This window comes from Phyllostomus hastatus, unplaced genomic scaffold (genome assembly GCF_019186645.2).
Source record: "Phyllostomus hastatus isolate PE091 unplaced genomic scaffold, TTU_PhHast_1.1 phas_contig_1, whole genome shotgun sequence".
In the NCBI taxonomy this organism is placed as follows: domain Eukaryota; kingdom Metazoa; phylum Chordata; class Mammalia; order Chiroptera; family Phyllostomidae; genus Phyllostomus; species Phyllostomus hastatus.
The window spans coordinates 17,006,496-17,241,886 of record NW_025333498.1 but is presented as its reverse complement, the minus strand read 5'-3'; the positions used below and the strand labels follow the sequence as shown (position 1 = coordinate 17,241,886).

At 39.1% G+C, this 235,391-nt stretch overlaps 1 protein-coding gene and 2 pseudogenes across 1 annotated transcript; 1 reads left to right on the top strand and 2 right to left on the bottom strand.

The window, feature by feature from the left end:
- Nucleotides 1-69,550: 69,550 nt before the first annotated feature.
- On the bottom strand, nt 69,551-226,287 carry OLA1 (Obg like ATPase 1). Its single transcript, XM_045828950.1, has 11 exons — nt 226,159-226,287; nt 224,775-224,875; nt 212,168-212,311; nt 206,351-206,478; nt 145,487-145,662; nt 121,111-121,191; nt 120,701-120,798; nt 76,593-76,733; nt 75,809-75,905; nt 73,640-73,762; nt 69,551-70,061 (listed from the first exon to the last, which is right to left on the bottom strand). Exons 2-11 carry the CDS (start codon nt 224,873-224,875, stop codon nt 69,960-69,962), a joined length of 1,191 nt encoding a protein of 396 aa, XP_045684906.1. The 5' UTR covers nt 226,159-226,287; the 3' UTR covers nt 69,551-69,959.
- On the top strand, nt 129,130-135,671 carry LOC123812384 (annotated as a pseudogene).
- On the bottom strand, nt 192,119-201,180 carry LOC123810615 (annotated as a pseudogene).
- Nucleotides 226,288-235,391: the final 9,104 nt, after the last annotated feature.

The following is a 235,391-nucleotide window of genomic DNA, read 5'->3' as shown; positions in this document are numbered from 1 at the left end:
CAGTATCCCCCTTTCCGCCTTGACGGTTTTCAGTCCACAGAAAGGGTTCACCTTGACAGGGAGTTGGTGGAGGAAGAACGGCCAGACACCAACGTCCCGGAGAAACTGGGGATCCAGTGGGAGAGAGACCGTGACACAGCCACGAAGCCTCTCACTGCACGTCCGTTTGCTCCACGTCTGTCAAGTCACGCTGAGTGAGGAAGGAGCTTTGTGAGATACACAAAGCATTAGAAGCAATATTCAACTTCTTGAGTGACCAGGCATCGTTTATCTGCTATACGGTTTCGGAGTAGAAAAAGATAATAATAGCAACATCACCATTGACTATTATCTCTCTCTGTTCCCACAATAAAACTCAGGAAGTACAATGATCCCCATTTTATAGATGAGATAATACGAGGCTTAGAAAGGTTGAGGAACTCACTTAATAGTCCATAGATATTTGGTAGCAAAAATTTTAACCCAGATTTATCTGATTCCAAGCCTTTGCTTTTTGCCATGGCACTCAGCCAACTTCCACTGTCCTGGGGGTCAGTTGGGAAACTGTCGAGAAGGTGAGGTTTGAATTGCTCTCATGGGCAGTGCATGGTTTGGACTGCCTTGGGTTGAGGGAGAAGGTGAGAGGGCAGGTTCCCAATTGCTGAATTTATATCCCCGGGCTTACAACACTGCCTAGTACAATTGACCCTTGAACAATACATGTCTGAACTGCACAGGTCAACTTATATGTGGATTTTTTTTCAATAAATACATACAATACTGCCAATGTATTTTCTCTTCCTTATGATTTTCTTAATTACATTTTCTTTTCTCTGGCCTTATTGTAAGAATACAATAACACATACAACATACAAAATAAGTGTTCATTGACTGTTTATGTTATCAGTAAGGCTTCTGGTCAATAGTAGGCTATTCAGAAGTTATACAGCGATTTTTGACTGTATGGAGGGTCGGAGTGTTGTTCAAGGGCCAACTGTGTATGATAGAAGCTCAATTCCTATTTAATGAATGAATGGATGGATGGATGGGAAACCATACACACAAAGGCAAGGGGATGGGTATAAGGATGGAGAGCAAGGGCCGGGAAAGGGAAACTGAGAAAGTGGAAGAGGAGAGAGTGGAGAGATCAGATTGGATCACAGTGTCCACTGTGGCAAAGGGTAGGGTCTGAGTTCATCTCACCCAGGTGGAACAACTGGGTGGGGCGCAACGTCCGAGGGTGTGGAACTTGGATTTAGTTCAATGCATCATTGTAAAATAAATTCCTCAAGAGGGGCCTGACACGGTGAAAGCTGAGATTTAGAAGGATAAATCTGCACTACTGAGCAGAAGGGGCTGGAGGTAGAGAGACCAGAGACAGGGAGACTGGCAAATGACTGCTTCAGTCATGCGAGCACCCGGGGCACTAGCTGTGGAGGAGCTGGGGTGGGCAGGCGGGGGTGAGGGACTCTGATTGGTGAGCTAGGGTTAGATACAGGCACAGGCCTGGGTCTTGGTTAGATAGAGTTAGGCATCCCATCATGAGTGAATTGTTTACAGCAAGTAGAAGACAGTAGGGGAACACACAAACTCTCTTCATCCACACCACACTTGGAAAATGGAGATATTTTGAAACTATCCTTCACAGTCTCACTGCACAAATAATTACATTGTAAAATCTTTGGTCACCGGGTCAAAGTAATTGGCTTGGTCTGAGCAAGTGGTTATAAGTACTTTTAATGATTTTCACTGACTTGAGATATTTTTTAAAAATTACTTTGAGATAGAGAGAGAAACATCAGTTTGTTCTTCCCCTTATTTATGCATTCATTGGTTGACTCCTATATGTGCCCTGACCGGGGATTGAACCCACAACCGTGGTGTATTGGGATGATGCTCTAACCGAATGAGCTACTTGGGCATGGTTTATATTCTCTCTCTCTCTCTCTCTCTCTCTCTCTCTCTTTTTTTAACTTGGTGAAATTCAGGTGGATCTTCTTGCTAATCAGAGTCATGAACCATAGGTGTCCATTACTATAGAAACTTCCCCAGCCAGAGGGCTGACTTGTGGGGAAAAAGGCCGGCTCTGCTCCTTTTGAGGGAACCTCGCAGTGGGCTCAGCACAGGGCACACATAAAATGAGTGCTTCACAAATGCACACTGCCTTGACTTCCTAGCAACTGAGGAGCTTCCTCTAAGTTCTACACAGAGTTGGCACTTAGCTGATTCCAGTAAATGCTCAAAGAGCTGCTGGAGCTTCAAACATTTGTGCCCAACCTCAGCTCTCTGACTACGCTTTGATCGCAGACACCCACAGAGGTTTTGCCTCTAAGAAATGCAACTTAGGGCTCTTAGATGTTGGTCGCATTCTACGAACAGAAGAGGATTTGGAAGTGCAGACACATAGATGCCCATTCAACCATTCGACAAAATATTTGCTGTGTCTGCGGTACACAGGCCCGTTTATGGCACTAAAAATGTATCAGTGAACAACACAGGCGAGCCTGCCTTTGTGAAGGTTTCCTTCTAGTAGAAGAAGACAGAGAACAACCAACACATGTAATAAATGAGCACATCAGTGGGTTGGAGAGTGAGAAGTGCTGTGGAGAGAAGCAAGAGCGTGAGGATGGGGGCGGGGTCCCAGTTGTCCTTAAGACGGGCAGAGCAGGCCTCACTGAGACTGTGGCCCTGACCAGAGGACTGAAGGAGAGAAGTGTGTTGTTCCTAATTATAATACTTTCATGTAAAGTCTTTCTTCCAACATCAAACTTAAGGTAAAAATAGCAGCATCAGCCTATATGGTACACACCAAACTGGGGACTGGCCCTCTTGTTCTGAAATTCATCAGACACATGTCTTCTGCACTTCCATTTTAACAACAAAAGCCGACAGAAAACGTGGTTTTTCTGGGGCATGATGTGTTAAAATACCATCTCCATGCCCCTTCTGGGTAAGAAAACTCCCCGTGTTAAAATTCTGGTCCTACCTGCCTGTGCCACTCTCCAAGGGTCCATTCTGTCTCTGAAGGCTACAGGAACAACTACTGTCTTATCAACATTAAAAACAGAAACTAAAATTTGCAGGAGATAATTAATAGCCAACAGTGAGTCCTAGTGATTCATTCAGTGGTATATGGAGAAGTTATGAAAATTCCCTTTGCCAGAGAAACAATCAGCTGTCTTACCACTCACCAAGCTGCCTGTATTTCCCACTCCGTGCTGTACTGTACTCCTGGCATTTATGGGGGAAAAGAGGTTGGGAGTTACGTGTTGGATAGGTCTGATATCTGTCTAACAAAGGATAACAATTCATGTTAAAGTGCATATTGCTAAAACTGTAACTTCTGTTCCAGATTGTAAGCTACTATAATATGCTTATTTTCAAGACTTTCAGGTTCCAAATGGCTCCCAAATGTAGAAAATTATTGTACTGCTCAGGGGCTTGGTCTTGAAGAGAACCCATTTAGAGAAAGCTCCGGTGGTTGGGGAGCTCTCACAGTCGCTGAAGCAAGATGCCTGTCTGGGAAATCAGCAAGTCCATGACGTGTGTCCGCGTTATGTGGTTATAGCTGGGCTTGTGAGTGGCGTTCATGGCTCCTGAGTGGCTCTGCCCACAGAGTCATCCCCCACGCCACCACCTCCAGGTGTCCACCTCCTGCCTGCCTTCCTCCCACAGCTCACATCCCGTCACTTCCGACATTGCTCCACACAGCTCAGGCCTCCCCTGCTCTGAGCTGTCCAGACCAGAGGGCGCGGCTGAGGCACTGTTGAATATTCACGTGAAAGGAACCCAACTTCTGCTTCGGGGTCATTTAGTAACAATTGCTCTATTTCCTTTTCTTTTGTTAAGCAATTCTACTTGCACAGAAAAATATAACCAACAAGTGATTTTTCTTGAAACCAAGTACTAAAAGTAAAGATAAGAAATTAAACTATGCCAGACATTTACATAACCTCCCATGGCCCCTGGGCACATCTGGCAATGTGTGGTGAGCCCTTTCAGGGGGAAATAACAAAGAACTTAAATGACAAATATTTTTTACCAAAAGCAAAAAGCATGGCTTAATTGTGATTTGACCTGACAAGGAACACTTCCTGCTTCAGGCAAAAATACTTCAGACCATCGGGCACCTTGTCAGGGTGGTGTTGAATACACCTGCTTATTTTCTCCATCCTTTGCCAAACACTCGATTTCTAGGCTTGGTGTAGAACCCATAAATATATCCTGGTAAAGCACAGGAAGAAAATGGATGTTTTGTTCCACAGGAAGGGTCAGCATATGAACATTTTCCCTTTGACCTATCCAACCTTGAGGCTCCACACATGACCTTCCACACCCATGGGGCAAACCTGTCTTTCACTATAACCTCAGCCACCCTCCTGTTGTGTCCAGGAATGAACTGCGACAAGGTGAAGCAACACTCGCGAGGTCCAAGCACAGCACCGGCACTGCGGCCCAGGGATCCTCCCTGCCCGGCCAGTGCTCATGGCCCAAGATTACACGTGTCACTAACAGAAGGTGAAGTGCGTCCCTGCTTTCCAGCTTCCACAACATCCACTTCTCACCCTCTCTCACCCCCTCAACACAACTAGCATGTGCCTCAGCACAGTGGGAACACCTTGTTTCTGTCAACACACGTTTGTATCCAGGGCCTCTTCTAAGTCTTTTGGTTGAATGCTGTCTGTCTCAGAGGCAGGGCTGATATTCAAAATGTCTCACAACTGGTGTGACCTAGGCACTGACCAATCAGAAGGAACACCGACCTAGTGCTGGGTCAAGGACCTGGGGGCCCCTCTCCCCCTGCAGTAGGCCACTTCAGCGGCGGGGAGAGGGATAGCAATCAGAGGGATCCCAAGAAAGCTCTGCTTAGGGGCAGTTTCAGAAGGGATACTTGTAAAGGATCCAGTCTTCTGTAATTTGTGTACGTGTATAGTGCTTTCGATCTGTTGTTCATAGAACAAATTTAAACACCAGCAATGTGCAGAACCTTATGGAAAAACAGTCAGACATGCCCTCGTGTCTTACCCTACTTCCTGACAGAATAGATGAGAAATGCTCCTCAGTAGCTACACTAGATGCCAGAAAGTTGTCTGTGTTTTAAGGTAGGTCCAGGAAAATGGGCTGGCAGACAAAAATAGGGGAAATCCTTTCTGGTCATAGATCAGAGGAGGCTTTCTAGAGGGCTCATTTCAGCTTTTAAAGGGTGAGGAAGATTTCATGAGGAAGAGCTAAAGGGGACCAGCGTTCCAGGCTGCAGCAAGAAGAGAAAGCAGCACTCATGGGTAAGAAATGGTCAGGTAAATAAAGGCAACAGCCATGGTCCAGCCTGGCTAGGGGCACAGGCGAAAGCATCAGCACCTAGTGGAAGTGGCAGACAGGTAAGGGAGGGGTAGACAACCATTGCCTGCTGGCGACTAGGGATCCCTGGAGTTCCAGGCAGGCTCCCCAGGAGCCCTCTCATTGCTAAATTGGCCAGGCACCCCCCTCCCTCCGTTATGACCATACTAAAGAACAAGCAGGCATTTGCCAAGTGGCCTAAGGGATTACATACCCTTGCCTGGCTCTGACAAAGCCAGGGAAGTATTGGCAATTGAATGCTGAGCCTAGAACCGCTGCCTGGGAACAGGATGCGCTCTCTCCGCAGCTTGGAGGCAGCCCAGCACTGAGTCTGGCCCTGATCCAATCTGGTTTGGAGCCAGAAGGGAGTACGTGGCTATGGGCGGTGGGTGCTCCCTAGTTCCTAGCACAAACTCAGTTTAGGCTGGAGGTGGGAAAGGGGAGGGTTGGTGAAAGATGTAAACTAGGAGGAGGCAGAGAATGCTGGGAGGTCATTTGAGAAGAATGATTGATTCTCAGAGTCTGCTGTAGATAAAACTGGGAGAGATTAAAAAGTTGTTTTTACCACTTTCTATAGTATATGAGTCCCTCATACTTTTAGTTTATTGAAGGACACTAGCAATGTGCTAAATGAAAGAGCAAGGGCTCCGGAGTTCCACCAGTCTGGTCCAAGTCCCTCTCTTGCCAGGAGTGCACAGTTCCTCTTTCCCTGGAAATGATGCACTGGCCAGGAGGACGCATAGATTCGAGACGAAGTCTAGGAAAAGGGAATCAGTGGCTAGTAGTTTGCGCCTCTCTACCATAGTGCGGGAAAGATGAGGCTCTGTTTTCCATGACTGGGGGGTGCTAAACAGAAAAAAATGCACATAGGATAACTAGCTACCCTCGTCTGAGGGCTGTGTTCCCTGAGAACGGCCCCCTCCCTCTCCTTTCAACCTGCCTTCTGACCTGCAGTCCCGTTTCCTCAGTGGACTTGCTTTAGGGCATCCTGCAGTTTTCAAACGAAGCCTTTCTCCCATTACATCGTTTTCCAGCTTGGAGTCTTTAATCATATTCACAGAAGTCCATAAATTCTTTAGAATATTTTCAAATTTCATGTTTTCATTTTAATGATATATAAAAGTTTTAATACAAACGTTACTTGGATCAGCACCGTTTTTACAGAGTGATGCCATGTAATAGCGATGCCCAGCCTGGGTTTGCTTTATGACTGTTTTTAAAGTCTCATAATATAAGTGTGAATTTAATGTTTCTCAAACTGGGATATAGTCAAGAGTCTACAAGTTTTTAATTTTAAGAAAGAGTTCCTACTATAAATAATCTAGCAAGCTTGTTTATACATCAGTTTCATATAAGTTTGGCTACGATGAATTGATCCTTTCCAGCTTAATCGCTCTGAGTGAAGAGGCCCAGAAGTTATTGAATCAGCAAAGCCAAGGATCAGATCTGTGGTGTTTGTACCAACACATTGCCGATCAGTACAGCAGTCAGCCAGAGATGTCCTCCTGAAAAGTTCTACTCTCTTTTGTGTGACACATGGATTGTGATTGGTTCATCAGACAAACCCATCTTAGATTTGAAAGCAAAGGCTTTGGGTCCTCAGTCCTTTAATCTCTGCTCTCAAATTTGTAAACTATAGGTGATAGTACTACTACTACTTCTACTGCCACCAGGGATGTTGTGTGCTAGTAATTTCCGGCTTTCTGTCGTGCTGAGTCTGTCTGGCCCCACTCCCAACACAGTACTCTAGGGGCTTACAATTTGCCAAGAGACCCATGAGGTGAGAGAGGCATGAGAAAGAACAACATTTTGGCAAAGTCATCCCTGAAGTCTGGAGACTAGCTCTGGTGAAACTGTGAAAAGTTTCTTTAAGCAAACAGTGTGTTTAAGACACATCTTGAGTCCAGATAAGAGCAGCAGTAAGCAGGTTTTGGATCCAAGTATCAAAGTAACAAAGGGGACTCGCTGGATCTTGTGTCTGGAAGTGCAGAGGTGTGTCAGGCTGTGTGTGGACCCAGTGGCTCTGCCCTGCCCTCGGGACAATTCCTGCCTGCCCTCCTGCCCTGGCAAACTGGGCGTTGTCTCCGCCCTCAGGCTGGCCCTCCTCGTGGGCATGAGATAGCTGCCAGCAATGGGCGAGCTACATGCTTCCTTAACTTAGGGGGGTTTCTGCTCAGCTTTTCAAGCAAGAATTCCAAGATTTTCCCTGATCAGAGCCCTCCTTGACATCTCTCTTCTCCAACACTCCACATCCAATCTATCAGAAAATTGTTGGGTCTACCTTCACAATAAACCCTGCACCCAGCCACCTCTCACCATCTCCGCTGCTACCACCCCACTGGCACCCACCAGCATTTCACCCGGATTACTGGAGCCATCTCCTGACTGGTCTCTTGTCCCCACAACAGCAGCCTGAGTGATATTTTACAAACAAAAGTCAGATCTTGTCTCTGCCCAGAACCTTCCAATGGCTCCCCATCTCTCCGAGGAAAAGCCAACGACCCATGAGGGCATGTGTGATCTGGCTCCCCAGTAACCTTTCTGACCTCAGCCCCTGCCACCCCCTCCCTTGCTCACCCCACTCCACTCCACTGCAGCCGAGCTGGTTTCCTATTTCTGTTACCAGCCAGGTGTGCTCAGTGTACCACTGGGGACTCTCCATTGGCTGAACCCTCTGCCTGGGACAGGATTCAGCATGAAAGGGCCTGGAGAACATGTCCATGAGTCTTTTGGTCACTGGAGATGAATGCTCCTACTGTGAGAGGACATTCTACTCTCTTAAGAGTCTTCAGGGAGTGTGGCTAGCATGACTCAGTTCCCGAGAGCCTGGCCTCGGGGTCTGCATCGACAATGTGAGTTTTGGGGACTACGCAACTGTGATGACCCCTCATTAGGCCTGTCTGCAGAATTGGTTGGCTTCACTCTCTGACATCATGGTGTCTCCTCTACAACTGCAGAGGGAGCTCCATCTTAGAAGATTCCCAAAAACAGTGAGTGAAGCCAGGAGGTGTATCTAGTGTGCATCCCTCGCCAGCCCCATTTCCCAACAGTCGCCACACCAAACCTACTTCTCAGGCTCCAGGTCTGACACCCGCAAAAACGATGGATGTCACATGGTGTGCCCTCATTACAAAGGGGACAGACATGCTAGAGTCACAGATGGGGATTTCCAGATATTTTGCCACAGGCAGTCTGTCCTTTCACTGGTCCATCTTCCCTGGACAATAAGCATTTTGAAAAGTGGTAAACTTCTGAGAGCTCGTCCTATGGACCAGAGTAAATAAAGCTGTCGACCCAGGAAAATACCCTCCTGCCCTTACTAAGCTCTCTGACCACACAGCCACACACCTGGTATATCCGGGTGTCTCCACCGAGAAGGAAGGTCTTGATTTCAACTTAAACAAGTGTTCTCACTTTTCACCATCCTTTTCCGGCTCTATCCAGTGTCCCTGAAAAGGATGCAGGGCTAAGACTCAGCGGAGGTTCTTAGAAGCCCCAGACATTGTCATAAACTGGGAAAACATGTTTTTTTTAGATTAGCTGAGACATTTTTGTCAATTAATCTCCTCATTCTATCCATAGAAAAGGATATAATCAAATGGCCTTAAAATGCTCAGCTATGGTTGGTTAAATCTGTAACATGAACTCTGTGGGCCATCGGCACCAATTCTGAGCTTGAGAGTTTGGGATCCAGGCCAGGTTTCTCTAAAATTCAAACCACAACAGTCAAATCTTGAGTACGATGTTTCCAAACCCTAGTGGTTGACCCAGAATTTAATCCAACGAAATTTTGCTGCAGTTACAAGCCCTCTTACCAGAACACTGCTTGACCAACTCACTGGATTAACCCTCACTCTCTGCCCCTCTAACCCCCACGGAGCCGGTGTACTGAATGCTGGGAGGCTACTTTTTAGCATAGTATTTTTCAAACTGTCAGTCTTCATATCAATTTTCTGGGTAAAAATAAACTCACTGGGTGTTGACCACCATTTTTAAAGTGAAACAATACAGAATGGCTGAATTGTATGCTTAGAATCATTTATTTCTTCTAAAATGTGTTTATTGCCTCATAAAACAATGAAACGCAAGTGGGAAAAAACCCAAACAAATACAAGGCATGAGAAATGATGTACAAATAAAGTTGAGTGCTTTGAAAAGACTCTATAAAGGCAAGTCACTTAAAAATAAATAATGAAAACTGATGTTAAATTAGCTGCAAGTTAGAAAACTATAAAAGATGAGGGAGATATTGTGAAACCTGAAAGAACTCCACACTGATACTGTTTTACAATGCTCTTTAACTCTTTCCTCACTGTAGAAAAACAAAGGCTGGAAATTCTAAACCCGCTGTGTCCAGAGTGGGGTGAATGTGAGAAAAACAATGAACAGTTTCAGTCAGAGTGCCCACACAGTGAGCCCAACCTAACGACTGGGGAATTAATGCACAATTATATGCTTTAAGTAAAAACAAAAAGTTTAAGGTTTAATGTGTTTCATAATTTCAACGATACATAATAAAAGGACATATATTTTTAAATTTTAGCCAGTCCTTTAAGTATGATGAAATAGGACTTGAATGTTATAAACTCATTACACTTATCAATGAGTTTAAAATCACAAAGCTACCCCTCAATGTGTCAGAGAATGACATGTTTAAAGCAAAGGGCACACAAAAAATGAAAGTTTCATACCAGGCCCTGACTGGTGTGGCTCAGTGAGTTGTGCATTGTCCACAAACAGAAAGGACACTGGTTCAATTCCCAGTCAGGGCACATGTCTGGGTTGTGGGTCAGGGCTCCCAACCAACTGATGTTTCTCTCCCCGTTTCTCCCTCCCTCCCTTCTCTCTAAAAATAAATAATAAAATCTTTTTAAAAAAAGTTTCACACCAGGAAGGACTACGCACTTAAAGCTGAAGATTCATGACCAGCCCAGATAACTGATTTTCTACGAAGTTTTTCCTGCCTCCTCCTTTGCACTGTCCACTTGACCCACTAGAACTGGCTACTCCTTCATGTCCCACTGGCTGCTGTCTGCTGAGGGCCTAGCAAAGCCCCTGAAAGAATTCTATATGCAGCGTTGTGTGTCTGTGCATGTCCCCGACCCCGTAAAGGGTAAGAACCAAGTCTTGCCTGGTATTCTTGGCCGCAGCCTGGGGCCTGGCACTTGGTAGGGAGGTACTTACCAAATATTTTCTAAGTGAACGATTCTGTATACAGATAAATTAAAGTCTTGCCCTAATTCTCAATAAAAATAGAAGGTAACTGAAGCAATTTGGAAATTTTAAACAAGTGTTTAGTAATAGAGGTGGGAGGGTACTGGCCTGGCACTGGAAAGGTCGAAGTTCACCAGACTGTTACAGGTTGGTCAAGATAACTGTGAAGACCATTCCACTCACTTTGCCCTTCTGGATTGAATACGAGCCCTTCTGTGGTTTTGGTTCCCTGCCTGGGACCTTGACACTACAAAGTGTCCCCTAAATAGACCAGAGAAAGGGTCTATTGTCTTTACACTTCAAACAGATGAGTTGATTTTTTAGCACAAGTCAGAAAAGATTGGCTGGTCTGGAGTTGCAGGGGTGGGGGGAAGTAGAGAAAAACTATTGCTTTATTCTTAGGATATTTTCCCCTCTACCTTTAAATATCCAAAATATGATCATTTTTATCAGCTATGTTATATATATAATTAAAGTACTTTTCCCGAGTTACAGGGTAATGCATACTGACGGTGAAAAAGTTGCAAAGGACTAAAAATCATTAAACAGCAGGAAAAAAACCTACCCATAATCCTACTATACCAGGACATCAACTCTAACACCTGGCATGTTCACATGTAACCTGGGAGTGGAAGCAGAGAATGATAGGCAAGAAGAGAGAACAAACTCAGTACTGGTCACTCATAATGATAAGCTTCCCAGGAGATCGCTGTGAGCAGGACAGGACTGAAGGCAAAGTATCGGGACCATGCTTGATTCATAGCACTTGGGCTACATTGGAAGTTGTGGCTTCCCTGGGGACCTCCTGCCTTTTGAATTGGGACAGGTTTCATAGCCTACAGGTAACCCTAACCTTTCACCCCACCACTTACTCGAGTTTTTGCTTTTGTTTCTGGAGGGGAGGGCTGGTTACTGGAACAAAGGCCTTCATCCTTCATGGACACTTACTCCTTCCTGCTCCCATACCTCCCACAGACAAACACCTTCATCCTGGAAGAATGACAAACTCCACCCTCCCCTTCATCCTCCAGTTTCCGACATGGGGCACACAGAAAGGAAGGCCTCGTTTGCAGAACCACCGGCCCCTTGGAGGGGTTGGTCGAGGGCTGGGATGTGAGTCACACTGAAGCCCCTGCCCATCCAGGCTGCACTTCAGGCCGGAGCCCCAGAAGCTAGAAGCACCCATGGCCAATCCTTTCTACAGAAAGCACAGCGTGGCCACGCGCCAGGCTTCCACCCACGTTTATGAGGCCACACAAACGGGAACTGGCCTGGGAGGCTGCAGCGCCCTCCGCCAGGCACCCCTCCTTTCGTGGTTTGTCCAGACTTCCGCTCACTTCCCGGGCCGTCAACGCCCCCTGTGTCCCCCGACCTCCCAGCGGGCCGTGTGCGAGCGCCCGGGCTTCGGGAGCAGAGTCCGTGAGGGAAACACAAGGTGCCGCTCCTTCGACCTTAGGCTCCCTCCGCGCGTCCTTTGGACTTTCGAGCGCCGGGCTTTGGGCGGCACCCTGGCAGGGCCGGACCGACCTCCCTTGCTGTCCTTCCCACCCCCGGGGCCCCTCCCTCCCGGGTCCTCAGCCCCTATCCCGGGCCTCAGGCCAGGCAATCTCCTCGGGCTTCTCCACCCACCCTCCGATTCCCCGCCCTTCTCCTCTCTTCCCTCTCCCCGCTTTTCCTCTCTCTAGTCTTCCCACCCTCTTCCCATTCTCCGTCCTCCGCTCGCCTTCTCCCCCTCCCCCTCCCCCTCTCCCTCTCCCCTCTATCTTGCCGGGTCCCTGTGGCCTCCCCATCCCCCTTTTCCTGCTTCCCTCCCCCGAGTGCACTCCGGCAGGGAGGCGTGCAGCGCGGAGGTGAAGATCCCTTTCCTCCCCAGGGCGAGGGAAGCCTTGGAACTTTTAAAGTTCCGGCCGCCTGAGTCCTGGTGCTTCCGGACCCAGAAAATGCAAACACTGAGCCAATGACACCCGCCAAGCGGGTTAAAGGCACAAATTAAGCTTTTCGCACGATTGGCTCCTTCCTTTGGACACGGGAAAACTAAGAGGCAAGACTGCAACTCCAGGGAGAAAATATCTGGACGCAGATGGGGCCCTGAGGCACAATGGAAAGTGGGAAAGAATTTAGGTCAAGTAGCAAAAGTCCCAGGTCAGACCCAGATGCCCCGGGCCTCTTCAAGGGGATGCCCCCACCCCCCACAACGTCCCTGCATGTGCTCTCCCTGCATGTGCTCTCCAGGCCCTCGAGGTGCCGGAAACATCTTTAGCACCCCCCCCCCTCCACGCCCAAGGCTTCAGTAAAGAATGGTAGAGCCAGTATTTTACATTGGGGGGAGGGGATTACAACCCTGCATGTCAAGAATGTAGAGCCAACATTATGATTTGACCAAAAGGCAAAATGATGTGCTCCACGAAAAAAAAAAAAATCAATTGGGAGTACAAGACGATGGTGGTATCTAGAGTAAAAAGATTGGTTAAAATCTTGGCATTTGCCCCCCCCCCGCACCCCCCCCCCCCAGCTAGTTTTAGGCCTGGAATAAGACACTGAAGCTCTTTCTTCATTTGTAATATAGAATAACAATCCCTTCCCTAATGGCTTTGAGGAGAAACTGTAGAATGCATGGGATAAATGTAAGCTATAAAATGCCATACAAATGTAAAGTTATATCCTCACAGATTTATGACCCATAAATCTGGTGGGGGGGACAGAATAGCTTCACCCCGACTTCCAAGGAGACCACAGTGAAAGTTGTATTTCCCAACACGGTTTGAGCAATACCCTGAAGGAGACCCAAGGGACCTGTGTGACTGTCACATAATTCTTGCAAAACTGCCTTAGCCAGGATATTTGTATTTCACCATCACTAAAACATAACTTGCCATTTAGTATATCTGAGAAGAGGAAATGTTATGACTTAAAGATTGTGTGGAAATAGTGAAAAGCTAGATGAAGATTAGAAAGCATTCAGTTAAACCCAGTAAAACAGGCTGCTGTTTTACTACAGAATTTCTCAGAGTCTTTGGTAAGTGTATTGTGACTCAAAAGAGGTTCCCAGGAATCAGTGTTTCGGGACTGATGAATCTCTCAAGAAATGCACCTTAATGCCAAGACTATCCTTTACTCACATCTTCACAGGCAGCTCAGACTCATTTCATACTCAGATTCCTAAATTTTTGAACTTGAGGCAAGTCATGGGCATTTCACCTTCCTCATCTGTAGCCAAATGCTTGCAAGTAAATTTTTTTTTAAAGAGAGGGGAAGCAAGGGAGAGAAAAAGAGAGAGAAACATCGATGTGAAAGAGAAACATTCATCAGCCACCTCTTGAATCTGACCCACAAGCCCCGAGGGCCTGCAACCTAGGCTTGTGCATGTGCCCAAACCAGGAGTGGAACCTGCAACCTTTCCCTTTGCAGGATGGTGCCCAGCCAACTGAGCGACACTGGCCAGGGCAAACTTCATAGATTCTTAACCAAACTTATCACATGCCTATGCACCAGGCGTAGCACAAGGCTACAGGTACATAAGCATCTAAAATAAGTAATACTCCAGTTCTCGAGGCTTTTCCAATCTCAGAAGACAAGCACAAATATTGACAATGCCACTGAGATCAGCTGTTCACCTTGAATGCCTGTCACGGAGAGCCAGGGTTGGGTCTCCAACTCAAATGACGACCAGGGAAGAGACGGGGAGTATAAAGGGGAGAGGCTGGGCCACAGCTCTGTGGAAGAGAGGCCTGGTCTGCAGGGGGAACCACCGAGAAGCATGTCACGGACCTGCAGGGCCCGGTTACTACCGGTCTTTCAAGATAAGCCAGAAATCTGAATTTTATCTGAAGTCACCTGATTTCTAAATGTGGTCAGCTAATTCAAACTTTTAGAAAAACACTTGCAGGACCATCAAAACTCATTCCGTGGGCCTGGAACTAACTAACCATGTCACCCGAAACTATTCAACAGTGTGGCAGTAACACAAGAGTGAGAAACACTGCTTTGTGGCTACTACTGCAAAAGGAGGAGCAAGTGCCAGGTAAATATTATTTAATCTTCATGACTATCCATAAATACTTATTACAGGCATAATATGTGCTGGCTTTATTGTTTTGATTTTAAAAACTATGTGAATAAGTCATATTTCAGTTTATCCATCAAAAAACAAAAACAAAACTCTTGGCTCCACCTGAGTAGCAAAAACCTCTAAATTTTCCCAAGCAAGTAAAACGAACAATGAAGGGAATTGACGTGGTTGCTGAAGTCAAAATATTGCTTGTGATGCCATCCCTTTAGGTCCTCAGAATATTTGAGTTTGGGGAGGAATCCTGGTGTGCACACATACTATATTTATGTAACTGCCAATTCTGTTTTAAAGCTGCTGCCCAATACAGTTTACATTTGTTTTGCCGAACATGTCACCCAACTATAGTTTTTATGTTTGTTAAGGAATGGAGCTCTGGGCAAAGATGCTGAAAAGTTACTGAAGAGAGGCCCGAACACCCTCCAGCCAGCGTGGCCGAGATATCCTCAAAGAGAAATGAACAGGCAGTTGATTAATTTGATCAAGACCAAAATTAAATTATTTTCTTTTTCACATTGTTGGGAGGGCATGCTGGATCAGTGAGGAACAAAGGGGAAAAGTAAGAAAAGGAGAGAGAGTGAGAACTAACAGCACCTACGATGTGCATCCTGTGAGAAAGTGTTATTGAAGGCCCAGGATATAAAATAGACATGAGATTTACTACCTCTCCCCCTATCTCTCCGCAGATAACCAAGCTCTCTGCCCACTTCATGGACAAAGTTAATGTGAAGTCTGCTTTCTGCCTTTACCTTGCCTTCTTTACAGAAGTGGAACCTTCCTACCCCAAGCCACACTTCCCCTTCATGGTCCAGCTTCTGCCCTCATCTCTACAGAAGAAGCCCCTACTAAAGTCACCAATACCTTTTCTTTGGCCAAACCCTCAGTAGTTAATTTTCAGTATTTTTCTGAAACATTTGACACTGCTTACCCATCCCTCCTTTTCTGGAAATATCCTGTCTTCGATTCTGTGTGTCTCTCCTGTTCCCTGCTTGCCCTTCCTCAGTCTTCCCTGGGGCTCCTTCCCTTCCTTGTATTATAAAAAGCTAGCCCTTCTTTCCTTCTACTCTTCCTGGATGAGGTTATCCATGCCCACTGTTTCTGTTACCACATGGACACTAGAACCCTCAGGTCTGTGTCTCGAGCCCATGCCTCTACCCCGAGTTCTCAGTCAGTGTGTCCACAATATGTCCAAAGACAAGACATCTCCAAGAGGGACCCCACCTCTTGAGGGATTCATCATGTCCTCGCCTACTCCTGTCCTTGGCTATGATGTCTGTTATCTGTGCTAGAAACCTGGGAGTCAGCATCATGAGCTCCTCTTCTTCCCGTGTCCCCAACACTGGGTCAGCCATTGAGTGTGTTCTCAGCAGTCTGTCTCCTCTTCACCTCCATAAACAACCTTGGCTTATTTAGCTCCTCTCTCATCTGGACCGTGCATTCAGCAGTGGCATTCCTTACCATCCTTCCATCATTCACCTCCTTCCTTATCTTCTAACAACTAGAACAGGACCACCAGAATGACTGAAGACACAACTATTAACATCACTCCCTGCTTAAAATCCTTTAGGGCTTCCCACCATCATTGGGATAAAGTCAAAACTACTTGGTGTTGTGAGTGAAGTCCTCTCCAGCCTTACTTCTCACTGCTTCACTCTTTGCATGTTATGCTCCAGTGAAAACTATTCCTGTTGTACAAATGTTGGTGGGATCCACATGTTTGCAGCTCAGCATCTCTGTGGGCATGAAGCCTTTACCTAGAAAGACTTCGATCTTCCTTACTCTAGGGGACGCCTCCCAGTATAGTCAGCCACTTACCACAGTATCCTCAGGATGGCTTTGGGGGCCAACGGCCTGACTCCACCCTGTAGCCTCTTCATTATTTAACAGCCTTCACCCTCACTTTTCCCAGCCACCTTGCCTTTTGTCCTCTTAACCTCGGGAACCCTAATGCTTGTCAATAGTGAGAAGATATGTGCCCCTTAGTATTAGGAGGGCTTACAGCCAGTGTCATCTTATTTTGGAGAAAACTGCCTCCACAAAGACAGTCTGATTTCTCCCATAGGCTCTTGTCCATTCTGCTTCTGTCCCAGCCAGGTTACAGTGGACTTTTCCTCACAGCGAAGGAGGGCCCTCCCTAGCCATCGGCTGAGGTTGACTGGCCTCATCATCACCAAAGCCCTGTGGCTCCATGGGTATTGTTGGTTAGAATGAGGCTTGTGCACTCATGTGCACTCATGTGCTTGTGCACTCGTGCATCAGCTTGTGCACTCATGTTTTTCAAAAGTGAATTTATTAAAATAAAATATACTTAAAAATAATAACCCAAATGGTTTATGGATAAGGCAAAATCGCGAAGGTTGATCACAAATGTCTGATATTGGGGAAATATCCCACAGTAATAACTTAGGCCTGTGCCAGAAGTGCGCTGAGACGCTGAGGGAGGCGCAAGTCTAAGGACAGTCAGAGGAAGGGGAAGGGACCCTGTAAGGACTGGCCGGAGCCGAGTGCACCTTCCTCACGTCACCATTCCCCGCCCCCCCCCACCCCATTCTCCCTTGAGTGTAACTTGGCTGCACTTCAACGTAATAGTAAGAGAAGCCTAACATTTTTTACAAGAAAACTCGCTGGGGTTTTCAGTGGGATGGAAGGCGTCTCCATGACCCTGTGTCCCACAGTGAAGACAGGGCAGGACCCGCTTTGGGCGCGGGACTCCTTGCGTGCCCACAGAGGGGGCGCACTCCAATCTGCAGCGACAAATTGCCCACTTAATTATCTGTGAATGTCCCGCAAACTCTAACTTATTTGACATTTTCTCTAAGAAAACATCTCCAAATTGCCAGCCGTCTCCCCTGCATCCTAATTATTGCGTCGCTGTGTTGGTTCCACGTCTTTTTATACAGAACGGGTCCCTCAGCACAGGCTGACTGTGGTTATCACTCTTTAACGGCCAAATCTAATGGCCTCACAGAGTTTCCCCAAAGCTGCCGGCCATTTGGGCCTCAGCTTCGCGCCTCTCGCGCCTGCGCGCCAGACAAATGGGAACTGAGTAACTCGGTCGTAGCCGTCCGTCGGCGCCGGAAGAGAGAATGTCAGGAGCACAGGACAATGATCGAACCGCTTATGAATTTGAATTTGGCTGTACTTGTTGAAGGATTTTAACTACATGATGTTAACCACCTAGTACCTTTAAATTTCGTATTTTAAAAAAACTAGATAGTTTAATTTTTCTACCATATTTCTTGGCCTACCAGCCACGGGTAGGTTAACACCCAAGGAGCCCAGCACTCGGTCTGCATTAATAATCACAAAAAACGACGATGGCGAACGGTGAACAAACGCTGCTCCGTGCCGGGCTCTGTTCTGAGTGCTCTGTGTGCATTGACTCATCTAATCGAGCAAACACTCTCTGAGGTACTTACTGTTACTTTCCCTGTTTTACAGACGAGAAATGGAAGCACAGAGTTTTACGAAGGCTACGTAGCCAGGCAGTCTGCCCCGAGGCCACGCCCTTAACACCAGTTGCCCCCACCAGAAGAAGCAGCATTTCATTATCATCAAAAGATATGTGTGGAATAGCGCGTGAACTGCTTCACAGTCGTCTCTCATTTAATCTCACACAAACTCCTTAAGGAAGTACGCTGAACGCCACCTTATGGAAGAAAACACCGAGTCACGTTACCGGGAAGTGCCAGAACAGGGACCGTGCATCAGCCCGACCGGCCACTGCATGAGTTGCCTGTAAGGAAAGGATTCTGACCCTGGCAGAGCAGCAGGCCCTAACTAAAGTCATCAGCTGAGAAATGTAAAATGCCCTGGGAGGCCCTCTGGAGAAATGCAGATTCTAGGGTGGAGGCAGCTGGGTTGAAAACACAAGATGAGCTTGGGGCATTTTGTAGTGGCAGCAAAGTAGTGCCTCGACAAAGCGAAACACACGAGGATGGGTATGTCGAAAGGACGGAAGCAACCTACAAGAGCTCCCAAATGTCCAAACCAGAACGATCTGGTAACAAGATGAATAACAATAATGTTAGATTATAACTCAAAGAAGAAAATGAAGATCCATGGGTCCATATTGATAGAAATAAATGACTGAACATGTAAACACATAAGCAGAAGAGACAACTGTCCTGACAGAAGGTTCCAGATCGCAAGCGCAGGAGGGAGGAGGGCATCAGGAAATTGCCATTGGAGCCTCACAGTCATAACTGCAGCAGACAAGTCCCCTGGGGAGTGTGGACGTTATGGGTGAACCAGGGAGGAGAAACAGGATCTTTGTATCTACCCCTAAATCTTAACTAATTACACCGGAGTTTGTTTTATTTTTTTAACATTATGCCACAAATTCTGTGATATTCCTTCCTCCACAAAAGGAGCGTAATTCCTTATCCGCTGAGTGTGGGCTGGACAGAGTGACTCACTGGCAACAGAGTACGGAAGAAGAACATCAGCAACTTCACAGCGGTGAAACCTGGCAGATACCACCTCAACTGAGTGATTCAAATTAATATCATTTGCCCTGGCTGGTGTGACTCGGTTGGTTGGAGCATTGTCCTGTAACCAAAAGGGTACGGATTCAATTCCTGCTCAGGGCACATGCCTAGGTTGAAGGAGGCAACCAATCAGTGCTTCTGTCTCTCATCGATGTTTCTCTTTCTCCCTTCCTCTCTCTCTAAAAAAAAATAAAACAGCAATGAAAAAATGTCCCCAGTGAGAATTAAAAAAAAACCATTAACATCATGTGTAAGGTAATATCATGTTCATATATGAACCCCCTTATTTGACGTCATGAGAAAGGCACTTCCCCTCCAGGGTCTTCTTCCTTCAAATTCCTGACTCCAGTCTCGTCATGAGAAAACATCAGCCCCAAACTCAGATGGAGGGACAGTCTACAAAATGCATGACCAGCACTACTCGAAAGTGTCAAGGTCAGGAAAGACAAGGAAATCCTAAGAGACCGTCAGAGGTTGGAGAAGACTAAGGAGGCATGACAAGAGAATGCAGCGTGGTGTCCTGGACTGGATTCCAGAGCAGAAGAAGGATGTTAGTGGGACACGTGGTGAAATCGGTGTGAGGTCTGCAGTTGAGTTAGCAGTCTCCTATCGATGCTGGTGTCTCAGTCGGAATAACTGTGCTGTGGCGGCAGGACATCGACATTAAGGGCAGCTGGGTGAAGGTCGGAGGGAACTCCACGTGATAGTTCTGAAGAGTGGAGGGCTAAGATGTGAGGGGCTGGGTGGGAGGCTCGGACAGCACCTTCGATGTGCAGACTGCTTTGTAGCCAGTGCTTCTGTGTGTTCTCTCATCAAAACTCACCTCAGTTCTGTGGTTTTTCTCTGTTAGCTTTTGAAAGCCTGGAAGTAGATTCGAGAAAACAAGTAGCCGGATTAGGGAGTGGGCATGGAGGCAGCTCCAGTTGATGGGAAACCTGGGGAAATCAGGATACAATATGGACTTCAGTTAATAATATGTCATTATTGGCTCATCCATTGTAACAAATGTACTGTGCTAATAGGAAAGCTGAGTATGAGGTATGTGGAAACTCTCTGTCTTTCCAATTTTTCTGTAAAATTAGAACTATTCTAAACAATAAAGCCTATACACAATTTAAAATAAAATACCGCTCCACTTGTGCTCCTAATGTAAACAGAGCACAGAGACTCTCCGAAGGCTCAGCAGAGCTGCCCTGGTGGCTCCAAGGGACTTGTGACGGGGCCCAGAGAGAGTGGCAGAGCACGCAGGTGACAGAAGGGCCTGGAGGAGAGGACACAGCTAGTCCTAAGAAAACAGGAAAAGGAGGACGGTGGAGGAGCAAATGAAGGAGACCCTGCACCTGAGGCAATTTGTTTAATTCGGCTGCTCTGCCCCGCCACCCACCCTCTCACCTCTCCTCTTCCTCCCCCACTATTGCCTTCCAACACACCATTGCCTTCCAACAGACTGTCGGTTTTGCTAGATATTCTGTCTGTCCCTCCAAATTCCCCTTCCACTCTTTCCCACCCTGCTCATGCCCCAGGGCACTTTCTGCCAGTGGCTTGGTTGTGGGGGGTGGGGGTGGGAGGGGCCTGGCCAGTGGGAGCTGTGGGCCAGCTCTGAGAAGAAAGGGGGTGGGGTTGGAATCTGATCTCCACCCCCATCTGTGTGCCTCAGATGGGCTAGCCAGGTCCCTCTAGCAGAGGCCACAGCCCCCTGCCCGCAGGTCCCCTCACTTCATTCTGTGGATCACCCCCCTTTTGCCCCGTCAGGCCTAGGCATGGGTACTGGTTCCCCACAGTGGGTAATTCTGGGGTGCTACACCATTCCTTGTCAGCTTCCCTGCCTAGGTCTTGAGAAATCCTCCTACTACGAAACTCCTCTCCATTACCCAATGGGGCGCGTCACCTGTTTCCTGCTGGGACCACAACTGATAGAGTTACTCATTCTGTTTATTGCCTATTGTTTATCCTTCCTTTTAGAACATAAACTCTATGAGGGCAGAGATCTTGTATGCTTCCTTCATGCTGTGGCACTTGATAAATATTTGTGGAGTAAATGCGTGAATGCCCACTTTATCCGGACTGTCTCCCATGGGACACGTGGCTAGTGGCAACAGTGCCCGTCTAAGAGGCTCCCTGAGTGCAAGGCATGTCCTCCAGCTACTGACACCCTCCCTGCCCCAGCAGGGGTTAAGACAGTAGCACGGCTGTTTCCCTTGCTCTGGGGGATGGTAATGCTGGTCTCTCTGTCATTCTCTCTCACAGGCAAACTTGGCAATGTGTGCTTTGCTTTTATACGTTTACATGTTCATTTCCCTGCAAACTTTCTGTTTCTTGGATAATAGAGTTACAGAGCGCTCACTAGGCCCTTACAAACTCGCAGCTTACAAAAGAGCTCTGGCCTTGAGCCAAAGGAGTCTCCAGCTGCTCACTGACCCTGCCTGGAAAGTCAACTTGGAGGAGATGCAAATGTCCTAATCCTCTTCCAAACCACCCTAAGTAGGTTTTATCCGGTGATCTGTAAAACCAAATTAGTAAAGGGACCCTTGAATTCCCGCTTGCTAGAGAGCTTCTGGAATCTTTGAGAAAGCCAACACAGCAAATTTCTGTGCTGGGGGGCTGAGAAACGCATTCTGTTTTCAGAAGCAAAATGTCTTCACTTTTTCATGGTTTCTCTCACCGTGCTCAGCACACGGAAGGTGTTTTCTGAGGCTCTCACGGGGGTCCCCCATGAAGGTGAGAGGGGAGGGGAATACAGTGGCCATGAGGTCGAGTGATTTTCCCCAGGTCCTGCCAAGCCCAGTGCGGATCTGGTCTCCTGACTCCAGTGCAGGGAACATTTGCTCTGTTATTATTACCCCAGGAACTGGCTTATTGCACAATATCAGGAAATCGTCCATATGAAATCCTGGTCCACAGAGCGTACATGTTCTGCTTTTTATTCTGCAGCTTTTTAATAAAGTGTGTTTTCCTTTCCCATAATGTCATCTGGAAGTAATTCCTCCCAACAGCTGGCTTTGCTTTCCCCATTGGTAAACACATAAAATGGAAGGCAGGGAAGATGCGGGTGTCACCAGAGAACCTCTTCCCCACCCGCTTGGCTCACGTTCTGAGGCTTATCTTGGGTCTCTGCACAAGCCTCATCAAAACTGAGAATGTCTAAATGAGCGACCCACACTGCAATCCCTCCTTCAGAGGGTCAACATGTTCTTTGGGGGAGAAATTTTCTGAAGGCTTTGCAGATAAAATTGACCAGATGCAGACCAGATTGCCAGCTGCCAAGATCTCCAAGCCACATGTGGAGGCCAGCGGAGTGGCATCTTCCCAAAGTTCCCACCGTCCTGGTACAGCCAGGACTTTGGGGAGTCTCGAGGGAAGCCTCTCTGAGAGCAAAGCCTGCCCCGTGCCGCCGCCATCAGAGCCAACAAGGCGACAACAAGAGCCCGAAGAGCACTAACTGGGTCATCAGAGAAGAGGAACGTCCCGCAATGTGCTCCTCAGGAAGTCTTCACACAGACACACACGGAGCAGCGGCCAGCGCTCTGGGAATGGCCGAGGCCAAGAGCACAGCTGTCTTCTGGGTGTTGGCTCGCCCCCTCTCCACTCTGTTCACCAACATGGTCAGCTCTGGTCCAGGAGGTCCAGGGCACAGTTTCAGCTGGAACACAGTCTAGGGGACAAAGCTCAGGCTTCAGGCACTCCCCACGCCCACGTAAGCAATGTTACTCTTTCAGTCCAGGTTTCAGATTTGGGGGAAATAAGCCCAGTCACATGGCTCAACTCTCAGAGGGAGCCCAGGAGCATGCCTGTGACCAGGCAGTCCTGGGAAGATGTAGGAAAGGGCATGTGTCACCCAGCCCAGCTGCAGGGATGACCTCTCAGCACGATGCTGGCCAGGCTGGAGAGGAAGGAGAGGAGTGGGAAGGGCTTTCTTCCAAGCATTGCCAAGTCTCCAGATAGCCAGGGCCCACTCCACCTGAAGGGGCTCCCGCTTGCTGTGGGCCTTTGGCTGCCGGGTTCTCCCAGCGGAAATGGCTGTCCCTCCCACTGCACAAACAAGAAGAGACTGCCAGGGGCTGTCTCACCAGAGGAGGGTGGCTGCCCAGCTCTACGGCACAGGCTACAAACAGAGCTTCTCTGCCCCGGCCCAGGGTGGGTGCAGTGCTCCCCATCTCAGTTCTGCTTCTACGCTGCGGTCCCATTTCTCTCTCCCTCCTCCAGGAGGAAACTGTCTTGTCTGGGGTCAGGAGACAGAAACTGCATCATACTTTTCCCCCAAATATCTGGAATTTTGGAAATCTGCTTTCTGGTTCCACACCAAGACTGGTTCCCTCAGGCCCTGGTCACTCTGGTCTGGTCACCTGGACCACTAGGAAGGGGCCTCACAGCACACTTGGAGAGGCTTGCTGAGACAGAGAACAGGGCTGGCTGGGGGGGTGGGTGAGAGTGGCCCATTGGGTAGTGCTGCCAAATGGCCCTCGAGGTTAAAGCAGCGCAAGAGGCCTAACGACCAAATGCAACATGTGCACCTTGTGTGGATCCTGATTCAAACGAACTGACTAGAAGAAGACATTTTGGGATGATCAGGAAAGTTTGAATTTGGACTGAGTATTGTAAAATATTTACAAATTGTTCATTTGATGTGTGTGATAATGGTATCATGGTTGTATAAGAAAATGTCCTCATGTTTTTCTCCTTTATTATTGTTGTTGACACTATTACAGTTGTCCCATTTCCCCCCACCCTTTGCCCACCTCCACCCAGCGCCCCCCCATCCCTCTGGCCATCACCACACTGTCTGTCCTCACGTTTTAAAACATGTACACTGAAATATTTGGGGGTGAAATACAATGCTGGTCTGTTCTAACATGTTTAAGGGGGAAAAGCTGCTGCAGCAAACACGGTGTCTCAGTCCATTTGGGCTGTTGTGACAGACACTGCAGACGGGGGGTGGTGCTTACAGAAAACAACAGGCATTTGCTCCTCCCAGTTCCGGAGGCTGGGAGTCCGTGACCAAGGTGCGGCAGATTCGGGATCTGGTGGGAGCCCTCTTCCTGGGTCTCAGGCGAGTGTCCTCTCACTGTACCCTCGCCTAGCAGAGGGGGTGAAATAGCCCCCGGGGGTCTCCTGCATAAGGGGCACAGATCCCATTCCTGAGGGCTCCACCCTGAAGACCCAATCCCTGCCCAAAGGCCCCCCTCCTAACAGCACCACAGGTAGGCTTAGGTTCCCACATATGCACTCGGGGGGACCAAATGTTCAGCCTGCAGCACATGGCAAAGCATTAATGGTTAAATCTGGACAATGGGTATATGGGTTTGTTTGTTTTTTCAGTAAGATGACTGAAAAATTTTTAATGACTGCATTGTAGTTCATCATATGATTTAACAAAAGTTTTTAAAGTTGAGTTTTTAAATGGATTTATAAAATTGAGATATTATTGATATATAACATTGTGTACGTTTAAGTACACAGCAAAGAATTTTTTACACTATCCTTGCTACTTTTATGTATGTGGGGAAAAACTCTTACAATAAAAAGTGAAAAACAGACTATTTCATCACAAAAAGTCACAGAGAGGAATCAAGGCCACCTGTTGCCCCACCTTGGTGGTTGTTGAATTCCATACTGAGGTTCTTAACCCTGCTGGTCAGACAGGACCAGCGGGACCGACCCTGCAGAGTAATAAGGAAGTGACAGCAGAGGAGCCGGTGGAAGGCTGCCCCGGCAAGCTCGGGCCAGGGGCTGCGGCCCCACCCTCCCGCTCCTCTGCCTGGCGGGAGGAAGGAGCTCCCGTCCCAGAACAAGGGTGGCCTTCCTCGTCCTAGCTGGCTTTCCGGACTGTGGTCCCCTCCTGTGCACACCACATTGCCTAAGCAGGTCAGGGGCCTGGTAAGGGAAAGTAGGACACAGACCACATGCCACTGAGTAACTAACTACCAAGAAAAAGTCCCTGTTATCACAGCTTCTAGTTGCCACGCTGCCCTCACCGCCACTGTCCCATTGGTGTGCCGGCCGCCATCCTGTACTGACTCGGTCACAGGCTTGGCTTCAGGAAGAATCCCAGGCCAGTCCCCTTGTGAGGCACAGGGCAGGGTCAGGACTGTCTCCAGGGAGAGCGGAGAAGGCCACCAGTTACTCCAGTTAGAAAAGGCCCCCGGGGGGGGGGCTCTGGCACTTACTCTCTCCTCGTCGCCGGCCTTCTACCTTCCTTCTCACTCTAAAATCTTGAGCCTTGACCTGGTTTGAGAAGAAGATTCTTTGCTGTTTTCTTATGTCCTCCTTCTGGCTGAAACACAGGCCTTTCCAAAAAAAACAAACAAACAAACAAACAAAAAAACACAACCACTTTTTCTTTCTGCTTTGAAATGTGCTGGTTATTCTATTTTCTTTGAGTCCTCGAGTGAAATGGTAGTGTCTCCCACTGGTGCTGGGCTAGGCGGTCCTTCCTGAAGCACCCACGATAGCCCCAGCCCTTCTGAGCCCTGCTGAACAGCCTGCCTGAGCTGTTATTGCCGACACATGTTACAAGAAAGACCACTTTCCCAGAAACAAAAAATCAACTTTAAAAAGCCTAATTATACTTTGTCAGACTCAATATTTGATATTTCTTCAGCATTTTCAATAGGTTCTCTAATTATATATTTTTTCCTTCCAAATGGTTTCCACCTTTGTCTCAGTTATAAGAGAGATACAAGTCTCACACATTTTTTTTTTGTATTTCTGTTCGTTTTTTAGTGAATAAGAAGGGCGCCAGCCCTGCAGGAACTGAGCAGGGGTTCCACTGGTGTGACACCACGTGATGGCCCAGCTGTTTCCCTCACCAGTGGGTACGTGGAAATCCAAATCCAGTCCTCAAAAGGCGAGTAAAGAAGGCCAACGCATGAAGTTTGAAAGTGTGGGTTGTTTAAGCTCAATATACAAAAGTCGAAAACGTCACCCAGCCTAAACTAGAATGGAAGCACTTTGCAGGCAGGAGTGCCGTCTGTTTCGTGCAGGGCCACAGCCCACTGCCTAGAACAGGGTCTGCCACACGGTGGCGCTGAGTACTGAATGCGTGAACTGCCTGTGCTTTGGGATTCTTGTAGCCACTCCTCACATTCTACCATATATTGCATTTTACTTAGAGATTGAAAGTTTCTTGAAAGCAGAAGTAAATTTTTGTCCTTTGTAATTGGGATTCAATAAGTGTATCTTGAACAGATTGAACTAGCTAGTGATTAAATAGCTTTAAAACAAAATCCCATGTAGTTCATGAGGAAAGCAATGGCCCGTGCTATAGAAACGGACAACTGCTGGAGCCCCCAGAAGTTTCTAAAGGACTGTGTAGCAGGGAAGTACATTTCCTGCCCCAGAAATCTGGCAAAAGAATTCACTTAAGGATTTAAGTCTCAGGGAAAAAAAAGACCCAAAGAAGGAGGCAGAGAAGGGGAGGTCTTTTCCAGGGCCTACAGATTAAGGGGATTTAGATACCACTTAAGAAAGGAACCAGATGCCAGGCAGGTTTGTGCTTCAGGGTAACCACATTCCCTGTGAAACTTGTTTATGGGAAGATCAGAAGCTCTGGCGATCCTTACAGAAGAGGATTCAGAGAAATTATTGCCTACTCCGGCTGAAGAAAGAACAAGTCCCGGTCTCTTTATGGTGTCAACCTCTACTGAAATGTGCTGTTATCAAATCAAAAAGGGGACAGATCTGGAATTTCACAACTCTGATGAAAGTGAAATAAAAGAAAATCTGTATCATCTTAATCAAAGCATGTGCCACCTGAGTCGGCTCCCTGTCTCGTCCCTTGGCCTTGGTGACGCTCATGTGCTGGAGGTTAAGGGTTTGTTAAAGAAGATGGGTTTTGATTAAGTGTCACATTTAGTGTGATGTGACACGCTCTTTATCATTGCAAGGGAAGATTGCGGGCCAGGGGGAGCTTTATAGCTAGTTCCCAATATAAATTAGGAGTCTTGGGGAATGGGTGCTTTGCAGTTGGCCTTGATCTTCCCAGGGCCCACGAATGCGTGCATGTGAGAGTGTGCACACGTGTCTAGTGTGAGTGTGTTTGGGGAGATGGCAGAAAAGTCAGTTTCCAGACACCTGCGCTAATGGGCTGGATCCCCCTCTTGGAGTTTGCCTGGCAATTGTAACACAAGGCTCCCGTTCTAAATTTGTCCACATTCTTCACACTGAGGGCAAAGGTCTCTGCACCCTTTCTTTCTTTGGAATTTCAGTGTTGCTTAGGGAAATCTCAAAGCACCCATTCATCCCTCTTGGGGACCATGGCATGAATTTGAAGATGGAGAAGCAGGAGGAAGCATTCTGAGCCCTTCATGCCATTTCTAACCAGAGGCCATGGCAATGCCTTTCCTGACTGCACCTGGAGAAAGGAGAGTAGGCGCAGCTGAAGCCCCCTCCCTCCAAATCGAAGGTGTGCATGCAGCACACCTGCAAGTTCTGAGTCTGGCCGAGCCTGGCTGTGAGAGCACAGATTTGCTGCAGGGACGGGAAAGCCCAGCTGCCCTGGATGCTCATCAGGAACGGGAAGACGATGGGTGGGGATTGAGGAAAACATCCGACAGGGACCAGTGTCACCCAGAACACACCCCATCTCCAAGTTAACCTTCCTAAAACTGGCATCGAGAGGCCCCTCCCTGCTCAGAACCCTTCCATAGCCTAGTCCTTCACTCTCATGGTCTAAGAAGAAAAATCCACACCCTTTATACTTGTATTGATGCCATACATTCTAGGTACCACCAAATTCATCCAGTCACTGCCTCCCAAATGACTGACTTGCTCCTCTCCCAGCGTTTGTTCATGTCACTGCCCTATCCGGCTGCCGTCCCTGTTTCTCTCTTATGGAAAGGCTACCACCCATCTTCCAAGGACTGGCTACAGGTGCAGGAGTCACAGGCCTCTGGGATAATTCTTTTTTTAAATCCAAATATGTGAAAGGAGAGCCTACTAAGTGCCTAGACTAGCTCTAGGCATCTGAGATGGGTCAGAGAACAAAACAGATACAGGTGCCTGCCTTCAACAAAGCTTACACTGTAGTAGTGGGGGCCGGGGGGTGGTAAACACTGAAGATAAGGAATAAGCAGTATTACTCAGTAGCTGACCATTGCCATACAAAAAAGGAGCAAAAGAAAAGAGGGAAGGGGAAATGAGGAGCTCCAGCAGTTTGGGGGCAGGGACAGGCTATACTGTATCACAGGACAGTCAGGGAAGGTCTTGTTGAGATGCTGCAAGAGTAGAGGGAGGCAAGGGTGTCAGCCGGGAAGACATACCTGAGCGAAGAGCGTTCTAGGCAAAGGGAGGTCCTGGGCATAGGCCTCCAGACAGAGCTGCCCTAGTCGTCAGGGGGAATGGAGCACCCACCCCCTTCCTCCTCACCTTTCCAGGAGTCTCTGCACACAGCATAGCTCTGGAAGAGTGTCTGTGGACAAAGAAAACATAAAAGGAAAATGAAATAACATGGAGGAAGGCCTCCAATGCTCATTACAGCCGGTTCTGCCTTAAGGAAGAAGTTAGACAAGTAATGGAGCAGTGCCTGGGTTTCATTGCTGTGCTCAAAGGTAATCTTTTTAACTAGAAAATTTTTTCTAGTTAAGTAGATTTCTATTTATTTCTGTTCCTTTCATACATCTTACTGTTCAGGAGAGAACTGTAAGCATGTATCTGAGGTAATGCACTGTCACACACTCTATCTAAAGGCAAACACTGTAAGTAGAACTGACCAGCCATCCAGAGTTCTCAGCCTGTGGGGCCTTGATCTCTGACTTCATGTTAATTTCTGAAAATCAGAATTATCATCTCCAAAAACTGGTAAGGGGGTTTTAAACAAAAATAGTTACTTTCTTTAATGTTGGAGAAATGGAAGATATTTTCTTTAAAAAATGAAAAACTAAGAAAATACCACTTTACATCATTGGTGTGTCAGCAGGAAAAAAATACTGTGATAAGCCTCCTCTTCACTACCAAGAAGATGTTCTAGTCCAAGCTTGAATGTGCTTCCTATGATTTCATAGAAGCTTCTTTCCTGCTGCTCCCAACCTTAGAGGTTTGGTACGGGCTTTGAAACTCATTAACGGGGCGCAGCCGTTAGCCGGTGCTTTCTTCTCAAACGGCACTCTAACCGTTTACGGTAGGCAGAACGGCAGTTTCATTCTTGTAAACACTCTGGCCAGTGAGAAACCTCAGCAGGACACAAATTCACCGAATAGTGCAAGAAACCTACTGAGTTCTGGACGGTTTGGTGCAGGATTATGAAACCTACGCCTCCCATCGTAAACAGGAAGCTGGATGTGAATCCTTCCATAATACAGGGAGGGCAAAGGTAGCTTTACAGTTGTGAGTACATGAAACACAGAGTTTATGCTTGTATTGTTATGTATTAATTATTGTAGCTTTTTTTTAGGATTTTTAAAATTATTTTTTTAATCATTGTTCAAATACAGTTTTCTCCTTTTTACTCCCAATCCAGTCCCTCCTCCCACCCTCCCCACTTCCCTCCCATTACCACCCTCCCCTTAGTCTATGACCATGTGTCCTTTAAGTTTGTTCCTGTGAACCCTTCCCACTGTCCCCTTAAATTCCCTCTTTTCTCCCCTCCGGTCACCATCAGCCTGTCCTCTATTTCAGTGTCTTTGGTTATATTTTGCTTGTTTTTTTGTTTTGTTATTTAGGTTCCTGTTAAAGGTGAGATCATATGGTATTTGTCTTTCACTGCCTGGCTTGTTTCTCTTAGCATAATGCTTTCCAGTTGTATCCATGCTGTTGCAAAGGGTAGGAGCTCCTTCTTTCTTTCTGCTGCATAGTGTAAATGCACCATAGTTTTTTGATCCATTCATTTACTGATGGGCATCTTGGTTGCTTCCAGCATCTAGCTATTGTAAATTGTGCTGCTATGAACATTGGGATGCACAGGTTCTTTTGAATTGGTGTTTTAGTATTCTTAGGATAGAGTCCCAGCAGTGGAATTGCAGGATCAAAAGGCAGATCCATTTTTAGCTTTCTGAGGAAGTTCCATACTGCTTTCCATAGTGGTTGTACCAGTCTGCAGTCCCACCAGCAGTGCACTAGGGTCCCCTTTTCTCCACAACCTCTCCAACACTTGTTGTTTGTTGCTTTGTTTATGATGGCCATTCTGTCTGGTGTGAAGTGGTATCTCATTGTGGTTTTAATTTGCATCTCTCTGATAGCTAGCGATATTGAACATTGTTTCATGTGTCTTTGGATTTTCTGTATGTCCTTGGAGAAGTGTCTGTTCGAGTCCTTTGCCCACTTTTTAATTGGATTCCTTGTCTTCTTAGAGTGCAGTCTTGTAAGTTCTTTATATATTTTGGAGATTAAACCCTTGTCTGAGGTATCATTGGCAAATATGTTTTCCCATACAGTTGGTTCTCTTTTAATTTTGATACTGTTTTCTTTAGCTGTGCAGAAGCTTTTAATTTTGATGAGGTCCCATTTGTTTATTCTTTGCTTTATGTCCCTTGCTCTAGGGGACACGTCAGTAAAAAAGTTTCTTCGTGAAATATCTGAGATTTTCCTACCTACGTTCTCCTCTAGGACTCTAATTGGTGTCATGTTTTATATTTAAGTCTTTTATCCACCTTGAATTTATTTTTGTATATGGTGTAAGTTGGTGCTCAAGTTTCATTTTTTTTGCACGTGGCTGTCCAGTTCTCCCAACACCATTTGTTGAAGAGGCTATTTTTATTCGATTTTATGTTGCTGCCTCCTTTGTCAAATATTAATTGACCATAGAGACTTGGGCTTATTTCTGGGCTCTCTGTTCTGTTCCATTGGTCTATGTGCCTGTTTTTATGCCAGTACCAGGCTGTTTTGATTACAGTAGCCTTGTAGTATAGTTTAGTGTCAGATATTGTGATCCCTCCTACTTTACTCTTCTTTCTCAAAATTGCAGCAGCTATTCGGGGTCATTTATAATTCCATATAAATTTTTGAAGTGTTTGTTCTATGTCTGTGAAATATGCCATTGGTACTTTAATAGGAATTGCATTGAATGTGTAAATTGCTTTGGGTAGTATGGACATTTTGATGATATTAATTCTTCCCATCCATGAACATGGTATATGTTTCCATTTGTTTGTGTCTTCCTTGATTTCTTTCTTCAGTGTTGTGTAGTTTTCTGAATACAGGTCTTTTACCTCTTTGGTTAGGTTTATTCCTAGATATTTTATTTTTTCTTTTTGCTATTTCAAATGGGATTTTTTTCCCTTGATCTCTGCTTCTGCTGTTTCATTGTTGGTGTACAGAAATGCCTTTGATTTCTGGATATTGACTTTGTATCCCGCTGTTTTGCCAAATTCATTTATTAGGTCAAGCAGTGTTTTGGTAGACTCTATAGGATTTTCTATGTATACTATCATGTCATCTGCAAACAGTGACAGTTTTGTTTCCTCCTTTCCGATTTGAATGCCTTTTATTTCTCTTTCTTGTCTGATTGCTGTGGCTAAAACTTCCAGTACTATATTGAACAGAAGTGGTGAAAGTGGACAGCCTTGTCTTGTTCCTGATCTTAATGGAAAAGGTTTTAATTTTTGCCCATTGAGAATGATGTTGGCTGAAGGTCTCTCATATATGGCCTTTATTATGTTGAGGAATGCTCCCTCTATTCCCACTTTGCCAAGTGTTTTTATCATGAACGGGTGCTTTACCTTATCAAATGCTTTTTCTGCATCAATTGATATGATCATGTGGTTTTTGTCTTTGCTTTTGTTTATGTGATGTATTACATTTACTGACTTGCGAATATTGAACCATCCTTGCATCCCTGGAATGAATCCCACTTGGTCATGGTGTATAATCTTTTTAATGTATTGTTGGATGCGGTTTGCCAGTATTTTGTTGAGGATTTTAGTGTCAATGTTCATCAGTGATATTGGCCTGAAGTTTTCTTTCTTTGTTGTGTCTTTATTTGGTTTTGGAATTAGGATGATATTGGCGTCATAAAAAGAGTTTGGGAGACTCCCATCTTTTTGGATTTTTTGGAATAGTCTGTGAAGGATAGGGGTTAGCTCTTCCTTAAATGCTTTGTAGAATTCTCCTGTGAAACCATCTGGTCCCGGGCTTTTGTGTGTTGGGAGTTTTTTTTTATTACTGCTTCAATTTCTTTTGTTGTTATTGGTCTGTTCAGACTTTCTGCTTCTTTTTCACTGAGTTTTGGAAGATTATATTTTTTCTAGAAAGTTGTCCATTTCATCTAGGTTTTCAAATTTCTTGGCATACAGCTCTTTGTAGTAATTTCTTACAGTCCTTTGTACTTTCTGTGGTATCTGTTGTAATCTCTCCTCTTTCATTTCTGATTGTGTTTATTTGGGTCTTCTCTTTTTTTTTCTTGATGAGTCTGCTTAAAGGCTTGTCGATTTTGTTTATCTTTTCAAAGAACCAGCTCTTGGATTCATTGATCCTTAGAATTGTGCTTTTAGTCTCTATGTCATTTAATTCTGCTCTGATCTTGGTTATTTCCTTCCTTCTGCTTGCTCTGGGCTGCCTTTGTTGTTGTTCCTCGAGTTCTTGTAGACGTAGGGGTTAGGTTGTTTGTTTGGAATGTTTCTAACCTTTTTAGGTGGGCCTGTATTGCTATGAACTTCCCTCTCAGGACTGCCTTGGCTGTGTCCCATAAGTTTTGGGTTGTTGTGAGTTCGTTTTCATTTGTTTCCAGAAACCTTTTGATTTCTTCCCTAATGTCATTCTTGACCCATTCATTGTTTAATAGCATGCTATTTAATCTCCATGATTTTGAGTGTTTTTTGGTTTTTTTTTCCTTCGGGTTGGTTTCTAGCTTCAGTCCCTTGTGGTCTGAGAAAATGCTTAGTATGATTTCAATTTTCTTGAAATTCTTGAGGCTTGTTTTGTGTCCTATCATGTGGTCTATCTTTGAGAATGTTCCGTGTACATTTGAAAAGAATGTATATTTAGCTTCTTTTGGATGGAGGGCTCTGTATATATCAGTAAAGTCCATTTCATCAAGGGTATTGTTCAATGCCACAGTATCTTTGTTGATATTTTGTTTAGAAGATCTGTCCATTTTTGATAGTGGGGGTGTTAAAATCTCCCACTATAATTGTGTTGCTGTCCATATCTTTCTTGAAGTCCTCTAAGATTTTCTTTATGTATTTCGGTGCTCCTATGTTGGGTGCATATTTATTTACAATATTTATGTCTTCTTGATGGATTCTTCCCTTGAGTATTATGAAGTGACCTTCTGCGTCTCTCTTTATGGGCCTTTTTTGGAAGTCTATTTTGTCTCATATGAGTATTGCTACCCCGGCTTTTTTTTTCCTGTCCATTTGCTTGGAAGATTTGTTTCCAGCCCTTCACTTTCAGCATGTGTAGGTCTTTTATCCTGAGGTGGGTCTCTTGTAAACAGCAGATATGTGGGTCATTTTTTCTTATCCAATCAGCTATTCTATGTCTTTTGATTGGAGCATTTAATCCATTTATGTTTAAGGTTATTATTGATAGGTACTTATTCGTTGTCTTTTATGTACATGTGTTCCTCTCTCTCTCTCTCTCTCTCTCTCTTCTCTCCTCCTTAAAGTAGTCCTTTTAGAATCTCTTGCAGAGCTGGTTTGGTCAAGGTGTATTCTTTTAGACTTCTTTTGTCTAGGAAGCTTCTTATTTGGCCTTCTATCTTGATCGAGAGCCTTGCTGGATATAGTAGCCTTGGTTGCAGACCTCTGGTTCTCATTACCTGGAGTATTTCTTGCCATTCTCTTCTGACTTGAAGTGTTTCCATTGAGAAGTCAGCTGTTAGCCTTATTGGGGTTCCCTTGTATGTTACTTCCTTTTTCTCCCTTGCTGCCTTTAAGATTCTCTCTTTGTCTTGAAATTTTGTCATTTTAATTATGATGTGCCTTGGGGTGGGTCTCTTTGGGTTCTTCTTGATTGGGACTCTCTGTGTTTCCTGGATTTGTGTGACTTTTTTCCCTCATCAAATTAGGGAAGTTCTCCTTCATTACTTGTTCAACTAGGTTTTTGATCCCTTGCTCTTCTTCTTCTCCTTCTGGTATCCCTATTATACGGATATTATTATGTTTCATATTGTCTTGCATTTCTCTTAATCCCTCTTCATTCTTTCTGAGCCTCTTTTCCTTTTCTTGCTCTTTCTGGATGCTGTTTTCTACTTTGTCCTCCAGCTCGCTAATCTGATCTTCTGCTTCATCAATCCTGCTTTTCATTCCTTCTACTGTGTTCTTCAGTTCAGAAATTGTATTCTTCATTTCCTCTTGACCTTTGTTGAGAGTTTCTATTTCCTTTTTCATGTTTATATAGTTTGCAGTGAGATTGATGTAGTTTCCTTCTAATTTCTGAAAGCTCATTGTGAGTTCCTTGAACTTCCTGGTAATCATTGTTTTGAACTCACTATCTGATAGTTGAGTTGTCTCTATTTCATTTAGCATTTTTCCTGAGGCTTCCTCATTTCCCTTCAATTGGAGGTTGTTTCTTTGTTTTCTCATTGTTCGTGGGTTTCTTCTTATTTGTTAATTTGAACTGTTCTGTATCCCTGTAATTGTGGTGTGAACTTCTGTGGTAGAATATTTGTGTGTTTCAGTGGTGCAATCTCCTTCGTCTATCTTGGTGTTCACAGCTTCCCCCTACTCGTCTCGTTCTCCAGTGAGTGCAATAATTTTTGATGTCCTGCTTTCAAAAGTGATTTGGTAACCTAGCCCACTTGCTCTGTTTCTCCACCAATCCACGAGTTTCCCCGCTCTTCACAGAAGCCAAGAAAAATGCTGCCTAGAGTAAAGCCGCCATCTTCCCTCTCCTTATTGTAGCATTTTCCATACGGACCACTGTAAACCTACTTTTGCCCTGCCCTGTATAGTGTCCATTCACTCTGTAGGCCGAGAAGCCTACCGGCCTCTGCTACCCATGCTCATCAGTGGCAGAGCCAACACTTGGAGGTTCGACAGTGACATAAAGCACTTCCTTCCTGCCGTGAGGAGGCGAGGCACCACCACCAGGGCGCATGCCATCATGGCCGTGCACCCAAGGCGGCCTCTTCAGTGTCAGGTGGGGATGTTGGAGCGCTGAGAATGGGACTCCACACGAAGTCTTCCTGCTGGTGGCCACAAGGGCAGCTCTCAGCCTCAAGCCCCACATGCCACCCAGAAACAGCTAAGGCAATTTTTAAAGACATTAAAATCATAAAAGTATTAACTGGCAATTGCTTTTTCATATGGGGGAAATAACAAATACACTTGTGAAACTGTAAACATCCCTTTGCTTCATAAAATGGTCCCTGCCTATCTCCCATCTTCACCCCTCACTGACTCACTGATGCCCCTGCATTTTGACTTGGGCCTCATCACTGACACCTTACTGAAGCTTTCTAATAATCATCTCCTAGGGCCGCTCTTCCAGCTGCATTCATAGTTGGCAGTACCCTGGTATTGTGATAGCGTGTGGAGTGGATCCCTACACTTTCACCTCTTGTCTGCCTGTATGTCCTTGGACGAGTAACTCGGCCAATCTGTTCCTCAATTCACTCTCTGTAAAGTGGGGTTTATCTTCACATTATTCTGCAGTGGGACATTTAAATTGCTTTCAGCCCTGAGAGCCATCCTACAGAGCAAAGAGTTACTGGTTCGATTCCCAGTCAGGGCACATGCCTGGGCTCCATGCTGGTCCCTGGTTGGGGCACATGCTAGAAGCAACCAACTGATGTGTCTCCCACACATGGACATTTCTCTCCCTCTATTTCTTTCTCCCTTCTATTCGCTCTAAAAATAAAATAAATAAGATATTTTTAAAAATTGCTTTCAATGTCTTGCTATTATAATTTCTGTTATTATAAATTATTGCAATGCATATATTCACATAAGCCTTTTTTTGACACTTAGGACTATTTCTTTAGAGCCTCAGAAGTGGAATTATTGAGTTAACAAATATGAATGCTTCTAAGACTTTTAAATTCATATTGCCAAACTCCTCCCTGAAGAGGGCTGTACAATGTACACTGTGAGTAGTAATATGCAAAAATTCCAGCTTTGTGATGGCTTCAGCCACGCTGAGTACTATTACTAAAAAACATTTTTTGATAACAGTTAGACACTAAATTTATTTTCTTACATAACCTGTATAATGAGGTTTATCATACGTTTAGAGAAGTACACACATAAGTGAGTTTTCACAGAGTAAGTAACCAGCACCCAGATCATGAAACTGAACATTCCCAAGACCCCAGAAAACCCCTGTCATGCCCCTCTTTCCCCCCTGCCCCCCCCACTCAAGGATGATCACCACCCTGACTTTTCTACACCATAGGTTAGTTTTGGAAAGTGGCATTGTTAATTTTCATTTCCTTGATTGCTAGAAGAGCCAACCATTTCTCCACATATCAGTTGATGAATTGTAGTTCTTCTTTTGTGAACTGCGTCTTTTCAAGTTCTTTGTCCAGGAAGTGGTTGATTAGTAAGCCATCTCCTAAGGTTGAGTTTGGCTAAAGATGGACTGTAGTCATCATGACAAGGTTTGAAAATGGAGAAGTGTGTCCGTGTGCGTGTTTATGCTCTCGTGGCCTCGCCCTGAAAATGCTCCCCTCCGACTTACCCGTGCTTCTTCACTGCAAAGCAAGATGGCGCCTCTCTAGGCAACACCTGGCAGGAGCAACTTTTCGGTGACGGAGCTGAGCCTAAATAGACTCTGCTTTCTTTCGGTGTCTGCGAGAATTACAGAAATAGGTCACTGAACCTTTTCGAAAATAGAACTGACACATTTGGAGAAAGCATTTTTTTCTGCTGAGATGGCACACAGTACAAGATGAAATGATCTTTAAAGGGCAGATGAATTCAGACATTTGGTATCAAAAATAAATATGCTTAATTGTCATAACTCACAGGAAATATACTATCTTTCATAAGAAAGGCCTTTGAACATTGTTACCTGCACAGTCTATGTAAGGTCTTCTCGCTCAGTTCTAACGTAGGTTCTTCTGAGGTATAAACAGTGTCTTGCTAGCCCTTGGCAACAGCTGTTGATGGAAAGAGAAGGGTCACATCATGGTTGTGGTCAGTATTTGTGCCCTCACCAAAGCCAAGATCTCCCATTCACTGGGTTTGCTTTCTCCCCTCCTAAGTGGTTATACAGTCCACCTGCTCACCCGTGTGAGCTGTGTCACAGGCAGGGGCAAGATTATCTCACGGCCTAGGTATAGATCCATTCTAGCCCTTCCAAACTTGACTGATTTGTGGCAGGCCAGCTGCAGCATCTTTGCCTACAGGTTCCTCATAAGCCGCCTAGGGGCCTCAGGCCTGCTCCGTGGGAGGCCCTTTTCAGCTTGTTCCTGAGTCATCCCCAGAAAGCTCTCTAGCTATTGCCCCGGCCTCTCCTCATACTCCTGCACACCCAACCACCTTCAGAAACCCTATGCACCTCATGGGTGGTCACTAATGTCTTCTCAAGGGATTCCTGAGGAACTGCCTACACTCTGTGCTTGGGCTCCACCAATGAGAGAGGTGAGGTCTGTTGGCTGAGCCTGGATTTGCAGGAAGATAATTCGATTCAGCCCCAAGAATGGCAAGAAGTCACCTGTAGGGCTTGGCAGTCCCAGGAGCGTGTGTGGCTGTAGGGGGAAGGGGAGAGGGTGGTTGGGAGCGAAGGAGGAAAATGCAGAGCTGGTGCAGGGAGACCTGTGTTTTAAGGTCTGGTAGCAGGGAGGCAGATACAGGGCTGAAAGTGCCCAGGCAACCAAGCAGCTGCTGGGTGGGTCTGGGTGGGGCTGGTGGGGCAGAGGGCAGAACAGGAGGGGACAGATGCATAGGTGTGAGACATTTCTCAGAGGTAGAACTTGTAGACAAAAAAAGGGATTCTGTAATAAAACTGACAAGTCTGCTGGGAAGTAGCCACACAGGTGATCTCATCATAAATTCCTAACTGAGCAGGTCATGCTCAGTAGTCACACCCCAGGCATGTACTTCTTTAGTAAAAGGGTTATTTTTGCCTTAAACAAGTCCTGGCCATTGTTCCTGAGCATCTTGTTTAACTGACCTTTGAAATAAGTAACCACTCTCCAAAGAGCACACAATCAAGTTAACTCTCCTGCAATCCAGTTCCTGCCTTGCTTTCTGCCACCTTTGTGTAATCTTCCTTGTGTTCTCTCCCTAATTTCCAATGCATAAAAGAAACTGTGAAACTATCATTCTCCAAAGCATCTGAGATCTTGCTTCTTGGCATTTATCATCAGTTTTTGTTCAAACTCTTATTAAAATTCTCTGTAGATTTGGACATTTCTTATGTCAACAACACACAGGCAGCACCTGATGACTTTGACACTGCACCAAGAGAGAAAGAAACTTCAAAGATGCTGATGCAGCATTTTTGAATCAGAACAGTTTCTCTTCTACACACATAATCATTCGGCAAGTATGTGTTGCATGCTTACCTTGTGTTAGATACTGTCATAGAACCTGGGAATACCACGTAGTACTAAGGCTGCTTGCATTCTCCTGGGCATGGGTGATGGCGGTGCAGAAAACAAACTGGGAAATGAATAAAAAAGATGATTTCCCATGGTGCTAAGTGCTCTTGGAAGATGATTCAGGCTGGGGGATTGTATGAAGGTGTGCATTTGAACTGAGACCTGAATGATAAGAATGAGCCAGTCCAGGGAAGAGCCAGGGCAAGAACACTCTAGGTAAATCAAAACACCTCTGCAGAAGGCCCCAAGGTACCCTCCTGGCACATCTGAGGACAAGAAAGAAGACCACTGTGGCATGACAAAGAATTTTGCAAGATGAAATAGTTTGGGGACCTATTTGCTGAGCTGTTGCTGGAGTTACACTGCCTAAGGGTTTCATCTTTGGTTTCCAGACTCTGCAGACCCCTTCTAGACCCTTCCTGCATTTCTTTATTCCTTTCTCTCCAGACAAACTAGGTTAAGAAGTGAGACCAGTAGCCACCACATCCCATCTGGGACTTGGGGAAGGACTGGTACCAGTTCAGTCCTTCCAGAAGCCTTGGAGCCAGCCTGGCTCCTTTTTGCAGGACTGCAGTTGCTAACCACTCTTAAACTACGAACCCCTGTAGCAATCTGTAATGAGCCATGGAAAACACAGCTATGTAATTCTGTGCACAATTTCAGAGTGATTGGTGACTCTTAGGAAAGCTCATCGTCGACCCCCTTCTAGGGTCTCTAACTAGACAGCCCTTTCTAAGCTAGCCTATTTTCTCATTAAAGCTGTGCCGCTTCCACAAGAGAGAGGATACATGGAAAAAAATCCATGTATCCTTATAAACAGCAAATTAGCCTATAAATACAAGTTCTTATGATTATTATATCTTCTGGAGAGATATAATAATCTCTGTATATAGCAAAATGTAACCATAATATAGTAAAAATACATTTGCACCGTGTTTTTTATACTGTACACACATTTCACTCATATCATGTCCCATTGGCATCCTTGGCACGTGGGTAGGGAAGGCATGGTCGTCCGGTTTTACAGAAGAGGACACGGAGGAATAGACGGCTTGGTGGCATATCTGCAGTAACGGCCGTTCATCAGCAGCTTTGGGACAGGAACCAAAGTCTTGTCACTCTCAGGCCCAGGCTCCCCAAGAAACACACGTCAGGGCAGTGTCCATCCTGACTTCTCTTTGACTTCTCTCCGCGTTGCCTTACCCCAGGGCCTGGAGACAGTGCAAAGGCCATCTATGTGCACACACACTCCTGGGGCCCGCCGCCTTCTTGGTGGGAAACAGAGACAGGGAGGACGTGATATTTTCTAACATGGGGAAACAAGCCCCAAGCCTGCCTACAGAAGTCAAGGTTGTGTGGAACGAAGGACACTTCCCGTTAGGGTTTCCTCTTGGCCAATTAAAACTAACAAGTCATTTCCTTTTTCCTCTGAAGATGGACAGTCCTGCAGAAATGAATCTAATGGCGCGCCACCTAGTGGCCTAAACCATAGTATCGTAGTTATTTCCCCATGCTGCCCCACCCCACTCCATGGGGCCACCTTGCCTGTGGGAAAATTGGACCCAAACCTTTTACCACTCACCAGGTAAATGCCAAGTGGATCAGAACGCCAACAGTGAAAATGAAACCACCCCACAAGTATTAGAAGAAAACATGGGTGGATTTTCCTGGGTGTGCGAAAAGTCTTTCAATGACTCAAACCATGTGCAAACCCATGGCAGCGCTGGTACGGCCTATGCAGGTGAGAGAAAGGATGTGGAGAAGCTCTCTCCCTCCTGTAGCACCTGCCCTCCCCAATAAGAGCTAGGTGACTATCCCCAGCCAGGGTTCCTTGGGTTTAGGACAGGGATGCGGAACTCCTGAGAGACTGAAAACCAATCAGACCCGCTCGGTTCAGTGCCCCAACACTTCCTCGGCAGGAGGGAAAAAGAAGTCTCACTACTGCACCTCACAGAAGGGAGGGGTATCCAGTACAAGCCCAGCCCAACTCCCAAATCTATGCTTTCTAATGAAAAGTAAAAGATCCAAATGCAATAAAAGAGAATATTAATAAATTTAACATTTAAAAAAAATCCCACTGCATGGCAAAAAACCAACCAACCAACCAACCAACAAACAAACAGCAAACTGAGAGAAAATCTTTGTAATAATATAGATACAGGCTAATCTGTAGTATTAGAAATAGAACAAACATTTTCTTAGATATTTTATTTATTTATTTTTAGAGAGAGGGGAAGGGAAGGAGAGAGGGAGCGAAACATCAATATGCCTGTTGCCTCTTGCACACCCCCAACCAGGGACCTGTCCTGCAACCTGGGCACGTGCCCTGACCAGCAATCAAATCAGCGACCCTTTGGTTCGAAGACCAGTGCTCAGTCCACTGAGATACATCTGCTAGGGCTATAAGGAATATTTAAATATTGAGGGGAAAAAGCCAAAATTTGATAGAAAGCTGGCAAAAGAATGAAGAGTTCACACATACACAAACAACATGCGTAGATGGACATCAGATATATGAAAAAATGTTGAACTTCACTCAGAATGATATGGATGCACATTAGCACTACTCTGAGAGCCCTGGCTGGTTCGGCCCAAATGGCTGGGTGTTTGTCCTGCAAATCAAAATATTCTCAGTTTGATTCCAGTGCAGAGCACATGCCTAGGTTGCAAGTTTGGTTCCTGGTCCAGGATGTTTCTCTCCCTCTCTCTAAAATAAAAAAAAAAATTAAAAAGAAAAAAGAACTGCATTGAAATATTGGTCTTCCTTGAAGTCTTATAATCCTTGGTGGGAGTGCAAAATGGTAGAACTCCTGTGGAAGGAATTTGGAATATCTGGCAAAGCTACATATACATTTACCCCAATTCCAAAAATTCACCCTGTACATTTCCACAAATACAAAACAATATGTTTGTAAGGTTATTCATTAAGACAATATTTATAAATACCAAATTATTAGGAATAACTTACATGCTTACCCATTAGGATACTAACTGATTTAAACTATGGTGAATTTGTACAATGAAGTAACATAAAGCCGAAAAAGACTGCGTAATATTTCTATAAATTAACATTTGGTGATTTTGAAGATATATTAAGTGAAAAAAATCAAGGTGATAAAGAGTAGAGGTAGTATGCTACTTTTTGTATAAGAAAAAGAAACACAGGAAGAACGAAGGAGACACTAAGAAAAATGTCTGCCTGTAGTGGATGGGTAGGGATGGAGCGGAAGGAATGAGGATGAGAGTAAGGCTTCTGGGTATACCTTTTAATCTACAGTTTTGACTTTTGAACCATGTGATGAAAGTTGTATATATTGTATAGTACAATAATTAAACTTTGAAAGATTTGAAAGAAGCAAACCCTAAAACTAAATGCAAGCAGAAACGACGAAACCCAGCGGCACATCAGACTGGAAATGGAGACACACACCCACACGGGCAGCTCACATGATTTGCGAGGGCGGTGCTCCGTGCACATTTAGTGGGATGCCTTCTGAAAGCAAACAGAACTGCAGAGAAGTCTCGGGTTTTTCTTCAGTGATACCCCAGGAGCAGTGAGCAGACCCAGTGCCCAGAGCGTGGAGAGAGGGCTGGCCCCAGCTCTGGGGCGGGGGAATACGGAGTGAGCCAGAAAGCAAGAACGTGCAAGAACACGCTCAATGACGGATGGAAACGTGTCAAAAGGACACAGACCTCGGCCTGAAGGAACTTCTAACCAATTTGGGACAATTTGACTATCAGAAGTCAGTTGTTCTAGGGGACGACATCACAGGCGGTTGTCGGCCGGCCTCAGAAGACCCTCCCCAGGTTCACTCCCGTGGGCCCCTCCGCACGGCTGCCTCCCCACGGGGCAGGTGGCTTCCCCAGGGCAAGCGGTGCAAACAGAGAGATGCAGAGAGCCCCCCAGGTGAAAACCACAGTCTTTTTATAACCCAGTTTCGGAATCGACATTTTATGTCTTCCGTCATACTCTAGTCTTTCAAAGTGAGTCACCGAGTCCAGCCCGCACTCCTAGTGGGGGGAGCGCACAGGATGTGACTCCCAGGAGGTAGCAACCATTAGGGGCCATCTCCGCGGCTGCCCACCACACCGAGTGACTGAAGGTCATAACGTCAATGATGGGACAAACTGACATTACGTGCCTCCTCATACAATGCAGTGGGAACGCACCATGCCGCCTGTACAGTGTCATTGGGGGGAAAGAGGAGAATATGAGGGAACAGATACACCCAGAATGTGGCACACTCTACAAGAAAACTAGTGTGGACTCAAAAATGTCAGTATCATTGAAACGAAAAAAAAATCAAAGTGTTGGAAGTTACAGGGGACCAAAGAGAAATGATAACTCCGTGTGATTGATTATTCTTAATTGGGTCCTGGGTCAACAAACAAAAATAACATCCCTGAACCAGTGAGAAAATTTGAATACAGATGATATATTAACCAGTAAGTATGTGTTAAATTTGTTGGGTGTGATAATAGTGTTGTGATTGTAGAGGATAATCTTTCTCCTTAACAGAGGCATGCTGAAATACTTAGGAGTCAAGTGTCATGACATCTGCAAGCTATTTTCAAATAGTTTAGCAAAACAGTAAAAACAAACAAACAAACAAACAAAACACAGAAAATTCCAAACCTCTTCTAACATGTGAAACATATATAAGTATGTATATATGTTTGCAAATATGAAGGATACACTCGTGTTCATTCTTTCACTCTTTCGACTTTTCTCTAGGTTTCTGGTTTTCTGAATAAAAGGTGATGAAGAGGGGAGTTTTGGTTGTTATCAGGAGCTCAGTGCGAAGCTCTGAGAGGGAGACCCTGGCACTTGTCAGGCTGTCCTGAAGGTTCCGAGGAACACAGAAGTGCCGTACACTTTTCTTTGTGGTGGCTGGTGCACAGGTTGAGGGTGCTTCGGGTCACTCCATTGTGAAGGTGGTTTGGGAAATCAGACAAACTCGGACCCTCATCCTTGCTCTGTCCCTTCCTGGCTGTGTGACTTCGGGTAAGTTACCAAACATCTCTGACCCTCAGTTTCCTCATTTGTAAAAAGAGAGGCCATGCCTATCCTGCAGGTTGTCGTAATATGCTCTGTGAGTCCGGCCTCCCACTGCCAGACCATTCATCGAATAAGCATTTACTGTTCCCCGCCAAAGGAAAGAAATGCAAATATGAGTCCAGTTCCTTCAGGGAACTCACAATCAATGAGGGGAACACACTGTGGTAAATGCTAAATTAAAAGATCGGTGCTGAGTGTCCTGGGAGCATGGGCGTGGGGAGGGGTGAGTAAGTGCCCCAGAAGACTTCACACAAGCTGTGCGCCTGGAATGACGAGCTTGGTGGCCTGCATGGGTGATGACAGAGGAGAGTGACCTGCACTGAGGGACATCGGGGGCACCGGCAGGGAAGAAGGGAAGAGAGCTGGCAGAGTGGGCAGGGCCCAGTCAGGAGATGGGTAGGAGGCTCTGGTTCAGGATGATGGGCTGCCTCTAAAGGATGCACTTCCCAAGATCACTTATTAGTGGCCAGACCTTGATGTTCGGTTCAGAACCCAGTTAGTGGAGCTCAGCTACGTTGTACTGGTTTAAAGAACACTTGAACTGGCGAACAGGAGGGAGTTACGGACCTTAAACGTTCTCCTGTCACCGTTCTCGCAACCCTCTCCCTAGAAGGGAAGAAGAGGCATGGATGGGGGACCAGATGTGGCAAGAGGGCTTGCTTCCGAGAAGGGAGATCGTGAAGCTTTTCTGTCACCTGTGGCCACCATCTCCTTATCTGGGCTCTGTCCCCAGACACTGAAGACTGTTAGGTCCTTCCACCCCCAGACTGCAAGACTTCCTATTCCTAAGTCACACACTTCTGTAATGCTTCATTTCCCTTCTTGCTGGAGGAGCATGGGGGCTCCACCGCATGCTAGCACCCCTGCCCCTGGGGGCAGAGAGCCCCTGGTTGCTGGTCCCAGCGGGGTGCCTGGGGCCAGTCTGTGCCCAGAGGCGCTTAGCCCCCAGCTGGGTGGCACATGCAGAAGGGAGCTTCTTGCCTGATTCCAAATCATTTTTCTAAGAACAAAAACTATGTACAAATGAATATTTCCATCTTTATTTCAAATTCTAGGTTTCAACTGCAATATTAATGCTACTCCACAGTGTAATTTACTTGTAATAATATATCATTATTTCTATTTTACAGTTCTCTTCTTAAAGTAGTAAAGCAAATGTTTAAAACAGCACAAACCCGCAGCCCCACAATTCTCCATTCAGGCTCAGAATTTGTGCTCTCCTTTCAGAATTGCACGTAATTGAAAACAATGAAAACCCCCGATGTGTTAAATGCTCTAGTCATTAAAGCATTTTTTACTTTGGAATAAAAGGCTGTTCTTGTGGTTGTGGTTATTTATTTATTTATTTATTTATTTTTAGAAGCCCCAAACAAGCTGCTTCCTGTTCCCAGACTGACATCTGCTGGGGATGTCAGGCTGACCGCCTTCCCAGGCATGCCCACAGCCGGCTGCCAGTCCTCCCACCCTGGGGGGCAGGGGACCAACCCCAGCTGGGCCAGCGCCCTACCTGCAGGCCAGGACCAGGGCAGCCTCGGTTCAGGGCTACTCTCCTGTCAGCCAGGATCCAGGTTGAGCCACTGGGCCAAGGGACCCCAGTTCCTCTCCTGTTCCCAGCAGCTGGGTTAAGGCCCAGGATGGCACCGAACCCCAGTCTTGATGGTTCAAGTGAAGGGCTGCTGGGCCAGAAAGAGTTTGGGGGCAAAATAGGCGTGTGGGCAGGACGATGCCTTCTGCGTGCAGACAGGCCTGCAGACTCTCCAGGGGCGATCCTCTCTCTTTGCTTTCACCAGGAGTCTCCTTGCATGTTTTCCTTCCTCCTCCCCTTCCTTCCTTCCTTCCTCCTTCCCTCCCTCCCTCCCTTCCTTCCTTCCTTCCTCCCTTCCTTCCTTCCTTCCTTCCTTCCTCCTTCCCTTCCTTTCCTTTCTTCCTTCCTTCCTTCCTCCTTCCCTTCCTTCCTTCCTCCTTCCCTCCCTTCCTTCCTCCCTTCCTTCCTTCCCTCCCTCCCTCCCTTCCTTCCTTCCTTTTTTTTCTTTCTCTTTTTTTGGTATTGGCCATTTTGCCTTTGTTAAAACAGCTCCCTGCTTGAGAAGCCCTGGGCACGGGTCCTCTCAGGGAGGGTCTCCACCCTTCGGCAATCAGATCCCAATTCCACAGGTTTCACAGCTAACCACCAGGAATCAAGCTTCCTTTTCCACTTAGCCGGTCTGTAGCAAGTCTGGGTCTCCTCCCCTCCAATTTAAAGCAAAGAGGGGTAGGGGTGGGGGCTGTGGGAAGTTGGAGAACAGGAGTGGTCTCTTCTCTCACCTGGAGATGTCCTCCTGCTCCAGCGCCCCACCGTTGTAGTAGGCAGGTAGACAGGCATACGCAGAGCTGGAAGGATGGGTTGGGGCAGGGGGTCACCAGGACAGAGAGCCCCAGGCACCTAGCCACAGGGAGAACTACAAGCCTTTGTCCAGCCACTCTCTAAAGCATTGGAGATGGCAGCTAGGCCTCAGTTGTATTTCAGCTCCAGGCCTAGAAAAGCAGCAAAATCAGACAACTGATTCCATGGCTGACATCAGGACTGGCTGCAATGACTAATGACCCCCTCACTCTGGGGGGTGACCAATCCGTGGAGACCAGGACCCTGAGAAGACACACATGAAAAGCTGATGAATATCCTGTGTAGATCCACCCCTGAGACCTCAGGTAAGAGCCCTCTGCATGGAGGACCCAGCGAGGCTGTCTGCAAGGAGCCCACCTGCGCCTTTCCCCAGGCACGCTCTCCATCCCTTTGCCAGAGCCTCTCCTCCCTCACTTTTTTGCCTCACAGCACATCTCTCTCCCTCTCCCTCTCTCCCTCTCCCTCTCTCCCTCTGTCCCTCTCCCCCTCTCTCTCTCTCTCTCCCTCTCTCTCTCCCTCCCCCCTAGGCTCCAAAGGCCCTTCGACCATACCTGTGACTTTCTAAATAAATTTTTCCTTATAATTTGAGTCTTGGCTCTGAATTCTTCTCTTAGAACTCAAGAACTGCGGCTGCTGAACCAAGTCTAACTCACCCCTGGTGCCGTTTTCCCAGCGTTAACCCTGTGATCTGCAAAAGGGTGGATGCAAACCTGCGTCTCTGGCCTCCACCCCCACGAGGGGCATTTTCCATAAGGTGCCCCTGACCCCCTCAAAGTCAGCATCCTGCCCCAGCCGGCCCCCAACACACTCTGCTGCACCCCTGGCCCTGCCGGAGCAGCTCCCATGGCCTGGACTCCTGCTGCTTTGAACCCTCTGGTCCACTCAGGTCTGTCCCGCATCTGTCCCTTCCTGACCACCTGCCTTTCCCACCCCAACCCCACCCAACTTCTTCCACTCCCATCAAAGTGCTCACCCCTATCCCCAGATGAAACTCTCAAAGGCGCTCCCCAAATTTGCTTAAGCACCTTTATTGAAACCTCAGTGCCCACAGAAAAAGCCCAAGCCTTCGGCCTGACGCTCAGAGACAGCATGGCTCAGCCCAGCTTTAGCCAGGGCTTCGCAAGCCTGGGAGCCTGCCCTGGTCCGGGGTGGGGGAGGTGCGGGGTTGGGGAGGGGTGAGGGGGTGGGAGTGCAGGGGGTGTCCCTGGGATGATTTTCGGTGGGATGAGGATGAGGCATTAGAAAGTGGAATGAGAAAGTGATTCTACTCTTAACTCTCTTGGACTTCTCAATGTCAAGGACAAAGCTTGGTTTGGTGCTATGATTTTTTTTTTTAATGAAGCTTTTACTTCAGAATAGTTTTAGATTTGTAGAAAAGTTGCAAGAATATCCCGTCAAGTTTCTGTAAACCCTGCCCCAAGTGCCCCAGTGCTGACATTGCCAGTAGAGGCTGTGACCACCTTGCTGGAGACGCTCCTGTTGGGCGAGAGCCCCGGTGCAGCCACTGCCGGTCAGCGGCCACGCTGGAATCACGTTGCTTCTTTGGCAGCGAATGCATTTCCCAGCGTCTTCTATTTCAAGCAAGTGATACTACTTGTCCATATTCTAAAATCCACCAAGCTCTGAAAAAGAAAAGTGTTTTGTAAGTTGGGAGCCAAGGCTGATTTGAGGCAAGCTATATATAGTCTTTATCCTACCTTGCGTAAGTGTTCACACATTTCCCGTCAGAAGTGTCCATTGATTCTTTTGCCCTCTAGGGGTGTTAACTACTGTTGGTTACATGCTTTATTACCTTCCGAAATCAGAAAAAATACCTGATTTCCAAAACCATGTGATACTGTGAGCTTACCATTTATCGCTGTAATACATAATTTCCTTTAAAAATAAATTTAAATAAAAAGAGCAAGTCATTTAAAGAGAAACAGTAAGTAAATTGTAAGTACTGATGACATAACTTTTAAGCTTTTTGTTTCACTTTTTCCTACCCTTCCCATAAACATGTAACTAGCACCAAAACCAAAACAAAGAGCCCTGGCTGGTGTGGCTCAGTTGGTTGGAGTGTCGACCCATACACCAAGAGGTTGTGTGCTCGATTCCTGGTCAGGGCACATACCTGGGCTGCAGATTTGGTTCCCAGTCAGGGCGCAGACTAGAGGCAAGTGATCAATGTTTCTATCTAACATCCATATTTCTCTCCCTCCCTTCCCCTCTCTAAAAATAAATAAATAAAATCTTCTAAAAAATGCAAGGTCTTCAGGACCCAGCCCATGTCCCTCAGCCGGTGCCCCTCAGCCAGTGTTCCTCTGTTGCTGGTGTTGCCGGCCCCACTCACCCCTCTATGCCCCAGCTGTACCTGTTCCTCCAACACACCGACTTGCTTCCCTGGCCAACTTCTGGCCCTTCTTCCAAACTCAGCTCAGCTGCTACTTCCTCCAGGAAGTCTTTCCTAGCCATGTAGTAGGCAGTTAGACAGGCTTGAGCAGAGCAAGGTCGCCAGGGAGGAGAGCCCTGTGTGCTACCAACGGGCAATTACAAGATGGGACCTCACCTCCAGGGTGACCTCTCCTCCCCCAGCATATTGCGGTCATGCAGTTTAGACCCCCTGACCTGTCATATTGCTGGTTGAGATGCGGTGTGGATCCTCCCTGACCCCTCCTCCCCTAAAGTGTTGCTAGTCGTGTGGTTCAGACCCTCCCGCATGTGGTAGGCCCCTTTAGAGGAGGAACAAAGAGGGTGGGAGACAAGCCTCATGTCACTCCCGTACAAGCCCTTGCATGTCTACTCTCTTAAACATTAAGCCCTCAAGACAATGAGGATCTGACCCACATCAAATCATCTTAGGAACAAAGCCTTGGGTCTGTTGACCACAGAGACAGAGTTTGGGTCAAACTAAAGATAACATCTAGGCCTCAGGCTCCAGGACCAGAGAAGCAGCAAGGTCAGGCCAGGTGATTCCATGACTGACATCAGGACCAGCTCCTATGACTAATGACCCACTGCCCTGGCGCTGATCAATTGGTGGAGACCTTGACCCTGAGGGGACACGGCAGGAAAACTGATGAATATTCTGTTGAGATCCTCCCCTGGGACCTCCCCTGAAATCCCTGCCTTTTGCAAGCAGATAAGAGCCTTCCAGATGAAGAATGGCTCTCTGCCCTTTTGAGCACACCATCCTTTTCCTCACCGCCTTCTCCTTTCCCAGCAAGCTCTCTGGAACACGCCGGAGGTTCCCCTCCCCTTCCCTCCAGGCGTGTCTGTCTGTCTGTCTGTCTTTCTCCTCGGTTCCAAGGGCCCTTCGTTTGCCTCTGTAACCTGTTTCCTGAGCCTATGCAGCCCAGGTGGCTCACTTCTTGCACGGCTCATTTCTTCTGCCTCCGTGACTTTCTAAATTAACTTTTGCTTGGATTTGAGTCTTGGCTCTGAATTCTTTCTTAGCTAGAACTCAAGTATTGATACCAAGACTGTTGAACCAAGGTCCAGTCACCGGTAACATTCTGGTGTCATTGTGCCACTGACAGTTGCACCCAGTCTTGACTCGGCGGTCATCCTGGGAGGTTCAATGGCCCACTATACACAGTATTGCAGGTAAGGGTGTGGTGTGACCCCCTGCTCTGCTCCTTTTAGCTGGGTGCTTTGCATCACTTAGTTATACTCACTAAACTTCGTAAGTGGGATTAGTAATGATAGATTTTATGTATGTATGTGTATATGTATTTATTATTTCTTATAAATCCTCATCTGAGGACATGTTTATTTATTTTAGAGAGAGAGAGAGAGAGAGGAGGGGAGACAGAGAGAGAGAGAGAGACAAATATCCATGTGAAAGAGAAACACCAATTGGTCACCTCCAGTACACACCCCTACCAGGGATTGAACCCACAGTCTAGGTATGTGCCCTGATTGGGGGTTGAACATGCAAATTTGGGGTGCACAGGACAACATTCCAAACAACTGAGCTGCCCAGCCAGGGCAATAGCTACTCTTTATTGAACTCATGCACTAGTCTAAGTATATATTTACACGTTTAAATTAATTTCACCCTCACAAGCCTGAGAGGCAAAAACTGTTTTGATCTCTATTTAACATAGGGAAAAACTGAGGCCCAGAGAGGTTAAGTTCCTTTCCCAAGGTCACAGTGGACAGGGATAGCTAGGATTTCTCCCTCTATTGTTTTTGCTCCTCTGTGTAGAGCAGCTGGGGTAGCATCTACCTAGAGGGTCACCGGGTGAACAAAAGGGGAAAGCCCCGTCATGCGCGTGCGCCGCATCTCCGCAGGCTGCTGCCGGCCGGCCGGGCCTGCGCTCAGCGCCCCAGACCTGGCAGGCAAGCACTTGCTTCTGAGGAGAGCCCAGCTGGGGCCCTGCAAGCCTCTGCTCTCTGCTGCTCCTCTCTGACTTACCGTCTCTCTTCTGGACCCTTCCTTTCTAAGCCCAGTTCGGGTGGGGCCTGCCCACAGCTTTTTATTGTAATCAGTACGCATTTACAGCTTTGGCCTCTCCCTCTGAGCTCAACAGAAAGAAATGTGCTGGACTCACATTTGTCTTTCATCTCCTACCCTGTGCAGGGTCTGAACCAAGGGTTTGGTAAACACGAGAAGAATCAATGATGAAATAAATGTATGCATGCATAAATAAGTGGATGGGTGGGTGGGTGGATGAATGGATAGAATAACAAGGAATGAACACATTTTTTCCTTAAGTTTCTAATGCGTTTGACATCCTGTGACTCAAGCAGAGTGAAAAATAACATTATCCAGATAACTCTTCTAACCAGATGTTCAGAGGCTGAAGAAAAAAGCGGAGAAAACAGTCCTTCGCCCTGCATTGCACTGTCTGCATTTGTGGTAATGGGTTTGATATTCAACCCTACAGTTCTTGCTTGAGACAGGAAGCTGATAAGGAAACACCGACATTCTCGATGAAGTTAGGACACAGTAACTGGCACTGAATACATTGAATGGTATCATAACACTCTAAGTAAACCTGAGCAGGACCCTAAGTGACAACGAAGAGCTGGGGCGTGTGAGCTGCCATCGAAAGGTGCCAGGCTGCACAGGGCCAGTCATGATGACCACAAACTGCAGCGCTGGGAGAGCAGGTCCCGTGGAAAAGTGCACAGGTGACCAAATACGTTCCAAGGCAGACATTCAGTATGTCAATGATGACAAAGGGATGAAATGCCATTAACATTTACTTTATTAGACTACTGACCCTCTTTTTTCTTCTCTTCTAAATTTGGCAATGGAAGGATTACATTCATTAATGAGTGCATTTTTTTTTAAGGTACAAGTGTCTAATTATGGGATAAGAGGAAATTACTTTGCTGGAGAGTATGGAACAGCTTTGAGTCTGGGAATGGCACCCTCAGATGCTGCTGTTTAATTTATAAGCTATTTATCTCCTCCCTTACACCTGGCAGAAACAATTAGCACTTGGTAATTTGTTGATCTTATCAGGTCCTAGGATTAGTTATTTTAGCCTCTGCCAATATAAAGGCTATGTAAAATAAACAATTTAGAAATAGCCTGCTATTAAATCATGTTTATTTAACTGGGTTTGAATTTATTTTAGTCTGGTGGAGTCTTCGCATCTCGGTGTCACTTCTAAATCAATATATTAAATTTCCAAGGGATTTAACATGCTCCAGAGCCTTACACTATCACGATGGAGATGAGGATTATTTCAATTTTATTTATTGATTTTAGAGAGAGGGAGAAGAAAGGAGGGAGAGAGACAGAGAGATAGATGAGTAGAGAGAGGAGAGAGAGAGGGAAACATCGATTTGTTCTTCCACTTATTACGCATTCATTGGTTGATTCTTGCATGTGCCCCGACCAGGGATGGAACCCAAAACCTTGGCATATGGGGACCCAGCCATGGCAGAACTCTTTTCAAAAGTGTCACTGGGCCCTGGCTGGTGTGGCTCAGTTGGTTGGTCCGTCCTGCAAACCAAAAGGTTTCGGTTTTGATTCCCAGTCAGGGCACACCTGGGTTATGGGTTCAACCCCCAGTTGGGGTGCAGGCCACAGGCAACTTATCAATGTGTCTTTCCCACTCTTTCTCCCTCCTTTCTCCTCTCTCCAAAAATAAATAAATAAATAAATAAAAATTTTAATGCTAATAGGCTTAAAAAATAAAAATAAAAACCCCTGGTTAGGCGCACTTGCTAATTTCCTTGCTGTTAACACTGCGAAAAGCCGTCAGACTCTGGAGCGCTCCCCACCCCCCCGGGGCCTGAGAGAGGCCTGCACTTCACTGTTCTCCACCTCACTGACCCCATCCCTCCGCCTTCACACCCCGCCCGGCCGCTCACAGGGCTCTCCGCACCAAACGTCTGGCATGCAAATCTCTGCCTTGGAGACACTTCCATGCACACTGACCTAAGGCTTGTCCGTTTACACATGTCATCAATTATAATTAAAATAACCAGTTTCCTGATTTATTGCAATATTTCTGCATAGTTGGAATCTTTAAATGATTATACCCATGCAAGATCTGTGATTTCTGTAAAGAATGAATAAAAGACAGGGTCTCCGTGGCAGCCAGCCTCCAGGACGGCCACATGTGATTCCTGGCTTGTAGAGGGCCGATCAGTAGGAAATACGGGGATAAATGTCTGACTTCTGAGGCTAGTTCATGAAAGATATCTTGGCTTCCGCCTTGCCCATTCTTGGATAGCTGACTCTGGGGGAAGCTGGATGACTTGGCGTGGAGGTTCTCGAGTAGGTCTGTGGAGAAGCCCGCTCGGTGAGAACGCACAGACGACCGATCTGGCAGCCGCGAGGGCGCCCTGTCTCAGAGGCGTGTCCTCCAGCGCCACGCAGGCCTTCGTTTAGGCGACGGCAGCCCAGCCAAGCGGATGCCAAGTTTCTGGCCTATAGAAACTGTGCTAGGTAATAAATGTGTATTGTTGTCTTGAGTTGCTAAATTTAGGGGTAATTTGTTATGTAGAAATTCATAACTAATAGAGCACCTAATCTTCAGGAGTTTTACAACTTAGCAGGGAAAAAGGATGGCTACAGATATATACAGAAATGTGAAATAAGCCAGTATGTGTATAATCAGATACTGAGTGCCAGAAGTTCTGAGAAATGGGAAAGAAGGAAGAGGTTGTACAGTTGAAAACAAGAAGACCCATTTGGGGTGCTTACATGGGGTCAGTTTTGAAAGAAAAGGAGATTTAAAGAAAGGCAGGACCATGTAGTAGAGCCTCTCCTTTTTGGAGAAATCAAATTTCTGAGGAGTTTACCCAAGCGTTCTTTGCAAAATGTGAAATTCACTTGAAAATCAAGAATGTATCTTTTTCCCTGGCTGGTGTGGCCCAGTGGATTGAATGCTGGCCCGAGGGCCAAAGGGTGTTCGTTCGATTCCCTGTCAGCGCACATGCCTGGGTTGCCAGCTGAGTCCCCATTTGGGGGTAAACCGGAAGCAACCAATCAATATTTCTTTCTCACATCGATGTTTCTCACCCTCCCTTTCTGCCTCTCTTCTCTTCTCTCTGAAAATAAATAAAATCTTAATATATATATATATATATATATATATATATATATATATATATATATACCTTTTTTAAATTGAATTTATTGGGGTGATATTGGTTAATCAGATTATATAGGTTGCAGGTATACAGTTCTATAATACCTCTTCTGTGTATTGTATTGTGTTCACCACCCCAAGTCTAGTCTCCTTCCATTAGCACTCATCCCTCCTGTACCCTCTCTGCTCCTGCCCCGCCCCCTCCTTTCCCTCTGGTAATCGTACTATTGTTGGTGAGCATATATCTTTGGAACAACAAGCAAGTCAACCCACTTTCAGTAAAGTAATCCAAAAACATACCAATAGACTCAAAAGTTGTTACCAGGTTGCTATCAACCACTGCTTATGTTGGGTGAGATGCAACAGAATATTTACTCATTTCATTGGTTTAAATTAAAGAATAAAAAAAGATCTAGTTCTTAGTGGGCTGGTTTCCATACTGGAGAAATGCATATAAGCTGAAATAAAGGGAGGGATTTCTATTTATTTGAAAGAAATAAACAAACAAGAGCCCTTCAATCAACCAGAGAAAATTAGTACCTCTTTCCAGCCTATTGTTTTCATTTTGCTTCGCCTTTTTTTAAAACCAAGTTTAGAGCCTCGTGGAGGTTGGGATGGTGTGAAAGTGCTGGCACTGGCGGGGGAGCACGCAGGTGTCCTTTCATTTTGCCTGATTCTCATTCAAGACATCTGTTTCAAATGGCATAGAGAGTTTGCTTAAACCAAATGGAAATCAAAGCACAAGCATTAAGCAGCTGGAAGAAAAAGTACTATAAATATAAAGTAAATGAGTAAATGTATTAAAAAATACTCATCCTCACAATAATTAAATAAATACAAGCCAAACCATAGTGACATGTAATTTGACAGCAGATTGGCAAAGGCTAAAAAGCTTGATAATGCTCAGTATTTTCGGGTAAGGGGAGTCAGGCATATCACAGGGGGCAAAGGGGTGTAAACTGGTATGACAATTTCAGAGAGCAACTTGCCATCACCTAGCAAAATGTTAAATGTACAGACCCTTTGACAAAGCAGTTCCATTCCTAAGAATTTATCCTAGATGTAAATGTGTCAGTGCAAGTTCAAGGATATTCATTACAACCTTGCTAGAAATAGTGGGACAATCAGAAATAGCAATGTATACAACAGAGGGCTGGCAAGTAGACAAAGAGATACATGGTAAGTGTAACATGCTTGCTTATTCTGTGTCAGCACTGCCCCAAGAGCTGTATGTATGTGAGAGTACGTGATCTGACAAGAACCCTGAGACTTGATTCTCTTCTCACGACGGCACAGCCACCCAAAAGCACAGGGGTAGGCCCGGTGGTGCTGACACAAAGACGGCTCCTCAAATACAAGGGGTAACAGGAGGTTTCAGAACTGACTACAGAGGACAATCTCATTTATCACAAAAACGTGTGTATATATGTTTATATTTGTGCAGGAAATGTCTAGATGAGGTCTGGACAGGATGGCTCAGTTGGTTGGAGCGTCATCCAGTAACCAAAAGGTTGCCAGTTCGATTCCCAGTCAGGACACATGCCCTGGATGCAGGCTCAACCCTCCGTTGGAGCATAGGCAGGAGGCAGCCGATCGGTGTTTCTCTCTCACACTGATGTTTCTCTCTCTCCCTTCCCCTTTCTTTTGAATGAGAATAAAATAAACCTTTAAAAAAAAGAAAGAGAACATCTAGATGATAAGCCAGGAAAAAATAGCTAACAGTGAGATTTTCTAGATTATTGGGACTGGTGAAGCCAGAGAAGACAGGAGAACTTTCCATTTTTTACTTAATATCTTCTTATAAATTTTGTCTAGGTACAATGCATGTGTATATACTTTTTGCCTGGAGTCAGAAAATGCAAAGGTTCAGTTGCTAAGACTGTCTTTATTTCTAACACCAACTACATGTTTGGGGTGTTCCTAAAACCACCACCAGGCTTGATAAAGTCACTAGAAGGGCTTGGAAGGCTCAATGAGAGCTTTTATTCAAATGGCTTTGGTTGGCACAGGGAGACTGTACAGATTAAAATCAGCCAAAGGAAGAGATGCACGGGCAGAGTCAGGGAGGGTTCTGGATGTGAGGCTTCCAGTGTCCTCTCCTGTGGAGTCAGGATGCGCTGCCCTCCTGGCCTCCGTGTGCGACAGTGCGTGCGGAGCCCTGCCCACCGGGGAAGCTCACCTGAGCGCCAGTGTCCAGAGTTTTCAATGGGGCTTCGTGATGTAGGCATGATTCACCGGCTGCCTGTGTGGTTGAAGCCTGAAACCGGCCAGACACGACGTGACACAAAGCCCCACCCTCAATTACAGCTGGTCTTTCTGGAGAGGCCAGTCCCCACCCTAAGACCCGGCGTGGCCAGCCTGTGCCCTAAACAAAGACGGTCCTGTCAGGTGTGACATACTAATCCCAGAGGCTGTGGGTGAAGGCGGAACAGCCCTCTCTTTTAGCAAGGCCATATTCTTTGCTACACATTTTTATAATTAAAACCCAGAATAGTTAAGTGGTTGGTTTTCCACTTGCTCGTTGGGACCCAGTATAGTTTCTAGGTGGTGTTTTTATGCAAGAGCGTTGATTTGCACTGAGCTGGCCTGGTCATGTGGATTTTTGTTTTGTGTTTTCTTAGATTCTATATTTGTCTATTTGACATCCATTAGTCAGTCACAGGGCCAAAGTAATGGACAAAGTTGTTTCAAGTCTCCTCTGTGAACCAGCTTCAGGGGGCACATGCAAATCATGTTACAAACCCTCCGACCAATCACGAGTCCATACCCCCAACCACCTCCTTTGCCTACTTCTCACACACCAGGCCAATGCTCCTCTGCCCTACTCCCCCAGGGCTGGGTGGCACACGGCCGGAGACCACCCCCACAGTCCAGAGCCTGCCAACATTGTTCAAACTAGCCAAGCCGACGCTATTTCCCTGCCTTGCCTTTCCTGTGGCCAACAATAGAGGTTCTGGGCCGTGCTTCCCCCTCACTATTTCTGCCTGCGAATCACTGGTGTTTCCCCAGGTAGCCCTGCATGGTGAGGCATGGCCCCTTCTCTCGGCAAATGTACTACCAATATTCCCTCAATGGCAGCAACTTCTTTGTGTTACCATCCGGCCACCTCCAAAAATCAAAATCCTGTGGGGTACATTCAAGACGACTTCCAAGCCCTTCCTCACAGGCTAGGTTTCAAGAGGGTGACAGATATGGGCCGGCACAGGCCTGACTCAGACGTGCTTGCTGAATTGCATAAACAGGGTTTACACCGGTGGTTTTGCTCCAGTGATGCAGGAGATAAATTATGCATCTTCTTGGTACAGTCAGTGCTCTACGGGGAATTTGAAAATCGGTTCAATAAACCACTTGTGGAAATGGTCGCCAGCCTATGAATTTTTCACTGACTGAATTCACTGCAAGTATTTATTTCCTAACTTGGTCCCTGCTCTTTCTCACTGGCTCTGATGCTCCCTCCCACCCCCAACCCCACACCCAGCCCCAATTCATGTAGTTAGCAAATAAGGTCGTATCTACTGTCAGTGACTACATCTGCCTCGGCCAACTTAACACCTAAAACTCAGAATGGAGAGAAGCTTGTGCTTATTGCACTTAGGCTGGCTGCATGGTTTTTTTTGGCTCTGAGCAGATGGTAGTTTATGACTCCTTTTGCTTATTACAAAATGTCAGGGGTTTCCCAGAGCTGGTTTGAACCCAAACACCGTAATTGTACTCTCAGGCAAAAATATGGAAAACAGAAAACCAAGGGAACTGGAGGTGTCCATTTGGTAGTTCGTTCCTTAAATGACAGTGTTGTCATTTACCCATTTGACCTAGCAGTCCTCAAAATGAGGTTTAGCCAAATTCCTGCATTTTCAGGGATGCAAGCTATAAATATATGAATGGGTTGAGAAGGAGAAAAACTGTGATGAATGTACTAAAAGCAGAACAAATGTAAGCCTCTAGTAATAAAAATGGATAACATGCTGAAGTTATAGGCAAATAAGGTTAAAAAATGCCAAGCCCTAAAGAATGAAGAATATTTGGGATTTTACTAATGCAGGTGAGCTTTTACAGCAACAAAAAACATAGCATAGTGACTGCCTCAGTTACTCTGTGGAGACTGTTATGGTTGGTTTCCAATAATTCCCCACGGCTGACCCAATTAAGAGCTGGAATGCTGAGCCAGAAAGGTTGAAAAACAATTTAAAGAAGAAAATGCTAAAACGACTATTTGTGAATACCAACATTCTCTTTTCTACAGATTAGTTATTTAAAACCCATTTTATTTATATTATTCCACTTTGCCAGGGTGCTAGAAAACCAAAAGAATTAAAACACTTTGCTTTTATAACATTCTTGGATCTTCAACTGTATTTGACAATGGAGCCACGGCTTAACCACCAGGCAGAAGATGAGGGGTGTTTATGTAGAGCTGGGGGAGAGTGTCAGTTATAAATGCTCCTGAGTGTAGTCAGTTCTGCGAAGTCACGTGTGCCTGGGGGCGTTTGGCTGCAAGTAATGGAATACTTAACTAAAAGCGGCTTCAACAATGAGGGCATTTAATTCTTGCACAAAGCAGGTCTGGAAGGAGGCTGCTCCAGGACTGGCTAGCAACAGGGATGCTTCTTGGCCCATGTCTTGGCTTTCCTTTTCCATAACTGCACGTTGTATTTAAATCCATTTCAAATAAAAGAGGATGATGTCCAGGGAGCCCTGGAATTCACCTCCAGTTCTCACAGCAGGAGGAAAAAGAGAGGGGCCCTCTCTTCTTGTCTCCCTCTTTTTAATCAGGGAGGAATGTTTCCCCCCACAGCTCTGCCAAGCCCCCTCCCCAGGCCTCTTCGCTTGTCACAGGTCAGAGCTGGGTCACCTGCCTACCCCTTGTCCCTGGCAGGGAAGAGAGATTACAGGATGAGTTTAAACCAATAATGACTCATTTCCTGGAGCTGGGCACACTCGCTCTCAGTGGAACAAAGCTGAGATTTTGCTAGCGAGGAGCAGGGGGCGAGTGGGTAGTGGGTTGTTATGGGCAAACAAGCAGCAGTGCCTGGGACATCTGGAGGCCTTAGCCGGTGGAAGGTAAGACATTGGTCCCCAATGCCTGCACTGGTCATTGCTATTCCAAGGATGCAGAAAAAAAATGCCTTTTACTTGGTACATTGCTTAAATCGGGTAAAGACCTCAAACTCGATACTGTGTAATACGTGGCTTTGTAAGAGGCCACAGGGCAGGCTCCTTCCTTAGACATAACACTAGGCCAAACCTTACAGTTGTTTTAATTAAATCCACTTTCAAGTAAAAAAGAAGTTGTATCTTGAGGTCCCTGGAATTCACTCCCAAATGACACAAACATGATAAACCCAGTGGCTGAAATCACTGACGCACAAACTTCGACCACAGTGAGTGCGCCTGCTCTTGTGCTGCGATGAGAAGAGCAGCGAACTGGATGGATGCTTGAGGCACCGGGAACTCTGCATTCGAGAGACGAGGCTCCTCGGAGTGGGCAGACAGGTATCAGTACACAGGGTTAGTTCACCCGCACAGGCAAGATCTTCAGCAGTTCCGTCTGTGCTCTCCTGTCTACACTTTTATGGGCTTTCAAAGGACTGAAATGAAAGGCCACAAACCCTGCATATCACCCCTGCCCCCTTATTGATAGCATTTGTTAGCAGTAACCCTGCCTTCTACTCTCTACTGGGAATGAAACTTCTAAAGAAGGGTGGTTAGCTGATCTAAACAGAAACTGCTCTGACGTGGCTGCCCTGAGAGTCAGAGCTGAGGAACCTTTCACAACACTAGTAACCTATAAGGCACAGCTCATTCGAGGGGACCTGACGTGCCAGCACTTCCTAGTCCTGGGGACACGGTAAAGAGCAGGAGCACAGGGTGCTCCTCCCAGGACCCAGGCAGCCCACTGCCCACGTGGGTCACATGCCGGAGTCCTTCTGAACTGACCCATGATTGACTCGGACCCCAAGTGCTGCCACCCCTGCCCACAACCCGGGAAGCAAAGGGCTACCAACAGGACAAAAGCCACTTTCTCGGGCCCTCTTTCCCAGAGCTGGCTAGATCCCCAAGCATGACTGACACTAACTGTTTATGAGCCTTTATCCTCAGGACTAGTAAATTACTGGAGGCGCCCTACAGGCACAGAGGCTCTGGAACCCACGGAACAGGACAGGCCAGATCACAAGGACTTGACCACCTGATGCAGGATCCTGCTCCCAAAGATAACGTTAGAACAAGCTGCAGCCCAGCTGAAATGCCCTGCTCTACAGCCACCCCATCCCCAATAACAGCCCAAAGCCCTAACCCCTCGGGTCTGGCACACATCTCCACACCTAGCCCTTTCCCTCCCATAGGAAAGCAAAAATAAACACCCTTTCTTCTCTGCACTTTCTGCTCTTTGTGAATTCCTTCACAGCCCATGTTACCAACCACCCTAACAGTTACTAAACAGAGGCTTCCAGGATTCTGTGCTAGTCCAAGGTTTAAAGAAAAACAGAAGCAAAAGTTCAAGTTGAAGAGGGCTGTGTAAAACCTCCTACCTTTCCCTCAAACCTCCTCTCTCCACACTCCTCTGCTGATGGCTTCGACTCAAACTTGGAGACAACAAACTACACACCTACTCAAGTCTTCCCTGTCTTCTCTCCTCTTCCCATGAAAGAAGCATCGACCGGAGGCCAGTGCCCACACCTCTGTTCCACATCTTACCCCTTCACCACGTAACTTCTCAAGGTTCCTGCTTCTTCTGTTCCCTCTTTTCTCTCTTGCTTCGTCAGCCTCACACTCTCCTCCCCACAAGCATTTCTATCAGCATGAAGACACGCTCTATCATTTCCCATTGCTAAAACCCCCAAACCAACGCACCAGCCAACCCCCCACCCACACTATTGCCTGAACATCTCCCTCCAGCCTCCACCCCATTTTTCTTGTCTCCTTTATAGCAAAGCTTCTCAAAAGAATAATCTACACTTGCTTTTAAATGAAACAGAACTTGTCAACCAGCACATCTTTGTCTTCATTTTTTCAACTGTTTGGCAGCCTTTGCTTTCTTTTGGAAATTGACTTTGGCTGCTCTGACACCATAGTCTCTTGATGCTCCTACCTCATCAGCTGCTCCCTTCAGCTGTTTTGCTGACCCTGCTCCTTTCCTTGACATCTGCATCAGGCTCACTACCCGGCCTTCTCCTTTTCTGTTTCTGTGCTCTCTCTCTAGTCTAGGTGATTTATTCCAGCCACCAGGTTTTAAGTAGCACCATGGAGTGATGATTCTAAATTTATATTATCTGCTGCCTCAAACTTTCTTCTGAGCTTCAGACACATGCAGCTAGTGGCCATCTTAATATCTACCCAAAGATGTTTAAAGGGCATCTTGAACCTACATTTTAAACATTTTTAAATTGGGTTGTTTATTTTCTTATTGTTGAGTTTTTAGAGTTCGTTTTATATTTTGGGTAACAGTTGTTTATCAGATATGTCTTTTGCAAATATTTTCACCCAATCAGTGGTTTGTCTCATTGTCTTGACAGCATCTTTTGCAGAACAGCAGCTTTTACTTTTAAGGCAGTCCGGCTTGTCAATTCTCTCTTCTATGGATTGTATCTTTAGTGTTGTGTCTAAAATGTCATCAACATACCCAAGGTCATCTGGTTTTCTCCTTTGTTATCTTCTAGGAGTTTGATAGTTTTGTGTTTAACATTTAGGTCTCTGATCCATTTTAAGTTACTTTTAGTGACGGGTGTAAGGTCTATGTCTAGATTCATTTTTGCATGTGGACGTCAGGTTGTTCCAGCACCATTTGTTGAAAGGACTCTTTGCTTCATTGTATTGCATTTGCTCCTTTGCCAAAGATCAGTTGACTATACGTACATGGCTATTTCAGGGCTCTCTGTTCTGTTCCATTGATCTATTTGTCTATTCTTTCACCAGTGCCACGCTTTCTTGATTACAGTAGCTTTATATTAAGTCTTGAAGTCAGGTAGTGTCACCTACATTCAAAATAGATTCTCGATTTCCACCTCCACACACATTTTATACCTGCTGCTTCCCCATCTCAGTAAATGACACCATTACGCATCCAGTAGCTTACACTACAACCCTGGGAATCATTTTTTTTTTACATGAGGTATTTTTTTGCAATTACAGTTTACATTCAATATTATTTTATATTAGTTTCAGGTGTACAGCATAGTGGTTAGACAGCCATATGTTTTACAAAGTGGTCCCCAGTTATGTCCAGTATCCCCCTGGCCCCATACACAGTCATGGTGATATTACTGATTTCTTTATTCTCTATGCTGTAATTTACCTCTTTGTGACTATCCTGTAACTGCCAGTCTGTAGTTCTTAATCCCTTCAACTTCTTCACCCAGCCCCACAATCCTCCTTCTCCCTGGCAACCACCCATTTGTTCTCTGTATTGAGTGTTTCAGTTTTGTTTATTTTGTTGTTTAGATTCCACATCTAAGTGAAATCATATGGTATTTGTCTTTTTCTCTTCATCTTATTTCATTTAGGACAATACCCTCTAGGTCCATCCACGCTGTTGCAAGAAGGTTTCATTCTTTTTTATGGCCGAGTAGTATTCCATCATGTATATATGCCACAGCTTTTTTATTTGCTCGTCTATTTGCTTCCATAACTTGGCTATGGTAAATAATGCTGAAATGAACATGGGAGTGTATACATTCTTTTGGTTTAATGTTTTGGATTTCTTTGGATATACTCCCGGAATAGGGTTCATTCTTAATTTCTCCCTTCCCTCTTCTCATTCAATCCATCAGTGTCTTCCTCTAGCAAGCAGATCAAACCAAATTGCATCATTCCATTTATACTCAGTCCATGTTCAGAGTCAATCTTTTTATTGATTGATTGATTGATTGATTGAATTAAGAGAGAGCTGTTGAACTTATTTATGCATTCATTGGCTGATTCTTCTATGTGCCCTGACCAGGGATCAAACCCACAACCTTGGTGTAGGACAATGCTTAGCCTAACCAATTGGGCTACCTGGCCAGGGCAAGAGTCAGTGTTACTGGTACTACTATAACTAGTCTCTCCTTGTCATCCTCTAGTCAAACCACCTAAACTTTTTCTTAAAAAAATAATGGAAGTGAAGATTTATCATACATTTTTAACATGCAGCTTTAAATGACAACACAACCAGCCTGAGCAAAGTGGCTTTTTTTGAGATTTGTTGACATCAAATGGGGATGAGATTTCAGGCTAAATTCCTTAGTGGGAAGGACAAAGCCCCAGACTTGCACTGGTCACTACAGTGGCCACTAAGCCATATGTGGCTCCGGAACCTGGAAACATGGCTAGTTTGAATTGAGATGTATTGTAGGTATAAAATACACTCCAGATTTTGAAGACTCAGTATGAAAGAAAAATATCTGAAACATCTTAATAATTTTTAGTTTGCTTACATGTTAAAATATTGATATTTGGATTTATAGGGTTAAATAAAATATATTACTAAGATGAATTATTTCTTTTAAAAATGTGGCTGCTAGAAAAATTTAAATTACATGCATGGCTTGCATTATGTTTCTATGGGACAGTGCTGCCCTGGCCAGTAAGGCACGTCTGGTGCACTTCTCTAGCCTCCGATAGGGCCGAGTGCTGCTCCCAGGGCCTCTGCTCCATTTGCCCTCTGCACGTCCGCCAGCACTTTGCTTCATTCTCACAGCTGGGAGGACTGGGTAATGTGGCAGATGGGTCAAGATTCCAGGTGATCTTTAAAAATATAAATAAGATCATATGCCTGTCTTGTTTAAAACCCTCTAGTGGCTATCCGTTTAAGTTAGAATAAAATCCCAGCACTGCATCATACATACGAAGCTCTGTGTAATTGAGAACCTTGTACTCATTCCACTGTAGCCACTCCAGCCTCCTGTCTTCTCCCCAGAACGCCAGGTTCTTTCCTGCCTCCGTCTCTGCATTTGCTGTTCCTTCTGCTTGAGATGCTCGTACCTTCTTCTTTTGATAGCTGGATCCTTTTTCATTCCTCTTATCTTGGCTTTAATGAATATTTAAAAGTCCTCAGACATGATGTAATACTAGTTGCAATTTTACATTGCCTTCAAATCTTTAATTCAGGCATTTAAGTGAAAAATTGCATAACAATTAGATATAACCCCATTTATGTAAGAATATGTGTAGATGTATACACATACACAAATACAACTATTTGAAAGGAAACACACCAGTCGAGGTTATGTTTCTAACCATACAATACATTTTGTCCTGGCGCTTACTTTTCACAAAGCAAAGTAAGAAATGTTTCTGTGCCAGCTCACATAGATGTACTTTATTCTTTTTAAAGCCTGAAGATTTTTTTTTCATTAAATCTCAGCCACAAATGAATGTCTATTCTTTTTTAAAAATTACTTTATTGTTGTTCAGTTACAGTTGTCTGCATTTTCTCCCCATCATGAAGGTATTCTTTTGCATGGATGTATAATTTGTTCCACCATTTTCCTATATTGATGGATATTTAAATTGTTTCAAATTATTTTTGTCATTACAGTTGAAACCTATGATAGTGGATATAGATTTCAATTCTTCAGATCACAGAAAATTATTTATCTTCCCATCTATGGGAACCAATGTTTTATCAGTTTCTGAAACATGCATACTGTCCAATTGAGTCATCTTGTGCATTAACAAATTTTTTGTATGCAGTTTATACAAGGTCTGTCCAGAAAAAGTCCAGCCACTTAATATAATGAGGACGCTTTGCACATCAATGTAACCTGGCAGCCAAGGAGAGTGGACTGGAATGCACACGTGTGAACAATGACAACTTCACCCTACTAGTCAGTGGGGTTGGTAGACTCTGTTGAGTGAGCATGTGTACTGTGTGGGCCACCGCATTCAAAATGACTGAGTGAGTAGCATCAGATTTTGTGTTAAGCTTGAACATTCCCCTGTGGAAACTATCGGATGATTCAGAAGGCTGCAGCTATGGGCAACTGGTGACTGGCGGCTTCATCACAACAATGTGCCCTTGCATCATGTCTTGTGCAGACTTTTTTGGCAAAACATCAAACCACCCAAGTGACTCAGCCCCCCTATACAGCACAGATTAGGTGCCCTGTGACACCTGGCTTTTCCAAAAACTAAAATCACCTTTGAAAGGGAAGAGATTTCTGTCAATGAGATTCAGGGAAATATGATGGGTCAGCTGATGGCAATTGGGAGAACAGTGTGAGGTCCCGAGGTGTCTATTTTGAAGGGGACTGAGGCATCATTGTCCTTCGTACACTGTTTCTTGTATCTTCTTCAATAAACATCTCTATTTTTCATATTACTGAAGGCTGGATACCTTCTGGACAGACCTAGTCCATCAATGATCTTCACTATACATATGAAGAACCTAAAGTAGTGACATCTAAGTGGTGGAAGGGGTATCTCAATGTCGATCTGATTAAGCTCTTTTCACCCTATAAAGCTGTTTTCATAACACAGAACAGAAGGTAGAAGCTCCAAATAAGTTATAAAGGAGATAAGTACAGAAAACATCTGTATTTTCTAAGGCAGAAACTAAGCTGCTGCAACAGAAACACAGCAGCTCAAGTACAGTAGCTTCAAGAATATCTGAAGGTTTCTTTCTTTCTCATGTACCAGCCCAAAGGTAAGCAGCCGGGTTACTGGGTGCTGTCTTCCCAAGGGTCCTTCCGAGATGCAAGTTCCTGCCCTACTGTCGCTCCACGGTCCCCTAGGGTACTGTCCTTGTGTGAATTATTAATGGATTCTCTAGAAGAATAAAAGTTCTTGGGGAGCACACATCCATCATTTTAAGGTCTACATTTGGAATCCACCTTCATTCACATTCCACCAACAAGAACTTAGTCACGTGACCTGAACCTAGCTGGAAGGAGGCTGGGAATGAACCAGTCCGTAGCAGGACGGCCAAGTACCCAGCTTTACTCTAAAGTATGAAAAGAAAAATGCATTCTGGTAGGCAACTAGCAGACCCTCATGTCATTCTCTGAGTAAAATCAACATTGAAATAACATAATCTGCAAATAACCTCCTTCAAACAGAGACAGTTATGATCTGAAGAGTGCATTATAAAACTATATTAAGAGGACTAGAAAATGTGATTGAATGTAATTAAATGAAGATGTGATCTATTTTTTGTACTCTAAGGCAAACCAAAGGGGTGTATTTCACCCGAAAAAAAAATAGGCAATTTTCATGAAGATCAGGAGAGTCAAAGACCGCTTTTTATTCATCTTTCCCACACTCCTGCGGCAGGAGAAGGAATGCACTGCCCTTACCCAATGGCTCCGCGGGCCTTCGGGCACCTGGTGAAGGCTTCTTACCTCCTTAGTTTAGTAGTCAAAAGGTGAAAGCAACTCTATTGTCCAGAGTAAGAAAGCAGGCAGAGAAGTATTCCACCGGAACAGCATCAAAATAAGCCACTGTCTGGTTTGGGCAGCGGTAAGTCCAGAATGACAGGAAGAGTTGGCTCTGAAAATCCCAACTCATGTGACTGGTTTTTCCTGTTTCATTAAGAATTCTGTTGCATACTCTAAAGCTTAAAGGTCTGCGATGCTAAATGGGCAGATCCCCCTATTATCTCCCACTCTCATCTGTCCTTAGAAGAAATGCTGTAATTATTTATCATTTTACTATGGCCATACAGAAGAACAACTAATCAACTGGCTTATTCATCAAGTAAACAGAAGTATACTCAATTGGGAATGTCCATTAGAAATCCCACAAGTGATTTCCTGAAGAACCTTTAGGTTCTGCCTAGTTTTACATTCACCAAGCAACTTCCCCTTCTATGATTTGGTCTCTTGAGTGGATACAGATGCTATAACACTCCAAATTTAAATTAAAAGAATTGCCAACATCTACTAAACACTTAGTAGGTGCTAAGCAGTTTTAGCATCTTACATGTATAAATTCATTTAACCTTCACAACAACCCTGTGGAGGAGATTCTATTGTCTCGTCCCCATATTACAGCTGACTTGCCTAACCGGAGTCACACATCTAGCATGTGGTGCAGTCAGGATTCAAATCCTGGCTTCCTGACTCCTGAGTATGGGCCTTTGTTATTTATGTATCACAAACACATTCTACTGTAAGTGAAAGGACTTGCATTCTAGTTTACAAATTAGACTCTAAAGTTTGGAAAGTATTACACACAGCATCAGCTGACCTGAAACAAATCAAGTCCCTAGATGGCAAAGCCAAGGACCAGATCAGGTACGTGCTTTAAAAACCCTGGAGTGTGGCCTGTGTGATCAGTGAGGTCCCTTGTTTTTATATTTCCTGATTGCGATGCGAGCTTTTCAGTGAGATACTAATTTATAAGTGGTTCAGATATTCATATAGTATGAGGGCAATTCAAGAACGGTCAGTTTTTATAAGGGGCCCCAAATCAGTTAGAAGGAGACAAAAAAGTCACTCAAAGGTCAAACCTAGCTCTTTTATTTTATTGCCCGTGTATTTCTATTAGCTTAAAATAGATGAGATCAATTTTCCCAGCTAAAGCAGTTAGCCATTAGAGATAATCAACACATTTGAAATATCTGGCAAAATAAAAAAGAGTATTAAGTGCATTTAAGTAGACTGATCAGAAAAATATAAGACAGGAAAAGAAGGAATTTTCTTTCCCTGACTCTTTGAGGGGGACAGAGTTGTTACAAAGGAGTTTTGAAAATACCAAGGATAAAACATTGACCTGGACTTAAATGTAGGAAAATTGATTAAACATGAGTAAGAAGACTTACTTTTCAAGTGGAGCTGGCAAATTATAAGTGAACAGAAGCTTCACATCCAACTATGCTGATGACGAAAGATGCCTGGAGTTTTGGGGGGTGAAGAAGGGGCTGTGGCTCTGATCTGGGAGCAGGTGCCCAAAGAGCAAGTTACAAAGGTAATATGATAAAACTAAGCTAAATGTCATCGCAAACTTTTTCCAAATTTGGGCAAAAATAAATCTCTTAACTACAAATTTGGTTAAGATGGAGCTATAGACAGGTGAAAAAAATACTCACTTATAATCCTAAAAATACATATGATTATCATCGATATTAAATATGAAGATATAGGCATACTCTCAGTTATCAAAATGTAAAAGTTCTTGGAATCCTCAACATTTGCAGAAAATAAAATTTGTACACATATTTAGAATGTTGCAGAACTTCTAATCAAATTAAACATTTTTAGCATTTAATTTTAGCCCCTAATGAATGTGGTTACCTCAAAACTTATGCCTCTTATTAATGGTTCTGTCCTGCAATGTAAATTACACAATCTTAAAGGCTTCTAAATGAGATTTCAAATTTATTTATGAAGTCTACGCAGTTTACTTTGGAGAAGACTCAAAAGCAAAGTATTTGACTTCTTATACTAGTAAAATCCCTAACAATCTACTAATCTATATGTTCCTCCAATACAGAAATACAAGAATTTTCACAGCAAACTTGGTCAACTATACTTGTGCCTGAGTTTCATGTTTTATTTAGCTGTTTTTTAAAAATTTTCACTTAGTTTTATTTCTCTGCTGCAGTTTACTAATTTTTATATTTGCAACAGAATATCTTGCTCCATCTAGTTCCTCCTTATCTGTGGTTTTGCTTTCTGCAGTTTCAGTTACCTGCGGTCAACTGAAGTCCAAAAATATTAAGTCAAGAATTCCAGAAACAATTGAGGTTTAAATCACACAGTGTTCTGAATAGCATGGTGAAATTCCACGCTGTCTCGCTCTGTGCCGTCCAGGACACGAGTGACCCCATCATCCAGGATCTGCACACTGTGTATGCTGTCTGCCTGCTAGTCACTTAGTAGCTGCCTCAGTTATCAGATCGGCTAGTAGAGACCACATTTGCGTAACTTCTGTTATAGTATATTACAAAGGTTCTATTTTATTATTGTTCTTAATCTCTCACTGTGCCTAATTTATTAATTAAACTTTATCACAGGTATGAAAAACCACAGTATATATAGTGTTCGGGGGTACCCTCAGTTTCAGGTACCCACTGGGGTTCTGGAACATATATCCCTGAGGATGGGGGGACCCCTGCATCTGATTCTCGAGAAGAGCATACTCACTTAAAAGCTTCTAAATTACATTAATTATTCAACCGAATCCTCTTTAAACACCCTTTCCTATGTATAGCCAGAGCCCCTTTAAACTCACTTTTTTCTTGCCTTTTGTGCTACATCAAGTTTCCATGTTAAGTTTGCCTGTGTTTTAATATTTCCTTATCTTTGACGTGACAAAGTAAAACAGCAGAATAAAGGGCTGACCCAGGTATGAATCTGCATTCCACTGAAATGGCCCTATAGCCACAGAGGAGGACAAAAGGACTGTGGCTGGTGACAAGGGAGGGCTTGCGGGAGTGTGACCAGGGAGAGAAGGGGCGGGCGCGGGGAGGACAGAGCCGGAAGACTGTCATGTTAGAGAAGGAGGCTGAGGGCCAACTGGTCTCCACATGACTAACTCGTCATTATTTTCTTTCAGAATTTCCTATTACAATTTTCGAAAGTGCTTAACTTACACACACGAAAATTTCAACTTGTCTAAAATATTTTGATAGCAAGTACAAATAAGTTTTTTATTTTCAAGGTCTAATCTTTTTAGTAATAAATGTTTACACTCACTACTGAATTTAAACAAAAACAACCACCAGGCATGAATGGATTAGTTTTCACAATAACTTCATAATCTCAAAGGAAAGATTAAAAATAAACACTCTCTTCCATATGGTCAGAAGAACAACAACGATCCCTTAATTTTTGAGGCAGACTTTTTTCACATTTTTTTGCTTTTGGTCCCAGTCACTCATGTTATATCCTTTGTAGCATCACTGCTATCATCCTTCAATAAATGTCCATCTACAAATTAATTAACTTTCTTGAAACAAATCCCTGGTATACTATTCTTCTGATTCCCATGAAAGACTCACTTTTTAGATCCAATTGCAGCTGCCCCACACTGCCAGTTACTGTGTCACACACACGCCTTAAAATTCTGTAATCAGCAACCACCAGGTGCCGTATCGCACTCAGCACACCACAGCCAGTCAATACAGACATCCCCAAACACACCAAGGCTGGTTTTGTCAAATGTTTTATTGAGTGTAGACATCTGGAGTACTGTAAAACATGCATTATCTGTAGATTCAGAAAGGAGCAAGCCACATTGTCCTCACTGTCAGTGGTGTCAGGCTTGGCGTACATGATGGAGATTAATGAAGTATCATGAGAGTAATGCGGTTCCTGGAAAGCTTCTGCAGTTTGGAGTGGGGTCTTAATCACGTGAAAAGCAAAGCTGCTCACGTTAGAGAACTTGCATTTTTCATTGGAGGTACACAGCATTTTAATTTTAGAACAAATAAAAATAATTCTGTTTGTAGAAGATTCCCACCCCCAATTCTGTTTGTCCCTTCAGTTTCAGAAATTTTAATTTAAAAAATCATACACCTTTTGGAAATTGTATGTTTATCTGAGCAATAAGTGAAATTTATTTCTTCTTCGGTTGCTGAGGTGTATTAAATTTGAAGAAGATAATATCTCCATCTTCAACAATATAATTTCTGCCTTGTTGCCTGTACTTTCCAGCAGCCTGCAAATAGGAAATACAGAAGAAAGGGATTATTGTACAAGTAAATGCATAAGGCACAAAGTATTATACTTATTGGGTCATATTAAAAAAATGAAAAACTAGACTCAGAGAGAAGCACAGTATTCCTGATTTGGGCAGAATTAGATTTCCCATACATACATAATCATAATGTATTCTCCACTAAATTGTTGGTACATAAATGTAATTACACCAATATCATTAAGTTTCATTACATGCTGTTTATGGTACATTTCTGATGTGTCTGTAAACATCCAGCAAGTCACTGTAACAAAACAAGATCAAACCAGGTATGAAAAAAAGACTACATAACTAGTTTAAGACTTCTTTATTTCTTTTTAGAAATTTTTTATTTATTGGTTTTAGAAAGAGGAAGAAAGAGAGGGAAACAGACAGACAAACAGACAGACATTGATTTGTTACACCTATCCATGCATTTATTAGTTGATTCTTGCATGTGCTGATCCTGACCCAGGATCGAACCCACAACCTTGGCGTATTGTGATGATGCTCTAACCAACTGAGCTACCCAGCCTGGGCAAGGCTTCTGTATTTTCTTAAAGAAATTCTGTGGTGATATTGCTGACGTTGAAAATATGGTCTGTGACAAGAAAAATTACTATCAATTGTACTGCATGGTTTTCAAATTATTTCCTTGTAGTTGATTTAATCTTGACAATGACCATACATAGTGGTGTGTACTAGAATTCATCATGAAGAACCTTGGAGATACCATGGGTTTGGTTCCAGACCACCACAACAAAGTGAGTATTGCAATAAAGTGATTTGTAATCTTTTTGCATGCAGAGGGTCTGGCCTTAAATTTGTAAAAAATGCAACATTGTGAAGCACAATGAAGCAAAGTGCAGTAAAACGAGGTAGGCCTATACGAATGGCCCTAGTTACAGGCAGACTCTCTAACAGGTTGGAATTGCAAAGACAGACATTTTTTCCAGTTGTCTATCAGTTGGCAAAGCAACTGATTCCACCTGCTGGTATGCAGATTTAGACATGCAATCGGCCAGTAATTCTAATGCAAACACACGGCAGTTCCAGAGACCTAGGTTCACCCCATGGTGCAGCACACACACTACATCACCCTAAGCACAACAGGCTCTTCAGCAACCACGCTCACTAATGTACAAACTGACACAGTCCATGTAATCCTACCATTGACAACGCGGGCTCGAGGATCTTTTGGAAAAAATTCTCAAAAGTATTTTGCTTTTGTTAGAATTTATTGAGAACACAAAACCTTTGCCCAACAACTTCCCTTTGAACATATTAATAAGAATGTTCAAAGTCAAGTGCAGTTATACTAACAAGACATATCACTAATGAAGATCTTACATCTAAGGTTAAAAATCAACAAACCAGATCACAGAGCTGTAGTAAGCATATTTTCAAATATCTAGACTACAAATGAAAAAATCACCTGCTAACAATGCGTGCTATTGAAACAAAGCTAATTTTTAAAAAGCCATGATACTCTAACATTCTAAAAGGCACACACACACTCTCTCACATGATTTTTATAAAGGCAAGTGATGTATTGAAGGCCATATGCTACTTATTTTGAGAATATAAAGCTCACTGTTATAAAACTATACAATTTAAATCTAATACATATTGACGTGACATATTAATGTAAGTTTATATACTTTGTTACCACTCAAGTTTACTATTAATTAAAGGTGACAGTGTTCCTTTAAATTCTCTAGAGACCATTTAATCCATTTTCCACTGCTATCAGAAACACTGGTTGGAAAAAAAAATCAATACCCATTTGTGAATCTTGAGTATGTATTAAACAAGACACGTCTAACCAGTTCATTTGCACTTGAAAGCAGCCATCTGTAGAAGCCAGCTTTGCCTAAGCAGATATGATTGCTAATAATGTGATATCCCTGTAGACTACAAAGCCCACACAGAGCTATTCGGTATATAGTTCACAGCACTGGCATTAAATTAGTTATGCTGCCTTGGTATTAGAGATACATATACATATATACACACATATACAATTTTGCTCTGAAACATAAAACCTACTTGATAATATGCAAGTATTTATTGTAAGAGCATAAAACATTCCACAAATGCTTTGTTTACTTGGAGTTCAAATTTTGAAATATTTTAGAGATTAAAAATCACATAAAACAACTAATGGTATTCTAATCTGAAAATCCACATGTCAATCATTTCCAATTTATAGTATAAAAGCACCTCATTTGTGTTAAGCATTTCTACAAGCAGAAAGTATTTTAATGTATACTATAAAGTTTCCCTGTGTTGTTAAAAGAAGTATTCACAATTTATATATCTTTCAAGTCTTTTACAATGTAGACATCTATTAAGGACTGGTGGAACAGGCTTATCACACAAGATTTTAAAAAAGCAGCATCTGATTTCTAAATTCTAGTAAAAGAAAAAAATGTTTAATCATCTTTTAATTTTAATCATCTTTACTGTATAAAAAGTACATATGTCAACATGATGTTGCAAGTTGAAAAATAAACTGAGATTTTCAAGTCTAATTAGTATTCCTGACAAAGTTCAATCTCAATATTTACATACCTATCTACTGATATGCAGATGACACCACAGCAAAGTTATTGATGTTGTTTAGTCATAAACTGTAACTTCTCTCACTCATTTTAAAACAACAAAATGGCTCTCATTCCACATTGAACCAATTATACCAAGATGTTTCCCCTCCTCTTCCTGGGTTTCAAAAGTTCTGTTAAAGTCCTGCTGCTTAGTATGATCTTTCCAATGATACCAGTGAAAATAAACTAAACTTGAAATAAACTCTTCTGCATTCCTTTCAAATTATGAAATAGTAAGCACAAAGAGGCCTCTTTAAATTCTTTCACATTTTCTATGGTAGTTTTCAAATGTAAAATTAAATTAAAGATAAAGAAGCTTACTACAATGTCAGTTTAATCACCTGACCTATCTATCAATTAAAGACGACATACCTACCAGATTCGGCTAAGTAAAACTTAATAAAGCCAAACAAGATTAAGCCTGAAATACAATTTACATTATAAAAAATCATTCATTACTCACCTATAACATTGCTTTACTATTGTGGCTGCAAATCAAATTATACTTATTAGGTAAAATAAAGCACAGTTTTGGACCTGCCCTCTAGTGTTGAGAAAGCAAATCAAATTCCCAAAGATCTTTTTGAAAAAAAGTACAGCCATGAAGTTTCAGTAACAACAGATATTCTGTCCCCTTCTTTGGACTGATCATCAGCATACAGTGCTACTTCTATTTAAGACATTCAAGTGTAATAAGTATAAATTTCTACTAGCCATCAGTAAACAAATTCTTTGAAATTATTTATAATTTCTTAAAACTAGTTTGAGCTTTAGAAAAACATAATTCACACATTTTAAAATTATCAGAGCATGTAAACACCTATAGCTCTTCAATCAATTGATAGTGCCACCAAACCCTGACACACAGTTTAAGTGATGATTATTCATTTTGATCATGAGTACCTTCCTATTAGTAACAATTACAAAATATGAAACTAAAAAATAATTCCTTACCTTGACCGCATTTTCAGAACCTTCCTCTTTAAAATCTTCATATTTCATTACTTCAGCCATAATGAATCCCTTTTCAAAATCTGTATGAATCTTTCCTGCAGCTTGAGGAGCCTTCGTCCCTTTCTGTGAAAAGACAGACCAGAGAAAAGGAACTGCGTTTAGGATGACTGATTGTAAACACAGAGTTTCTTTTTTCTGATCTGCAGTTGGGGGCGACTTAAACTTAGTTTAACATCAGTTAAGATGTCAGACACACAATCAGTGCATTTTCAACACGGGGCACTATCTGTGCAGCAGATTCAGCACAGACCGACCAGGAGATATTAGCGAAGCACAGCTTTGTTTTTCCTAACAGCCAGCCCGTTTTATTGATTTAGATGCGGTGGTCTGGTTTTGGCCTGGGTTTCATTTCGATTTTCTATTCTTCACAGTGGGAAAAAAATAAGGATTTTAAAGTAACTTTCAAGATGAATTATCAAAGATTTTAAAAAGATAAAAAGCTTTAAAAGCCTTGAAATTTTCAGCTCATCTAAAGAACATATAAAAATCAATACATAAAGGGACATTTTAAAGATATTTCCAACAAATCATATCATCTATGTTTGGCAAATAATTTTGAAGTTTTCCTAATACAATTTTTGAGCATTTTACATTGTATACCCTGCTCCTAACCATCATGTAGAAAAATTCAAGTTGATGTGGGAAGAGAAATGTCTTATAATTACCCCATATGTTAAATTACAAGGACATACATCCCAGACACACACAACCATGGAAAGAAATTTGAGAAGTAATGGTGACCTAAACACTGCTTAATAAAGCATGTTAAAGTGATAAGAAGTCTGACACTATAAAGCACAGTTTTTACAATAAAAGATGTATTGGGTTAATATGGCTACTCACTGATGCTTACCTGACTAAATATCTCAGCACATTAAATCATGGATACTTACAATCAGTCTTAAGATAAACCAGCTTTCACATTTTCAAGCCCAGAACACGTTATCTTTCCTGTTACGCATACTTACATTCAGAAGTTTTAAGGCTTTAAAATATATAGTACAAATAAACCCTGGCAATTTATTTACCAATTCAGAGTTGCTTTGATGTTATTTTTTAAGTCTACGTAAAGAACCTTGGCTAGAAATCAATCAAACATTTTTGTTTTTTACAAAGGGAAGAGGAGGTAAAAGGAAAGTGAATCTCACATTCACACAACACATTTAACACTATGTTGAACTGTCTCCATGTTCCTATCCATATTAAATCAAAATAAATGTTACAATAAATTGTGGTAGTCAGAGAAAACAGAAATCAAAGCAGCACTAAATTAATCTTGTAGCATATATTTTAAAAGCTTAATAAAAGAATGAGTAAGACATTGAGTATTTCTAAAAGTTCTGACATAATTTTTATGTTTGATAACACTATTTGGGATCACATATATTTCAAAATATTTTTCAGTAGAATATTACAATATATTTACATTTAAAAGCAAGCCATTACAGTTCAGTTTCTATTGTCCTCTGGGAATAAATTAGTCATTTTCTCTGGTCCTAATCAGTATACATCAATATTTAAAATACAAATCACATTTTTAAAGAAGATTGAATATATAACATTGAAAACAATAAACACTACTTCTATGAATTCGAAGTACAAAAGACATGAATTATTACACATTGAGTTTAGCTCTTTGAGCCCAACTTTGTATCTATGAAGAGCATAATGATGTCATATTGCTTTTATTGCTGAAAATGTAATCCGAGCAAACCAAAGGAGGAAAGAACCACCCGCAACCCAAACAAACTTAGCGAATACAAAATGAAAAGCAACATCAATTTCACTGCAGACAAACCCAGTCACACAGATTAAGCAAGCACAATACTGGTGTGTCTTATCTCTGACCACAGGAGGAGGGTAGACAGATTCTACAGGATGAAGAAATTCATACTATGTAATAGGCAGAATCAATTGTTACCTGCCTCAATCAATGCCGCTCCACTTTCACTGTTCAGCAGCTCACAAATAATTAAAGTTATCCTGGACAAAAACCTCATCTGTAATGACTAGCTAACCGCCACCATGACAAACTTCAAAGTCAGTGATATCAATCTGAATTCAATAGTGTGGAACTGGATATAGCTGATGAATAAGTATGAATCTTACCCTGATGGTCCATGCACGCACTTCATCTGGGCCTGCAGTGAAAAAGTATTCTAGTTGGAGTGCTGCAAACCCAGCCTTAATGATCTTTGGCAAAGCGCTGAAATAAAATGAAACAAATTCACTCAACACACAAGTTGATAGTGCCAGAGATTTGTATAGAGCTAAAATTATTCATTTCAAGCAGAAAATGTTAAAAGATATTAGTAAATGACCATTCATCTTTCTAATGCACTTGAAGAAATAAGAAAGCATATAACTATTTCTATAAAACCCCTTTAAAAATGGTTCAAATTGTTATTAGTCTGAATATACTGTTTAGAATTGTTTACTATAAAAAAGAAATATTTGACCTACCCATATCATGGCTATTTCCTCCAATATTAATCATGTCCAGGTTGTGGGTCATAGAAACAAAATTATTTGACAGAAATCCAATGTTTAAACAATATTTTACGGTTACTCAGAAAAAATTCAAGCAACTGATTCACCCTTTCCCCTCCCCCACTGAACATGACGAAAGAGTTTTGGCGATCGTTGCTTCTCAAAAATATACATAACTAATACCTATGTTATAATTAAAACACCGTACAGAGATGACAGATGACAGTTAAAAACTTAATTTAAAATAAATCTTTTCACTCTGTCTCATGGTAAAGAAAGGAGAAGATTCCCTCTTTATAATGGTAATTACTCTGTCATTTATTATTCTATCAGCGCAAGCAATTAAATTACTGCAAGGAAATAGTTGATAATAAAGTGTAGGGAAAATGAATGCTAAATTAACCTTTGTGTCATGTTCGCTTCCAGATACTTCTGTCTCTCCTCAGCACTCAATTCTTGCAACTTGAGTTCCAAGGCCCCACTAAAAGGAATGACCAAGGCACCTGGGTCATACCTGTCCACCCACTCTTTAATTTTTATCAACCTGTAGACAAAAAAGGGCACAACATTATCTTGTAGTGCATGCATGACTGTACCACATTCATTATTATCAAGTAGCACATACATATTCATAAGAATTGCACGGTTTTATGATGCCATCTTTTTGTGTATAGCTTTCCAAGGTCAAGGCATTAACAGGCAGCAATTGCTTCAGGTATACGCCATAATATTTTACTGTAATCCAGTTTTACTTTAGCACATTATCTATAGGAACTATTATACAAATATTTTAAAACTTTTAAGTTACAATAAATTTGTTCAGCATTAACACCTGTGCCCTTGAAAACCTCAATTTTGAATTATTTTCCTTACTTAACAAAGCAAATTTTTAAAAAACAAAAACTAAGTTCTGTTTATATAGATATCAGACCTAAAAGTACCAACTAATTTTGAAGAGTCTTTGATAAATAAACAATTTGTTCCACCCAGATATCTATATGCCTAGTTTAGTTCCTTCTCAGACTAACAAGAGTTTACATTTGTATTGGTTTTGAGGGAGCTTTCTGCTAATCAAAACAAACATGTCCAGAAATACAGATTTACAAATCTAATTGATTATGTACGCACTGCTCTTATAAACCTCACTTCTGTAGGATCATGAGTAATAGAACTGCAAAGGAAATAAAGTCCTTTGAATTGAAAAGGGTTTGAAAAGCCAAATCAGTTAGAAAATTGATACCAAGTATTACTTAAAAAGATGACTTTATTTTTTGTTCTGCAAAGCATGGGGTATTCTGACAATGTAGTAGTTAGAACACAAAAGAATTAAGTGTAGTGAGTATATTAACCAAATTCTGATCCTACCACTTTGCTGGCTTTTTAATTCTTGGGCAGGTTACTGAACCTTTCTAAGCCTCAGTTTCCTCATCTATAAAAATGGAGATGATAACAGTACATATTATATTGTAAAGGAACCAAAAAGGTAATGCCTGGCATACAGGAAACAAATATTAACAGTAATTACTATTATTAATCTTTATTCTCAGATAATCATAGTATGTATGCCTATAATTCTAGAATAGAGTTTAGTGTAGAATTGAATATAGATTTCATAGAAATTTATATTAATGTATATCATACATAGTATATAGTACTATGTATACTAGTTCCACTAGGCTCCCATATTTAGACAAAGGTTTTAATAGCTACTATGGCAAAAAACTTGCAGGGGTGTCCAACCTTTTGGCATCTCTGGGCCACACTGGAAGAAGAAGAGCTGTCTTGGGCCACATATTAAATATACAAACACTAATGAAAACCGATGAGCAAAAAAAAGGTTTCAAGTAAATTTATGGCTTTATGTTGAGCAGCATACAGCCTGCAGGCCATGGGTGGGACATCGCTGCTTGAGTTAAATAATCAATGTTAATGTCACATTAGGGAAAAGAAACACAAGAATTAAGCCACAAATTCATTAATACTCACCTATCAAAGAAAACGGCAGAGAATCAGCATTATTAGAAAATTAAAAGCATGTATGACCTACTAAATAGGATTTAGAATAGGATAAAGGAATGAAAAATTCACAAGTTTGTACATGTTTGTTATACAAGGCTAACATACAGTTTATTTATTTAATATGTTATTAGTGGTTCTTGCTTTTCATAATTATTTTTTCCTTTTGGTCACATCCTAGAAAAACCAGACCAACCCAGCTTGGTTTAGCACCCTTTAAAACAGGAAACTCAAACCAGGTATTTTCTTATCCAAAATTATAAAGGACAGGTTAATGAAAAAAAGAGAAAATTTAAATTGATATTTCTGCCTATAATAAAATTATGAGATTCTAGGTTACTTCATAGACTTACACTACTCAGACCAAACTGTACATTAAAGTGTGCCATACATTTATTATGCAAGTCAGATGCAATCAAGTATGCAATTAAAAAAATCACACACCAAATACAGAGTCAATGAAAGTGAAATTAAACAAGCCCATGTAAAAGGATAATAATAAAAATATCATATATATTTTGCTTCATAAATATGGTCAACATAACTAATAAAACTAGAACTGTTAGGAAACAACAAGATAAGAAATAATTACTTTGGCTAAAACATCAATTCAGAATAACAATAGTTCTACCCTGTCACTTTAACAGCCTTTCCTGTAGAGGCCTCAGAGGGATTATTTGCATTCCTCAGGTGTTCTATTGTACAATTCAGATGAATAAAGACTTACAAATCATCCTTCTACCGCCAATGTGAGACTTTGATCTGGTGAATACACCATTGTACCTTAACTATAATTGGCAAAAAACCTGACAGTGTAGAGCATCACAAGCTTAATAACAAAGGAGAATATCTCAAAGTGTTGACAGATGATCTTCATAATGCAGAAGCAGAGCTGGTACATTTTAGCAATAAATGAGCACTGAGGTCTAAAGGTCTCTAAAGTGACTGACATCAGACCTGCTATAGCCTCACTAAAAGAAAAAGGTACCGTAGCACTCTCCGCAAAGTGAGTTAGGTTCTTTGCCTGCAAGCTTCACTTTTGTGACTTTCACTGTCATAGAAAACACAGGGAAGATGAAAAGTCAGTTAGGTTCTTTGGCTGTCTGCCTTACTTTTGTTACTTTTACTATCAAACAAAAGTGAGAAATGTCCCAAAGTGATTTTTAATTACATATTTGAAATAAGCCAGGGGTAATATTAAAAATATGACTCAATTTCAAGATTACTGACTGCAATATGTATAATATATCTGTTAGGTCTGATGGTTACAAAAGTGTGATAATGAGGCCAAGATCACAAGTTTGAACCCCATTGGGACCAGTTACCGTTTGCAGAAAAATGTCTATTCTATTGCTACAAACCATACCCCAAACTATATAGTTAGTCATCTCAAAAATGTGTGCTACAGCACATGAGGGACATGAAAAAAAATCAAAGTTGAGATCAGTATCACTACTAGAAAAACAGTTTCAAATACATTCTTTCAAAGTGAACAATAAGACTGAAAAATAATTTCCATATATAAATCTTAGCAAATATGTAAAGAAAACTATGCAATTGTTAGTGATCAAAACAATAATGCTAATGATAATATTGTCATAAAATATCAAATTATGAGTGGAGAAGAAACAGTAAAGACAATACATTCATAAAGAGTTCTTTCATAGGATGTATCCATTTACAAATAAATGTACATGAACACATTATTGCAAGGGGTTCCATTCTCCTCCTGAGGAGCCGGAGCCACACTGATTTCCCCTAAAGTCTTTTGAGTGACAAGTGGAAAGAGGAACTGCCATTAGCTGTATTTTCCTCCCTGGGAATGACGCAAAGAGACAAAGCAGGGGCAATCAGTTTAAAGACTAGAAGGGTGATGCTTGGAGATACACTGCTTGTGATGCTAGATTCTTTGGCAGAATGAGAGCTTTAATATTAAGGTAGTACTAGATTTCTAAAAGATTGTGTCTCAAATTTACCTTTGGTTTTAACATCTGACCTTCTTAGACAGTCTTGAAATTCCAGAATCTATAATTTCATTTTCTTAGGGTTAGTTTACATTATATTTTTCTTCCCAGATACTACTTTTATTTCTAAAACTTCTATTTGTTTCACTTTCAAATCTACCTGGCTCTTTGTTGGGTAACATTTTACTCTTGTTTAATGAATTCTTAGTTCCCTTCAGTCTTTTAATGAGGTTAATTTAAAAGATTTTTTCTCTAATTACTCTGGTTTCACGGGTAGAACTCTGTTCCCACCATTTGTCATCTACTAACCTCTCACAACATCTGGTTGCTGTGTATATGCTGTGTTGTTTTCGGTGTGTGGGCACAGCAGTTATGTTTCAGTGGAGTCTGTGGTCTACTGGTTTGTTGAGATGTACCTACTGAATAGTTTTATGGTTGTTTCTTCTAGGGGAAGACTAATGGAGTATGATCTTGGGGTCTGGGTCATTTTAAGCCTTAGTGTTTTAAGGCTTAGGTTTCAGCATTAGGTTTTTGGTAACGCAAATTAGGTCTCCCTAGCTCTTAGAGTTGAGTTCCAGTCCCAAATTTCCTGAGATTAACAGTTTCCTCCCTTGTCCCCAAGCGGTGGAAGTGGGGGCATTTTTTGAGTATCTAATCATGGAAGGAACAGCTTTCTCTAGGCTTTGTGAGTGAGCCTTGTTCCAGCAGCACCTGCAGCATAGGGCCTGTGCCCTGACTGACTCCTACATGGACATGAAGGCATCTAACCCATAGGTGTAAGCTCAGTTTTCCCTGAGGGCCACACACTGTTGATTCTCTACCGTCACTGAGTCCTCTTCATTTGGGGCATCTAGAGAATCCTTTTTCTTGCTTTCAAGTCCTGTTGCGTGTTCTAAAAATACCACACCATCATCAATACAACCTGTTTCTGGTTATCTTCTCTGGTGTTTCTATATATTAGAAACAAGAAGGGAGTTTCTTGTATTGGCTCAGTCCACCATCTTAACTCAAAGCCCTCCATCCTAAAGTTAAATCCTTCATTTTATTGTGTCCTAATACAATAGCTTTCAACATTTTTGACCATCACCCGCAGTAAGAAATTGATTTTATACTCAACTCAAACATATGGTGCACAGACATTACTTTTATCCACATACCCAAACTGATACAGGTTTCACAAAACAGTACTTACCTTTATAATGGGAAATAAAATAACCTCAATGGTAGTATTTGATATTTTACATAAAACTAAATTCTTGCAACTTAAAATAAGCCCCTTAAATAGTTTTCTCTAATTTAATATATTGTTTTCTACACTTCATATCCATCTAGCCATTCCACTACCTTTAGCTACTCAAATTCTGATTGTTCTAAAAATCCTTTAAAGATGGCTAAATCCAGCACTAAAGCCAAGTTACATTATCATTTCTGATATCTTTGTTGAGCATTAGAACTCTTCCAAATTCTTCTTTGCAACATCAAAGTATATTTAAAATCTTTGAAGTTGTTACATATGGCATATTAGGTCCTTATACACACCTTATATAGTTTTGACTTAAAAAAAATTAGCAGTGATATCTTGCTTTTGACTGAATATAACTGCTGGCAAGAACCATATGTCAATATTCAGAAAATGATGCAACTTACACAAAGGAGGATCCAGGGCTGGTTTATTCAGTGACTTGATACCATTTAGTTAATGTTATTAAGGACCTAACCTTTACTAAGCTAGTTCCCCTCATGTTGTTCATGGTATGGATATACCATAAATCTGGGGGCACTGATAAACACTGAAGTCATTTCTAGTTGCCTCCTTTACTAGAAATGATATTTACTCTTAATTCTATTAAAACTGTTTACTCTTATTTCTATTAAAACTGTTCAGTGCCCTGTCTTGGCTGGTGTGGCTCAGTGGATGAGCTCCGGTCTGTGAATCAAAAGGTTGCCCATTTGATTCCAGTCAGGGCACATACCTGGGTTTTGGGTCAGGTCCCCAGTTGGGAGTGTGTGAAAGGCAACTGATTGATGTTTCTCTCCATCTCTCTCTCCCTTCCCCCCTCTCTAAAAATACATAAAAATAAAATACTTAAAAATTCCTTTTTTTAAAAAAAGGCTTTATTTATTTATTTTTAAAGAAGGGGGAAGGGAGGGAGAAAGAGGAGAGAAACAACAATGTGTGGTTGGCTCCTGTGTGCCCCCCCACCCGCCATGTGCCCTGGCTGGGAATTGAACTGACAACCCCTTGGTTTGCAGGCTGGTGCTCAATCCACTGAGCCACACCAGCCAGGGAAAAAATTTTTTTTCTTAAAAAAACAAACAACTATTTAGTGTCCCAAAGAATGACTTAAATATATCACATTCCTCTTTTCTGATTTCCAAACAAACCCACTGCAAATTAGTGTCAATTTACAGTGTTCTGAAATAACACACACATATACAAAAGAAAAAGAAATACAGTAAGACTTATGGAAGGTAAGGTTATCTTCTGAAAGATGACATAAACATTATTTAATCAATCTACTTCACTTACAAATATCAATAAAAAATACTGGAAACCTACACTAAAAGTAACAGCACAAACAATACACCAACTGAAATATGTAATATAAACAATATTCATTCAACCTCAAAAATTGGCTCTAGAAACCCCAAATCACCAACTCTTAAAAATTCTTTGTTTGAATAAAGTTATTAGAATGGGTTGATTAAGGAAGTCAGTTGGAGGAGCAGGAGGGAAAAAGAAGAAATACCAAAAAAGTAATTTCTAGTATAATTGATTAGTATCTGGAAATCTAATCCCTTTTCACAAAGAAATTCCCATCTTTGATGTATGTAATAAACTTCAAGTTTCAACATTCTTGTCTACTTCACAGAGTTAATATAGAATAACAATTACAACTTGGCTTCTCAAAGTATGGGCACATCACTTGGGTGCTTGTTAGAAAAGCAGAATTTCATAATTTGCATTTTAATAAGATCCCTAGGTATTTCTTATGCATGTTAAACTTTCAGAAACATTGAACTAATAAAGGACTTTCAAAATAAAAGCACATTAACTGAAAGCATGAAAATGTCTAAGATAACTCTGAAGACCATCTGATAACTAAGCAGATGCTAACTACCTATCCCACTGATGAGAGGAGTGAGAATAGAAAAATTCCTGCTTCCATTTTCCAGGTTCAAAAACCAGAAGAGGAAAAAGTCACCAGAATTTCAGGAAGTCTATGGAAAATATCTGATCTGAATCCTCTGTCATGTCAAAGAAGTTTCAGATTCACAGTAAAAAGAATTAATTTAGAGAGAATAACCATGGTCAACTGTTTCTTACTTTATAAGACATAATTATCCTTCTCTCATTCTAAAAAGCCTCAATACCTGGAAAAACATCTGTACTAAGTTAGCTTTGAAGACTAGATTCAAATTATAAGAAGTGATTCCAGCAGAGAGGACTTCTGTGAAATCTGAATTCATAGCAAGTAAAAGGGATATTACCACAAATTGTTTCCTATGAGGACCTCACCAAACCACTGTCTGAAAAGCCCCATTTTGTTGTTACTATAATAAAATGGCATTTGGATACATGTATGTATGTGTGTACATAAAAAATTCTAAAGAAATGGGCATTCCTTCTGCAGCAAATACACACTAGGCTTCAGGCTTTCTGTTTCAAAGATTAACAAGCTCTCTGACTCTAACGGTAACTGGAAGGTTATGAGGAAATTGAAATGATAGGTGTTGTGACAAGCAGACAACCTTAAAAGCAAATTAGAAAAACTGAAATATATTTATCCCAACACTTTGGGCTCACTATGACTCTGGGACTTCTTTAACTCTTAATATGCTTAAAAAAGATAATGCAAAGATAATACATACAATTAATCTATGTAACATATAATCACTGTATGACAATATTTTCTATGTTCAGCAACAAGGCTCCCTTAAAAAAACGTCTCACAATGAATAAACAAGAGGAACATTAGGGCAAATCCTAATTAGTTGGAGTAAATCATAGGAATCCTATTTTCCACCTGGCAACTGGTTTGAGTGGGCATATGCACCAGTTCTGGTCAACGGGGCAAGAGGAGAAGCCTATGAAAAGAACCTAAAACATTCCCTTAGACTCTTAAAAAGAGAAAAGATTCTCTGCTGTCCACTGTGTCTGGATCTTAACCCTGAAATTCTAGCAGGCATTTTGTGACCTAAAGAGTAGAAGTGGGAAAGATGAGAAAAACACTTTTTCTTGGTAATATCACAGGACATTGAATTAACCAACCCTGGAGACAAATTACCTTGGGTCTTATTATGTACAGAGATTGTCTTTGTTATTTGCAGCTGAAAGCGTTCTGATAATCCTTATTTAAGTATATGACTGCAGTTCCCATTAACTGGTTTAACTCTAATTTATTCTTTAAGAAACCAGTTCCTGCAGAGCTTTCCCTGAGCTTCCTATATGGATAGATGCTATTACCACATTATACCCTATACTAGAAATTGCCTATCTCCTCCCACTATACACTAAAACTAAAAACTTCTTGAGGTCAGGAACTTGTCTTTGTTCCCTGATATATCCATAGAACTCTCCTAGCACGGCACCTGGCACATGGTGAAAGCTCAAACATTTTCTGAATGAATAAGAATGTGGAAAGAACTTTAGCTAGTAACTAGCTAAAGATAGTTATTTAAGGCCTCTTAGCTTTAATTTACTCATCTTCATCCCTGGCCAGTGTTGTGGCTCAGTTGGTTCAAGTGTCATCCCATATATCAAAGGGTCAAGGGTTCAATTCCCAGTCAGGGCACGTGCCTAGGCTGTGGGTTCGATCCCCTGTCGGGGAACCTATGAGAGGCAACCAATTGATGTTTCTCTCTCCCCTACCCCTTCCTCTCTTTCTAAAAAAAAAACCAAACAAAAAAAAACCCCAAAAAACAATGATAGAGTGTCCTTGGGTAAGGATAAAAAATTCACTCACCTGCAAACTAATAAGTAGTTTTCAACCTCTTCTAGGTTCCCTAAAGATACTTGGAAGATGCTAGGAGGAAAGAGGATGGAGAAAACAAGGGGGGAAGAAACAGAGAGGTTCTGTACCCTCTGTTCTTGCATTTCAACCAGAGCTGCACCATTCTCATATGTTGGGTCTCCACATCATTGTTCATCAAAAGAAAGAGTTCTGTTGTTTTTAACAACTCTGAAGTTTAATGACTGAGAGATCCTTTTTCAGACGGCAAATTCTATCATTTTATGGCATATGCTAGAAATTGAACAAAAACAAGTGCAAAAATCTTTTGGCACTTCCTATTTCTGCTCAAATGCTACTACTTTGTCCCATATTTTTAAAAAAGCCTCTCTCTTCCAATTTTTTGTCACTCTATTCCCTCACCTTGACTTACTTTTCTTTGTAGCACTTATGGGGGGACCCCCCCAAAAAAGCCAGAATCACTGTATTTTTCAGACTATAAGATGCATCCCTCCAATTTGGGAGGAATAATGGTTGTTAATGCTGCTGTTGAGTTCTGTTTACATTTACATTGGTGAAATAGTATGTTATTTATGTTATTACATATTTTACCATATTTTTTGCTTCAAAATTTTTCCTCTATTTCCTCTAAAATCTAGGTGCATCTTATGGTCCGAAAAATTCAGTACCTTCTGGAGGGTGGCCCCTTGTAGTACAGGCTCCCCCTGTTAGGTGTGTGTTCTAGGAACCCATCTGTATCAGTGTACCAGTTGGCATTGTTGTGAGAAGCTGCTTTTGGCTTCAGTGAATTTTTTTTGAAGACTTTCAACACATTTGCCCATTCATGATGGGTGATTCATGAGCGCACCTGCTCACATCGTGCTGAGTGTTCGGCAATTTTTGACCAAAAACATCATGACCCCTGTGCCCAACCCTTCCTATTCACCTGATCTCATCCTGAGTGACTTCTTTTTTTTGTTTCCCTGGATGAAAAAAGTCCTTAAAGGGAAACGTTTTGCCAATGTGGAAGAGGTGAGACAAAAAACAGCAGACACACTAAAAGGCATCAAAGTTGATGCATTCAAAAACTGTTTTAGCAGTGGAAAAAATGACTTGATAAGTGTATTGCATCAAATGGAGAGTACTTTGAAGGTGACTGAAGTTCAAACATGTAAGAATAAATACACAATTTTTAATTTTAAAAAATCTGTTTTTCTGGGGTCCCCCCACATATGATCTTAATGTTATTGTCTTCCTCCCAGCATTGGTGAACCTGCTTTACCCAGTCATTAGGGCAAGGAACTTCTCAAATACTTTGTTCACTGCAGTATCTCCAGCACCACTTATACCAGTGACTGGCACAAGCAGATACTCAGTGAATGTTGAGAGATCAATAAATAGGAATGAATTAAATTGAAAGTTAATCTAAAAAAGATTAGGTAAATGAACACTTAAAAGTACATACATATGACTCTTACAGACCCTAGCTACCTGTCTCTTCTGTCAGAGGCAACCATTAGACATTAGTAAGCCATAGCTGACCTGACGATTGGAGATATGCATGTTTATTAGCTAGAATGGTGAAGTGAAAAAATCATACCAACAGAACATGTAAGAAGTATACCCAATTCAAGTACAGTTATACAAATAAAAATTCATAGTATAATGGGGTTATTTTGATTCCCAAGTTAAATCTGTGGCTTGAACCACTTGTAATTCAAGTCTGAACACCAGGGTTCATGGTGAATGTACCAAAATGAGCATCTCAAATGTTAAGATGTTTCCTGAATCTCAGGCTTCTTACCCCTTCAAGGCTACTAAATTATGATTTGTGTTCATACTAAGTGGCTCCAAGCTGAGTACATTTTTGATACTTTAGAACAGTGTTTTTCAAAATATAGTTTCTGAACCACCTGCGAATCCAGGACTCCACAAGAAAACCTAGGTTTATAATCTCTGAAGTACGACCCAATCTTTATAGCACTCTGCACTGTGATGGCTGAGAGGTACTAATTTTGAACCTCTTCCATTTCTTTGCAATTCTATATTCTAGTCTTAAACATTTCATATAGAAATATTCTGTAAGTAAAGTTGTCATGAGGCATGAAACCAATATTTATAGCTTGAGACTATAAAACTCTATTAGCTGCAAGAATACTTTCCAACTAAGTTAATAATCCTATAGATGAGATGAAAATACTTTTGGCCATGGTACCCCCAAATAAACTATCTTTCCTTTCACTTTTGTGCAAAGAGGAAGACACCAGGTTGATATAATCCATAATCAAAACATAAACTTATAGGGAGAATGACATATCTTGATTTAACTACCACAGATAAAATTTTTTAGAGAATGCAGATGGTATCACCAATGGGATTTCCACATCCAGATTCCTTATGAATATGAAGAAAGTCAAGAGACTCCCTTTGATATTTTGAGAGAAACGGGGTGAAAATGCTTGGAATAAGAGTATATACACACAGGGGGAAAGGGCGAGGGAGCAGGCAGCGAGGGGGAAGGGTGGGAGGGAGGGGATGCAGTGCACACAGCAGCAGTGTGCGGAAGAAACACACTACCATAAAAACGATGAAAACTTCAGCACTGAGCATATATAAATGGTAAAAACTGAACTGAGATAGGAATATAGTCAACAAAAGAAATGTACTTGTACATGAAAACGACAAAGTATCACTGACAAATTTAAGACAGTGAATGCAAAGATATGTTCATGAATATGAAGACAATATTAAGATAGCAATATTCCCCAAATTGATCAATAGATTCAATGCAAGCTATCGTAATTCCAGCTGCCTTTTGTATATAAATTGACAAGCCCATCCTAAAATTCACATAAAATTTAAAAACCTCAAATAACCAAAACAATCTTAAAAAAGACCAAAATTGGAGGATCCACTTCTTTCTAATGCAAAACTACTCATAAACTATAGTAATTGAGACTATATAACAATGGCATAAGGCTAGACATATATAATCAATTGAACAGAACTGAAAGTTCAAAAATAAACCCTATACATCTATAATCAGTTGATTTAAAAAAATTTAATTGTGTTAGAAAAAAACTACCATCTTAACTATTTTTAAGTTTGTAGTTCAGTAGCATTAACTATATTCACACTGTTGTACAGTGAATCTTCAGAACTTTTTTATCCTGCAAAACCGCAATTTTATACCCACTGAGCACCTACTTGTTTCCCATCCCAGCCCCAGCCCCTCATTCTACTTTCTGTTTCTGTAAGTTTAACCACTTTAGACACCTCTTATAAGCAGAGTCATACAGTTTTTTGCCTTTTTTGATCGGCTTATTTCACTTAGCATAATATCCTCAAGATTCACCTATGTTGTGGCATATGACCTTCTTTTTTAGGCTGAATTTCCTTCTTTTTTACACTGAGAATATTCCATTGTACGTATATAACACATTTTATCTATCCATTCATTCACTGGTGGACATTTGGGTTGTTTTATCTGTTGAATATTGCGAACATGCTGCAACGAACACAGGCATGCAGATTCTGTTTTCCAATTCTTTTGGATATATACCCAAAATAGGATTGCTGGATTATACAGTAATTATATTTTTAATTTTAAATGAAACCTCCATATGGTTTTTCATAGTGGTTACACCATTTTTTACTCCTACCAACACTGCACCAGGGTTCTACCTTCTCCACATTCTTGCCAACATTTCTTATTTTCTTTTATAGTGGCCATTTTAACAGGCGTGAAATGATTCATATTTTGTGGTTTTGATTTATATTTCTCTAATAATCAGTGATGTTGAGCATCTTTTCATATGCTTGTTGGTCACTTGTATGTCTTCTTTGGGGAAATGTTTATTCGAGTCCTTTACCCATTTTTAAAATTGGGTTATTTGGGGGCTGTTGTTATAGAGTTTATGTTATAGTCAATCAATTTTTTATAAGGGTACCAGAGCAATTAAATAGGAAAAGAATAGTCAAGAAATAGTGCTTAGACAATTGGACAGCCACAAACAAAAATTAAAATGGGTCAAAGACCTAAGTGTAAAGTTAAAACTATAAAAACTCTTAGAAAAAAAGAGGTGACATTTGCATGATCTTGGATTGGACAAGTTTCTTAGACATGACACCTAAGCACAAACGACCAAAAAGAAAGTAAATTAGGCTTTATCAAAATTAAAAATTTTGTATACCAAAGACATTATCAAGAAAGTGAAATGACACTATCAATAAATTTATTCTTGATATCAAGAATCTATTCTATCTTGATAGAGTATCAAGCAAAAATATTTGGAAATCATCTATTTGAAAGGTCCCAGTAGCCAGAATATATTAAAAAACTCAATAATAATTACAATTTATAACTCAGTAATAAAAAGACAAAAACCCAAATTAAAATGGGTGAAGAACTTGAACACACATTTCTCCCAGGAAGATACACAAAATGGCCAACAAGCATATGAAAAGATGTTCATATCACTAATCACTAGAGAAATGTAAACCAAGACCATAATGAGATACCATTCCATACCCGTTAGGGTGATTATAACAAAGAATGAAAGAGAGCAAGTGGTATATCCACATAAGGGAATGTAATTCGGCCATGAAAAGAAATGAAGTCCAGATGATCCTTCAACAACACGGGTTTGAACTGTGTGGGTCTTATACACAGATTTTTTAATACAACATTATACATGTGTTTTCTCTTCTTTATAATTTTCCTAATAACAATTTCTTTTCTCTAGCTTATTTACTATAAGAATATAGTAAATAATATATAAAACGTACAAAACATGTGTTAATCAACTTTATGTTATCAGTAAGGCCAACAGCAGGCTATTAGCAGTTAAGCTTTAGGAATTCAAAAGTTAGACATATATTTTCGACTGTATGGGGGTCAGCGCCCCTAAACCCCACATTGCTCAAGGGTCAACTATACTGGTACATGCTACAACATGGATAAATCTGGAAAACATTATACTAAGTACGAGTAGCCATAAACAAAAAGCCGTTATTGTATAATTACATTTATATGAAATATCCTCGCTATACAAATCCAAAGGGACAGAAAGTAGATCAGTGGTTGCCAGGGGCTAGGTGGAAAAGGCAATGGTAAGTGACTATGAATTGGCACAGGGTTTCTTTATGGGGTGGTGAATATGTTCTGACATTAGTGGTGATGCTGGCACAACATTATGAATATACTGGAACCCACTGAAACAGTGTACAGTAAGTCCTCACTTAATGTTGTTGACAGGTTCTTGGAACTGTGGTGAAACTGTGTAATGAAAACAATTTTACCAGAAGCTAATTGACATAAACAAGAGTTTAGTTCTTTTGATGAAATGACATTAAATGAAATGATATTATTTGGGCATCTACTGTTCTTTAAAGGGGAGAATTTTGAGTATGTTAATTACCTAATTAAAAAACAAAACAAAGCTAAACTGAGTATTTAAAGATAAAAAACTAAGAGCTAGCATTCCGCATATTATGTTCCTGTAATGTCTGACCTTCCTGCAGAGGTAGTAGTGATCAATAGAAAAAGAGAGTTTGAGGCTTCCAATCAAGATAGCAATGAAGGCAGACATGGCCCACCTCTTTGCACAACCACATTAAAATTACAACTAAAATATAGAACAACCATCATTCAGGAATGTCAGAAATGGAGTTGAATGGAAGCTTGACAACTACGGCATTAAAGAAACCACACCCATCCAGACTGGTAGAAGGGACGAGGATGCAACTAGACTAGCCCCACACCCACATGGATAAAAATCAGGGAGGGATATCTTAGGACCCACAGCAGACCACCCAGCCCAGGATTCCAGTGCCAGGAATTTCAATCCCCACAACTTCTGGTTGTGAATACCAGGGGAGATGAGTTGGTGTAGGAGGCTGCTGGAGCCCTAAGCAGTTCCTCTTGGGGAACCCACACACATAATCACCTACTCAGATTCATTCTGAGCTCCAGCACTGGGATGGCAGCTTGAAGGTCACCAGTGGTATATAGGGAGAGACAAAAGTGTCTGGCATCTGGACAAGCAGAGGCCAAGGTCTCTTTACTGAGCCCTCCCTCAACAGAGCCGGCAGGCTGGTGCTACATCTGAGAGTCCATCAACATGGCTAATACTGTGTGACTCACCTTGGAGATTGACAGAGGCTCTACCCCACCCAACTTACTGGCCTACCCAAGCTGCTTTTCCATAGAAAGACTAGTCTTGGCTCCGAAATTCTATCAAACAAGCAACAGTTGGCTTCATGAGCCCTTGCGGCAGCCAGATTAGTCACAGCTTGGCTTTGCCTGGGAATCTCCAAGCCCGGCACAAGTAGCAGCCATCTCAGATTGCTTTATAGCTCAGGCAAGGTGCCCTGTGCAAAAACACAGATGGGGCTGACCTTGGCCTGCACCACCCAGGATACCCCAGGGTCACTGCACCCAGTGGACAGCTACAGACCACACTGGAGCACCACCACCCTGCCCCTACATAGTGGATCCTCCACAGAGGGTGAAAGTTGGTGGTCAGTGGTCACATCCAGTCCTTGCAGCTGACTGACCTGGGTAAATCCCTCCCACTGACCTGCCAACAGCAACCAAGGCTCAAGTAAAAGAGGAGGGTGTACTCAGCTCACACAAAGGGTGCACCTTGAGTACCCAGCTTGGGTAATAATGGGAGGCTGTGCCACTGGACCCTGCAGGACATCTACTACATGAAGTCATACTACTAAGACATAGAATCAAAGTAGCTCTACCCAATACATAGAAACAAACATGGTGGGGGTGGGGGGGCAGGTAACTGCCAAAACAAGGAGATAAAGAAACATGGCCTATATGAAAGAACAAATCAAAACTCCAGAAAAAGAACTAAATGAAATGGAGATAAGCAATCTATGAGATACAGAGTTCAAAACACTGTTTATAAGGATACTCAAGGAACTTAGTGAGGACCTCCGCAGCATGAAAAAGACCCAGTCCTGGGATACAGTCCTGGCTAGTGGGGCTCACTGGATTGAGTGTTAGCCTGCAAACAAAAGGCCCCCTGGTTTAATTCCCAGTCAGAGCACATGCCTGGGTTGCGGACCAGGTCCCCAGCAGGGTGTGCGCAAGAGGCAACCACACATTGATGTTCCTCTCCCTCTCCTTCTCCCGCCTTTGTCCTCTCTAAAAATAAATAAATAAAATCTTTAAAAAAAAGAAATGAAGGATACACTTATTGAAATGAAGAACAATTTACAGGGAAACAGAAGAGTGGATGAAGCCAAGAATCAAATGAATGATTTGGAACATAAGGAAGCAAAAAACAACCAATCAGAACAAGAAGAAGAAAAAAGATTCCAAAAAAAATGAAGATAGTTTAAACAGCCTCTGGGACAACTTTTAGAGGATCAACATTCACCTCATAGGAGTGCCAGAAGGAGAAGAGAAAGAGCAAGAAATTGGAAATCTATCTGAAAAATAGTGAAAGAAAACTTCCCTAAAGGGGTGAAGGGAATAGACATGCAAGTCCAGGAAGCGCAGAGTCTCAGTTATGATGGATGCAAAGAGGCCCACTCCAAGACACATCATAATTAAAAGTTCAAAGGTTAAAGATAAAGAGAGACTCTTAAAAGCAAGAATAAAGAAGTTAGTTACAGGAAGGTTGCCAGATGGGAGGCAGGAGGGGGAGAATGGGTGAAAGGGTCAGGGGATTAAGAAGCGCAAATAGGTTGTTACAGAATTGCCATGGGGATGTAAAGTACAGCATAGGAAATCAAGGAGCCAAAGAGCTTACAGCATGACCCATGGGCATGAACAATGGAGGGAAAATTGCCTGAGGGAGTGGTGCGGTGCCGAGTAGAGGGGGCAAAGGGGAAAAAGTCATCACAACTGTAACAGCATAACCAATAAAATATAATAAAAAAAAGAAAAAGAGATTTTGGAGCAAGGCAAATATCAATTCAAATTTCTGAGCTATAAGATTCTGGGAAAACCATTTAAGCTTCCTGAACCTTCATTTAATCACTTGTAACACAAATAAAAATACCTATTCTCACAGGTAAATGTAGTATGAAAGTATCTAAAACCCCCAACCTTAGCTGTCTCCTATCAGTGAGTGGGGTCATTCATTCTCAATAGTTACTGTAGAGTTAAAAATACTGTTAGATTGCCTGTGAGCAGTAAAGAATGAGACCTCTTTTTAAAAGCCAGGCCCGTATTTCTGGGGGAAGTCTTGCCTAACTGACTCTGTATAGATAGGAAGGTGACTAGAAGGTAAAGAATTCAAGCACAATGACTGCAACTAGTTATATATATATATATAAAACTATGTGTACTAATAAGCATTATGCTAGATTTTGGGAATACAACTTTGAAAAAGGGGGTGTGGGAGGAGAGGAAAAACAGACATAATTATAAAAGAGCCTAAGTGTTATGACAGGAAGTAATGTGTCACAGACATAATGAGGAGAGGGGTGCACAATTTCAATTAAGGAAGATCTGACCTCATTAAAACTGGGAATTTTGGAAAAAAGAAACCAATACATTTAATGTTTCTTTTTTGTTGTATAATTATAACATTTCTCAAGTTAATCCAGTTATACAGGAAAAGCAGAAGAGGAAAGAACTTTTCTTCATGACAGAGCTGAAATTTTGTGGGGCCAATAAAAAAGTAATAAACCCCCAAGGGAAAGATAAATATGGGTGTGTATGTCAGAATCCATTTACACAGACCTCCTTTCTCAAACAGATCCTTCTTCCTGAGGTTGTTCTTAATTCAGCCTCTGGAGGGTGCTTCCATATTCTGACACAGGAGGCTATTACCTCATGATGTTGCTCATTCAAACCCTCTATCTATTACCATGTAGATTACATGTGAATGTCATAAAGGAACAGATGCAGAAGGGTACAATCCCAAGGCAAATAGTCACTGTGAAAAAGGGAAAGTCACTATTTCTGTAACTTTGGAGAAAAAGGATTTGGGGACAGGGAAGAAACAAGAAACACTGAAAAACTCTTATGCAAACTTCAATAGTTGCGCATAGCTACATGAAACTCAAACTATTCTTATTAACACATATTTTCAGGGGTGCTAAATGGAACCATATCAGAAGAATGAAGTATCTTTTCCCTATCAGTGTATGCAGTCTGTAGCAAAACTTTCAGCTGCTTCTGATGAGAACTTATTCTCCATTATAGGAATGTCTACTTGAACAAAATTTGGTCTACACAGTCTTAAAATGCAAATTGGCTTAATGAAATATTTTTTTACACAAGAACAAGAATAATTGGGAAACACATGGAAGTAGAATCACATCTACTAAAACTTGTAGTTGGTTTTGTAGTTTATACTTTGTCTTAGCAAGCAATAATAAACCAGAGCCCATTATTTTATTGAAAAGACATTGTACACAAAAATCAACTTTTAAAAAACTAAAGTTAATTCATTTGAATGAAATCCTATACTTAAGGATTCCCATAGGTAACACCTTTGCAAAGGGAGACAGTACAGAATATGGTTACAGAGAGCTAGTACCAGACAGCACAAGGATACTGGTTATGTCATGGGTCCTTTCTAAAGTTGCAGTTTTCTCAACTGGAAACCATCTACTTCAGAAGGTGTTTGTGAAGATTCAATGAGAAAGTGCACATAAAGTGCTTAGCATGACATCTAACACAACGTAAGTGCTCAACATACGTACCAGGTGGGTCAAAAGTAGGTTTACAGTTGTGAGTCTGTGAAACACAGTTTATTCTTCTATTATTATTCATTAATTATTGTATTATTTTCCATATGCACAACTGTAAACCTACTCGGCCACACCCTATTAGCTATTATTATTTATAAAATGAAGTATGGCTTTATTTCTTTTAAGGCTCAATGCTCATACTACAATTCTTAAATAGAATTCTATAATCTGTAATCTGGCTATTAATCAGATTTATCCTGAGAAGGCAGATCTAAGCACTAACCACTAAAAAATTTAGTTAAAGGCATGTCTTTATTTTGTTCCTTAAACTGCCCTATCTGCTGTACAGAAAAATGTCAAATTTTGCTACCCATCAAAGTCATTGCTGAATGATATTCCCACAGTTTCTAAGAAGGAGCAAAAAATTCTTTAGGGTTGCAGATAACCCATATGAAATAGATTTGAGGTAAATCAGTAGAAGCATATGTGACTTTGTTATAATTTCTAAGCCAGTATTACTCAAAGCAGTCTGTCTAGGAACTACTTGTTCCCTGGCTCTGTGCATAAAGAGCAGCTTCTCACAGTCTGTTCCCTGGCAGTTCTGTGTCTTCCACTGGAGACACAAAACTGATTAAACATTCATTTCTTCACTACATTCCCAGTTTAAAGGTTTTCCTCCACTACCCTGACCACATTGCCCGCTACATTTATCTACTGTTTTAAATAAATTCACTTGAAAAGTCTATTCATTTTCATAATGGTGTTTTCTGATAAATGGAAGATATTTATTATAATAAAGCTCATTTTTTTCTATGTTTAATGCTTTTTGTTTCTCATCCAAGAGATCTTTGCCCATCCCAAGTTGTGAAGATACTCTCTTGTGTTTCAATGAAGGGCTGTGGACTGAGAAAATGGCAGAGTGAGCATGTTTAAAGCAAATCAGAATGCTCTGTGGATGAAAAGAAGCTACAGAGTCAAGGATAATAAGCTAGGAGACTGCTACCTAACTCAAAAACGGAGAGATGAGGTTTTAGTCTTGGTTGATAGCAGTGTAACTGAAGAGGAAGAGATGACTAAGGGCCAGATTTAGAAGAAAATAGATGGAATTTAGTGATTGAATAACTATGGTTATGAAAGAAAATTGTTAAAAGGATTTGAAGAACTTAAATATAAAAGATGCAGAGTGCCAGTACTACTAACAAAGATAGGAAAAGTAAGATAGGAATCTGAAAGTAGATTCCACTGTATATATTATAGGGAAAAATAAGAAGTTTTTAGTTTTATGCATATAAAGCTTCATAATGATAATGGAATAAACAAATGGAATTTTCTTGACAGGAATAAAGAAACTTGAAAAGGGCTAAGGCATGAAACTGAGACTATACAATTGCAAATCATTAGCAGACAGCAGTGTTTCTCAAAGTAACATCCATATACCAGCAGCACCTAGAAACTTGCTGAACATGACAATTCTCTGCCCCATCCCCCCACAGACCTGCTGAATCAGAAATTCTGGAAGTGGGGCCCACAATTTGGGTTTTAGGAAACCATCCAGATCATTTTGATGGATGCTAAAGTTTGAGAACCACAGCATATAGATTAGAGTTGAAGGCATTAAGCACAGAGGGCAAGTGAAAAAATGTTAACAGTCTCTCAATTACTGATTCCCAGAGAAGATCCATGGCAAGCAGAGAGAAAAAAAAAAATCAGTAAAGAGAAGAGATTACAAGTGAAAGACTAATATACCTGGTTCCCTGAAAGCCAAGTAGCAGAGAATGTCGTCAAATTTCTAAGCACGGTTTATTCTGAAAGGGTAGGGACAGAAAAACAGAAACAGGTACAGAGAATGGAGTGTTTTTTCAACTCTTTTAGACCCTTCCGCTCCTCCTCCCCTGGGGGTAAAATTGTTCTGAGGGAAAATATTACTCAGGATATATTTTCCATACCAGTTTTCCTTTAAATAAAAGAAATTTGCAAAGTAATAAAAATACTAGTATACAACTGCATTTCTCTTCAAAGAAAAGGAGAAATTTATAGATATCTTACATATGTAATTTCATATAATACAGTGACCCCTCACGTATCATGGGAGTTACATTTCAGAGACCCCCATGATAGGTGAAAATCCACGAAGTAGCAGCGCTATATTTATTTTATTATTTATATATATTTTAAGGCTTTATAAACCCTTCCCACACTCCTATAAACCTTTCCCACTCTCTCATTAACCTTTCCCACGCTCTTACGAACACTTCATATGCTCTTAGACATTTTCTACACTCTTAAACCCATGTAATTTTCACAACATATAAAATTCTATATGGGTACTCACCAGTGAAGTATACAGTTGTCCCTCGTGATATCGTGGTTCACTTACTGCGGCTTCACTGTATCGGGGGTAAACCCGCGGGTAAGTCACAGTAAGTGAACCCCGATATCGTGAGGGACAACTGTACTTAGATAACTCTTTCCAGGAGAAAGTAGGAGATGGGTGATACTGCAGAAGGCAAGCAGGGTCAAAATAAATTGTTCTAAAGACTGGAGAAATCCCAGCATGCTTAAACACTGATGGGAACCATCTATTAGGATGCTTCCTTCTACCAGGAAGGAGAAGCTGATGATGATGCAGGAGAGAGAAGGAACTACTGCAGTAAATGAATGGGGACTGGCGATCAAGTGCACAACTGAAAGGCTGTCTTTGGTTAAGTGCAAAGATCTGGGGTCAATCACTGCACATCTTTGTATGGCCCACAGGGTGAGAATTGTTTTTATACTAAAAAAAACAAGTGAATCATTCTGATTTTCAGGAAGTTGGTAGACAAATATGTGGGTTAGTTTGAGACTTACAAGATCTTCTTGGGTCCTTTTCCTTCTGAGGAGACATGCTTCCTACCCAATGTCCCAAATAAAGACTGTGCCATCATCCTGAGCAAAGCTTCCACTATGAGAAACTTTTTTATATTTTAAAATGACTTCTCTCAAAAAAAAAGGAAGACTATTTTACGACAGTAAGATTATATGAAATTCAAATTTCGGTGTCCATACATGAAATGTGACTGGCACATGCCATGCCCATTGGTCTACATACTGTCTATGGCTGTCTTTGAAGCAGCAGCTACAACAGAGATTGCGTGGTCCTCCAAGCCAAAAATATTTACTATCTGACCCATTACAGAACACATTCCCTGACCCTGGCAGAGTCCATCTACCTGTGCTCTAAATCTTAGATGCATCTAACCAGAACAGACTGACTTCAAATACCTTGATATCTCTACTCACGAAGACTAAAAGTCACTGTTAAGACACAAGGGATAAATTCATCTGATATCATCCAGCCAGTTATTCAATCAATCAACAATACTTACTGAGTCCAGTGCCAAGAACAAGATATAAAATGAACAAAACAGGCATGGCCCTTCTTCTCAGAGAATTTAAATTCTTATGAGACAGAAAGACAAATAAGTGAGATTATATAACTTGTGGTAAGTGTTCTGAAGCAAATGCATATGATGCTGTGAACACAAGGGAGTCTGGGAAATTATTTTAGACAGGGCAGTCAGGGAAGGTGTTTCTGAGGAGGTCACAGGAGCCAACCACGGTGGGAAGAAGAGCAGATAAGCAAGAATGGAGAAATTTATCCACTGTAAGTAGTACATGCATGGAACACTTTGCCTGGTGAATTTTCCAATGGTATTTTTACTAGAAAGTGCACACAGTGTAATTATATAATGGATTGAAATCATTTGGGAATAGAATACAAATTTTTTTTAAATGTATAATTACTTAATTAACTGAGAGTTAGGAATGGCCCCGGAAGCCTATTTCTGCTTATCAGGTATATACAGTAACAGTCTTTTTTTTTTTTTTTAATGGGAGAGAAACATTCCACACAATGTAAGTTTCACAGGGTACTGGCAAATACAAACATGCCAAGGAAAGTATAAATGGTAGACATTTTCTTAATTGCTTAAAACAAAATAAAGCTTTTCCTACTTTTTTATGAATATATCATAACAAGTAAATATTTTAAAAGATCATAAAAGAATAAACCATGTCAGAAATCATAATGTTCTTCAGTTACAATAGAGACATAGTTAATACAACATAACATACCAGTTAAAGCTTGACAAATGATAAACTATGAACTTTGGGAAAGAGTTAGTGTCATTTGATTCTTAATTCTAAATTTCTTACCTGGCACATACCAACATAGCTACTTAAAACAAAACCTGTACATTTTATGAGTTTACTATACAGTTTGTTGCATGTTAAAATAGTTAATTCTTCCATTTTCTTGACTTTGGGGCAAAAATGAACACCTATTTAAAATTTAGGCAGGTTAAAGGAGTACAAAATAATATGTTCAGTAATTTTTAGATAGCTATAAAATTATGCAATCCTAGATTCTTTCCCCTTGTAAAAAAATGATAAAACATAATTTTCAACCATTTGAAAAGCCAGACACAGGTCTATCGAAACATAAGGTACATTCAATGCAATGATTCATAGTATCTCTAACAGAAAGATTCAGCAGTTCTCAATTGAGGCCTTTATTCCTTCCCTGAATAAATGATGCCTGAAATTTTTATTCTTGTTCTAATGGAATTTCAATGGCCTTCACTGCAAATCTACTGGAAATTTTTGCATATTAAGTGGAAAAAATTAAATGATGTTAACCACATTTTAATGTGATTAAGCCTGACAGGGTCATTATTTCTGCTAATCACTCAGTTTAAAAAGCTCAAACAAAACTTTATAACAGACAAGGTTTTTAATTTTCTGTGTATCTTGTTGAAATTTTTTTTAAAACCCGTAGAAGAAAAAGAAGGGAAAAAGACATACTACAGTCCTTGACAAAAACCAATGAGCAGTTCCTACAATTTGCAGATGGGTCTCATTATCCTTAATCTGGTGATGTAAAAACAAAAATGCAAAACAATTTTACACTGCACAGGCTCCTCTGGTTTCTTTTCTTTTAAACATGAAGAGAGTAAGAAAATATGTTTTTTAGAATTTTGAATTCTGTGTTTCCTGTTTGCTGCTAAATGGAAACAAATAGTTTTTTTCTTTAGATCTTATAGCAAACTAAAAACAGAATTAATGCATAATACTGCCTCAATTCTTCAGAGTCCTGTTTTTTAGATTAATCTATGCCATGCAACTACGATGATTTCAAATATATTAATGTAAACTAAAAATCTTTACTGATAAAATCTCTAGGAGTGATAATTGCTATCAGAATAATAGAAATTCTAATGATTAGCAGTACTTACAGATAATTTGTCTTCTCTTTTTTTCTGAAATAAAATATAGTTTGTTCATTGGTCATTTATACTTGAAACTTAATAACTTTAGGTTGCAGTAATATTTGATGTAATTTTGGTGCTCTAATTGCAAAGAATTGTTTTTAAAAGTATATTATAATATTCTTGAAGCAAAAATGTGTAGGAACCTAGCCAAAAAGACTTAGCTAGTGTCTTCTCTAATTTTCTGAGCATTCCAGTATTTTCTAGACAGAAAAACAGTTAAGCTAGGTATGTAACCCATATAACCATATACAAATGAATGAAATACGTTTTTGTTGGCTGTCAACTGCTTAACCAATGCTGGTTGTTGAAAATCTTTATCTTTTAGCTACTAAAATGGTAATTTCTAAAAATGATTTGAGGACTGTAATTCATTTTGACATATGAAGGTAATGTGACTATTCCTAATCCAGTAGTTATAGTTTTTATGGAAACAAAATTAATTAGCTTTCAGAAAAATATGATGGGCAAATGATTTTTGAAAGGAAATACACACCTGAAGTTCAGGCAGTCTAATTCATATTGCTTCACCCCAATCTAATAATTCAAACCAAATTCAATGACTAAAAACATTTCAGACATAAAAAAGATTAAACAAATATTTTTTGCACTGTATATATTTCCTAAAGCTTTATGAAACTATGATCACTGCAAATAATTGTCAAACTAACAATTAGTAAGCTACAGGTGCAGTATCCAAAAACAACCCGTGATCATCCTTTTAATGGTAAATTACTCAATTGCATGCAAATACATAAATGAGTTTACCTCACTGATCACAATGTAAACAGCTAACAAAAGCAGAGCGCCTGGACATAAACAAGTCTTTTGAAACACAATTTAGTACTAAACTTTGGGAAATTACTGTTCCTGTTTCATATTAAAAGTAATAACCCAACTACTTTTCACCATGAAGCTCAGACTTTTGTGAAGAAAACGAGAATCTGCAGATTACATAAATATCAAGAAATTCAACATTAATGCTGCATTGTAGCTGTAAACTTTGATGCCCATAGAAAGAATTAATATTGTTGAACTTTAAAAAAATTTTACTGTGATGCTATGCACTGGTGCCTCAACTAATAACCTTCCAGAATTTCTCTGCTCATCTAAAAAGAGTCCCTGCTGAATGTTCTAATGCATTTTATTGTGAATCTTCAGCAAATAAAACTTCATGTATGAGCTCATGATGTGCTTTGCTGTCGGAAAGTCACAGACTCTGTGGGAAGCTCTTTATCTTCCCAGCAGTCAGTTCTCTGAGAACATCAGTGCAGCTACTGTAGTTACCTGTAGATTACTTATATTTTCTCACATCTGTGTCCAGCAATCTAAACCATGATGATAAAGGGTCATTAGGTTTTGAGTGAGGAAGGGGATGGACTAGACAATTTGCTCTGATAAGCTCCTTGTTGGGAACTCCAGTTTAGAATGTGAAATGTAGGATATGTACAGCTTTATACTAAAAAGAAAAAATAATTTTACTTTTCAACACTTACAATTAAAAATGATGCAGTTTAATGCCTCACAATAGTATATTGATTCACATTTTATTTGGGAGGTTTATAATTAAAGGTATTTAAGAGAAATAATTTTCTGCTTGTAAAATGGACGTCTATGCTCTATTAGCCACAAAGAATTCAAGTACAATTACTAAGATAACTGCTGTTTGGAGCACAGCAAAGCAATTTCCCGCAGTGGGACTTACAGTTCAATTTACCAGTTGGGCAAATATTTTGTGCTCTGTAGTGGCCTAGAGAGTTAAAAGCTATAGGTAACAATCGAGAAGTGTTATACCTGGAGAAAAGTTTCTTCCATATAAATGGATGGTTCAGATTTCAAAGCAAAGAGTTTCCTAAAAACATGCTCCCCAATTAATATTATATAATTTAAAAACTAATACAAAATACAGTTGTCACAGAAATCCTGACTGACCTCTTGTCCTTCTCCAAACAAGGCTCATAATTTAGAACTCAACACTGTACTTTAATTTTGTATTTGTATTGGATCCCAGATCATTATGATACTTAATCACATTTCCTTAGTAATCAGGTGATAGAATGTTACAGTCTTGATTAGATTATAGAATGGGAATACTAATTACTTACTTTGAAATGGTTTAGAATAATTGTGTCAAGTTACAGAAATGTAAAAGAAGAAAAAAGGTTTTTTTGCATCCCTCAGTTACTATGTGGTATGCCATATAGAAAGAATGGAAAGAAGTGTTAGTTTAGTGAGAGAGGCTTAAATATATTTGCGAATTTGCATTCATAATTTACCTCCATTTAAAGTTATGTTTATTTTAGTACAATATTATGTCTCCTACCCATCTTCCTCCAAAATGAAATTTTAAGAGATAATAGTACTGGAACAAATAAAAGACACTTTGCCTCAAAGAACAATATTAAAATTACAAAAGCATGTGACTAAAAACTTGTAATATTTTAAAATGAAACATCAAGTAGTAATTTGGGTTTTTTGGAAATTGTTTTAAAATGGTATTCATTTGGGCCACCACTTGATGGCTTTCCAATGCTGCTGGAGAAGAAAAATAAAAATACGGTACTGATTTTAAAAGTTGTTGGCTAGTGCACTAAACACAAGGAAGCAATATTTTCTAATACATTAAAGATAAACTAAGCAGTTAAAAATTCCCAGTCTTCCTTCCAAATACATGAATTATCTAAAATCCTTTTATTAAAGACCATAAGATTGAAGATATGTCACTATTACTAATGTAGAAAGATTTCTTAAAATAAAAATTATCATAAAATATAGCATTTTGGTAACTAACATTAACATCCTAAGGCAATATGAAAACACAAATCCATAGTAATTATTCAAATACCAAACCACTGTAAACCTAAATAATTTCTGAAGACCTGAATGTGTCAAGAACTTTGACAATTATGACTGGAGCCAGGAAACTGTAGCAGTGCAGAATTTCTTATGAATTTCTCCAGTTACTTTTTATAAATGCTGTCTTGGATGACAGCTTAATGTGTACCACATGCAATATTTATTCTTCTTCAGTGTCAGACTGTCTAGCCATCCAAGGGAATACAAAGAATGTCACTTTTAGGATAAAAGCACAAGGAAGGTAATCAAGGACATATGTAACATCAGCCAATCATGCCCTATTTCAACATCCTATTCCATTCATAACAGTTCAACAATTATTTGCTTACTGATAACTTGCTTTCAGGCTGTTTGTGTTCACCATAATGGTGGTTTGCATTTATTTTGCTCTTTAGAATTGGACACTTGCTGTGCCATACATGTTTGTCAAAACTTTGTATCTTCTGTCAGAAATGACTTAGCATATCAAACAATTTCTATTTGTCAAGAAGTACTAATACAACAATCACTAACCCTTGCTGTCAACAGGGCACTGAAATAACTATAAAACAGAAAATGTATAACTACTAAGTATTTCATAGCAAAAATTCTACAAGTGATACACAATAGGAAAGTTGTTATTAGCTAAGCCATACTCACATACCTTCCCCTGCATATGGCTAAGAATGTTTAATAGCCATTGTTTTTTCTTTTGTTTCAGTTTTTCCAGACTGTGAAGGTAACAGAATTTCCCAATCTAATCTGGTAGTCTTTAAACTATATATCCAAAACGTCTAAGCCACATTAAAACATCCATTTGGCCACTCAAACAAATCTCACTTAATAATAGATTTAATATAATGTCCTAACATAACAGCATAATCATGAAATGTGTAATCACTGAAACATAATTATTTAATCATACTTAATCAGAAAACTTTAACCAGGTATGAGTTCAACAATGTATTCTAGTAACATTTAAAAGCTTTTAAAAGTACTAATTTCAAGAGCTCCAGACAACTAAGATGTTTACGACTGATCATAGGAAAGGACACAAATGGTCGATAATCTCCATGTTCTCTTAGTCTTCTTTTTCTCTTCTGTCTCTATCTCAGATTTGGCTTGAAGTCAAGTTCTGTAATGTGACTCATATTCCATCTAAATTATTCTATACAATATCAAAATAAGACTCAGAAAAATACTTTTAAATAATAAAAACATTAGTACAAATTTTTCTTTTCCAGTCTACACCTATGAACTGTATTATACCCATTGACTTTCTTACACAGTAAGTGTTTACAATGTAGCTGCTTAGAGGACTAGGGAAAAACCCATTTGGACAGTGCTGGAAAGGTATTGGAGTTAATCTTGATTAATGAAAAGAGCAACATACAAGATTTTCTAAGTGCTGCTATTACACTTGAAAGTCTTGTTCATACATGAAATGGTAAAATCTCTCCAAATTAAAAGTTTGGTAATTATATTTCTAAAAAAATTCTAACTGGATCCCAAATTTAAATTTTTTTTTTCTTTTTGGTGGGGGAGAGAGGAAACAAAAATACAGTGAAAGGCAGAGAAAATGTAAATGACCACATCCTCGAAAATTTCAGAAGAGAACAATATTATAAAAAAGAAAAATATGTGTATTTAGGAGAAACAAAAGACAACGGAAAATTGCTAATCTTTATTTCTTGAGATTAGGTTAAAATAAAAATTTTGAAGACTTTCAACTTGCGCTAATGAGAAAACGTATAAAACATTTTATTGCACTTTGTAGCGTGCTTTTCATGCAATGAAAAAATTCACCAAGAGTTGTCTATGTTGGTTGTGTCCTAGTGAAAATTACACAGAAACCCCTAGTTGCTGAAGAGCAAACGTAATTTGCAGTGTTTATATAAGCAGGACTTAGGCTGGTTAAGAGAATTTATTGTGTCATTACAACTGCCAGACACACATACTTTTCCCCCATTATATTAGAAAAATTAAATTCCAAGTTATATAGATCTACTTCTACCACAGAATAATTTCATTTAGTATAAGTAAAATATTTAATTCTTATTATTCTATAAGAAAATTATTATTCTACTTGACAGGGGAAGAAACAAGGACTATAAGGAAACCACCCAAGCTATCTTGAGTCCTGCTTATATATAACAAAACATTGCAATTATGTTTGTTCTCTATAGGTTCCTATGTAATTTTCACCAGGATACAACTAACACAGAAAACTCTGTGTGCACTTTTGTTGCTTGAAAAGCATGCCATAAATGCAACAAAATGTTATTTTATTGAACTCAAGTTAAAAGAAGTCTAAAATGTTTAAGTTTCTTCATATTTCTGAGTAAACGAGTAGATATTTGCTATCCAACATTGTGATGATGCTTAAACCAAATTAAAAACATAATAAGTGCCCCAAATTCCAGCATATAATAGATGCTCAGCAAGTGGTAGCCATTATTTTGCCCAAGACTTGGATGTATGTGTACAAACATACACATATATACATATGTATGTATATATAATGTTCTTTCCATTATATCACTATGCACTAATAAAGCATTTAAACAGAATATTATACAAATTATCTGTTTGCACTTCAGCTAATAAAAAGAGATATGCACACATGCACACACACACACACACAGGTCCTTACGCCCAATAGGGTATCTAAAACAAATGCAAGTTACTGAAAATGCAAGGAAGTGAATTTTTTAACCACTATGTGGTTAAAAACGAACACACAAACAGCCCTGGCTGGTGTGGGTCAGGGGACTGAGTGCTAGCCTGCGAACCAAAGGGTCGCCAACTGGATTCCCAGCCAGGGCACACAGGGTGGGTTGTGGGCCACAATAGAGGGCACATGAGGCAGCTGCACATTGATGTGTCTCTCCTTCTTTGTCCCTCCTTTCTCCTCTCTTTAAAAATAAATGAACACAATAAAAAAAAACAAACAAACACACAAACAAAACAACCAAGTGGCAGAAGAAAGGACTTATTTTTAAAAAGGACTGATAATATGTATTTTCAATAGGAAAATATAGAAACTATTTTAATTGTTGTCCCTACAATGGCTATTAAATTGGAACATGTTTGGAAAATAGTTTTCAGAGATAAGTCCATGAAAATAAAGGTACAGTTTTATTTATTTTTATTTTACTTTAGAAGGGGAGGGAGGGAGAGAAACATCAATGTGGTAGAGAAACATCAATTGGTTGCCTGTTGCACATGTCCCAACAAAGGACCAAACCCGCAAACCAGGCATGTTCCTCACAGCAAATCCAACCAGCAACCTGCCGCCTGGCACAATGATGCCCATTCAACTGAGCCACAGTGGTCAGGCTAAAGGTACAGTTTTAGATACAATTTTTATATTACCTCAGTTGGCATTCCACAATCAGGTTATAATGAATTTTTCATCTCTAATTTTACAGTGCATGAACTGTTTAACAACAAAACTTTATCTAAATGGAATTTATGGTGCTAGGAAATATGGCTAGTATATAACCTAGTTCTCGGGCCTTACATCATCAATGACCCAATGCTAATGTACTATATGCAGTGGTCCCCAACCTTTTTGGCACCAGGGACCCGTTTTGTGGAGGACAATATTTCCATGGAGCAGGGGTGGTGGAAAGAAGGTTGGGGACCCCTGTTTATGGCATTGTAGTAAAGAACATGAGTCTGGATTTAAACTGTTTAGGTTTGAATCTTGGTACCACTGACTGGCTATGTGACCTTGGCCAGGCTCCTCAGTCTCTCTATACTGGTTTTGCCTTCCTTAAAATAATAATGGTACCTACTTTAAAGGTGGTTGGGAGTCTTAAATGTAACTGGCATGTAGTTAAGTGTTCAGTAAGTGTTGACTGATGCTATTACTAATAACAACACTTTAGGCATAGAAATTTTCTGCCAGTCCTATTCATGATATTCTCTCATTTCCCTGTTCCTTTATTCATCAACTCCCTCACCCCCAGCAGTGAAGAAATAATCTTAACAAATTTTATGGTATACTAGAAGAAAAAAAAAAGCAAATTCTATGTATTATGTTAACATATAAAAACTAATCTGTGATTATAGCTATGTTTTCTGGGGTCTATTCTGTAGTACTACTTTAGACTTGGCAACCTGATGCAATTTTTAGTTTTGGTTTCAGTAAAAGCCATTGTATTTTCTCCACTAAAATGTTTATATATTTTTAAAAATAGATGCTAAAGTGGCTGCTAAAATATATTGCTGTAACAGTATTATATAGTTAATAAAATTACAAAGCAAGACAAAAACAACAGCAGCTGAAGTTTTTTATCCTAAGAAAAGCACACAGTTGTCATCTTGAGAACTGTTTCCACTTATTAACTACAACAATTTTGTGTAGATAATATTTTCTGAGATAAATGTAGCAGAATGTTAAAATTAATTAAAGCAATGTTTTCAAAGACTTCTAAAGATTCACAACTATAGCTTGTACAGTCATATGTGGAACAGGCACAAATATTTAAGTCAAATGTGTCTATTTCTACTACTTGCCCATTAAAGAATTTAGACATATTCTATAATATCTCCAACTGCCCCATCTGTCAAATGGGCGTGATAATATCTGTTTCAAAAAATATTTGTAAAATGTTCATGTAAGTTTTATCTAGTCTATCACTATCTCACCAATTTGTAAGTTCAAAAGGGTGCCTGCCACATAGCAGGAACTCACTAATACATGATGGTTTGCTATACATGTCTCTTGGATTGGTACAGGAAAAGCTAAATCAACACCATTTAATAAGAGGATGTGGGTAGACAGACAAAAGGCATATGGCAAAGAGGACCCAAGATGGCAGAGGAGGAGGTGGAAGCTGCACAAGCCTCTTCCCAGGACCAAACTGGAATTACAACTAAATTACAGAGTAATCATCCTGAATAACCTGCTGAACACTGGCTGCAGAGAAGCCTTGCAACCACAGACAGATGGAAGAATCTACATCACCACATAGAGAATTTAAAAGGCAATTAAAAAATATTGCACAATTTAAAAAGTAAAAATTTTAAATATAAATTATGTATAAAAACTACCAGTGATGCTCATGTTTCAAACATCCAGGTAGGCTGAGAAACTCTTCTGAAAAACCATTTTTAAAAAGCTAAAAAACAAATACTAACAGACAAATGTTGGCATAAAACCTAAGATATTTTCTATTGATTATACTGTTCTTTTTAAAGAATTTCTAAAGAAAATGTTAATAATCATCCAGGATTATTGATGACTACCTCTTAATCTTCTCCCCTCCAATAGATCATGGTTTATTATAACAGGATATGACTCAGGAAAAGCCAGATGGGAGAGATACACAGGTCAAAGTAAGGGGAAGGTACAGAGCTTTCTCGTCCTCTGCAGGCACTCTATGCTCCCTAGATCTCCACATGTTCACCAACTTGGAAGCTCCCCTCTTTATTTTAATGACAAATATGTAAAGCACTAAAAAGGTACCTCTGTATCTTTTTTAAAAATTATATTTTATTGATTATGCTATTACAGTTGTCCCAATTTTTCCCCTTTGTGTTGAGTTCACCCTCCTCTTGTAGTTGAGCCTTGGTTGCTGTTGGCAGGTCAGTGGGAGGGATTTACCCAGGCCAGTCAGCTGCAAGGACTGGTTGTGACCACTGACCCCCAACCTCCGCCCTCTGTGGAGGATCCACTGTGCTGGGGCAGGGTGGTGGTGCCCTGATGTGGTCTATAGCTACCTACTGGGAGTATTGGCCCTGGGGTACCCTGGGTGGTGCAGGCCAAGGTCAGCCCCCACCTGTGTTTTGCCTGGGGCCATCCTGCCTGAGCTATAAGGCACTGAGATGGCTGCTACTTGTGCTGGGCTTGGAGATACCCATGTGAAACCAAGCTGTGAATTTAGGCTGGTTGCTGCTAGTGCTGGTCCTGGGGCCACTCTACAAGAGGTATTGGGGCTAGGTTGGCTGTCACTTATTTGAGAAGACTTAAGAAGTTGTGAAGCATGAGCCAAGACCAGTCATTCAGATGGAAAAGCAGTGTGGGTGGGTCTGAGTTGGCTGGGACAGAGTCTCTGGGGATCTCCAGGGTGGGGCAAATGGTGTTAGCAAGGTTGATGAGTCCCAGATATGGCACCTGCCTGTTGGCTCTATGGCTCTGTTGGGGGAGAGTTCAGTAAAAGGACAGTGGCTTCTGCCCACCTTTCTGTTTGGGAGAAAGCTGTCCCCCAGCTCTCATCGTGATGCCAGACACTTCAGTTCCTCCCTGTGTGCCACTGGTGCCTTTCAAGCTGCTACCTCAGAATGAGTCTGAGTATGTCTGAGTGTGGGTCCTTTAAGAGGCACTTCTTGGGACTCCAGAAGTTTCTTCTACTGACAATCTCTGCTGGTTTTTGTAGCCACAAGTTTTGGGGACTTATCTTCCTGCCACTGGCACCCTGGGCTGGGAGGCCTGTTGTGGGGTTGGGATTCCTCACCACCAAGACATCCCTCCCAAATTTTTATCTACCACACATGGATGTGGGTCCAGCTTGTTCCTTGTCTCCATCCCTCCTACCAGTCAGGATGGATGTGGTTTCTTTAATCCTGTTTGTCACACTTCTATTCGACTTGATTTCTGACGGTTCCGGGTGCTGGTTGTTCTACATACTAGTTCTAATTTAGATGTGGTTGTGTGAGGAGGTGAGCCATGTTTACCTATGTTGCCATCCTGACAGGAAGTCCCCTACTTTTTATCTGTATTAATGCAAACACAAATCACTATCTTTCTGCTAGTTTACCCCATTCCTAAGCTAAAATACAGAACTCTTAATCCAATGATGAAAACACTTCATTAGTAAAAATTCAAAAAGGCTACAATAATACTGTGTCATAAGGGCCATCTTGTGATTTGGTTGTGGATCCAAAGAAGTAATGTAAATTGAAACACTCTGAAGTTTTGACTAATGTAGGTTGTTGTTAATGATGTCATACATCAAGAAATTTTTTTGAAAGACTTAATTTTTTAAAAAGCCTCACCCAAGAATATGTTTACTGATTTTAGAGAGAGAGGAAGAGGGAGAGAAAGAAAGAGAAACATCGATGTGAGAGGGAAACATCAATCAGTTGCCCCCATACACACCCCAACTAGGAATCTAACCCACAATCTAGATATGTGTCCTGACCAGGAATCGAACCCACACCCACCATTTTGGTGTACAGGACAATGCTCCAACTAAATGAGCCACCCAGCCAGGGCTATATCAAGGAATTTTTATTTTTTTTAAAAATCCTCACCTATGTTTTAGATAGAGAGGGGGAGTGGGAGGCAGGGGCAGGGGTGGAGAGAAAGAGAAAGAGAGAGATAAATACTAATGTGAGAGCGAAATATCAACCAGTTGCTTCTCAAATATGCCCTGACTGTGCATCGAACCCACAGACCTTTTAGTGTATGGGACAACACTTCAACCAACTGAGCCACCTGGCCAGGGCAAGGAATTTTCTAAAAGAAAAAAGCTTTGAGTGATATTGTGGATCAATAAGTTGCTAGACAAGAATGAAAAAGAAAAGATAAAATTCAAAATAAATCTATATAATTGTAAATATTTAAAGTTTGTTTAAAACACACAGAAATTGAAATATTTCTGAACTATAAGAAATTAATGATAGCAAACTAGAAAATAAATGATGGTCATTTTTAAAACCCCAAATTAAATTTTAGGATACAGTTAGGATATGCTTTAATATATATTTAAGAGCAATATATGTGAGAATTACAAGTGCCTTCACATTTTCTTCTTTTTGATGCTCCACCACACTTGACTCTACATTTGCTGTCCCCTCTCCCTGGAACTGAGCTTTCCTCAGATTCTGCCATGTTGTACTCCATTACTTCATAAAGACCTTTCCTGATCACTCCAGCTAAAACAGCACCCACTTAATCTGCTTTATTTTTACTCATCATCCTAATCACTTCCTGGACTTATATTAAATATTTAGTTTTTGGTTGTCTATAATTCCATGAGACTTTACACCTTATAGAGGTTGGGGTGATGGAATAAGGGCTTTTCCTGTTCCACACCTAGAATGATACATGACGCACAGAGGGATCAATGATTATTTGCTTAAAAAAGGAAAAAGAAAGCATAGTACATACCTCCTCAATGAACTCATATCTTCACAAGGAACATAAATTTGAAATTTATATTCATAATGACAGTTTTTATGAAGTTAATTTCTCTTGATGAAACATTAAAAAGACTGAACGGAAACCAGTGTGCAGCCCTGAACTTATAGGTGGGGTGTATTCAAAGCTCCTAAGTCAGTTTTTTGGAACATATTTTTAAGCTGAATTTAAAAATTGGTGGTAAAAATGGTCACAGATACCAAAATATGTCTCACCCAAACTGCACTATTTCTATTACATCATGAATTAAGTAGGCTTTTGAGAGTGTTTCATAATCTAATGTTTTTGATGGGAAAATGTTTTCTAGGTCAGTCCAGAATAAGGAAATGCAATAGCTTGGATAATATAAGTAGTCTGAAATATAGATATGCCAATTCTACAAACAGGCATTATTTCCATTTTGTTTTCATTCCAGCCAGAGCAATAGCTGTCCACTGCAAGGAAATACAAAATCATGGTAAGATCCAGAAAAAAACTTATTTTCAAGGGATAGGGATATGAGAGACCAGGTCTTATCTCCAACCCAGTCCAAAGAAGTTGCTCATAAATTGGGTATTTTGCAACCTTGGGAGTACTCTGTATAGCTCCAGAGTTAGAAAAAAAAAATTCCTACATGACAAACCTACTTATGGGCATTGAGAAAATATTAAATATTCCAATGGGCATATTTTCTTTGTGATTTTGCTATTATCCAATCTATTAAAATCATAAAATTCAAGCACTGGAAGGAAACCTTAGAGATGATTTTTAATTCTTTACTGACCTTCACTACCTCACCTTCAACATACACATATAAACTAAAAAAATACAGAAACTGAGATACAGAAAATCACAATGTAACTGTTTCAAAAGACTTTTAAAGGAACATACACCTATCTGTTTTTAAATTACGCTACTATAACAATTAAATAATGATGTAGTCTAATGGAAGCCAAGGAGTGATGACAAAATACTCTAACTGCGAATGGTGAAGTCATAGGGCCTGACGTGAAATCAAGGTGAGAGTCATATGGAAGATGGAAGATGGTGTACCATGGGAGTCTTACTGCTACTGCTTCTGCATGACCGAGATGGTTCTTAGTCGTTTGTTTCTATTTAGGCAGACAACTGTTTCAAAGCATGGAATCACACAGTTTTGAGTGGGGGACCCCTCAAAAACTGGAATTATCTTCTGGAGGGCAGGCTCTTATAGTACAGGCTTCCCCTACTAGATGAGTGTTCTAAGAACCCATCAGTATCAGTGTATCAACTGGCATTTGTGAGAAGGTGCATTTGGCTTCAGTGAGTTTTTTTGAAGACTCTTTCAATGCATTTACCTGTTTCATTATGAGTGATTTACAAATGCATTTCCCCACACTGTGCTGAGTATTCAGCAGTTTATTACCAAAAATGGCATGAACCCCATGCCCCACCCTCCCTATTCTCCCGATCTTGCCCCACACAACTTTTTACTGGTTTCCCCCAGATGAAAAAAGTCCTCAAAGGCAGATGTTTTTCCAATGTGGAACAGGTGAAACAAAAATGGCAGAAGTACTAAAAGGTGCCAAAATCGACAAGCTCAAAAACAGTTTTCAGCAGTGGAAAAAAGTGCCTTCATAGGTGTTGTGCATCAAATGGGGGGTACTTTGAACGTGACTCAAGTTTAAACATGTAAGAATGAATACGCATTTTTTTATAAATTAATTCCAGTTGTTTTTGGATCTCTCCTCATATAATTTACCCTGAACAACACGAGTTTGAACTGCACAGGTCCACTTATAGGCAGATTATTTTCAATAAATATATAGCCAGCCCTCCATATCCCTGGGTTTCCCATTCACAGATTTAACAAACTATGGATTGAAAATGGTATTTTCAGTTCGAAGTTGGGAATCCACAGATGTGGAGGGCCAACTGCATGCACTGTTCTGTGCCATTTTATATGAAGTATCTGTGGATTTTAGTATCTGTGGGGGTCCTGGAACCAATCCCCTGTGGATACCAAGGGATGACTACAGTTAAGGTTTGGGGTAGTCAAAAGCTCTAGGCAAATTTTCACTGTGTGATGGTAGGGAGGTAGGCATCCCTAACCCCCACACTGTTAAAAAGTTAAAAGGTCAACTGTGTGTGTGTGTGTGTGTGTGTGTGTGTGTGTGTGAGAGAGAGAGAGAGAGAGAGAGAGAGAGAGAGAGAGATACATTTTACTCCTTTATCCATATATTGGAAAGAAAAACCAAGGAAATATATCTTGAAGGCAAATAAGTCCTTTTCCTATTGTATTCTTTTTAAATTATGTTACTTAAGTTGGTAAAGAGTGTTTACACAGAACACATTTTATGTGAACATTCTGATGCATGGTTTTCAATACATGAAAGGCTAAGTAATTTACCTTCAGCCAAAGAGCTGGTTAGCAACAAGGCCTACAACACTAGTATTTCAAATTGTAAATGAGCAGTGTTCTTAATACACCAAAATTATTTATAATATATGCTACCTAATTTACAGACAGACTATGCTCAAGTTTCTTAGAATTCATTTCCTTTATAGAACCCATGTTATTAATGGTACACAGCATTTTGGTCTAGCCTTCAAAAGTCCATTTAACTCATAATTTAGTTGAACTACAACTTTAAGTCCAAAGGTAAATCTTGTGACTAGGGAGCACGGGAGAGAAGGGCAGGGAAAAAAATACTTCTTTCCTATCCTGCATTAGCAGGACATACTAGGCAAAACAGTGAAATTGCCCAAAGTGGCACCCTCTCCTTTCCTTTTCTGCATCCTTCTCCCAGAAAAAACTGCCTTTCAGATCCCATATACAACATTAAGTCTCCTTCTAAACCCTTCACAAGACCCTGCCTTACATCTCCTATCCCCAACAGTCCTACAACTTCTCTGCTTCAAAATTCTCCTCTACCTCAACTAACTTACCAGTCAAAACTTCCATTTTATACCAGGAATAACAAATAAAGCCTTTTATGCATTTTGTGTGTTTTTCTAGAGATTTATACTACCTAAAGGGAGGTAATAACAATTCCCAAATTTGTAGTTGATTAGGCAGGAATGTGAGTAGCCTGGGGACCGCTCATCTTAATGAATCTTTTAGAAATAAAATCTGACTCAGAGGTTCTTAATCTCTTGGGGCAAATATTTTTAACAATATTAATAGTCCTTGAATTATTCACCAAAGTGGGTGGAGTAAAAAGCAAAGAAATTCTTTGTGTATACAAATCATTTGCAAATTGAAGGACACTTTAGCTATAAGCCAAACTTTGCCTTTCATTTTCTAGATTAAATATATGTGTGCATATATGAAGAACATATGTTTTAATTTCACATAAGAGAATCCTAGGGAATCCTTTTTTTAAAAAAGAGCTTTAGTCTCTGAAGCTATAAAAAATGTAAAACTTTTCACTATTACATATAGTGAAATTCTTTATGTACTTTAAAAATATGAACATCTTGCCCTGGCTGGTGGCTGAAGGTTGCAAGTTTGATCCCCAGTCAGGGCACATACCTAGGTTGCAGGTTTGATCCCCAGTTGAGGTGCATACAGGAGACAGCCAATCAATGTTTCCCTCTCACATCGATCTTTCTCTTTCTCTTTCTGTTTCTCTTTTCCTTTCCCATTCTCTTCTCTTTCTCCAACCACCCCCCTCTCTAAAATCAATAAACATATTCTCAGATGACAATAAAAGATGAAAGTTCTTATATATTTGATAAATTATATCAATCAGTAAGTCAACAGATGAGACTAATAAAGATAACAAATGACCCCCCAAAAGTATCACTTTCTCAAGCTCAGTAAGACATCTTGCAAAAAGATATGATTGTTTATAAATAATATTGGGCACAAGCGCAAATAGGCCAGGGGAAATTCCTAATACACATAACATGGTGTGTCAACAACATTCTGGTCATATAAAAGGATGTGCTTTTTTTCTGTAATTATCTTTTTCATAATATGGAATCAGAAGTATGATTTGGTTTCATTATGACTAAGTGCTGTAGAGTACTAGCACCTCCTGATAATATGAAATTGCTGAAATAACCAAAAAACTATGTAATGAAACCCAGAAATTCACAAGTATTATTACTTATACATATATGTACAAGCACAAAAGAACATTTCAAGTAAAAATATTCTCACATGAGCAAAGAGGTCTTTTTCCCTCTTGCTTCTCTCAGCCTTCTATCTCTTGTAAGAAAAAGTTGGTTTGCTTTAATGCATTTTTTTAACTCTCAAGATTCTAATCAGAGAAACTGAGAAATAATCAATTCCACAAAATCCATTTAACAGAAATTATTTAAAATCCTAATTTATAGTGCATATGATACCATTACAAAGTTTTATTATAATACAAATTAAAAAGCAAATAATTGAAAAATATCCAGCAGCAAAAAATAAGAAACTATAAAATGGAGAAAGGGTCTTAAAAATATTTTCTTTTTAGATTCATTTACAACTTACTTCAGTAAAATTAAGAGTATCCTGCACTGGAGTTCACTGATTTAATCAATCCCATATTTTAAAAAAGATAATCATTCAATTTAGACTTCCAGAATACTCCTGACCTGCCCTGTCACCCTCCTGTATCTGTCAAAGGTGCAATAAGCATTAGTCCTCATAAAGAAATCATCACTAAAAAAGTATTTAAATTATGAAAAAAAAATGACAAATGATAGCTTTTACATTGTAAGTCCAATAAAAACAAAACAAACAAACAAAAAAACCCCTCCTCACATGGGAAAATGAAACCTACCAATATTATCTTATAATTTCAATTAGGTAGGAACACACTCAGAATTAATAATGTATTCTCACAGCCTTTATAATGTTAAGCACTTCCAGATGAGGCTGACACAACACCCCCCCAAACCTTATGAACCACAAGTGATAACAAGTAGAAATTATAACCTCAAAGGAAAACTACATGGACATTTCAGAACTTTTACTATGCCAGACTAGTGGATGATAATGTGAAACATTTAAAAAAACCTTATACGTGTGAATCTTGCTTTACATAATAGTGTATGTTCCTGAAAACTATATATGAAATTGAACCTAATTTCAAATCTACTTGAGAAGCCTCCTGAACTAAAATAAATAAATTATTTAAGAATAATTCATCATTCTCATTTTATGTATTTTAAGTAAATCAAATGTATGACAGTGTGATTTTTCTAACATAGCATCTGTGTTAAATTTCTAGCTTCAATGAATAATCTTGTCAGAAATTCATGACTTCTTAAAATCATTTTGCAGGAGTTTTATATTTATAGATATATATGTGTATCTATAGATATATGTACATATAAAATTATATTAAAAATTAACACACTTCCCCTTTCACACGTAGTTGCTGAGATATAGTACCTGTAATTCTTATGAATGGTTCAAGAAATGAAGAAAATAATTGGATTTATCCTGTAAGTCTCACCCTAACCAGGCACATGATATATAGCACTGCCAAACTATTTTTAGTTATTGTGTACAAAAACAGGAAACTGGGAGTTGGGAGACTGAATTACAGTATAATAAGAATTAATAAAGGCTTTTTCTATTTAAAATTCATTTGGTGAACCTGACACATTGCCCCTGATTATACAACAGCTTAAAAGACTTTGCTAATATTTGTCTACCTATCTTGAATCAATTTCAACATTCAGATTAATTGACTCCATGTAATATTAGCCAAAGGGTGATGTTCAATGACCACAAGCCCACCAGGGCATATGTAAAAATGTATGTGATACAAGCACACACACACGAAGTCTGTCTTAAATTTTAGTTGTTTTCCAGTTGAATAAGATAATATAGTAAAATAAACAATAAAATATAGTGATCTTTTATCAATAGTTTTAAGAAAGATGGGGGCAAGAGAACACAATAATGAAACATAATTGGAAGCCGTGTATGCTTCCCTTATACAGTTTCCCTTATCCACAGTTTTGGTTTTCACGGTTTCAGTTAGCAGCAGTCAACCTCCATACAAAAATATTAAATTGAAAATTCCAGAAAAAACACTCATAAGTTTTAAAGTGTGTACCATTCTGAGTAGCGTGATAAAATCTCCCACTGTCCCACTCCGCCTGCCCGGGGCATGAGTCATCCCTTTGTCCAGCATACCCATGCTGTATATACACTACCCCACCCATTGTCACTTAGTAGCCATCTCGGTTATCAGATCGACTGTCACAAGTATCAGAAAGCTTGTGTTCCATAACCCTTATTTAACTTAATAATAGCTCCAAAGCTTGAGAGTAGTGTTGCTGTCAATTCAGATATACCAAAGAGAAGCAATGAAGTGCTTCCTTTAAGTGAAAAGGTGAGTACAGTACAAAATATTTTGAGAGAGACCACATTGACATAACTTTCATTGCAGTATTATTATAACTGTTCTATTTTATTATTAGCTGTTGTTGTTAATCTCTTACTGTGCCTAATTTATAAATTAAACTTTATCCTAGGGTATGTACAGGAAAAAACCAGTACATGTAGGGTTCGGTACTATCTGTGGCTTCAGGCATCCAGTGGGGGTGCCCACACTTGGAATGCATCCTCCACAGATAACAGAGGGACTACTACGTCTAAAATTAATTTGTTTCACTGATTTCATTATTGGATGGAATATATCACTAACAGAACAGCAAGGGTGCAAAGACTGAAATTTAAACCCCTAATTAAGCAATGGTTTGAGAGTTCTAATGTCCTATACTTGCTTGACACCATGACTCAGTGGGCAATCTCAAATGAAAATTAATACTGCATATAATAGAATCTTAACTATATAGCAACAACTGATTATGTTTAAAAATCGAATCCTCAAGTGTTCAAAAATCATTGGCACCCACTAAAGACAAAAACACTTACTTCTGTACAGTTTTATTCATTCAAAGAACAGTAACGTGTGATAATATGCAAAGGTTCCTATGGATTCCCTTACATCTTGATTAGTGTCATCTGATCATAACGCAACTTCTACTAACTCTGCTACCATGTCGGCTTCTCTTCAGGGGCTAGGTATTAGTCCTGAATCAACAGAATGACTAACTCAACCTTGTTAAAACCAGAGAATAGATGCTTGGAGCAATTCCAGTTTTTACATCTTTCAAAAGGTCAATACACCTACCTACTACTCAGTGATATAACAGGCTTTATCTTTCAGGATGCTTCCCTCTTTTCTAGAATTGAAAAACATTACCATTTAAATTTAAAGTGAACTTTAGTGATTAAATTGTTGATTATTTCTGAAATGGTGACCGACTGAAATAGTTTTAGTCGTTCTCTTGTGGCCAAAATCACAAACCCTCCTTCTCTTTCTTGATCATTTAAAATAGCTTTCTAGATCTAAGACTTAGGAAAATATTTATTACTGCTTCCTGTGTCAGTCTTCATTTGCTACAGTAGCATTATATAATAACCTTAAAAAACAACCTTTTTCTCTTGCTAAAGGAGCAACTAATGCAAATGGAACTTAGATATAAACATCACCGAAAAACAAGATGCTAGAACAAATTAAAAGGATTTAGTCGTGAAAATGTATTTTAACTATTTACATCTGCTTGCAGTGTTATAAAGGATGAAAACCTAGTGTTCATATCCTTCATAATAAAAATTTATTCTGCACTTTAATACAAAGACGATGTTGCGTAAACAGAGGATTTAAAGCTGTAGCAGAGTGGCTGAATGAAAGGCAAATGGCAATCTTCCTGGCTCCAGTAGATGCCATTCCCTACCACACAATGTTTGCCACTCATAAATACATGACAAATACTTCCTCAATCATTTTTTACGAGCAGGGATGCACAGGGGGTAGTCAATGGCTAGCTTCGGGGAAAATAGGAACAGCAGGCGGCAGAAACTGTACAGAAAATGGCTATGTGGTAAATTCTCTTCTGGAACATCACTCAGTTACCCAGTCTTTGATCTTTCAGCTGCAATTACACTAACTTCCACAAGAACTGACCCCCCAACCCACCAAATATACACACAACCCAAACCAGACCATTAGCTATACATAAAATCTAAAATTCGGTTTTATACTTAGGATCATCCATACCACTACATTTTTATAAATTAAAATTTGCTATTTAGACAAGAGTTTACTTTCAATTGGCTATAACCATATCATCATCACAACTGGTCTCACAAAAAACATGGGGTGTCTGGCGACAGCTAAATCACAGACTGGCGTCTCCCAAACAGTCTGTCTACCATTAGGGTCTGGGAAATGGTATTTACTATACAATTAGAGCCAGGGAGTTCTACCTGTAATCATCCAAATACAGGTGTGAGAAGCCCCTTTGGGCAAGGAAACTGACTCATCCCTTTTCATGTAAACTTTGATGTGTGTATTGTTTCACAGAGCCTCAGGAAACCTTACCATTTATACTACAATGAGAAGATTTATTAACTGAGATCAAGCAATAAATCTTAAAATTCCTTCCCAAAGGTAACAATTTTTAACATATTAATCATCAAATTTATAAGAATTTGAAACAGGACAGAATGATTATTTTAAACTTATCTATTGGAAGACACTGACTAGTTGGAACTAAATTTTCATGTTAAGTTTATGCTTTCTAGAATATTACCCATAAAGAGGCCAAATTCAACTTCCTATCAGGAACACAAAATGTCTTATGGCAATATCAACAGGGCATTTTAAGTTGCAGTAATTTCACAGAATTTATTCTAATGATTTATTGGAGTTAACCATCTGACATTAATTATTGTTTTGGCTTCCAGTCTATGAATGTTTATTTTTCAGTTTAAAGCTTCTCACTCTTTGATATCATATGGAAATGAGAATTTTTAATGGAAAATTGAAACCATGTGCATCTAAGTACTTAATGAAGTACAGGGAAAAACCGACAATATATTTTAGGAGAATTCAGATATTTTGCTTTGGATAGTCTTGATTTGTTAATATACCTTAATAGTACAAAACACTGAGGGCCCAGTGAGGCAAGTCAAAGCAAGCAAGCACTATGCCAAATGGTGTGCATGTCCACATGCTATATGAACACATGAATTTTTGGAAGTTATTAGTGAGTGAAAGGAAACCTTGCACATTTTGGTTACGTGTCATAAATGATAATCAATACACGAATGCATAGTTTTTACCTTTGTACACTTTTAAAGTATTTGAAACAGATACCTGGGCTTCCCCCTTGCCCCACAGTTTTGTTTTTTATTAAAAAAAAGTACTTTTTTGAAGCATTCAATTTGGATTTTTAAATTTATGCCCAACTGTAATCCCTTTGGATATTTTAAACTCACATATAATATCAACACAGCTAGAAATTCCTAGTTTAAAAAATTTTACTGTTCCAACTACATTTATTCTCATTTTGCAAAGAAAAAAATGATGTCTATTAAATTTAAATTTGGTAAATAAATATGTAAGATTCAGTATTACCTAATTTGTTTGTTTTTTTCCTTAAGTTCTCTGAGTATAAATCAATTAAGAGACTCATCTAAGAATTTAAACACCAAGCAAAGCTTTCTCATTCATTTTAAACTTTTTAATAATAAGAGGGAAAAAATTAAAATCCAATGTAGCAGTAAGTACATATGTAGGTGTTCATGTGTATACAGATATGATATGTCTGAATATATCTGGAGAGGAAAAACTCACCATTTGTTTTTTTTCCTAATGTAGTCCTTTTCAGAAAGATTAACCAAGTAAACCATTGGTTTTGAAGTCAGAAATAAGTGTTTATTCAGCACTTCAATCTAAAGTGGGAGACAGAAAAAGAATCCTTTTTAAAACTTGAGTTAACTATTGAGTAAATCACTAAATAACTTGAAAGTAAACTGTTTAAACAACTAGCCATTTTCATTTTCATATTTCTTATTTCTAAAAGATTAGTTGTTATAAAATATCAAGAGTAGAGGGAAGAAATAACAGGCCTGAGAGTAAGCAATCATTGACGGAACTACAGTTTAACTAGATACAATAATTAGTATAAAATAATGACAAGCCTAATTTGTTCTGTAAGAAATCAAAACAAAGGCAATAATAAATGGCACATATCTATAACTTACCTCTTTATCATTCCAATCGTGATAGAAGCGAACAGGTTTCTTTTGATCTATAACCCAGGATTTGACTTTGCACATTATGTCCTGCACACAGTTGAGAAATATAAATACAAGATGAATATTATGCATTTAGATACTAAATACAAAAATTAAAAGAGGAACTAATTTACACAGATAATAATTTTCAGTATCTCATTTAAGAAACCAAATACTAATGAAACAGTGTTGTGGCATTAAAATATTAACATATAAAATATGGAATACTAGCAAATTTAGTAAAAGTCTTAAAAATTTTAAATAATTCAACTACACTAAAGATGACAAAAGACAGTAATATTTCAACATTACCTAGTGGTGCCATTTGCAAACATGCTATTAGGAAATGGAGGGGGGGAGATACTAGACAGAGAATGAATTGTAATTTTTTCCTTAAAAAGAAAACCAAACAAATAGATAACATTGAATCTATTATTGATAATCCAAAATATTTTATCAGCTGACCAAAACCCTTTTATTATGAATTAATTTTTTGCCAACACCTTCTCTCAGCCCACTTCTCCTTGTCCCCACTCCAACAATCCCCCTCCAACCTGCCAAAGCCTCCATTACACAATGGCAAGAGCCCTGCACTGGTGACCTCCAACCAGCTGCATTCACTTTCAGAACATCTCTCTCTGCTGGAAATCTAAAGGCCTTTTAGTTAGCAAGCTAGTGTGCATTCAGAAGGAGTAACTGCAGGAAGAGCCCAATGTGCTTTGTTTCTCTGGCCTTTCTTCACAGAAAGATTAATCATCTGTGAAATGGAAACGGCAAACAGCAAGTGACACAAACTGAACCCTTCAAGCCTTTCCTCATCAGTTTTGTGGTTCTGAATCTAAAAGCTGCGTGTGGCAAGGTTCTCCTTACAGGCAGGTGTTAATAAAAGGCTCTAGGGTCTGAAAGGTCAAACTTAGCTCTTCCAGAAGAAGTGCATTTGAGAGTCATCTGTTTTTTGTTGTTGTTAAAGATAATTTATGGATGTTTAAAATATGCAATTTTTAAAATTTATTGTAATACACAATTATTAGTAATAGGTTTCTTGGGTTTTCACCAATATATTTTCCTTTACCATAAATCAGTTGTTCTTCTGTAAATATCCACTTGTATAAATTACCTCAATATTTAGTATACCTTCCTTCCAAATCTTGCTGTTACCAACAGGAAAAATAAGGAAAAAGCCCTATATCCTTAGATCCTGATTTGAAACACTCCAGGAAAAGGACTTCCCACAGATTTTAACAAGGAAGGGGCAAGCTAAAAACTTTTAATGAAATCTAACATGTTCTGCTTAAGAATAATCACTTTTACTCTTCTATAACTGAATTTCACTCATAAATGTTTAAAAGTGGCTAATGTAACACCATTTCCTACGAGGAGAAGATCAAAGTGCTATATTACAAATGCATTATGATTAAAAAAGCCCTGTGCAGCCTTGCTATTAACTGTTCTTTAAACCCTAAAAGGCTTCCCATAGATCTCACTTGGCACTGCATATACAACCTTTGACAAGTAATGTAGACCATTTTTATTCATTGCCTAAAATTGTAGGCAATTATGTGCGTCACACTGGCCACCTGCAAATTCTGAATGCCTGCTCCAGTTGTCAGTGCAAAAAACTAATGTCGGAGGGGATTAATCTAGGGGGAGAGAGTCCTCTTTAATGGCTCCAGCAGGTGAAATGGCCCAGCTGGTTACTATGATGAGTGGCCAGAACAGCTTATGTAGAGATACGCAACAAGATTATACAAAAGGAGAAAACAGTGGTACCATCTTATATTTGGTTCCATTAGTTTTTTCAATTAAAGAAAGAAAAAAAGAAAGCCAAACCAAAAATAAGGAAGAAAATTAAATTTTAATCATATAAAAAGTGTAAAATACTTTTGTAACTGTAAACATTTTTATAAAATTGAAAGGACTTCGATAAGTGCTGATCACTAGTGAAGGAATTTCAGTATCTGTCTCTCATTTTAAATTAACTAGACCATCACCACAGACTTTTGGCTATCACACATGCTTTTGGCATTCATTTTTTTTCACCCACCCTATACTAAAGTACTATATTATAAGTTAGGAGCCTCAAATTTTAAAGAGAATTAACTCATAATTAATGTTCCCAAGCAGTGTATCCAATAAAGCCACTGTCAAGTCTGTTTAGAAAAATTTATAGATTATCGCCAAGTCTTTCAAGAGTTGAAAATAAAAATACTTTGAAATTGAAAATATTTCATTTTGTACCCAGTACTCTCTTTATTATCCCCACAGAATATTTAATAGCCAAGAAAAGACATCTTAAATTACTAAAAGATGTCAGTTTTACTGAAGACAAAAAAATTACATTGATCAGATAATATTATCTTCTATAAATGATCATATGGTATAGTTGCAATGTGTTGTTTTTCTTAATTTAAGTACAAATTAAATTTTAGCAAGAAGTTAAAAGATATTATGTTCCTTAGGTGAAAAACTTTTCTAATCAGATAAAAGAAAACATTTGGACTTATTTGCATGTACTTAATGGATTGACTGAATTTTTTTTCTTGTATATAAAATTATGGTTAAAACAAGGAAAAGTTGTAATTAGTGAATTTGGTAACTAAAAAAAATAATCTAGTGCATACCTAATCTTTTAACAAGTCAGAATACAATAAAAACATAAAATAAAAACACTTTAATGCCTGACGACTCAGAAATTATTTTAGTGTGGGAATAAATCCTGGGTCAACAGCTCACCAGGCCTATGACCTATTACTTCATTGATAAAATTCAGATGAGGATACTATCTGCCTCCTGGGGGTCACTGTGAAGATTAAACGAGATAACACATATAAGGTGTTTCAGTGCCGTTCTTGGCACAGAGTAAGTTTCAGTCAATGTGACTTGTTACCATGGTTATTATGATTGCTGAAAGACTAAATACCAGTGATGTACAAAATGATAATATATTCTCTTGGGTTTGCCTTTAATGAAAATATGTATACATCTTCCACAACTGAACAATTGTTTAGTGGTCCTCTTCCTCAAATTTCTGAAGGTTACCAACAATACTGGCCTTCTTAGTGAAAACTCAATTCAGGCTTCTAGTCTTAACATTCTACAAGAACTAGCTTAATACAAACTCACCTTGAAAACCTTGCTCCTCTACTTTGACTCTTCTTATTGAGAGCATTTCACTTTAGAAATGCTCTCTTTTTAAGATATTTTATTATTGTTGTTAATAGCATCTGTAACGTATTTACACTCAGGGAGGATGTGTGACTTGCCTAAATTCCCATAGCTGGTAAGTAGCATGGCTGAGATTCAAATTCAGGTCTAAGCAATGCAAAACCCGGGCCTATTTGTCTTCCTTATCACCTAATTGCTCCTTGTTTGCCTAGGCATTCCTATGGTTGTTATTCAAAGTCCTCATTCTCATTCCAAGGTCATCAGAGAAAGTTAATATTCTTACTATTAATAGCCACACAGTACACATGCTCCCTCAATGATGCCTACCACCTCCATTGACTAGTACAGTGAAGTCATCATTGTTCATGCATGCACATTCCAGTCCACTCTTCTTGGCTGCCACCCTACATTGATGTCATGCAAACTGTTCTCATTAGGTTAACAATGGCTGAACTTTCTCTGAACAGACCTCGTATAATACATATAATTCAATGTACTAAAATAATGAAACTGGATAGGTGTCACATCAAATTGTTACAACAGAATTCTCTAGAAGATTGTACTCCAGAGGACTCTCCTTTTCTGCCTTCTTCTTTTAAAAGTACAATGCTGTTTTTATTTATTTTTAACCAGTATATTACCTTTAGAATAAGGAAAAAAATAAGAGTATATTCACAGGGTGAGTGTAAGAGAAGGACTTCATCTATTCTCTGCCTGCCATCTGTAATCCTAAAATTTAATGGCTAACTGGATAGAGTTGGCAGTTTATCAAGGTGACTCACTCTTATTTTATAATAATTATAGCCTCCCAACTTGATACTTCCCTCTAGCCAAACCCACTACCCTAATGCTTGATGCTGACACTCCAATGTGCTAACCTATGCCAGTTGGGTGGTTTTAACACAGCACAGCCAACAATGCACTCAGACTAGAAGAATGGAAGCAAGGCCTCCAGCTCGAAATAGTCTGGTTAGAAGTCCACTAACTCTGCTTCCGCCTGCTCCAGCACAGAGTGTCCTCTTTAAATATTCCAAATTGAGACAAGACCACTCTGGGTTTCTCTCACAAAACAGACCTCTGTTGTATATTCTAAATTGAGATTAAGAATCTGTCTGAATCAGAATATTCCGCACTTGTTGCTCTACTAGATGAATGTTGCTCTTTATGGAGACCTGAGTACTGACCCCTGACCATCATCTTACTACATGATGTAATCATGCAGATAGTGACTAAAACTCCCAGGAAAGAATCATGCAACAAAATAGCAAACTGAGACAACTGGCAGCCATGGTCTGCATGACTGTGTATGTGTGTGTAAGGGAGATGTCCTCCAAGAATTAAAATAATAGGTTAATTCTTACAATAACCTGGGCAGAATACAGATCAGCAGTTGTGGGTTTTCAGCTATGTGATTCACTACCGTTAAGAGTGAGAACTTACATAGCAGTACTCCTGACCATAATGTTGGCAACAGGAACAAACACCAATTCATTCTAAAGATACAGATCTTAGCAAAAGATCTGATCATTACTAAGGAAAAGAAGGCAATTGCCCCTTTGATTCCTATAAACAAGCCAGAATGGATTTTGCCATGTTCCAAGAAAAGACAAGGCAGTGGAGGATGTGGGGTGGGGGGAGGGTGTTGGGAACAGATCTGATTTTAATAAAAATGCTACTGAATAAGAGTCAGAAAGAAAAAAAAAGAAAATGATTACACACACACGACTCTCTTAATGAATTATCTGGCATAACTTGGCAGAATGCAAAAAGATTGAGCAGCTATGAACAGGAGAAGTCATAAAAAGAGGCCAGGTTAGAAAAACTGAATGAAATGTCAATAGAGTTGACAACTAAGAAAGACTTTTAAGGAAACAAAAATTGAAGAAGGTAAATAAAAATCCACATTGGAGATTCAACTAATAAGGCAGAAGATAATTAAGGGTTTGGAGGTCAAACTTGAGAAGGGCTTATACTGAAATATAACACATACCCAGTGTAACATTCATAAGTTACCTATAACTTGATAAAGTATCATGAAATGAACACATGCCTGTAACTACAACCCTGATAATATGTAGAATATTATTAGCAATGTAGTTACAATGTTCCACTCCTCTCCAGAGATAATCACTATCCTGGCTTCTTTGGATCACAAATTAATCCACTATTGGAATTTACAGACATGGAATCATACAGTAGCATTATTTTATGTCCAGCTTCTTTGTTCAAAATTGTGAAATTTATCCATGTTGTTAGATGTATTAGTAATTTGTTTTTTTCTTTGTCATGTAATATTCCACTAAAGGAATATTCCACAATTTATTTATTCTTTAAAGCTATTTATGCTATTGAAACTACTATGAATAAAGTTGCTATATAAAATTCTTATACATGTATTTTGGTAAATTTATATATGCATTTCTCTTGAGTATATAGCTAAGATTAGAACGGCTCGAGCATAAGTCATACATTTATCCAAACTTAGTACATATTACTAATCAGTTTTCAAAAGCAGATATACCAATTCACCTTCCCATAAACACTGCCTGAGAATTTCACTCACTTCACATTCCTTCCAAAACTTGCCATTGTCCGTCTTCTTAATTTATGGTATGTGGTATCTCATTGTAGACTGAATATATACTTTTCTAATGATTAATGAAGCATTTCCTTTTTCATGAAGTACCTGTTCAAGTCTTCTGCCATCCAATTTTTAAATCTCTTCCTTTATGACTACTGCTTTTTGTGTCCTATTTTAAAAATACTTATCTATTCCCAGGTCATGAACATATTCTATGTTGTATATTATAGATGTTTTATTTTGTAAGAGTTTCACTTTTTAGTCTATGTAAACTTTACTTTTTGGGTATACTGTGATTATATCTTTTGGGGGCCTGGGGAGGCAATGATCTTATCTTCCAAGTTGTTCCTTCTATTGCTTTCAAGATCCTTCCCCAGCTCTCGGAATAGGGGTTACAAATCACATTCCTTATCCTGCAGAATTTGGTCCTAGCTGTTGCCTTTGACTCCCTGACCTCCAGAGCCAGGATCGTATCTTACTGTCCCATCTGTGGGACTCTGCCAAAGCTGGACCTGAAGAATTGGTGTACAGGAAGAAGGGTTTTCTTTTAAGATTAAAAAAGCTACCTTTATAAACAAATAGGACTTCATCAAAATATAAGGCTTCGGCATGGCTAAAGAAAACATTAACAAAATGAAAAGGGAACCAACTGTATGGGAAAATATATTTACCAATGATATCTCAGACAAGGGTTTGATCTCAAAAATATATAAAGGGCTCACACAACTCTACACCAGGAAAACAAACAATACAATTTAAAAAACGGGCAAAAGACCTGAACAGACACTTCTCCAAGGAGGACATACAGAGGGCCCAGAGACATATAAAAAGATGCTCAGCATCACTAGCCATCAGAGAGATGCAAATTAAAACCACAATGAGATACCACTTCACACTGGTCAGAATGGCCATCATAAACAAATCAACAAACAATTAAGTGCTGGCAGGGTTGTGGAGAAAAGGGAAACCTAGTGCACTATTGGTGAGAATGCAAACTGGTGCAGCCCGTGAGGAAAACAGTATAGAATTTCCTCAGGAAACTAAAAATGGAATTGCCTTTTGACACAGCATTTTCACTGTTGGGTTTACCCTAAGAATCCTGAATCACTAATTCAAAAGAACCAATAAATCCCCATGTTCATAGCAGCACAATTTACAATAGCCAAGTGCTGGAAGCAGCCTAGGTGCCCATTGTTAAACGAGTGGATCAATACGCTATGGTACATTTACACAATGGAATACTATGCAGCAGAAAGAAAGGAGGAGCTGCTACGCTTCGCAACAACATGGATGGAACTGAAAAGTATTATGCTAAGTGAAGTAAGCCAGGTGGTGAAAGACAAATACCATATGATCTCACCTATAAATAGAACCTAATTAACAAAACAAACTGGCAAGCAAAATATAACCAGAGACATTGAAATTATAGCCAGAGACATTGGCGACAAACTGACAGTAACTAGAGAGGAGGGCAGAGGGGAATAACATGGGAAAGAAGGGAAAGGTCCATAAATGAACATGAATGAAGGACCCATGGACAGAGCCAGGGGGGTGGTACTGAGGGTGGGAGGTGGGTGTGGGCGGGGCGGGGGGGGAATGGTGGTGTGAAAATTGAGACAACTGTATTTGAACATGAATGAAAAAATTAAAAAATAAAAATAAAAAAGCTATCTCTACATATTTGATGAAAATAAGCTAGTTTGAGAGTATAAGTTGTCTACACAAGAAAGAAGGGATTATTGGTAATCAAAACAACTTTGTAAACAGAATAAAAACAACTGAACTGAATACTTTAAAAGGGTGAACTTTGTGATATGTGAATTTATCTCAATAAAGTCATTTAAAAAGCAACAAATGATGAAAAAAAGAGGGAATGACTAATAGCGCAAGGTTTCTGAAAAGTTAGGAAGTGATAATATCCAAAGAACTGGAATAACTAGCCACAGATAAGTGGAGTGAATAAGCTTTGGCTAGTGGAAAACAAAGGATTCCTGTCTGATGGCTTTTATTTTGATCTTTGAAGTAGGAGGCAAGGTCACGTGCTGAGGGCCAGGGTGGATGAAAGCAGGGCGTGGCATATAAAATAGGTTTGAAGAAGTACAGGAGCAGTTCTGACAGAGAGTAGGAAGGCATATAGGAAAGCTGGACATAGCTGATGGTCCTCTAAAGGTGAATAATAATGAGTTTATGGAGATATTAACATCCTATTTTTAATTTTCTTCATCCGTGTTTGGTTGGCTATGGGCAAAGAGAAAGTGGACAAGTGGGAATATCCAGAAAAGTATGCCTATAGCATATGCACTGTAACATCAGTTCTTATGAGTTCATTCCCCTTAGGACATATATAAACTAGTCTGGCCTCAAATGAGCCTAGTTCTCGTGATCTTTGCCCCAAACACAATACATTCTTTTGTGTTATCCTGGAAGTCTTAAACAGTTTTGCACTTCATAAATACTGTCCTCAAATAACAGTGGGCATTGAGGACCTATAATGTGCTGATACTCATAACATTTTACAACATATACTCAACACATTATCCAACATGATGCTTTACTCCCAGTACTCCGCTAAGGGACTCTAACTCAGTCCAAGCAGTTTCCTGGCCAAAACTGGTGGGCACTTGACCTATGAAGTTGTCTCATTAAAAAAGCAAACAGACAAACAAAAGCAAAAACAAAAAAACTCTGCCAAAATGGGAATAAATTGAGGCAATTAGATGCTTATTCTAGAAACTGGAATTAGAAAAGGTCAAGATAATAGAACTGGAAACTTAAATTGTAAGGCTACGCTGAAAGAACTCAAGATAGAGTAAATTACATGAAATGATAAGCCAACTGTAAGTATGCAGAAATTATGAAGAAGCAGAAATCAGGAACAAAAGCAATATATAAAATAGCAGATGAAGTCTAGTGGCAGCAGAACAAAAAATAAGTAGAATTCTGGTGAAGAAGATATGAAGAATATCTGAGTTACATGAATGACAGAGCACCACCAGAGAAGACGCACAGCGCTATCCTGGAACGATTTACAATTCAACTCCAAAGGCCTGACTATACTACACTTCCTGCTCTTGAATATTTTTGGATTTCATGTCCCTTCTTGCCTTGTATTTTAAAAATAAAAATCCATTTCTTGATATAGCTTAAGTTGAGTCTCTATTCCTCATGACAAAACAAAACAAAACAAAACACCACAAATCCAATTACAAAATATAATAACTTGGGAGAGCCAAGATGGTGGGAGTAGGTGGAAGCTACTTACCTCCTCCCAGGACGGAACTGAAGTTATAACTGAAATACAGAACAATCACACTGAAAAAAACAACTGAGACTAGCTAGAGAGAAGCCTTATAACCAAGGATTTATAGAAGCCATATTGACACCGGTAGGAATGGCAGAAATGCTAAAAGAGCTGCCCCCACTCCTACAGGAAGCGGCTGAGGTTCCAGAGGGATATCTCAGCTGTAGGGGTTCCCCCTGGGAAGTGTGGGGTCTAAATCCTAAGTTGGGCTCTCCAGCCATGAGCACCAGAGCCAGGAGGAGGTGCCCACCTAACATCTGGTCATGAAAAGCAGAGGGGCTTACTGTCTGATAGAGAGAGAAAGGAGTCTGCTAGAGACACAAGCACCTCTTAAAAGGCGAATGGATAAAATTTAGCTTGCAGCCACTCACCCTGGGCTCCGGTAGAAAGAGGCAGAGTGGACTAGAGTTGTATGAGGAAAGTCGGGTTTATGGCTCTGGGGAGAGCTGAAGGGACAGCTACCAGGATCCCTGTGCTTTCATTCTTCCATACTATACAGACACCATCCTTCTTGGGTGGAGCACTCACCTCCATATGACACCCTGGGGGAAAGCAAGAACCCCACCCTCTGGACTCCCTCTTGCCCACCCTGTGGAGCTTATGCCCAGCTGAGAAGTTGGGCAAGTCAGCTGCCTTGGCGAGAGTGTAAACGTCTGGGCAGACTCAGGGTTATCAGTGACTGAGCTTTGTGGCTTTGGCACAGGGGCCATTTACTCCACTTCCCAGTGAACCTGACTGGCGCTTTCCCACCATGGGAGATCCACTAGAACTACCCTTTAGGTTTCAAGCCACAACTCCAGACTCCAGCTTCAGCGGCCGCACCTGCTTGACTCCTAGTGGCTCCACCCTACTGCAGTAAGGGCAAAATCCGAACAGACTGAAGTGTGTGGCTCTAGAGTGGGGGACATACCCCCCACATCCCCAAAGCCTGACCAGCACCTCCCCCTCATGGAAGATCCACTAGCCCCATCCTCCCAACACCTGGCTGCCCCACCCTGGTGTGCTCTGTCTCTGCCCAGCAAAATATGGGACAGACTGAACTGTGTAGCTCTAGAATAGGGGCCATTTTTCTCTCATATGCCCAAACAAGGCAGAGCCCTTCCCTAACATGGCCAAATCTTGGTCTGTTTGGGCGTGACAAAATCTGCTGGCCTCACCATGACAATTCCCTGAGACCTGCCACAACACAAAGGTTTGTGAGCACCCAGAAGATGGCAGCTAGACTTGATGTACCTGGGGACATTTGCTGAGTTGAGTGGCCTCAGACCCAGTACTGGCACAAAGTTTGAACCTGTATCAATATGGTAAACATAATTTGCCCCTACCTGGTGACTCACTGTGAACCTATCTCATGCAGCTTGAGTACATCCAGAAGTTCTTTTATGCCTGAGGCTAACAGACAACTAGCAGGAAGCTGGTGTGCAGAGGTAGGCGAAAGAGGATCTCAGGTGCCTTTGAACTTTTGCTGACCTATCCTTGGGCCCAGTGGTAGTGAAAGCTGGCCTTGGGGTGCAGTTTGGTCCTTCCTGTGCATACGTACACCAGCAGAGGCAGCTACAAAAGGTGGATTCCTTTGTAGTCCCAAATAGGTTGCCGAGGGCCAGTCACAGGCAGCATCTGGTATTGGTCTGTACCCGAGTTCCTCCAAAGAGGCTCAGAACCAACACACCCAGTGGCCAGCTTCAGACAACACCATAGCAGGACCTAATAAGCTTCACCAGCAGCATATCTAAAGGGAAATCTCGGCTGGCACCAAACTCAGCTGAGGTGAATTCCAATTCATGTGGTTAGCACCCACACGGCAGCTCACACACTGTGGATGGGGCTGAGCCTCACAGTAAGCCAGCCTGAGGATGAATTCCATGCATGAACAGGCCAACAGAAATCACTCAGTTACAACAGGAGGATGCACATAACCCAGAGGACATTCCTGGAGCACCCAGCTTAGGTGATCAAGGATACTGCACCACTGGATCCTACAGAGCACCTACTATAGTTGGCCACACTATCAAGACAGAGAATCACAGCAGCTCTACCTAATACATAGAAACAAAAAACAGAGAAGCAGCCAAAATGGGGAGACAAAGAAAGAGGCCCCAGATGAAATAACAGGAGAAATCTCCAGAAAAAGAGCTAAATGAAATGGAGGCAAATAATTTGTAAGACATACAGTTCAAAGTAATGGTTTGGGACTTCCGGTAAAGATGGTGACATAGGTAAATACAGTTCAACTCCTTGCACAACCACATCTGCATTACAACTAAATTACAGAACAACCATCACTCAGAACTGGCAGAAATAGAGTTGAATGGAAGCCTCACAAATACTGAATTAAAGAAACCATATCCATCCAGACTGGTAGGAGGGGTGGACATGCAGAATGAGCTTGTCCCACCTCTACACGTAGTAGATAAAAACTTGGGAGGGATATCTCAGGAGTGAGGAACACCAGCCCCACTATAGGCCTCCCAGCCCAGGGTTCCAGTTCCAGGAAGATAAGCTCCCATAACTTCTGGCTGCATAGCCAGTGAGGAATGACTTTCAGAAGAATTTCTGAAGAAGAATTTCCTCCAGAAGAATTTCTGGAGTCCCAAACAGTTCCTCTTAAAGAACCCACACATAAACTGACTCAGACTCACTCCCTCTGAGCTCCAGCACAGAGGTAGCATCCTGAAAGGCACCAGTGCCATACATGGAGGAAATGAAGTATCTCATATTAAAGAAAGAGCTAGGGAACAGCTTTTCTCCTAGACAGAAAGGTGGGCTGAGGCCAGCCATTGTCCCTTTTATGAACCTTTGCCCACAGAGCCACAGACACGGCAGGTGGGTGCCATATCTGAGACCCCATCCACCTGGCTAATACTGTTTGCCCTGCCCTGGAGATCCCCTGTGACTCCATCCCACCCAAGATGTTAACAGAGACTTTTACATATGAACAGCTGGCCTTGGATCACGCTTCACAACTCCCTTTTAGTATTTAGTATTTAGTATTTAATATTGCTCAAGCAATACTATGGTTTGCTTGATAGTACCTCTTGTGGAGTGGCCCCAGGCCTGGTACTAGCAGCAGCCAGCCCAGATTCACAATTTGGTTTTGCCTGGGAATCTCCAAGCCCAGCACAAGTAGCAACCGTCTTATTACTTTATAGACCAGGCAGGGTGACACCAGGAAAACACAGGTGGGGACTTACACTGGCTTGCACCATCAGGGAAATTGCAGAGCCTGCTCTTCCAAGTGGACAGCTACAGACTATACCAGAGCACTACCACCTTGCCCCCCCACAGCTGATCCTCCATGGAAGGTGGAGGTTGGTGGTCAGTGTCTCAGCCAGTCCTTGCAGTTGACCGGCCTGGGTAAATCCCTCCCACTCACTTGCCAACAGCAATTAAGGCTCAACTACAAGAGGAGGGTGAACTCAGCATACAAAGGGTATACCTGTGCCATTGGACCCTACAGGACATCTACTATATTAGGCCATGCTACCAAAACAGGAGTCATAGCAGCTCTACCTAATAGAAACAAACACAGGAAGGCCACAGGCAGGCTGCTAAAATGAGGAGACAAAGAAACATTGCCCAAATGAAAGAACAGATCAGAACTCCAGAAAAAGAACTAAACAAGATGGAGATACAGCAATCAATTGGATGCAGTGTTCAAAACACTGATTATAAGGATGCTCAAGGAACTTAATAAGGACCTCAACAGCATAAAACAGATCCAGCCAGAAACAAAGAATTCACTAACTGAAATAGAGAACAATTACAGGAAAACAACAGTAGAGTGGATGAAGCTGAAAATCAAACCAATGATTTGGAACAGAAGGAAACAAAAAACAATGAATCAGAACAACAAGAAGAGAAAAGAATAAAAAAAAAAGGATAGTATAAGTAGCTTCTGGGACAACTTCAAGTGTTCAAACATTCACATATAGGAATGCCAGAGGAGAAGAGAAATAGCAAGAAGTTGGAAATCTATTTGAAATATGAGTGAAAGAAAACTTCCCTAATTTGGTGAAGGAAATAGAAATGCAATTTCAGGAAGCTCAGAGTCCCAAAAAGATGGATGCCAACAGACCCACTCCAAGACACATGATAATTAGAATGCCAAAAGTTAAAAATAAAGAGAGACTCTTAAAAGCATCAAGAGAAAGCACCTAGTTACCTACAAGGGAGAACCCGTAAAATTGTCAGCTGATTTCTCAAAAGAAACTTCGCAGGCCTAGAAGGGATTGGCCAGAAATATTCAAAGCCATAAAAAGTAGGGACCTACTGCCAAGACTGCTCTACCCAGCAAAGCAATCATTTAGAATCACTGGCAAAAAAATGTGTTTCAGAAAAGAAAAAACTAAAGGAGTTCATCATTACCAAACCATTATTCTATGAAATGCTAAAGGGACTTATTTAAGAAAAAAAAGATGAGGCTCTCTGCTCCTCCTGTTTGTGTCTTCCTGCACAATGCCAGTTTCAACCCTGAGACATGATAGTGAAGATCGGAGTGCACGAATTTGGCCATATTGAGTGCCTGGTCACCAGGGCTGCCTTTTACTCTAGCAAAGTGGATGTTGTCACCATCAATGACCCTTTCATTGACCTCAACTACATGGTCTACATGTTCCAGTATGATTCTACTCATGGCAAGTTCAAAGGCACAGTCAAGGCTGAGAACGGGAAGCTTGTCATCAATGGAAAGTCCATCTCCATCTTCCAGGAGTAAGATCCCACCAACATCAAATAGGGTGATGGTGGAGCTGAATATGTTGGGGAGTCCACTCGTGTCTTCACCACCATGGAGAAGGCTGGGGTTCACTTGAAGGGTGGAGCCAAGGGGGTCACCATCTCTGCCTCTTTTGCAGATGCTCCCATGTTTGTGATGGGTGTGAACTATGACAAGTATGACAATTCCATGAAGATTGTCAGCAATGCCTCCTGTACTACCAACTGCTTGGCCCCCTGGCCAAGGTCATCCATGACAACTTTGGCATTGTGGAGGGACTCGTGACCACAGTCCACGCCATCACTGCCACCCAGAAGACCGTGGGTGGGCCCTCTGGCAAGCTGTGGTGTGATGGCCGAGGGGCTGCCCAGAACATCATCCCTGCTTCCACTGGCACTGCCAAGGCTGTGGGCAAGGTCATCCCTGAGGTAAACGGGAAGGTCACTGGCATGGCCTTCCGTGTCCCTACCCCCAATGTGTCGGATGTGGATCTGACCTGCCACTTGGAGAAAGCTGCCAAATATGATGATATCAAGAAGGTAGTGAAGCATGCATCAGAGGGCGCCCTCAAGGGCATCCTGGGCTATACCAAGGACCAGGTTGTCTCCTCTCAACTTTAACAGTGACACCCATTCCTCCACCTTTGATGCCGGGACTGGCGCTGCCCTCAATGACCACTTTGTCATGCTCATTTCCTGGTATGACAATGACTTGGCTACAGCAACAGGGTAGTGGACCTTGTGGTTCACATGGCCTCTAAGGAGTAAGAGGCCCCTGGACCACCACCCCCAGTGACAGGAAGAGAGACCCTCAGCTGCTGGGGAGTCCTTGCCCTGAATTGATCCCTTAACACACCGAGAATCTCCTGACCTCCAGTTTCTATCCTAGACCCCCCCCCAAAGAGGGGAGGGGTTTATGGAGCCCTGCCTTGTCATGCACTATCAATAAAGTTCACTGCACTAGTCAAAAAAAAAAAAAAGATAAAAACTATGAACAATAAAACGGCAATGAATACATATCTATCAACAATTGGTATTGATGGTTGTCAGATAGGAGGAGCATTTGGGGTAATGGGTGAAGAGGTGTGGCAATTAAGAAGTATAAATGGGTAGGTACAGAATAGCCATGGGGATACAAATACAATGTATAGTACAGGAAATGGAAGAGCCAAAGAACTTATTTGTATGACCCATTGACATGAACAGTCGTTTAGGGATTGCCTGAGAAAGTAGGAGGTGCTGGGTAGAAGGGGGCTAAGAGGAAAAATTGGGATAACTGTAATAGCATAATGAATAAAATATAATTTTAAAAAAGCAGTGGTTATAAAAATGCTCAACAGAATAAAAAGACATAGAAATCATAAAAAAAGACATAGAAATAAAAAAAAAGTTAGAAATGAAGAACACTTGCCCTGGCTATTGTGGCTCAGTGGATTGAGAACCGGCTTATGAACCAAAGGGCTGTCAGTTCGATTCCCAGTCAGGGCACATGCCTGGGTTGAGGGCCAGGTCCCCAGGAAGTGCACATAAGAGGCAATCCCTCTGATGTGTGTGTGTCTCTCTTTCTCCCTCCCTTTCCTTCCGTCTAAAAATAAATAAATAAAGTCTTTAAAAGAAAGGAAGAAGGGAGGAAAGGAGGAAAGGAGGAAAGGAAGAAAGGAAGAAAGGAAGAAAGGAAGAAAGAAAGAAAGAAAGAAAGACTATAATGTCTGAAATGAAGACTAACCTGGAAGGAATAAACAATAGATTGGATGAAGCAGAAGAGAGAATCAGTGATTTGGAAAACAATGTAAAAGAAACACCCAATCAGAGGAACAAAAAGAAAAAAGAATTTAAAAAACCAAGATAATTTAAAGAACCTTTGGGACACCATAAAGCATAACAACATCTACATCACAGGGATACCAGAAAGAGAAAAGAGAGAGGAAGAGACCAAGAACCTATTTAAAGAAACAATGGACAAAAATTCCCTAACCTGGGAAGGAAAAAGACACCTAAGTCCAGGAAACAGAGTTCCAAACAAGATGAGCCCAAGAGGCCCACACAAAGACATGTCATGATTAAAACAGCAAAGGTTAAAGACAAAGAGAGAATCTTCAAAGCTGCAAGTGACAGTTAGCTACAAGGTAGTTTCCATAAGGCTGATATCTCAATAGAAATAGTTCAGACCAGAAGGGATTGGCATGAAATATTCAAAGTGAGGGAAAGCAAGGGCCTACAACCAAAACTACTTGGTTGTAGTCTTGGTTGTAGTCAAACTACTTTACACAGCAAGGTTATCATTTAAAATTGAAGGAGAGATAAAAAGCTTCCCAGACAAGAAAACACTAAAGGAGTTTGTTACTACTAAACCAGTCTTACAGGAAATGTTAAAGGGCTTTCTAGAAGGAGGAGGAGGAGAAGGGGTAGGAGAAAAACAGAGAAACATAGGTAAAAGAATAAAATGACAAATAAGTATCTATCAATAATCACTTTAAATATAATTGGCTTAAATGATCAATCAAAAGACATAGGGTAGTTGAATGGATAAGAAACCAAGACCCATATATATGCTGTCTAGAAAAGACCCACCTCAAAATGAAAAATACACACAGACTAAAAGGGATAGAAAATTTTTTTAAAAGCTGGGGTAGTAATACTTACACCTCATAAAATAGACCTAAAAAAGGGCTATAGTAAAAGACAAAGAAGGACACTACATAATGATAAATGGAACAATACAACAAGAGGGATATAACCCTTTTAAACATTTATGCACCCAACATAAGAGCACCTAAATATGTAAAGCAAATCCTGATGGACATCAAGGGAGAGATTCACAGTAATACATTCAGAGTAGGGATTTTTTAACACCCTATTGACATTAATGGATAGATCTTCCAGACAGAAAGTCAACAAGGAAACAGTGGCCTTAAATGGCACACTAGATCAGATGGATTTAATTGATATCTTCAGAGAATTTCACCCCAAAGCAGCAGAATATACATTCTTTTCAAGTGCACATGGAACATTTCCTACAATAGATCATATGTCTCAATAAATTTAAGAAGATTGAAATCATATCAAGCATCTTCTTTGACCATAATGGTATAAAACTAGATATCAGCCCTGGCTGGTGTGGCTCGGTGGATTGAGTGCTGGCCTGAGAACCAAAAGGTCGCCTGTTCAATTTCCAGTCAGGGTACATGCCTGGGTTGTGGGCCAGGTCCCCAACTGATGGCATGCGAGAGGCAACCATGGGATGTATCTCTCACACATCAATGTTTCCCTCCCTCTGTTTCTCCCTCCCTTTGCCTCTCACTAAGAATAAATAAATAAAGTCTTAAAAAAATAATAACTAGATATCAAGCACAAGAAAAAGAACTGAAAAACACACAAAGACATGGAAACTAAATAACATGTTACTAAACAGTTATTGGGTTAATAATGAGATCAAGGAAGAAATCAAAAGATAGCTCGAAACAAATAAAAATGAGAACACAACAACCCAAAAACTATGGAACACAGAGAAAGTAGTCTTAAGAGAGAAATTCATAGCATAAACAAACAAAACCTCAAATAACCAATCTAACTTTACACATAAAGGAACTTGAAACAAACAAACAAAGCCCAAAGTGAATAGAAGGAGGGAAATAATAAAGATCAGAACAGAAATAGAGTCTTAAAATTTACAAAAGATCAATGAATCCAAGAGCTGGTTTTTTGAAAAGATAAACAAGATGGACAAATCTGTAACCAGATTCATCTAGAAAAATAGAGGACCCAAATAAATAAAATCAGAAATGAAAGAGAAGTAACAAATGATATCAAGGCATTTTAAGGAAATATTATGAACAAGTAAGTACCAACAAATTGAACAATCTGGAAGAAATGGATAAATTTCTAGAAGCATACAGTCTTCAAAAACTGAATCTCAAAGAATCAGAGAAACTGAATAGACATATTAAAACTACTGAAACTGAAGCAGTAATCAAAATACTCCCACCAAATAAGAGTATTAGACAGGCTGACTTCACAGGTGAATTTTACCAAACATTCAAAGAACTAAGACCTCTCCTTCTCAAACTCTTTCAAAAAATGCAAGAGTAGGGAAGACTCCCAAGCTCATTTTATGAGGCTAGCATTATCTTAATTCCAGACCAGATAAAGACTCTGCAAAGAAAGAAAATTATAGGCCAATATCCCTCATGAACACAGATGCTAAAATCCTCAACAAAACAGTATGAGCAAACTGGATCCAGCAATATATATGTGGAATCTAACGAACAAAATTAGCTCACAGGCAAAACAAAGACAGGCCCAGAGACAGAAAGCAGGTTGACAGCTGTCAGAGGTAGGGGGTTAGGGGACAGGGTGAGGGTAGTAGTGGAGGGATTGAGCAAGAAAGGAAAAAAGAGAAAAATCTCATTGACACAGATAACAGTGTATTGATATGGGGGTAGGGAGGTGTGGGGGAAGTGGACGAGGGTATGGGGGGATAAATGATGGTGAAAGGAGACTTGACTTGGGGTGGTGAACACAAAGTACAATGTATAAATGATGTGTTATGGAATTGTACACCTGAAAATTGTATGATTTTGTTAATCAGCGTTACCCAATAAATTCAATAAAAAGGAAAAAAATAACAACTCTCGGAGATTCAATGACTCATTATTTACCTTTAGTAGATCACACCTATTTGTTCACACAATGTATTATCAAGTAAGAAATGAAATGTTTCCCCTAACACCTTAAAGAATATGATGATTTGCTTAAAGTAATCATTATCAACTGGAAAGTAAAATATCTTATGCAGTGTTATGATGACCATCAGATTAATCCTGGTTACAATCTCATGCTTACACTCTCATGCTTCTCATTCCTGTTCAAGAAAAAGGATACACTCCTTCTATCCTTTCAAGTGGCCTAAGAACATTATTGCCAAAATTTCCTCATTAATGCTGAGAATAATTACTATGATAACCAGTTCTCCAGGACTTATGAAGTAATCCCACCTTTAACAGTTTGACTCCCACCGTGGTATTACTGCATCAAATTAAGCAACTTGTCATTTTTATTTTGAAAATTTTATAACCCATTCCTAGTTTGGGGTACTGTGTATTAAGTAGACTCAAATAATGAACTACAATAAATTTTAATCACATTCCTGGTGCATGCATTTTTAAATGGTCTGCTACATTTAATAGTTTTAACTTTGGGGTTCATTTCCCTTAGTTTATTTTTATAAAAGAATAAAATCAAAGTAGAAAAAACACTTAAGGGGAAAGCATTCATAACTCTACCCCCCCAAGTCACTATTATTGCTTAATATTTCCTCTAGATTATTTTCAATAGATTTCTTCAAAAGTGCTGAAACCACGATGTACATGTGGTTATACACAATATACAACAATGTTCATAACTGTACTATTCACAATAGCCAAAGTGTAGAAATAACCCAAATGTCCACAAAATGTGGTATGTACATATATCATTCAGCCTTAAAAAAGAATGAAATACTGATACATGCTATAACATGGACAAACCTTGAAAACATTATGCTAAGTGAAATAAGCCAGATATAACAAAAGACAAAAATTGTGTGATTCCACTTATATGAGGTTCCTAGAACAGGCAAATTCATAGGCAAAAATAAGTAGAAATAGGGATTACCAGGACTGGGAGGAGGAGAAAATGGAGAGGTGTTCTTTAAAGGATACAAAGTTTCAGTTTGGAAATGAATAGTGGTGATGGTTATAAAACACTATGAATGTACTTAATGCCACTAAATTGTATACTTGAAAAGATTACCAGTTCAATTCCCAGTCAGGGCACATGCCTGGGTTGCCAGCCAGATCCCCAGTAGGGGGTGCATGAGAGGCAACCACACACTGATGTTTCTCTCCTTCTCTCCCTTCCTTCCCCTCTCTCTAAAAATAAATAAATAAAACCTTTAAAAAAAGGTTAAAGTGATAAATTTTATATTACATATAGTCTGCCCAATACAAAGTTTTTTTAAAGAGGAAATTTCTGCTTTAGGCTATGTCTTAAATGATGACTTAAACAGGGATGAAGGAGCAACAAAAGGGTAGAGTTCAAGTAAATGAACTCATGTGAAACACAAAAGTTTAGCTCACTGCCAGGGGAGTTGAGAAAATGTAAGTCAGGGAAGGCCAAATTAGAAATTTGTGAGCCATGGACTCTGTGTTGGCAGTATCTTATAGAAAGATGGTGAGTGTTTTAATAAAGGGAATAACATAATTAGGTCTGCATTTTATATTTGTGGAAAACGAGCAATAATGGAGGCAAAGAAATAAGTTAAACTTTAAAAATAACTTAAGCATAAATGAGGCCCAAACTAAAGAATTTATGAAAATGAGGAAGGAAGAGATACAGGGAATATTTGTGAGATAAAATCAATAGGGTAGGGTGTAGGTGGTCAAGTACAGAGAGGAGTCAAAGATACTGGTTTTCAGTTCAGGTAATTTGGCCCCATTAACTAAGTTAGAGACTATGAGGACAGAGAGAATATGCGGGGGGTGGTGTGCGGGAAGATGAATAACTGCAGTTCATTCTCAGCAAGTACTTTTTAGTATCTTGTTCTTTTAGACATGATCTTTTTAAGTCATGTAAAAATAGTTACGGAAGAATACGTAAGAATTTAAAGAGCAGATATGGGGAAATAGGGAGACAAAGTGAAGAGAATTATGTTTTTATAGTATACTCTTTTGAACCTTTTGGTTTTTATTGAAAAATATATCATTACATATTCAAATATTTTAATGATTTTTTAAAATTATGTAAAAATCAACTTTAAAGGCTGTCCTAAAAGAATGAGAAGAAATCTGCTAATAGCTCTATGTTTTGGGAGACCCTAATTATTAACTTACAAATATTGAAAAAAAAGACTCATTAATTACAATTTCTGGTTGCTTTCTTAAGTTTTTTCATTAAATAACTTAATTCTATGAATAATTTTTAAGTATGATGATTTCCAAATAATTAAGCAATACAAAATAAATTGTTCTTTAAAGAGTTCTACGTTCATTTTCCAAATTTTGTCTTTGCACATGAAATGTTTACAGTTACATAGATTTAAAAACAAACTTGATCTTAAGCTTTGGTGTTATTGTTATGGTTTGAACTGTGTCCTCCAAAAAGACACAGTAAAGCCCTAACCCCAGTACTCAGAGTATGACCTTGTTTGGGAAAAGGTTAAGATGAGGCTATATTGCAGTAGGAAAGATCTTAGTCCAATTACGACTGGTGTCCTTAGAACAGGAAGATGTGGACAGAGATACAGAGGGAAGATGGGTATGTAAAGATGGAGGCAGAGACTGGAGTTATACTGCCAGAGACCAACAAACACCTGTATTACCAGAAGCTTAAGAGTCGAGAAAAGAGTCTCTCCAAGAGGCTCCAGAGAGAATATGTCCCTGCCAACACATTGATGTCAGACTTCTAGCCTTTGGAACAGTGAAAGAATACACTTCTATTGTTCTAAGCCATCCAGTTTGTGGTACTTGTTATGACAGTCCTAGGTAACTAATACACTTGGCTAATTAATACCAATAGGAAATGTTTACTCCCCTCTTGCCTTCTTTAGTGTTTCAGTTTTATCACAGACTGCAAGACCCACTATAAAAGGTCTTTATGTCTGAATTTATCAAACTTACTGTTAAGAAAGATTCTGATTTAGCATTAAGAAGTTGGTTCATGCCCTGGTCAGGTGGCTCAGTTAGTTGGAACATCATCCTATGCACCAAAAGGTTGCGGTTTGATCCCTGGTCAGGGCACATACCTAGGTTGCAGGTTCAATCCCCAGTCAGGGAATGTATGGGAGGCAACTGATCTATGTTTCTCTCTTACATCATTGTTTCTCTCTCTCTTTCACTCTTTCCTTTCCTTTCTCTTTGAAATCAATGAACATATCCTCAGGTGAGAATTTAAAAATGAAAAACACAAAAACTTAAAACTAAAAAAAAAAAGAAAAGTTAGTTCATGTTTTATGCTAGACCATATCTAATCCAAGTTTTTCTAGCTTATTCACATTAAATTACAATGACACCCAAATAGGAAAAATGAAAACTTCATGGAAAGAGAGCCTTGACTTCTGAATTTCTAAGATTATACAGAAAAACACATTTGAATGAGTATTAATGAAGAATCAAGTAAATACCTAGTGAACAAAATGATCTACATATTTTAAAATAACTTTCAGGGAGCTATTTCTTTCATAGCCCAGGATCTATGTTCACTTAAAGTCCTGATTCTGTTAGCCAAGATTACAAACATAAATTAAAGAAAAGAAGCCAATCACATTTTAAATCTTTAGAGCAATTGTTAGAAACTATAAGGAAACTTAAAAAAAAATCTCCCCTATAAGAACTAGCTGATATCATAGTTGCAGAGGATTCCTCTTCGTATTAGGAAAACTAAAGACAAATCAGAAGCAAGGAAAAATATAAAACACCACCAAATTAAATTGGGATCCTAAAGAACAACCAAAAATATACAGAATGATTATGACAAAAAAAATTTAAATTCACAGTGGGTAAACACACATGTAGCAGAGCCTGCCAATATCCCCCTTTGTCCTCACAGGCCCAATAGATGCTGAACGCTTCTTACTGTAAAAGCATCTGCAACTCTTCTTAAGCGCTGTGCTCAGACCAGAGACATCAAGTGCCAGAGAGTTATTCACACTCCTAAAAGTAGCCCCTAAGCAATGATTGATAACAATTTTAATGGATAATTACTTTGGCTTCCTCACCCTTCCTGGTAGAAAAACTACAATACACTTTCTACATGGTTTTTGCAGAGGTCCCTAGCAGGACTAAGCCCCAGATGCTCAGGGTTTCCACCCACTAATTTACATGCTTTGTATGAGTTTTCTTCCTGGTCTTGATTCTCCACCCCCTGACTGTGCTCCCTGAGATAGCTCCCAAGGGAACAACCTGCACTCCAATTCTTGCTTCTGAGGAAACCCAACCTAGAACCTAAACCTAAGCTTAGATTAAAAGGCAATGAATCTCAAATATGATTCAAAATGGCACAGTCTTCAGAAAACTCATAAGGAGTTTCTTAATTTTTATTTATAAATTACATTGCCTTGACAATTTTTCAGGTTAGTGATGACAGGATGGATCCTAAAGCCTGTAACTTCTCATGTATGCATCTCTCCCAGCTTCACATCTCCTACTGTACTCCTCATTTGCTTCAGACTATCAAGAAAATCAGTAGCACAATACAGGTCTCTGGGTTCCAAGACCAGGCACCTTTGACCATAATTATTAATAATGTGCTTAAGTTTAAACATTAATTCTATAGTTGATTTCTTCCTTCACAGTGTACAGCTCCCAAATCAACTTTGAGTTTTCCAAAATTATTTAAATAAATAAGGGCCCTGGATGGTGTGGTTCAGTTGGTTGAGCATTCTCCCACAAAGTGAAAGGTTGCTGGTTCGATTCCCAGTCAGGGTACATGACTAGGTTGTGGGTTTGGACTCCGATTGGGGTGCAGCATATGAGGCAAGCAATCGATGTTTCTCTCCCTTTCTTTGTCCCTCCCTTCCTCTGCCACTAAAAATAAATAAATAATACCTTTTCAAAATAAATAAGAAAGAAAGGGAGCGGGGAGAGGGAGAGAGAGGGGCAGGGAAGATGGGGAGGCAAGGAGGAATGGAAAAGATAATCAGTTTCCAAAAATGAGAAAATGAAAAGTTAAAAAGAAAGAAAATCCTTCCTAAGACAAAGAAGCATAAAAGCAAGGGCATGTTTATGAAAGATGTTAATAAATAAGAAAATATGTAATTAAGGCACTACTATTATATATTTTTAAAGATTTTATTTATTAATTTTTTTAGAGAGGGGAAGGGAGGAAGAGAGAACCACACATCAATGTGTGGTTGCCTTTCAGGTGTCCCCTACCGGGGACCTGGCCTGCAACCCAGGCATGTGCCCTAGACTGAGAATTGAACCAGCAACTCTTTGATTCGCAGGCCAGCACTCAGCCACTGAGTCACACCAGCCAGGACAAGTCACTGCTTTTTTAATGTAAAAGACAATTTGATCATATTTAAACTAAAGTCTTCAAAACTGATTTTGAAACATTTGTTACAATATAACTAATAACTATTCATTACAACATGATAGAAAACATCTGAATATTAAAGACAATCACATAAATTTACTCCATAAAAGACTAAAATTATCTGTCTACTTTAATAGTATATTCCCTATGGAAGACAATTCCTTGTATAAATCCACGAAGCTCATATATTCAATAATTTTTCTAAATCTAGTAAGCTTTTCACCACAAAACCACAATTCTCTAACACCAAAACTTGAAGCTATACACAGTAACCATTATAAACAATCAATATTATAGCTAAATATTGCTTTTTAAGAACACAAAAAACGTATCACCATGATACTTTGTTGCCAAAAGAAAATAAAATTTCTCAACAATTTTTAACAACAACAACAAAAAATCCTTGGTCTAAAATTCTGTAACAATATTAGATATTTTATGTGGTTTATTTTAAAATTTTAATCAAGAAAAATGAACTTATGTATCTAAAGAAGCTGTAAATTTTTACTTACATATTCAGGTTTTAGTTTTTTATCTCCTCCTCTCACAGCCACTTTTTCTAGTTTATCTATAATGGGCCCAATCATTTCCTCATCTTTAAGCTGAAGCTCTTCATGTATTATTTCTATATCTCGAATAGGATCTACACTTCCTTCAACATGAGTGATATCATCATCTTCAAAAGCACCTAAAATGAATTAAAAGGAAGCAATTCAATAAAAAAAAGTAATCCAGAAGGTCATTATTAAAGATCCCAATAAGGTGAACAGTTATATAAATTATTATGAATTCTTGCAAGTAGGACCAAGCATTTTTTTCCTCTTTAGTAGTATTTAGGGCACTAGCAACAAAACAGTAATTCAAGAGGCCTCAACATTTCAAAAACAGATTGAAATAAATAAAATTATGATCTTTACAGAAAGAAAATTATGCTCCAGAACTACTGGTATTTTCAGGTTTGGTACATTAAGATACTGAATTCCAGGCATGAGAGCCTGAAGTTCTAAACACTATTAAGGTTTCCAAGGGAAACCGGATTTGGAGGAGGGGGGTGAAATCATCTGGCAGACCTCTTCCTTGCTTCAATCTACTTTATCACTGTGTTTCTGACGGTGATTAGATAATGAACCACTCAGACACACAATTTACACAGCAGCTAATTTCATCGGCCTGATTTGAGGGTATGGTTTTTAGGGGGCTATCAAAGAAGCAGACGAAGGTGCATTTGTCATATATGAGTGACAACCATTCACACTATCTGAACAAAATGGTGCTGGCCCTTATTAGAAACACATGCTATTATCACATATTTAAAGTGCAGTTGAAGCCATAATTTCAAATTGCCAACTGGAAACATAAGGGTAAAACAACCAGATATTACTGAAGCATGTGTACTGACTTTATGCCCTTTTGAAGACATAATGTGGCAACATAATTCAACTGGGATTTACCCAAATTACCAGATAAAGAACAGTATCACAAAAATAAACAAATTCTAAGAAGTATTATAAATAGAAAGCAATGATATACCTACAAACAATAAACACATTTATAAACAAATTGTTAATTAATTTAATTAAAATCACCAATTAGATTATGCTCCCAAAATGAGATGTTTTCAAACATAATGTATCAATTACTTTAGGTACTATAAGAATCATGAGATAGTTTGCATTTGATGGGAGAAAACAGTGACTATTGCTCCTTCTTACATACCAAAAACCAAGATATTTTCATTACAGACTATAAAAAGTTTTTAAATATAATTTCCCAAAATTAAAAGTAATTAAGCTGTTTGTATCTTAATGTGGAATTATTCAGTAATAACAACAATAAAGCATAAGTATATTACTGTAATTAAAGCATAAGTATTTAAAATAACACTAAAGAGTATTCTTGGCATACAACTGATATTTTATTATATAGTGCCAAATTCCTATAACAAAATTAGCAAGAAATGAGGAAGTACATTAGAGCTCACTAATAAACACATAAGATAAACTGATTTAGGTAAATTGTTTTATTATTTTAAAAGTATGGACGAAGTCTCCCTAGAAGGACAACACTACATATTTCTTGTCATGATCTGGACTTGAGGTGTCTTACAAAAATGACACAATAAAATAGGAAAATAAAAATAAAAGTTAGCTTCCTGGCAGTCTGAGCAACAAAGGAAACATGGTCAGTGCAATTACAGAAATAACTAAACTTTTTCTGACACTCAGAATGAAAAATATCCTATGTAGTTGTCTTTATGTAGTAACTACTACAGTGTCCTCAACAACATCCCTATGTCAATGCATTAGCAGGTTTTAAATGGCAATTTCTTGATGACAACCTTCAATTTTAACCAAGTGGGTAACAGAAACAATAATTGCAATTCCTCTGGAAGCAAAGAAAATAAAGCTCTCTGATAATCTGAACTAATCTAAATAGAAAATCTAAAATAAAAGGGGATGAAGGGAATCACTTGTCTATCTTACAACCTTCAAATTATTCCCTAGATTGCACCTTGCCTGGAGTCTGCCAAGGAGTAAGCTAGGAAAGAAGTTATGACTGGGTCATCACTAATCCATTGTCCCTACTATAAGAATAAAAACCCAAACCACACACCCTATACTCTAGATTACATATCTGTTCCTATGCCTGGAAATTTAGTAGTATTATTATATTCATTTGTGTGTGAGGTGCTAACATACTATAAGAACTTCAATTCATCTTTGATAATAAATATTACCAAAAATTGAGATTAAAAATGAAAGGAAGAGTAAAGTTATCCTTTAAAAGTGAATAGCTTTCTTGTGAAATGAAGTATAAATAGTATAAAACTAAACTTAGAAAATGTGATGATCATTTGGGCAACTTCTCATTTCTCAGGACTAAAAAATTAGAGATTACTTTCCAAAGACACGTTCCTGGGTCATTAACAGACTTTACCATATACTTACATCACAGTATTCCTTCACATCTCAGCTTTTATAGTATAAGATTTAGTGATTAAGGAAAAGGCTTTAAAGTCTTACAGGCTTACTGGTCATAAAATCTTAGCCAAATCACTGATCCTCTAAGGATGTAATTTTTCATAATTTTAAAATGAAAATGTTTTTGCCTCTCAGAGAATAGATATGATTAAATCAGATAATATATGTAAAGTGCTAAGCAGAGAGCCCAACACATAGAATTCTTTCAAATAACTCGGCCATATACTAATTTTTTAAAGAGGTAGGAATTAATAATTTAGAAGAGAAGTTCCATAGTAATGCACTCAAACACTATCATTTCATGTTACCCAATTCTTTAGAACAGGTTAAAATAAACTTTGTCAGTTTATAGTGCCCCCCCATGGCTATTATTACTAATTTAATAGAACATTTTTACCCTAGGCCATGGCCAAAATTATTTATTTCAATTTCCCATTAACTAAAACAATAATCATTTTTGTGATTAATACATATTTGTGATTATTATCACAATTCTTTGGGGAAAACACTACACTGGTAAAGATGACTTTAGTCATCTTAATGATTTCACTATATCATACTGAATTGCTTAGTGAGAAAGTTATTTCCATATTAATTCTCTGCCAGCCTTTGTATGTTAAAGAAAATCTCAGTTTGATGCTGTTGGTCTTTAATGGTTAACATATATAAATTTGTCTTTTTAACAGCAGAGCAGGCTTTAGCCTCTGTGCTTCTAAAGACTAAAACCTTTAATAAATATGTAGTTTTCATTGAATTTACTACTGTTATCTTCAATTCTGACAAGTGATACTAATTTTCCACTTATATTAGAGGCAAAGTTTCCTTGTTTAAATAAATTTAGTCCAAAAGTAAGAGTATATTTTTTAGTAAAATCAAAAAATGCTGAAAATATTAACTAAATATTAAATATGGACTATGTCCATCTGGATGGTGGGCATGTTACTGATTTTTTAAAACTTTTTGGTATTATTCTATATAAAATTGGGTAATGTGATAGAGCTTGTGTGGGGGTGCAGCTGGGGAAGAGGGCACAATGATGTGTAATACTTCATTCATTTAGCTAACACAGGGAGGCTTCTCTGAGGAGATGACATCGGAGCTGACACCAGAATGGCCAGAACATGGCAGTAATGTGAACACCTGAGGAAAGAGGGCTCTAAGAGGTATAAATATTCTAAAATGGGAATGTTGAAGTATGGTTGAATCACAGCAAAGGACAATAAATAGTGTTTAAGTTGTAGAAGTAAGGCAGTTCACATATATTTATTTGTAAGACATGGGAGTTTGGATTTTGTTCTAGCCATAATGGGGAGCCACTGATTGGAGAGCTTTAAATAAAGAGGAGGTAGGGTAATAAGATAAGATTTATAATTTAAAGAGGCCACTTTGGCCACTTTAAAAAGAACACACTCTAAGGAAGGAATAAGAGTGATGGCAGGAAGATGAAGTTAGGAAGTGATTGCAGTGGCACAGATAATATGACCAGATGAGTGGTAACTTGATATAAAAATGCAGCTGTAGAGAAAATGAGAAGTGTTTATACTGGGATGGATTACATATAGGAAGAAAGGTCATGACTGGAGACATAAAATTAGGAGTTATCAGATGCGTTTAAAGTTATTTGGTCTAGGTGACACCATGTAGAGACATCCCAACACTTAGATGTTTGATAGGGAAGGAGAACTTGGCAAAAGAGAGTAAGAAGGTATGACAAAGTCAGAGAAAAGGTAGGAGTATGCTCTTATGGGAGTGAAGAAGAGAAAATGTTTCAAAATGGAAGAAGTATTTCAACTGTGTCAGATGCTGTTTAGAGGTAAAGAAAAGTAAGTACAGAAAGGTGATCATTGATTTTGGTAAAAAGTGGCTCTTAGGAGAAACACTTTCATAGTTATAGCCCTTTTCACTACTATCTATTTCTTCCATATATTACAGATGAAAACACTATGACTCAAGGACATAAACAGGGACATTATTTTGTGTAACTCAAGAGTACAAAAGAAGTGAATTTTAGCATTTCTACGTTCATTTAGGTTTTGAATATTCCTCACCTATACTCTAAGTCAGTGGTCCCCAACCTTTTTGGCACCAGGGACCAGTTTCATGGAAGTCAATTTTTTCCACAGACCGGGATGGAGGGCATGGATTCAGGAGGATTAAAGAGCATTACATTCAAGCTCACCTCCTGCTGTGCAGCCTGTTTCCTACAGGTCTGGACCATTACTGGTCCACAGCCCAGAGGTTGGGGGCCCCTGCTGTAAGTGGACTGATGATACAGTGAAAACACCATACGATTTCTCACAGTCTTTGAAATAGATGTTATCAGTTAAGAAGAAATCATAGCCACTTTCAAAGTTTTACATCCAGGTAAGCTAGCATAAATGAACATGGAAACAAAACTTGCCATTAGTCACCCAGACAGAGAAACATCAACACCATATATGTCACCAATACCAAAAGCTGTACAACCAAATCACATGTAAAGCTTCAGAATTCTCCAAGGTAGCTCTATGCCAAAAGACAGTGGAGTGGTCTTCAGAGTTCTAAGGAAAGAAATTGTGACTCAAGAATTTTATATCCAGCCAAGCTGTTTTTCATTGTCAGGAATAGAAATCAATGGCAAATAGATTCTGAACTTAATATATTTTAACATCTAAGGCTAAACAACCACAGGAATTATGTTAATAAAATAGAAAGAACATAAGTACTGCATTATAAACTATAAAAAGGTAGGAAAAAATAATATAAAAATTGAAGACAGGGAAAGGGGAGTAGAAACATAAGTGTGCTCGTTTCCTTGTCTTCCAGAGTAAGGAATCAATAGATGCCATACATGTAATTAAAAATAATTTCTCCAACCTTTTAGTGTTTTCATGATTCTATAGTAGGATCATTGAAACATACATCTTTTATTAAAACAAACAAACCTACTTGAAATTCAGTAATTCCTCCTGTATTATTCTAGCTCTTTTTCTTTTTTTCAAACTCAATAAAATAAAATTTAGTATTCTATTTAAAATAGCATATACACTATTGGTCATATTGATATAAAATTGTTTCTCATTCTTAATAAAACTGATCAAATGTTAATGAAAATAATTCCTGAGCAGCAAGCTCTTGAGCAATTTTTAAATCATCTTCTTTATTAGTTTTTGTCTTGCTTACACTTTTATAATGAACATGCACTGTTTATTCAAAATGAGTCATTTTTAGAACTCATTCTTTTTAAAACACAACGAACAAGTTTAACTTGCAGAAAAATTTGCACAAATTGTAGTTAAAATTTTGGTTTTGGAGTGACTAGTCAAAAGGAGAAAAGCACTATGCCATGAAATTTACTTTTTATCTATCTCCCTCTCCTCTCTCTCTCATATATATATTACATATAACATATATGTTATTTTCAGCCACACATATGTACCTGCTCTCTCTACCTCTTTACTTCCCATTTAAAATTTAACACACTGCAGTTTGGAATATTCCTCCACCATGCTATCAGAAATTGGTTACAAAAAGGACACCAATGATTTGTCTTCATGAAGGTATATCAAAGAGCCATTCTTCAGAAATCTTGAATGATGTCTCAGTAGGATCTTGACAGCACTGACATAGTCTCCTTCACTGCTTCTTTCTAATGGCATTCTCTGGATTTTCTTCTATCTTCTTGACCATTTATTCTCAGATCATTCCTTTTCTTGCTCTAACTATCCCATAGATGTTGATATCTCTCTTAGCTCTCTTCTCTTATCCCTCCATTACAAACTCATTAACAGAATATCTAGCCCAGAACTCCCCTGAGTGGCTACAATATACTTTGAGGTAATAGAGAAAAGGAGCCAAAAAATCTTTCTAGTTATTATATAAATTGTTTCCATTATAAAGTCTATTCACTAACTGAATAAGTGCAAAATGTCAATGCTTATGCTTAACTTGTGACTTAAAATTTGTGTATCTCCATCACTGAAAGCCAGTCAGAATATGAATATTTGACTTGGTGAGACACATTTGACTACCCATATGTACTAGAGACTCTGTATGATATTTATTTCTTGGTATAATGTGGCAGAAATGAGTTAGCTATTTTCAATTATTATAAATAGACTGAAGATTGACCAACTCATTCATTCATTCATTCACACATTCAAAGCTTATCTTGTTCTATAAAGATTTGAGTAAGATGGGTAAATCTATACACTGTTTAGGATGCTAAATCAAACTGCAAAGGACTTTAGAAATAAAAATATGCTTTGGAAATTCATAACTTTTTAGTGAACTGCTTTGCTACTTAAATTTAGGCTGTCTTCAATTTTCAGAAGCAAAACATCCCTAGCTAGAGGTAGAAATAATTTTAAAACACACAATATACTAGTATTTAAGTATACAGGCTGCACAGTAGTACTTCAAAGAGCACCTGTCATGGAAACTCTGATATTCCAAACAGCATGTCTATAGAGTTTGAGGGGTAATAAGAGAGTGTGTAGTCAAGATGGAGCTAATCATGTTTTACCACCCTCTACCACTATACAATGCAGAGATCAGGAATTCCTTGGTATATAAACCAATGTATAAACTGCCACCCCCTCACAAAACATATGCAAGCCACAATATGCCTTGCTAAATATAAGTTCCCCACTCAAAGACAGCTTGCTTACATATCTAACAATATGCTAAGTCTTGTGATAATTAAAAGCAAAAATCAAAATAGTAAGACCTTGGTCTCAATGACTGGACAATCTGGTTGGCAAAACAAATCTAATCTAATAACAAAGAACAATCTTTACTAGCAAAGACTTTAAATATAGGTTTAATTAATAATAGTGAATCAGCAAGGCCTTTAAATATAAAAAAGAATACAATAAGTAAAGAAGATGAATAAAGGCCCTGGCTGGTGTAGCTCAGTGGATTGAGCATGGGCTGTGAACCAAGGGCTTGCTGGTTCAATTCCCAGTCAGGGCACATGCCTTGGTTGCAGGCAGGTCCCCAGTAGGGGCTACTTGTGAGAGTCACACACTACATGTGTGAGAGTAAACCACATACCAATGTTTCTCTCCCTCTCTTTCTCCCTCCCTTCCCCTCGCTCTAAAAATAAATAAATAAAATATTTTTAAAAAATGTTAGTTCTTTGCAGAGTGATCTATAAATTCAACATAATGCCAACCCAAGTTCTAGAAAAAAAAAGAAGAAAAACATGAATAAAGGCATGACAAGTAACAGGGAAAAGCATTGGAGGGTGGGGAAGGCTGAAATAAATGAGGCTTACTGGAGAGCTGACCATCGAGAAATTGCATTGAAGCATAGTAAAAGATTTAAAAATTTATTACATCAGGTAAAGGACAGGGAAGTCCAAATAACAAGGTAAGTCTGGATCACATCTTCTGGTCAATAGAGAGTCAGCATTGGTTTTTATGTTAATGAGTAATAAATGGGAAGTAGCATTTTAGAAAGACAAACCAGAAGTAGGGAGCCAGCTAAAAGAGAACTGCTGTACTTTAAATACGGTGAAAAAGAAGTACACTAGAGTCTTGATGGGAGATATGAAGGAGTGATGAGTAGTGAGACCTAACTAAAGAAAACAATATCAACTAGTAAAAGCAATGAGAGAGAAAGAGAGAGAGAGAGAGAGAGAGAGAGAGAGAGAGAGAGAGAGAGGGAGAGAGAGAGAAGTATCATGACAAGGTTTTGGCAAAAAGATCTTTATTTGCATCTAAGGTAACAACACATGTAGGATTCAAAGCCCAAATCAAGTTCCATGAAATCAAATGGTATTATATAAACAAAGTAGATATTCTAGAATAAAAGAAAATTATTACTTTTTAAAAAATCTTCACCCAGGGATATACTTATTTTAGAAAGAGGAGAGGGAAGAGAGAGAGAGGGGGAGGAAGAGGGAGAGAAATATTGATGTGAGAGAGAAATATTGATTGGCTGCTTCCTGTACATACCCTGCAACCTATAGGGGAATTGAACCTGCAACCTACGTATGTGCCCTGCCGAGGAATTGAACCTACAGCCTTTTGGTGTATAGGCCAATGCTCCAACCAACTGAGCCACACAGGCCAGAACTAAAATTATTACTTTTAATATTTAAAATACTACTACAAATATACTGAATCTTATTCATGGCACTAAAACAGCCTATATGCTACATTACTTCACATTCTTCCCAGCCTGTGTTATGTAGCAAATAATCAATGTTTTGAGCATCTATATGCTAATCCAGAGTACCACTAAAACTGCTAAAAGGTTAGGAGTCACATTCCTAAACCAGTAAAAGGTGAATTCTTAAATACAATGTTAGAAAACAAGGATATCCTGCTAAAAAATCTTGATCTTTCAAATTTCTAACTCATTCTTCAAAGTAAAGTCCTATCTTGTGTCAGAACAATGATTCCCAACTTCCTTGTTTTTATAGCACATTTAAAGAGATGGGAGAGAGCTAAACTTGCATTGGCAATTCACTTCAATTTATAGCTTTATTCATAAAACTGGAAAATGCCAGTTCCTACTTACTTTCCATAAATGACATGATGAAAATTCTTAATTGTATGGAAGGAAGAGTGGTTTAAAGAGAGTTAAAGCTGTTTATTGCACACACCAAGTGCTCTGATTTAGAAGTGCAGTTTAAGCCCAGATTTATAGATGCACTGTAAAACTCATCTTAATCTAAATTAAGCCCCTTCTCATCTTGACAGGAAAAATGATTTGAGCAAAAACAGAACCTAATTCATAGCTGTACCTGAAGCATGTGTAATTTTAAAAATTCTTTAAATAAAATGCATAGTTTTAAGTAGTTTTCTTAAGTTAGAAAGTGGGAGAAGGACATCTCAATTTATCCAGGAACACAGAAAAGAACTAATACATCATTCTGCTAACAAAATTCCACTAAAAAGGATGTAGGTTAAGTCTCTAAGCTTTCAGAGTTTGAAGCATATGAAAAGGGTTGTATCAATCAAATTTTAATTACTTTAAGTGGATATATTTATAGACCTCTGGAAAAATAAAATATTTTCTAAACATATAAAAATGGAAATAATTGGTCTAGTAATGTAAACTGTTAATTACTTGATGCAATAGCATAAATGGAATAGCGTAGCTAGACTTGGTGGGTTACACTTATTTACAATAACAAATCAATCAAAAGTAGCCTTTAAAGTCTTTAACCCTCATTTTCCAGGGAAAAACCTATTATTTGACATATAGAAAAAGCCCTGAAATAAGCCAGTCTATGCCACAGACTAATTGTTTAATGCTGGAACAGAAAATAGGACTATGGATAGTCAAAGGATTTGCTTTTACTTTGCGTCTCTTCCAGAGCTTTCCCTCCACCTCTCTCAATAGGAAAAGGCTTTAAAACTAAACCCTGGCCAAGAGGGAAAAAATTACCATCCTCCTGACATAGTCAAAAATTGATCAAGGTTTTCAGAAAGTTTAGTAAAATAAAACGCACATGTGGCTGACTTTGAGGAGCCAATCTAAAATTAAAGAAATTATGATTCATGCAAGACATTTGCACAAAGTAGTTAACTTGTATGGAAGCAATCAAGCAATGCTAGAAGTAAAAAACCATTACTAATCTTGAGAGAAATGGGTATTTAATATAAGAGAGATAATAAAGTAGGTCAGTCAGGTTCTAAGAAAACTTAAAAACTTTTTTTATTATTTTCTCCTACTTTAAAGCCATTATATAATTTAAAAATAATATGCTTTTAAGTAGTGACTCAAAAACAAAACATTGAGTAGGAAAGGAGAGATGAACAAAGATAAAAAAGATAAAGGTAGAAAGACACAAAAACATGAAAATTAGAGCTTATATAAGTGTAGTAGTAAGCAAAAAAATCATTTGGTTATTACTGACACCACATAATGAATTAGAAGCAACACATTACAATATCATACAATAAAATTCTTTTAAATATACAAGATACCAGAAAACTCTGCCTAATAATTACTGGTATTATACTTATATTGTAGATAATTAGACAACCACATCATTAAGGAATTCTTGAAGTTAATGCAAAGTTATGAATTATAACCCAGAGTCAACACCTGTACATAGTTATAGCCAATTGCTCAAGATTTTCACATTTTCACTTGCCGCAATATATCAACTCTTTCCAAAGAAACAGGCAAAAAAGAAGTATCTTAATAAGAACTAACATTCATTTCAACAAGATTTTCACTTTTTATTCTACCTAATAGATATTTTAAATGCATAAAGGCAAATTTAATCAATGATATTTTGAATATCTATTTGCAATGTCAAGCAAGCTGCTTTTGCTGTACTTAGCCTTCTCAACAACCATCTTGCTAACTTCCCAAATTCTAAAACATCAAGTAGCCTTCCACCAGCAGAAAAAGCTCTCTTTAAACTGGCCTAGTCCCACCCTCCAAGCTCCAACCCTGCCTCGGCCTCCAACAAATCCTCGGCTCAAGTCAAATTCTTATATTGACCACTAAGCCCTGAAAGTTCTTCATATTCAACTGTCACTGTATTTTTGCCCACTCCCTTCCCTGGATCTGAAATGTAAATATCCTTTCTATTACAAGTCACATTCATCCCTAAAGTGCATTGTTTACTTTCCCCTCATCTATAAGGCAATTCTGGAGGAGTCTAGGTCTAAGAGATCTCTACCGTCCCTAAGTCATAAGAGGAATTGTAGAGACTTGTTTGGAATAAAGTACACTAAAATTGATGGTTTAATATATTACTTGAACATGGCTCCTGAGAAATCCCATTAAAGAGTAATGCTGTGCCCTGACTGCTGAGGCTCAGGAGATTGGGCATGGTCTCACAAACTGAAAGGTCATCGGCTGGATTCTGGGTCTGATCACATGCCTGGGTTGCACTAGATCCCCAGGCTGGGGGCCTATGAGAGGCAACCAATCAATGTTTCTCTCCATCTTTCTCCCTCCCTTTCCCTCTCTCTAAAAATAAGTAAATAAAATCTTTATTTTTAAAAAAACAAGGGCACAAACTCTGAAATCAGACTATTTGGCTCAAATTTGGATTTCCAACCATTTGATTCATTAGTTTAATTGTGCAACTACCAAATTTCCTGTGGCTTACTTTCCTTGTCTGTAAAATGTAGACATTAATACCTCCTAAAATTGTTCTGAAAATTAAAAGTGATAGCCATGCTGGTATGGTTCAGTGGATTGAGCACTGTCTTGAAAATCAAAAGGTTGCTGGTTCAACTCCCAACCAGGGCACATGCCCGGGTTGAGGGCCAGGTCCCTAGTTGGGGGGTTGTGCGAGAGGCAACCCATTGATGTTTCTCTCACACATCAATGTTTTTCTCCCTTTCCTTCTCCCTCCCTTCCCCTATCTTTAAAACTAAATAAAAGTAAAATCTTTAAAAAAAATAAAAGCGATAATACATGCAAACATCTTAGGATGATGCTTGGCACATAGTAAGCACTAAAAGTGTTAGCTATACTTACTTATAAATAAAAATCTAAAGACAAGGTACATAACAGGATTTGTCAACCATGGCACTACTAATATTTTGGACCAGATAATTCTCTGCTGAGGGGTGCTGATTTGTGTTCTGTAGGATTTTTAACAGCACCTCTGGCCTCTACAGACTAGAGCCAGTAACACACATGTGTGTACATATGCATACAGGCATACACCCAGTTGTGAAGAACAGAAATGTATCCAGCTTTTGCGAAGCCACTGGTGAGGACCACTGGTGTACACTAAAAGACAAAGTTTGCCACCAAAAGATGTTGCCATAGGTTCAAATGTACAGATGTCAATAGATGGAAAGGTTCTAACACTGAACTGAGAAGTTTAAAACTTAATCTCTTAGATTATAAAATTCCTATGTAGATTTTCAGAGAGGCACTCTTGTGATCTTGCCCTGCTCAGTTATGTACCAGATCTAATAGCTTGGAGAGAGACTGATGGTCACAAACAAAGCAGTTGTCTATGGGGTACAAGTTGTATAAATTTTAAAGAATGGTCAAATCTAACAAAAATTTAAAGAAAATCTTTACAAAGATTTCTTTGTCTAGTAGGTAGGATGAATGATACCAAGTTGAAAAGAAATGAAATGTGGTCAGTCATATAACTGGAGGTGTATAATAATTAAAGACACACATTTTAGAGATCTATTTAACAAGTGTTTACTGAATGTTAATAATCACAGAGTTGTACCAGGAGCTGGAAGAAAACTGCAGACATGAGAAAAAGCTGAATAAGATTAGTTTCTTCCTTCAAAGATGTTTTCAGTCTAATAGAGGAAATAGATCAGTACATAAAAAATACAAAAAAGTAAATCCAGGATGAAGAGAGGTCAGTATTCAGTACCAGGTGATGGAAAAAGACATCCTCAAGGTTTCAAACTGGAACACTGATGTTATGAAGATGACATTTAAAATTTAGATTAAAATTCATTTGCAAGTTTTGATATAAGTATAAATTATTTTTAATTCCATATTTAAGTGCACTGATGTTGTGGTAAGAGATAATACTGTGTCTGCTAAAGTCTGAAACTGGTGTTCAAATGCTTGAAAAATGTAAATATGCGACAGGTATTAATCAGTCAACTAAATGGCTGGCTATTAATTTTTAAAATAACTTTTATAGCTTTCTCTATAATATCAATGGATTATGACTTTTTACCTTGTTTTCCTAAAATATTTGCAGGAGAGGGTGGATAGAAGGATGGAAGAAGGAAAACAGAAAACTCACCAAGAACACTTGGTGTTAGAAAAGAAAAGTGATGGTTTGACTAAATCCACATTACACAACAGGGATCATATCATTCAGTCCAAATGGAAAGTACTAAGCAGATATTGTCCTAAAACCTGATAACATGACTCACAAAATAAGTACACTTTTAAATACAATAATCCACAGTTCTAAAAAGAGAGCAGAAACATAGAAAGAAGGATAAAGCCTAAAGAGATTAAGGACAGGCAAGTAACCACGCCTTTGGGAGCAGGTTGTGTAAGGTAGGTCTCTACATCCCCAGGAGTCTTCCAACCCAATCTACTCTAATTAGCTCAAAAAAAAAAATGGGTGCCAACTATCTGAAAGATACCTAGAATTCTACAGCTAACCTACAGTCTTCCCAATCTAGTCATAACCATAAGTAGTTAAGCCAGAGCAAACAATCACCACCAGGTGGTGCCAAATCAAAGCCAGTCCCAGAATGGATTTGGCTAGGCCAGCACCTTGCCACACCCTTTACCCCCTGCAGCTAGCTGTGCAGGTTCACCCATTGTTTCATTCATTTCATTCATATAGCAATAAAGTAACCTCATATTTTATGCAGCTAAAACTTTTGGACCCATGTAGCATATTATAGCAGAGCAGGAAAGGTTACTACAATACACATGGGGGGAGGGGCAGTGAACACTCGGGTTTATTAAGACTAGTCACAGAATAATTTTTACAAAATGTTTTTGCTTTATGTCATACTTCATTAATATAAACTCAGATAAAGTCTTAAAAATAATCAGGTAATCATAAACAAGAATGCAGTGTACAAAAAGTTCTGACCAATCAAGACTTTAAATAATTAAATATAAACACAATGCTTCTTAGCATTCCCACATGGCTCTACTAATGAACCATGATCTTCAACAAGAATGAAAGAATGTAACATCAATGATCCCCTTAAATAAAGTTAAAGAACCTATGGTTATTTTGTCTTTAGAGTATAAAACATGTGGACTATAGTAATAAAGACAAATCTTCATACCCTTCCCCCAATGTAAAAAAAGTTTTTGAAAATTTCTCTAGATTCCTTCAAGAATAACTTCAAATTTTTCAGTAAAAGACTCTATGGAGCCCTGGCTGGTGTGGCTCAGTGGATTGAGTGCTGGCCTTTTAGTGAACTAAAAGATCACTGGTTCGATTCCCAGTCAGGGCACATGCCTGGGTTGTAGGCCAGGTCCCCGGTAGGGGTGTTAGAGAGGGAACCACACATTGATATTTCTCTCTCTCTCTTTCTCCTTCCCTTCCCCTTTCTCTAAAAATAAATAAAATCTTAAAGAAAAAAAAAAGACTTCATGGAAAACTTAGCCCTCTCCATCTCCATCCTATCCCCACCACCACCACCAGATTTTAGCACTGCTTATATGTTATACCTGTCAAGATCTGATGACTGTATGTTATGTATTCATCTGAACAGAACCACTACACTTAGTTACAGGCTATCATCAACCAATTCATTCTCTTGCTAAAATCAAGTCATCCAATTACTCCTTGACTAATCAAGGCTGTTTTGGCTTTTTCTTTTTTCAAAAGGTACTCAACAGCATAAACAGTTCACTTACAAGAAATGGAAAGGGGCTAATCAGCAGAATTATTGTTTTGCTGCTACAATTTGCAGTATTTAAATTTGGTTGCTGATTGGACTGAAAGTTTTATGATATAGCATATGTAACTAGTTTAATACAACTGTGAAGCTGTGAAGCTGTATTGTCTTGCCATGACTATATTGGTCTGCTTTGCAGGATAGACAATTAACTAATTTATTTAAAATAAATACATGTTAAACATAAGTTTCAGTACACTTTCCCTCATACATTGGTTTTATAAGCAAAGGCAACAAGCTATTAATGCCTATGCATTATTTCTAAAGTCAGCAAATGTGCGCACACATACACGTGTGTTTGTTCAATGTGTATAAAAACTACAATTGCTTAGTGCTTGTGGTTTTTTTGTAAGATTTTATTTATTTTTTAGAGAGGGGAGAAAGGAGGGAGAAAGGAAGAGAAACATCAAGAGGTTGCCTATCACATGCCTCCAACTGGGGACACAGGTATGTGCCCTAACCAGGAAATGAACCATCAACCTTTTGGTTTGTGGGACAACGACCAATCCACTGAGCCACACTAGTCAGGGAAAGGGGCTTTAATATATATTTATTTTGGGTTCTAAGCAACAATAAACTAAAAAGAAATTATTTAAATTATTTGATTATTATTTAAGAAAATAAAGATTATCCAAAATGAGTACATATTTTAAATAAATGTGTGACTCCCCCATGTAATAAAACAGTGGATACTACATTTTAAAATGGGTAGTATTTCAATTACAAGAATAGTTCTGGGTAAACATAGACTGTAGAATAAAATTATTATCCATCAGTATTGTTACTCTTATCTATGCAGAGTTTTGAGAGAGTATTTAACAAGATGGCTAAATACTATAATCTAAACACTAAACTAAAACCTTGAGTTTTGTTTATTTGCTAAAAAATAATAAAAAATTTATGTCAAAACCTTGGAGATGAGATCCAGTCTTTTAATTTGTTAAATATGAAAATACATTAACAAAAAGGACACATTTTGTAGGAGGAAGACACACATGCTTTTATATTAAAATGAAAAGTTTGGCTTTTAAAAAACCTTAAAATATAACCAAATTCTATATACATTAAAAAGATGTTGTCACTAGCCATTAACAAGAACTTATGGAAAGAATAACATAACAAACACATATAAGTAAGATTAAAACAATTTTGGAATCTTTTATCTGTGTGCACATACTTTATATAAGTAACACTCTATAGGCATATGTTTTACATGCTAAGACCCATCTAGAACTATAATTCTATTCAGAATTGTAAAATTGTACTTCCATCAAAGGAGGAAGGAGCTTGACATAGGAGCTTGATAGGAGCTTTTGACATAAACAAACATTTCAGAAAAGCCTTAATTTCGCAGTCAAAAGGTTATAAATGCTAGTACATTTCAAAGCAACTATGTTTAATTTCCAAACAAATATGCTACCATTTAAATAATATTTTAGAAAAGAATAAGTCTGGTTACCCACACTGAAATTTAAGAAAGCAAATAAATTAAAAACTAAAACTACATTAACAGAGAACTAATATTCTTTAAAGATGAATATTTCTCAGAGTAGGCACACCTGCCAATATATTAAAATAAGTAAAATCAACTACAAAAGTGATAAATCAGACGCCATGGTAGACTTGACTTCTTGAGACAGCATTTTCAGCCGTCTTTTGTGGCTTTGTTTGGCGCCATAGTCCTTTAAGTTTTGTCTTCATAAAGCCCTAACTAGTTGTAATCATTTGCAGCCTAATTGTGGACATTTATCTGCTTTTCTTATGCATAGAACATAGCTATTAAAGCTGAATGGTGATGGTGTGAAGTATAGGTTAAATTGGGTGAAATTAAAGCAAATTACTCCGGGATGTGGAAATCTGAAAATAGAAACCACCAATGATTTGCAACCCTCTTGATGATCAGCTTCACAGAACCCTAAACGACAAGAAAACTTACATATTTTAAAGTTAACTAGGTTTTTTAAAAAATAATATGTATAAATGTATTTTTAACTACATGCACGTCTTAGTAATGGTGGAAAGATTATTTGTTTAACTCAGCTGCAATGTTAAAAAGAGCTCTCAGGTTTCTATTTTAAATAGTACAGTTCACTTCTTAAATGAGATTTTCTTTCCATCATATACTTTTTTACCCGTAACAGTCCATTCAACTATATCAAACACAATAGTATACACATCATAAATTAATTTGGTAGCTAAGTTTTAACCCTGAATAAACATATTAATACCAGAGATAATAGAACACTGAAGGTATAGTAATAAAAGCAAATTAAAAATGTAAACAACAAATGTATTATATCTAGGCTTCATGTGATGTGTGTAATAGAGAAGTATGCATGTGTGACTAGCACACAGAAAAAAATAGAGGCCCAGCACTAACATAAAACATTAAAATACAAGAATTTTATTTTCATTTATCTAAAATCTTACTGCTTGATCACAGATTTGGATAAAGACAATAAAAATATATCCATCTGCACTTTGCTAGACCACAATTTAAACCAGCTTACTCTAAAGCTAAAAAAATTTTCTAGCAATGAAACTGACATTATTCTTTTAATTGAATGCAACATAGAAAGCATACTTTGGTATCTGGGAAAAGATGAAATTGTATGATATGGCCCACACCTTCAAGGAGCTTATAGTCTAGTTGGAGCAATAAGACAAGCTTATGTACCTAAACCATGGCTACATGAAATGGTATCTAAAAAAAAACAGAACTTCAAATCTCAAACATAACACAGGAAGAGCAGAATGCTGGAAGTAAAGGAGTAAGATCACAGAGGATATGGATCTTAGAGAATAACGCTTTGCTAGAGGTACAGCAAAGACAAGGGTGAAATGCATAAAGTACATTTAGAGCACAAAGAACAAATCCATCTGAGGAAAAGTTGGAAAAGAAAAGAGAACACTGAAAAACATATTCATGCTTGACAATGAAAAGCCTTGAGTACTAGCCAGAAAATGCAATTTCCAAGGAAGGCATAAATGTTTTACAAGAGTAGTAACATAAGCAAATGCAATGACTCACAAGCAGTGACACATGTGATTTCTCAATGTCTATATATCATCAGTAAAGTTGATTTGCCAAAGATGTGGTCCTCTGGAATATTAGCGATATCCATATACCCTACAGGTTCTCCTTTTCTGGCCTCATACCAGGCCATAAAGGTACTGCTTCTTACTTAATAACTGAATCCTTATGTATTCATTATTTTTCTGTTTTAGAGTGAGCATAGTACAAAACGTAATATTCACTATAACATTCTGCTACTGGTAGATATTTGTGCATATTTTTAAACCATAGCAAAAATACTCCTAAATAATACTGCAATATTAATAAAACTTAAGTAGGAAATATAACAAAATGCACCCAATTATTTTCTGCTGTGGGGAAATAGGCATATTTTCCCCTCTACAGTATGGGACCCAAATGCTTGGACATAGTCACTATGGGACATAAGCATGGTTGAGAACCACTGCTCTTGAAGGAAGAAACTGGGGGAAAACGAGACTAGAACACTGAGTTTCAAAAATCTCCTAGGGTGCAGATGACTCCCAGCCTTGTCCTTGAGCCTGGTTCACTGGAGTACTATCAGGAATTCTGCATTTTAAACAAAGTATGTCTGATGCAGGTGATCCCAGCATTACACGTGAGCAGCAGAAAGACCCAACAAGAACATTTCACTAAGGTCAGTGATAATACATGACAACCGGAACCAAGAAGTGGTAAAGAGAATGGAATAGGAAAGGAAGGGAAGAATATTTGCAGAAAAGACCAACAGAATTTGATGACTGAGTATAGCAATTACATACACAAAGTAAACCATTATCACCTCTAAACAAAAGTAGGAGTCCTACTTAGAAAGCTGATCAAAAATTTAGATACCAGAAGACTTTTAACCTAGAAAAAAAAAAGATTTTCATTTAGAGAACAGACTTCATTTAACCAAATAAACAAAGACTGTTTAAAAATAAATAGTACTATATAAAACTTTTAAAACATGGCATTTAATACAGTTTTGGATTTATACTACAGTTGTCCCTCGCTATATCGTGGTTCACTTACTGCAGCTTCACTGTATCGCAGGTTTAAAAAAAAATACATCTAATTCTGTATCGCTGAGTTCTCACTATATCTCAGGATTTTGCGATATACTGTACCCATATAGAATTTTATATATTGTTAAAATTACATAGGTTTAAGAATGTAGAAAGTGTTTAAGAGCATATGAAGTGTTTATAAAAGTGTGGGGAAGGTTAATAAGAGAGTGGGAAAGGTTTATAGGAGTGTGGGAAGGGTTTATAAAAAGCCTTAAAATATATAGAAATAATAAAATAAATATAATGCCGCTACTTCGCTGATTTTCACCTATTGCGGGGGTCTCTGGAATGGAACTCCTGAGATAGGTGAGCGATCACTGTATGTCTTTTTCACTTGTGGGTAGACACACTTAAAATTTGCACTAACCAATAGAAAGCACTATGAGGAGGTTCTAATATCATTCTGTTTTATGTTTGATAATCCCACAAAGTAAAAGATCAGTTTCACTTCCCACAACAATAAACTTCCATCAACAATAAACTTCACCACATATTTAATGAAAAAAAATTTTTTATTATGACGCTATGAAATTTCATCAGAATTATACTGCTTTAACTCACAATAATGGAATGTTTTAAAACAATATTATGAAGTATTACCATGAAAAAAATATGTATTTCTCAGTAAAAAAAAAATCAAAGTAAGTAGTTTCTTAGAAACTTTTAAATATAAAATTTAACAGGCATTTTTCTCTCCTCTCCAAATTAACAGAATTGCAAATAACATTCAAGTTTGACACTGGAACGTACACCTTTGTTGTCAGCTCCCCAACCCCCACCTGCGCCCTCTTCAAACCCCCAACCCCTCCTAATTACTTCTTAGGGCTTTAAATACTTTCAGGTTAGATGATTCCATCTGTCCACAGTGACTGGTCAAGGGTTAAGCATGGTCCAAGTATTCTCAAAACCTTTTATTGAAAGGCTAAGCCAAAGTCAATCTTTCTTCCCTGATGGATGTAAACTAGAAACCACATGGCCAGTGAGAGGCTGGAAGCCATCTGAGGACAAAATCGATCAAGGCACAAGGCAGACACAGAAAGAAATTAAGTCCTTAGGGGCAGTTCTGAATCAGTGGATCAAGTACTACCTGAAACTATGTATATTATCTGTTCAACAGTACAAGGTGATAGATTATTTTTAAGCTATTGTGAAATAGGATTCTATTGTAAATTGGAGATATTTCAACTCAGAAAAAACAATGCTTCCTACCATAAGTAAAACATTTTAATAATGAGTGTCTATAACCACATATTTTAAAATTAATGCATCCAATTGGTATAAGGTATCATGGGAAGGGTATATTCAGGCCAACAGTCCTGGCATCAGAAATGATCAGTTCTGCCATTAAGTTGCCTAAGGTCTTTAGCTAACAACAATCCTTCTAACTCCTAGATTCTTCATCTCCAAGCAGAGATATTTTCTACTGAAGAAAATGTGTAGCAAAATCTTTGATAAAAAGATGGTACAGAATAAGTGTTGATGCTATCCCCTTTTCTGGAGACTCCATGCCAAGGAAATTCTTGCTCCCATAAGTCTAACCACAGTCTATTCAGTTCAAGTTTTATTTTTTCCTTGGACATAAATGACTAGTTTAAGTGATGTTTAAACCCTTATTGATCATGTGCAAAAGTACCACCTATAAAAGAAACTAGTGTAGGCTATGGTAAACAAGGGCAGAAGTGGTATAACGTGAATTTAAAGAGAAGCAGACCATGGTAGGAAATGTAGATCTTATATTCCACAGGAAAAAGAAAGCCTTTGAAGAGGAGACATGATCTAATTTACACCTTAAAAGGCCATGCTACTGAACGTCAATCGCTGAGGAAGTTAATAATTTCTTTTTACTTCCATTCTCTGGAATATTACATGGCTATATAAAAAAGAGAAAGGGGAAATGAGAAAAAACAAAAATCAATCATTTTTTAAAGATTTTATTTATTTTGAGAAAAAGAGAGAGAGAGAGAGAGAGAGAGAGAGAGAAACATCAATGTGCAGTTGCTGGGGGGCCATGGCCTGCAACCTAGGCATGTGCCCTAACTGGGCATTGAACCTGCGATGCCTGGTTCACAGCCCACGCTCAATCCACTGAGCTACGCCAGCCAAGGCAATCATTAAACAAATAAAAAGAGAAAGGGAAAGAACTATATATTGGCCTGAAAGAATGTCCACGATATATTATTAGGTATAGGTAAAGAATAAGTAAGTGACAATACAATATATCATATAATGTAATCCATATTTTAGAAATAAAAAAGAACCAATAAAAATATTCAAAAAGAAATAGTATTAGTCTGATAAATTAAATAATTTCAGTAAAAAAGGAAAAAAGGAAGTATACTTTGTAAGTTACTGAGAATGTCTTTCCTGTTTTCATTGTCTAGCAAATTATCACTCATAGTTCAAATGTTACCTCTTAATACTTATCAGGAGGTAATATCCATAAATTTTTACATACCCAATGAATGTTTTACTTTTGACCCAACTTTTGGAATTCCAACTCGCAAACTAAAAATACGCCAATGTAACTTACAAGAGGAACCTAAATTTGTGTCTTGCACAGCAGAAAGATATAACAAAGCCTCTGAGAAGCAATTTCCTAGGCAGACTAAAGACAGCTATCACTCTATTAGGTATGAATTTGTAGACACAAAAGAGGACAAGGAAGCTTCAACAGGAACCCAGCTGTGGGAGTGGCAGTTCCAGTTCATACACCTGGGAAACTCAATCTGAACAGGAAGTGAAAAATTTTAAAGAAAAAAAATGTTTACTGGAAGAGGGCTCTGGTCCCCAAAAAGAAAGTTGTTTTTATTGCTACCATTGCAGGGTATAACAGGAACCTTCTACCATTTTGCTAAAGTATCTCCATTTATATAATTTTAAATATCTTTAAAATTCTATTCCGTAATAATAAGTCTATTACAAAATTTCTGTTAGTGATAGTCATCAGTACTATTTTTAAAATAATGGCATACAAAGATGTGGTAAAATATACTTATTGTACTGTTGATTTATCTATCTACTACTTCAATTTATGGCCCCAGTTACCCTGCTAAGAGGTATTATTAAAGTGGACCTTCTTTAAGGGAAAAAAATATCTTAAAGTTCTCTTCTCCCATTCTGAATATTTAGTTAATATTCACTTAGTATGTCACCTTTTTATAATATTGTCCTAATACTTGTTATGCAAGATAAGATTAACTCACATTAAAAAGTATCAACAATCATGTCTTATTACTTAAGAATAAGGAATTTTTATGTTTTTAAAAAGGAAAAAAAAAACCCAGAGGTCAATTTCCTCCACCAGTAAATATAAACTTATTACTAACAATTTAGTCACTAACACACTGACGGAATCTTTTACACTTCTTTAATTCACCCCGAAGGCTGTATGAGAGATAGCATAGTACAAGTCAAGTCAGAATCTTTAGAAATGTAACCCTTACAATTATCAGTGATTCATTCAACAAAATTATATTATATAACAATCAAGGTATGATCCTATTACATTAATACTAAGGATAAAATACTATGTAATAATCAATTTAAGACTATGATTATAAATATTTTGGTAACAAGTTAAATGTAACTATAAATCTCAAATTCCATCTTCTTAAGGTTCAAAACCCACTGCCTTAATATGCACACTATCACTATAGGAAGTAAAATAGTGGCATACAATACAACTCTGATAAAAAAATTGTATTCCAGTTGTGCCACTGAGTTACTGGGTAATATATAAAAATTCCACTCGTGGGCTTCCACTTTCAGTGGGATCAGTGGGATTCAGTGGGTTTTCCAGTGGGATCTTACTAAGATCCCACTGGAAAACGACCACTCTCCAATCTAGAGGGAAAATATAATACTATGTAACAAGAACAGGATAATAAAAGCAGCTATCTAAAGGCACTGGAGACTGGTTGAGAACACTGCTTAAAGGAGGGTAGTTATAAGAAGTGAGTTCCCCTTTTCAAGACTTTCAGCCTGGGGCCAAGTGCAGGCAGCATAGCACAAAAACCAAATTACTGTCTGGAATAGGGAACCAGAAAACTAATGCCAGAGAAACTGCGGCAATAAAAGAGTGCAAAGGGACAGTGAAGTGCAAGGAAAAACAGAGGGAATTACCAACTTTAGTTCGAAGACCTCTCTGCCTGATGCCAGAACCAGGCACGGGCAGGGCATACTCAAAGCTGACTAGTTAGACAAAATACCTGAGGGGAAACTAGAGCTGCCAACTAGGAAATATAGTTTGCAGTTGAAGTCCAACTGCCTGCTAATATAAAAGAAACAATACATATCGGGGGAAAAAAAAACAACAACAAGAGAATCCAGAATCACAATTTAACATTCATAATGTCTAGGATACAATCCAAAATTACCTAAGGAAAATCAAACATACTATTAAGAGAAAAGAAAACAAGATGGAAGAAAACAAGACGGAACTGAGATGCCCAGATGTTAGAAGTAGCTGAGGAAAATGTTTAAGTGACTAAAGAGTAAGTTAACTTCTAGATAAATCAATACAAATTATCTAGCTTGAACAACCCCCCAAAATAAGACTGAACAAAAATGAAAAGTCTGAGGAACCTATTAGAATATATAAAATGGTTCAACATGCACATAACTGGAATTCTAGAAGAGGGGAAAGACATGGAGAGAAAAAAATATTTGAAGAATTAATGAATAAAACTGTACCATAATTACTGAGAGAGAAATTTACAGAATGAAGAAGCTCAATAAACACCAAGAACAAATTCAAAGAGGTCCATGCAGAGATATATTCAGGGGCAGACACAATAGCAGAAGTAAGATACAAATGTCAAACAGTTGTTGCATTCGAGATCTGAGGACCACTGTGATTTTATTTGTCACAGTCCTCAAAACAGTTTTGTGATCCCTCTCTCCTACACACACACAGAAAAAGATAATGTTGGGGTTGATCTGAAGATGGCTGGCTGATCCCTCTGCTCTATACAGATGGATCTAACGCCAGAAGCAAGTCATGCCCTGAAAACTGTGAACAGTAAATATTCAGGAATGTAAAATCACGAGGTCTTCCACCCAAGTCTAAATCAAAGTTGGTCCAGGTTTTTGGGAACTTCATTCCTGATCACTCTCCAAAAATGTAAAAGCATGGGCTTTTTGACTTATCAGAACCTATTTCTATACTGACAGGACCCTCAAGAAGCCAAACCAAGAGAGAAAGGCCCAACACATATAACATATAAACACATTCCTGTGCATAAACACTCGCATTCTCAGGTAACAGGGTCAAAAGGGCTTGGCCACAGCAAGGACATGACCATTTTAGGAGGTGCTGGCTTTCTATCTTTGGACCCAGCTGAACAGTGGTAGCTACTTTAAATTTCTGGATACTGAAGGGGACCAAAGTTTTGCAAACCTAAAGCTGCCTTTGATTTTGAGCTGGTTATTAAGAAACAAAAGAGTCAGAAAGAACTTTTGACTCTCCTTTTCTGCCTAAAAGATTCATATGGAAAAAACCTACTTCAGTAAGGGAACCTTAACATAACCACCTAAGAACTAGACAGGAAGACTCCAAGCAAGCAGAAGCATGTTTACCACCTTTCCACTGTGTCCCACTGTACCTGAGTCACCTAGCAAGAATTTGCCTGCGGAATATTCTACTCTTCCTCAACTACCTGCGAATTGCTTGTTTATATTTCTGAAATCTAAGACACCCCACCACTCACACCCACTTTTGCTCCTTTATCCAAAATGTCATATATACCTAGTGTTGCCTCATTGTCTTTGGAATTTTCATGCTTATGCAAATTCCCCATGCACATGTATTAAAAATTTGATTTTCTCCTGTTAAAAAAAAGTGAAGAGCTAATTGTAAAAGCAGCAAAAGAAAAAGGTTTCAATTAATGTCTGACTTCTCATCAGAAACTAAGAAGGCCAGGAGAGTGCAACATTTTTAAAGTGCAGAGAGAAAAACCAAAAACCTGTCAACCAAGAATTTTATATACAGTGAAAATACTCCTAAAGGATAGAGCTGACATAAAGATATTTTCAGATGAAAGAAAACTAAGAGAATTCACTGCCAACAGCCCTGCATTATAATTAATGCTAAAGAACAGTCTTCAAATTTAAGAGATATACTATTAGATAGAACCTCAGGTTCTCAGAAAAGAGTCAAGAACATCAGGAATGGCAAACAATCTGGGTAAACACAAGACCACCTTTGTTCCTTTTATGCCTCTTGATTTCTTTATAATACAAATATATGTTTAAAGCAAAAGTTTTTTTCCGGGATTTATTACCTGTCAATGAAATGACATAAAATTACCTGTTAATTTTATGTTATGTGACATCTTAATTTTGAAAATTTGGGGCTTTATATATACAGTATTACATACTACAAATACAGCATAAAGGACTGGAAGGACATACATGCTTATATACTTCAGGTTTTTATATTTTATAGAAAGTGACACAATATAAAGTATATAAACTATAAGTAACTTAAATACATCTATATACTATCTGTTAAAATAATGTATACTGTAATTACTAAAGCAACCCAAAAAGAAAAAGTGAAGAAGTCTGGTTAAAAACCAAGGTGAATATTTTTTAAAAATCCTAAGAAGCCATCAAGAGACCCCCATCCCTACCCACCTTGTGGGCCCATCCTAGCTGTTTCCAGTGTCCTTTCCATAAAAATGGCCTGTCTTGGCTCATTCTGCAGACTTTCCTAAAATCTTTCAAAGATTTACCTGCCCTGGCTGCTGTGGCTCAGCTAGTTGGACATTGTCCTGTAAACCAAAAGGTCGCAGGTTCAACTCCAAGTAAGCAGGTTCACCTTGCTTGGAGGCTCAACTCCAAGCAAGTAAGGTCACATGCTTAGGTTACTGGTTCGGTCCCAGGTCAGGGCCTGTGTAAGAGGTGACCATCAATGTTTCTCTCCCTCTCTTTATCCCTGCCTTCCCCTTTCTCTGATGTTTTTCTTGCACATGACATTTCTCTCCCTCTCTTTTTCCCTCCTTCTCCTCACTAAAATGAATGAATGAATGAATGAATAAAAATCTTTAAAATCAGAAGCATGTCATCATGTGAGAATTAAAACAAAAAGATTCATAAACTCCAAACAAGACCATCCGAGCTCCTTGTACCCACTACATCTCTTGCTAAATAGCCCCAGGCACAGAACTAGTGGCAGTCAGCCTTGGTTAGCCTCTCCTTGGCACCAGCAGGCCCAGCAAAAGTAGCAGCCATCTGGAGATCTCTCTGTTGCTCGTGTTGTGTGGCCCTAGGCAGAGCATAGGTGGCAGCTGTCCTTGGCCTGCAACTCCCAGGAGGTCCCAGAGCCAGTGCACCCAGTGGACAGGTTCAGACCACGCTGGAGCACCACCCAACCATCACCATCAGTAACACATTCAAGGGGCAGTCTTGGCAGACACAAGAGCCCAGCCAAAACAGTCCTGCTCTATAGGATCAACCCCAAAACAACAGCTCCTGCTAAAAGCCTGGGGGTAAATGCTTCCCATTGACTTGCCAATTGCAATTAAGGCTCAACTACAATAGGAGAGTACATACAGCCCACATGAAAGGTGGTGGCACACCTGGAGTTCCCAGCTCAGGTAAGTGAGGATGCTGTGCCACTGGACCCTACCAGACACATGCTACACATGGCCTCTCTTCCAAGACCAGGAAACACAGCAGTTCTACCTAATACATAGAAACTAGCACAAGGGGACAGCCAAACTGAGGAGACAAAAAACATGTCCCAAATGAAAGAACACAACAAAACTCCTAAAAAAAAGGACTAAACAAAATGGAGAGAAGCAATCTACCAGATGCAGTTAAAAACAAAACACTGGTTATAAGGATATGCAAAGAACTTAAGAGGAAAAGTAGATAAGCTTAGTGAGAACTTCAACAAAGAGACAGTGAACATAAAAATGGGGATTAAAAACATGAAAAATAAGCAGTCAGAAATGAAGAATGCAATAACTGTAATGAAAAATACAGGGAATCAACAGTGGAGTAGTAGATAAAACAGAAGATCAAATCTGAGATTTGGTAGATAAGAAAGCAGAAAACACCCAACCAGAGCAGCAAAAAGAAAAAAGAATCCAAGAAAATGAGAACAGTTTAAGGAGCTCTGGGACAACTTCACGCATACCAACATTTACATCAAATGGGTGCCAGAAGGAGAAAAGAGAGGGCAAAGAATTGAAAACCTACGTGAAAAAAAATGATGGAAAACTTCCCTAACCTGGAGAAGGAAATAAACATATAAGCACAGAAAGCTCACACAATCCGAACACCAAAACACATCATTATTAAAATGCCAAGGTTAAAGACAAAGAGAATCTTAAAAGCAGCAAGAGAAAAGCGTTAGTTAGTCACCTACCAAGGAGCTCCCTTAAGAATCTCAGCTGATTTATCAACAGAAACTTTGCAGGCCAGAAGGAGCTGGCAAAAATATTCAAAGTGATGAAAAGCAAGGATCTAGAATCAAGATTAATTTCCTCAGCAAAACTATCACTTAGAACTGAAGAACAGGTAAAGAACTTGCCAGACAAGAAGAAGCTAAGGGAGCTCATCACCACCAAACCAGTATTACAAAAAAAGTTAAAGGGTATTCTTCAACAAAAAGAAAAATATCAAAATGATTAATAAAATGGCAGTAAATACATATCTATCAATAATTACTTTAAATGTAAATGGATTAAATGTTCCAAACAAAAGACATATAGAGGCTAAGTGGATAACAAAGCAAGATCCCTACATATTGTCTACAACAGACTCATTTCAGATTGAAAGACACATACAGACTGAAAGTAAAGGAATGGAAAAAGATATTCTGTGAAAATTTAAATGAGAAAAAAAAAGCTGGGGTAGAATACTTATACAAGACAAAACATACTTTAAAGTATAACAAGAGGCAAAGACGGACCTAGGAATTCTACTTCTGGGTATTTATCCAAAGAAAACCAAAACACCAAATTAAAAAGACATGTTCATTGCAGCATTATTTACAATAGCCAAGATATGGAAGCAACATAAGTGTCCATCAATAGATGAATGGGGACAGAAGAGTGGTACGTATATACAATGGAATATGACTCAGCCACAAAAAGAATGAAATCTTTCCATCTGCAATAACATGAACAGACCTAGAGGGTATTGCATGGCATGAAGTAATTCAGATAGAGAAAAACATATGCCTGATGAATTCATTTATATGTGAAATCTAAATAAATAAATAAATAAATAAATAAATGAAAAAGCAGAACAGAAACAGATTCATAGATACAGATTTTGATGGTTGCTAGTGGGGAGGGGTCAGGAGGATGGGTGAAACAGGTGAAGGAATAACTACAAATTGGTGGTTACAGAATAGTTATGGGGATGTAAGGTACAGTACAGGGAATATAGTCAATAATACAGGGTGAGGCAAAAGTAGGTTTACAGTTTTGAGTACACAAAACAGTTTATTCTTATATTATTATCTACTAATTATTGTATTATTTTCCATACCAATAACTGTAAAACCACTTTTGCCCTACACTGTATTGTAATAACTATATATCGTGTCAGATGGGTACTAGATTTATTGGAGTGATCACTTAGTAAGTTATATAAATGTCCAATCACTGGGTTGTATGCCTGAAAGTAATGTAATATTCTATGTCAACTGTAATTGAAAAATATAAGCTTATTTTCAAAACAAGAACATGAAATCGTAAAATAAACAAAAAATTTCAAAAATTATTCTGGGTCTCAGGTTTGTATGAGAAAGTGAAAGGTGATAATAATTTAAGTTAGTAAAAATAGAAAAAGTTATTTAAAATATCAATTTATAATATGTTGTCACAAATAATGAATAATGAAAATTTGAGGGGAACAATTTGCTAGAGGGGGAAAAACATGCTACTCCTAATGATTTATTAACTTTCCTAGATTCCCTTTCCTATGCTTTGGAGCTTTTCTAAACACTTTCTCATATGTTCTGTGGCTATGCAAAGAAGCTCTTCACTCAGTACTTAAGATATTAAAAGCTGAAAATTTCACCAAAGTAAGCCAGCCCTAGAGAGATAAAGAGCTTCTTATTACAAAAAGATGGAGAATGTATTAAAACAATGAAAACAAAGCATGCTTTTGCAACAAATTTATTCTCAAAAGGAACCATTTTGTTTCAGATGTCAAACTCATCAATGCAAAATTTTGTTTTTCCAAAGCTTTCTTCAATAAAGCAGTTTATTTCTGTGTTATTTAGTTCACTGTATTTTTACAAGCACCAGGCTGAGCAAACCATGATTGAGAGAAGCCATCTTATGCACATTGCTGTTGTCCCACATCATTCAGAACAAACCTTTTTAGATCGTTAACTACCACAGGAGTGCTGATTACACAGGCACCAGCAATTTCCTAACCAATGACCACCTGAACAATGATGTGTTCAGCTTCTCAGACCCTGCAGCCTTTCAAAGGTGAATCATTTCACAGTTTGGAACTAGATCTCCATAGCAACTTCCCTTTGAGGGTTTTAGAATCACCATCCAGTAATTCTATGATCATCAAGCTCAACCATTCCCAATGGTTCTTTTCACAGCAGATGGAAAAGGAAGCCTTGAAATTTTACAGTCTATTTCAAGTAATTCATCTGGCAGCCTATTAGAATTCAAAATATTTCGACCTTCAATCACAAAGCATGTTATCTGAAGCTGTGGTGATCTCAAGTCAAGACAAGCAGACGTTTTAGTCTAATCATCCATGATGAGAAGAGACTGACAAAAACTCTTAATTCAACCACCATCAAAATGCTTATTTTAACTGCATGAAAAGTCTTTCAACAGGCAATGAAAACACACCATGTACCATTTTATCACAACCTTCTGTTCAAGGAAAATATGAATTCTGAATATTGACATGTATCTCTGTGCTTCTTAGACTGTTTGGAACAAATATGTTTCTTAAAAGTCAGCATATATCACATTTAAGTACACTATTATTCTCTGCTTGTAAAAGCCAGAAACCATAAGCTAATGGCAATAGATTTTGACACAGTCAGTTTAATAAAATCAAGTACATTTGAATCTCTTAAATTTTGGGCAACCTCTGACATGCTTAATCAGAAAATAACATTCCTCAGGAAGTTAATACCAATTAAGAGGGAAAGGCAGACCTTAAACAAATACTTAATTTACAAAAAGTCACTGACTATTCCCAAATTCAACTAATCCTCTAATGGTTTCAAAATTCTAATTTACAAAAAGTCACTGACTATTCCCAAATTCAACTAATTCTCTAATGATTTCAAAATTCTTTAAAATATTGGATTCAATCACATTAAAAGCTGTACATTTCAAACTGCTAATAAATACACTTAAGAAGTTTTCATCCAAACCCTTTCATACTTGAAAATTCAACTATAGGCAATAATTCATTAAATAAATAATTTTCAGAATTACACATATAAACCAAATACAGATATTTATTTCAGTATTTACAAATGTTCAGTGGCATATGACTAATCAAATCAAAACACAGTTCCCAATGAAGAGCTAAATGAACTTTAAGAATAAACTAAACACTGGTAAAACAATGAAGCTAAAATCTATAAATCACACACCTGGCTGGCATAGCTCAGTGGATTGAGCTCGAGCTGCTAACCAAAGTGTCGCAGGTTCGATTCCCAGTCAGGGCACATGCCTGGGTTGCAGGCCATGGCCCCCAGCAACCGCACATTGATGTTTCTCTCTCTTTCTCCCTCCCTTCCCTCCCTGAAAATAAATAAATAAAATCTTTTAAAAAAATCTATAAATCACTAAATCAATTCAAAGCAGATGATATTTTTTTAAAAATCAGAACATAAATATTAACTATTTTTGCATAACCTCAAATACATAATGGAACATGGAAATATATGTGGTTTTCTAAATAAGACCACCTAGTGTCTTTATATAGTTAATGACTATTGAACTAAGTCAATTTTAATTTATGAATCCACCTCCTTCCACAAAGAAACACTATAAACAAACAGCAGTACAAAGCCTCAGTGATTTGGAAAAAAATCTAAATTTAATCATTTCATGAGCAAGAAAAATTTTAATACTCAACATCCTTAAGACAAAATTAGAGATGCAGACATACACACACTTCATATGCTTAAACTGTTACTTTCTGTATAAATTGTGCCAGCTAATTTAAACTATCTTTATCTGAACCTATAAAATAAGTATATTCCCAGTCAAATACATATATTTTATTTCCTGCTTAATATCTTAACTTAAGAATCATGCTTGGTTTTGCCCTGGCTAATGTGGATCAGTGGATTGAGCAGCAGCCTGTGAACCAAAGGGTTGCTGGTTTGATTCCCAGTCAGGGCACATGCCTGGGTTGGAGACCAGGTCCCCAGTAGGGGGTATGTGAGAGACAACCACACATTGCTGTTTCTCTCCCTCTCTTTCCCTTATGCCTAAAAATAAATAAATAAAATGTTTAAAAAAAAACAGCAGTAAGATTCATTTTTGGTTTAAATATCTAATCACAAAAAGAGAAGATAGCAAAAGTATTATATGTTGTAGAATTGGCTCCCCCAAACTGGTACAAACTAGGTAAACTCCTGACTTTTGAAAAGTAGTACAAGTTTATAAAGAGAAAATAAGCAACTTAACAATTATTTCAAAGACAGTATTATTAAACTTTCCTTCTTGGGAATATTTCTTACTTTCAAACTTTCCATTTCCACCAGGAAGTATAGAGGAGTAGACTAAGAAAGAAGCCTTAACATTAAGCTCTATTTGTCTTATTTTGTATTCATTTAGTTTATGATCTGAGCTATGTGACAAATTTAAACCAAGAATAATGCTTAAATTTTAAAAAAATAACAAAAAATTATATGTATATATTCATTCATACAGTTTCCATTTTTAACCATAGTACAATAGTATAAAAAGAAATAACAGGGCCCCAGTGGGATGGCTCAATTGGTTAGAGTGTCTCCTGATACATTAGGGTGGTGGGTTCACTCTCCAGTCAGGACACATAAAAGAAGTAACCAAAGAATGCATAAATAAGTGGAACAACAAATCGCTGTCTCTCTCTCTCTCAAAAAAAAATCTGTTCAAAAGACAGAGACAGAGAGACAACAGCCCCAAAATGGATTCACTTATGCACATTAGCAAACCAAACTTAAGACTTAACCTAATTGCAGTTTCAGCTTTCCAAGAATGCAACCTTACCGTTCAACATGGAATTACCTAGTAAGGGCTAGACAGATAATCTGTCCAAAGGGCCCTTCCGTTTCCTTTAGGAGGGCAACCATGCCTGAAACAATACATTCTTTGCTAATAACTTCTTTTTTTCTGCCCCCTTTCCACTTTTAAAACATATTTCCTTTTTTATGCTAGATGGAGCTCCTTTTTATTTGCAAGATGGAATACTGCCCAATTTATAAACCATTTAATAAAGCCAATAAGACCTTTAAATTTTACTTGGTTGACATTTTGTTATTTAACAGTAGTTTATTTTACTCATATCCAGGGGACTAAAACACAACAAAGGGAATCAGAAAAAAAAACTAATGAAATTCTCAGTAATACTCCAAATTTTCAAAGTGCAATTTAATGGCTTCAGTTTAACATCAATGTGAAAAACTGCTGACTATCAGTACATCAAAGTTTAAATAAACAAAAACTTCTCCAAATAGTTATGCATGAACATTTTCATAAATCTGAGTTCAGTTTATTAAATACTCCAAACTTCATGCCCACATGCTGGATACTCAAATATACACTATCTTTGTTGGTTTATAAGGCTATTTCATGTGTACTCTATCTTAACTTAGGAATACTTAAAATTCTTCACTATCAATAATTATGAAGGCTATACATATTTTTGTTCAATTATCTATAAAACAGAAAGAGACTCATATAGGATGGCCTATATATAAAGGCTATATAGACATTTCTATTGCTAACATTAAAATAGGTGTCCTACAATGACACCCCCCTTGTAACACAAAGAAGATTCACTTGACTAATTCTGAGTTACGAATTCCATCATTTGTCCTAATTCTCTCATTTGACTGTGAACTTTTTAAGGACAGATATATTATGCATTTACTAACCTAGCCCCTATGGCTTTACATCCAAAATTGTACATGCTTAATAATAAATGTTTGCTATTCATTATTAGATAGTAGTGATGGCTATAATTCAAAAACTCCATGGTCCTGAAACATTCTGGATTAGTATCTAAGCTTCCCTTTTATTTGCCAGTGAGAACCAGAAATGGAAAAAGATTAATTTAATGAGAAAGCTTAACAAAAGAGGAAATATCTTGGTATCTTTTTTACTTTTATCTTCACCTTCCTTCCCAAAATGTACAAAAACCTGTTCCTAACAATAAGCAAATATACAACTACTGAGTTTAGCAGCCTAGGGTAAACTTAAGTTTATTTTATAACATATAATCAACCAACGTACTGTAATTGGAGTACATTGAAAACAGCAGTTACTAGCTAATTAACAATACTAGAAACATATCTCTCAATAAAGGGAAAAAAATCTAAAGATTACATAATAAAATATACTTTGTTTTAAATGTAAGTCATATGGCACACAACTTTACATTTAGTATAACACTACCATAATTACTAAAGGTGCCCATTTTTATTCTTATCAATAGCTATGCCTACATTTTGAGTACAAAATACTTGGAAAATGTAAATAAAACCAGACTACTCAGCTTTAAGTCCAGCATCAGAATTTCAGCCATATAATCGGAATACAGATGTGTGTGTATGTGTGTGAATGCTGTTTCTTCAAATAGCAAAAGTGTAGTTACCATAGTACTTGACCTCTGACTGGGGCAGCAATCTGAAAGAAAACACCTCTAGTAAATATGTTACTTCTCAGATAAGATGGCAGGATGAGGCATAATGGCTAAAACCTCTTTCCTAAAGACAGTAATACTGCTTCCGTGATATTCTAAGTCTCCAATACTCTGGGAACACAAAACTTCAGGTGGCCCCTTTCTCTTCGAGTAGCCAGCTCTGACAGAACATTCGAGTATGAAATCTCAAGTTACACTAGAATTCTGGCATACATAATCTGATCCTGGCAATCTAGGAAAAGAATAAATATGTAAAATGGTAAAAGTACAATATTTAAGAGCTGTTTGCAATAAATGCTAAAGCCTTAAAAACAAACAATATTAACAGTATGTTTTGGTTATGGAGGCAGCTTAGTAACAAGTAACAAAAGCTTTTAAAATTTGCATACCCTTTGACTCAGTAATTTCAACTTTTAGACATTTAGTCTTGGGGTGGGGGATCAGGCAAGTGGACAATGGCGTATAAGGTATGGACAAGGAGGTTTGGGGCATCACTCACCCGCTCATTCAACAAATATTGAGGAGCACTCATGTGCCCACTGTCATAGAACTTGCATTTTAGTAGGGAAAAACTGATAATAAATAAAGATATGGTAAGTTAATGTTTAACTAAACAAAGTGGTGAAAAAGGAGCAACTGACAACATGGAGGTCACTGGACTGGACAACAGCACTCTTAAAAAGTTCTTTTGGTAGCAAAGCCTCACTGGAGTTGAAAAGAAGTAAGAAGAAGAAAGAAGGAAGAAGTAAGAAGGGAGAAGGAGAAGAAGAAGGGAATATGAAGGAGTGGAGATAGTATAAACAGTCTCCTCAATTTCAGGAACAGAGAAAAGAACAGTAGCTGAAGGGGGTCACTAACCACGCTTGCATGGCCATGAGAACAAAGCAATAGAGAGGAAACATGATACAGAAAAGAGAGGACGTGACAGCAGGATCGCAGTCCTACATGAGAGAGGGGAGCAAATTTAATGTGCAAGTGAAAGGGTTGCTTGGCAGGGACAAGTCACTTGTCACACAAAGAGGAAAGGTAAAGTATATGATACAGGCGGATGCTGGATGAAAGAACTCAGAAACACAGGCCCCACTGGCTTTGGAGCCCTTGAATTTGCTGTTGCCTCTGGGCCCAAAAACCTCCATGACTTGCTCCCTTACCTCCTTCAGTTCTTTATTCAACTGTTAACTTCTCAGTGAAGCCTCCTCTTGTATATTTAAAATTGTACCCCAACACTTAAAATCCTCTTTCCTTACTTTGTTTTTCTTAGTAATCTAATACCATCAAATATATAACATATTTACTTTTAAAACATTTTTTGCCTATAATAAATGTCTAAAGATATCATTAAAGAACACTGTGACACTTCTTTAATAACACGGGACACTACTTCAACAACAACAAAAAATCAATCTTTGCTGATATGACTATTACATCTGCACATAACTTATTCTCAGGAAAATCATAGCAAGTTTATTTCACTATCATCAGTTCTGAGGAAGGAATTAGTTATAATGGTTCAGCATACCAAGATTCTAGGTTAGCAGAAAGTTGGTCACAGGCATCAGAATAAACTGGCAGTGGCAAAGTCAGGCTCGATGATTTAACCATCAGCTGTGCAACAGTGAGCTGGAACTGAGACCAAGAGAGTACAGTCTCTTAAGGGTTTCTTCAGACATTTAGGAAGTCTACAGTAGGACAGAGAAAACAGGATAGGGATGGGGGAGGCATATGATCTAGGTTGAGGGAGAATCCTAACTTGAAAATATAATTACATCACATAGCACTAATAGTCATTGTACCTCCATATTATCTGTTAAGTACACCAAACAGCTATCATAACCCTCTATTTAATGTTAAGTGGGTTGTTCTCATTCATGTGGAGACAAAAGAACTGGTGGGATTGTGATGTATAAGAGGACCAAAAATGAAAAAAAGAAAAGAAAAAATAGTTTTGATCTGGATACTACTACTTACAAGTTGCATGTTAGGCAAGTCAAACTCTAAGCCTCAGTTTTCCTCATCTGTAAAATGTAAATAATAGTAGCATTTTTCTCGTAGGGTTGTTCTAAAGATTAAGCATGGTTCATGTGAAAGGCCTAGCACAGTCCTGACCCCAAATGGAACTCAGTAATAAATGGTACTCTTCCCATTAATAATACCAAAAATGTTCAGGTCTCCAGACAGAGGGAATTAACTTTGATTTCCAGATCAAGATGACAAATAGAGAACACTAAGGCATTTGGGGAGGGACACAGACATATTCTCTGAGACTATTTTCCCCCCTTTTGTTCCCAGCTAGTAGGCTATACTCAGTGCAACTAAAGAAGGAAATTCCAGCCTGGTTCCATGCTAACTAGTCAGATGTCCATAGGATCAAAGCAGAAGACTTAAAGAATCCAAAGTTAGTCTGGTGGACTCATCAACACACTATACACACATAATTACACATAAAACACATAACTACTATTTTTGCTTTAGATGGTTATCTTGTACAGCAGAGGTGTGCCAACTATAGCTCATTGGCTAAATCGAGCCCACTGCCCTCTTTTTAAAAATGAATTTGATTGTAACACAGCTAATTCCCTACTTCATACTTCAATGGCCGAGTTGAGTAGATACAAAACACTATATGGCTCTCAAAGGATAAAACATTTACTATTTGGCACTCTGTATAAAAATTTTGTTGACCTTTGTTTCAGATAAATTAAAAATAAGAAATTACTTTTTTTCCATTTCCAATAGCCTTTTTTTTTTATCCAACTTTACATAGATCATATTCTTTCTGCCTGAAGAACTTGCTTTAACATGTCTTACAGAGCGGGTCTGCTGGCTTAGTTTTTCTTTGTGTAAGAAAAAGTATTTCTCTTTTTGATATTTTGATATTTTTCATTGTGTATATATATCTAGGCTAAAAATTTTTTGTTTTTTTCATTCAGCACTTTTAAAATGTAATGCCACTGTCTTTGAGCTCCCATGGTTTATGATGAAAGTCAGTCAAAGCAAAATTCCTAGATTTGTTCTTTTTATATGGAATGGTTTTCTTCTCTGGATGCCTTTGAGATTTACTCCTTGACTGTTGTTTTCAGCAGTCTGAATATTGTGTGTGTGTGTGTGTGTGTGTGTGTGTGTGTGTGAGAGAGAGAGAGAGAGAGAGAGAGAGAGAGAGAGAGGGAGGGAGGGAGAGAGAATTATGTATGCATGTTGTTATTCTCTGAGCTTCTTGGATCTACAGGTTTTGAATCTCATTGACTTTGACAAATTCTCAGTCATTACTTCTTTGACCCCATTCTCTTTGTTTACCTTCTGATATTTCAACTATGTGTATGTTAGACCTTTTGATGTTTTCCTACTGGCCTTGGATATTATTTTTTTTTCAGGTTTTCTTATCTTTGTATTTAAGTTTTGGTAATTTCTATTGACCTATCTTAAAGGTCACTGATTCCTTCCTCAGGTGTTTGGAATCTACTAATGAGATTAGTGAAGGTATTATTTATCTGTTACTGTTTTTATTTGCAACACTCCATTGATTCTTTTTATCAGTCTCTGTTGAAATTTCCCATCTGATCATGAATGTTGTCCACCTCTTCTTGTACAGTTTTTAACATATTGATCATGGTTATTTTAAATTTCCTGTCCCAACAACTGTGTCATATATAAGGTTAGTTTCAATGATTGCTTTTTTCCCGGGTGTTTTTTTTCTTGCCCTTTTGTGAGCCTTGTGATTTTTTTGTTGAAAACTGAACACTACATAAGTATAAAGAGCAAAGACTGAGGTTAACCATTTTTATGCCTGAAAAGGGAAAGTTTTTTTCCTCCCCTTAGGCTTTGGGGATGGAGGGAAATTATTTAGTTAAGAGTTTGGCTGGTTTGAGTTTAGTGTTATTGTGACTCTCAATGTACCACAGACTTCAAATTCCTATAGAGATATCCTGTATTTAGGATGGGAAACTGGTTTATCAGAATAATATCTAGTCTTTTTTGAGTTAAGTTCTTTCCTTTGCACTGTGTCTCTTTCTCTCTTCTTTTTCCTTTCCTGTATTTAACCCAGCAGTATTTCCACTGTTACTTGTTATTAGGAACTTCTTAATCTGATGATAGGGAATGGTTGGACAAAGGAGAATCCTCTGCTATTCTGAGCAACACCCAGCCTTAGCCATGCACTGTGTCTCTGGCTCTTGGGGGTGTAGCTTTTTCAGTTCTCCAGCTCTGACCTAACCCCATGGTTGTGGGCTCAGCTTATTCCTGAAGAGTAGATATAACTGCCCCCACCCTTTCTTCCCTCAGCTGCAATGAATTTCATTAATGTTCCTGAAGCACTGCCTCCTACTCTACCACTCCCACCTAGATGGACACTTTTATTATGTAGTAGATCAGGGGAGAAGGATTCAGATGCTTCTGTTCTCTTCTGTAGGGTGTGTGCCATGCTGGATATTTCTTAGGGCTCATCCCTATTTCCCATGTCTTGGGGTTCTTACCCCATGCAATGTGGTGAATGGGAAAAGAACATATAAGAGGGCTCGGGAGTCCTCCAATTTCTATTTTCCTCATAGATTTTGCATGTCCTTACTAGCCTGTACCTGGCCTTTACTAATTTGTCCACAGTTCTAGCTGAACTCTTTACTGGTGCCCAGCTAAGTCTGCCTCAGGTGAGTGAGTGAGTGTGCCTATTCTTTCCATGTAGGTACCACCTGTCCTTACATTTTGGAGTTAGGTTCTTTCTCATTGTAAGAGTGGGATGGGAATAAAAGGCAGAAAACTGTACTTGAACAACAATTAAAATAAAAAAATAAACAAAAACAAAAATAAAAAAAGAGTGGGAATGATACTCCTTCCAACTCTGCATCCCAGCGCAGAAACTGAAAGACCTGAATAGTTTTTTCCACCCTCTTTTGGAATAAAAATATTTCCTGATGACTGTTCTATATTTCCAAGATTCAAAAATCCCAATGTGTAAATTAACATGTGCTCAGTTCTTATCCAAACCCCCACTCTATCACACTCTTTCTTATTAAAAAGATTGTTTCTTTGGCTAAGTATAAATTTTCTATGGAAGAGGGGAAGACTTCTTCTATGTTAGATAATACCCTTTAGAAAGAATTAAATGTGATCATAAGAATTTATCTTCTGTGGCTTGCTGATTATAAATAATAACATACACATATGTGTACCACAAATCTCTGTATGTCATTATCATCGTCTGGTATACTACAATGTCCTTTTGTATAGGAGTTTGTGCAAACAGGTAAACATGCATATACATCTTCCTTCCTTTGCCCTTCTCTGCCTCTGGTTAGAATTTTAAAACTACAGGAATACTCCAGTTCAGAAAAGACCCAAAATATAGGCTTCTGTTTTAGCTAAATATCCTATCTGAATCGTGCTGTGCTTCAGGTTCCATTTGGATGTCTCTCCTGTTGTAACACCAGTATTTGCAAGAAAATTTCCTCTGCTGAGCATCCATGAGTCATAATGTAAAATCCTACCATAAATTACCATTTTAAGACATGCAAAAGTAAGTGTATACATTTATTGCTATCCCTTAATTACTATTTTGCTAAAAAAAAAAAAAAAACTATTCATATATCACAGATGTCAGGATGGGTGGGGTATGACGAAATGGCGCCTGAACTATAACCCGGAAGAGACGGCTGACGTCAAACCAGGGCATGAGGAAAACCACCAATGATATACTGCCGCTTTGTTCAAAGGGGACCAATCCCCAGCTCCTACAAAGAGAGCCAACCAAGATAAAACCCAGCCAGGTTCCCAGCTCTGCACGACTTCCCCGGCCCCACCCTGCAGACAGGGGAACCTTGTCTGGGTGCAAACTCCAATAAAGCTCTATACTGCCTAACTTTGTGGCTGATTAGCATTTATTCCTCGGCGGAGCCTAAGAAACCCTTCAACAGGTACAAATCTTCTAGCTGCATGTGTGAAAAAAAGTTTTTCTCAGTATGCTGTCTTCATATAGTAACTAATCCAAAATAGGAAACTATCCTTGTGCCAACTAAAGTCTCAGGGACAGATGCACTGATTAGAGATTTCAACAGCATAGCTTATGCTGTCTGAAAGGCTTTCTGAGGCAGATGTTCCATCTTATGACTCATCTAATCATTTATTTATATACTAATGTCCACTATCTTATATCATTCACATCAGAGCAACCAGTAGTGAGAAAAAAAACCCCTCCAAATTCTGTTCCTACAAATACAAAGTTCCCATTTAGATTCAATTGTTTCTGGAAAGGACAGAAAATCTTATTTGTCAGTTTTCTGTTTTTAACTCACAGAACTCATGTAGATTTTGTGTATATCAAAAATTGTCAAAGCATAGCAAGCCCATTGCAGAGATATACCACTGGCTACCTTAGAAAATGTACTTATGCTATACTTTACTTTTTATTTATTATTAAAATAAGTACCATTAGTGACATTTCTAAAGCTTTTTACAAAATACAAGATAATTTGCTTTAAGTGAGTAATTTTATTCCATTAGTTCTGAAATATAGTCACTAAAAAATTATCTGAAGAAAATACTTGTCAATTTAAATAATGTTAATATATTGGTGCTATTAACTTATTTCAGTAAATTACAACCAGGATTATTCAACAAGATACTGAAGGGAAAATATTCAGATTACTTAGAATCCATTGATAAAGTTCTTTAGGAATTCACATTGCCATGTAGAGTTAATGTTACTATAAGCATAAAAGTTATCTAACAGTCTAAATATTTATTCTAATATCAATCTTAAGTCTTAATCAGTTATACTTTGTTCATTTTAACACAAGAAAATGAATAAAAATGACTGCAAGCCTTTTAACTGCGAATTTAAAAATTAGAACAATACCATTAAAGTTATCATGAATGTATCATATTAGAAGCATTAAACTTCATTTGAAAATCAAATCATACAATTGAAGGATTTTCCACACATAGAGGGTTTCCTATATTTTATCTCTTAATGTATTATTTATTAAAGAGAAATTTTAAAATTGAGAAAAACCTTTAATAATATAACCACCTCCTTATTTGCTATGAAAATAAAATTTATGAAACTGTCAATTTAAATAGTAGTCAATAGCTGCATACAATCAGTGAACAAATTCAGTTCAAGGCAAGAAGAACTACATCTCCATTTAGTGGTTGCAATTTAGATTATTCTAGCGTGTAATACTTTAATTGTATAAAACAAAGCTGATGTCACAAATACAAAAGAACTTCTTGCAAAGCAAGTACCACAAGTAATTTCTATGCTGCCACTGATGGCTGACAACTGATGAGCACTTTGTTCAAATGTATATACTATGCACGTAAGACAACAGGTGGTTTTCAAAAGAAAATACTGAAAAAAAAAGAAGCTCTTAAAATTTTCACAATCAACATTTTAGAGTATCTTGTCAGAATATCTACTTTGATCTTCAACTAGCTAAAACAGACCTTGTACAGAGAAATATACTATGCTTGACATTAAAAAAGAAGCTGTACTAGAAAACTAGGATTAACACTGGGCTAAAAATGTTTATAAGAGACAGTGTACTAATATAATGTCAATGTATCAATACCAGCATATTCCATGTTTAATAATTTAGGTTAAAATACTTTCAAAATTTAAAAAATATCCTTATTAATTAACTTCTGGGTACTGTTTCAGTGCTGGTGGGGAAAATCTCCCCATAAAAGCAAACAAAGAAACAAACACCCAGGTTCTTTAGGCCTTATTAGCTATATTAGAGGTGCTTTCTCTTTGATGCAAATAGGTGAAACAGATGGCAGTGTCCGAAATGACTGGCACTTCCCACTACCACCACCACCTCAATCTAAGCTTTTAATAAAGCACTAGAATGTATGTTGTTTTTATGTTATTTTTAAAAGAATAATGCAGAATAAAATAAAACTTCAAAAGATTTAGACACAGGCACTCACTACCCTATCTCCCGCTCCATGAACTAATCACAGGGGAAAAAAAAACTTTGATTGGGAATAAATAACTACTAAATATTCCTATACAAAAAGAATCCTTATTTGTCTAAAATGATTTTAACTGTTCTGGTTCAAAGGGCAACAACTGGGGATGAAGAAGCATATACTTAATCCACGAAATAATGAGGAAAAATGAATAGGCAGGTGTTCTACAGCTTCCCTTACAATCACATTAATACATGTAAGGAATAATGAACTATCTCTGTGAAATATTAAATTACCTCTAAAACTCACATAACAATGGTTTAATTCTGAGGTATACACACGTTGGCATGAGTAGGCTTATAGTTGCATGTGAAACAGAGTTTATTCTTGTATTACTTATTAATTATTATATTATTTTCCATATGAACTGTAAACCTACTTTTGCCTACCCCTGTATGTAACATCCAACTGATTTACATACTCTAGCCAAATATTCATTTGTAAGCAAGATGCTCAAAAAATACAGTATGTATTATTCAGTCTTTCTAAATGACTGTAGCTGAGGGCTCTGCACATTTGCAGTGAAATTCTGTATGCAATGTTTATAAAACAAAAATGGTCAAGTTAAATAATAAATTATTTTCATTTACCTGGAATATTAGAAACTAAGGAAATCCAGGCAGTATTAACAGACAATGAGAAAGCAGGCAGATTCATAAAGACGAACAAAGACTGGTGAGCATTTTCTAAGAATTTGAAACAGTGGCTCTCAAAAGTATGGAACCGCTAGTGGGTCTGTAAGGTCAAAACATTATTTCATAACAATTCTTAGATGTCATTTGCCTTTCTCACTGTGCTGACATTTGCAGTCATGGTACACAATTAATGGGAAAAACTGTCAGGATCTTAGCATGGATCAAGATAGTGATGACAAACTACACAAACCATCACTGCATCTACACACATACACACACACACAAAACAACAATCAAGTTGCACTTAACAATGTCCTCAATGAGACACCAAAATTATTAATTTTATTAAATTTCAGCCTCAGGGTACAGATCTTTTTATGTGCTGGGTGAGGAGACAGAAGTACACATAAAACACTTCTGCTGCATACCAAAATATAATGGTTGTTAAGAAAAAGCATTTGAATTGCAAGGTGAACTAGTCACTCTTTTTGTGGAACACAAGTTCTACTTGAAGATGACCAACATTCAAAGTACAGTTATTTAATCTTTGGTACCTGGCAGCCATGTTATTGTAAATGATAAAATTCAAGCTTACTGAAAATTTTAATTTTTGAAAACATAACTGCCAGCAGGAGCTTGAGTGTCTCCCAATATTTAAAGATTTTCCTTACAAGAGCTGTGCTGTTATTAACAGATGTGATTTTAGAATATTGCATAATGAAATGTGTACACACTTAGATCTGCATCACTCACTGAGAAGCAGTATTCTCCAAATGATTAAATACATGTAGGGGTAGGAAGAGCCATTCAAAGTACAAAACAGACCAGTAGATTTTTAAGGTAAAAGTTCAAAAGGTCCATTGCTAAAGTTGCAGATACTACCTTCCATTAACATTTAAGAAGCTTCTATCTGTCAAGTTTTGATATAGTATCAAACAATATTCACAATTATTGAAAGTTTATTAAAATATTCTTCCTTTTTTGAACCACATTGCTGTGTGAAGCCAGGATTTCTTCATATACCTCAACCAAAATGAAATATTGCAAAATATTAAATACAAATATGATAATCTAGCTACCTTCTATTATGCCAGCTGTTAAAGAGATTTGTAAAATATAAAACAATCCTACAATTCTTATTAAATATTTCTTTTAGAAAGTATAATTATTTTCTAAATAGATATATATTAACTTTTAATAGGTTTAGCAGTGCTATTTTAAAATACATTAAGAAATAATTTTTAATAATCTTAGTTTTAATTTCTAATATGGTAAACATTGATTGATATTAACCTACTTAAACACAAGTTTGGGGGAACTCTTAAAAATTTTAAGAATATAAAAGAGTGTTGAGACCAAAAAGTTTGAGAACTGCTGTTTTAGAGGTTCTTAATCCCAATTCCTTTGAAGATATTTTTCCACCTCTCCACATGGGGGTGGGTGACTGAAAAGTTGCATTCTTTTTTATAAAAACAATTTCAGTATAGGGCTATAAAGACAGTTGAGTGAAAAACACTATAGCAATTAGAGAAAAGTACCAGAGCTCTTTGTATGTTTGGCTATCTCCAGATCTACAGCAGGATATGGAAAAGCTAAGCCAGGAAGGAACATCCTTCACATCATACCAGATAGCAAAAAGCTCTCCAAGACCACTAGAGTAGTATCAAGAGTTCAGGAACCAACTCAAAGAGTCTCCCTCAGCCAAAAATAGAACAACCTGAACATCAGTAAGGATGATAACTGCGATGAACTGAAACATAAAAAGTACTTAAGCCTATGATTTAGTATTGATCAAAAAGTATCACTATTTACTTTTGAAGGATACTAATGAATCAATTCATTGTGCCCACTTTATCCTAAGAAAATATCAATATAATCCCATTTTTTTTATCCAATCCACATAACCAAGAGAAAGGAAGAAGCCTAAGTCACCAAAGTATTTCAATGTTAATGTTCATTTGGTAAAAATAAGTTTCTGTACTCTGTAAATTCAATTTTTTAAATTCTAGATTAAAAAAACTGACATACTGATGCTAATTTAACAGTAAGCATCCACTTTCTAACATAAGCTGTATTTTCCTTACCATACATAAGTTGCTTTCAAAGAGGCCTACACAAAACACCTACTTTTAACAACCAAACAAAATCACTTCTCTAAATGTGATCTCTCTTCCCCTCTGAACTATACCCCTACAAATGCTAGTGCATATCAAAGTAATTACCATGAGTACTTTAGGTTCAAAGAATATGAAGATTTTCTTGAAGTAACTAGGTTCTAAGGTAAAGGTGACCAAAGTCTTAAAATATAGGACATGAATGTTCTAATCAAGTAACTAAAAATGCACACAACATATCAGATAATGGTCTTGAAGGAAGGGCTTTAGATCAGAGCCCAGATTCAACTCCCAGTTCTGCCATTTACTAACTTGAGTGAGACACTTAACCTCTCTGATTGTTTCTGTAGTATGAAAAACAAGAATAGTAGTACAAACTTCATGTAAATCTTGTGAAGGATTAAATGAGGTAACAAATTCTTTAGTATACTGCCTGTAATAGATTAATCCTCAAGAAATAATGCTTCTGGTAATAGTACTTATTATTATGGATTTCATGTAAAGGGAAAGAAAACAAGGTAGGAAAATGTTGGGCAGAACAGTTCCTTTTACCAACTGTCAATAGATAGTATCACTAGTTCAGCAAAGGTTATTGGTGAGTAAGAGATAGAGAGCGGGGAGACAGGGAGAGAGGGAGGGAGGAAAAAAGAAGGAGGGAGGGAGAGGAAGACCAGGAGAGAAGGAAGGGGTAGAGGGGGAGACAGGGAGAGGAAGCCCTGACCAGCGTAGCTTAGTGAGTTAGGCATTATCTCGCAAAACACAATATCTCCGCTTTGATACCTGGTCAGGGCACACACCTGTGCTGTGGTTTGGTCCCCAGACTAGAGGTAACTGATCAATGTTTCTCTCTCACATTGATGTTTCTTTCCCTCTCTTTCTCACTCCTTTCTCCTCTGTCTAAAAGTAAATAAATAAAATCTTTTAAAAAAACTAAAATAAAGAGACAAAACATCTCAACAACAATTATATATTAAAAAAAAGAAACATCAATGTGAAACAGAAACATTGGTTGATCGATTGACCAACCCTGTTTGGTTGCCTTGTGATCAGTTGCCTCCCATACCATAGGTGGCCCAACCCAGGATCTAACCCACCACCTTTTGGTATAGCAGATGATGCACCAACTGAGCCACCCAGCCAGGGCCTTCCTCAGTCCTTTAAGTAAAACACTAAACCTTGGTCAGATTTTAACCCCTAATACAACACTTACAATTGTTTTTAAAAATCATACTTAAAATTATTATTTTTTGTTTATATTGGTTTAATCCATGTCAAATGTAGTTTACAAAAGGAGAAGTACCTTTGTATCCAATATACAGACACAGCATCATACCATGGGGCACAGAGAAGGGGAAGAGAGACAACCCTCTTCCCTGGGAACAGCAGCTCTAATCCCAGGAATGGTTCTTAGCAGAAGGCTGGGCAGCCAGGAACACCCTCATCCAACTCCAACCTGAACCCCTGCTGCAGCTCAGTTCCCATTTCTGTGCTTCCCCCCTCCCCAAATCCTTATGAAGAGCCCTAGGAGCTAAGCCTAAAGACAGGATCATGTCCCTTGGGGCATATGCCCCATGTCTGGGAGAAGAAATACAGTATACGCCACTGAACACTGAACACATGGGAGAGGGAAAGGACACCATGGGGGAGAGAGAGGCAGGCACCCCAAGAGGTGGATGGGCCAAGCCCCAAGCCAGCCTTAAAGGAGGCACTGTTTCCAGATATTCTTTAAAAAAGAAGAGAATCATACAACCAAAGGGGAGGGGTGGGGTGAGGGTGAGGAGTTATCCCATTTATATACACAACACTGTAGAAATACATGGCCTATATTACATGTGCTTCAGTATGGTTTCTGCATGTCTGACTGTCTGTCAGTTGGTCTGGGGGCAGGATCTCAGGGGCCTTGTCCTGCTACCCACCTCACCTACTACACCTACCTGTCCCACCTTGGGAATTGAACCTGGAATAGGTATGGTCCCCAATTTTGGTAGGAGCCAGCAAGCAGGGCTCTGGCTCCACAGTTTAAAAGTGTGCATGCGCATGTACTCCCGCATGTATGTACATGGGAAACTATGTGCAAGTATGTACAAGGGATAGGGTCACATCACAGAGACAGGCAGGCAGGACTGCCTGAGACAAGGCCTGCCTGGGGTGGCTAGCTCACAAGTTTCTCTGCAGGTCTCCGAGCACTGTGATACTGTTGAACTGAGGGCAGAGCTGCGGACCCAGGTTCCGCAGCCAGCACTCCTCACAGTGCACATGCCAACAATGGATGGACATTAGGGTCATGAGTATGAGTCCATGCACATTTGTAACAGTTCCCACCAGATGGCTGCTGTTCAAGTTCCCTGACCTGAGCCTTCAGGGCCTTAAATGTGGTCACAGGTGAATCTTCGGTTATTTTCTCAATGTCACTAGTCTTGCAGGTCTTTTGCATGGTGTCCTGCTTGTTGTTCTCCCCATTGCTGGTAGATGGCATCTCATCACTGGCCCGTTTAGAGCCAGTGTGTGATGTGTGCGCTGGGAGGGCCACCATTTAGGACTGCTTCCAAAATGCCTCTCTCTCTCCTTGGCTTCACCAGACTCCTCACCTGAGGAGAGGATGACGTAAGCCTCCATGTATTGTGGCTCCCAATAATACAAAGTGTCATCCCTATCCACATCCAAGTCAGCATCACTGTCCAGATTCTCTTTAGCACTGCACATGATCTGCTTCTGCCCCACCCACTCATACTCCCCAGAGTAGTTGCTATGCTCATGCTCAATGTCCACAGTATCATCCTCAGACATGCAGGAGCCTTCCCTCTTAGAAACGCAATGCTCCACGTGCCCACTCATCTCCTGCTCCAGTCCTGCCAGGCGTTGGTGGCACAGGGGACATACCTGCCCTTCATCTTGCTTCGTCCATTTCATTTTCCCAGTCGCAGCATGTCAGCAGGTCTACCGGTTGGCTCACACTTGCAGGATGGTTTCCTCCCTCCCCTGGCCAACTGCTCTAGGCCCAAGGCATAGATGCCTGGGACTGATCTAAGGAGACCCCATGGCTGCCACATGGTGCCGTCCCAGGCCTGACATCCAGCACTTTGGGCCCCTCATGTTGGTGCTGGTCCTCAAAATTATTTTAATTAGAGTTCTTTCCAAACATGTCACCCACAATACACAAATCAGAATTCAGCTGTATATACAAAGGTAGAAAAAACAAGTTAGGAAAATGGGTGGAATATGTGTAATCCCTGCATTTTCCCACTAATGTTTTATTAAACTTTGAACAATAAATTTAGTTGCAGGGGGATGATTAAGAACACCATTCTCAGAAAGCTATAAATTACTGGCTGGATTTAACTCAAGCAGTTATGTCATCAAGACAGACACTTAATTAATGTATAATCCATAGTTTCAGTTCTATCCATCTGACAACCTGACAGGAGAGAGAAAACCTTCACAACTGGCCAGAAGAGAAGGTGGATAACAATTGTTGTCCCTTTCATCTCATGTTCCAGGGAAGACGAACAAAACCACCTTCCCCTGAGCCAACTCCTTACCTATGTGAAGTGCAAAATACCTAAAGGTCTGGTGGCACAACGGGTTTAAGTCCTATGGCAAGAGCTGAGTCACCCAAGTCCAGGCCAGCCAGGCAGCGCTCCTTCCAGCCCACAGATGGAGCAAGGACAGCAAAGGCAGACTTGGAGTGGACAAGATGGACCAGGAAGAGGACATCACAGATCTGGACGAGCAAACTCAAGGCTGAGGGCCAGTTCAGGATTTCTGAGGGGATACCAGGACTTCACCAATGCAAAGAAGAGGAAACTTACGGTTCTAAAGGACCAGTGCTGCTACACACCTTGTAGCCCTTAGATGAAGCCCTCCCTGCCTTTCCTTCAAATGCCTGGGCTGGCAGGTGATACTACCAATCCATAAGCTCAAAATTACAAGTCAATGATGTATGAAAACTGTATCTGGGATACAATGGGTGGTTTAAGGGTGTAAGTGTAGAATTTGCAAAAGGACAAGTTACAAAGAAATTGAAGGCTAATTGTAATAAAACACAAGTGCTCATCTGATTTCATTCAAGTTGAGTATAACAATGAATGCACTGGTTTTCAAAACCAAATGAGTCTCAATACTTACATTTTTAGCTTAACATAATGACAGTGTTTTGACAACTAAGAAGAATACAGTTTAAAACTGTGATGCCTGAAGATCAAGAGATTCTCCAGGACCTTAGAAGTTGGCCTAACATCCCTGAGTAATTTCAACTCATTAGTGAGAGGAGTTTTAAAAAGAATCCATATAGTTGCTATTTCGAGCAAAGACGGGAAATGAGACTTCTAAAACATGTCAGAAAAGACATTCAAGAAAAAAATGAGAAATCTTCATGTACCTAAAGTACATATAAGACCACTATGAATATGAGAATATGTTCAAGCAACTAAGTTGTAAATGGCTAGTAGATTAAATAGGTTCATACAATATTACAATGCAAAGTAGAGAAGGAACTGTCTCCTACTGCTGCAACATTTTCCACAGTAAACAGAGCTGGTTAATAGAATGCATTGTATATGTAGATGAGAACCACTGCATAATTACTTAACCCATTGAATTTGTATCGAAGAAACAAAGAAAACATATGTTTTTTGGTCTGATTGTTTACTGCAATCCAATACTAGATTAATTTAATAAATACTGCTGAAAAAGAAAATTACAGGACCCAAAGAAAAAAACTCCGTTATTTTAGGGTACAATCAAAGACTGCTTTATATTGGCAATTTGTGTCTATGCAAAAATGTGTGACTCATTTTAAACTTTTAAAGGACTGGCTTATGAGAGGGGGAGGTGGGCTCTGGAAAATAGTAATTTATGTTTGTGGTAATTAAAGGTGATTTACAAAACATATAAACACCCAACTTAACCTAAGGGGGGTGGCAATTAAATGAAGGTATTTTTACCTTCTCATTTAGCACTTCAATAAAGTTGTAGAGCCTTGAGGGCTACAATTCCATATAAACTAGAAAGGCAACTTAAAACCTATTTCTTCCACCAGTGCTACCTTCATTTCTTTTTAGCAAACACGGCAACCAACTAAAGAAGCTCTCTGGAATCTTACTGTTAAAGCTCTACACAATTTATACATAAACTCAAACAGATACAGGGAGACAGTAATATAAAACAGAATGAAGACACATCTGTCATTAATAACAAAGGAGAAGGAATGAGGTCTTTTATTGTCCTGGCCAAAAATTCTAACCATCTGCACACAAATCATCTTCTCTATGTAGATTGTCTTAGTTATATCTTGGTAAGAACTTGTCTGCCCAGTTTAATTAAGAAGGGTGAAGGCCAAGATATAAGCAAAATCAGTGAACAGCTTAAAATCATATTGGGGAGTTCCAGGAGAGAGAGAAGTATTTTTAAGAATTATAAAACTGGACAGATCTTTCAAAATAAAAAGAAATGACATCAAAATCAAACAGTACTATTAATAGTTATTCCAAAAACTGAAATACTGTGCTTACTGAAGGAGACTTTTTTTTGGAGGAAAATAAAGATTGAAAAGCAAATTCAAATAGCAACTAAACTTGTCCATGTAATCAGGAGAAAAAAAAAAAAGCATATATTCTTTCTAATTTAAAAAGAAGGGAAAGGAAGGGAAAGGGGAAAGGGAAGGGGAAGAAGAGAAACCATTACTTCTAGAAACTGGGAGCAAGGGTTCCCAGTCTGAAAACATGAAATGTTTTCAGGGAAGGAAAGAGGAAAGAGAGGAAGAGAAACATCAGTGTGTGTGTTTGCCTCTTCTACACCCCTTACTGGGGACCTGGCCTGCAACCCAGGCATATACCCTGACTGGGAATCAAACCAGCGACCGTTTGGTTCACAGGCCAGCACTCAATCCACTGAGCCACACCAGCCAGGGGCTAGAACTTCCTTAACAACAGAACCCACTATGTACAAGTGGGGACCCAAAAGAAACCCCATAAATTTATAAATTTATAAATTTATTTATAAAAAATTGTGTATTTATTCTTACATGTTTGGACTTCAATCACCTTCAAAGTTCTCTCCATTTGATGCCATACACCTATCGAGACCTTTTTTCCACAGCTCAAAACAGTTTTTGAACTCATTTTGTTGCCTTTTAGTGCTTCTGCTGTTTTTTTGTTTCACTTCTTCCACTTCAGCAAAACGTTTCCCGTTGAGAACTCTTCATCGAGGGAAACAAAACAAAGTAGCTCGGGGTAATATCGGGTGAATAGAGTAAGTTGGGCATGAGGTGGGGCTCATGCCATTTTTTTGGTCAAAAACTGCTGAACACTCAGCACAGTGTGGGCTGTTGTGCTCATAAACCATCCATCACAAAATGGGCAAACGTACTGAAAGAGTTTTTTAAAAAAATTCGCTCTCAGATTGGCTCAAATAAATTATTATAAAAAAGACTTCTGACAATTCCGGTCAAGATGGCAGCATAGGTAAATATAGCTTGCCTTCTTGCACAATATCGAAATTACAATACATAGAACAATCATCACTCAGAACTGTTAGAAATCTAGTTAAATGGAAGTCTAACAACTTCCATTAATTACAAAAACCAATTCCATCCAGACTGGTAAATGGGCAGAGACACGAAACATGCTGACTCCACATCTACCTGTGGTGGATAAAAATTCAGAACAGATACCTCAGGAGTGAGGAGTCCCAGACCCACACCATACCCCTCAACCCAGGGTTCCAGTGCCAAGAAGCTAAGTTGCCATAATTTCTGGCTGCACAAACCAGTGGAGATTAAGTTGGTAGAAGAAACTTCAGGAGTTCCAAGCAGTTCTCCTTTAAGAAACCACACACAAACTTACTAAGATTCACTCCCTCTGAGCTCCAGCACCAAGGTAGTACCTTCAAAGGCACCAGTGACATATAGAGAGACACTGAAGTGTCTGGCATCAAGGCAGGAGGTGGGGGACAGCTTTCTTCCAGACAGAAAGGTAGGCAGAGGCCATTGCCCTTTTCTGAACCCTCACGCCACAGAGCCACAGAGCCAGCAGGCAGAAGCCATGGCTGAGACCCCATCTACATGGCTAACACTGTTTGCCCTGCCCTGGACATCCCCTGGGGCTCTTATCCCAAACAACTTTCCAGCCCACCCAAGCAACAGCTGACTTTTAACAGCAGCTTTTCCATCTGAATGGCTGGTCTTAGTACATGCTTCACAACTTCCAAAATCCTATCAGACAAGTAATAGCCAGCCAGTACCTCAGTGAGCCCCCAATGCCTATATCTCATGCTAGGAGACTCAAGGCCCAGAACTAGCAGCAGCCAGCCTAGATTCACAGCCTGCTTCTCCTGAGAATATCTAAGCCCAGCACAAGTAGCAGCCATCTCAGATTGCTTTATAGCTCAGGAAGGGTGGCCCCAGGCAAAACACAGGTAAGGGCTGACTTGGCCTGTACCACTTGGGAAATCCTAGAGCCTGCACTGCCAGTGAACAGCTATGGACCACATCAGAACACTACCACCCTTCCCTTCACACAGCTGATCCCCCACAGAGGGATGAGGTTGGTGGTCAGTGGTCACAGCCAGTCCTTGCAGCTAGCAGGCCTGTGTAAATCCCTCCCATTGACCTGCCAACAGCAATCAAAACTTAATTACAAGAGGAGGGTTTACACAGCCCACAGGAAGGATGCACATCAAGTACACAGCTTGAGTGACAGGGTATGCTGTGCCACAGGACCCTACAGACACCTCCTACATTAGGCCACGCTACCAAGACAGGGAGTCATTGCAGCTCTACTTAATACACAGAACAAACACAGGGAGGCTGACAGAATGAAGAAACAAAAAAACATGGCCCAAATGAGAGAACAGATCAAAACTCAAAAAAAAGAACTAAACAAAAGGAAGATAAACAAACTATCAGATGCAGAGTTCAAAACTGTGGTTATAAGGATGCTTGGGGAAATAATTGAGGACCTCAACAGCATAAAACAAATCCAGACAGAAATGAAGTATACACTCGCTGAAATAAAGAACAATTTACAGGGAAACCACAGTAGTGTGGATGAAGGTGAGAATCAAATCAATAATTTGGAACATAAGGAAGAAAAAACAACCAATCAGAACAACAAGAAAAAAAATTAAAAAAAAAAAAAAAAGGATAGTGGAAGGAGCCTCTCAGACAAACTCAAGCTTTCCAACATTCTCATCATCGGTGTGCAGGAAGGAGAAAGGAAAGAGCAAGAAACTGGAAATCTGTTTGAAAAAAATAATAAAAGAGCACTTCCCTAATTTGGTGAAGGAACTAGACATGCAGGTCCAGGAAGCACAGAGTCCCAAATAAGATGGCTGCAAATAGCCCCACTCTAAAACACATCATAATTAAAATGCCAAAGGTTAAAGATAAAGAGAGACTCTTAAAAGCAGTAAGAGAAAAGCAGTTAGTTACCTACAGGGGAGTTCCCACAAGACTGTCAGCTGATTTCTCAAAAAAAAAAAAAACACAAACTTTGCAGTCTAGAAGGGATTGGCAAGAAATATTCAAAGTCATGAAAAGCAGGGACCTACAGCTAAGACTGCTCTACCCAGAAAACCTATCATTTAGAATCAAAGGGAAGACAAAAAACTTCCCAGACAAGAAAAAACAAAAGGAGCTCATCATCACCAAACCATTATTCTATGAATGTTAAAGGGACTTAAGAAAAATAAGATCAAAGCTATGAACAATAAAACTGCAATACATATCTGTCAATAATTGTATATAAAACAAACAAACAAACAAAGCAAACAAGAACAGAGACAGAATCATAGATACAGAGAACACTTTGATGGTTGCCAGATGGGAGTTGGGCATGGGGTAATGAGTGAAGAGGTGAGAGGATTAAGAAGTTCAAGTAGGTAGTTACAGAATAGCCATGGGGATGTGAAGTACAGTACAGGAAATGGAGGAGCCAAAGAACTTCCACACATGATCCACAGACATGAACAACGGTGTGTGGATTCCCTGAGGGGCCGTGCTGGGTGATAAGGCTGTGCTCGGTGGAGGGGCCAAAAGGGGAAAAACTGAGACAACTATAATAGCATAATCATAAAATATAACTTAAAAAATAAACTCATAAAAATTTTAAAAAGTTTCACTGAAGTCTAAGCAGTCTCTATGGTACACTGATACAAATGGGTTCCTAGAACACTCACCTAGCAGGGGAAGCCAAGGGACCTGCCCTCCAGAAGACAATTCCAGGTTATTTTGTGTTCCCCCTTGTATGTGAGAATAAACTCTTTCACAAAGTCATCCTGGCAGAACCATCCTGATTATCACAGCTTAAAAAATCAAACACTTTACAGAGATAGAAATAGACACTGATGGCAGCTGATTCACAAGATTCTAAGCCGAGGCCATCTCCCCATTGTTTCAATATAGAACTCTTGAGAATTTTATTTGAATCATTTACATACCTTAATTAGATATTTTCTCATGTTTTAAAAATCAGACTACATATTCATTTAAAAAAAGCCAACAGCCTAATGTAAAAAGAAAAGTCACCTGTCTCTTCTTCCACCCCAATTCCATTAAAAAAATCCTTCAACAATTTGATATATCTTCTTCAAATTTCTTCCTATGAGTATAATGTAGAGCTGAGTCGTCCAATACTGTAGCCACTTAGCCACATGTGGTTGAGAGTACTTGAAAGGTAGCTAGTCCTAATGGAGATCTACTCTAAGCATAAATTACACATCATATTTCAAAGAGTTGTTAGTAAAAATATATCAATAATTTTTCATATTGACTAAATGTTGCCATAGTATTTGTTAGATTAAATGTTACTAAAATTCATTCCACCTCTTCTTTTTACTTTTGTTTTTAATGTGGCTATCAGAAACATTTGAGTTACATACTCAGCTCACATTTATGGCTCACATTAAATTTTTGTTGGTCATCACTGGCACAAAGGCTGACCACACAGGTTTTGAAGTCAGGTTTGTCGTAAGGAGTACTATTGCTGACTATACCATCTACCAGCCATGTAACCTTGGGCAAGTTTCCTAACCTCTCTCTACCCACTTCTGGCTTGTTCTGAAAATTAAATAAAATTCCTCACATAAAGCACTTAGCACACAGCCTGGAACTTAGTAAGCCCTCAATAAATAGTTGATGGCAACAAAAGAACAAAAACTATATCCTAATTCTTTTACAATCATTATATAGCACCTATTTCTTCAGAAACATCTCCTGATATGCCTATAGGTCACTATTGGGCAGAGCAGGTATTCTCTGAAAAACAATGCACACCAAGCATTTTAATTCTCTCTCTCTCTCTCACACACACACACTCATGCATACACACACATGAATCTTAAACATGCTAAACATTCAGATCTAAAAATGTACAAAAGCAGTGTGGTGGAAAGACTGGAATGACAAAGAACTTCAGAGAAGAAAAATAGGCTCTACAACCAATTTACTAGCTATACCCTAGGAAAACTGCTTAACCTTTCTCTCTCAACATCTTCATCTGTACAACTGGGATAACACCAATCCTGCAGATTGTTAAGATTAAATAGAATGATATATTTGAAAGGTCCTACTATAGCACCTAACATTTACCAGTTGTTTAATAATCATTCCTCTTCTTCTAGAAAGCAAAATAAAATGCTAACAATTCAGATGCATGCTAACATTATTGCTGTGCCACTGATACCCGTAGCCTGGCCAAACCTCAGGGAACAGGAGAGGCTACCAGAGGAGATCACTAACTGCCAGAGGCAGCAGACAAGACTACGGTGTCCAGGTAACCAAGCTGGGCCTTGCCAATGCTCTGCATGCACCCCAACCCCATGGAAAGCATCCTATTCCTGGTGACAGAGCAGGACTAGCAAACTAATGGATGGGGCAAAAGCCCTCATACCTGCTTCATGTACCTGACTGGGGGTGGGATCAGGTGAAGTCAGGCACATTGCCCTGGAGGTCAGAACTGCCACAGGGGGAGGTGTGAGGATGGAGAAACTGGTCAATCTAGCCTAGGGAAAAGAAGGGATTAGCTGGGGGATGGACCCTCTTAGAGTGCATGTAAGTTTGTGAAGTAATTTGGACATTTTGAGGAAGCACCTGGCTCCTGGGCCCCTCCCACACCCAAAACTAATCCCCAAGAAGGAAGGGATGTCCTTTTACCTACCTCATAAACACTGGCCAGTGTGTTTTGGGGACCTCCTGGCCCTAGAAACTCCATGGGCAATGGCATCGTTGGCCCCACACAGGGTCTGAGGCCTAAGAGTGGCCAGGAGAAAAACTGAGCTGACTGGATGACCACCCAGTGGCCAGCTGTGGTTCCCAAGGGATGGGACTTTAAATGGTCTGACTAAGGGCAGCTGGGTTTTCTTCTGGGTTTCCAGTAGGAGATGGGCTTTGAGATAAAAACCTGCCATTCTCTGAGATTATGCAGCATTTGAATAAAACCTCTGTCGTTTCTCACCAACATCTGCTTCCAGAATTTGCCTATCCGGTAACAGCTGGCAACTGAACCCCAACTTTGGTTTGGTAACACCACAACTTCCAAAACCTGTTCATACCTAGAAAAAGTAGCTTTAAAACCTAGTTGGGGAGTTGGCTGGTTAAAGCAGTGTCCTGATACACCAAGGTTGTGCATTCAATCACCAGTCAGGGCACATACAAGAATCAATCAATCAATGCACAAATAAGTGGAACAACAATGTCTCTGTCTCTCTTTCTCTCTCTCTCTCTCTCTCAAAAAAAAACAAACAAACAATTAAAAAACTGCTAAGTCTCTAGTCATCTAGATTCCCTACATTTTATCCCTTGTAGAAATTGGAGCTCAAATCTATACTACTGTAAAACCATATAGGTAAATACTTGAGAAAAGATAAATATTTCAGGATAAAAAATAATCTAACTCTATACTCTCTGTTTTTATTAAGTGTTATAAGAGAGGTAAAAGATTGCTTCCAAATTACTGCATTTTATGCAGACTAACAGAAAACACTACACACTGAGATATGCCTCAGGTCTCTCCTACAAAAATGCAGGTTTCAATTCAGAGCTAGGAAGGGCTATATCCTCTGATATACATGTATATTGAATATATGTGAAATCAGATAACCCATAATTTTTTCTCTTTGCCTTGGCTGCCATGATGCTAGTAGTGAGATTTATTCTCAATTTTAATATTTTATTTGATATGAGTTATGTCTTACCATGCACTCAGGTTCCTGACCATCCATCCACCCCACTCCCTTTAATTCTTACTCTTCATTAATTTGCCTTTGTCATTTTGCTGTTATTTTGTCTTTTTTTATTGTAAGACAATTAAAGCTCCTTTTTGAAGTCAGCACAGCAAAATAATAAACACAACTTAAGTTCACACAAAAAGTTCAAAATAAATCCACAGGCAGAAAATTTAACTTTAAAAAGCCAACTAGAGAACAGAATTCAGGAAGAACAGGGCAGTACATCCCACATCCCACCATAACCACCAACACCCCTCACACATAAACACACATGTGCATGCACACACATAGCTGAAAATAATCAAATTGTATGTGAAATATTGTTTACTACAACTTCATATGATTATATACTTGATAATGAACAGTTTTGTAAATCTTAACCTCTTAGGTTTCTAAATCGCTAATAAAATTGACCCATAGCTCAGAAAGCAGAATTCTTACCAGGTCATATCTCTAAGTACCTACTGAAAAACGTTATCTAGTTTTATCTATAAACAGGCTGACAGTACCTGCAATGAAAATGCCAAGGCGTTGTCCTTCGGATAACACAGAAATGCCTTAGCTTCTTGTTGAAAAACCACTTCAAAACTTCTAAAGACAGCTTTCAAAAACTAAAGATTCAGTGAAATCAATAGCCCTGTCATGTTCAAAGCTTTAAAAGTCTAACAACAGGAAGTTATAATGCCTCTAAAAATTGGTAAAAAGAAGTCACATTGGTCTATTAAATACTAGAGAAAAAAATTAATCATTTTCCAAAATCATACCAGTTATCACAAATTACTACATGTACAGGGACTAGAGGAGCTTCCAGCCAAGACGGAGGTGTAGGTAGATACACTTTGCCTCCTTACACAACCAAAAGAAGGATAACAACCAATTTAAAAACAAAAAATGACCAGAAGTGCCAGAAAGTTGAACTATATGGAAGTCCAACAACCAAGGAGTGAAAGAAACATTCATCCAAACTAATAGGAGGGGTGGGAACAGGCAGTAGGGGAGCAGAGGACATGCAGCAAGGTGGCTACTGGTACACTGAGCAGTCCCACATTCAACAGCAGATAAACTGGGAGGAACAACTGGGGAGCGAGACAGACCTCACAACCCAAGGTGCTAACATGGGAAACTGAAGTCTCAAAACCTCTGACAGTTATCCCTGGCTGGTGTGGCTCAGTAGATTGAGCACCAGCCTGTGAACCAAAGGGTTGCTGGTTCAATTCCCAGTCGGGGCACATGCCTGGGCTGCAGGCCAGGTCCCCAGTAGAGGGTGCATGAGAGGCAACCACACACTGATGTTTCTCTCCCTCCCTCTCTCTCTCCCTCCCTTCCCCTCTCTAAAAATAAATAAATAAAACCTTTTTAAAAAAAAGGAATATAAAAGATAAAAATCTTATTTCACCCTCATATTTAATAAACTAATTGCTGAAGATGAAAATATATCATAATTTCAAATTGAAGAATTTTCCACTTTCATAGCTTTATAGCAATCACTTTATCTTTTTAATCTCTACAAGTCTTTTTTATTTTTTTAAAGATTTTAGTTATTTATTTTTAGAGAGAGAGGAAGGGAAGGAGAGAGGGAGAGAAACAACGATGTAACAGAGAAACATCAATCAGTTGCCTCTCAGACGTGCCCCAAATGGGAATGGAACTACAACCTAGATATGTGTGCTGACAGAGAATCGAGCCAGTGATATCTCACTTCATGGGACAGCTGCCAACCAATTGAGTGACACAGGTCAGAGCCCTACAACTCTATTTTACTGATTTTAAGTCAATAAGTTTATTTTAAATTCTAGTTACAAGCATATCATTCTGTGTTCTTTGCATTATACAATAATACATACATTATTTCATGAATTCTTATATACAGGGTCTGACACAAACAACACCCCTTTTTTATTACAAAATCATAAACATGTAACTCTGTAACATAACAATATCACATTGAAGCACACTATATGACAATGTAGGTAAAATGTTCAAATTAACACTATAAATTATAACACCCATATTATTACCCTACCAACCACACCCAAGCAGGCCTTACTTTTGCAAGAACCTGTATTTTCACAGTTTAATACTTCTGAAATTAGTCACTATAACAAAGTGTGGTATCTACTTTAACTAGATTTTTTCCCTTTCCTAACAATACCTTTAGGCCGACTGAAATATAATAAAGTATGGATAATCCTAACCAAATTCATTTTTTCCCCTAAGGTTTAGAAAAAACATAGATGAAGATAATATTAAAAGACAATAAAACCAAAGAATTTATTACATTTATTAATGGTTTCAGGCTATTATCAGGATCTTACCATCACCCTAAACTTCTCCTGCTCCCAAATATTTAAGTTGTGTGTACCTCTCTAACTGCACTCTGCCATTTACACCCAGCATCTTTCTTAAACCTGAGCAGGTGATCAGATACATGAGCCTTCCATTTTTCCATCCTCTCCTATTTTCAAGCCCTATGTTAAGCTCTATTCCACCTACTAGTTTAAGCACTCTCACACCCAAACCTTCTGTTTTCTTTCCTACATACCCCTGTCTCACCTGCCCTCTCAATCCTACTTCCTCATATATCAATAGGATATATCAAACCTACATCTCCTATATGAATGTCCTAGGTATCCAAATTCAAAAACTGTCCCAAACTGAACTTATCAGCTCACTCCCAAGACTTGCAGCTCCTTCTATATTCAACATCTCAGTGAATGACATGAAGACTCATTCAACTACCCAGCAGAGAAACCCAGGTGTCACACTTAATTCCACCCTTGTTTTGCAGCTCTCAGAACCAGAACCAATTAAAAAAACCAAACTGTCAAGAAATAAAAGGCTCTCGCCAATGTACAGGCTTTAGGTAATGCTACTCCACACAACTGAATTTCCACTACCTCCACCCCTACCCATAACCTTATTCTTCACCTACACCACAAACCCTTTCAGAAGACGTTTCCATTCCTTTACCCAAAGTGAAGTTACCTAGATCAGTGCTTCTCAAACTGCCTGTGGCAGGCTTTTTTGTAAAATAAAATAAAAATGAATTACTAGGCAAATGAATTTTTAAAAGACATACCAAAAACTTGTACAATTTTATTAAATTCAAATGACAAAAAAAATTAGTCAACCTGACATAAAATTTTCTAGATGCTCATCTTTAATTGCTATGGGTATGTGGTTGAGGACCAGTAACAAACAAAAACACTAAACCAGATCATAGCTGGCACCTACCTCTAATTTGTTTAATTTGATTGCATTAATTTTCTCATAATTTTGCCATAAAGTGCAGTCTTAACCTGAGCCTTCACCTTAACCTTTCTAGTCTTTCACAAAATTACTATGCTTTTAGTTCACTTTTGCAGTTAACAGGACACAAACCAACATATAGTTCTACTTGTTTTCTCTCTTTGCTTTTTTAAAAAATAAGTTAGTGAAGCTCATTTTTTATTTTTTTTTAATATGTTTATTGATTTCAGAGAGGAAAGGAGAGAGAGAGAATCATCAATGCGAGAGAGAAACATCGATTGGTTGCCTCCCATACGTGCCCCAACCAGGGATGAAACCTGTAACCTAGGCTTCAGCCCTGACTGGGAATCAAACCCCTAGCCTTTTGGTGTATAGAACAACACTGCAACCAACTGAGTCATACTGGCCAGGGCTCTCTTTGCTTTATATCCCTCTCTCCATTAAAGATTACCTGAATTATGGTTTCTCTTTAATCTTTTCATATCCAATAAATCACCTGGACACCCTCCACTCCTCTGAAATAATGGAATCCCATCCTCTATCAATTCTGCTTTCTCAACACATGGAAAAATAAGAATGCAGAAGAGTTCTACAAGTTACGAAAATTTCAAAATTTCTACAGAATTAACAAAATTACTTCCACATAGAAACTTCTTAATCAATGCAATCCAGAACAGAGAATAAAATTCAATTAGAATATAGTATCAACACAGCATACACATGCTATAAAATAAACCCTCTCATATGGAGTTTATACTAAGTAACATTAATGTCACAATTAACAAATGAACCCATGATTTGTCTTGTGAAACAAAGCAAATCTCCTATTAATCAGTCATTTCCAATTTTATTTGAGCAATAATGGGAAAAAAATTGGTCATAATGAAATTAATCAGCTAAATAAACAACTGTACTTACGTGTTAGATGAAAGATTCCATCACAGGCACTAATATGAGATAAAAAGGCATTTCCCAGACCTTGGCCATTGTGAGCTCCTTTTACAAGACCAGCAATATCCACTACATTTAGAAAGGCAGGGATTTTGCTGAAAAAACAAAAGACGGTTTTATTATAAAACAGTCCTACAAATCTAGTTATTAAACAAAAAAGTTTCCCTAACATTTTACATAAATTAATTCCTTCTTTTCTGAAACAATGTTTAGAAGATTCTCAATAATGATTTCACAAAAACTACCAAAATAAATAAATAAATGAGTAAGAAATCATCTTTAATACATTAGGACTTTCTTATCTAGGAAAATAAAAGAAAAAGTTATAAAGGAGAGTAGCAGGTTTTATTGTCTCTAAAAAGTAAAACTCATCATTAATTTTACTATCCTATTTTACTGGCCCATGCACACACACAAAAGCAGTGAATATTTAAAGAGTATACTGATACAATGCAAGGTAATCATCATAGAATAAGGCAACATACTTTGTGCCAGGCACTGAGCTAAATGCCCTGCATGCATTATCATTTCAAAGTTCAAAACAATTCTCTCTGGTAGGTATTATTTATTAAACCTACTTTATAGATGAGGAAATTAAGCCTTCGAGGAATTAAGAAACCAGTTGCATACAGGATCACTCAGCCAGTAGTGAGAAAACTGAGATTCAAACATGGGATATCTGGGTTTGCATTTTATCACCATATAGATCAGGGGTGCCAAACTCATTTTCACCGGGGCCGCATCAGCCTCGAGGTTGCCTTCAAAGGGCTGAATGTAATTTCAACTTAACAGTTAAGTAGTTACATTTATACAGTCCTAAAATTATTTCAGCCATTTGAAGGCAACTGTGAGGCTGACGTGGCCCCCGGTGAAAATGAGTTTTGACACCCCTGATATAGATTATATTGACAAAAACTGCATGTAATGGTGTGACCCAATTATCATTATGGTAATAAGCTAGTTGTAAACAATAGCAACAGAGTTAGACATACATACAAAAAACCTCTGCCCAAAGTAATAGCACAGTTAACACAAGTTAGAAACCAAGTTAGGAAAATGAGTCAGCCATATAGAAATGGAGTTTAAACTACTTGAGTAAATAAAGCTAATTTAATATCATATGACAAAGATGAATGACAAAAGGTATACACATGTATGTATTCTTTGTCAATTTATAAGAGTATTCATTTTTCAGACTGTCATTTTTACCACATGATAGATAAAGTACAACATAAAAGCTAAACAAGAGATTTCTAGTCAAGATGGCAGCATAGGTGACCATGGCTGCCCCGCCCTGCACAACGACATCAAAGTTACAATTAAACTGATAGAACAACCATCACTCAGAACCATCAGAAATCGAGCTGAATAACAGTCTGACAACTACGAAATTAAAGAAACAATCAAGTCTGGTGGGGATAAAGAGACATACAGAGGGTCTCTGAGCCCTATGTATGTCCTCCTTGGAGAAGTGTCTGTTCAAATCTTTTTTGCCCATTTTTTAATTGGATTTTTTATCTTCCTGGAGTGCATTCATGTGAGTTCTTTATATATTTTTGAGATCAAACTCTTGCCCGAGGTGTCATTGGCAAATATATTTTCTCACATGGTTGGTTCCCTTTTCTCTTTGCTGATGTTTTTTTAGCCATGCAGAGGCTTTTCATTTTGATGAAGTCCCATTTGTTTATTCTTTCCTTTATGTCCCTTGCTCTAGGGGACATATTGCTGAAAATATTGGTGCATGGAATATCTGAGATTTTCCTGCCTATGTTTTTCTCTAGGACTTTTATGGTGTCACAGCTTATATTTAAGTCTTTTATCCATCTTGAGTTTATTTTTTGTGTGGTTGAGTTGGTGGTTGAGTTAAATTTTTTTGCATCCTTTTAAAATAATTGTTCTAAAGAACTCATATACAGGCAGAAATTACTTGGTAATTGTTATCAGCAAATCTACAGAAAACACACAAAATGGGTTAGGTTTTTTCTGTTGGATATTGTGGTTGCTCCCCAGCATCCTGTGCCCCTCCCTCTCTTAGTAACTATATTGATTTTCCTTTGGTTAGCCATACCTTACCAGGGTATTCCAGTGCTTTGGAGAAGCTGGATCTACCCCTAACTCTAAAAGAGAGGCAGGTATCTTAGGCCTATACAAGTTTAACCTCATCCCCTTGGCATGATAAATGATTCTAAAACCTTCGCCTTGCCTCATTTGCTGAGAAAGACTTAAAGAGAAGTTTGCCAGAGGGGGTTAGCAGGGTTCTTGAATAGAAGCTTATCAGTCTTCTGACAGAGCATCTAGAAGCATACCCATTTTCCTTCACTCTGAACATGGATGAGAAAGTATGCAATTCCAAGATTTGAGAAACATCCTGTGACCACAGGAGAAAGACAATCTTACATCAAGCTGATAAGTCAAATGAAAAGGGAAAAGAAACCAACTCTACACAGTTGAGTTGCCTAAATCAACACTAAACACCATGCTATCTGTTATTACCTCAGTACTTCAAATCTTTTTAAAAAGCTTAGTCCTCACCCAAGGATTTGTTTATTGATTTTAGAAAGGGCAGGGGAAGGGGAAAGAGAGAGAGAGAGAAAAAGAGACAGACAGACACAGAGACACATTGATCTGTTGCCTCTCATACACACCCCAACCAGGGATTGAACACACAGCCTGATCAGGAATAGAACTCACAACCTTTGGTGTATGGGATGACGCTCCAACCAACTGCACCACCTGATCAGGGCAGTAAACCAATTTTTTAACTCAATATGTGTAAGTCAATAAGGACATCATCCTAAATAATATCATTTCTAACAACTAAAAACATTCACATGTCACAAATGAAGTACAATAGCAGGGATATGAATGGAAAGTCACTGCATTTGAAATGAGAAGACTTGGGTTCTACTCTTGGTTGTCCTTGACTTGGGCAAATCATTTCACCTTTCTGGGCTTCAGTTTCCCTATATGAGAAAACTAAACAGGACAATCTATAGCTGTAAGATTCTATTTGCCAATAAAAATGAGTTTCTGAATTCTGATTCTTGATTTAAGGTCTAAACTAGTAACACAACATCTCAAAAAATAACTAGTTAAGCCCTAATTCAAGGATAGTTCATGACTGTATCAATGATTTCATGACTATATGAACAAAATAATGTTCTTAGACCATATGAAACTTTCGTGAGACTAAAACAGTAAGGTTAAAAAATCTTTTTAATCACTATAGTATAATGAACAGAGAATAGTAAAAATATTTATGTTTTTCTTAAACAGAAGAGACTGAAATGATGAATAGGATATTCCTTTCATCAAAAATAATCTAAAAACTCCTAATGTAGCAGAGAAGTTTTGGGTAGCAAGAAAAAAAAATACTGCCCTGGCTGATGTGGCTCAGTGGATTGAGTGCCGGCCTGTGAACCAAAGGGTCACTGGTTTGATTCCAAGCCATGGCACATGCCTGGGTTGCAGGCCAGGTCCCCAGTGGGAGGAGCATGAGAGGCAACCACACACTGATGTTTCTCTCCCTCTCCTTCTCCATCCCTTCCCCTCTCTCTAAAAATAAGTAAATAAAATCTTAAAATTTTTTTAAACACTGAATTATTGTTAATTTTTTATTTGCTTGACCACAGAGGTCAAAATCCATAAAGGCATTTATTTAGTCAATGTTCACTACTAAAGATAAAGCAAGGGAAATTTTAAGAAATTATGTAATTCCTTCACTGCCTAAAATTTCAACAAATTTGAAGTCTAAAAGCTTTAATATTTTTCTCTTTATGTTTCTGAAAAATTTCAGCAATGTCACATGACCACAGAATCTGGCAATGGCAAAGAGAGACAGAATGGAGAGACAAGGCAGCACAACGATAGCCAGGACCCAATAAAGGGTCCAAGTCAGGTGAGAACCCATTAGGGTCAAGAGATTGGCTACAGCCCTGGCCAGTGTGGGCAGTGTAGTTGAAGCGTGGTCCTATGAACCGAAAGGTCATGAGTTCGATTCCTGATCAGAGCACAAGCCTAGGTTGCAGGTTCGATCTCAAGTCAAGATGCATGTGCAAGGGAACCAATCGATGCTTTCCTCTCACATCAGTGTTTCTCTACCTCTCACTCTCCCTCCCTTCCCCTCTCTAAAAGCAGTGGGCTTGTCTTTGGGTGAGGATAGTTTAAAAAAAAAGATACTGGCTGCACATAAAGGGACTGAGCAAATAGCACATTATTGGGACAACTAGAGAAATCAAAATGTGGGATCAATATTAATGTCCTGATTTTGATGGGCTTACTGTGGTTATGTAGGAGAGTGTCTTTATTTAGTAAGTACACAGCGAAGATCTGAAGAGCAGTGTGGCATCAAGACTTTAACTTATTCCCAAAGATTTGGAGAAATTTACATAAAGGATATATAAGAATTCTATGTGGTATTTTGCAGCTTTTATATAAATTTGAAAACATTAAAAAATAAAAAGGTCTTTAAAGGGACCCAAAGTCACCCTGAGGAACTAATCTGAGGAATATAATTTCAGCTATACTCAGTAACTGATAGATTATAACCAATTGAGTAATGCCAATATGAATAAATACATGAATGACTAAATGAAGAAAGCACTTCCTTATAGCAGAATGCCAACTAATAGATGAAGAAATCATGTATTTACAAAATCACCATGTGACAATAATCATAGTAATAATTAATCACTGGACACTAAAAGTCAATGGATGCTGAAACTAGTGGATGAAAGTTGGAGAAGTGAATGAATCTGGTATATATTTTATAGTTAGAACTCATAGGAACTGCTGATAGACTGAATATAGGAGAGAGGAGAAAAGAAAAATCAAGGATAAATCTTGGGTTCTGACTTAAGCAACCAGAAAAATAATAGTGCAGTACAAATGTCTTGAGGAAGAACAGACGTGACACAGAGTGAAATCAAGCAGTCCATTTTGGATATGTCAAGTCTGAGGCACCTGTTTAGTCATCCAAGTGTTGATATCAAGAAGGCAGTTAGATACATGTCTAAAGTTCAGCAGAATTCAGGGTTGGAGATAGAAATTTGGGACTTATTCAAAATAGTGAAAAACTAAAAGTAAACTAAGTTTTCAGTAATAGGGAAAGAAAATGCACATTCATACAATAATTGATTTGCTTTGTGCTTTTTAATCTAGAAAAATATTAATAATACCCAAAGTAAAAAGTATCCTATTTCTGTAAGTACATGTGCACATATTCAAAGGAAAATGTAGAAAAATGTCTTTCCAAAGTATTTATTATATCAAGATAGAAGTCTAGCTAATTTTTACTCTCTTTATACATTTCCATATTGCCTGAACCTTCTACAATAAACCTGTATATTTTATTTTTTCTAATTAAGTAACAATACATGTTTGTTATAAAAATTTCAAATATAGAGGAAGTTAAGAAATGAAGTAAAATCACATTAAAATTCTATTATCCAGGGATAACTGTCAATTAATTTGTGATCTTCATTTCATACATTTTCCTATGAATACATACATACATGTATAATTTTACATAAATGAGATCATATAATACAGACTAATTACTCCCTCTACTTCATATTCTCCAGGAAAAAAATAACTGCAATGTTAACAACCAGATGTATCCCTCACCCTTCTCCATGTACTACTTCACTTTGCAACCCCAAACAATAATGCTACATTAATTTTGGGAAATAAAATGTTCTACACGATTTTAAATATATTATTCACAGATATTTACTCAGTTTATACAGGGCCACCAAATAAACAGTGGCATAAAGATTTTCTTACCTTGCTGGTTTGTGGTATTGGCAAAGAAAATCAAACCTTTCATCTGGCACAGGTACTCTGCTCTCATTTGGATCAATAGTGCAGAATGGGAAGTTTTCTGCTGAAGCCTGACTATTGGTTAATACATTGAAGAAGGTAGATTTCCTAAAATGGATAAAAACAATTGAATCAGTTCTTAGGCTAACACTGAGAAAAATTTATCTCACTCTCATTTGAATGCTCAAATAAGATCCATGAAAATTATAAACCAGTCAGGAGGTAGGGAGGAAGAAAACATTTTTACTAACAGAAATGAATAAAATTTACAACAATGCAGCTCATGATTTATAATCAGGTTATGCCCCTATCTCAGGCTTTGGAACTTGAAAAATATTTTCCCAAAGAATCTTTATTATAAATGATAGCTAGTCCCATATCACACCACAAATCTATTTGACCTAGTTAGGCCAATCACTTCCCAAGCATTCTGAATTGGGGACTAGGAGATGCTAATTGTCCAACAGAAAATGGGAGGCTATAGCTTAGACTCCCTTTTAATTATTAGTATATAAGGATTACTGCTAAGTCTAGAATTATGAAATTATAAATTATGAAAGTCAAACTGTGAAATTTTCCCAAGGTGTAACAAATATTAAAATCTACCAATAATGAATAAATTGATCAACAACTTTCTAATTATTTGATTCTTATCAGGTAATACATGCTCAGAGAATGCCAACTCATATTAACACCAGTCACATTTTTTAAAATAATTACAGCGCCAAAAATCATAGATTAAAATCCAAAACAAAATGAAATTTAAAGCTTTGTTGAGCTGGCTTTTCCTTGCTCCAGAAATAGAACTGTAATACATGAGAATTTAAAATAAAAATTATTATAATTTTTTTTACAACTGAGGACTTGAGAAAGTAATTAAGGATCATATGAGAGAATTTGAGACTGGTGCTTGCTAACTCTGGCTAGACATGATAATGTAAAAATATTTGCATATAGACCAAGTTTGATAACAAAAGAATATTCAAAAGTATAATGGTTATGTCAGGATAGTGGGGTTATGAATGATTATTATTCTATTTTCCAAATATTTTTTAATGTAAAAATGTCTATTAAAATGAGATCTAAGTCTACATTCATCAGGAGAAATTTACACTTAATATAGTTAGCTCATCTTATTGAACTTTTAAACCAAAGAACCAGTCCTTTTTTAACTCTAAGAACCTTGTAAGAGTAATGAACAAAAGGCAACAAGCAGGGCTGATCTAAATACTACTGGTGAGAAGTATGTTTTGGAAACAAGACACTTAAAACCTATACCTGCCTATAGGTCTTTAAGTATTGCTCTTAAATCACATTCAGAGTAAAAATAAAAAAGAAGTAGGAACATGATAAAATACGCACTTAAATCATTACTCGTTGCTTAGAGCACCACTGGTCAAACCAGTAGCTTTCAAATGCCTGCCTATAAAGAATCAGCTGAGAATGTAAAGGAAATACATTACCAGACCTCTTTCAAGACCTGGTGTAGGTCCCAATATTTTAAAAATATCTTAGGTGATGCAGATGTACAGTCTGGTTTTACAACCACTGGGCTAGATTCAGACTCAGCTAACAGCCCACTGAATAACACTGACTGTTGTAAAATCTATACTGGCAATCTCTCAAGAACGACAAGAAGAAATCACTAATTTCTAGTGATTTCAATTTCAACCCTGTTAATATAAATGTCCCAGTACTTAATTTAAGATAATCTGTACATTTGTAAAGTTATAGTTCATCCACTTCCAGAAAGACACTGAAGCTTAACACAATTTTAAAAATTAACACATACTCAAAATGGGGTGTATTTGAGATCTTGCTCCCTGGCATTAGTTGTCAATTTGGCTACTCTATACAAAATGTTTTAAAAATTATGCCCTGGCAGGTGTGGCTCTGTGGATTAGAGTGCCAACCTGTGAACCAAAAGGTCACCAGTTTGATCCCAGTCAGTTCAATGCCTGGGCCAGGTCCCCAGGGGTGGGGGTGCATGAGAGGCAACCACACATTGATGTTCCTCTCCTTTTCTCCCTCCCATCTTCCCCCCAAAAATAAATAAATACAATCATTTTTTAATTAACACATATAATAGGGCAGAAAACGTTTAAAAGGAGAACTCACATTCAGACTATGATCTGTAAATACTATGTCCACTAAAAATAACCAGGACTTCTTGGAGACATGGCTAATTCCAGGTCCAGGACCAGAAATACACAAGATGACTCGCAAACGATTTTCTCAAGGTAACATAAGGAAGCTATTAAAGGCCATATAGTCTTATCAAAAGCACTCTGGAGTTGACGTGAATAGGCTCACTCGCCAAAATGGATCAGTCTGAGCATCAATAAGAATAGCTACAATAAATTGTAATAAATCAATTTTGAACCCAAAGTTAGGCATCTGCATATTCAGAGGTCCAATTTAGAGGCAGATTTTCACTGTGCCAGGGTGGGTGCTTCTAACTATGACCACCCCTCAGACCCCAGTTGTTCAGGGGTCAACAGGAACTTTATATCCATGAGTTGTTAATAATCCTCAACAAAACAAAACAAAACAAAATCTACTCTGGCCACCTTTAAAGGATGCTAGGTGATAGATTCTTTTGAAGATTAACTAAAGCACTTACTATATCTTTCCTGTACAAAATACTTTTAGAGTATCAAAGAGTTGACAGTAATATTTATTTTATAGACATATTCCAGACCATAAACAAGGAAAGAATAAAAAACTTCAAATACTACCATTCTGCAACCCTTAAGGAATTAATAAAGCTGGGAAACAATCACCAAAGATAGTTAACACTACAAAAGGGGAAAAAAATAGTACCTAACAGTGCATGTATATACACCATCTTTCATGTACTCTCAACATAAAAATTATCAGATAAAAAATTATGATATTAATCTGATTAAGCCTTTAGATATTACTACCACTTTATAGGAAAAAGAAGACACAAGAATATATTAAATGATACCACAAGTATGCAATCAACAAAATTCAGACTTTAGAAAATTCTATAGCCAACCAACCAGAATTTTTCAACAACCAGGGAAGGGAGGAAATTCTGCTTTCGGGTAAGATGCACAAGCTAATAGGAGATTACAACTCTCACCCAGAAATAGAAAAGCCATATACAGGCAAAATGAAGAAAGCATCCGAAGGGGCTAGGAACCTGGAAATATTTGGGGGTGGGGGCAAGAGAAGCCTCAACGACGTGATCTGACTTCCGCAGCCACTTTCACCCTGGAGACATCTGCCCATTGGGGACAGATGACGAAAGAGGACCAGAATCCAGGCTTTATATTCATGGGAAACTGATGCTGGAGGACACATATGGAGCAAAGGATTTGGAGGAAACTTAGAGGACCTAAAGAATACAACCAGAACCCTCAGGGTATTTCTCCCAGGAGGGAAAACTACAAAGGTAAACAGTGACATAAATTGGCTACTCTTTATACTTTACTTCTTTCCCCACAAAAACAAATAAAAAGTGATACTTCGTTGCCAAAACAGTACATGTCCTTATTTATCTAAAATGTAACTAAAATATTGTATACCTGCAATGAAAATATTACAAAATAATGTTACAATAAAAGTACTTAATATTTAAATGTATTAACTCACCCAAGCACTTATAGAATACTTGTATCTTTTTGGAGGAGGGAGGGGACAGAACAACTGCAATTCTAATTTTGTATATTGTAGTTAAAAAAAAAAAAACCTTGCTCATTGCTATTACCACCGTTATAGTAACTGCAACATAAAAAGACTGCATGGAGTTTGTGAAGTTATTTTCAAATTTATGGTTGTTATTAAGTATAGCATTTTTTACCATCTAAATGGACAAAAATATGTTTTATAAAAAAGAAAAAAGTTGATCCCTTCAATCATATCATATGGTAGAAATATAGTAAAAGAAAATCCCATTATCTCTTAGGCCAAAAAACTTATTACATACAAACCAGACTTGGAAGGCAAATCTCCATTTTCACAGATCATCTTATCTTGGATTTTAAATTTCATAAAGTCATTCGTATCTTCCAATCACTTTGTAAGTACAAAAAAGTAAAAAGAAATGAAGAAAATTTTTTTCTAAGGATTTTTACTATAGGCTTAGTGGCAAGTTAAGACATTTTGATCTATTCAAATCTATTAAAGAAAAACCTTGCAAAAGCAAAGAATTTGAAAGTTTTGGCCTAAGCCTTAAGTGTTAAAAGCCCATAAAGCTTTTGTGAAATGAGGATTTTACACACACATGCACATTTAGATCCCTTAAGGTTATTATTAAAGCTTGAAAGTAGAAGAAAGGTTCGAAATTGTAGCAATCTCTCTTTTGCCAAAAGAATGGGTTTACATAAGTATTATTTCAGCAATAATAGCATTAAAAAAAAGAGTGGCTAGACTTAATGTATGATCCCACCATTTAGAACCTAAGTACTTTATTCTTGATATTTTACTGTAATAAGTAAATCTGACTGAATAGGTGTTTTATCTAAAACCTTATGCAAAAATTACAATATGGATTGGGAAGTCAGGACACCAATTCAAATCCACAGCACTCTGAATCAACCATTTATAAAACACACATGCAAAACATGGAAAAAAGTAGAATGTTCTTTCAAAATGTTTTCAATTTAGATATAACTAAACTGTTTTTTAAATGTATCTATCTAATAGATACAGAAATAACTATAGGTGACAGAAATAAATACCAATGGGTGTATACACGGGTTAGTATGACCACATATATGTCCTGACAAGTGAGAGGGCCTAAGAGCATAGCATACCAGCAGCACATACCCTACCTAGAGCCCGGATCTTAGTTTCTGACCACCATTCTCCAGTAAAAGAAACCTGGGCTCCCTGAAGTCAAGGCTGGGACAGGAAAGACACAATGTTAGCCTGAAACATCTTACAGTGTCAGAAAGTACAGTTTTTCCTTTTTAAAACAAGAAAAAAAAATGATTGGGGTATGTCAAAAGGACATAAGAGGAAACTTAACAAAGCTCCCAATGGCCAAAGCCAGAACAATTTGAGCAACAAAATAAACAGTACTGATAATATGGGTTATAACCCAAAGAATAAAACAAAATTTAGTGAGTCCAAATGGAACTATATAAATAACTGAATAAGTAACAAAATGTGGGGGGAAAGACAAATCTTCCTTCTAGAAGAATTACAAATATTAAGTATAAAATAAATAAGGAAAGTAGAAAATCACCATTAAAACACCACTAATAATTGCTACAGGTAAAACCTACAGAGGAATGATAAAGTTTGGTAGGGGAAACTTTATAAAGAGAAACAGGACATTTGAATAGCCTCACAATATCTTTCCCCCATAATAATAATAAATTTACTGTGGTGGTGCTAACAAATGCCTACAAATTCTCTGATACTCCTTCCTTCAGGATGTGGAGCTTAATTCCCCTCCCACTGAAAATGTCAAAGCTGAAATCCAAGACAAGGCATCCCACCTGACCAGGAATGTCTGATTTTTGTGGGCAAACAGCGGGAAGATGGCCTCACTCTCCCTAATATCCAGAAAGAGTCCACCCTGTACTTGGTGCTGCGCCTGCAGGAAGTCATCTTTGAGCCCTCCCTCCTCTAGTTTTCCCAGAAGTGCAGCTTCGACATGGTCTGCTGCAAGTACCTGGCTGCTGCACCCCTGCACTGTCAGTTGGTGCGGCCACACCAACAACCTGAGCCTCAAGAAGGTCAAAAATAAGGCCCCTTCACCACCTCCTTGGCCAGCAGGGTGGCCTCTTGCCCAAAACCCCTTACCCCGGGGCCTCAATAAAGTTACCTTTTCATTGACTAGAGCGGTTAAAAAAAAAAAAAAAAGCCTCTGCAATACTTCCAGTAAGAATTGAAAGAAGATGTGAAAAACACAGATGGGTTCCCTGGCCAGGTGGTTCAGTTGGCGTCATCTGGTAGACCAATAGGTTGTGAATTTGATCTACGCTGGGGCGTATATGGGAGGCAACCAACTGATGTTTCTCTTTCACATAAATATTTCCTTCCTTCCTTCCTTCCTTCCTTCCTTCCTTCCTTCCTTCCTTCCTTCCTTCTTTCTCTTTCTCTCTCTCCCCTTCCTTCCTTCCCTCCCTCCCTCCCTCCCTCTCCCGCCTTACTCTCTAAAAAATCAATAAACATATCCTCAGGTGAGGATTAAAAAAGAAAAAATAGCCCTCACTGGTGTAGCTCAGTGGATTGAGTGCTGACCTGAGAACCTAAGGTTGCTGGTTCAATTCCTAGGCAGGGCACATGCCTGGGTTTTGGGCCAGGTCCCCAGTTGGGGGTGTGAGACAGGCAACCGATAAATGTGTCTCTCACACACTAATGTTTCTCTCACTCTCTTTTTCCCTCCCTTCCCCTTTCTCTAAAAATAAATAAATAAATAAAATATTTTTAAAAAAAAAACAGAAAAGAAGCTCTGGCTGGCGTAGCTCAGTGGATTGAGTGCAGGCTGCCAACCAAAGTGTTGCAGGTTCAATTCCCAGTTAGGGTACATACCTGGGTTGCAGGCCATGACACCCAGCAACCGCACATTGATGTTTCTCTCTCTCTCTCTCCTTCTCCCTCCCCTCTCTAAAAATAAATAAATTTTAAAAAATCTTTAAAAAAAAAGAAAGAAAGAAACCAGTGGATAAAAAAAAACAGAAAAGAAAAAATAGGTTTGGTGCCCTACTGAAAAATACAGTTTAGAAAAGATGCAATGATAAATCTCTCAAGTATCTGGACAGAAAGCAGTATTATTACCCAAATAGGGAATACAAGAGGCAATGAGCTCAGTCTTAGACATGTTGAGTGGAGACATTTAACTGAAGATATTCAGGGCAGAAGACAGATGAATCTGGAACTCAGATGCAAACTGAGCAGAATGTATAAATTTAGAAAATAGAAGTCAATAGATGATTAAAATCAGGAAAGGATGAGACTGCCTAGGGAGAAAGTGTAAAAGAGGAGACAGCCAAGAACAGAAACCTATTATTAGGGAGCAAACACAGGAAGTATAGCAAGCATAAAAGGCTGAAGAAAGAGTAAGACAGGTGGGGAGTTACTGATAGTGTCAAACCGGGGAGATAGGTTAAGTTAAGGGAGGACAAAAATGAGTACCAGCTTTGGCATTCACATCACTATTGCCTTTTGCAATAGTTCTATCAAAAGCAAACATTTTTAAAAGGCCTTAAATGACCTAAAAAAATAAAGTTAAAATACACAATTTGCACCACCCTGTACCTTTACTTCCACATCCATGTCAAAGTAGTTCATGCAAGCACTTTGCAAAAAACAATTAATAATTGTAAATGAAAGATATTAAAAATGTATAACTACAACACAATAAATTGTATCATAATTGTTTATTGTTCCTTATATATAATGTACATATAATAAACATTATTTCATATGAAAAATTAGTGGCTTGTCTGTATGTGAAATTTTTATAATCAAACATTTAAAAAAAAATCTAGCCAACATGAAAAATATATACATGCCAGTTACTTATTGAGCACTAGTATATACTCAAGTTGTTTTTAAAAGCTTGCTAATCTGTCCATTCAACAGACATGGGAGTCTCTGGCTCTCAACTTAACTTTATCAGCTCTTCGGAATGAAAATGTTCTGATCAGCAGTATTTGCAGCCTAGAGAATAATCTTACTCCAGGAAGTTTCTTTAAGCAATCAAGAATGGAGCCTCTACAATAAGAACAAAAAGCTAAGAACCAGCCAGGAAGACTTCCCCAAGGGACACGTGGCCTTGCACAAACGATATTAGGAAAGTAGTAGACTGCAGTGGATTAAAGACAGCCACACGTTTTTTTGCCACTTCTCCCATAAAGAGTCTATTCTCCCTTCCCTCCTTGTCTCTGGGCTAATATCTTCACTTGTTTTGACCAAAAGAATTAAATAGAAGTGTGTTGTGCTAATGCCACACTTTCACTCTCTTGGGAACTAGCCACCATACTACACAGAAGTTGGGCTGGAAATCACTTGGAGAGAAAGAGGCCAGGGAAAGGAGGACAGAAATGCCCCCAGACTTCCAGCCAATGCTAACAAGACCCCAGGCCTGTGCGTGAAGCCATCTTGGACCTTCTAGTACTGACTAGCCACCAGCTAAATGCAGACACATGAGACATCCAAAGTGAGAAAGAATCATGAAAGAAGAAATTGTTATTGTTTAGACCATGAACTTTTGGAGTGGTTTGCTACACAACAATAGAAAACTGAAACACTGAACATAATTATCTAGTGATTTTTTAAAGTATTTCCTATGATGTTTTCCCTAAACAACAGTAAATGGCTTTTAAAGAAGCTGCGGCCACAATTATAAACAAACAAACAAACAAATATCATCAACATTTTTTTAAAAATCTGTGGTTGGTCTGTGGCAAAGTCCATAGGGAAAAGGCAAGTTGTAGGAACAACCAAAGCACATTCCCAGAAATATCAATTAAGCAAGACAAGTACTCCTCTGGTACAGTTCCTGAGTGTTCAGAGTACACAGCTGTTCCCCAATATCCATTCTCCCCTTCTTTCCAGAATTCTTAACATACAGCCATCAAAAGAAAGACATTGCCCAGCCTTCCTTGCAAATAAATTCTGTGACTAAATCTAGACAAAGAGATGTTAGCAGAAGTTAGCAAAGGGATGGTGTGGCACTCAGTTTACAGGGAAAAAATCCCTAAGAGACTGCAGGTCAAGTCATTTTGCCTTTTGATGCTCAGATTACCAGTTGTCTAGAATTGGAATTTATAACACCTTGAACCAGGAAGATGAAGGCCACACCTTTGGGATCCCTTAAGGCAAACTGAAAGCAGCTAGGGTTCCTGAGAACTTCATACAGTAGAATCAATATACCAATCTCTGACTACAAAATTCATTTTTACATACAAAAGAGACTAATGTTTAAACCAAGGTTATTTGGGGTTTTCCAACATTCTCAGTTGAACCTAATCCTATCTCATGGGGTGGCAGCAACAAGAAAAGCTGTCCAGTGACACGGTAAATAAGTCTGAAATATCAAAATCTAGTTTCTCGAGCAAATGCAATATAATGAAAGAAAGATAGTCTTTCAGACAAATGGTGCTGGGAACAACTGGACATCCACATGCAAAAAAAAAAAAAATCTAGATACAGACCTTTCTTTCACCCTTCACAAAAATTAACTCAAAATGGATCAGACCTAAATGTAAAATCCAAAATCTATGACTCTTAAGGGCCCTGGATGGGTAGTTCAGTTGGTTAGAGCATCCAGACACACTGAGGTTGCAGGTCTGATCCCCAGTCAGGGCACATAGGAGAATCAACCAATGAATGCAAAATAAGTGGAAAAACAAATCTATGTATCTCATTCTCTCTATCTCTCTCAAATCAACAACAACAACAAAACTACAACCCCTAAAAGCTAGGAGAAAAACCTATAGCAATGACTTTTTAGATACAACACCAAAGGAATGATCCATGAAAGAAAGAGTAGATAAACCAGACCTCATCAAAATTAAAAACTTCTGCTCTGTGACAGACCAGATCAAGAGACTGAGAAAACAAGCCACAGACTAGAAGAAAATATTTGCAAACACCTACCTGAAAAAGAATTGTTATCCAAAATATACAAAGGACTCTTAAAATACAACAATAAGACACACAACACGATAAAAAAAAATGGTCTAATACCTCAACAGACACCTCGCCAAAGAAGATATATTAATACAAATGGCAAATGAACATGTAAAAAGATGCTGCCCATCATATATCATCAGGGAAATACATATTAGAACAACAATGGGGCACTACTACACAACTATTAGTATGGCCAAAATCCAGAACAGTAAAAAAAAACACCAAATGCTGACACGGATCTGGAACAGCAGAACTCTCATACACTGCTTTTGGGAATGCAAAATGGTACAGACACTTGAGTTTATCACAAAACTAAACATAGTTTTATCATGCAATCCAGCAATCGTGCTCCTTGGTATTTACTCAAACAAGTTGAAAATGTATGCTCGCATGAAAACCTATACATGGATGTTTACAGCAGTTTTATTCATATTCATATTACCAAAACTTGGAAGCAACAGGAAATCCTACAGTCAGTGAATGGATAAACTACAGTACATCCAGTCAGTGGAAAATTATTGAGCACTAAAAAGAAATGAACGATGAAAGCTATGAAAAGACATGGAGGAAACAAATGCACATTACTGAGTGAAAGAAGCCAATCTGAAAAAGCTACATACTATAAGATTTCAACCATATGAAATTCTAGAAAAGATACACCAATGGAAACAACTAAAAGATTAATGGTTGGGGCAACGTAGGTAGACAGAGCACAGAGGACTTTTAGGGTAGTGAAACTACTTTGTATGATACTATAATGGTGGGTACATGGGCCATTATACATTTGTCTGAACCCATAGAAGGTACAACACCAAGAGTGCACCCTAAGATAAACTATGGACTTTTGGGTGACTATGATGTGTTAACACAGTTTCAGCAATTGTAACAAATGTACAACTTAGCCAGGGGATGTTTATAATAGGGAAGGCTATGCATGTGTAATAATAGGGAAGGCTATGCAGGCAGGACACCGGAAATCTGTGCACCATCCCTTCAATTCTGCTGTGAATCTAAAACTGCTCTAAAAAATGAGTTTTTTTAAAAAAGTAGTTCTTTTATAAAGCAGCCTCCAAGGCTCCCACCTACAATGATACACTGGCCCCAGAGGAGGTAATTTACAAAGGGTCACCTGGGTAAGGAAAAGCAGAACAAATCTAGAAACCAAGTACTCATACACTGGGTATGTTCACAACCAAACACAATTGCCAAAATTCATCAAACTGTACATTATTAAAATGGGTGAATTCTACTATTTGTAAAGCATACTTCAATAAAATGGGGTAAATAGGGGTGGGAGGAGTATTTAAATGCATAAACAGCACATTTACACTGGATAATGAATTAGGTTATTCTCATATACATTGATTTTTATTATGCTTTATGACTAAAAACCATATTCACTTCTCAAGATGGCCGATTTTCAAGTAGTCCCATTTAAAGTGAAGCTGCACTGACTGCAGTGATTCTAAATTAAGAGATGCTAATATCTAAAAACTATGTCTTGCTTACAGGTGCAATAGAGCTGACTACACACATAATGACTGTATCTTGCTTTCGAGGTTACTGACAGCACCCTACCACATTTTGCTTAATTATTTGTTTTGCTTATACTGTATTTTCACACTATTTCATTTTACTTTGCAAGCAGCCTATATCACAGCAGGAAACCCCTTCAAAATGCAAACCTCTCCAGCTTCAGGAGAGAAATTAGGACAGCCACACTTGTTTATGTTTGACATTACAAAAATTTAAGAACTGCCTTACTTGGTCATACCATGCTCCATTCACTAACCAATCTCTGTGTCAGGGGCTTCAAGGGGCTCTTTCCACATGAAAGAACATGGTGTCCTACTTGCCACCAACCTAAAAGCCTAAAGCACATGTCAAAATACTTTCAGTCACCTTAATAAATCCATATTCAATCTACTACCCATTAGCACACCCTCATCACTCTTGAGATGCTTTATGTTTGAAAGCTAATAAAAGGTACTGAAGTAGGAGGACAAGTAATGAAAAAGTAGACTGATCATTCAAGTTGCAAGTGTGTAGATTTATAAAATAAACGTCACATGTATCTTCTATCACTGTCTTATTTGCAATAATTCACTCTTATTTTAAACATTATGAAACTCAAATTTTTGCTCTCACATCTTTCAGATTTAGCTAGTTTACAACAAATATCCTTTATTTAGCAACTCCCAGTATTAAATTTAAAATTGTCAACTCCTTTTCCAACAAAGATTTAGCCTTCCAATCCCTAATCTCCCAAAAATGTAATCAAATTTATGAGGCTTTTAAAACTATTTCCTAAAGTATCCTACTGCATGACCTCTGGTAGCCAGCCTAGATAGGTAGCCTACATAGCCAGTCAGCACTAAAATCAAATTTAAACTAGTCCATTTCCACTTAAATTCAATACTGTGTGTCTCCCAACAGTGTTTTAAGCAAACAGCTAATCTGGTTCAATTTGATGTTTTAACTCTGTTGCTTCTTCCTCTGAGTTTAAGCAAATCAAAGAGGATAACTACCTCACCCTGACTGGTGTTGCTCAATGGATTGAGCACCAGCCTGCGAACCAAAGGGTCACTGGTTCAGTTCTCAGTCAGGGCACATGCCTGGGTTGTGGGCAAGGTCCTCAGGGCGGGGGCCATGTGAGAGACAACCACACAATGATGTTTCTCTCCCTCTTTTTCTCCCCCTTGCCCATCTGTCTAAAAGTAAATAAAATCTTAAAAAAAAGAATATAACTAACTCAAGTCTTAATATAGTAACTGTATAGAAAACCAAATATAAAATACAACTAAACAAAGCCTTGCTTTGCAATATATTAATATTCCAGCTTCCTAAACTCCTTCAATTTAAACTTTAATTACCTCACGACTTCCCACATCTACAACAGGAGACAAAATATTTGCAAGTGAAAAATGAGGAAAGCCCAACATTCACCTACCCAACATTTGGCAATCCAACAATACCAATTTTCAAGGAGGTTCCAAATCTTCCAATGATTGGGGGTGGCTTAATTCCATCACCTCCCTTTTTAGGGGGCATCTGAAATGTCAAAACAAACACATATAAAGGAAACTTTTACTATCCCCATCAACCAAGAATGCATTTCATCATATAAAATATATTACTGAATAATAGATTAAGAATAAAACATACTGTATATATCAATAGAAAACTGACACAACTAAATCCACTTTATTTTACAACAAACACAAATTTTTTAAGTTCTGCAAACATCCTATTCTAATAGTTGTCAAAGCAGTCACTCCCGAAAAGTCCTGGAAAGCCTGATTTGAAAATATGTGGCATCATAAGTCAAAAATAAACTTAAAAATAACTGTCCACCTTCGATCCAGACTGTTTACAAAACACTTTCTTATCTGTCATAAGGTTAAATGAGTGAAAACCTCAGGAAGCAGGAGCACAGATGAGAGTCAAAGAAAATCTATTCTGGAACCACCAGGAACCAAGTCACTTACACCAAACTATCCCTCTTTTTTGGAACTTGTTGTTTCTCACTTGCCCCACAAGCACCATTCTTCACATGCATGAACCACGCTGTTATTAAGGGCTTTCCAACCAAGTCTCTCCCAACTTTGGCATTGCAGGTAAACGACTCATAAGCAACCTCCGGAATCTACACTCTTATTTCTGGCTGTAAATGAATCCATTAACCCTTTTTTATTTACAAGTCGAACTTTCCCAGTCCCCATGCATCTGGTTCCAAGCTCCTCCGTGCAGAATTAATCCGACTTTACCCCTGCAACCTGAACTCATGAAGACTGCCAGCCTCACGGTTTATAAGCTGGGAACTAAAAATGTCCCTATCTTGTGGATCCAGTGGAACCTCCTGGGGCCACGCTGAGGCCCTGCTCGTGAAGTGATATTCCAGCCTTTGATCTCTGACGCCGAGGGCCAGGGATCTCCCTTCTCAGGGTCTTAACTCACACCTGTTCGCGGCTAAAACCCAGGCCTCCAAAGCACAGCGACCACGAGCAGAGCCTCTCTAGTCCTCTGGCCTCCTGACGAAGGATGATGACCGGCCGCCCAGCCAAAACGGGCCCCTACCAACATCTTCCCTGCGGGACTGGGCCTCTGGCCGGCCAGGAAAGCTTTCCCCAGAACCTGCCGGCATGAGGCGTGGGCCGCTCTGAGGACTCGCGGCCTAGTCCGAGAGCGCCTCATTCATCCACACACCCCATGCCGCCTGCTGCCCTCACTCCACGCCGCTGCCCAGCCCTTGACTGACTCTGGCCTCAGAGCAACAGGCCAGGGAGCCGTAGATGCGGCGGGGAGCACGTCCCCAGCCTTCCAAGGGGACTCACCGTGCTCGGGGCCGGCGATGACACGGGGTCTCAGAAACGGCAGCAGATGGTCCTACCGGCAGTCGGAGGCGGGGAGGAAGGAGGAGTGAGCGCAGGCCCAGCCCCTCCGCGGAGCGGCACGCACGAGGCGGAGCGGCAAATCGAGCTGGCCTGGCACCCTGCCGCACCTGCGCGCACGCAGCGCACTCCGCCCCTCCCCGCCCACTCCGCCCATTGGCTGGATCGGCGGGGAGGCAGGCGGGAGCAGAGTGCGAGGAACCGTAAGCAGCTGGATTGGGAAGGAGCTAGGAGCCGAAGCTCGTTTCGACCGCTCCTCCGAACCTGTGTCCTCTGGCCTCTCGACTTGTCAGTCTTGGTTCTCCGCTTCCTTCTGGGAGCGCTCCCTATGTTGCCCGCACATGCTCACTGGCCAGCTTGCACTTCCACACTTTACCCACTGGACATCGAAGCACCCTCTTCCGGATCACCTGCCCGCCGAGAGACAGGTCACCTGAGGTCTGGCGAACAGCCGCTCCTTCCCTGCTTGGACTCCTACCAACTTCTCGGATACCACAGTCCTAGCCCGCCTATATTAACTGTGACTTTCGTCAGTCAATCCGGATGGTGAGAAGCAGCTAAATAAACTTTCTTAAAGGAAAAAGGGAGTAAGGGAAGCTTATGATCTAAGAGTTCTTCATCACCTTATCCTTCAGGCATTTTTCAGGGATTGGACCCCAGAATGCGTTTAATAGAGCCAACTCATCGCCCCCCCCCGCCCCCGCCCCTTTCACTTTGGATGGTTTTGGCTTCACTTTGGAAGAGCAGGGGCCTCTAGAATTTGGGAAGCATAGTTTCCACTCTGGATTCCACTACTCATTAGCTGTGTAACCCTAGACAGTGTATCTCTCGCACACTGCTGTTTCTCTACCTCTCATTCTCCCTCCCTCCCTCTCTCTCTAAAGTTAATAAATAAAATCTTTTAAAAAATAATTAGAAAAATAGGATATTAAGAATTGACACTAATGCCAAGCCTTGGGCCTTTTGCATAAAGGTAAGTCTAGTATCTGTTGGACTCAGTGATTAAGTGAAGCCTAGAAAAAACAATCAGAAGTGATCTAGAATAAAAATTGATTGAAAGATTTCTATCAGGGGGAATAAGACAGGTCAGCTCAACACAAGGTTGCTACTGAAGAAAGATCAATGGAATGAAAAAAAAAGTAGCCAAAACCCATTTTCACTCTTTATGGTTATTAGCCTTTCAGAAATTGTTTTTCCTTCCCAGGCTTCAGCCAATACCAGGGATCAAGTGAGTTAATGAGAGGTAACAAAGGATCTAGGAAGTGTTTGGGAGTCAGTAATTTATCCCAAAGAGAGTAGCTCATTAGAAATCCAGAGATTTACTGATCCTGTATAGCTAAGGGACAGAGACAGCAAAAGTAAACAGAGGGTTTGCAGGGCTTGACTACAACTGTTGGTCAGCCTCGTCCACATCTGTTACAGGTTAAACAGATGATAATGAAATAACTACAGTAAAAGGGAAATTGAGTCTTGATAATAATTTTTCAGGAAAGGGAAAAAATATGTATCCTGGGGGGATAGAATTGCAAAGATGTTGGTCAAAGGGTACAAACTTGGAGTTGGAAGATAAGTAAGTTCTGAGGATCTAACACATAGCATTGCGATTATGGTTAACAATACTGAACAGTTGACCGTTGAACAATGAAGGGGTTGGGGCGCTGACCTGCCATATATTTGAAAGTCCATGTATAACTTTTGACTTCCCAAAAACCTACCCACTACTAATCTGCTGTTGACCAGAAGCCTTACCAGTAACATAGTCAACTGACACATACATTGTATGTTATATGTATTATATACTGTATTTTTACAATAGAGCAAGCTAGAAAAAATTTTAAAAATCATAAGGAAGAGAAAATACATTTACAGTAGTTAAAAATATCTGCATAAGTGAACTCACAATTCAAACCCATGTTGTTCAAGGGTCAACTGTATTATATACTTGAAAGACGCTAAAGGACTAGACCTCAAATGTTCTCATCACCAAAAAGAAATTATAAATGCATGAGATAGTGGAGCTGTTAGCTAATGCCATGGTAGTAATCACATTGCAATATATAAGTTTATCAAATCAACACATTATACACCTTAAACATACATAATGTTATATGTTAACAATATCTCAGTTTTCTAAAAAAGTAAGTACCCTGGGGAATAGGATTGAGGGTGGGAGGTGGGGGTGGGTAGGGCAGGGGAAAGTGGTGGTGGGAAAATGGAGACAACTGTATTCCAATGTCAATAAAAAAACTTTTTTAAAGAAAAAAGTAAATACCCTATATAGTTAATAAATGACATTTTTTTCTGTTACCTGTGTCATATTTTTTCTTTCTCTATACTAAGCATTATATCATATTCAGTATCCAGAAAATAGCTCCATATATTTAGAATAGCCTATTCTTCACTTTTTATTGTTGTTTATATAAAATTATTTTCTTGAGTACCTACTCCATGACAGGCATTGATCTAGGCTTTGGAGCAGTGAAGAACAAGATAAATATGTTTCTTGCCCTCAAGGAGCTTATAGTCTAGGAGAAAGGACAAATAAGTAATTATACAAATAACTGAGAACCTGGTTAAAATCTATAGAATACCTAAATACTGTAATTACAATTTGAGATCTAAAATAAATGACCTTGGTTTTCACTTACTCTCAAGACTTCTGACATTGTGTCCCATGCAGTGCTTAATCACCTTTCCGTATTCCATTACCAGCAGTACTCACCCTGTCAGGCATCAGCAAAGCAAATTGTTAATTTTCACTCTTCTACTTGACAGATAATGATTGAATTTTAACCATAAGTTACCTGTGAAGTAAAACATGTTTAATCAACTGCTCTCGATTCTGGAATTGCTCACAGTATTTGAAAGAATGCTGATTGACTAGAGTCAGTTATCACAGAAAATACTAGAGTTTTGTAATCTAAAATCTATTGTAATTCATGCATAAAGATTTAGAGATTCTTAAAAGAAATTTTTACATCCTATTTTCTTAGAGGAAACTTAAGGAATATGCTAATCTAGAAAAGTAAATATATTATTAAAGTATTAGCTAAGATGCTTTTAGCTGCAAGTAACAAATTCTAATTCAATGGAAATTTATGCTATGTAACAAAGTCTAGAGAGGGAGAACTTCAGGATTGAGAGGTTTGATAGCTTAACACTACGTTTGAGGATCCTGGTTTTTTCATGTCAAGGCTCTTCGAGTTTCCTCTGGTGTCCTCTGCAGGCTAGCAGCAAGAAGGCTACTGTAGCAACACATCCAGAAATGACAATACTCACAGGTAATGAGTTTGCAGGGGCAAGAAATCATCTCTTCCTGTAACTCTTAGAAAAAGAAAACATGTTTTACAAACGCGAAAGCAGACTTCTTCCATTGTACAAAAGATTCTCATGCCTAGACTTGAACCAAACACTGGCAGGGAAAATGGTGTTACTTTGAGACCACTAAGCCCACCCTTACGGCTAGAGGACAGATCAACTTTCTCTGCAGCACATGGCTGTGTGGGATACACATGTGTGTCTGAGCAAAATTAGGGTTGTATAAGAAAAGGTCACCAGCTTTGTCCACTATACCTCCTGAACTACTTTTTTAAAGATTTTACTTACTTAATTTTAGAAAGAGGGGAGGGGAGGGAGAAAGAGAGGGAGAGAAACATGGATGTGTGAGAGATACATTGATCTGTTGCCTCTCTCATGCCCCCAGCTGGGGACCTGGCCTGCGACCCAGGCATGTCCCCTGACTGGGAATCGAACTGGTGATTTTTCAGTCATAGGCTGGCACTCAATTCACTGAGCCACACCAGCCAGGGCTACCTACTGAACTATTTTTTTTAAGATAACAACTTGAGCACAGTATGATAATTCTTAAAGTTGTCATTGTCTCCCTGGCCAGTGTGGCTCAGTTGCTTAGAGTAGCATCCTGTGGGCTCAGGTTTGATTCCTTGTTGGGATGCATGCCCGGGTTATGGGTTCGATCCCTGGTTGAGGCACACACATGAAGGCATCAGTGTTCCTCTGTCACATCGATGTTTCTCTCTAACTCTCTCTTCTGCCTCTCTTGCTTTTCCCTCTCTCTAAAGGCAGTGAAGAATGCCCTCAGGTGAGGATAAAAAAAATCGGTGTCATTGGTGGTCATCTGATACGACTGCAATATAATAAATGTTGGCACACCTAATTCATTGAAAAAACACTGAATCATCTTAGAATACTTCATGGTGTTACAAAATGAAAGCATGTGAAAATAATATTTGTATTAATCTTTATAAGATACTTAAAACTTTAGTCACAGAGAGGGAAGATTACTAACCAAAATGTGTCACAAGTGTCCTGTCAATTGAACTGTAAATTAGGGGATCTCATACATAGGCCTCGGTCACCAAACTCATGGCCTCTCAGATTAATAGCAGCTCAGCATAACATTTCATCTTCATTGCAGTTTTGAACCTACGTTCATTTCAAAGGATATTTGTGCTAGTCAGGATAGATTAAATTACAATATAATAACAGACAACTCCAGAATTTCAAAAGATTCACGGAATAAAAGTACTTTCTTTAAGTCTACTGGGCATCTGCCAGCTGTCTGTGAACTGGCTTGGCACGTTACGGCTGCTTCAGTCTCAGCCCTTCCATGTCGAAAGTGCCCCCACACACATTTCAGTGGCCAAGTCACATGGGCACAGCTAATTTCAAGGGGCAGGGAATCCTTGTATCCCAAAGCAGAAGGAGGTATTACAGAGTGATAATACCTGGCACAATATTTATAATAGATTCACAAATACTTTCCATGAAGGACATTCTTTCCTAAATCAATTTGCTATTGTCAGTATATGAAATACACAGTCAAAGCTGCCCTTGTAGCAGCTTGATTGTTATTAATAATAACCTTGATTGTTATTAAGAAGCCATGACTGATGTTACTTTGGTGGTATGTACTCATCCTATGGCCCCTTCATTCTAAAACAGATTCATTCCCCTGGTTCTACTGAAGAGGTAGGCCTAAATCTTTCTAACTATAGTACATGAACTCTAGCCACATCTGAGTGAAACGGGAGTGGGTGAAAACTGGACCCAAGCTGGGCAATGAAGATATTCTCTTTCTCTTGAGAAGTTGGACTTAGGCCACGGTGATAAATACTATTGACTACTTTAAAGGAACATACAGTCAGGACTATGCAGACACTTTCTTGACAAGTATAGATAAAGCTCTTCCAAAGAAAAAAACAAAACAGGCAGGTAGCAAAAAGGGCATGAAATTAACCATATGTTCCTTTAATCACAAGTTCTGACTTCCCAGTTGAAGTGGAGTCCTCCTAAAGCTCTGGATATTTTCTGACTTTAGGGTCTGTGAGATAATCCTGTGTTTTACCAAGAACTGCCATTTTCTGTTTACACTGTTTTGCAGTGGGTTTCTTTTTCTTAGAGAGTCGAACAGTGATTGCAATAGCCAAAGCAAAGAAGAACTTTTTCTGCCCTCAAAATTATGAATGTATGTCAGAGGCACATTGGTCCAATGTTCCTCTTGCCTATGGTTTTAAATTATAAGACATTATTTCCTGAAGTGTGTTCAGTGGAACAATGGTCCTCCATGCTGCTCTAGGAAACACAGGATCTAGCGTTAGGAAGTGCTACATCCCCCATTGAAAGTTGCCATTAAATAGTCATTTAGGAGTATTCTTGTTGCATTAAAAACCTGTTAAGAGTACCCTCTTTCTGGCCTGACTGGTGTGGCTCACTTGGATGGGCATCATCCCTCAAAGTGAAAGGTTGGCAGTTCAATTCCTGGTCAGAGCGCACATCTGGGTTGTGGGTTCAGTCCCTGCTCCAAGCGCTGAGGTACCTGATCGATGTTTCTCTCTCAAATTGATGTTTCTCTCCCTCTCTTTCTCCCTCTCCTCCCCCTCTCTGAAAATAAATAAAATCTTTAAAAAGAAAATGAGTGCTCTCTTCCCTTGCTTTGTTAACAACTACCAAAAGACAAAAGTGAGTATCTAATGGGGGGGGGGGGAGTGAGTACCAACCCTCAGGAAAGCATTGCTCCCACCGAATGTCTCACTATCAGGATGAAATTTAGAATTATAATTGAGGCTCATGCTTCATTTTACTCTGGATGAAAAAATGCCTTTTCAAGTGGAATAAAACATCCCCAAAGAGAGGGATGGAGCATGTAGCTTTTCTTGAGTGATCCTGAAAGATTATTAAGGAATTTCCCTCCAGAAACTCTTTGGGATATCCTGTCTGCTAGATAATAGGAGACTCTTGATTAGGTTAGCCACTTTTTTTTATATTACTCCTATGCCTTATACCAGTAATTTTCAATCTTTTCATCTCATGGCACACATAAAGGAATTACTAAAATTCTACAGTATACCCAAAATATATTATTTTTTTGCTGATCTGACAAAAAATAGGTATAATTTTGAGTCATTCACATTGAATGGCTATGGTCGTGTTGGCTGTTGTGATTTGACAATCTAAGGGAAAAGAGGTCAGTGCCCCTGACTAAATAATCAGGTATTGCATGTTTTAAAAATTCTTGCAGCATATCAGTTGAAAATTGCTGCTTTATACAAATCAACAGTTCTAAAAAGATTGCTTAACACTTTGGCTTCCTGGCCAACAGAAGCAGGAACAGCTTAGGTTGGTGCTCCTTTAGAGTAGAGCTAGATTACAAAAAATGATCTAAGAATCAAGAGAGGAAGTAGGACTGTGCTCACAATCATCTTCAAGGTCAAACGATTTCTTCTGCTTCTGCTTGTCCCAAGAGGGTTTTAGGTTTAGAGAATGAAAATGATTATCAAATCCTTATTGTGTGCTGGGTACTGTGCTAGCCACCTTACATTTGGGACCTATTTACTAACTCTCTGAAGTATGTATTACACCCATTTTACAGCTAAGACACGAAGTTCATGAAATGTTAGGCAATGTTATTACAGTCATTGTTAGTAGTTATCAGGCTATATAAAATCAACTTCATGTGACTCCAGATTTATTTTACTTTCTATGTAAAAATGCTTGTTTTACAATAGCCAAATGATGTTGTACACATAATAAATGATACAGTCTAACAGTATAAAAAAAGCTGTGTGTGTGTGTGTGTGCGCGCGCAGATGTGCGCTTTTTACTGGAGCAAAAGATTTAACTCAAACATTTCATATAAAAATTTGACCTCAAAGGGAATGTCTGGCTAGGGTTATTTGTTTTCTTTTTAATTAATTAACTTATTTTTAGAAAGAGGCGAAGGAAGGAAGAAAGAGAGGGAGAGAAACATTGATGTGCACTCTCTCAGGCCCCCTACTGGGAACCTGGTCTGAAACCCAGGCTTGTGCCCTGACCACAAATCAAACCAGCCACCTTTACATTAGCAGGCCAGCACTCAATCCACTGAGCCACACGAGCCAGGACTACGATTATTTCTTAATTATGAATATTTCAGTTCAGTAAATAGGACCATTAGCAGTATTGGAAGACATATTCAATCTATCTGTAAGCCTTGCTATTCAAGGACAGACAAGAGCCTGGAAACATTAAGGTTTCAGTGTCCATGACATGACCAGAATGATCTAAATGGAAATAATGAGTAAAATCTTTTGTCAAGGGGCAGTTTATTCAGAGAATGCTGGATGAACTGCTGTGAAATCAGTGCTGGACTACACAGTGATGCATGTGAGTGGGAAGGTGAGGCCCCAGAAACTGTGCTGCTGCCCATTTTGTCTTTTGACTTCAGTTCTCTTTAGAGTTTGAAGAAAAGTATTTTCTAATGATGCCTATAAAATAAACAAAAAACATTGCTTGACAGAGTACCAAGAAGACAGTCTTAAAACAAATGAACTTTATATCAAGTTGGTGACATAACCACACAAAGAAAAGAACTTTTTAACTTTTTTAGGACATAAGACTTTGACTATATATTCTTAGAAATGTGTATATTCTAAAGACAGAAAGCATGCAAATTTCAAATTTCATTTGGTAGCCTAATGATTAGTAAAAACAAATATTGTCATCATTTTGAAAGTATTCTATGGATATTACAGAGCAAATAATTCTGTTAATGTGTTAGGATCCAAAACCTTCTACATAAAAGATGAAACATACAAATAGAAAAACAAAGGAATAAAAGCTCTCTATATTTTTTTCCTGAAAAAAACTTAGAAGCAATGACAACCCAGTAGCAATGAACAGCCCTAACATCCAGATTATACCATTTTTGAAATAGATGATTCTAGGTCTGGGACATAATACATACAAAATAAACCTGGATGACTTCTACCTGAAAGCAAGGAAGTGATCAAAGACTGCTGGAGTCATATGAAAATGGCACGAAAATCTGCTTCTTCTGGGGCTTCCTCTGGCCTAATAAGAAACAATTTAAACATCCATCCATGGGGGGGAGTGGGACATAAGGGTACTAAATGGTAATAGAAAAAAAATTTAAAAATTATTTTAAAAAATAATCATTTATACATGACTTCATAATGACATGAAAAAAGAAAGAGAGCTAACTGATTAATTACTTAATTAATTAACTACACAAAAGTCACTGGTCACCATTAGAAGTAGCTAGGGCATTGTATTAGTTTGCTAAGGCTGCCATAACAAAGTACCACAGACTGGGTAGCTTAAACAACATAAATTTATTTTCTCAGAATTCTGGAGGCTAGAAATCTAAGATCAAGGTGTCGGCAAGGTTGATTTCTTCTGAGGCCTCCCCTCGCCGTGGCTAGAGGATGGCCACTTTTCCCCGGTGTCTTCACACAGCCTTCCCTCTCTGTGTATCTCGGTCTAAATCTCCTCTTATAAAGATTCCAGTCTTAGTGGATTAGGGACCACCCTAATGGCTACATTTTAACTTAATTACCTCTTTAAGGACTTATCTCCAAATACACATACTGGGGGTTAGGATTTCAACATACAAATTTGGGAAGGAAAGAACATAATTTAGTAACCACAGGCACGAAGTCCATACTTTGAAAATTACAAATTAAAGGAAAAGAAAAAAAGGATTTATTCTGCCTGTCCTTTAAAATTACTAAACAGCTCTAACTGAGGAGGAAACCCAAGTTAACAAATGTAAGCAGAATACTCGAAAATCACAGTTTAAGGGTATAGGCATCACTCATCCACGGATGACAAAACTGTTAGGAGAAAGGTTGATAGTTCACTTTACAATCTAAAGACTA

Coding starts and splice junctions, on each gene's coding strand:
- OLA1 (XM_045828950.1), bottom strand. CDS start 224,875: ATGCCCCCTAAAAAGGGAGGTGATGGAATTAAGCCACCCCCAATCATT. Junction 73,763..75,808: donor TGCGTGCATGGACCATCAGG/GTAAGATTCATA, acceptor GTCTTTTCACAG/AAAGGGACGAAGGCTCCTCA. Junction 70,062..73,639: donor GTTCTGAAAATGCGGTCAAG/GTAAGGAATTAT, acceptor TCCTATTTGCAG/GCTGCTGGAAAGTACAGGCA.